This window comes from Rhineura floridana, chromosome 7 (genome assembly GCF_030035675.1).
Source record: "Rhineura floridana isolate rRhiFlo1 chromosome 7, rRhiFlo1.hap2, whole genome shotgun sequence".
NCBI classification, from domain to species: domain Eukaryota; kingdom Metazoa; phylum Chordata; class Lepidosauria; order Squamata; family Rhineuridae; genus Rhineura; species Rhineura floridana.
In genome coordinates, this window is record NC_084486.1 from 117,675,866 (window position 1) to 117,948,785 (window position 272,920).

The 272,920-nt window shown below is 42.1% G+C and overlaps 5 protein-coding genes and 1 long non-coding RNA gene across 19 annotated transcripts; 2 read left to right on the forward strand and 4 right to left on the reverse strand.

Moving 5' to 3' along the window:
• Positions 1–5,688: 5,688 nt before the first annotated feature.
• On the reverse strand, positions 5,689–28,606 carry LOC133389401 (uncharacterized). Of its 5 annotated transcripts, none has more exons than XR_009764096.1 (6): positions 27,881–28,606; positions 17,599–17,678; positions 16,060–16,127; positions 15,571–15,748; positions 8,203–8,346; positions 5,689–6,820 (listed from the first exon to the last, which is right to left on the reverse strand). It is a non-coding gene; the product is annotated as an uncharacterized LOC133389401 (long non-coding RNA). The 5 variants fall into 5 exon arrangements; XR_009764093.1 differs by having other exon boundaries at positions 5,689–6,970; XR_009764095.1 differs by lacking the exons at positions 5,689–6,820; positions 8,203–8,346 and adding an exon at positions 21,034–21,252 and having other exon boundaries at positions 14,904–15,748.
• On the forward strand, positions 28,157–64,777 carry GYG1 (glycogenin 1). Its single transcript, XM_061636996.1, has 7 exons — positions 28,157–28,265; positions 42,318–42,453; positions 45,979–46,153; positions 46,737–46,899; positions 51,450–51,576; positions 61,530–61,749; positions 63,958–64,777. The coding sequence occupies exons 1-7, from the start codon at positions 28,259–28,261 to the stop codon at positions 64,141–64,143; spliced, it is 1,014 nt and encodes a 337-aa protein (XP_061492980.1). The 5' UTR covers positions 28,157–28,258; the 3' UTR covers positions 64,144–64,777.
• A 15,886-nt stretch (positions 64,778–80,663) lies between these two features.
• Positions 80,664–157,065, reverse strand: HLTF (helicase like transcription factor). Its single transcript, XM_061637008.1, has 26 exons — positions 156,899–157,065; positions 153,227–153,422; positions 143,720–143,886; positions 142,677–142,810; positions 142,396–142,493; positions 139,872–139,946; positions 139,540–139,731; positions 138,931–139,023; positions 130,969–131,002; positions 130,706–130,793; positions 129,939–130,015; positions 128,973–129,056; positions 128,741–128,785; positions 117,477–117,560; positions 117,086–117,180; positions 114,409–114,552; positions 111,246–111,384; positions 109,096–109,231; positions 108,689–108,868; positions 101,845–101,969; positions 100,143–100,321; positions 95,853–95,972; positions 92,004–92,116; positions 91,607–91,787; positions 90,495–90,575; positions 80,664–82,052 (listed from the first exon to the last, which is right to left on the reverse strand). The coding sequence occupies exons 1-26, from the start codon at positions 156,916–156,918 to the stop codon at positions 81,909–81,911; spliced, it is 3,024 nt and encodes a 1,007-aa protein (XP_061492992.1). The 5' UTR covers positions 156,919–157,065; the 3' UTR covers positions 80,664–81,908.
• A 38-nt stretch (positions 157,066–157,103) lies between these two features.
• On the forward strand, positions 157,104–181,086 carry HPS3 (HPS3 biogenesis of lysosomal organelles complex 2 subunit 1). Of its 7 annotated transcripts, XM_061637006.1 has the most exons (18): positions 157,217–157,529; positions 157,862–157,924; positions 159,462–159,956; positions 161,128–161,302; positions 164,159–164,247; positions 165,748–165,940; positions 167,217–167,298; positions 167,609–167,763; positions 168,287–168,395; positions 168,538–168,719; positions 169,703–169,883; positions 170,608–170,838; positions 172,881–173,066; positions 174,068–174,259; positions 176,592–176,699; positions 177,974–178,180; positions 179,600–179,690; positions 179,956–181,086. In XM_061637006.1, exons 3-18 carry the CDS (start codon positions 159,470–159,472, stop codon positions 180,081–180,083), a joined length of 2,796 nt encoding a protein of 931 aa, XP_061492990.1. In that variant the 5' UTR covers positions 157,217–157,529; positions 157,862–157,924; positions 159,462–159,469; the 3' UTR covers positions 180,084–181,086. The 7 variants fall into 7 exon arrangements, with proteins under 7 accessions (XP_061492987.1, XP_061492985.1, XP_061492990.1 ...); XM_061637003.1 differs by lacking the exons at positions 157,217–157,529; positions 157,862–157,924 and adding an exon at positions 157,104–157,202; XM_061637001.1 differs by lacking the exon at positions 157,862–157,924 and having other exon boundaries at positions 157,216–157,778.
• Positions 166,173–236,607, reverse strand: CP (ceruloplasmin). 4 transcript variants are annotated; one of them, XM_061636998.1, is made up of 19 exons: positions 236,380–236,606; positions 224,589–224,833; positions 222,971–223,183; positions 217,274–217,447; positions 215,943–216,197; positions 214,675–214,840; positions 212,607–212,746; positions 210,986–211,126; positions 210,622–210,833; positions 206,285–206,435; positions 203,324–203,536; positions 201,394–201,601; positions 200,270–200,409; positions 198,886–199,014; positions 195,494–195,600; positions 194,250–194,451; positions 192,751–192,890; positions 191,219–191,382; positions 166,173–166,325 (listed from the first exon to the last, which is right to left on the reverse strand). In XM_061636998.1, the coding sequence occupies exons 1-19, from the start codon at positions 236,532–236,534 to the stop codon at positions 166,271–166,273; spliced, it is 3,210 nt and encodes a 1,069-aa protein (XP_061492982.1). In that variant the 5' UTR covers positions 236,535–236,606; the 3' UTR covers positions 166,173–166,270. The 4 variants fall into 4 exon arrangements, with proteins under 4 accessions (XP_061492982.1, XP_061492984.1, XP_061492983.1 ...); XM_061637000.1 differs by lacking the exon at positions 166,173–166,325 and adding an exon at positions 180,917–181,014 and having other exon boundaries at positions 236,380–236,605; XM_061636999.1 differs by lacking the exon at positions 166,173–166,325 and adding an exon at positions 183,742–183,850.
• Positions 236,608–243,227: 6,620 nt separating this feature from the next.
• On the reverse strand, positions 243,228–255,829 carry LOC133389407 (transmembrane 4 L6 family member 18-like). Its single transcript, XM_061637009.1, has 5 exons — positions 255,309–255,829; positions 252,152–252,241; positions 249,371–249,513; positions 245,819–245,999; positions 243,228–243,443 (listed from the first exon to the last, which is right to left on the reverse strand). Exons 1-5 carry the CDS (start codon positions 255,483–255,485, stop codon positions 243,429–243,431), a joined length of 606 nt encoding a protein of 201 aa, XP_061492993.1. The 5' UTR covers positions 255,486–255,829; the 3' UTR covers positions 243,228–243,428.
• Positions 255,830–272,920: the final 17,091 nt, after the last annotated feature.

Sequence of the window (272,920 nt, forward strand, 5' to 3'; positions counted from 1 at the left end):
TTTTATTCCCAGATGTCCTGCACATGGGACATCGTGGGCTACCTCTAGCAATCTGGTTCTGTATTTGCTAGGTACTATCAATTGCTTCACTGGTTCACATTCATCCTTTCTCTCAGCGGGCATCCACAGTCTATATAAAATCCCATTCTCACACACAACTTGATTCCTCAGTTTGTCAGTGAAAGGAATCTGTTGGGTCAGAGCTTGTTCCTTTATCTGCTTCAAACTTATATCTTTATGCAGCTCTTCCCTGAATTGCTCTGCTTCTTTCTTATCAGAGACCACTTGATACAGTTTGTCTCCTTCAGCAGGCCTGCTAGTGGTTGCTATGGTGACCTGAGGCTGGTTAACAGATTCCACCCTGTTTGTTTCAGCCCCCCTTAATATGGCTTCTTTTTCTCTGCCAATTTGCTGTCTGGTCACTACATAGATCTTTCCTTGGGCTCCCATTACATCTCTTCCCAGTATTACTGGTTCTTGTTGCTGGGCATTAATGCCTACTTTATATCGGCCCTCTCGGCCTCTCCAAGTCATTTCCACCAGGGCCACAGGCAAACTTTCTGGTTGACCCCTCACTCCTTGGATAGTCACAGTTTCCTGAGGTAATATTACCTCAGATTTTATTAAATCTGGCCTCAGTAATGTCTGAGCGGCACCAGTATCAAGCAATGCCCAATAATTTGCCCCTTGTACACTCACTTCCTCTCTCAGACTTGAATCAAGGTCTGTTACTTCTGTCCAGTTTATCTGGCAGAACTGAACCTTTTTCGCTGTTTCTAAAGCCTTGGGCTCTGTTTTCACTGCCCTTGTCTGAGCAGGATTACTAATGGGGTTGGCAACCTCACATTGAAAACGTAGGTGCCCCGGTCTACCACATTTGTAGCATAATTTCTCCTCACTTTTAGGGTACACAGATCCACTCTGGGGTGTCCTGTGCCCTTCAGATTTTACTGGAGGACTCACTCGCTGTGGTACCACATCCCTTCTGCCAGCGTTATATGGTCTGGGTTTAAAATCTCTTGATGTTTTCCCCACCCAGCCAGTTCTGTTGGAGGCAAAGTGATCCGCCATCTCTGCGGCCTCCTGCACCAATGTAGGGGAACGGTCTTTGACCAGGAGCCTTATTTCTGGTGGTAACTGATGGTATAATTGATCCAATATCATGAGGTTTTTCACCTCCTCCACAGACTGAGCTTTTGCACTTGTCAGCCATTTCCCAAATATGTCCATCAGTTTTGCCCCCAGCTCCACGAAAGACCTCCCTGTCTGTATCTGTCAGTTTCTGAAAAGCTTTCTAAAGTAGTCAGGTCCCAGTCTGAACCTTTTGTAGACTGCCTCTTTAAACTCAGCATAGGTGACGGGCCTGTCTGAGGGGAAATATTGGTATACCTCAGCCAATTCCCCTTTAATCAGGTTTGATAAATACTGCATGTATTTATCTTCAGGTAGCCCCCACAACTGAGCTGCCTTTTCAAAGGTTGTGAGATAAATTTGAGGATCTTGACCAGGCTCATAGACAGCAAAGTCCTTTGGAGTAATTTTTATTTTTGCTCCATCTCTGTCTTTCCTTGTCTCATCAGAATGAAACTTCTCTCTTTCAAATTTTAACTTTTCTGCCTGTAATTCCGCATCCACTCTCATTCTCTCAGTTTCCATCCGCAATCTTTCAGTTTCCAACTCTCGCTGTTTATCTTTCCCATCAGCTTCCATCCTCAATCTCTCAGCTTCCAACTCCCTCTGCTTGTCTTTCCCATCAGCTTCCATCCTCAATCTCTCAGCTTCCAACTCCCTCTGCTTGTCTTTCCCATCAGCTTCCATCCTCAATCTCTCAGCTTCCAACTCCCTCTGCTTGTCTTTTTCCTCAGCCTCCCATCTTAACTTCTCTCTCAAGTACTCTATATAAGCGGGATTGCTTAAATATCCTTCTGCGGTCTCTTCCCTGACAGGTTGTTTTTGCTGGGCAGTTGCAAATCCTATAAGTGCTACCCTCAATTCATCTACCCCTTTACCCTCGTGAGGTAAATTGAATGTTATGCACTTCTCCACCAGCTCCTCTCTTTTCATTTTTATGTATTCAGCCATGGTGTTTGAGTTCACTCACTCTTTGCCACACACTCTTTGCCAGTCACTCTCACAAGTAATCTTGTTTTGTTATTTCTGTCTGCCACACCACTGTTAAGGATTCTCTAGTATTCGTACCACTGCTACAGCCAACACCTGTGACGTAGTCTCCTTTGTTCGTATCTGGATTCTCTGTTGTTCGTATCCCACCGCTACTGCCACCATGTGTGACGCCCTTCCCTGGCTCTCCCTGTCAGGTTCCTACCTGCACGTGGCTACTGCCTGTCACTAGGCACCACCAGGGACTCCACCAGTCCGGACTGTCCTTTATTTTATTTTCTCTCCCCGCTCTAGCACAGATCTCAACAGATCCCCCTGCTAGGCAACCACCAGTCACGTCCTAATACTAGTATTCCCAGAGACTCTGAATACTGGTATTGTTATTCTCTTCACCGCTGCCACCATTTGTTACAGTTTCCCTTCAGCCTTGGTCATTACCTTACCCTCCCTTCTGGTCTGTGAAACCCCAGCCAAGGATCAGGCCTTTGGTAAACCAAATTAAGTATTTATTAAAGATAACAAAGCTAACAAGATTAACAAGATTTCTTCTTAAGGCACATAAGCATATGGTTTTACTCAATACTAATCCGAACTCCACCCCCTTCCTTCTCCAAGCTCTCTTGACAAACCACTCTCTCAAACCCACCAAACAACCCACTCTTTCTCTTCTCCCCTCAGATTCCACTCTCACTCTTCCTTTTATACGTTCAGCCATTTTAAACACTCAGCCAATCATCTAGCATTCTACTGCCCATTCACTTCCCCTCCTCTTTCACTCCACTTACCATGTATCTTCTAAACAACAACACTTACCATATATACATTAATATAGGAACATCACATAGACCTATTCATCAGCTAGCAAACTCCACAACAGCATACATATGATGAGGTACTGTGATTGTCCATTATGATACATAGTGCTCAGATTCTGAGTATTTGGCAGGATGAGTTACTGATATGCCCAGAGCTTGGAAGTAACTTGTTAGAAATAACAAGTTACTTCTAATTCATTACTTTTTAAAGTAACGAGTGGGTAACTTCATTGCACTTTTCTAGTAACAGAACGACTAGTATTTTCCCTACTTTTAAGCAGCAACGGTAACGTTTCCGACGTTACGTTTGGACGTTACTGGGGAGGGAGCAGGGGAAGTCTTCTGCTCCTGATTGGTAGACGGAAGACATGTGCCTCAAACGTGGCTTCTGTGCCGCGTCACTCTTCCTTCCCTCGTGCTCTGTGTTAGGAGGCGTGAGGGAAGAAGTCAAGAGCCAGACCAGGCCGGAGGGCAAGGATAAAGGAATGGAAGGCAGCAGTAGCAGAATGGAGGTGAGTGACAATGTGTGTGTGTTACCCTTTCCAGCTCCCTCGCCCTGCCATCCCCCACTCATCCTACCAACCCTTCTGCTCATCCTGTTGCCCCCCACTTCTCCCACCACCCTGCCGCCCCCTCTGCTTGTCCCATTACCTCCCCTGCTCATCCCGTTGGCCCCTCCGCTAGTCCTCCCACCCCCTCCGCTAGTCCTCCCACCCCCTCCGCTAGTCCTCCCACCCCCTCCGCTCATCCTGTTGCCCCCTCCGCTCATCCCGTTGCCTCTCCACTCGTCCCACTGCCCCACTCATCCCACCACTCCTTCCGCTCATCCCACTGCCCCCTCCCCTCATCCCACTGCCCCCTCCGCTCATCCCATTGCCCCCTCCGCTCATCCCACCACCCCTCCGCTCGTCCCACCGCCCCCTGCTCGTCCCACTGCCCCCTCTGCTCATCCTGTTGCCCCCCACTTGTCCAGTTGCCTCCCCCACTTGTCCAGTTGCCTCCCCCACTTGTCCCGCTGCCCCTGGTAGTCCTGTTGCCTCCCCCGCTCTTCCTGTTGCCTCCCCTGCTTGTCCCACCACCCCATCTGCTTGTATTGTATTGCGTTCCTAGCATGTCCAGACAGGGCTGGGAAATATTCCCTTTCTGAAACCCTGGAGAACCACTGCCAGTGTAGAGCAAGCTAAGATAGATGGCTCATTGATCAGACTCTGTATAAGATCGCTTCCTATGAAAGATCAGGTATGAGAAAAAAATATCCATCAATATCTTGCTTAAGTTGGGTGTTAATTACTTTCAGTTAAAAGACATATTGAGACTACATTATCCTGATGAAGCCAACCCCTATTATTCTAATGTGCTAAATATGCCTACTTTTGTATTTCATTTGTTCTATCTCTGCAACTTTGGTACATTTATTTATTTGGTAACTTTGGTATGGATCAGTGACCTCCAATAGCATCTGTCATAAATCACCCTGTTCAGATCTTATAAGTTCAGGTCTGTGGCTTCCTTTATGGACTCAATCCATCGCTTGCTTGGCCTTCCTCTTTTTCTACTCCTTGCTGTTTTTTCCAGCATTATTGTCTTTTCTAGGGAATCAGGTCTTCTCATGATGTGTCCAAAGTATGATAACCTCAGTTTCATCATTTTAGCTTCTAGGCACAGTTCTGGTGTAATTTGTTCTAACACCCAATCATTTGTCTTTTTCACAGTCCATGGTATGCACAAAGCTCTCCTCCAACACCACATTTCAGATGAGTTGATTTTTCTCTTATCCACTTTTTTCCACTGTCCAACTTTCACATCCATACATAGAGATTGGGAATACCATGGTCTGAATGATCCTGACTTTAGTGTTCCGTGATACATCTTTGCATTTGAGGACCTTTTCTAGTTCTCTCATAGCTACCCTCCCCACTCCTAGCCGCCTTTTGATTTCTTGACTATTGTCTCCATGACTGTGCGGAGGTACTGATAATCCTTGACAAGTTCAATGTCCTCATTGTCAACTTTAAAGTTACATAAATCTTCTGTTGTCATTATTTTAGTCTTCTTGACATTCATCTGTAGTCCTGCTTTTGTGCTTTCCTCTTTAACTTTCATTATCATCACGGCCTGTGGCTGGGTAGGAGGTGACAAGGGAGGAGGTGGAGAGTGAGACAGGGTGGAGTGGAGAAAACAATTGTTTAAAATAAAGTTCAACCAGCTAAGCAACATTTTACTGTGTAACCCAGAGAAAAATGTGTTCATGTGTCCCCAGAATCATTTCATATATAGATGGTCTTCAATGCACACATAAAAGACAATACATTATCAAGAGACTACTTATCTTCAGGTCTGTTGCTTTTCCGTGCATTCTATATAAATAAATGGCTCCAAACTATAGTTTCATTTTCAAAAACACGTCTGCCAATAAGCAGTACTAACACAAACATTAGGAGCAGATCCTTGCCAAGTATCAATTGGGACAGTTCCATTAGCATCAATAAAATTATGCACACATACTCAGAGCCCTCTGAATATAGTTATGTGTGGATGCAGAGCTCAGTGGACTTCAGCTGGGGAGTACAGGACTGCTGCCCCAGTGCATGAAAATACAACGAAATTACTATACTATTGATTTTAAAAGGAACACACCCTTAACAACATTACGAAAGAAAAAATACACTTAACACCGGAACTATTTTTATTATCTTTATTCAAAGATGAAAACAAAACATTAAAATCAAAACATCTGCTATGTAAACTACTCATAGCAGCGAGACTAACAATATTACAATACTGGAAAAATCAAGATGGACTTAACTTGCAGATTTGGTTCAACAAAATATGGACGATAGCTATATTGGACAAAATCACGCTGCATCTTCGATTTCTAAGAGGTGCTGCAAAACCGGAATTGTTCACGTCAGTATGGTGGAACTACATGGAATACACCTCACAACGAGACCTACATACCCAGCTTTCTTCATCTGCAAAAACTATCTGGTTTTCCTAAACGAATAATAATACTCCTACAATTTTAAACCATCTCATGTTAATATTGTATTTAATTTTCATTCACTACAATAATCACCTGTATACCAATACTTACCAATATACTTTCCATAACATAGCACATAAACCGAATCAAAACAGGAATTGGCTCTAAAGTGGGGGGAGGGGGGAGGGTATTAAAGTTAAATTGATGTCTTTTTGTATCATTATATTATTCATGTTAAATTACTATGAAATCAATAAAAACAATTAAAAAAAAAAGGAACACACCCTTCTCAGAGTGTGCATTGGGTTTAACGTAAATGATAAATGAAGAAAAACCTAACTTTATACCAGATTTCAAAGTTTCTTCACTGGGATCTGCGCGAAGGAAAATACTGGCAGATCCATTAATTCATTACCACTGCCACAGTAACATTTATTTATATGGGCAGCACCTAAAGGTAGAGGTAATAAACAAACAGTATACGTTTCATATCTAGGCCTCCTTGTCCTTTCCTCCCAATTAGTACAGTCGATCACATTCACCAAATGGCCTTTTGCTGACAGGCAAGCTGGACAGCCAAAACATGTGGTGGTGGTGGTGGTACATCATACATCTTTTCAAAATGATGCACGAGCATGAGAAGACAACACACCGTTGGAAGTAAAGGTAGGACCTGCTATTTCATTTTATTAAACCATACTCTGCATTATTATCAACTCTTTATTAAGTTCCTTATTCTAAATCCTCTTTTTGTTGCTATGGATGTATAAACTGGGCAATAGAACAGTGTTTCCCAAACTTTTTTTCCCCCATGCACCACTTCACAATTGCTGAGGGTCTTGGTGGATCACTTAATGATTGTTCTGCCTGTTGTAGCAATTGTTATTCCACAGAATTCAAACTGTAATACAATAAAATACAATATAAGGAATAAAAGTAGCAATAAAAATACAATTAAAAGTCAACATGAATTTTCAGTGAAATGGATGTGCCACCTCCCATCTTCAACCACAAATCCACCGACATGCCACAGGCCACAGTTTGGGAACCCCTGCAATATAAATTAGCAACTTTATGTATAACTAAAGGATGGACAAGTTTACAGACAAGATCTACTCTCCACTCAAAATCTCCTCTTGAAATAATGCAGAGAAAATAGGGGAGGGGGCTCTAGCTCTGGGGCACAGCTCATGCATTTCCTGCAGAAGGTCCCAAGTTTAATCCCTCCCTGCCATCTCCGGTTAAAAGGACTGAGTAGTAGGTGATGGCACAGACCTCCACCGGGCACATCTGACAGCCACAACAAGTCTGAGTAAACAATACTGGGTTAGGTAGACAAATAATCTAACCTGGCAAATGCATGTTCCTATAAATCAGTTACATTGGTAGTGTCAGTGATAGAGAAGTAGACTCCATTTTTATTGTGTGGAACATGAATTTAATTTTTATAAATATAGGATTGTATCAACTAAGTTCTACTCAGAGTAGACCCACTGAACTTAATGAATTAGTCATGTCCATTCACTTCACTGGGTCTGTTCTGACTAGGACTAGTGTGGAATACCACCCATAGAAAGGAATGAGTTTCTGTAATTTCTAAAAACAAAAAGATTAAGACGTTTATATACTGCTTCATCATTAGCGTTTCTAAGTGGTGTTCATAAAAAATAAACCATACAGAAAATAAAACAATAAAAAATTAGCATAAAACCAAACACTACAATAAAATGCTTGCTGGATCAAGACGTTCTTAGCCATGTGCCTGAAGCTCAGCAAGGAGTTCTAATGGGAAAAAAACATAAGGAGGAAATGCAGGTGCAGATTGCTCATTCAGTGTAACAGAATTCTGTGTGGTGTATGTTGCCACTAGTGTGTTAGGCTTGGACACGAGGGAGGCAGTTCGGCTTTAAAGTTCACTGGTGGCCTTGGATAAATCATTATCTTTTCACTTAGCCTACCTCACAGGATTATTGTGAGGCTTAAACACTGCTCTGCTTAGAGGAATAGTGGGATATAAATATGAACGTATAATAAAGTTTTAAAAAGTTTGAAAAGTTATTTGTGATGTAATTGTACAGAAAGCATTCCTTTTTCATTGCAGCTATCTTAGGCTACGTGCATACTAGTTGTTTCAAAAGCAGAGAGACCATTTTGTCCGCCTGTGATTTGAAACATATTTGCTGACGGCTGGACACATTTCCCTTCCCCACCACCCACAGCAAAGTGTTGGGCCAATCACTGGCTCTTCCTGAGCCTACAGCCAAGCGTTTCCATCGGACATACCTGGTGTGGCAACGGGGTTGATGACCAATACGTTTTGAGGTCTATGTGAAGCTAACTTCAAGGTAAAACACACTCGATCTCCAATTTCCCAGGTTTTGGAGTAAAAAGGGGTGGAGTTTGACTTATGTCATGTGTCCCCACTTTCTGAAATCAGAGGTGGAGATGAACTGAAATCAGTACAACTGTAAGCGTCTCCAGCCTTAGAAAACCATTGCTTATCCTTAGTATCTTGATCAAAAAGCAAAGAAGCTTACATTTTTTAAGAAATCCATGATCACAAAATGGCAAATTTGACCCAGAATGGTTTTGGCCTTAGTCCAGATCTTTGGTGTTTCCAACATAGGGCAAACACAATGGAAAACTGTGAAGAAGTCATAATTTTATAGGCCTAGCATTGTATTCAGTATTAGTTCTACTCAGACTAGACCAATTGAAATTAATGGGCATGGCTACATAGGTCCATTAATTCCAATGGATCTACTCTGAGTAGAACTTAGTTGAATACCACCTCTGGTTGTGCCATAACTAGCTGAAGCTAACTAAGAGGCAACAAGGGAAAAGGCCTTCTCCATGGTAGCATCCCAGGCATGGAACTTTCTCCTTTCTGGGATATGCCTGGGGCTGTTTTCAGCACTACCTGAAGACGCTGTTATTTACCCAGGACGTTGCTGCATATTAGTGCCTGAATCTGGCTTTCTTGCTATTGTATCTGTACTAGTTCCTTATGGTAAGTTTTAATTCTTCTGCCTGATATTTTTTATTATGTTGTTCTTATTGGTTTTTTTATTGTACCCCACTCTGGGATCACTTCAGTAACGAAGGGTGAGCTAAAAATATTTTAAATAAAGAAATAAAAATAAATAACTTTGCCACAAGGTAATATCCCCAAAATATAACCTTTTTCATTATCTTCTACCAACCACCAATGTGTTTATTTGAAACTACAATAGAAATTTGCAATTTGTCACTTGAAATAGTTTAAACATTTGAAATGAAGGATAAAACATTTGAAATGGAGGGTATCACAGAGGATAAGGCTAGCAATGGCTACTAGCTATGATGGCTATGCTCTGCTTCCACTGTCAGAGACAGTATACTAGACTAGATGGGCCACTGGCCTGATCCAGCAAGCTCTTCTGGTGTTTTTTAATAGTTCTTGGGGTTAAAAAAAAGTGTTGATGGCCTCCTTATCTAGGTTTCATAGTCCAGCTTTATATTTATATTTCTTCCACTCCTACTATCTCAAACTTCACCACTCCAATGCTCTCAAAGTTTAATCACAGCTATATTTACATTTCAGATGACTTTATGATAATTTTTTCTAAGACACTGAATAAACTCAGAACATGCCTTGAACTACCTCTCAGCCTAACCTACTTCAGAGGGTTGATGCAAGGATAAAATTGGGATAATCTTGTGTGCACCTCCCATAGCTAGTTGGAGAAGATGTGGGATAATAGCAAGATCAATAAATATTAATAAATTTTAGGGAAACCTGTGCAATAGTTTGCACACACAAAAAAAGCCCTCCTCTTCAAAACAAATTATTTGTGTTAGTAAATGAATCTCTCCTCCCTACTTCCCCTTCATGAAAGCGTAAAAAGCTCCCCTGCCTAATGGTCACGTAAGCAATGCTCTTGGGTAGGTCTAACTATCCAAATGGCCTTCCTGAATATAAGCCACATTGGCATTAAGTGCTTAATACAATATAGGCCGCAGTCTATGTTCTTTTAACAGTCTATTACATTCATTAACATTTCATGAAGCAACTTCTAACATTATCCTTAAGTGTTGGTTATTTTGCTTTTCAAACTGCAACAGTGATATACATTATGCAGTCATTAGAAGCTATTGAAACAAATTTCATTTCAAAAGAATTTTCATTAGATCTCACTACATTTATTTTTATTTTTTTAGTACAGCACACACACACAAAAACCACCAACACTTGCATCCAAGTCCAGGATTTCCTAAGAAGGCCATATGACTTCAAGATATATCATCCTATTGACTCTGCCTATCTTGGAAACAAGGCTGGTCCTGGTCCAAGGTTCTATGGAACCCTTTGCAAATATCATCAATACAGGGGATTAGCACACTTAGGAGGATTGTATGTATTTAAGCCTGGAGACGGACAATCATTTTTAAAGGAATTAAAGCTAACATGACAGAGATATCATTTTTGTAGTGTACATGCTAAGGTTTTGTGAGAGGGGGTTGTCTCACAGTCATCCTTGGCCAAACTCTGTCATCTCTGACTTTTGAAGCAATAGAAAAACTTGCAAAACCTGTGAATAGCAGCAATAAATGATGTGCATGCAAATGATGTCTCTACCACATCACCTTCAATTCTCTGATAGGATGGCGATATAAAAGGTAACTGGGCTCCTGCAACTTTACTAGTTGTGTAGAAGAGGGAATTCCAACATGAATGACTTGTCACACAAGAAGCTGCAACTGCTGAAATTCCCTTTTCTAAACAAAGGTGTGGGAGCCCAGCCCTCTTTTGCATCTTGACCCTCTACTCTCTGAAAATAATATTTTATAGGTCCTCTTGTGGATAAGGAATTGGTTAAGAAGCAGAAAGCAGAGAGTAGGAATAAACGGACAGTTCTCCCAATGGAGGGCTGTAGAAAGTGGAGTCCCTCAAGGATCGGTATTGGGACCTGTACTTTTCAACTTGTTCATTAATGACCTAGAATTAGGAGTGAGCAGTGAAGTGGCCAAGTTTGCTGACGACACTAAATTGTTCAGGGTTGTTAAAACAAAAAGGGATTGCGAAGAGCTCCAAAAAGACCTCTCCAAACTGAGTGAATGGGTGGAAAAATGGCAAATGCAATTCAATATAAACAAGTGTAAAATTATGCATATTGGAGCAAAAAATCTTAATTTCACATATACGCTCATGGGGTCTGAACTGGCGGTGACCGACCAGGAGAGAGACCTCGGGGTTGTAGTGGACAGCACGATGAAAATGTCGACCCAGTGTGCGGCAGCTGTGAAAAAGGCAAATTCCATGCTAGCAATAATTAGGAAAGGTATTGAAAATAAAACAGCCGATATTATAATGCCGTTGTATAAATCTATGGTGCGGCCGCATTTGGAATACTGTGTACAGTTCTGGTCGCCTCATCTCAAAAAGGATATTATAGAGTTGGAAAAGGTTCAGAAGAGGGCAACCAGAATGATCAAGGGGATGGAGCGACTCCCTTACGAGGAAAGGTTGCAGCATTTGGGGCTTTTTAGTTTAGAGAAAAGGCGGGTCAGAGGAGACATGATAGAAGTGTATAAAATTATGCATGGCATTGAGAAAGTGGATAGAGAAAAGTTATTCTCCCTCTCTCATAATACTAGAACTTGTGGACATTCAAAGAAGCTGAATGTTGGAAGATTCAGGACAGACAAAAGGAAGTACTTCTTTACTCAGCGCATAGTTAAACTATGGAATTTGCTCCCACAAGATGCAGTAATGGCCACCAGCTTGGATGGCTTTAAAAGAAGATTAGACAAATTCATGGAGGACAGGGCTATCAATGGCTACTAGCCATGATGGCTGTGCTGTGCCACCCTAGTCAGAGGCAGCATGCTTCTGAAAACCAGTTGCCGGAAGCCTCAGGAGGGGAGAGTGTTCTTGCACTCGGGTCCTGCTTGCGGGCTTCCCCCAGGCACCTGGTTGGCCACTGTGAGAACAGGATGCTGGACTAGATGGGCCACTGGCCTGATCCAGCAGGCTCTTATGTTCTTATTTTCTTATGTTCTTAATATTGGTTTGTTTCTACTAAGATGGAGGTTCCTATCTTTCACAATCTAAACTTGCAGCAGAGGGGAATTTGCTGCTATGATTGCTGGCAAAAGCTGTTTGCCACATTGTATTTGTGTAAACAGAGAGACCCAGAATGTCATTTCCATATTGAAAAATCTCAACAGAGCTGAGAGCTATGAAACAATATAGGAGATGGCTTGAGTGCAGATGGAGAATAACTCCTGGTGGATGCAATTACACACTGTTAAGTGCCTATGGTAAGCTGTATTTAGAGGCAGTGAGGGCAGCAAAAAAACAATATTTTGCTGCCACTATCAAATCAACAATCTGCCGCCCAGCGGAGCTCTTCAGAATTGTCCGGAGGCTATTACATGCTGGCCCCAAGGACATGGTAGAACCATCTGAGGCCCGCTGTAATGAATTTGCTAGGCACTTCCAGGATAAAACCTTTAGCATCCACCAGGACTTAGAATCCAGTGTTATAGCAGGTGAATCAAGCGGGGTATCCAGAGCACAGTGTTGTCCCAATTTCTTGGATGAGTTTCAGTTGATACAGCTTGAGGACATTGACAAGGTGCTTGGACAGGTTCGTGCAACCACTTCTGTGCTGGATCCTTACCCTTCTTGGCTAATAAAAGCTAGCAGGGACGGAATGGCCGGCTGGGCCAGGGAAGAGATTAATGCCTCTCTGCGAGAGGGGGTGGTCTCTGGCTGCCTGAAAGAGGCAGTAGTGAGACCACTCCTGAAGAGACCCTCCCTGGACCCAGAAAATCTATAGGCTGGTAGCAAATGTTCAAGGACCTTGCCCAGGAATGGAATGAGTGGTGGCAGGCCAGCTCCAGACACTCTTGGATGAGACCAATTGTCAGATCTTGAACCAAAACCTAATATTAGAGAAAAGGGAAGCTGAGTGAACAAACACAAAATTTTGATATTTATTTCATTTATTTATTAAAGAAAGGTAGGCAATACCCAATGCCCCTGTGCTAAAAAGTAATTGCCACCCTATTAACTCAACCCAATGAAAGGGATTATTTGGGCCAGAAGTTTGAATATCTTGGTAAACAATCAGGCCTGCTTTGGGCCAGCCCTGCCCAATATAAATCTGACTAACTTTGGCCCTTGCCATCAGATGGAAATTGCCAGCACACAAGTTCCAAAGCCACATCATGCCACAATCAAAAGAAATTCCTGACCAACTCTGGAAAACAGTTGTTGATGCGTATCAGTCTGGAAAGGGTTACAAAGCCATTTCTAAGGCTCTGGGGCTCCACCGAACCACAGTCAGAGCCATACTGACCAAATGGAGAAGGTATGGGTATTAAATCTTCCCAGGAGTGGCCATCCTGCCAAAATCACTCCAAGAGCAAGGCGTAAAATCATCCCCAGGAAGTCACGAAGGACCCCAGAACAACATCCAGGGATCTGCAGGCCTCTCTCGCCTCAGCCAAGGTCAGTGTTTATGACTCCACCATCAGAAAGATACAGTGCAAGCATGGGATTCATGGCAGAGTAGCAAATGGGAAACCACTGCTAACTAAGAACATGAATACTCATCTAGAGTTTGCCAAAAAGCACCTAGATGATCCTCAAGAGTTGTGGAACAATGTTCTATGGACAGATGAGTCAAAGATGGAACTTTTTGGGCGACATGGGCCCTGTTATATCTGGCAAAAACCAAACACTGCATTCCACATGAAGAACCTCATACCAACAGTCAAGCATGGTGGTGGCAGAGTCATGGTTTGGGAATGCTTTGCTACATCAGGACCTGGATGACTTGCCATCATTGAAGGAACCATGAATTCTGCTTTGTCTCAGAGAATTCTACAGGAGAATGTCAGGCCATCTGTCCGTCAGCTGAAGCACTGCTGGGTCATGCAGCAAGACAATGAAACACACAAGCAAGTCTAAGTCTACATCAGAATGATTGAGGAACAAGAAATTTAAAGTTTTGGAATGGCCTAGTCAAAGTCCAGACTTAAACCCCATTGAGATGTTGTGGCAGACCCTGAAAGGAGCAGTTCATGCTCGAAAACCCACAAATGTCACTGACTTAAAGCAATTCTGCATGGAGGAGTGGGCCAAAAGTCCACCACAGCACTGTGAGATACTGATCAGGAACTGCAGGAAGTGTTCAGTTGCAGTCTTTGCTGCTAAAGGTGGCATAACCAGGTTTTGAGTCTAAGGGGGCAATTACTTTTTCACATGGGGCATTGGGTGTTGCTTAATTTTCTTTAATAAATAAATGAAATAAGTATCAAAATTTTGTGTTGTTTGTTCACTCAGGTTCCCTTTTCTCTAATATTAGGTTTTGGTTCAAGATCTGACAACATTCAGTGCCAAAAATATGCAACAACACAGAAAATCAGACAGGGGGCAAATGCTTTTTCATGGCACTGTACCTGCTCAGGAGAATTAACATTGGAGAGCATGCCTGCAGTGCTGTAGTTACAGTGTCATACATTGTCATGTTTAGTGATTTAGCCACTACAACAATCTGTATACTTCATTCTATTCAACAGGATGTTGTAATGGTACAATAGGGCCTATTGATTAATGTAGGAAAAGAATGCTATACATGTTTTGTATATGCATATTATTGCATACACTTATGCTTTCTTGAACAAGGCAAATAGCAACTAGGGTAACCATTTTTACTGGCCAAATGTCATTAGGACTGGGGGAGAGAAGGGGTTAAAAACCTGCCCACCATTTATTATTATTATTATTGTTATTATTGTTGTTGTTATTATTATTGTTGTTATTATTGTTGTTGTTATTGTTATTGTTGTTATTGTTATTGTTGTTATTGTTATTATTACTACTAAGTCCATTTATATACCGCTTATATTTAAATAAATTCTAAGCAGTGTACAACACAAGTCAAAACATCTTAAAACAGCAGATACAGAAATCCACAATCAATACAATACAATTAACTGAACAAAACATCCTCTTTAGTATCAACATATAATATAAACATTGCATATAAAATTAAGTACAAGAAAAAAATCATACCAAACATAGTATACTAAACAGAATATTCCCAGAGCTTCAAGAAAAAAACAAGTTAAAACAAGCTTTTAAAAGCATAATAGATTAAACACATCATTTCTTAATCACAGTATAATAAAAAGCAAAACAATTAAAACAGCCAGCCCCATTTATAACAGAATTTCATCTTACAGTTGAAAAAAGATATCATTTAGTTTACTCAAACACACCCTTACAAGATCAGTATATTCTTGTTTAAACATATCAACATTCTAAACCAACGCACTCAAGCTATTTTAGCACACCTCAAATCACACTCTATAAGCACTCACATAATTCAACCTCACATCCTAAAAACAGCACACTCAAATATTTATACCATGAGAACCACTCAAATCTACATACAGCCAAATAATGCACAAATACATTCTAAATACAACATTCATACCAAACACTCCCCCTTGTCTCTCACTCAAGGGGGCAGAAGCTGTGCCCACCAGGCTCTCATCCTGGGGATATAGAAACCACTTTTTCCAACATAGTAGGCAATGACACTTCTCTCATCACTCAAGTGAGGAACAAAACCCATTCAAGTATCAAATATTCACCCTAAAAGAAGGACAGGCTTTCAATCACAACTTGTTGGTTTGCCTGACTCTCTCCAGCACTTGCAGCAATTATTTTTCTTGGTGGGTGATGGATTCCAGACGCCAAGTGTGACGCTAAGTGTGCACGTAGCGTTGCACTTTGCGTGATGCAGCACTGCAGCTCCTCCCTTTTATATACCTAGAGCAGAATAAAATATGGCAAAGTTGTGGCCATTGCAGCCCTGATACAACTATCTCAGTCATTTTGTCTAGTTTGTCTATGGAACAAGAAGCAAAAAATTTGAAAGGCTACATAGTGCTAATTTATTTTTATTCCTTACATCAATAACCTGCCTTTTCCACATCATGGAACCAAAGGCTGAATACATTTGATTCCCAGATGCCACCAATCTAAGTGCCGACCTGCTTCAGCAAGGCGATAGCCCCGTATACTATCAGCCCATACCTTGGAACTGGCAAACCCAAGTTCTAACTTAATGTACATCTCACCTGCAACATGTGTACCTAGAACAAAGAGAAATCGGCATAGCCATTGAGGTATTGTGGTTAAAATTTTCCTGCACGAGAGAAGAGAGCCAAATGTTATTGCTTCAGTTGTAAATGTAGCAAAGCATGCAATACCAAAAGTTGTTTAAAAACCCTTTCTCTCCCCCCCATGTCACTTTGCCAGTAAAAATTGCTACCCTACTTGCTATTTGTGAAAAAGTAAAAAAGAGACTATTTGCAAATCTTTGGCACTCTACCTAGACCATAATAATGACTGCCTGGGAAAGGGCATTTCAGAAACAATTGTGTGGTTCTTACCATGGGGGAGCAATTCAATTCAGTTCGCTTTTAAAGCCAAATTTATCAAATTTACACTTTCTGAAATGATATGAGAACTGCAACAAAGCCATCCTTCAAATTTCACACTCATCTGAATTTTGCGATGGAGTTCTCCAATCAAAGAATGTTTGCAAAAATGCATATATTAGGGGAAAGTGTGCATAAAAATAAACATTGGTGAAAATAACATACATACATGCATTACATTAGAGAAAATATCTTGCAAAAATGTGTGTATTAGTCAAAAGTGCATACAAAATGTGTGCGTTAAAAGAAATTTGCACTAAAATGCTGAAGAATTTCATGAGGATTTTTTTTAAAAAAATTGCAAATTGCTGCAGAAATGTGAATAACTGAATTTAAGACTGGAAAAATAAGAAGCTTGAGAGAACCAAAACTGACAGGTCCTTCCATCCCTAAACTTAATCCACAATTTTTAAAAGTATTTGCACAATTCCTATAGGACCCTAGATACAGATCATGACATTTTGTATGCTGAAAGGACTTCTGTTGGGTACAGAAAAAAAATTCAGGCCTTTTTTAAATAGAAAATAAAAATAATATGAACAGTAATGGAAAAGGTATTTACAGTGATGAAGATGAGATACTGAAGCTATTTAGCTTTGCTGTCTGAAAACTGTACAAATCAGTATGCTAGAAAGTGGCTTCCAATACAATCCAAATCAAAATAGAAACTGAACATAAAAATCCAGTTTAAGTCTTCACTCTGATTTAGGAAATAAACCTTTGCTTCCCTTCCTTCCCCTGCCACCTCTACCCCCATCTCCTATATGTTTTTCTGCCCTGCATTTACTTTTAGATCATAAAGTCAGAACACTGGGAAGGTTTCTGTCAGCCAGAATATAAATGCAGGTTGTATAACAGGCTCTAATTTACACTTCTACACCAGGCCAACGATGGTGACAACAAGGATTCCTCTGCTTTCCAGTCATCGACTATGATTAACAGTGTCAGTACGTCACACAGGCAGTTCTGTGTAGCACTCCCTTCTGAAAAGAGATCATTGAAAATATGCACAGAAGCAGTAAAAAGAGTAAGGGTCAACCCACAAGTCTGTGAGGAATCAAATTAGGGCAATTGGCTGAGCTACATTTACTGTGCAACCTAAAAAAAAGGTGCCCACTGTCTCTAGAATCACTTCATATATACTTCTGGTTGTCTGACACGGCCTTTTATACGAACCTATAGAAGCTGTAGTATCTGGTTGGTTTCCCTCCATTTTTCAGAACGACTCCATTTCAGTTCCTCTGCTACAAAGCCTCCTAAGAACAAGGGAATTTCAAAGGGAGGCTCCAATTTGAAACTGCTGAATTACAATTAATCAAGAAGTCCAATTCTCTTCATGTGGGTCTGAAGAGAGACAATAGTTTCCTGCCCCTCTACAGATGTTAATTAACTCAGTATTGCTATGCTGATTCTGTTATCAGCTATCATTGCTTTTCTGAAGGGTCACCATGCAAATTCTGCATGCTGAATTGTCGCCAACTGTACTTTTTGCACTTCGTTTCGGTCTGACCTCATCATTTACATTTCCTTCCTCCACATGTACATACACAGGAAGCTGACTTATACTGAAGCAGACCATTGGTCTGTTGAGATCAGTATTGTCTGACAGCAGCTCTCCAGGATTTCAGACAGGGATCTCTCCCAGCCCTATGTGAAGTTGCCACGGATTGAACCTGGGACTTTACGCATCCAAACCAGATGCTCTACCACTGAACTCTGACCCCTACAACTGAGGATAAAATCCCATGCATCTGAGTTTTATCCACAGAAGATTATGCTATAACCAATTTGTTGGTGTTCAAAGTGCCACAAGACCTTTTGTTGGTTTTGCTGCAACACAAACTAACACAGCTACTCCTGTGGAAACTCCATTAATACAGCCTATGAACAAGATACTGAGCTTTTCCAGCACAGTAGCAAGAAGAACACACATTCCATTAAGCTCATCTATAATGAGTACAGCCCTTGGAAATAGGTATTCTTGAATTCCAATTCTGGGTGTGTCACTGTCAGGCACTTTACATCAGATAGGATCAATGTTACATTAGCCTATGGTAGGTACAACACTCTTGGAGTCAATTACCATTGGCCAGGATTCAAAGACACATGCAACTAGTTCTAGGCCTCCAAGGGAGTTATATTTCTCATGCAGGAGACCACCACCTCTGGTTATGCCACATGACAAACTAAGAGGAGTTTCAGAAACAGTTTGTGAAAATGGTATTGGGATCTACTCTGAATATTTTTGTAAAAAGTTTTTTTAAAAAATTAAATGGATCTGATTGAAGTACCTCTTTGGATCCCAGCCATTAACTTAAAAAAACAACTGCACTGGATCCATACACTGGAATCAATGACAAGAATGTTGGCACCTTATTGTCTTAATTGATAAAATAGTGTGAGTATGAGTTTGACACCTACCACAGAATGATGAGTACCTATTAAGCTTTACCAAATGGCAAATGCTAAATATGACACTTCCCGCTTCCCTTTTTTCTTGCCTGCATTCTCCTTATAAACACTGAAAGTTAAACAGGTGTGCTTATGAAATATGTAAAACACCTGTTAATCACACCAGATGACTGGAAAGCAGAGGATATTATGAAAGGAAACACACAAAGGAGTGTAAAACATCAAAACATCATGCACAACTAAAACAACATAACTGTGCCCACTGTGTGGCAATGAGGGCAGCAAAGAAGGCCCACTTCTCTGCCTCCACTGCATCCTCAAATAGCTGACCAGTGGAGCTATTTCGTATTGTTAGGAGTCTATTGACATCAATTCTAGGAAAGAGTTTTAGACCCTTCGGAGGCCACTGTGAATTGTTTGCAAGGCACTTTGAGGGAAAAGTTGCTTGCCTCTGTAGCAATCTTGATGCTACTGTAGTCCCCAGTGCAGTGTCCAGCTCAACGTCTGCTGCAACTTTTTGGGATCAGTTTTAGTTGATGCGGCCTGATGAAATGGACAAGGTGCTTGTGACAATGCCACCAGCAATGTGTCCTCCCAACCTTTGCCCTTCTTGGCTTATTAAAGTTTGCGGAGGGGGTATGACCAAGTAGATCCAGGGTGTGGTCAATGCATCTTTGTGGGAGGTAGTGGTCCCAGCTACCGCAGTGATCCGACCGCTCCTGAAAAAGTGGACCCATTGGTTTCTGACAACTATCGCCCAGTCACAGATACCCCTTGTTTAGGGAAGGTGATTGAGAGGGTTGTGGTGTAGCAATCACAAGTACTCTTGGATGAAACAGATTATCTTGGCCCATTCCAATCTGGGTTCAGGCCTGGTTATGGGACTGAATCAGCCTTAGTCGCCTTGATGGATAATCTTTATTGGGAGAAGGACAGGGGGAACGTGACCCTGTTATTCTTATTTGATCTCTCAGCGACTTTTGATATCATTAACCATGGTATCCTTCTCAGCCGACTTGGTGAGATGGGATTGGAGACATTGTTTTACAGTGGTTCCAATCCTATCTCAAGAGTAATCTTCAGAGAACAGCACTGAGTGATTGTCTTTCAGCCCCCTGGCAGTTGTGCTGTGGGTTGCTGCAGGGTACCAACCCCAATGCTGTTTAACATCTATATGAAGCCATTGGAAGCGGTCATCAGGAGCAGTGGCGTACCTAGCATATTTGACATCTGGAGCGGATCATTTTTTAACACCCCCCCTATTCTATACAACCTTGTGTGGGGCCCTAGTGAGGTGGGACCAACTGCTTCCTATAGACATCTTTTGCCTCCATGTCTTCTCGCATGGCAGTTGCTGTGTCAATGGGGGGAAATGGGGACTTGTCTCTGTCTCTCTGGCAAGCGGGCGGGAAAGCCAAAAAAGCAAAAACAAAAGCCTGCGCTTTGTATAATTCCCTCACAGTCGCAACAGTGCGATCTACCACCACCGCCACCTCAACTAAGGAAGTGGATGGCGGAGAGAAAGAGCCTCGGTGGATGAGTAGGATCCACCACTCAACCATCTTTGTTGACGCGAATGTGGGAAGCAGCGAGGGGAAGGAGGGGGAAAGGGGCTGCTGAGGGAGCTTGGCCACTCCCCCCACGGGCTCTACACTGCACACTCTCAGGCTGAGAGGAAACCAGGCAGAGCCGCCTTACGCCAACGGCGCAGCCTGCCAAGTCAGTGGGGCTTGAAGAGTTTTTTTAATTAAGGTGGGGGAGGGAACATAGAGGTAAAATGGAATTGAGCAAATAGGTGTGGAGAGAAAAGAGGCTGAGGGAGAGAAGTGAGGGGAGATGCAAATGGGGGGAGATGAGCCGAGGCTGAGATAAAAAGTGGAGGCGGCGATCAAGGGTGTATAAATGGGTGAAGACTGAGGTAAAAAAGTGGAGGAGAGAGTGGCTTAATGGAGGGAGAGGCTGAGGTAAAAAAAGTGGAGGAGAGTGGTTTAATGGGGGACAGGATAAGGTAAAAAGTGGAGGAGAAAGTGGCTTAATGGAGGGAGATGCTGAGGTAAAAAAGTGGAGGAGAGAGTGGCTTAATGGGGAACAGGCTAAAGTAAAAAGTGGAGGAGAAAGTAGCTTAATGGAGGGAGAGGCTGAACTAATACAAACAATAAGAATCCCATTAAGACTCCAGGCACTACTGACAGAACTTACCTTTTGAGTAAACCTCCTTGGGATTGGATTGCTAAAATGTAATCCTAATCATGTTGATTTGGAAATACGTAGGATTCACTTCCACTGGCCTTGGTTGGGATCCGGCTGTAGAACATTTTTTGCTTTTGCAAGGGAGTTGCAGTTCTAAAACAGCCATTTCGGGAACATTCAGAAACACACTCCCTGTTCTGCCGGTTCCAGTGTGTCTCCACCTCTTTTCTGAAAATGGGGGCACACAATGCAAGTCAAATGCTGCCCCTTTTTACTGTTAAACCTCCTGGGAGCAGCTTGAGTGCGTTTTTTTAAAATTAGCTTCAAAGAGGTTTTGCTGCTGATTGGCAGATCAATCTGTTCCCCCTTCAGGTGTGGTGAATGGAAACGTTTTGATCTGGTGACTAGTGTGTTTACAGCAGTCAGTTGTAAATCTGGCTGAGTGGCCTTGGGCCTCGCTATCTCTCAACTTAATTTACCTCCGCCGGTAGGCTAAAATGCTACTTTGAATTCCATAGAAAAAGGATGGCATTAAAAGGTGATGAATAAATTTAAAACTCTGTGGTTAGCAGTTTACACTTAGCAGATTGCCAGGAGAGGGGTAAATCACTCTGCCAGAGGTCTGAACCGATCACTTGCATAGAGCTTTTTTCCTCCCTCCTCCTTCCGTCACTCCATCGGACTCAGCATTACCCCCTACACCCCTTACTCTCTCTCCCTCTCCAAGCTTTCCCCACCTGCAATAAATAACAAGTCCCACAGGCTGCCCAATCCTGCTCTAACAGCTATATGGCAGGCAAGAATGAAGCTCTTTTTCCAACATCAGTGATGGGGAAAGCATCGCCTGTGTTTAAAAAGAAGGGAGCAGCACTATAAAGCAGGAATGGCTAACCTGTGGCCCTCCAGGTGCTGCTGGACTACAGCTCCCATCATTCCTGACCATTGGCTATGTTGACTGAGAATAATGGGAGCTGGCATCCAACAGTGTCTAGAGGATGACGTGGCCCCTATCCCTGCTATAGCGAATTCTTGTTGCAGAGTCCACTGCTGGAGGTTCTCTTCCCTTCCTCAAAGGCGGGGTGGGGAATCTTTTTCAGCCCAAAGGACTCATTCTGCCTGGGGACCACTTTATTTATTTATTATATTCTACCTCACCTTTTCTCCAACGAGCTCAAGGAGACATACAAACATAGTTCTCCCCCCTAATTTTATCCTTGCAACACCCCTGTGAGGTAGGTTAGGAAGAGAAACAGCAGATGGCCCACGATCAAGTGAGCTTTATGTCCAAGTGGAGATTCAACCCTGGTCTCTTAGGTCCAAGTCCAACACTCTAATCACTACACTTTATTATTATTATTATTATTATTATTATTATTATTATTATTATTATTATTATTATTATTATTATTATTATTATTATTATTATTTTCAAACAGTAGTGTAGTGGCAAATTTAGAAATGCAGGATCCCTTCATGAGTCATGCCATGCCCCCTTACAGCTTCTCTCTCTCTCTCTCTGTCACACACACACACCTTGAGCAACCCCCCTTCAGTAAGTAAGCACACCTACATAAGCATACCTCTACCCCCCTCTACTTGGGCACACATACCCTTCAGCAAAGATCTTCCCTGGGGTGAGGAAGCACCTGCCACCAGCTCCACCTTGCTGAGCATGCAGGGACCCACCCATTGCTCCATCCTTCCCTCCATAACTTTTTTTAAAAGCAAGCCCCCATCTCACCAAAGGTTTGCTGCTGGCTGGTAGCCTGAGCTTGCAGTGAAGTCCCTTCCCACCCTCCCAGCTAGCCCCAGCCCCAGCCCCCAGCACAGTTTTTTAAAGTAATTCCAAGCCACAGGGCAAAGGAGGCGAAGACCACAGTTTGAGAACCTCTGCCTAAATAATTACAGTAAATACCTGGGCTTGACTGTCTGCCCTCCTTGCCTCTCTTTAAACCTCTTACTCTCAACTGCTCGTGACTCTCTCCTTCCCACCACAGATGGTGGGAGCCAATCAGCATGCAAGGGGATTGTAGGGATGAGATCCGCAGCTGCTATGGATTTGCTGCCAATCTGCCATCACAGAGAAGAAGGAGGCAGGAGAGGAGCTCCCCCCCCCCACCAAACAATAAAGCGGAAGCCTCGGCAATAGCTTCCCCAACAGGGCCATACTGTGGAGAAGGAAGAGGAGGTGCCACACAGTGGGGCAAGATGCAGGCTACCTGCTTGGTTGGGCAAATACCCACTTAATTCCACCCCTCCCCAGTTTTTCGCACATCCCTCAAATGTGCCCTTCTCTTCCTCTTCCATGATCTGGCCCTGCTTGGGGAGGCTGTTGCTGAGGCCTCTGCTCCAGTCATTCAGCCCAGGGGACCCTCCTCTCCAGCATTCTGGCAGCTACCGCAGGCAGGAGGCGGCAACATGGCGGAGTGACCGGCGGCTGTAGCGGCACCCCCTTATTGCCTGCACTCGGGACAGCCTACTCCCTCTGTTCCGCCCTTGGTACACCACTGATCAGGAGATTTGGGGCGAGGTGTCAAGCCCTAGACCAGTGCCTGGACTTGGTGGTGGGCTGGATGAGGGCCAGCCTGGATTGCTATAATGCACTCTATATGGGGCTGCCCTTGAGGTTGGTCTGGAAGCTGCCACTGATGCAAAAGCAGCACAACTGCTCACTAGGGCAGGGTATCACCAACATGTCACCCCGCTGCTTGAAGAACTGCACTGGCTGCCCATTAGCTACCAGGCCAAGTTCAAGATTCTAGTTTTGGTGTGCAAAGCCCTATGCAGCTTGGGACCACAATACCTGAAAGATCAGCTTACCCTTACATACCCAGTTGATCACTGTGTTCTGCAGGTGAGGGTCTCCTACAGATACCATCTCATCAGGAGGTCCATTCCGAACAACATAGGAAGTGGACCTTTAGTGTTGTGGCACCTAACCTTTGGAATTCCCTCCCCTTAAATATTAGACAGGCACCATCTCTGTTATTTTCTTGGCACTTACAGAAGACCTTCCTCTTTCAACAAGCCTTTTAAGTAGAGACCTTATCCCAGTCTGCATCTGCAATTGGAATTGCTTTTTAAGATGTTTTATAGCTCCCCCCCCCAGCTATTTTTTTAATATGTTTTAAAGATGTTTTGTTTTAATATGTTTTGAGTATTCTTAGTGTTTTTGTTTGCTGCCCTGGGCTCCTTCTGAGAAGAAGGGTGGGATATAAATTTAATAAATAATAAATACTGTAAAAAGGAGAGGAAATTATTCTAGATAAGGTTCAAGTAAGTCAGCATAGCACAACCCTAAACTTCTAAAAACTGTATAATACAAAACACTTACAAAACCACATCCTTATATACTACAACACAAAAGCACTCTTCTGCTCCTTTAAAAATACATGTAAGCCAGCACCTGAGCAAACGAAAAACCTCTATGTATCCAATTTCTATCCCATCCTTCCATGCGGAGCTCAGGATGGCATGCATGATTCTGCTATTTTATCATCACAACAACCCTTTGAGGTAGGTTAAGCTGAAACATAGGTTACTCAGTGAGCTTCATGGTTGAGCAGAGATTTGAACCTGAGATTCTTCATGCTTATTCAAGACCCTAACTACTACACCACACTGGGGGGGATGGGTACATTTCACATAGGCCAGGATAGCCAGCAAGGCCCAGCAGGGGTGTAGTTGCCCAGGGTCTAGGGGGGGCACTCCTAGACCCCTTACTTTTGTGGGAGCAGGGTCCCAGATGGGTTCCTATGTCTCCAGCATCCTACAAGCCAATCAGCATGAAAGGGGAGGGTGTGAGCTACTGAGAAGAATCTCCTAACATGCTTCCTTGTCTTTTTCCAACTGATTGGAGCCAGTAAGAGTGAAAGGAGGTGAGTCAACCACTGAGAAGACTCTTCTCAGTAGCTAACACACTCCCTTTTATGCTGATTGGTCGTAGGGACATCTGTTGTGGGAGAATGCACATGTGGGAAGGAGCATGGAGATGATGACAGAGCAAACATGTGGGTTGTGCGGCTTTGAGGGGGCATAATGTGTTTATCATGAAGAGACCCTGAACTTCTGAATTTGCCACTACACTACCGGGGCCCAGCCTAGGCTACAAGCCCATAATTATGAGGAAAATTTTGAGGCAAAATGCCTGTATCTATATGAGGCTAGTTTCTCATACCCATATGAGGTGTCCCCATCTTGCGAGGTTTTCTGGAGCTAATCAACAATGTTAGAACAGAACAAGCAAATGTTCTGAATAGGAAGTAGCTGGCCAAGCACTCCTCTACAGCTGAGAAAGAGGAAACTTGTACAGGAAACTCTAGAACATGCAGTTGAAGAGGCAGAGAGAAGTGATCCACCTACGTAACTGATTTTCTCAAGAACTACGAGTTCAAGAAATCTTGCTGGTATGTCCTATGTACAAGTGGAAAGAGCCAACAGGGGCCCTATTTAGGCTTTCCCACATTGAGAGGGCTACCAGCAGGCTTGTCTGGGCCCCATACATTGTATGTAAATTGGACCTTCTAACCCACTCACAAAAGAGGGCACAGAATTGCACAAAATCTCCATATGCTTGGTATCATATGCACATTTGTGTCCTCTTTTGCAGTTGGAGTAGAGGTCCCAAAAATAAAGCAGCAGCCACACACATAAAATGTCTGACAGATAGAATCTGAATACAGTAGGGCCCCGCTTTACAGCGCTTCATTTTACAGTGCTTCGCTAATGCGTCAGTCTCAATTAGATGCAATTAGACTAAAGCCCCACTCATATGATGCTTGTTCCGCTTTTACAGCGGTTTTCACGCATTGTGCGCCATTCTATTCAATGAGTTCCACTTTTCGGCAGTTTTCACTTTTCGCCAGGGGTCCAGAACATAACCCGCTGTATGAGTGGGGCCCTACTGTATATACTTATTTATTATTTGATTTATATCCCGCCCTTCCTACCAGCAGGAGCCCAGGGCGGCAAACAAAAGCACTAAAAACACTTTAAAACATCATTAAAAACAGACTTTAAAATACATTAAAACAAAACGTTAAAAACATTTTTTAAAAAGCTTTCAAGACATCTTTTTTTAAAAGGTTTAAAAACATATTAAAAAGCAATTCCAACACAGACACAGACTAGGATAAGGTCTCAGCTTAAAAAGCTTTTCCCATAATTATATTTCCATGCTAGGAAAGGCTTAACCACTTGAATTTCTGCATGCCACACACCTGTTAAAGCGGAGGAACCCTCCTTTCCCCCACTGCCAGCCCTATACCAAAGCCTAGTCTACAGTCCTCTGTCCACTTATCCAAGAGTGAACCCCATTAAACACAAAGAGATATACATCTAAATAGACATGTATACAGTGAATACTATACAGTGAATTCTTAATGAATGCCTGGACATCAGCTCCTGCACAGCACAAGACATGCCTTAGCCTCTTTGCAGAGCTGTCATATTTTGCATTTGCCATGGGGCTTAGGGAAGATGCTTTAAGATTTATTCACACTTATTGTGTAGTAGTAGTTGCAGAAAATATTTTTTAGGGAATACCTGATGTCAGATAAAACCACTACAGGAAAGAAACATCCTGGTTGCTAGGAAAAAAGGAAGGGCAAACTACAGCAATTCTAAGGACTAGATAGAAGGAGGAAAGAAAAGTGCACTAAAAGGGAGTGGAAAACAGCAGCTCTTTGGAACCCCAGATATTCCTATCACCTGGTATCCAAAAAAACTGAAAAGCAGGAACAATCAGGCTGGCTCATCTTACAGAAATTCTGTAAGGTTGAGAATAGGGCTGCACTCACTAGCCCTGACCCCTCTGTCGCATCCTCATTGCCACCTTTTATGAATTGGAGGAAAAGGATCTGAAGCAGGAAGCCTACTCTATAGGTTTAAGTTCCCTGTGTGATTTAGGCAAGCAGCCTGGGTCTGTGGTCTCCAGAGTGCACAGAACAGAACAATTTATACTAGATCCCAGTGACAGGGTACTGTGTTTACACAGGGTATTTGTCACATGTATGCCATATATGGGATTAGAGGTTTAATGGGTAGCAACAAAGGAAAGGGCCCTTTTGGTTGTGGCTCCCTGTCACCTGTCACCAACTTTACCATCCTTTTGGCTTCAGCTTAAGACTCTCCTCTACTCCCAGGCTTTTGATGGTAATTGATGGATTGGTTCCTATTTCTTTTGATCCATACTGGTTAATTTATAATTGGGTCAGTGATGCTTTTAGCAGTTTTATGGGTCATTGTCCACCTGCAACACCCCCCCCCATTAACTGTAGACCCCATACAGTTGTCATTCCCCTTACAGAGCTATCCTGCAAAATTTAAAACAGGCTTGCATTCATTAGGGTATTTACTGTTGTTGCATTTCATTGAACTATAAAAGCTTTATTCAGGTGGTCCACAGCATGGCTGTGGATTTGTGGAGGAGGAGGCCAGGCAGCAGCACATTCATTATGTTTAATATTTTTAATTGTATTTTTATTGCTTTTTTGTTTCTTATATTTATTTTATCATATTAGAATTCTCTGGCATTGCAATTGTTACAAACTGGCAGGAAAATCATTAAGAGGTCTGCAAAGAACCTCAGAAATTTTCAAGTGGTCCATGGGGAGGGGCGACTTTGAGACCCACTGCCCTAGCTCCATGTTAGAAGCAGTATGGCTCTGAATACCAGTTGCTGGGACTCACAAATGGGTTACTGCGCTCGGGTCCTGCTTCCCACATGCATCAGGGTGGCCCTTGTGAGAACAGGATGCTGCGCCATGATGGCCCTTTGACCTGATTCAGCAAGACTCTTCTGATTCCCATTCAACTTAAAACAAGGCTGCCCTCTTTATTTAATGGCTATTCCTACCGGTCTAAGGGAACCTTCTTCTAAAAGGGTCAGGTTTTCCGTTGGTGTTAGCCAGGGCGTTCATCCGGAGAGCAGTTCTGCCTGGGGCGAGGAAAGGCTTCACCTGACAAGCGCCTGCCCGGTTCCCTCTGCGAGAGACAGGACCTGTTTTATTCACGGTTGCAATATTTTTGAAGCCTGCGCGCTTCCGAGAAGCAGTTCACACATCTCCCTCCGTTTCTCTATGGCCATTCCCCCTTTTGGTCATCCCTTGTAGCCCCGCCCCTGTTGCTGGACTCCGCCTGCTCCTATATAAGGGGTGGGGCTCAGGACCCAGAGCGCGAGTAGTTGTAAGGGCAGCGTCTGCAAAGCGGGTCTGGACACTGGGTCAGCGGCACGATGGCAGGTAAGCGCAGACAGCGCTTTCCCTGGAAGGGGACTAGCGAAGCGTCCTTCCTGCCGCTTCCTCGTCGTCAGCTCCTGAGGGAGGCTCTTGGGGACGCCTGAGCTTCCTTTCGGGGCGGGAGTATTTCCCCGCCCAGTTGCCTCGGGCCAGGCGTTACCTTCCAGCTGAGGGTGATTGACTGACTAGCAGCAGCTGCTGCTCCTGCTTCAGCTTCTTCCGCGTTGTGGGCGCTGCTGTAACCGGGAGGGTTCCTTGAGCAGGAAGCTAAAGCTGCGCTCGGCGGCCCAGTCGGCGCGCGCGGGCTCTCATTCTGTCTGGGGAGACCCCATCTGGTCATGGCGGCTCCTGTTTTTAGGCTGGCGCGTGAGCAGGGAGGGCTCGCATGCCAGCGCGCGATTTGTCCTTTCCTTCCCCCCCCCCCGCAATTCTCGTTGCGCTGTGGGGGGCTTTGACTGGTGTAGGTCATCCTGTGAAGAAGGCTTTTCTTAATCATTTCTCTTCTCTCTCCCTCCCCCCCCCCGCTCAAATTAGTAGGTGATACTAGCTTATTTCGTCGGAGTCTTGCTCACTCCAGAGAGAAGCTTGTTTTCTGCATATCCCCCATCCCACACTTCCATATCACAGAGAGGGCCTGCCTAACATTACTTCGTGTGTCCTGCAGAGATGTTGGAGGTGTTTACGGTTAAACCTATTAGCATCTGTTGGTGGGTCTCAGATTGCAGCTGATGCTGTTAACTAGTAGGAAGGAGCCCCAGATGGGGCAGATGGCTGTCTACATCAGACCGTAGCAGGTTGAAAGCTTGTTCGCTTGTCAAGGCTTCTGTGTAACCTGAAAGCTTGCTGCACTTCTAAAACAGCTGGTCCAATAATACTTGTAAATGTGGTGGGAAAGGCTTTTGTAACCCTCTGTCCTTAGAACCAGTACTGCAACTGTTCTTAATGATGCATCTTTCAATCTGTGCCCTGCTCATTTCTTTTAAAAGAGCTCCCAGGTGGATAATGACACAGAGCACTCAAAGCAGCTTAACATTCATCTAAAAGTTAGCAGAGTTGGCCCCTTGCATGTGGCTGTGGAGCCTAAACATGAGTGTTGCAAGTAAATACCAGGTCAGAGTAATCTCTTCCCAAATTCTATAAACACCTCCATCTCTTGGTGGTGCATATGTACTTCTGGGGAATATCCCAGGCAACAATAGGCAGGTGCTACTTCATACTTCTGTTATAGACCCTTGCAAAAAAAAATATTGCCTGCCCCATCCATAGTTTACTTTGATTATACACCATTACCTTCTTGTTGGATAGAAAACATTAGAGGGGGGAAGAATAAATAAATATAAAGTATATATCTTCAGAATGTATATTGATTATAAATTCCTCTTCATACACAATACTAATTTCTGAGTTTGGTGGGCTCCCTAGTGCCTATGGGCCCTCTTGCACTACACACATTTTATATGCCTGCCACTGACGCTAATCCTTCCCAGGCATGGTTTGGGTTATTGTGTTGCCTGGACTCTTCTCAGCCAACACTCCATGGCAAATCCTTCCTTATCTGCTTCCTGCGGTTGCCCCAGAGAGCTACTTTTTTCCTCCTCTCTACAGGATCTCTAGAGGAGCAATACAACTGAAGACTTTCTTGTGTAGATATAACTGTGACTCTTGTGCTAAAGGATTACATGTAGGTTTATTCTGCAGTGAACAATGTGTCTTGATACTTCACAGCCATGTTATTATAAAATTAATGATGCTGCCACCTCGGTCCCAATTGATGCTGAGACAGGAGAGAAAAAGTGATAATAATGGACGTGGAGGAAGATGTAGCTTTATTCTGTACTGAGTACACTGAGGTTCACACCAGTTCTGGGGCAGTGAGATTAAAATGATGAAAAGGAATAGATTTTGATAAATGTTCATATATTACAGGGATTGCCAGAATGGCACCCATGGATGAAGTGGTGCTCTTAATGCCTTCCCCTGCCACCCACAAATCCTCTGAGCTCCCACACACATTCACTGCCTTGGTCATGAGGTGGTAAGGGAGGTTATCTTTTTCTTTCTTGAAAAGTACATAGAGCTGAAGAAGGAAGTTAGAAGAATGACTGTCTTTCTCGCTTCCTGTTTGAGCTCTATGTGCTTTTCAAGTCTCAGACTAATTCCACTAAATCTGACTTTTACCCAGATCCATTGGAAAGGTGAAATGTGTGCACACACAATTTGTTTCTCTTTGTCTAGCCTGAGAATGATCTGGGGAGAGGGGGGAAATTGACCAGAGGGAACGGTACTGTCAAAAATGCAAATATGCCCACGGATCTAAAATGGGCGACAACCTGATCTGAGAGGGGAGATCAACCAATGGCTGTTGTAAAGATGCTGGGAAGATGTGTGTTTGTATTCTAGCTGTTTATTGCCATAAGCACTGAGCAAATGAAGAGGTAAACTATCCATAATGCTTGTGTTTTTCATGGTTAAGTCACACTGAGTCCATGCCTTCCATCATTTGTTTGTGTTCTATAAATTCTCATCCGGCAGTACCTTTTATTAGGACTAACCAAAATGGCACAAGTTGTGTCATCTGTTTGAGTACTCCAGAATTCTTCATCAGACAAGATGCTGTGCAAAAAAAGGGGGAGAATGAGGAAAAAGTACAAAATTTGGCCTGGGTGGATGTTATAGCCATAAGGTCAGTTTGTAATCTTAAGTTCCAAGATGGCCTGCAGTTACCTTGAAAGTGAGCCTACAGGCTGACCTCATGGCTGCAATACCCAGCTATCCTAAGTCTTGCACTTTTTTGTTCTTGCTTGTCTCTCCACCCCCTTGTGGAACAAACATCTTATGTGATGATGAGATCTGGAGAACTCAAAGGCACACCACAATGCTGTGACATTTTGGTTAGCACTAATGAAAGTATTGACCACCTGTGGAATCTGGGGTTCGTTCTTATGGACCGGCACAGCTACCTTTTCTGTTCTAAGTAAAATGTGTTGCTAATCTTATCTTTCTTTTTCACTGCCTTCCTCAAACCTGTTGCCATAAATGGAAATTGGCTTTCTTTTTAAGCTTGCTACTCTGATAGAGTTCTAATCATGAGTAGTTTAAATAGGATGTCATGAATATGGAATCTTACAGAGCAATATGCTGTTTCATGTCATCTTATACATGTACAGTAGGGTCCCTCTTCTCGGTGCCCTGCTTTTCAGCGTTCTGCTAATACAGTGCCAGCAGGATGATCAGCTGGAGGGGGGCTGGAGCTCCCTGCGCTCCTGCTGATCTTGCCGGAGGAGGGGAAGATCAGCTGTAGAGCACTACAGCTGATCTCCTCCTCTGGCGTGATCAGACTCCCGCACTCGAGCTACAGCTGAACTTCTCCTCCTCTGGCGTGATCAGCCGCTTAGGTTCCAGGCCCCTGTGCTATAGCTGATCCACTTTTCGGCAGTTTTTGCTTTTCGGCGGGGCTCTGGAACCTAACCTGCCTTATGAGTGGGGCCCTACTGTAGTGACAAGCTTCTCACATTCAACTGAAGCCATATCTCCAGAAACAAAAGATTGTTCTTATCTTCTTAGACAACTGTGTAGAGTGGGAAAGTACAGAACTGGCAACAAAGCTGCAGTTTAGACATGTGAAATCTAAAGAAGCTATTGAATAATGTTTTCTTCAATGATAGTAAAGAAGCAGGCAAGGTTAGGTATGGACTGCTAATTCAGAAATGTAAGATGTGTCTGTTGGATCGGATCAACCATCCAGTTTCCTGCTTCATCTGGTAGTGAGCATGATGCATTTGGGAAGCCCACAAACAGGGCATGAAGGCAATGGCATTGTTGTGGCATTGTCTCTAGCATTTGGACTTCAGCAGCATATTACTACTGAACATGGTGGTCCTTTTAGTCATCATAGCTAGTAGCCATTGATAAAGCCATCATCCCTCTGTTAATTTATCCTTTGGCTGAGCTATTGGTCATCGCTATATTTTCTGGGACCAAATCCATAAATCATAGATGGAGAACTTTATTGTTGGACCATGTCTCCCTTCATTATTGACTTTTGCCCATGCTGGCTTGGGCTGATGAGGATGGAGACTTCATCTGGAGGTCTACATGTTCCTCATCCCTAAATTATATCTGTACTTTCTTATGTCTGCCAATCACATTGGCTAAGTGATCTTGAGTGCTAGTGTTATGAGAGCTACTTTTCCCACACCACACAATTATATAAACCTCAATTAAGTTTTCCTTTATCATCTTTTTTTTAAAAGCTCAAAAGTTTTTAAGCGTTTGTATTTTCTCATTAGAGTATTTTCTGATGCTCGGCTCATCGAGGTGGCTTTTCTTGAACCTCTTACAGTTCTAAGGTACCCTTTTTAAGATGGGGCAATTGGAACTGTACAAAATATTCCAAATGTGACCACAGGTGCATATGCAAGCATTATGACAGTGGTGTGTCCTATTAGGGAAGCAACAGGAAATAATCCCTAGGATAGAATTTCTTTTTCCATGCTGCTGAACAGAAAATTGATTTGAATTGAACTATCCATCATGACCTCAAGACATTTGCGGTTAGTCACTGCCAATTCAGACTGCAACTTACTCTCATTCAGCAACTGTGGTCTCAAACTGCCTTGCTGCTTAATCAACTACTAGCAAGCTCTAAACTCTCAATCTAATGTAAAGACTACAGTAGTAATTGTTTCTGTGCTGTAAATATAACTCGGAGTGCTACTTGAATCCACGGTGTGAACCTGAGGTCTGAGACTTACCTTTCCATATCAGTCCGATACTGAATTAATGAGGACTTGATTTTTATGCATGTATTATACAGCCACGAGAGTAGCTGTACACTATAGCCAGCGTGGATTTCTCACATTCCGCAATGTTAAATTGAAAATACCCCCATGCCATCCTGATGCTTCCCATTATCTCATTTCAAAACAAAACCTTACAAAACTTATAGTCCTGAACTCAGAAACGCTTGCTTAACAACCTTCTAAATTTTCATGGCGATACACAAAACAGTCAGAGAATCGAGAGTTCAAAGTCTAAAAAGAGAGAGAGACCCCAGAACCCTTTTGGACTTTTGTTCTCATAATCTGTTGAAATTAATTAAAAATCAGCCATGTTTACAGAGTACCTGTAATCCTAATACTGACCTTGCCCCATACTCTGACCTTCATCTTCTGCAGTTTAAAAGTGAAAAAAATGCCTAGATGACTTTTAATTTAGGAAATTTTGGCTTGAACCCAATAACGTCGGGCATGCTCAGTAAGAACCAACTGTCAGTGTTCTAACAGCCAGACTCCCAGCTGTTTGGCTTGCCTAATCGGGGCCACACCCATACCAGACTTTGATTTCACTTGAGACAGTCATGGCTTCCCTCAAAGAATCCTGGGAAGTGTAGTTTGTGAAGGGTGCTGAGAGGAGACTCCTATTCCACTGACAGAGCTCCAGTGACCAGACTGGTTTAACAGTCAGCCACTCTGATTGAAGGTCTGTGAGGGGAACAGGGCGTCTCCTAGCAACTCTCAGCACCCTTCACTAACTACACTTCCCAGGATTCTTTGAGAGAAGCCATGACTCTGCAAAGTGAAATAAAGGCCTGGTGTGGATGTGGCCAAGGACAGCTCTGGTTTAAATTTGGGTGGGAGGCTACATGTGCCTGCTGTAGAATAAAAAGGTGAGGAAATGCTGAAAAGCAATGATGTTGTTCACAATGTTTACCTTTTGGAAAGTAAAGGGGCTTCCCCTCTGCCCAATGCCCATCCACCCAATCTCCTCCCCCTCCCCCCTCCCTGTCCCTTTTCCGGGTCAGTGTTGGACTATGACCTGGGATACCAGGGTTCAAATCCCCACACAGCCATGAAACTCACTGGGTGAGCTTGGGCCAGTCACTGCCTCTCAGCCTCAGAGGAAGGCAGTGGTAAAACCTATTCAAAGGGTCGCCATAAGTCCGGTCAACTTGAAGGCAGTCCATTTCCGTTTTCAAACATGATTGCACAGAAATAAATCCCATTGAACTCAAAGTATGCAAATGATCAACCCACCCTCCCTTCTCCTCCCTCTTATCCCCTCCCTCTTGCCCCTTCCCTCCCCCTTCCTTTGCTCCTCCATCCCATTCCAATCCCTTCCTTCCCCTTCTCCCTCCTCCCCCTCTTCCTCCTCCCCATGATGTTTTACCTATCTTAAGCATGATTGCACAGGAGTAAATACAATTGAACTCTATAAGCATGCAAATGATCAAACCTGCCCTCTCCTCCCCCTTCCTTTGCCCCCTCCATTACTCTCCCTCCCCTACCCCTCCTCCTCCCCCATGGTCAGTTTTTCCTATCCTAGTCATGATTGCATAGGAGTAAATCCCATTGAACTCAATAAGCATGCAAATGATCAGACCTGCTTTTCCCCTCCTTCCCCCCTCTCCCTTCTTCCTCCCCTCCCCTCTCCCTTCTTCCTCCCCTCCCCTCTCCCTTCTTCCTCCCCTCCCCTCTCCCTTCTTCCTCCCCTCCCCTCTCCCTTCTTCCTCCCCTCCCCTCTCCCTTCTTCCTCCCCTCCCCTCTCCCTTCTTCCTCCTCCCCTGCCCACTCCAGCCCTCCCTTTCTCCCTCCCCCCCCGGTCAGTTTTACTTATCCTAAGCATGATTGCACAGGAGTAAATCGCACTGAACTCAATAAACATGCAAATGATCAAACCTGTCCATCTCCTCCCCCTCCTGCCTGCTCCCATCCCAGTCCTCCCCTCTGCCTTTCCTCCCCTCCTCCTCCCCTCTCCATTCCCTGTGGCCAGTTTCACCTATCCTAAGCATGATTGCAGGGGAGTAAATCCCACTGAACTCAATAAGCATGCAAATGATCAATCCATTCTCAGCATACTTGGACAGGATCCCATTTCTTACCTCCTGGATTAAAAAGCAGGGAAATTCACTAATAGGCAAAAAAAACCCTTGTGGTTTAAGAACGTACCTATAGCCCACAGATATTCCAATCCAACTTTAAAAAGCAGGGAAATTGGGCAGCTATAGTGAATGCACCAGGGGAGCAGGAGACCTGAACTCCTCTCTGAGATATTGTACAAATTGGTCAAAATGCAAATACCATTTGGGTTGGTCTTTCACAGTCCAATCCACTTGCTGTGTAGCTTGGAAGAATTTGGTAATGTGCCTCTGAGCATATGTTGAGTGGTGGCAACACCTGCAATCAGCCCAAATAGAAAGAAGACATGTGCTGATCTTGTTTTAGCAGGGAGGAAGCAACATTATTAAGACAGTTGATATAGTTCAGATTGTCACTTTAAATATGTCTGATTTACTTTTCAATTATAGTGAAGTTTCCTATAGGAAATCATTTTCTTTTGTTTCTCTTTCTGTGAATATGTGAAGTACAGCAACAAGGTGTTTTGCCTATTAGTGAATAATCATTTGAATGCTTGATGGCCTAGGCTACTGAGGCATAAACCTTACCAGACAGTATTTCTTGTCTTGCCATAATGCAGACATGGTTTTAATTGACAGATGCAACTACCTTGTAGGTGTGCAAAAAGGGTTAGAACTTAGGAACATACCAAGTCAGACCAACAGTCCATCTAGCTCAGTAACTTTACATTGACTCGCAATGGCTCTCCAGGGTTTCAGGTAGGGAGTCTCTCCCAGCCCTACCTGGAGATACTGAGGATTGAACCAATATGTCCTTAAGCATATTGATCTAAGACTGATAGACACACCTCTCAGGGTCCTGTCTTTCTGTTACCCATTACACATTTGTATTTTTAGGAAGCATAGCCGCAGCAGAAACACTTCAATTTATTTAGTTACTCAAAGGAATATAGACATGGCTGAACATGGAATTAACACTAACAAATCTCTCGTTCATAATCTTTTTGTCCTGTACCCAGTCAAATGCACTCAAGAGTGAAGAGCAGCTATGATTCAGAATGATCTGTGGTGTAACAAAGTTTTATTCTACATGACACCCAGCAGCCTCACTGTATTTTCTGTAGTGAAGAGAGTTTCAGAATTGCTCCATAGTGAGGCTGGTAAGCCTGAGGCTTGCCTAACTTGTATTAGTGGCAAAGGATATTCACACACGTGACAATTCATGTTGTAGATCAAAGTTTTATAATTTGCCTGAAAAGTAACTAATCAAATATACATACCAGTAGGGTGTGGGTACTGGGAGGAAGTACATATGCAAGGCTGAGCATCCTGTGTGGCCAGCTGAGTGTGTCAAGTAGCCACACCATAGGAGTGCTTTTTGCACAGCAGCTTGGCTTTAGAAGAGTATACATTCTGCATCTGTTGCGTGCTTTCCAAGAAAGTCCATGCACAAAATGAGATGGGTCATCTTATGTCTGTTGGTGCCTCTTGCCTCTCCATTGCATCATTTATCCTTCTATAGCACCCTCTGACCTTATTTCTACATAGATGTGACAGAGCAGTGCCCCCCCATAAGATATCTGAGTGTATTGAGACCAATATTTCCCAATTGTCCTTGATTAGATAATTTCTGAAGGTAGTTGCCTATAGCTACAAGATGAAAGATGCCCATCTTGCAACCCAGGGCAAGTGAGCATTTTTAACATACCTCTGCTGATAAATATAAAATGCCTGTAAGAAGAAGTGCAGGCATCACTTGATCTAAAGCATTCCTGTGCAAAGAATTGGAGGGAAAGCAATTCTATGAGGCTGCCTTGAATTTCCATGACTGCTGAGATGCTGCAGTCCCTATGTAAGGAAACTGCTGCCTAATTCATATACTAAAATCTGCCCTTGAGCACTTATACTTGGTTGTGCTAAATATCATTTAGAGGGCTGTGATTTGAGAACCTTTGATCTTAACAAAACTCATCACAGCTTATAATTGCACTTAATATTATCCCAATGTAGCATTCCTAATTTAAATAAGCATGAAGGACAAAACAGGAGCATAGCCTCTCTGTTCCTGTTGAGTTTCTGCTCTTCTGCTTCTCTCCCCACCACCACCATTCAACTCTCTTGCTTTAGTTGCAGTCTTGCCACTCCTAAATTTAGTGACGGGTGACCCTGCCCATTGATGCAACTTAGAATTCCAAGCACAGTAATTAATCCAGAAGTACTCTTGAAAACCTGGTGATGAAGGGATACTGAAATGAATCAATTGTGATGCCCTAATGTTGTCTCTTCTAGTCACAGGGCTGGCCTCAACTTTGGTTGGCATTGGTTCAACCAGGCCCTCATTGTGACCAAAGACAGAATCATAGGATGGTTGAGTTGGAAGGGGCCTATAAGGCCATTGAGTCCAATTCTCTGCTCAATGCAGGAATCCTAATTAAAGCATACCTGACAGGTGATTGTCCAGCTGCCTCTTGAATGCCTCCATTGTTGGAGAGCCCACCATCTTCCTAAGTAATTGGTTCCATTGTCATTCTGCTCTAATAGTTAAGATTTTTTTTCCTGATGTTCAGTCGAAATCTGTCTTCCTGTAACTTGAGCCCATTATTCCGTGTCTTACACTCTGGGATGATTGAGAAGAAATCCTGGCCCTCCTTTGTGTGACAACCTTTCAAGTGCTTGAAGAGTACTATCATATCTTCCCTCAGTCTTCTCTTCTCAAAGATAAACATGTCCAGTTTTTTCAGTCTCTCCTCATAGGGCTTTGTTTCCAGTCGCTTGGTCATCCTTGTTGCTCTCCACTAAGTTGCATCAGTTTGTTCCAGTTTGCCTACATCCTTCTTGAAGTGTGGTGTCCAGAACTGGATGCAGTACTCAAGATGAGGCCAAACCAGTGCCGAATAGAGGGGAACCAATGCTTCACATAATTTGGAAACTGTACTTCTGTTAATACAGCCTAAAATAGCATTTGCCTTTTTTGCAGCCACGTCACACTGTTTGCTCATATTCAGCTTGTGATCAACAACAATCCCAAGTTCCTTCTCGCATGTAGTTTTACTGAGCCAAGTATCCCAAGTTAAATTTCATTCTGTTGTTTTCAGCCCAATGCTTCAGCCTATCAATATCCTTTTGAACTTTGTTTCTGTCTTCCGTGGCATTAGCTATCCCTCCCAATTTTGTATAATGTGCAAATTTGATAAGCATTCCCTGCACCTCCTCATCCAAGTCATTAATAAAAATGTTGAAGAGCACTGGGCAGTTTTTCACTTCATAAGCCAAACTATGAATTGCCATAAATGGATAAGTGTGCTGGTGCCCAGAAAGAAAATTGTGTCTGCTTTGCTCCTCTCACAGTCCTGTTACTGCTGCACTTCTTGGACTTCCTAAGCCATGATTTGTCATAGCATTACATACAAGCCAGGCCACAGAGTAAGGACAAGATTGCAGGAGTTGTACCTTTTTATTATCCAACCCATCAGCAATATGTATGGTCTTGCTTAGAAGCCCTTCTTGAATATGCAACTCAAAGTCAGATAGAGATCCTATTGTAATACTATTGGCTGAATAGCAAAATTAGACACTTGTAAGTGTCTTATTGCTTATCCACTAGATCTTACTGAAATCTAACATTTCTAGTTCATGCAACAGCAACTGGAGTGGGGGAAGCTCCAGGTAGGGCAGAATAGTACTTTATAGTTTGGGCCTAACTACTCTTATGCATTGTTTCTGTCTCCTGAAAGGACAATCATTTAATTTCTGCCTACAGAAATGTATTTACATCATTAAGGTCTGTTTTGGTGATTGAGATTCCAGAACTTGTCGCATTTTTTTAAATAACTTGTGCCACTATCTGGAGGTTCATTAATTTAATGGCCTAGGAATACCTGAAGAAACAGAAGTATGTGTTTAACAAGCCCTGAAACATGAACACTGTAGATGTTTGTCATACCTCTAAAGGGAGAGCATTCTGTAAGGTGGGTGACATTGCAGAGGTACTCCTCTTAGGCACTATACTGCAAAACTTGGCTCAGTAGCAAATAGCCAGGGCAATTCTTTTAGCACAGGTGTCAATATGTTCACAGTAGAACTTCACTGAACAATCTACTATTTGTACCAGCTGTGGTTTCTGAACCAACCTCAAGACCAGCCCCCCATAGAACACGTTGCAATAGTCTGACCTAGAAGTTATCAATATTCTGGCCTGCTTGCATTGGCTGCCTGTATGTTTCCAAGCTCAATTCAAGGTGCTGGTTTTGACCTATAAAACCTTACACGGCTTGGGACCACAATACCTGATGGAACGCCTCTCCCGATATGAACCCACCCATACACTACAGTCAGGATCAAAGGCCCTCCTCCAGGTGCCTACTCCAAGGGAAGCTCGGAGGGTGGCAACAAGAGAGGGCCTTCTCAGTGGTGGCCCCCAAATTATGGAATGATCTTCCTGACGAGGTGCACCTGGCGCCAACACCGTTATATTTTCGGCGCCAGGTCAAGACTTTCCCCTTCTCCCAGGCATTTTAGCATGTGTTTTAAATTGTTTTTATATTATTTTAAATTTTAAAATTGTGTTTTAAATTGTTTTTAAAATATGTGTTTTAAATTGTATATTTGTTTTAATGTTTTTGATTGCTGTAAGCTGCCCAGAGAGCTTCGGCTATGGGGTGGTATACAAGTGCAATAAGTAAATAAATAAATAAATTAGTCTCTGTAGCTAAGCTAGTATACCAGCCCAAGCTGGTAAAAGGTGCTTCTAGTCACCAAGGTCACCTCGTTCTTCAGTGACAATGATGGGTGAAGAAATATCCCTCATACTGCATATCTGTTCCTTCAGCCTCAGTTTCCTGGCCCTCATCCAGCCCACTGCTGCATCCATATACTGGTCTAGGTCTTGCATGGCACACCTGATTCAGATCTAATAGAGGTCAGTGTCATCAGATTATCTAATGACTGCTCCCAATGGCTTCTTATAGATGTTGAAAAGCATTGGGAACAGAATGGTGCCCCACAGCATGCCTGCCAGTGAGCAGAGTAATGGCCATCCAGTGCTATTCTCTAGAACTGACCTCCCAGGTTGCAACAGAACTGCTGTAGTACCTTGCCTCCAACCTATGGAGATTATTCAGGAGGGTACCATGGTTGATAGAATTGAAAGCAGATGAGAGATCAAGTAATGGTAACAAGGTTGAACTCCTTCTGTCCCCTTCTCAATAAAGGTCATCCTTTAGGATGTCCAAGCCAATTCAGTTCCAAAACTGGTCCTGAACCCAGACTGGAATGGGTCTAGTCAGGGGTTGCCAACCTTTTGGGCTCATGGGCATTTGCAATCCAGAGAAATTACTGTGGCAAGAGCTTCTAAAGTTTTAAGTTCTTAATTCACATCTGTAGGTCCTTAGGCTCTGAAATACCTCAAGACTGCATTAGTCCATCTACATTCAACTAAATGGAATATTATACAAGGCTATAAAAGCAGCTGCTGTGCTCTCCTTGACTTAAGCAAGAAGTACCATATTTTCAAGAAAATTAATAAAAAGTGGAGTTAGTGGTGTAACTTGCACAATCTGAATTGCTGCACAGACTTCCTAGTAATCACACGGAAGTAAGGGTTCCCCGTTTCCAGACAAAAGTAAGCTAGATTACCTCAAGCTGCAAAGGTTCAACATCAAGACATGGACATACAAAGGTGGAATCCAATGCTGTGCAAGCAGATTTCAGCTTAAGTACTGGGACTTCATCTCACCACCACCACCACCATCATGTGGCCCCAAACATGCTACAGATGGTTGGGGGACCTTCAAGCATGTTGTGGGGAATGCATTGGGGGCTGCAGGAGGAAGAGAAGAAAGATGAAATCCATTCTGCATGTACAAGGACAGTATTAGATACATATGTGCTCTTTAAGCTACCGGGTTGTAACTATTAACATTCTGGTGTCCACACTCTTTTGCTCCTCTGTTCGAGGCTCTATTTTGTGGCTTGGCCCAAAACGGTACAGTAACAATGGTGGGGAGGGGTTGTTAAGTTTGTATAGCTGGAGCTCTGTACAGTATCACTAGTAGCCATAGTCTAAAAATTGAAGTTTAGACCCCTCAATAGGCAAAGAATTCCAACTTCTACAGTCCAAACCTTTAAAAACATTCTGTGGGTAACTTGTAAATGTCTAAAACCTTGGCACCACACTGTACAGATTTTAGTAGCAGTTAAACATTGAGTGAGGATGAATAACTAAAGCTGCAAAAATTGCAGAATGTCAGTTACTGCCCAAGTGGGATTGTAGGGAGCAATCATGTATTATTGGGATAAAGCTACTAAAATGGTATGTGCTAGTATAATAAAACTTCTTAAAAGTAGAGGTGCTGCTTTAGATATGCTAGCTTACATGATCAAATGGTGTAAGTAAAAACATCAGATACATTTGACAAATAACTTGAATTTAATAAGTTACCAGCCTGCAAACTGAATCTGTCGCTAGAGGTTTGTGGAGAATCATGCTAATACATGCATCTTTGTTGCAAAAAATCCAAATAAGGTACACCAAAGTTATAAGAAGATACAATTGTATCTTCTCTATGGCAAACTGGAGTTACTTCTGTTCACTCTGTAGAGCCTAAATGTCCAAGCTGAACATTAGCATAAACTGATGGAATAAAAGTGTCTTGCATTATGTATGTGGAACAAAGGTAACATAAAAGCCTTGCTGGAGCAGGCAAGGATCCATTCCATAGCCTCTTCCCACATGGCCAGCCTGATGCTTCCAGGAAACCCACAAGCGGGGACGAGGGCAACAGCCCTCCCTGTTGTCTTCCAGAAACTAGTATCTAGATACATGTTGCTGCTGACATTTGGATATTCTAGTTCATCTGAGAACTAGATCCTTTGTAGTGAAATTACCAAGTATGTAAGAAGAACCCTACGGAATGAAGTGAAAGGCCCATCTAATGCAGCCTTCTTTTCCCGCAGTAGCCAAGCAGATGCTTGTGGGATGCCCACAAGCAACATGAGTGCAATAGCCCTCTCCTGTTGATGTCCCTCAGCAACTGGTATTCAGAGGCTTACTACCTCTGATTCTTGAAATAGCATGTAGCCAGCTATTGGAGTAAGACAAAAGGATGGGGCTTTAGCACACATTGAGTTACTGAGTACTTTATTCTTAACTTCCCTAGTACTTGCTACTAATGTGACTTAATGTGTCTCTTCTCCTTAAGATCAATCTTTTGTGACTCTAGCCACAAATGATTCCTATGTGAAAGGAGCACTTGTACTGGGATCGTCGCTACAAAACCACAGAACAACAAAGAGGTTAACAGTACTGATCACTCCCCATGTCTCAGATCCCATGAGGTAAGGTGTATAACATACGTTACTTCGTCTAGCCACTAAATACAGAGGCATGATTTAGTCTCTGCCTAGTAGAAGGGAACAGAACCAGGTGAATTTTACTTAAGAGTACTATTGGGCAAACACTATTTTAGACAAATGGAAATACCTGTTAAAATAGCAGGGTTCTTCATAATTTCTTTACTAAAACCAAACATCACTGATGTCACTTATTCTTCCTTCCCCAATAAAATTTCCAGTCAAGTAAAAAAAGTGAAGTTTTGCTAAGATCATTAACTATTCAACCCTAGTAACAAATCTTCATGCTTATCTATCCTGGCCATTTATTTCTAAATGGGTTAAAAACCACCAATAAAAGTACTTCCTGTTTTTTCATTGTAGAATAAGAAAGGAGCTGTATAGTACAGAGAACTGCCTAGAAATTCTCAAGCAGATTTGTGTTGGCACTACAGTTTCCCCCCACATCTGTAGTGCATATAGTTGCACAGCCACTATGATTGTGAAACACAAACACTGTGCATCTGATCATACATTCAACAAAATTTGTGGATGTGTAGATCTCTGTTTCACAAGACGTAGAAATAGTTAGAGTGACCATGGATGCTGAAAATACTACAGTACAAAGGCCAAAGCAATTATTTTGCCTTTAGGTACAGGATGGAATGGAAGATAGATAATTAAATGCTATTTGATATCTTAATAAAAACCTCAGGTCTGTATAAGGAAGATCTAGTTAAAAGGAAATTGATAGATGAAGAAAATGAACTATCTTTTCTTCCTATCAAAACTAGTAGTCTGACTTTTTAGTGGTGTGCTATGCATAAAAGAAATCATACAGCCACAAGAGTGGCTGTATTAACTGCATAGAGGTCAGCACAACTGGATAGCTTTACTGTCCTGTGAACTACTTGCTGAGTGGTGATTTGTGACCTAGACTGTTACAAAATTGCATGCCATAACAGCTGTGGTTGTCTAGTTTTAAATGAGATGCCAAGAACTTTTCTTGTTCTACAGAGTTTAATAATGGTTTGGCGTACCATTCAGAAGTAGGACTAAAACATACACACACATTAGCTGTTAATAGTGCCACGTTCCAAGTGGAGACCACAAAGCCAAAAAACTATGCTAATTTCAGGAATATTATAAATGCTCAGTTCCTCAGAAAGCTTTCTGTTAGTGGACAGATGCTTGGAGGAAAATAGTGTCATGATGCCTTTAGAGCATGGCTTATTTCCACACCACAAAGGCAACAGCAGAAGTCCCTTACTGTGATGAAATAAGACTTTCAGCAATTTGGTGCTTGGATTTTGGTAGTATAACTTGGTTGGGTTTTTTTAAAGGCACTCCTGCATGGAAGGGTCAAAAGTTCAAAGAGAGGTTAAAATTTTAAGGAGAACCTGGCAGTTATGGGGGGATTGAAACTTAACTAGAAGTCTTCTCTTCCTCTGGTAAAAAGGTTTGGAGTGGGACTGAAAATATTATACATAAGCTGGAATATAGGTTAGCTATAGATATTACAGCTGAAGTTGTTTTTTCTCACAAGAGCTGTGAAAAAACTGAAAGTGTTGCAGTTGGACACTGCAGTAAAAGGAACCAAGACAGGACCATGAAGGGAGCCTAAAGCTGAACTGAGGAATGCAATCTGATAACTATTGGCTTGTTTAAGAAAAGGGTCTTGAATAGATATAGCTGAATGTGTATATCTGTTTTTATTTTCAGTTCAAAGTATACAATTAATATTTTTCTTCTAAAATAATTTCTTCAAGCTGTTTGAAGTTTTTGCTTTCCTAAAACTTTGTTTGGAAAAATTGGGCTGAGGCTGTGCGATTGGCCCCATGCCTAAGTGCCATATCATTCTGCCTAGTATTGGGAGTAGGTTGGGCCAGTTAAAGTCCAGAAGGTTAAAGGGCTGTTTAGTGGATGCAGCCAGAGAAAAATAAAGATATTCACTTAGTGTCAGTGGTGAAATTAACAAGGAGGGGTCAGCTCGGCTTGCTTGCTTGCTTCCCTTATCTCTCACAGTGCAGGTTACAACCTGTGCCATCACACATTAGCTATGTGATAACAGCCCACACTGCAGCTCCTCCACACACCAGTACTACTTGTGTAACTTGGGGTGATGCTGATGTGGGAAAGAATTACCACAACCATCATCTATTCTGTTGCCCGGGGCTTCTGAAACTACTTCTGTAGTGAAAGAACAGTGCTGCAGGGACTCCCATGACATGGAAGGTAACATGGGAAGCATCCCTAACATGCTACTACTGCAATATTATATATTTTGGAAGCTCTAAATTTAAAGTGGTGCTTTAACAGTGAGAACTGGATATATCTGATTTTAAAGCACTACAGAAACAGGACGTGTTGTTTGGTCATCAAAGACAGTTTTTGGAAAATGGCCCCCTTTCTCATCCAAAGTAGACTCTACAGGGTAGAAATACAAATGACCAGTTTTTTGTTTTGATACACTTCAGATGTAACATATGAAGGTCTTAGATTTGTTTCCCATTTTTTAAACACGTAGTTCCTTCTGTATCTAACCCTTTTGGGTGTCTAGTTGTTTATCATCTAAATACATTTTTGTTGTGTTTTAGTAGCTACTTAATACATGCAAATGTCCTAACCTCATCTTGTTATAAACACATATATGGGTAGTATTCAGTGCTAGTCCTACTCAGAGTAGACCCAATGAATAGACATGATTAACTTTGGGTCATTAATTTCATTGGGTCGACTCTGAATAGAACTTAACTGAATACAACCCATATATATATATATATATAAACGTAATGATACTCTTATTATGGGATGCTATATTATGTGTATTATGCTATATTATGATATTATGTATCATTGTTGCATAAATATTTCTCTAAAAGTCATGTAGAAATCCTTGACTAAAGTGACATAAAGGGAATTGAAGGGAGGGAATGTAAAAATTCCAGGTGCATTCTAGCAAAGTCAGTGCCCACGCTAAACAACCTTTGCTAGAACATAATGGAGGAGGAACAAAATGTTGCATGAGCTTCATTTTTAAACCTAACTGGTGTTCTGACAGTGCTGGTATAAAGCGTCCTCTGTAACCAACTTGGGCATCCTAGGAATACCTCAGCTGCGATCCAGAAGTCATTGCCCAGCTTCTAAAAGCTCCTTCCTCAGCTCTTGCAGCTTAAAATAGTCAACTGACTTATCAAGAGCGTTCCTAAGTGTTTCTGGCCCATATATCTGTGTGGGCGCATGCAGTTCCTATACATGCTGACAGCCCTTCCATGTTACTATAATCCTCCACCTCTCAAGAGCATTATCTGAAGGCTATGTTCCTGTGCTCTTTACATAGGAAAGTTGCTACATGGTTGGCAACTGTTGTAATATACCTTTCAGGCAAACTCCTAACGGTACCTTTTTGCAGAAATGAGTGTTATGAGTCTGCTTTCTCAAAGGGTTTGAGGAGATGTATGGGTTGATATGGCTGAGAGCAAGCTGGTGGCACAGAGTATTTATGTAAATTATGGCCATTTATTTCAATAGGAAAGTACTGGAAAAAGTTTTTGATGAAGTAAAGCTCGTGAATGTCTTGGATAGTGGAGATTCAGCCCATCTTGCACTGTTGAAAAGGCCTGAGCTTGGTGTTACATTGACAAAACTCCATTGCTGGGAACTAACACAGTACTCAAAGTGTGTGTTCATGGATGCAGACACAATGGTACGTCCTACTTGTTTAAGAAAAAATTTTTTTCTGGATCTGTCAAAGTTTTAGGTACATGTTTAAGCAGCAACTTGGGTGATGTGCATATAAAAATTCGAATGAATTGTTTTGGTGTGCATGACTTAAGACTTGTGTGGCAGGGCTCACCAGTATGCTCCAGAGAGGAGCTAAACTTAAAGCCACAGTATTGGTTGGACCTAACTGCCCAATGCCAGCAACATCAGCTCCCTTTGCCAATATACAGGCACTGATGTCATAAGGAAGGAAGCAGAGTTGCACCAAAATTTCCTAATGTCAGCTGTGGGGCAGCCTGCACAGGAATCCCAGAAGTGTCTCCATTGTCTAGAAAGCAGTCTTCTCTCTCCACCCTAGAGGGGTGGGCAAGATGCTGCAAGGCAGTATTAACTGGGCTATTCTGCAGTTGCAAGGAAGATGTCCTGGGAGCTGATTGCATATAGTGAAATCTTCAGTCCAGGAAAATGCTTTGCCCAGATAGCAAATCTTAAACTGTGCAATACTCTGTGTCATTGCATTCATAGCTGGAATACTAAACTTGTACCTCCAAATCATTGTCTACTAGGTTTTATCAAATATTGATGAGCTTTTTGAAAGAGAAGAACTTTCGGCAGCACCAGATCCGGGTTGGCCAGACTGTTTCAATTCAGGAGTTTTTGTCTATCGGCCTTCCATTGAAACATTCAATCTACTATTACAACTTGCCACAGAGAAGGGCAGCTTTGATGGTATGTGTCTTAACTGGTTCTGAAGAGCAGTGGGAAGAGCTCTTGTAAGAAATGCTGGATGGATGTTGGATTGTATAACTCTAAAAAAAAAAAAACTGCTATGCAGGAAACATTTAATGCCTCTGTGACTCTCCTTTTTGGAAACTTTATATAGATTAAGGTTTTATTTCAATGAACCTGGATATATGAAACATTAATAAGATTTCCTTAAATTGGTTGAGTAAGAGAAAGTAGGAGGGATTTATCACAGATATTTCTGTCAATAAATCAGCTGCCTGTATTTGACTGAAATAACTACAAGGAGAGTCTGTTATAGCCTCACAGAGCTTTCTTTTAACTCTCAAGAGCTTTCTTTCACTATAGCTGATAGTGGCTCTTGTGGTTCTGTTCCTTGTAAACCTAATGCTACTTTATTTTCTAGCTCTGTCAGCTTCATTACTAGATATATTAGCCCACCCCTTACCTAGGTTTCCAAGTAAAAAATTAAAACTGGCAAGCAAATTGTAATTTTAAAGCATAGCAACTACTGGATGGCTTTTAACTTATGACAGTCACTCGCTAAATAGTATAATAGGAAGTGTGCAGTGCCATTCTTCCAGAAGATGCTCTGGCTTTGTTAAGTGAAAGGAGAATCTCACTGGCTGCTCCTTTCCTATGGAAGTGCCATTAAATATCTGCTGAAAGAATGGTATAATCGAGAGAACCCTCTTAGCCCTTCTTAGATCAAGAACCCAAGAGCTTTGTAGACCAAAACTACCATATAGAGAGTTGAAGGCTCCATAGTATCTTCTGCATAATCCATCCATAGCAGGAAGTGCTATGCCACATGTTCAGGCACTCTGTAGTCATCCAGAGTACCTGTTCGTGGAGTTCTTGCAATGGTTTGGAGTCAAGGGAGGCATAAATGCCCCCTAGCCTTAATCTGACAAAGATACAGCTGCCTCGCCAACTGGAGTTGAGCATTGCTGGCTATGGCTACAACCCCAAGATATAAAGCTATGCTATATATAGCCATAGACAGCCTATTTGAGCAGTGGTAGCTTGCATTTCAAGTTCACCCCTCCCTCCTGTATACTTAGTTTCTTCCAACCCTGGTTAATGCATCTAACAAATGTGTTTTGTTGAATCCCACTGGGGGAATAATACTTCACACTGTTATAAATACTTCAGTCAAGCTTTTAAACAAATGTGAAAATAGATTATCTGTTATATTTATATATCCTCATAATGTAGTAATCCTACCTTTCTTCCAAGGGGTTCAAGGTGGCAAACATGGTTTTCTCCCCACATTTTATCTTCACAACAATCTTGCGAGATAGATTAGGCTGAGGGAAGGGGATGGGCCCATGGTAATGTAAAGAACTTCATGGCTTTGTGCAGACTTGAACCAGGGTCCCCCCAAACCTAGTCTGCATTAAAACCACTAAACCCTAATAGCTGTATATAACACGGAAGTTAAAATAATATTCTATGTTCTAGAAATGCCTCTAAAAGTCTCAATGGAATTTTCAGAACCAATTTAGACCCCAGAAGAGTAGGCAGAAAAACTACCTGTGGTAGAGATGAAAAGCTTCCTATTCAGACAGCTCTCAAAAAAACGGCTGCAAACATGCTACTTCCACAATCTTACAGTATTGGAAGGGACCAAAGGGTCATAACTTGGGCAGAGTGTGCTGGCAAGGTTGTAGCCAAAATGGGGTAAATGAGAAACAAGAGAAAAGCTACCATTTTTGGCTGGCTTTGCCAAGTCTAACATTGGTAGACTCCACTCTGTCTTAGAGGGGAGTGTTCCAGAGTTTTTTGAACAAGCCCTAACTGCCTATGAGCCCCCACTGTAACTTCCTGAAGAGCATGATGGTATGAGCAAAGGATCCTGGGGCCCCTTCAAGCAGCAGGGCCCAAGCAAACAGGAAAGGCTGGTGAGGGGATAGTTTTTGACCCTTGGGTGCCTTGGCTATGCAGGGCCAAACAACTCCAACCTTCCTCCCATCTTTGGATTTGTGGTGTCCAGAATCACCTAAGCAATTGCTAGAACAATCCTTGCTCATTTCTACATCTTCAAGGTTGGGTGGGGAAGTTTGCTGTTCATCATGCTTGTTAGACGTTTGTTCCACAGTTGCTGTAGTGAACATAATTATTGAAGCCTGAGAAAATTGAGAACAACCCCACCACCACCAAAAGGCCCACTGAGGACTGAAGTATGCTCACTAGGCGTGGGTTGTTGAGTATTGGTTGGGGGGAGGGAAGAACCTAGGCCGGGAAGGGGGAATGGAATAATCTGCTTGGAGCTTAATAGCAGTCTTCTCTATTGGCCATGCTGGTTGGAGTTGACAGGACTTGTAGTCCAAAGAACCCGAAGGGTACCTGGTTGGGAAAGGCTGGCTTATATCATGCCTAGTTGGAACCTTCAACAGAGACATTCCTGCTAGGATGTGAGGTTACATTTTTTTACAAGCCCTACTTCTTCAGACTAACAACTTGCTAAACTTCTGTTATCCTACCCAACTGAGCCATAATGTATTGCAAGCAAGAGAGCACTGTAGGAAAAGACCTGCAAGATATTGGTCCAAGAAGCTGTGCGAGTTAGCCATTCCAAATCGGGTGACACTCCTGAGCTTTTTTCTTTGTGTATAGCATTCTTTCATTAACACTACTTATAAGCAAATCTTTGCTTCTGTTCGTAGCTGCACAGTTGAATTGGCTCCAAATTATTATTAAATATACATGCAGAGTAGATAATGACACTGCAATGAATGGACTACCATAGGAATGTCAATTCTAACAGGGAAAAAAAACTAAGGCTGCATTCACATAGATGAAACTTGCTACTAAAGTTACTTTCCTACTTTAGGGACTGCTTGCATTGCTCAGTGGAAGTTAAGTGAAAGTCCTAAGAGGCAGTTGTTGCCTTGAATTCAGTTGGTTTCCACTAGATGTGTTTTTGTTACTATGGTGGCTTGGAATGAAAAAATAAGAGGGACTATAAAATGAAGTACCTATGTCAAACAGCAAGAGTTATTTAGGACTATACTTTTGAACCACTTTGCTGTCTCTGCTGTAACTTAGGCATTGGCACCAGAAGGCTTGTAGTAAGAAGAATAGAGATTTCATGGTGTATTGTCTGGAACAAAACACAAGCAGAAGTTTTGTGTTCTTTCTGGCTACATCTCACTTAGTTGGCTTTGGCATAATAAGATAGTATTGAATTGATTAAAAAAAAAAAAAGCCAGTGTGTTGAATTTTATTTGAAGTGGAAACTGTATAATGGGAATACTCTTTTGTGCATGTAAATTTGAAAGCAATTTTTGAGAAACATCTTTCTGCTCTGGGAACTGGAAATAGAACTGGAGCCATAATTTTCTTAGGAATGTGGCCAGTGTCGAGGGGCTTTTCTTCCCTAGATTCGTGGAGTCCTTTCCAGTAAGTTGCCCTGAATCTAGATTACAAACATGGTACAGAAAAGACTGGATTTGAACTTAAATAAACATTTGATAATCTTGTATAAGTAGTAAACTTGGGTGCATAGGAAGCAATCCTAATATACTTCCAACTGCCTCTTTAAGGAAGCACATGGAAGAAATGCTGTTCCACAAATCTTACTCCTGCTTATGAGAAAAGAACATGTAATACACCTGCCTGAAATCAATTACCAACCAAAATCAGACAGGTGCCTGGCATATTGTTTAGGTGCCTACAGAAGATATTTTTGTTTAGAAAGACTTTCCTTAGGTGTAACCCAGTCATTTATGGAATATCAATTTTATATTTGATACAAACTACTTGTTTTGTTTTTGGAAATTGTATGAATAGTTTTACTATTTTTTGAGTTAGTTGAATTGATTTTATTGTTTTTAGAGCTTGTGTGTTATTTTGTGTCCCTCTTGTACCACTTCATAGTGGTCTATAAATTTGTATGATAATAAAACTCTGCTTATTGATGTGAGACAGATATCTGCAGGTGCCCTTGCTATATTGTTTTAGATGCCTGCTGAAAACCTTTTTTTCCAACGAGTCTACCCAGACCTATAATTCAGTTTTGTGTATTTGCTTTTTAAAAGTTTCCTGATTTTTATCTGTTTTACTGATTTGTGTTATTTCAATATGTGCACTGCTTAAAAATGTTTTATTAAGCAATCTGTAAATTTTTCTAAGAATTAAATGTTGGTAGCTCTAACACCCAAGAACCTCTCACATACAGAATATATGTTACTTTGGCAATATTGTTTCTGTCTTCCTGTTCTCCAATATTGGCTAGGCTGAGCTGGACAACAGAAAAGGCCAAGACAGAGACATCTATTGCTTTCCAAAATGCAAAATAGTCTGAAGGCATACTGTATGACACACACAACCCTTTCTCAGGTCACTGGAGCAACTGCCTTAGGTAAAGTGCCAGCACTTTGGAGGCAGAAATTCTAACTTGTGAATCACTGGTGCTTGCAGTCTTGCATCTAGATAAGAAAAGAGGACAGCTAGCACTTGGAGTTGTGGTTGGGTCACTGAATTATGCATTTTCATCGCTCCTGCTAAACTCTGTCTTGTCTCTCTTTCAGGTGGGGACCAGGGCTTATTAAACACTTTCTTCAGCAATTGGGCAACTACAGATATCAGCAAGCATCTGCCATTTATTTATAATTTAAGCAGTATTTCGATCTATTCATATCTCCCAGCATTTAAAGCGTAAGTTGGCAAACTATGTAAACAAACAAGCTGTACAAAATCAACTTGTATATGTGGCTTTTCTATTCATACTATATGAAAGCTGTTTTCAGAATGGAGACAAGTGCAGCATTAAGCATAGTCTACTTGCTCTTGCAAGGCTCCATCAAGCAAGACTAGATGTAGCCTAAATGAAAATCAAAAAGATTATGACTTGTTGATATGAGAGTATTCATGTCTCTTTCAGAACAGGAAGTTCTTTGTAAGTCTAACTTTGCTAGCAGACGTCAACTTGTTCTAAATTAAATATCTAAGCCATGTTGATTAGAGCTGGGGAGGGGTTGGCAGACTGTAGAAAATGCCTCATACAAACTTCTTTGTCCTGTGACAGTCATCTAGGCCAACAAAATTGAAAACAAATATAACTAGTTGACTTCTAAGGTAGATCTGGGGAACCATATCCAATGGTCAGCATGGCCAGTGGTCAGGTACAATGAGAAATGTAGCCCAACAATATCTTATTTCCCGACTCCTCTGAGGGCTTGTCCTGATGTTGCTTCATAGCATGGAGGTCCTGAAGTATGGCATGGAATATTCACACCCCCAGGTCATGCGGGAGGTGCCAGTGGCCCTGCTTCTTCCAAAGTTGCTGTTGCCCCTCCTAAAACTGCATCCCATGTAGTCCAGGAGTGCTGACCAAGGGTGGCCTTGGTAAGGGAGACTTTCCACCATCACAGTGGAAAAGAAGCTGTAATGTTAGACAAAATCTCTTTTGAATACTTCCCAATTGTCCTAAGCATAAATTCCATTTTGGCTTGAGAGTCTGAGTGACTGGGTACTGTTGGAGAGGCATGCTCCTCCACTGCCGGGAGAGAAATGGGCTACAACAACAAAAGGTTCTGTTCAGTTACCACCTCTGAACATGCAGGTGAGAGGATTGAGTCAGCGTCCATACAGAAGTCCAACATGGGCACTTTATAAAAATGCATGGTTGGGGGGAAAGGACAGAGAATGGTTTCAACTTACGCATTCTAAACAACATAATATTAAGGGTACCTAGGATTTTAGGATATATTATAAGCTGTTGGTCACTGAGGAACAGGGTGTTTATAATTTTAAAGTTGCCTTCCAGATTTTTCTTTGACTAGACGCAGGACATAATACAGTTGCATCCTCACAGCTGCAAACCACCATTGAGACTTGCAGTGCTAGCCTATAGAGGTCTATTCAGAAGTAAGCCCTGTTAGTTCAATTGGACTTACTTCCAGGTAAATGAGTATAGGATCGTAGCCTTAAGTCATCTATGATGAAAGCTGTAGACCCTATGATCTTTATCAATCATCTGCAGGATAGGCATCATTCACGGCCTCTTTTCCTATCCTGATGGAGCCTAAATGATTCCTCTATGATGCCAGCCATTAGAGGGCAGGTTCAGATTCTCCCTGGAGATTTTAAGGTTTCAGTAAATCTTTTAAACCATGTCACTCGCATATCCAAAAGTAAATGAGTGAATGTATGAACAAGTCTCTAGGCAACATCAAGTAACTGGAGTTAAGTGGAGTAGCTAACGTAAGCAGTTTGTTCAGCGGCTCAGGTTCAAATTGTCTTGTGATCTAAGCATCGTATGAAGTACTGTCAAGTTAAAATTAGACTTTATTTTTGGAAGTTCATGCAGGCTGGAATGAATACATAGTATTGAGTGGATGGTAGAGAGAATATCTGGCTCTGTGTATGGTATTGTGATGTTATGACTTTAGCAGTTGACTGACTTGAATCATGTGATACGGGGTTCCTATAATTCATCTCCTTGCTGTTTTGAGGTCAGGTTTGCTATCTCTGGCTTTGATTGACCAAGACTGTTCCTATATCCACTCGAGTGACAGCTGAAAGTCTGAGTCACTAGGAAACTTGTGGCTTCAAGATAATGAAGCGGAATACAAGCTGCCTGCAGCCAAGGCATTCAAGCTGTGCCAAACAGTTACAACTCATGGAATGAATGGATATTTTAAACCCTGTTTTGATCACATCTATTGGCTATTTAGAATGGAAAAGGGGATTCATCAAAAACAGGTGTGAACCTTGGCTTTTTAAGTAAAATCCTTTTTATAGTGACGTCAAGGTCCCAAAAGCTAACTTAGCTGTTTCTCTCAGGGGAAAAGGCCGTGAATGAATTAGATCAAATTATTATATAGCAATGACTCTCCGTGGCGCAGAGAGGTAAGCGGTGGTAACGCAGCCGAAGCTCTGCTCATGGCCGGAGTTCGACTCCAACGGAAGGAGGAAGTTGAATCTCCGGTAAAAGGGGAGATGGCCATATTCCTGTATTTTTCCTGTTATCCCCTTTTAAGATGTGTTTTTATGGTGATTTTTAGTTACCATTGCAGCATCAGCACAAACCTTTTCAGGTTTGAACTGACATGATATCTCACCAGATTTGGAGATGTAGGATAGCTTTTTAGTTTATTTTTTTAATACCAAAATTTAAATGAAAACACACAATATACTCAAATCATCATAAGAATTCTTCTGGAACAAGTAATAAAAGCATATTAAAATGATAGATTTTCAGCCAAAAGACTGTTCTATACTGTGTGCTTAATATTTTTATGGTCAAATTCTAGCTAAATAAATTCATATATGTTGTATTTTAATTTAATTGTGTACGCCGCCTAGAGTGGCCGTTTATTCAGCCAGATAGGCGGCCTAAAAATAAAATTTTATTATTTTTATTATTATTATAAGGGGTCGAGGTCCACTCAGCCTTCCATCCATCCGTGGTCGGTAAAATGAGTACCTGGCATATGCTGGGGGGTAAAGAAAGGCCAGGGAAGGAACTGGCAATCCCGCCCCATATATACGGTCTGCCTAGTAAACATCATAAGACGTCACCCTAAGAGTTGGAAACGACTCGCACTTTAAGTGCGGGGACACCTTTACCTTTATTATATAGCAGGCCTAGAATTCATGTTACTTGGCAAGTGAGTTGTTCATTAGAATCCTGTTAGGTATACATCAGATCAACTTGATAGCTTCCCACATAACACTGACAGGCTTTATAGAGATGGTTTCCTATCTAGTTTAACCTCTGCTCCTCCATTGCTCTGAGTTTGACTTCAGCTATTTGGTTAACACATACAATTGGGGTAGTGTCTTTACAGCTATATAGTCCACTATTCTAGGACTTGATACCACACCAGTACAGTGCCTTGCAAAAGGAATCAGACCCCTGACCAATGCTCTCATATTACTGAGTTACAAATGGTACATAGTAATTTTGTTCTGTATGATATTTTATTTTGAAACACAGAAGTTCAAAATCAATTATTGTGACATTGGTTTTATGTTGGGAAATGTTTGTAAGAAACATAAAAAACTGGAACATGTTGCTTGCATAAGTATTTGACCTCCAACACATCTGGTAGAGCACCTTTCACTGCAATAGGTCTTTTGGGGTAGGTATGTACCAGCTTTGCACACAGTGTCAGAGGGGTTTTGGCCCATTCTTGGCAGATTCACTCCAGGCTGTTCAGGTTGGTTGGATGTCACTTGTGGACCACAATTTTCAAAGAGACCCACAGATTCTCAGTGGGATCGAGAATCAGGACTTTGTCTTGGCCACTGTAGGACATTCACCTTTTTGTACTTGATCCACTCCAGTGTTGCTTTGGCCTTGTGCTTGGCATCACTGTCCTGCTGAAAAGTGAATTTCCTGTCCAGCTTCAGTTTTTTGGTGCACTGAAGCTGGTTCCCTTTCTTCCTTCAATTTTATCAAGATACCCAGTCCCTGCTGATGAGAAGCATCCCCACAGCATGATGCTGCCACCACTGTACTTCACTGTAGGGATGCTGTGTCTAGAGGCATGGGTAGTGTTAGGTTTGCGCCAACATAGTGCTTTCAGTTTTGCCCAAAAAACTCTATCTTGGTCTCATCTGACCACAAAACCTTGTTTTGTGCTGGGGCACTCTCATACTTTCTGGCAAACTCCAGAAGTGCTTTTTGAGTAACAACTTCTTTCTTGTCACCCTCCCATACAGACAAGTGTTATGCAGAGCTCTTGATATGGTTGACTGGTGCATCATTACTCCACTCCCATCCACTGAACTCTGCAGCTCCTTCAAAGTGATTGTTGGCTTCTCTGTGGCTTCTTTCACAAGTCTCTTCCTTGTTTGAGAGCTGAGTTTTGAGGGACAGCCTTTTCTTGGCAGTGCCTGGGTGGTGTGATGCAGCTTCCACTTCCTGATTATTGATCCAACTGTGCTCACTGGGATATCCAAACACTTGGATTTTATTTTGTACCCTTTTCCTAATCTGTGCATTTGTATTACATTATCTCTCACTTCTGTAGAATGCTGTTTGGTCTTCATTTTCCTTCAGGTCCACAGCCTGACCAATGATCCTTCAACAGTGGGGGTTTTATCCTGACAATTTGACAGCAACTTCAGTGGTTCACAGGTGGAGGCCAATGGTAAGGTAATTGTGTCCTCGATAGGGCAATTTCTTTAATCTGTGTAAATTGACAGCTTCCACAGCACAGAGGCTGAATACTTATGCAAGCAACATGTTTCAGTTTTTTGTTTCTTACAAACATTTCCCAACATAAAACCAATGTTTCCTTACAATAATTGATTTTGAGTTTCAGTGTTTCAAAATAAAATATCATACAGAACAAAGAAGTACCATTTGTAATTCAGTAATATAAGAGCATTGGTCAGGGGTCTGATTACTTTTGCAAGGCACAGTATATTCACAGCTTGACAAAACTGTAAGTGCCCTAGAAGTTAAGGAGTGAGAGGAACATTAGATGAGAAATCTACAACCAGCTGCAGACCCAACTCCCTATAATAAATAAAATTCTGAAACCTAAATAATGCTTCTATACAAGAGCTCAGAGGTTGTGGTCAAGTACGTAAGTATCTCCTAGCCACTGAAATCTGAAAACTATAGCAGATGCAAAATATTGTACGAAATAAGGAAAGCAACTTATAGAGATGAGAAGTTAAAACTGAAAAACCAGTTTTAAGAACACTTGCAATTGTTTTTGTTTTGTTTTTACCTTTGTGGATATAAACTAGCCTGGAACAGGTGTCCCGTTTGGGGCTTACAGAATGTACCTTTTCTTTTCCAGCCTACTGAAACATTTCTCCAGTGTGCTTTAGTGCTGAAACTCTCAAGAACAAAGCTGACAACTACATTGTTGTCACATAGCTGAGGGAAGGAGTGTTAACCTTGGGACATGAATTCTTCTCCACATTTTTCTCCCTATATGATACTATAAGTGGCCATGGGCTCAAGCAGGCAAATTCCTTTCATTCTCTCTCTCTCTTTTTCCCTTTCAACTGAAAGCTTCAACTTTCAATGGTTCAATCGCTCTTGACTGACCATAGGCATAATTTCCGGACTTGGTCTGCCTGACTTCAGGTTCCTTGAACACTTTTTCTTCCCAAAGGGCGTCAGTGAGCCTAGAATCCTGCATTGTTCATTAGCATAACTTGGATTGGGAAGCAGCAAGTTCCCCCTACCCACCCCCCGCATAAAAGGCAATACCACAGGCAGGAGTCCTTTTGTCAATTAGTGTGAACTTGAAAATTCCCTCTCCAGACATCAAGATATGTTTACTTATACAAATAGTATTTCTCACCTCTATAGCATTCTGTATATCTTGGACACTTGCCAAGCCATCTTTTTAATTTAATTTTAATTTTTAAGTTCTCTGAGTTATGTGGAAATCATCACCTTTTCTTTCCAGTGGCCACATTTTGCTTCCAGAGAGGCACTTGATACCCAGGAAAAAGTGGGGACCTGCATCAAATTGCTGCAGTATATCACCAGTCTGTAATGGCTGTTGGCTGTTTTACTCTTCTGAAACCTTCTAGGTAGATCTTGTTCTATGCAGCTCTAGAAGGGTTAGGTTTGGGGCTGGCAGCCCATCCCAAACAAATACACTTGGTGTGCTATATTGAAATGAGGTTTAAGGAGGGGGAAATTGTTCTGTTTTCCTTCCACCTGAAACTTCTCCAGAAGGGGAAAGGGTGGGGTTTTTTTAGCCCAATGGAACGCATCTGTTGCTCACCATCTCCCAAGATACTTTCCATAAAATGTTAGGAGCTTAAGCAAGTGGGTTCTCGCTTTCCTGTTTTCTCAACCGACACCTTCAACACTGTCGAATTTTTAAATGCTTAAAGTGACCTATAAATGCCAATACAGTTGCTTCTCTACATATTGCAAGTTAGAGGTAGGACTGAAGGTTTGGATTTTTACCCCAAACACTTTCTATTTGCACCGGTTCTAAATGTTTTTAAAACTAAAACACTTTCCACAGAAAATAAAACCTGAGCTAGCAGCAAAGAAGCTTCTCAGTGGATAATCAATGCTGCTGTCTTATCAGTGCTGTGCTAAAATTCTAGATTTCTCCATCGTTTTTGATGAGCACCTCTTTTCCACCCTGAAAGAGGAAAAAAATAAGGGTTATAGAAACCAGGAACTACCTCCACACAGTGGGTTGAATTATTCCAGAATTCTCTATAGAAACAACTGAACCAACATTGTATTAAGTTCTGAAAGCTCAGAGGTCGTTGTTGGTCCCTTTGCACTTTTAAAATAATTTCTCTGATTTACAAACTTATATGTACTGTACCTCGGCAGCCCCAAATGTGGAGGAAAATGCAACTTGTTTCAGAGTACTCCACTTCTGCTTCTGAACCGATAATCACCATATATTAGTGTATATATGATAAAGATGGAGTTATATGGCATAATGCACATATATAAAATCCAGCATTCTAAGGATTTAAAGCTTTAGTTTTCAAAAAAGTTCCAGTTTTAAGGCTGCAAATAGATATTGCCATGCTGGAATGCCAAGACTTCTGAAACATTAGAAACCAGAATGGGTGAATAAAGACTTAGTCGTCAGGGGCGGGGGGGAGCTTTAATGACCTACATATTTCCTTGCTATTCACATGACAAACTGAAGCAGAATTAATTATGCAAACTTTGTGCAACTTAATACAAGTCACAGAACTCGGCTTCTCTTGGCGCTAACTTGGGTTGCCTAGGTGCAAACTCTCACCTATTTCAAATGGTGAAATACAGCCTTTTGCTTCATATGGAGTTTCCAGCTGGGTAATTGTCCTAATAGCTGTATTAAATCCCTATAGTGGTGGCAGTTTCCTGACAATCTTATGCTAGCTTCTTATTATTGTGTTTAACACATCCCAGATGAACCTCTGGTTTTAGTATACTTCAAAAAAAAATTAGAGCAACTTGCCTAAGTTAGTTGCTTTCTGTATATAGATTAGATACATGTCCTCTCAACCTTTGCCCTTCTTGGCTTATTTAAAGCTTGCCAAGGGGGTATAACTGAGTTTATCCAGGGTGTGGTCTATGCGTCTTTGCAAGGAGGAGAGGGACTGGTCCCAGCTGCCCTGAAAGAGGTGGTGATCCAACCACTCCTGAAAAACCATTGGTTTGTGGCAACCATTGCCCAGTTGCAAATACTCTTTTTAGGGAAAGTAATTGAGAGGGTTATGGCATAGCAATTGCCAGTACTCTTGGATGAAACAGATTATCTTGGCCCATTTCAATCTGGGCTCAGGCCTGTTTATGGGACTGAAACGGGCTTGGTTGTCCTGATGGATGACCTTTATTGGGAGAAGGACACGGGAAGTGTGACCCTGTTATTCTTACTTGATGTCTTGGTGGCTTTTGATTCCATTGACCATGGAATTCTTCTGAGCTGACTTGGTGAGAAGGGTATTGGAGGTGCTGTTTTAAAGCTGTTCTGATCCTATCTCCAGTGGCAGTTTCAGAGAACAGCATTGGGTAACTATTTTGGTCCCTGGCAATTATGTTCGGGGGGGGCATCTTGCCCTCAATGCTATTTAGCATCTATATGAAGCCCTGGAGAGCGGTCATCAAGAGATTTGGGGCAAGATATCAACAGTACACTGATACCCAGCTCTTTTTCTCTGTAACATCTGAATTGGGAGTGGCCGTGCAAGCCCTGGACCAGTGCCTGGACTTGGTGGTGGGCTGGATCAGGGCCAATAAACTCTGATTCCTAGCAAGATGGGGTTTCCAAGTTTGGGTAATTAGTCAATTGTCTGCTTTCAATGGGGTCATGCTCCCTCTGAAAGAGCAGGTTCATCGTATTTATTTATTTATTAAATTTATACCCCGCCTTATGGCCAAAAGGCCCTCAAGGCGGCTTACAAAAACACAAATATAACACATAATAATACATCAATACAGTAATGCAATTCTCAAAATTAAATAACAAATAACATTATTAAAAGAAAAGAAAAAACATTTAAATGTGTCTCAATAAGAGAACCGTATTCAGCCAGGTTTTTTATACTAGATATGCTCTGCTTCGGAGGTAAGACAGTCTCAATTTGAAAGGACACAAATTGGCTCTTCAGCTTTTTCAAGACCTGATCTTCGTGACTCCCAAAAACGCCGTCCTCCATTTTGTAACTTAGAGACAAGAGACCTTTTGTTTTCCTCTTCACGCAGTATGAAGTACCTGCTTTGCCAGCCTTGGATGAGGTTGGTGTATTTGTGCAGAGAGCCCTCGAGCACCATCTCCATCTTCCTGCCTGCTGCCAGCCCCCCTCCAGTGCTGCCAGTGCTCCCTCCCGGACTGGCCGCGGCTGAACTGGGGCTGCTGCTGCTCCCGCCACCTCCATCAGGCCTCCCAGTTGGTGCAGCCGCCGCTCCTTGCCGACCCACGAGCCCCCTACTGGCAGAGGAGCAAGGAGAAGAGCCTGCTGAGGTGGGACGGATGCTACTCCAGCTGCTGCTGTTACTGCCACCGCCACCGCTGCCGCTGTTTGCTCTTCATATTTAGCTTCATATCCATCCAGGTTCATCAGTTGCACTTTATATACTCGTGAACTGCATTTTTGCTTTCACAAAAAATGCAGCTCCCCAGAATTCTGCCTTTCACTCAGAAGCCAGGTTGACTTGCATTTGCCTCTCCACAACTACTTCAGTCTCTCCCCTGCTACCCACAGCCACCTCCCTTCAGCTCCTCCTCAGCCACCAAGCAGAGCTGCCTCCTACTTCCCTACTCGGAAGAAAAGACCATTTCATTATTAATATTTGCCATACTTGTGTTCTTGTGCCTTCTCCTGCCTGGCTCCTTCTTGTCTTTGTTCAGCCTCCCTCCAAAAAAGAGGCATTGTATGAGGTGCTTCTGGATACAGAAGGTCAAGGTGATCTCAGTGGCTAGGAGTGCCTTTTACCAGCTTCAGCTGGGAAGGCAGCTGCAGCCATTTGTGGACCAAGATAGCCTGACCACTGTTGTCCATGCACTGGTAACCTCCAGGCTGGATTATTGTAATGTGCCCTGTGTTTGGCTGCCCTTGAGGTTGGTCTGGAAGCTGCAGCTAGTGCAAAATGTGGGAGTGCGACTGCTCACTGGGGTGGTGTATCGCCAACATGTCACCCCATTGATGAAAGAATTGCACTGGCTTCCCATTACCTTCTGGCCCAAGCTCAAGGTTCTAGTTTTGGTGTACAAAGCCCTACACATCTTGGGACCAGGATACTTGAAATATCGTTTTACCCCTTATATACCCAGTAGATCATTGTGCTCTGCAGGTGAGGGCCTCCTGCAGATACCATCTTATCAGGAGATTTGCTCTGCATAACATAGAAAGCAAACCTTTAATGTTGTGACACCAACCCTTTGAAATCCCCTCCCCTTAAATATTAGACAGGCGCAATCTCTGTTATCTTTTTGGCACCTATTGAAGACCTTCCTCTTTCAATAAGCCTTTTAAATAAAGGCCTTATCCCAGTCTGCCTCTGTGCTAGAATTGTTTTTTAAGATATTTCTTTAAGGTTTTTTTAGAATGTTTTGTTTTTAATATGTTTTAGAGTACTTTCAGTGTTTTTGTTTGCCATCCTGGGCTCTTTCTGGGAAGAAGGATAGAATATGAATTTAATAAATAAATAAAACTTCTTCTAACAGGTTTGGGACAAATGCTAAAGTGGTACATTTCCTGGGGAGAATGAAACCATGGAACTACACATATGACTCCAAAGCAAAAAGTGTCAAAGAAGATGCTCAAGATCCCACAGTGGTTCACCCAGAGTTTCTCAATATGTGGTGGGATATCTTCGTCACAAACATTTTGCCATTACTACATCAGCATGGTGCCATTAAAGATACAGCTACTGGTGTAAAGGCGGTATGTTACTCAAATGAATTTAACCTCTACCTTAACTGGGTGTTGGTGTTGGGAAACGAAGGATCATTTCCCTTGTGCTTGCAAGAAAACCACTACTTGACTGTCCATATAATGGAGTTGACTTTCTCTGAAGCTAGCATGATTGCTACAAAACCAGCTTGCAATCCTGCACTAGCAAAGCTACTAAATGAGCTGGTGATAATGACTGCAGCCAATATGGGTTAGCTTTTTCCTTCCCTCATGCAGCAGACTGGCTCAGGTCTGCATCTGTCAAGTTATTGTGGTATCCAAGACTAATTAACACTTTTGAATTGTACTAAGTGGCAGACTAAATGCTAATTGGGCCAGTCCTACCTATATGAGTAGATTCTTTAAACATTTCTCACACATACAATTTTATGTGCACCATGGAGTATTTAATCCTATAGTCAAACTAGTAGAGGTGGGGGACTCCTAATGAAATCCACAAGCCCCATTCTCTGAACCAATTCTAACCAAATCATGCCCCCAGCATTCCTAAATTCAGTTACTGATGGACACAAACCAGCTGTTGAATCCTGCCACTGCCCAAATTACCCTGCATTTCTCCCAGTGGGATTTACCAGAAGTAAATCCCATTCGGAGAGAAACAAGGATTGGGAGATCGGGGAAGGGAAGAGTGCAGGAAGGAAAATGTTCACCATATCCACCTCTCCTGTTAGCCTGTGCTATATTTAAAATCTCCTTCCCATTTTTATGAACTTGGCAAGATACATGTTGGGTCATGCTGCCAGGATGTCTTGAGTTTAATACCCTAAAATTTATTACCACTAGATACTAAAATTCAATGCAAAATTGGAGTCTCCACTAATCAGACACTACTAATAAACCCTGAATCTTTAAGAGTCAGTTTGTATTATGCATCCCTTTCTGGATTGTGCATAGTTTTGTAGGTAGGATAGTTGCAACTGCTATCTTCGCTCTCCGTAATTGAAGAAATCCTACTCACTGACTGGCCTCAGGTATATGAAACTCACTAGACTGAATTGTTGAGCATGAATCATTGCAAATGCGTGTAGCTAACAAAAAACGCTCATTTAATCATACATGTCCTATAAAATATTAGGTGATTATAATTTCTGACAATTTACATTTTGTTAGTAAATTAGGCGCAGTCCTGAGCACTGTGGGTTGTATCTAAGTGGGCTGTACTCAAGAGTATACTTATTGAAACCAAAGTCATGTTCATTCATTTTAACAGGTATACCCCGAGTGTAAATAACATTAGATACAACCCTGTATCTCCAGCAGTCATCAATTGATTCTGTATACCAAGGGATCTTTTTTTCATTAACTTCAGATCTAGTAGGCTATCTGGCTCATAACTTCCTTTGTTCATATGATTTGAAAGTAAAATTTACCTGAACACTGTGAAATTAATATATTGCCATCAAATATCCATATTCAGCAAGATTCAAACTTGGACTGTAGGTGGCTTTAGGATGCATGCTTTAACCTCCAAACACGTCATGCTCTGTTTTCAGTGCTTGGCACCACATATACAAATGTCTGTTTAAAAGATTACTATTATTATGCAGAAGAGTTTGCAGGTGCATATCCGTTCCCTATGTGAACAGAAATGGCAATTGATCTGCTTATCTATAATAGTAGTGTTGTACCTGCCATCTTAAATTTTGTGTTGTAAAACTAGAAAGATGTACCTGCAGATTCTCAATAAAGATAAGCTAGAACTGTCATGACTCTAATATTTCCTTGTGTAGCTAGCCATAACCACTTGGCTTTAGCTTCTCATGCTTGCAGTGCAGTTCTGACCGCTTAATCTTGGTATACAGAAAACTCAGTAGTTAAGTTCTTAGACCTTTCTGAGACCAAAAGGTACTGATCTGTTCTTCAGCTATGCTTTCTCTTGTTCCTATTTCACCTTTCTAATGAACTGTTGCAGCTATCGGGCTTGGTCTATACACTGGCTTTCTCTTGTGGCTTCTGCAGAGAGGTATGAAGAACTTAAACCTGTTGCTAACTACCTGTCTCATTGATTTGGATATGCTTTTTATTATTTTACAGCTCCTTCATTGTGTAAATGGTGCTTGCTGCTTTGCATGGGAGTTTCTCATTGGTTTTCCTACCCTCTCCTCTGTTGCTTAATGCCTACCCCTTCTTGGAATGATGCAGCGGTGCCTCTCCCACTCACTTGTGCTTTCTTTTTAGGAAGAGGTAGCAGAGGCAGTGTCCCACCTGTCACTTTCATCTGCAGCAGTGCCACACTCACCGCCGTCGCCACCAACTGTATCCTCAGAAGAGCGCAAAGAAAGATGGGAGCAGGGCCAGGCTGATTACATGGGAGCAGACAGTTTTGACAACATCAAGAAAAAACTTGACAACTACCTCCAGTAGAGAAGCACTTGTATATGCTCTACAGACATCAGCAATGCAAAGACTTGTTTCAAAGCTATAGCAACTAGGAAAGTCAGATAGGGTCAATTATACTTGTTAGCAGCTTTGCCACTGCTCATCTGAGAAGGCTGTTGGCAGTACTGCAGGTAAGAACTGAGCAAAAGCTGTTTAAGTATGAATCCTTGTCCTTGTGCCAGTCATGTGTCCGACAGCCAGATCTTTTCCTCTTGCACAAAACCTAATGAACATGCCTGTAAAATAACTTGTTGGTAACAGGGCACTTGACTGGCTTGAAACATACTCCAGGCTTACACCTATAGGACTGCTGTGCTTTACCTCTTCTTACCTCCCATCACCCCCAAACCAAGTTTTGCTTGCTATGTTAACTAGAGGTTAAGGCAGCTACAGTGAAGGGGCCTGACAGTAAGGACATAAAAACATAACTGTACAGCATTGCTTTTCTGTCAGTTCCAGCCATATGGAAGACTTCTGACCAGACTTCTATGCACAGTACCTATAGCATGGCAGATACTTTTGTTCAGTTCTGTGTACTTCTGGGACTAGCAAACCTTTGAACTGTTAACCTGTAATATGGCACTCAACATGCAAAATAAAAAAATCATAGTAAACTCTGTAGCACTACTCAGATCTGTTCCTCTCAGCCCTACTATTCAACATTTTAAGGCTGTGACATCAGGGTAAGCTTTCAAAGCCCATGAAGGGGATGTACTTATACATTAAATACAGTGCTATTCCGGTATTATACTTGTGTTCTGCTAAAATGTGTGCCGTGTTCTGCTTATGATAAATACCATATGCAGTATGGTAGCTGCATAAATACCATATGCAGTATGGTAGATACATGGTATCAAGGAGAGAATGGTACTAACTTTCCGACTCCAGAAGTCACATCTATAAAATAAAAATCAACCTTGATATGTTCTAGTACTCTGAACTACATTCATCCACCTATTGCATATTCTTGCACATTATTGTAAAAGTAGATTTATAGTGTTTCTACAAAGTCACTTTAACACAGATTAGTTGCTGAAAATAGAAAGTACAAGTTTATATAATACTACCCACTAACAGGCAGTTTGTTCATGTTGAAAGTGTACAGGCTTAGGAATACATCCTGGAGTAGGTAGAAGCTCCATCCCCCAAACGTTAATACAGAAATCTAATTGATTATATAATTGGTAGCAGAAGATGAAGTTCTATACTTCCTGCAAAAAGAAGACCAGGAGCAGACTGTGGTACAGATCATGATCTGGTAATATCGAAAATCAGAGTAAAGCTAAAGAACAACAACAATGCAATCATAATGCCAAAATACAATTTAAATGACATCCCAGAAGAATATAAAGATTGAATAAGGAGCAGATTTGAGGCTTTAAACTTAGTTGACAGAGAACCAGAAGAACTATGGAGTGAAGGCAGAGACTTTATCAGGGAAGAATGCAAAAAGACATATCTCTAGTTAAAAAGAAAGACCTCAATAGATGATGGATGAAACTCTTAAAAAGAGATGGAAAGCAAAAGCAAGAGACAGAAACACGGTTAGAACCCTAAATGCAATAATGCAGCAGCTAGTATGTAGGGACAAAGAACTATTACAATAGTTATTGTATAGTAATAGAAGAGGACAACAACAACAAAAGGCAAAACAAGAGCCCTATTCCAAAAGACAGAGAAATTAAAGGGAAATTTAAACCAAGAGTAGGGATGTTGAGTAATCAACGGGAACTCACTAACTGATGACATAAAATAAAGGAAGATGGAAGCAATACACTGAAGAACTATATAAATGAGATGAAAGGATGACAGATTCATTCACAGAGGAACCGTATGATGAAGAACCAGAAATCTTAGATTGTGAGGTGAAAGCTGCTCTTAAAATACATGGAAGAAACAAATCGGCAGGAACAGATGGCATACCAACAGAGCAGCTACAAGCTACTGAGACTGAATCTGTCCAAATTTTGACAAACTTTTGTCAACAAATATGGAAGACAATGGCCCACAGACTGGAAGCATTCAATATATATCCCAATTCCAAAGAAAGGGATCCCAGGGAATTCAGTAATTATTGAACTATTGCCTTAATATCCCATGCAAGTAAAGTAATGCTCAAGATTCTACAACAAAGGCTCTTACATATGGAGTGAGAAATGCTAGACATCCAAGCTGGATTTCAAAAGGGAAGATGTACCAGGGATCATACTGCTAACATATGTTGGATAATGGAACGGACTAAAGAATTTCAGAAGAAAATCATGCTGTGCTTTATAAATTACAGCAAAGCCTTTGATTGGGTAGATTGAATGCTTTAAAAGAAATGGGGGTGCCACAGCATCTGATTGTCCTGATGTGCAACCTATACTCTGGACCAGAGGGTACTGTAAGGACAGAATATAGAGAAACTGATTGGTTCCCAATTGGAAAGGATATGACTAAAGTAATGACAACAGAAGATTTATGTAACTTTAAAGTTGACAATGAGGACATTGAACTTGTCAAGGATTATCAATACCCCGGCACAGTCATTAATCAAAATGGAGACAATAGTAAAGAAATCAGAAGAATGCTAGGACTGGCGAGGGCAGCTATGAGAGTACTAGAAAATGTCCTCAAATGCAAAGATGCATCACTGAGCACTAAAGTCAAGATCATTCAGACCATGGTATTCCCGATCTCCATGTATAGATGTGAAAATTAGACAGTGAAAAAAGTGGATAAGAGAAAAATCAACTCATTTGAAATGTGGTGTTGGAGGAGAGCTTTGCGGTTACCATGGATTGCAAAAAAGACAAATAATTGGGTGTTAGAACAAATTAAACCAGAACTGTCACTAGAAGCTAAAATGATGAAACTGAGGTTATCATACTTTGGAGACATAAGGAGAAGACATGATTCACTAGAAAAGAATAATGCTGGGGAAGAACAGAAGGGAGTAGAAAAAGAGGAAGGCCAAACAAGAGATGGATTGATTCCATGAAGGAAGTCACAGACCTGAACTTACAAGATCTGAACAGGGTTGTTTATAACAGATGCTATTGGAGGTCGCTGATTCATAGGGTTGCCGTAAGTCAAAATCGACTTGAAGGCACATAACCACAACAAAACTTCCATGCTAATAATTTAGTGTTGCACAAAACCACACTTCCAACAAACTAGTTCAGGGCTAATCTGTTTCAGTTGCAACCAGTCCAATTGTGTTGTATGCCAAAAGAGCCATGTACTTGTTGCCTCGCTCTGCTTCTCAGTGAAGTGATAGGTGTAAGGGTCCTATACTCAAACTGCAGAGCCAAAGGTAGAACTCAAGTATATGTTCTCTCTCCAGAGCCCCACGCAGAATGTCATGGCTCTAGAACTACTATCTACATATAGTAAGTCTAGTCCACAGCTCATACCCATTGATGTAGGCTGGAGAAGTGGGCCAGGGTTTTCCTTGTCATGGGGGGGATGGGCTGACAAGATAGAAAATAACAATTCCTAGTGCCCACTTCTCTCCTTTGGAAGTATTCTTTAAGCTTTGTGCAGCTAACAAGAGCCAAATTTTTACTGAATTTGTCTAGAAGTCAAATGTCTTCAGCTTCATGTGTGTCACTGCCATGGTTAAGTTCACTTTCGTAATGATATTCCGAGGCATGTGAAGTAAGTCTGTCAACTAGGACTGAATTTATCCTCTGTTGGAGATAACAGATGCACCTTTGCAGGTAGTTTAGGGTCATATAGTGATGGTCAAGAATGGTGGTTGTCCACTCTGAATTGGTAACTTTTTCGATACAGCAGCCAAAATCCACGATTGAGTCCTCGAAATGTAGAATTCAGCAATATTCTTGTTCTAAAGCCTAGGAAAGCATGCTTGGTCACTGTATAGGTTTTGTTGGATGGGGAATTTTAATTTCAAGCTCTCCGTAACTCCTGAATCATTTGAGAAGACTTCCATAATCCAAAGTGACCACCACCATAATGATTTATAAAGCTATGGGAACCATACCTGCTACCCCTCCATAATGCTGGGAATGTTATGCAATTACATAAAAAATACAAAAAGTACACATTTTCAAGAAATTTTATTTGGAACAGAAATAATTTTTTAAAAATCCATGGGCTTTTGATTGCTTTCTGGAGTAGACATAACCACTTTTGTTTATTGAATGGTATTGCCAGAGTAAAATCACTGTAAAGTCTGTGTCATCAGTGTGCAAGATGTACCATTTGAGTGTTGAATGTGCGACATGTACCATCCTGTTATCAGCATCTTCATGTACACAAGTAAGTTCTGGAATATGAGTGGCATCTTGTTTACAAATTCATCAACACAGGTCGCCAACTGTTACATAAAATTCTTGCAATTCTCAAATGAACTATCACCATCCCTTGATTTTGTATGACTCCATAATGCTGCTGTTAATTACCCTTGTTGGTGCAGCATTCTCTGATCTGCAGTTTCTCTGTGTCTTTAATGGAAAACATGTATGCATCAAATACCACATCCACTTTGCTGTTTGTCATCCATGTAACCTTTTGGAATACCTTCTGTGCCAATGAACTAAATGTCTCACCCTTGGCAGGCAATGTTTTCTGTAGAATAACAATTCGTATCCAGAATACACAAATATCTTACATCAAGGAGTCCCTACATTTGGATATTCTTGCTGAAATGTCTGTTTCACCTGTATTTCCTGTAAACAGAATCCCCATAAAATCCTGCAGTTGAGGTGGAACATACAATGAAACTGTCACAGGTTGCAAGTCTCTCTCAGTCAGTGGCTATGGAAGATGTGTTATGTTTAAAATATCATCCCATAATGTGTCATGAGCTATGGTTGGAGTTCTGATGTTTCTGAGAATGAACTAGGAGAGGGGGGCAGCTGGGCTGAGGCGTCTGGAGGGGAGGGAGAAGCTTCCCAGATAGAGGGGGGAAATCTTGAACAGACAACAGACTGGGTTCTCACGCACTCCCCCCCTAGGAATGTGCTGCCGTTACAGACAGAGAGGGAGGAGGAGGACCAAGGTCGTTCGGCTGCAGAGAAGGGTAGAGAGAAATCGCCTGACGCGTTGGGCCAACCCCCCCCACTTCCTACCATCCTTTCCGAATCAGAAGGGGAGGAGGCAGCCGCCCCCCCATCGCCCCGCACCCGAAGACAGTTAAAACGGCGCCAAAGAAAAGAGGAGGGAAGGGGCGTAGATGTGGGCAGTTTGAGGCGGAGTGAGAGGATCAGGGCCCGAAAGCCCCCTTGATAAGGGACGGGGAATGCTGGAAACTGTTCTATCAACTCTCTTCCATGCCGCGGGTTTTGGTTCGTGTTAAGAGTTCATGAGGCGGAGAAGCCTATGTCTGGAAATTACTCTAATAAAAACTGATTTGCTTTCATCAAGTGATTCTATTCTTGACTCCCAACCCGGGCATGACATAATGTGTGTGCTGTAGCAGCAATTGTTTTGTCCACAGTGTTTTGTCTGAACTTGCTCTATTTGTTGCTTTATTCTATAATTTTCCAATACAACAGCTTCAATTCCGAGTTTGCTTGGGAATGCCAAAGTCTTTTTGTTACCAGTTTGGACAAATTTCAGTTCTAGAAAGCAATTTGAAATGGTTTTGATCATATTACTCTTCAGTGTCTCAAATGGAACATTATTATTCGATAGGGTTCTTTATTTTCACAGTTATTACTCAGACATTATTATAATTTTATAACAATATTCAACATAACTTACCAATGTTTTATGGGTGTGTCGGGGGGGCAGGTAGGACCTCTTGAATTACCGCATCCATAATAACCATGCATCATTACCACATGCCTTCTCATTTCCCAACTTACAATAAAAAAATTATTCTGCAATTTTTGTAGATCACTATAGTAGCCATTTTTTTTATTATGGAAGCCATCTTAGATGATTCAGTAATTATGGAGAGCTTAAAATTTAAATTCTCCATCCAAAAAAACCTATATATAGTCACCAAGCACATGTTCCCAGGCTTTAAAAGAAGAATATTGCCAAATTCTACATTCAGATGATAGTCTTTGATTTTGGCTGCTAAATAAAAAAGCTACCAGTTCAGAGTTGGCACCAACCATTTTTGACCATCACTATATGCCTCTAAACTACTTGCAACATTGTGTCTGTCATCTCCAAAAGAGGGTAAATTCATTAAACTGTCATAGGAGCTGACTAAGTAGAGTTGACTGCTATTTCAAGAACTTTTGCTCTTTTTATCTTAACTCGTTTAGAACAAAACATGCATATTACAGACATGCAAGTTCATCCTTTAGAAGGAAGAGAGAAAACTTACTTTATTTCCATATTACAAGAAGACACAAGAAAGAAATTACTCCTAACTTGACCCTATTGTTTAGAACGTTCATCATCATTTCTGATAGTAATAGTGCTGTTTTGGACTACATCTCCTATCAGCTTCAGGCAGCACAGCCATGGAGGATGGGGGTCATCAGCTGTGGGAAGACTGCCTTACACACAACCTTATATTATTGTGTATGTAGATACCTAACTATGGGCCTCATAACAGCTTCCTCTCTGCAAGGTGTATCTTCAGTATGTCTAATTTGTATAAAGGAATTCCCATGCTTGTTCTTCACCAGCGGCATTTTTTTATTGCAGGAGCAAGTGTAAGGTACCCTGATTGTTTTCTAGTACAAAGTCCAGAATAGCTGTTGCTCTATATTCCGTAAACCTAGGTAGAAAAGTTTCTACTGAGATTAGATTAGTACTAGTCTTGTTCTAGGCCACAGGTCCTCAACCTTCTTTGGACCACATTTGGAACTCAACTGTTGTAAAAGGTAAAGGTGTCCCCGCACTTATAGTGTGAGTCATTTCCGACTCTTAGGGTGACATCTTGCAACGTTTACTAGGCAGACCGTATATATAGGGTGTGTTTGCCAGTTCCTTCCCCGGTCTTTCTTTACCCCCCCAGCGTATGCCAGGTACTCACTTTACCGACCACAGATGGATGGAAGGCTGTTGTAGGCATCACAAAATACCCATTTCACAGGAGAACTGGCTATACATAGACACCCCCTCCCCCCAAAAGAAATAAACCCTACATATACCCCAAGACAAAGAAGGCTACTTCCAGAAACACAAGCACCCTTCCCAAAAATTAGTGGTGAGTGCCTTGGCATGAGTGTCATGTTGGGGAGCCCAGTTTTAGGTTCACCCCTTCCTTACTTGTGAAATAGCTTTCTGCCTCTCCTAGTCATTCATTTTTTCATTGGCGATCACTCGTGGCCGAGTAAGATTGTCTTCCAAGATAAAGACTTTAACGGTGGGTTGGTAAGTGACTGTGGAGGCCAATTCTGGATCGACACAGCCTCCCACAGTGAGGACGTAGGTTTCCAGATGGAAGATGGTCATGATGAGGATTTGCTTGATGTGCCTTCCACTTAGCTCGTTTGTCCTTTTGCCCCTGTACTCGTGCTTGTTCAAAGTCCATAGGACCCTTGATAATGGCCTACCTCCAATTGGTACGCTCATGGGCCAAAGTTTCCCAGTTCTCGATGCTTATGTTACATTTTTTTAGATTAGCTTTGAGAACATCTTTAAACCTCTTTTGCTGTCCACCGATATTCCATTTACTTATAGTCCTGAACTCAGAAATGTTTGCTTATCAGTCCTCTAAATTTTCATGGCAATACACAAAACACTCAGAGAGAGTCCAGACTTTAAAAATCTAAAACAAGAGTAAAAAAAAATCCAGACTCCTGTTGGACTTTTTTTGCCAGTGGTCTCATAATTTGTTAAAATTAATTCAGCCATGTTCACAAAGTACCTGTAGTCCTATTTCTGACCTTGTCCCATACTCTAACCATCTTCTAGTTTAAAAGTTCCAAAAAATGCATGGCTGATTTTTAATTAAGAAAATTAACATTGGAGTCTATTGGATAGCACAAGCATGCTCAGTAAGAACCAACTGTCAGTGTTCCAAAAGCCAGACTTACAGCTCTTTGGCTTGGCAAATCAAGGGGCCACACCCACACTAGACATTTATTCTACTTTAAACAGTCATGGTTTCCCTCAAAGGATCCATGGAAGTGTAGCTTGTGAAGGGTGCTGAGAGTTGTTAGGAGACTCATTCCCCTGACAGTAGTTTAAGAGTTGCCCCTCTTCTAGTGACTGTAGCTCTGTGAGGGGAATAGGGCGTCTCCCAACAGCTCTCAGCACCCTCCTCACACTACAGTTCCCAGGATTCTTTGGGGGAAGCCATGACTGTTTAAAGTAGAATAAATGTCTGGTGGGGATATGGCCAGGGACAACTTTGGGTGGGAGACGACATGTGTCTGCTGTAAAACAAAAAGTTGGGGGAACCCCCCCCCTATAATGATACTGTTAACAATGTTTTCCTTTGGAAAGCAAAGGAAAGGGGCTTTCCCTCTCCCCAGTGCCAGCCCACCCAATCTCCTTCCCCCTACTCCTCCCTCTTCTTCCTGACCCCTACCCCCTCTCTCATCCACTTTCCACCCTACCCCTACCCTTCGTCCCTACCCCTCCTCCCTCGGTTGGTTTCACATGATTGCACAGGAGTAAATCCCACTGAGCTCAATAAGCATAAAAACTATCAAACCTGTCCTCTCCCCCTCTAGTTTGAAACACAAAAGGCTGTCTTCACCATCATATGACATATGAACAATAAAAAGGCTTTGAAATTAATAAAAAATAAATTTGACACATTTCTAGGATGAATAACGTGAAATATAATTTTCTAGGTTAAATTCTCTGTAGAAACAGTAGTAACACAGGAAAGAAGCAAAGTAAGAACTCCAAGAAACACAAAAAATATAATTCTCCACCTTCGGCGATACAATCTCGATTACAGGTGTTGCCACCACTCACTACATGCTCAGAGGCACATTATCAAATTCTTCCAAGCTACGCAGGAAGTGGATTGGACTGTGAAAGACCAACCCATAGAATAGTAGAGTTGGAAGGGACCTATAAGGCCATCAAGTCCAACCCCCTGCTCAGTGCAGGAATCCAAATCAAAGCATTCCCATAGAATCATAGAATAGTAGAGTTGAACCCAAATTGTGTTTGCATTTTTACAAATTTGTAGGACAGTGCAATATCTCAGAAAGGAGGTCAGGTCTCCTGCTCGCCTGGTGCATTCACTGTAGCTGCCCAATTTCCCTGCTTTTCAAAGTTGGCTATAGGTACACCCTTAAACCACAAGGTTTTTTTGCCTATTCGTGAATTTTGTTTAGGGGTGGGGAAGGAATCTGTTGAACTCCAGGCCAAAATGCCAAAAATGTTCTTGCCTATTGTGCATGTGAAACAACCCCCCCCCAAAAAAAACTGGTTCCCCTGCATTATGATCCATGTGGCTGCAGCGGTACCCTCACAGCTATAATATAACAGTGTGGCTACTCTAATGCTGTCCTCAGTTGGAACCGTTAACAAGACTCCTCTGTAGACACGTTTCACATTCACACATTCTAGGTGGTTTGTGAATTAAGATCTTTCAACATTGGCAATAGTGTGTCTTGGCAGAGTTACCCAGTAACTTACACAGATACGGGGATTTTTGTTGAGCACATACACAGAATCAAAACATACACATTGAAGAGTTCAGTGGGGAATAGCTCAGTACCAATACATATCTATTGACATCAGTGGAGACAGCTCAGTAACAATATGCTTGAGGGAATTAGCTAAATAAACCTAATCATAACGAAACTCACATACACACTGAACAAACACACACGTTCAATGGAGCATGCACAAAAGGCATAAGAGGAGATGGGGAGGGTTGAGTTCAGTACAACTGATGAAGGTACACCAGGTTGCCCTTTCTCTCGCTCTGGGCTCACTGGGCAGAGAGGACCAGAATATGTCTTCTGAAACACAGTCACACACACAGTCAAAGATAGACAAAGGGAGCCGATGTAGAGGCTACCATTTGTAGGGAAAGGATCTCCAAAAGACAAGATAGAGGACAATATGTAAGTTACTCAGCCCTGGTGCTCAGTCTGGAAATAGAACTGGAGCATGTTGAAACTCCTGGGTCAAACAGGGAAACAGCAAATTCATCAGGCAGGCCCTGAAATGGCTTCTTGGATCTCTGCTTTGGCTAGCAACGTTCCAGGGGAAAGCAGGAAAAGTAGTTGGGCTTTTGAAGCAGCTTCAGCAAGCAGGACTTCTGTTTCAGCAGACGGGTCCAGAGATAGTGAAGGAAAAACAGGGAAGTAAGACCCCTGGATTCTGGCTGGCTTTCAGCAGGTGATTCCAGGTAGAGTGATATTCAGCAGCAGAGGGGAAATGGGTGACCAAGATCCAGAGCCCAGAACCAGTGATTCAACAGGTGATTTCACAGTGGTCTGAACAAGCAGGACCCAAAACTGCAAATCGCTCTAAAAGTCCAGTTTTATACCTATCTAAACATAAAGGAGAGTACAGGATTGATTGGATCAGGCAGGTGTCCTTCCTTAATTTCCATACCTATAGTCATGTAGTCAGGGTAATGGGCTTTTCTTTTGTGAAGACAGGTGGTGTGGCATTCACTTTTTAGCTAGCTTGATAAGATTTTAACAATGGGCTCCTCTCCTGAGGGCCAAACTTTTACAATTACTTTTGGGATTACATTGACTGGATTGCCAAAGACTGTGCATATGACTGACAACATCCTCTCAGTTGAGATGACAATCTTAATTCTTTCAGCTGCTTTTTCCATCAGGTCTCAAGCAGCCTCTTTGCATAGTGAGCCAAACTGAAGCCATTTTAAAAATCATATAGGACATATTGGGGTGGAGTGTCTCTCAGGTATATAGGCCCATAGCCAGCCTGCCAACAGGAACAGCACAGTGATTGCTGTAGATAGCTCCTGGAAAGGTCTTGTCTGTTCAAGCAGAGACTGCTGCATATAACTGAACTAGCAGAGGAACACACAGAGCACTTTTAGTAAAAGAAACAGTGATCCAGTAAATATGAACCAAAATACCCAAGTCTATGAAGCTTCTGTATTGAAGTTCTTTGAGAGTCTATTCAGCGCTGGTTAGGCCTCATCTTGAATACTGCGTCCAGTTCTGGTCTCTGCACTTCAAGAAGGATGCAGACAAACTGGAACAGGTTCAGAGGAGGGCAACAAGGATGATCAGGGGACTGGAAACAAAGCCCTATGAGGAGAGACTGAAAGAACTGGGCATGTTTAGCCTGGAGAAGTCTGAGGGGAGATATGATAGCACTCTTCAAGTACATGAAAGGTTGTCACATAGAGGAGGGCCAGGATCTCTTCTCGGTCATCCCAGAGTGCAGGACACGAAATAATGAGCTCAAGTTGCAGGAAGCCAGATTTTGACTTCCTAACTGTTAGAGCCATACGACAATGAAATCAATTACCTAGAGAGGTAGTGGGCTCTCCAACACTGGAGGCATTCAAGAGGCAGCTGGACAGTCATCTGTCAAGAACGCTTTGATTTGGATTCCTGCATTGCGCAGGGGGTTGGACTTGATGGCCTTATAGGCCCCTTCCAACTCTACTATTCTATGATGTAAAGTTCAAGCTGCGCAAACAGAAGTCAACAATATTGTAAAAGAAACTACTCATCCTATAGATTAAGGCTGCAGTCCAATTCATGTCTACTCAGAAATAAGCTCCATTGGGTTCAATGGGATTTGGTCTCAGGTAAGTGCATACTGGATTGCAACCTAAAGCAGCAGGAAGGAGACCGGTTTAAAAGTTTTAGCACACTTAGCAACATCTGGATAGTGAAAGTATGACTGTAAACTAGAAAATACAACACTTTTGAGCTCATACTATTTTTACATTAAATCTGTTTAGAATAAGCCTGCCCCTCTGTCACAGCTATGAGAGCTGACAATGAAATAAAGCAAGAGACCACTGGTACCAGTATGGTATTACAAGGAGTAGATGAGTTTTTAACCATGCAGCTAAATATCTGCTCACACCTTTTACTTAAATGGGCTGTCAAAGTTCAGTTTTACCACTCATCAGCTTTACATAGCATACTTGTTTCTGCCAAGTATCTCTGGTATATACTAAGCTCTATTGACAGGCTATGTTTCTTCTCTCAGGCATCTTTGATCTGTTATCAAGTCTGCATTCGTTCAAGAATTTGGTATTTATTTCAGCCCAACACTACACCGTTCTGCTTCTTACTTCTCTACAATAGGCTTTAGAGTGCTACCTGACAGCTGAGATCAGCTTCAAGCCTACAAAATCTACTTTTGTGCCACACTAGCATTCAGTCTTTGATTGTCACGTTTTAGCTTACAGTGCTGCTTCCTTTTTTTAATGAAAAATTGGATGGAACAAACTGAGTAAGAACATCTACAGATTTCATAACATCTAGTCACTATAGCCAGGTCTTATGTTCCTCCAGGCAGATAAGTGGTATGGTCTGTGTGGTGGGAGGAGGGAAGAAAGTTTGTGAAAGTGAATAGCTACCTATGTTCAGCAATAACATAACTGAAAGGGACGTGGCCTGGGACAAAACAGTATTCTGCTACAATAATATAACTTTGACTTAAGTATGACACTATACCACTTGAAGATAACAATTCACAGAATAGAAAGTGGGCTTTTGTCTATGATAGGTCATGCCACAAAAATCTGTTCACCCTTTAACCAGCCAGAGGACTTCGTTGTTATTGCTGCAACACACTAATAGGGCTGTGCTTTTTGAATTCTTTAGCAAACACATAGCATTTACGAATTGCTTTAGAATACTCTTATCACAGTCATCCTTACTTACATGAACCCTAGAAGACAGCAACATTATCCTCACATTGCAGGTGCAGGTTGAGTGTACACCAAGGGTGAGGAATCTCTGACCCACAGGCCAAATTTGGCCCACCAGGTCACTTCAATCAAGCCATGCACAGCTGCCATAGCCTGGCATGTGTGGGGCAGGTAAGGGTGGGGCTTTGCAGGTACTGTCAAATTCCTTACACAGTGCCTCCAAAGCACTCAACCACAAACTGATTGCCAGGTGTTTCACAAGTGGTATACAATGTGCTTTGCAAAGCCCTTGTGCAGCATTTCACAAGACTGACAAGTTCCTTTGAAAAGAAAACTAACAGGTGCCCGATTCCACCCGTCAGTTGGTGCACAGTAGGAGGGCAAAATAAAGATCTGGCCCTCTGGGCCAAAAGGATCCCCCCCCTTGGTGTACAACTTACCTGAAACCACAAAGGGGAGGTGAGCCACTATAGCATACTTTGCTATCATGACAATGCTAAACTACTCTGCTCTTTCGTAAACATTTCAGCTACCTGCTGCCTGTATGTACATCCCACTAGCATGGTTGAAGTATTTTTTCCCCATTTATGTGGTGTCCATAAAAGGCTGTCACTATAGTAATAGCTACTACCATAAATTAATAGGTAAGGTTTGAGTTGAATGTAGCTACTCCACTCTGCAAGGGTGGGGGTCCCACTGAAATGGTCCTCCCTCTGAGACTTATGGAATCTGCTGGATTCCTGGACACTCTGGCAAATCTTCCAGTTGGTATGGCCAGTGCTCCTGTCAAGGCTCTTGTCTCACTGTGGAATGATGAGATGCACAGAGCCATCGCCATGATTGCTTGAGTGCCCCCCCCCCGTCACTGTAGAGCATGTAGGTCACATTGGTATTCCAGTGATCTGTGTGCAATGAAACAGGAGCCGTCTGGGGCTGGAGCCCAACTGGCACCAAACTTGGTCTGAACCTGACCAAACACAGGTAAGGCTGCACTATTGTGCCTACCACGTGGCAATGATGGTGGCAAAGAAAGCTACTTCTCTGCCACCGTTACATTTGCAAATAGCAGGCTGGCAGAGCTTTTCTGAGTGAATGGGCTTTTGTTATCTGGTCAAGAGAGCATTGCTCTGACATCCTCAGAGGCCTGCTGTAACAACTCTGCAAGGCGCTTTAGGGGCAAAATCGATGAGATTCAGACACAACTGGCTGCCAGTTAGGGCAAGTCCAATGGAGGTATCCAGAGCACTGTCTGTTCCACTTGTATTGAATCAGTTTAAATTATTGCAGCCTGAGGATGCGGACAAGCAGCTTAAAGAAGTGCGACCCACCACCTGCCCTCTTGACCCTTGCCCATCCCGGCTGCTGACAACTAGCCATAGGGACTGACTAGGACATAGTGTCCAGGGAGTGATTAATGCTTTGCTGGAGGAGGAGGAGCCATCTGTCTTGAAGGAGGCGGTGATGCGTCCCCTCCTTAAGAGGGTGACCCTGGACCCTGAAGTGTTAAACAACTATCGCCCAGTGGCAAATATCCTCTTTTTGGGCAAGGTGTTCAAGAAGGTGGTGGTGATCCAGCTTCAGGCATGCTTGGAGGAAACCGATCACTTGGATCCATTCCAGTCTAGCTTCAGGCCTGCCCATGGCACTGAAACAATCCTAAATTGATGGCATTTGTCAGGAGATAGAGGGAATGTGATCCTGCTCATTCTGCTTGATGTCTCAGTGACTTTTGATACTGTTGATCACGGTATCCTTCTGGAATATCTCAAGGTGGGGGTTGGGAGCACCGTGCTTCAGTGGTTCTGCTCATACCTCCAGGACTGCTTCCAAAAAGTAGTTACGGGAGGCTACTGTTCAGCACCCTGGGAATTATCCTGGTGTTCCACAGGGTTCCATCTTGTCCCCCACACTATTTAACATCTATATGAAGCCACTGGGAGCTGTCATCAGATTTGGAGTGAGGTGCCTTCGATATGCAGATGACACCCAGGTCTACCTCTCTATTCCATCTGAATCAGGAGAAACAGTTGAGATGTTGAGCCAGTGCTTGGAGGCAATGATGTGGGCCAATAAATTGAAGCTAAATCCTGAAAAGACAGAGGAGTTGTGTGTCCAGAGTTCTCATGTCTAGTAAGTGTGAAAACAGCTTGTTCTGGATGGGGTTGCTCTTTCCTTGAAAGAGCAAGTTTGCAGCGTGGCGTTACTCCTTGATCCAACACTGTCACTGGAGGTTCAGGTGGCCTCAGTGGCTAGGAGTGCCTTCTGCCAACTTTGTCTGGTTCACCAGCTTTGGCCCCTTCTGGACAGAGACTTGGCCACAGTGCTCCATGCTCTGGTAATTTCCAGAATAGATTATTGCAATGCACTCTGTGTGGGGCTGCCCTTGAAGACAACTCGAGAATGTCAACTGGTCTAAATGCAGCAGCCAGATTGCTAGCTGGGGTTCCCTTTAGAACTCATATAACCCGTTTTAAAACAACTGTATAGATTGCAAGTTTGTTTCTGGGCCCAGTTCAAGGGGCTCATGTTAATGTTTAAAGTCCTAAATGACTTAGGTCCTAAATATCTGAAAGACTGTCTCCTTTCCTACAGACCTTCTAAGATGCTGAGATCAGCACAGGGAGCTCTTTTGGTAGTTCCACCACCTTCAGAGGTTCGGGTGGTGGTGGCCTGTGAGAGGACATTTTTGGTGGCAGCCCCTAAGCTATGGAACTCCCTCCCCACTGAGGTGTATCTGGCAATTTCATTGTACAACTTTCAGCAACTACTGAAGACATACCTCTTTAGCCTGGCCTTCTACACCTAAGATGTATATTTTTTAGGACCCATCCTATTTTCTGTGATGTTGTTTAGGTTGTTTTTAACTGTTTTAACTGCGTGTTTAAAATGGTTGTAACCTGCCCTGCGATCTTTGGGTGAAGGGCAGGTAATAAATTTTAACAACAAAGAGAGCAGGGAACCTATAGAGATGCTGAACTCAAGCTCCCATCATCCCCACCTAGCCCAGCCAATGGTCAGGGATGATGGGAGCTGTAGTCCAGCAACATCTGGACCAGGAGGGCCAGGGTTCTCCTGACTTATTACATAGAGGTATTTCCCCCCTCCCACCAACAAGGCACATGCACTAAAACAGTACAAGACTGATGTCCTTTGGATAGCAGGAACAAATCTGGAGGGGGAAAAGGGGGAGAAGGTTTACTCACACTCTAATTATAACTTGTTTGTTTTACCCTTGGTGCACTTAAAGCACTTATATCAAAGTATATCCTATATGCTAATAGGGATTTCAATTCTCCACATGCTAATCCTTATTCAAGCCAAACAAAAAAAGCTTTAGAAAAGATCCCAAGGAGTAGAAAAGTCCCCAGAGCAGCACAATAAGGGCAGGAGTTGGCTCACTGGCCACAGAATGGTGACTGACAGAGGGAGAACAGAGTGGTTGGAATGCTATACAGGAGCACTCCATACTACAACATTTTGTGGCAGGTGCCACTTGTTTAACTATTTGCTAAAAAGAGTGAACAGGTTAGTATTACTGCTGTCCCCATTCTGTCAGCACCAGAGATTTTGGTTTGCTAATTATGAGAAGCCAGCTTTTAACAACGGCCCACAGTTATATACTGTTTGTTAGATTATTCTAGTGCATTTTTACAAGATCTAATGAGTTTATGCCCCAAAACCTTTCAATACTGTGCACATAAACCAAAAGTAGTCAAGAAAATGTTAAAGATGGTAGGCATGAGTCTAGATAAACCAGTTTTATTTACCTAGAAATAAAGCTGGCACCAAACTACTGAGGTTTTACTATTTTGAGCAATTTTATTTCTTGAATGACTGCTAACAAGCAAGAGAACAGAGGCAGAGTATAAACTCAGACAAAAGTTTACTTGTTTTCAGTAAACATGGTTTCTTAAGTTCAGAATCTAGCTCCAGAAGATGGTAGAAAACTCAGTATGTAGTAGACATTATTCTTCAATATACAGACTATTGTATGTCATAACACTATAAAATTAGGAGTTTGTAATGAACTAAAAACAGTGTAGCTATAACTCAAATAAAATATTGTATTTTTATGAGTTAAAATTGTTTTGATAAAGCCTAGGAAAAAAATCAAGAACTTAATTTTGGTTCTTCTCTATATACACTTTCCTTTACTGATGTAGATAATTACAGGAACACAGAAACTATGTTATATAACTGATGTTCAGTGCAGAGGACAAAAGCATGTTGGTGTTTGCTATTGTTGTTGCCAATCTGCCCAGAACACAAATTAAATATGACACATAATACTTGTTCTTCTGTGCTCTAAAGCATAGTATTTCTTATTTGGAAGAATACCCACTTGGTCTTCATACATGAAACACAATTTAAGAAAATCTAATGAAGGTTACCAGTGCATTTAAAGAACATCTTCCCAGCCATGTTTTGAAATCTATAATGTAGAGGCTTCAGGATATTCACTGCCACAGACCCTACAACTGCAATCCCAGGGGACATTGGATACATTGGATCTCCCTTTCCAAAGGGTGAAGTAGGAAAGGGAGCTGATGTTGGATCCCCCCCTCCCCACTGCTGCAAAAATTTCTCTAGCCCTGGCCCTACTGTTGTCAGAGCTCTGATGCCAATAGTACAAGGGGAATGTATCGGGGTGGTTTGGGGGCATATCAGGAAAACAAGGAAAGGCTTGGATCCAAATGATCCAGCTTCTACCCAGCCCCCTCACACAGTCCCAACCTCATGAGAAATTTACTCCATCTCAAGAGCTGGCATAAATCTCTTTTATTTCCATTATTCCCAATGGAAGGAAAATAGTTAAAAAACAACAACCTAAAAAACACTGCTCTAAAAGCAAGAGCCCTTCCTCTGGCTTAGCCTAAGAGTAATAAAAAAAAGTTAAGGGTGGAATTGCATCAGTCTTCTTGATACCTGACATCTTATGATTTAACAGATTAATTTTAAACACTATGTACATGCCGACCGAATAGGTAACATCAGCTCATACTCAACCCCATATTTAAATTAGAGCTGTCCCCAACATCTCAAACTACAAATCCATCAACGTTTTAATGTCATTAATTTTTGTTTCACTAGAAGAAGGTTTTTTTGTTCCAAAGGCCCCAGCTGCAAGTTCTTTCTTCTTGTTCTGGATTTTCAACATGTTTTCTTCCACGGAGTTCTTCACAATAAACTAAAGGCAATTAGAAAAAAGTGTCAAGCAAAAGAAAAAAGGTAATCTACAGCTATCTATGCTTCCAAATGTACTGAAAACATGTTACCCTAAAGTGTGAATCTGTTACTGTGTTGTGAAGCAGTAAGAATAAGCATAAAGACAAATCCTAAAGCAGAGATTGGTCCCTTGGACCCACCTGAAGGGTGATTTTCACAGGTACGCCTGCCATCAGATTGGGTAGTACTGCCATCTAGCATCCGAAGGCAAGAATGCACTAGAGTTAAAACCTGGGGCTCGAGCCCCTCCCACTCCAGTCTTCATGATGACGAGTCCGAAGTGGTAATCTGAAAGTAACCAAAGGGCAAAAGCCCCAGCAGCAAAGAAAATATACATAGCAAATATCATAGAACTTGCAACGTAAGAACAGGTTTTAACTAAAGAAAATCAGACAGAGCACGAAGCACATAGATTGAACTATATACGAAATACTGAACCAATTTCCCCAGAAATCCCCCACAAGGGAGGGACGTGATGGCAGGCGTACCTGTGAAAATCACCCTTCAGGTGGGTCCAAGGGACCATTTTCCACAGGTAGCCTGCCATCAGATTGGGATGTACCAACGTAGCCCCCTAATAGGGAGGGATTCCTAGGAAGTTACAAATCAGAAATAACGTGTTGCAGGACACGTCTCCCGAAAGAGGCGTCAGCTGAAGCATAGCGATCAATCTTATAATGCTTCACAAAGGAGTTAGGGGTAGCCCATACTGCCGCTCTGCATATGTCTGTAAGAGGAGCATTAGTTAGGAAAGCCGCCGTAGTGGCAGCAGACCTGGTCGAATGGGCAGTGATGTTAGACGGCACTGGCAAATTAAGTGACTGATATGCAATAGAAATACAGGCTCGAAGCCAACAGGACAAAGTGGATTTGGACACCTTTTTTCCCAAAGATCTCGGATGAAAGGATACAAATAATGCGTCTGTCTGTCTAATATCCAGAGTGCGAGAGAGGTAAACTTTGAGCGCTCTCCTAACATCCAGCGAATGCCAGGCCTTTTCGAGGGGATGGACCGGCTTTGGACAAAAGGATGGAAGTACAATGTCCTGGCTACTGTGGAAGATTGAGTTGGCCTTAGGACAGAACGATGGATCCAGCCTCAGGACTACAGAGTCCTTATGGAATACGCAGAGATGACGGGCTGATGACAGGGCCTGTAACTCCGAAATCCGCCTCGCGGAAGTGATAGCCACGAGGAAAAGGACTTTAAAAGACAACAGTCTTAGAGGCACTGAGGCAAGAGGCTCAAATGGAGGTCGCTGTAATGCCTGCAAAACTTTGGAGAGGTTCCAGGATGGAAAGTGGTGACGTACCGCTGGAGAGAGGTGGGTAGCTCCTCTTAAGAAGCGTTTGATGAGCGGGTGAGTGCCTAGGGGTGCTGCCGATGAAGAAACAGACAGAATTGAGGAGATGGTGGAGGCCTGTCTACGCAGGGTGTTCGGTCTGAGTCCCAATGTCATGCCTCTGTGTAGGAACTGTAGAACGTGCTGTACAGTGGCTTGGGGTGCTGAAAAACCTTTAGAAGTGCACCAGCTGGAAAAAGTACGCCAAGTACTCTGATAGATTCGAGTAGTTGACGGACGCCGAGATGCTAAAATAGTGTTTATGACCCCTTGAGACAGACCAGCAGAGATCAACTGTGTCCGCTCAAAAGCCAGGCTGTCAGTCTCAGCCAGTTCGGGTCCGGATGCCAAACTGGTTCTTGGGAGAGAAGATCCGGCCTGATTGGAAGAGTCCAGGGAGCCGCCATTGACATCGAGAGGAGGTCCGAAAACCAGGGTCTGTGAGGCCAGTAGGGTGCTATGAGTAAAATCCGTGTCCGTTCAAGTCGGAGTTTTGTCAATGTCCTGCCTAGGAGTGATATAGGCGGGAAGGCATAAAGGAGCCCGTGTGGCCATGGTGTCGTCAGCGCATCCACTGCTTCCGCCGTTGTCTCTAGGTACCTTGAGAAGTAACGAGGCAGTTGGCAGTTTTGGCTGGAGGCGAAGAGATCCAGTGAGAGGGGGCCGAACCGCCGCTGAAGGAGGGTGAACACAGCTGGATGAAGTTTCCATTCTCCCGGATGGATCGTTTGCCTGCTGAGCCAGTCGGCCGTAACGTTTAGCGTGCCGCTGAGGTGTTCTGCTCGTAATGACAGGAGGTGGGACTCGGCCCAGTCGAAGAGTCGTGTCGCTTCCTCCTGTAGAGCCCTGGACCTTGTGCCTCCTTGTCTGTTGATGTGAGATTTCACGCAAACATTGTCCGTGCGAATTAGGACGTGTTGTAGAGCGAATAGTGGCTGGAAGTGTCTTAGAGCGAGATGAGCAGCCCTGAGCTCCAGCCAGTTGATGTTGTAACTTAGTTCCTGGGTTGACCACACGCCTTGGACAAAGGTGGAGTTGCAATGGGCTCCCCAGCCGGACAGACTGGCATCCGTGGTGATTAGGACTCTGGTTGGGTCCCGGAACGGTGTCCCCTTGGTAAGGGAAGTTGTGGATACCCACCAGCGGAATGATTGCTTCAGAGATTGGCCCAGAGGAATTACGCGATGGTTGGACTTGGAGATGTCCGCTTGAAAGGGTAGGAGAGCCCATTGTAAAGGTCTGGAATGATGTCGGGCCCACGGAACGATGTGGATGGTGGAGATCATTGCCCCGAGAAACTGGGCCAGAAACATGACATCTGCTGTGGGGCGATGTAGAAGTTTGCCATGGCTGTGATGGAAGCAATACGGTCTGGGGACAGAAAGGACATGGCTAGGGATGTGTCCAGTATTGCCCCTAAGTGCTGGAGGCGCTGAGCTGGTTGTAGATGACTCTTTTCCGCATTGATCAGCCAGCCGTGAGAGTGTAGTGCCTCTAGGGTGAACTGGATCTGCCTGTTGGCCAAGTCCCGGGAGCCTGCTCGGAGGAGGAGGTCGTCGAGATAAGCATAAATATGGACCCCCTGGAGGCGGAGATACGCCAGCATGGTGGCCATCACTTTGGTGAAGACTCGGGGGGCTGAGGAGAGGCCAAATGGAAGGGCCCGGTATTGAAAATGGAGGTGGCCTAGTGCAAATCTCAGGAACCGTCTGTGACTCGGGCAAATTGGGATGTGTAAGTAAGCGTCCTTCAGGTCGATGGATGTGATAAAGTCCCCTTGTTGTAGAGCCTCTACAATAGACGCCAGAGATTCCATCTTGAAGTGGCGGTATTTGACGAAGCGGTTGAGGCCCTTGAGGTCTAAGACCGCCCTCCATGAGGAGTCTCGCTTGGGAACCGTAAAGAGGACGGAGTACACGCCTTGTAGTCGTTCGGATGGGGGAACAGGCTCTATAACGGCTATCTCTAGTAGATGTCGTAGTGCGTCCTGCATGATCTTTTTGCATGCCCTGGAGATGGGGGAGATGCAAAATTTGTCCGGTGGTGTCCGCCAAAATTCTATATTGTAGCCCTGGGTGAAGAGAAGTCTGACCCAGGAGATGTTTGTCAAGTTTAGCCAGATGCTGGAGAAGAAGGAGAGTCTGCCTCCAATGGGGATGGAGTCAGAACTGCCTGCGTTGACGGTTTCCTCTGCCATATGCCTGCCTGCTCTGGTATTGGCCCCTGTATTGTGATCGTTGTCTGGACCAGGGTGCCTTGAAGGGACGGAAATTTGTAGGCCTGGTGTCCCGTCCTCGTCCACCGGGTCGTCCTCTCCGAAAGGGTTGGAAGGAACGGTAAGGGGTAAACCGTCGTCCGGGTCTGCGGTCGTCTCTTTTGGCCGTAGCTAGTGCAGGTTTACGATTGTCCTTGGGGTCGACAAGGACTGCTTTGAGAGCGTCCTCGCCAAAGAGCATATTTCCCGAGTATGGAGCTAAGGATAAGTTGGTTCTGGCAGTCGAGTCGGCGTCCCAATGTTGGAGCCATAGAGTACGACGAGCTACAATTTCGGCTGCAAGGGCGCGTGCACCGTGATGGGAAGCGTCTAACGTGGCGTCGGCCACAAAGGCAGCAGCCTTGTGTATCTTGAGGATACCTTTCCTTAGTTTGGCAGGATCCAGGTTGGGTTCGTCAAGGATATCCTCTAACCACATCATGGAAGCCTGTGAGAAGATAGAGGCAGTAGAAGAGGCCCGGATGGAATGAGCGGAGACCTCATGGATCTTACGGAAGACAAAGTCAAGCCTCCTCTCATAGGGGTCCTTGAACAGTGATTCGCCTTCCTTTGGAAGGAGAGAACGGGATACAAGATTGGAAATAGGTTGGTCCACCCCCGGGACGTTCAGAAAGGACATGGATTCCGGGTCCAGGGTATAGAGCTTGTTGGCTAAGGAGGAGGAACGACGTGGACGAAGGGGACGGGGCCATTCTTCTCTGGTCAGTTTTTTAATGGGGTCTGGCACGGGAATGAAGTGCTGCACTGATCTGGGGGACTTGAGAACTCTGGCACCCTTGACAGGAGGGACAACCGGTTGAATAAGTTCTGGTTGAATGCCAAGAGTGTCCAAGACTCTACGTGACAGACGAGAGAAATCCGCCGGGTCAAACAGGCGATAGGAGATCTCTTCCTCCTGGTCAGATTCCCCACTCCATTCATCCAGGTCATTCTGAAAAACGTTCATGTAGTCATCAGACTGAGATTGTTCTACGTCCAATCTACCCCTGACCACCTCATATGGGTTAGGAGAGGGTAGTGGAGCATCAGTATTGTCACCGGGTTGTCTCACAGAGCTGGGCTGTCATGAGGTTCCGGGCTGAGAAGACAAATGTAGAGTAGGCTGGGGATGGGATAGGCACCCCAGCAGCTCTCGTAGTTGTTGCAGGAAGTCAGGGGTCAACTGTATCCCTGGGGGAGTGGAAGAAGGTAGTGCCTGTTCCTGAAGAGGAATTTGAGGCTGCCCATGCGGAGTTTGAGGAGCTTGACAGGGGAATCCTTCAAACTCTTCCTCTGAAGACTCAGAAGGAGACTGGAAAAGTGCAGGAACGGCTGCATGGCGAGGTTTCTCTGGGAGTGATGATACATAGCGTGCTCTCTTGGGCGCTCCGTGACCAGACAGGTGTTTAGTCTTTGCTTTTGCCTTGGCGTGTTTATGTTTAGCTGAATGGCGTGGGGATGGACGGCCTGCTTCAGGGGATATTGTCACCTCAGGGTTCAAATCCGCCATGACAATCTCTGAATGACGCCCACAATGGGGAAGGAGCGGTAACAGAGCCAAGGTAAAAATAGTATAGGACAGACTAGAAACAGTATGACAGGAGTGAGTATGCCCAGTACGAGAAAGGTAACAACTCAGGTAAGGTTGGCGCCAAGCTAAGTACACGCACACAATGGGGAAGGTGCGAGACCGCTAGTGACACTGCCAGAGAGGTAAGCTTTATTTAAAAATCGCAGTGTGGCCAAGGTTAGATACACGCACTCAATGGGGAAGGTGCGGTACCACCAAGGTGCACAGACTAGTCAATTGGATGTGCACCTACAAATATACACACACACAATGGGGAAGGTGTGGTATAACAGGGCTACTGGATGTGCACCTACAAATATACACACACACAATGGGGAAGGTGTGGTATAACAGGGCTACTGGATGTGCACCTACAAATATACACACACACACTGGGGAAGGTGTGGTATAACAGGGCTACTGGAGATGTACCTACGAATATACGCACACACAATGGGGCAAGTGTGGTATAACAGGGCTACTGGAGGTGCACCTACAAATATACACACACACGAAGAGGAAGGTGTGGTATAACAGGGCTACCTGATGTATCTGAAGGGAATACTGATTAAGTGAATATAAATTTGATAACCGGAGACTACACAAGTCCCACAACAGGGCTACTTGCTGTGTCTGAGGGGAATACTGAATAGGTGAGTATATGTTTGTTAACAGGAGAGCACACTGCTAAAAAACAGGCGAGAGGGGCGATATCAGTAAGCGTAATTGAGCCCAAGCCGGGTTGAATGAACAGCAGGGCTGAGGGGCTTCTGTAAAAAAATAGAAGAAATTGCAATGGCGGCCGCCGAGGGAGCCGCAGCCGCAAGCTTCCCTAAGGACAGAAATAAATAACAATGGCGGCCGCGATATCGGGGTTGGCGGGAAAAACGGGAGCGCTACAAGAGGCTTCAGAACGGGCGGGGTGTCTACGAGGGAGCCGCAGCCGCAAGCTTCCCTATGTAGAGGCTAAAATATAGACTGAAATAAGGAGGGGGGAGACTGCAGCCGCGGAGCCCCCGCTAAACGAAAAAACAGCAACCGCTGCTGTTGGAGCCTAACAGCCGCGGAGCCCCCGCAAACACGAGAGAGCAGCAGCCGCTGCTGGAGGAGGCTGAGAAGGCTGAGTAATAAACGGCAAAAAGGGGGAGGGGGGACCGCAGCCGCGGAGCCCCCGCTAAATGGGAAAGAGCAGCAGCCGCTGCTGGAGGAAGTTCTGAAAGCTGAGTAACAAACGGCAAAGAAAAAAGGGGGGGGAGGATCGCAGCCACGGAGTCCCCGCTAAATGTAAAAGCAGCAGCCACTGCTGGTGAAGCCTCAGGGAAGAGCCCCGAAGAAATCAAGAGGTAAAAAGATAAGAAGAGTAACAGAATGGAAATAAGACTTAGCTACGCTCTGTCTAAATTCAGATCTGCCTCAGACGGAGGCAAGAATGAAGACTGGAGTGGGAGGGGCTCGAGCCCAAGGTTTTAACTCTAGTGCATTCTTGCCTTCGGATGCTAGATGGCAGTACTACCCAATCTGATGGCAGGCTACCTGTGGAAAAAGGGAACCTGTGGCCCTCCAGATGTGGACTCTCATATCATCCCTGACCATTAACCATGCTGGCTGGGGCTGATGAGACTTGGAATCCAACAACAGCCATAGGTCCAGAGGTTCCCCAGCCTAGAGGAAAGGTTTTCAAACTGTGATCTATTAACCACACAGTCAAGAATATCTGCACTTGGCCCCATAACTTGATTAATTTTTTCAGGTATATATCAAAGCTGTTCTAATTAGGGCCAGAATATTAAAACAGGAATTGTTATAATATAACACTGGTGTAGTCTTATTTTTTCCCTAAACAATTGCCAGGGGCCCTTCTCAGTGGCCTGGCCAAGGGACTGAGATTTTCATAATACGGAGCTGGTTTTGATAATTATGCCAGTGCTAAAGACAAAAATATTTTTCTTGTGCCTGTGCAAGACTAGATTTTAAGCAGTCCAAATACAGAAGTAGGATGAATGCTGAACCTGACCTGAAGCAACAGCTGGATAACAGTACACCCAGCCCCACATAACTTTGCTCACAAAACACATGCACAACCACTGAATTATAAAGGCTACCATTATTTAAACAGCAGTTATGTGTGCGCTTTAATTTGTAGAACAAAACAGTTTTGTTAAGTGGTCCTTCATGAACCTTAGTAAACAGTCAGTGCAGGGGGAAGAAGCACTGTCCTAGAATTTTCAGGAAGAAATAGTGACAAGCAGCAATTTCTTCTTGTAAGTAAGTAAAGTAAAGTAAAATTTAATTTTTGTGTCGCCTATCTGGCCGAAGCCACTCTAGGTACACATTGAAATTGATAAAATACAATATAAATACAGAATAAAATACAATGCAGTCAACCATAACCATTTTAAATAGCAGCAGTATAGAACAATGTAGGGCAATCAATAAACAATTTAAAACAATCATAGAAAAATTAGCCCACCCCGGAGATCCCGAAGGCCTGTCCAAAGAGCCAGGTTTTTAAGGCTCGGCGAAATGTATCCAGGGAAGGGGCATGGCGGAGATCGAACGGGAGTTCCAGAGAGTGCAACTGCTCATACAGCAAGGGACGTTATATGGATCAAAATAGTCTTATGGATCCATATTTCTAGTTCGACTGAAAACTGTGTATGTGGATCTCCTTCCTGCTCCAACAGCTGAGTCCATTTTACAAAACTGAAATCATGCCAATAAACTGTTCAGGAAGGGAAGCAAGATTCAGTCTGTTTCCCATTGTTGCACCAAACAGTTTATTGGCAGAATTTCATCTTTTTAGAGAGCTCTTCATACACAACCTTAGCTGCTATAGTACAGTCTGTTGGATCGAACACCAGATGTTTGCAATTGGGAATGAAGAAATGGAGTAGACAGATGGTACTTAATTTCTTGTGAGGCTCTCTTATATTATATTGCGTCCCTAAGTGCGGCTGCATTTAAAACAATTCCCCTTTTCTTATAATCCCAGTCTGCATCTGTGTTGGAATTGCTTTTCAAGTTGTTTTAAAGCTGTGTTTTTAAAGATTTTTTGTTTAATATGTTTTTAAAGATGTTTTGTTTTAACATGTTTTAAAGACTTTTGTTTTTATGCTGTTTTAGTGTGCTTTTAGTGTTTTTGTTTGCCACCCAGGGCTCCTTCTGGGAGGAAGGGTGGGATATAAATTTAATAAAGAAATAAGCACCTGTGATTATTTAAAATAACTGCCAGCTCACCTTGGTGATGACAACATCTTGCTTCTGCCCAAGTCTGTGACATCTGTCAAAGCACTGGTCCTCTGCAGCGGGATTCCAAGCCTATCGGGGATATTCAAAGTCATGCTAAGCCTTGCCAAAAGAAATGTGTATTCAAGTTACAGATTTCTAAGTTATAATCACTATAGCACTGTGGAAGAGGACTTTACTGTTTTACTAACATAGTGTTGGAAGACTTGAGATTTGAAAAAAATCCTATTAGCTTTATGTATTACATTTGCTATTTATCTCATGATATTCACAACACTAACAAAACCTAACTCTTGGTGACAATTATCTCTCCCATCAAGTTTATGAGCCACCAGAAGTAAACAGTACTTTGTTGATGACAAAAGCTTTTCTGATTATAGTTGAGCTACGGTACAGAGGTCCTCCAAAGGAGTGCATTCACTTCTATTAAAAGGCTTTAAGATGACCGAAAAAATGGACTGATACAATTTCACATATCCCTGTATGATAAGCAGGCACACCAACCCAAACCCCAGATCTCCCATCGGGGGGGGGGGGAGGCTGGATGGAACAGAGTTCTGCTTAGCCCTTTCAGTCTCTGCTGGTGAGGAGCATCTCAATATATCTGCCCAAATGGCAGGCAGATGATATTTCTAACAGCAGGAACCATGATACTCCCCTCAAAAGGCATTTCAGGGGAGGCTGGGAGGGCGCAGGAGCCTCTGGATTCTGTCCAGACCTTGTTGCCATCATGTGACAACAGGCCCAATTTGGACCTCTTTGCTGCTGTGCCAGGTCCCAGGCTGGCATGAAGGGACATTTCCTCCCATCCTCCTGACTTAACAAATGCAAACACATCAAACCTCATCACTGCCAGCTAGGGGTTAGGATTGCACCCTTAGGTTTTCAAGGTAATTTATGCACATTCTCAATCAGCAGCTTTATTACAGGTTTTCTATTACAGCTAACATAGTGAAATAATACTGTTTTTGCTGCTATGAACAGCACCATCAGAACTTGTTCTCTTGCTAGTATCTAGCTGATCAAAAGGAACTTTTCTCATTCCTCCTTGTATTTCTAGGATGTGCTGCATGAGTCACACTTATTGACTAGTTTATACTTACTGGATCCATTAAAAACACTCGTGAAGCTGCTGTAAGATTCAAACCAACACCACCAGCTTTTAGGGATAACAGCATTACAGTTGGGGACCCTTCTTCATTACTTTGGAACTGGTGAATTGCCTCAACTCTCTTTTTCTGTGTCATAGACCCATCCAAACGAGCAAAAGCAAACCCAGATTCCCTGAGACAGAAAAAGTGAAAAGTAGAACAGTCAGTTAATCTGAGTGATCTGATCTTTGGTATGAAGTTTTGGTTTTCATTTTTTTAAAAAAAATGAAAGTTATTTTTGTGCAGGAATCATAACATAGCACAGCAGGTAAGATAGCAAGTATTTACATTTGTCAGTTGAAGAATTTTTAGCAAGCACGTATTTTAGTAACCATGTATTTCTACTTACTTTAGTGGAATCTCTATTAGAGACAAGAATTTTGTGAACTGAGAAACTATTAAACTCTTAATAGCTGGATTTTGCTTCCTTAGTTCTGTCAAGGCATGCATTAATGCATTGATCTGCAACACAAAATAGTTATTTTCAGTTTTACAAACCACAAAGTCTCTTTAATTGGTTTCCTTGGGTTAATTTCATTGTTGCAAAGGAAACAATGCATGTTTCAGGCTGACCAATTGTTTCCCCCATTTTCTACCACAATATGCCAAAACGTCTTGCCCTCAAACAATGAAAGAAAATCAGTCAACCAGGAACTAATACCACAGCGCATAAAGATTGGGAAGAAAACTGATTTTATATAAGAATTCAGTTTACTTCCCAGTCTTTGTGCACTGTGATGTTAGCTCTGGGTTGACTGATTATATAAGTTATTACTTAATAGAGTCTCAAATTTGGAAAGCAGTAGAGACTTCATATACAATTTGACTGTAATAAATGTGACTTTTAGGAAGTAGTCACAAAAAGCTGGTAGTTGTCACAAAAAGCTGGTATAGCAGTGGGGAGGACAGCCTGGCTGGGAGTCCAGAGTCTGCGAGTTCAAATCCACGCTCGTGTCTCCTGGGTGTAAAGGGCCAGCTAAAGATCACCCCCACAGTGAGTGGATCAGGGGTTACGTGTCCTGCCACCTGTGCAGCCGTGGGCAAGCTGCATAGTCCCAAGGAGCCCAGTTGCCCCCCAGCTGGCTGCTGCAGACAAGGAAGGGGCCGGCTTGTGCAGCTGTGGCAAGGTGAGCAGGCCCTAGCCAGCTGGGGAGGACTAGCCTCAGAGGGAGGCAATGGTAAACCCCCTCTGAATACCGCTTACCATGAAATCCCTATTCATAGGGTCGCCATAAGTCGGGATCGACTTGAAGGCAGTCCACTTCCATTTTTTTCAACGTTGTCACATTAATAAATGGAATTAAATCCAATCTCAATGTAAGAAGATTTCAGGAATCCACAAATTTGCAAGTCAGGTATTTTTAACAGGTAACAATTCCAGTTGTAGTCTCACCTCCCTTTGATTTCAGGAAGATTTCTGAACTAATACTGATCCATCTAGATTAACGTAAGAACATAAGAAGAGCTTGCAGGATCAGGCCAGTGGCCCATCTAGTCCAGCATCCTGTTCTCAAAGTGGCCAACCAGGTGCCTGGGGGAAGCCTGCAAGCAGGACCCAAGTGCAAGAACACTCTCCCCTCCTGAGGCTTCCGGCAACTGGTTTTCAGAAGCATGCTGCCTCTGACTAGGGTGGCACAGCACAGCCATCACGGCTAGTAGCCATTGATAGCCCTGTCCTCCATGAATTTGTCTAATCTTCTTTTAAAGCTGTCCAAGCTGGTGGCCATTACTGCATCTTGTGGGAGCAAATTCCATAGTTTAACTATGCGCTGAGTAAAGAAGTACTTCCTTTTGTCTGTCCTGAATCTTCCAACATTCAGCTTCTTTGAATGTCCACGAGTTCTAGTATTATGAGAGAGGGAGAAGAACTTTTCTCTATCCACTTTCTCAGTGCCGTGCATAATTTTATACACTTCTATCATGTCTCCTCTGACCCGCCTTTTCTCTAAACTAAAAAGCCCCAAATGCTGCTACCTTTCCTCGTAAGGAAGTCGCTCCATCCCCTTGATCATTCTGGTTGCCCTCTTCTGAACCTTTTCCAACTCTATAATATCCTTTTTGAGATGAGGCAACCAGAACTGTACACAGTATTCCAAATGCGGCCGCACCATAGATTTATACAACGGCATTATGGTATCGGCTGTTTTATTTTCAATACCTTTCCTAATTATCGCTAGCATGGAATTTGCCTTTTTCACAGCTGCCGCACACTGGGTCGACATTTTCATTGTGCTGTCCACTACAACCCCGAGGTTTCTCTCCTGGTCGGTCACCGCCAGTTCAGACCCCATGAGCGTATATGTGAAATTCAGATTTTTTGCTCCAATATGTATAATTTTACACTTGTTTATATTGAATTGCATTTGCCATTTTTCCGCCCATTCACTCAGTTTGGAGAGGTCTTTTTGGAGCTCTTCGCAATCCATTTTTGTTTTAACAACCCTGAACAATTTAGTGTCATCAGCAAATTTGGCCACTTCACTGCTCACTCCTAATTCTAGGTCATTAATGAACAAGTTGAAAAGTACAGGTCCCAATACCGATCCTTGAGGGACTCCACTTTCTACAGCCCTCCATTGGGAGAACTGTCCGTTGATTCCTACTCTCTGCTTTCTGCTTCTTAACCAATTCCTTATCCACAAGAGGACCTCTCCTCTTATTCCATGACTGCTAAGCTTCCTCAGAAGTCTTTGGTGAGGTACCTTGTCAAACACTTTGTGAAAGTCTAAGTACACTATGTCCACTGGATCACCTCTATCTATATGCTTGTTGACACTCTCAAAGAATTCTAATAGGTTACTGAGACAGGACTTTCCCTTGCAGAAGCCATGCTGGCTCTGCTTCAGCAAGGCTTGTTCTTCTATGTGCTTAGTTAATCTAGCTTTAATAATACTTTCTACCAGTTTTCCAGGGACAGAAGTTAAGCTAACTGGCCTGTAATTTCCGGGATCCCCTCTGGATCCCTTTTTGAAGATTGGCATTACATTTGCCACTTTCCAGTCCTCAGGCACGGAGCAGGACCCGAGGGACAAGTTACATATTTTAGTTAGCAGATCAGCAATTTCACATTTGAGTTCTTTGAGAACTCTCGGGTGGATGCCATCCGGGCCCGGTGATTTGTCAGTTTTTATATTGTCCATTAAGCCTAGAACTTCCTCTCTCGTTACCACTATTTGTCTCAGTTCCTCAGAATCCCTTCCTGCAAATGTTAGTTCAGGTTCAGGGATCTGCCCTATATCTTCCACTGTGAAGACAGATGCAAAGAATTCATTTAGCTTCTCTGCAATCTCCTTATCGTTCTTTAGTACACCTTTGACTCCCTTATCATCCAAGGGTCCAATCGCCTCCCTAGATGGTCTCCTGCTTTGAATGTATTTATAGAATTTTTTGTTGTTGGTTTTTATGTTCTTAGCAATGTGCTCCTCAAATTCTTTTTTAGCATCCCTTATTGTCTTCTAGATTACCCCTCCTTCCCCTCAGGAGCATAACTACTAATAGACTATGGTAATACAATAGCTGGGTTGAGAGGACAAATGAAAACCCTATCCAAGTGCAGAAAAAATAATGCCAAACAGGACCAAGAGGACTGCAGATGACTACACATAAAAAGATGGTGCACTCATACCCTTTCAATTATTTTCCTTTTTCTAAGCATAATTCATGTATCAAAACTAGAAATTCGTACTGGCTGCAGCTGAAACAGAAGTTTGCAGCAGCACAAAGCAGCAGATCAAGCGACAGAGAAAACGACAATAAATGCTTAAACTACAAAAGCCAGAGAGAAGCTGCAAGACAAGCTGAATGGCTGCCAGCACACACTGTGCTGCCTTGAATAGCGGCTTGCTTATATAGCAGACTTCTACTACATATATTTGGAAAATGGTATGCCTATTAATGTGTCTAGAGTGTTTGCTTAGCAGTTTTCCCCTGAATTATCTTTACATAACCAGTAACTAGTATTTGTTCAAATTACACTTTTTTTTTCTTAGTATGCTTCCTCATCCCAAAAGAATGACTTGAGAATGGATTTAGGGAACTAGATTAAAAATATGCAGAGTTCCTAGACTCATTCCTACGATTTAGCCAGGTGCTGTACTTTCAATGTGGTATTTTAATGCATTTTTTTACCCAAAACAAGAGCCTATTTTTGTATACCATATTAAACAAAGACAATTCAGTGTTCAAATCTGACATTTACCTTTGAACTAGATACCCATTCTTTGTCAGCCTTTTTTCCATTATCCAGCTCCTCTAAGGGACATTCTACTAAATTTTCTAAACCAACTTCTTTCCTGCAAAGAGGACATTTGGCATTTGGCTGAAAAACAGAAGATTAATGTTATTCTTCTGAGAAACACACAGCTTGTGATTTGTATGCCATGTTTAAAGGCTGGCTCTTGTATTATACTTCAACAAGTAGTTCAGTATTTTTTTTAGAAGTGTAAGGTTTCTCATACAACGATATACCAAGTGAATACTAAAGAGAACAAATCAGGTTCCTTTGGAGTAAACATTCCTACTATGAACAAGCCTAACAGTATTGCCATGTAATCATCTACAACAGATCAAGTAATGCACATTCCTTCTGTTAAATCCACATAACAAAAATCAGCAAGGACCAAATGATACTTGCTTTCTTCTGCAGAAACACTGCATAATTACCCTTACTTTACATCTTTTGTTCCCAAGTCACTCACTAGGCAGCTTGTACACATTTTTAGACTGTCACTGCTGCTGCAATTGTACATGTCATTCCCAAATCATACTTACAAATGGCATCAGTGGATAGATTTTTGTCATATGCTGAGTTAGTAATGTTTTTCTCCAAACTGACTTGTAATGTCAAGAAGCTTTATGGTCTGTTCTATTTCTTTAGCACCTTTCTGCAATGCAAGACTGTGGCAGACTATATTCTGCAATTTGGTCTGTGGGAGGAATATATAGTCCTGCTCTATACAGGGTGTGGAAGAAATGGGGTGTATTAACATCTCAGATCTGTTGGAATTCATAAGCCTCACAGTCTAGTTTGTCCTAGCCAGCAAAACTCCACTATGTACTAGCTTTTCTTGTTGCTGCGAAAGTATTATAATGCTATGTAGCAATGCACAACTGTCTATGCAAGATTTGAAGTCGCTGCTGCCACACCAATGACTACTTCTGTAGCAGTTTTAGAATGGTATTCAGCAGCCATCTGAACAAGTCCATGTGAACTTGCACCTGTAGGAAAGCCCTCACAGGACCAAACTCCATTACACAATTCAGTTTCAAAAAGTGTGACTAAACTCGCCACTTTCATTTTTAAGAAAATGCAGTAAAAGGGCCCCAGTTCTGTAAGTGATTTTAAATACAGACTAGGGCTTTCCAACCAAAAATCACCTCCTCCTACTGTGGCTACTATTTATCCTCAAAAGGTATTATTTTATTTATTATTTGATTTATATCCCGCCCTTCCTCCCAGCAGGAACCCAGGGCAGCAAACAAAAGCGCTAAAAACACATCAAAACATCATAAAAAAATACATTAAAACAACTTTAAAAACATTTTTAAAAAAAGCTTTAAAATCTTTAAAAAGGGGTTAAAAACATATTGTTAAAAAAAAATGTTAAAAGCAATTCCAACACAGACACAGACTGGGATAGGTCTCAACTTAAAAGGCTTGTTGAAAAGAGGAAAGTCTTTAAAAGGCGCTGAAAGGATAACAGAGATGGCGGAATTCCACAGGGTAGGTGCTGCCACACTAAAGGCCCGTTTCCTATATTGTACAGAACAAACCTCCTGATAAGATGGCATCTGCAGGAGGCCCTCACCTGCAGAGCACAGTGATTGGCTGGGTATATAAGGGGTAAGACGGTCTTTCAGGTACCCTGGTCCCAAGCTGTATAGGGCTTTGTACACCAAAACTAGAACCTTGAACTTGGCCCGGTAGCAAATGGGCAGCCAGTGCAATTCTTTCAGCAGTGGGGTGACATGTTGGCAATACCCTGCCCCAGTGAGCAGTCTCGCCACTCCATTTTGCACCAGCTGCAGCTTCCAGACCAACCTCAAGGGCAGTCCCACATAGAGCACATTACAGCTGGAGGTTACCAGTGCATGGACAACAGTGGTCAGGCTATCCCGGCCCAGAAACGGCCGAGGCTGGTAAAAGGCACTCCTAGCCACTGAGGTCACCTGGGCCTCTAGCGACAAAGATGGATCGAGGAGCACCCCCAGACTACGGACCTGCTCTTTCAGAGGCAATATGACCCCATCCAAAGCAGGCAACTGACCAATTAATCAAATTCGGGAACCACCAACCCACAGTGCCTCCGTCTTGCTAGGATTCAGACTCAGTTTATTGGCCCTCATCCAGCCCACCACCGAATCCAGGCAGCGGTCAAGGACTTGCACAGCCTCTCCCAATTTAGATGTTATGGAGAAATAGAGCTGGGTATCATCAGCATACTGCTGACACCTCACCCCAAAGCTCCTGATGACTGCTCCCAATGGCTTCATATAGATGTTAAACAGCATGGGGGACAAGATGGTACCCTGCAGCACCCCACAGCACAACTGCCAGGGGACCGAAAGACAGTCACCCAATGCTATTCTGTGAGAGCGACCCTGGAGATAGGATCAGAACCACTGTAAGACAGTGCCTCCAATACCCATCTCACCAAGTCGGCCCAGAAGGATACCATGGTAAATGGTTTAAAAAGGCACCAAGAGATCAAGTAAGAATAACAAGGCGCACTCCCCCTGTCCTTCTTCCGATAAAGGTCACCCATCAGGGTGACCAAGGCCGATTTAGTCCCATAACCAGTCCTGAACCCAGACTGGGTTATTATTTGCTGTGAACAGCAGCTTTGTGGGGCAAATAGATGGGTTAGTTTTGGCAAGAGACTGCATGTTCTAGATCAGAGTGCTGTGGCTGCTTTTTTGTCAAAGAAAAGTGGCCAGTGTGAAAGACAGCATGTGTTTATCTCAGCTGCAACTTACTCACAGTACAATTTAATTTATATATGTATTATTTCATGGCAAGTGCTATGCAATACCTAATGAAAAGTGAGATAAAACTTGAAAAAAGAAAGTAGCCAGCTTGAGCATGATTTTTAAAAACCATGAATGTAATGTAATCCGTAGTTTGGCCTACAACATGCACAAAAAATTGGAAAGAGTATACTTTAACTGGAATCTAATTTTCTCCCACTGAAATTGAAGCTTTAGAACCATGCAAAGTAGCCTATTCACAAAACATCCTGCAATTATTTTCAAGCATTCCAGCTCTTCATTCTACCCAGGAACAAGTAATTTCACTAACTTAGAGATGTCAACTTTAATGTGAGATTATGCACTGATTAGCACTGAAAGGATGGAAGAAATGTACTTAGTATTGTGTGTGCAACCTTAGGCATCACTCTGAAGAGATCATAGGAAGTTGTAACCCTCACAGCATAAGGGTCCCCTTCCTTTTTTTCAAGAGACATTTTGGCTTGCTGGCACAATTAATTGTATTGCTCTGGGCTGGATTAATATGTAGATGTATGCTTTATATCACAAACGGGTCATTCAGATCAGATTTTCTGTGTGCACAATTGGCATGTAAGCTTCCATACATTCTATTCCTTCAGTCACGGATATTTGTGGCTATTCCACTGCTTGCCATCCACCCCAGTGGATGGAATATATCCGAGGGTTTTTTAATCCCTCCCCTCAAACACTTGTCCCCTTTTCTGTTTTGGGCAGGTTCTGCACCTGTGCACATGCATCTTTTTTAAAAAAATCAAACAAAACAAAACTATGTACCAGAAGTGCAAAACAGCAAACATTACCAGCCCTTAGTTATGTTTCATAACATACAAAATGGAGGTTTGTGCTTTTGGAGATGGGGAGCAATATCCATTTTGGTTTTTTAACAAAGCATTTACTATAGAGGTCTTGCGCAACAGTGATATTTGGCAATATTAATCTGCATTTGATTTTATATGGTTATGGTGCCTGGGTGGCAATACACGCCAAAAATAAATTAGGAATGACCTGTAAGTCCCCATAATCATTAAGGGTGCAACCACGCATCTCCCTTCCACCCACCCAAAATGCAGCAGCAATGAAATACTGAAATTATGAGAAAGAGATCTTGTGCAAGACCTTCAAATTAAACATTTTTAAAGAAGTCTGAGGTATGTACTGCTATTCAGTCTAACTTGAGGTCATAGCGTTTAACAACAAACACATGCACATGGTATTGTGCAGGTCAATATAATTAAAAGGTCAGTATCAAGAGGAGTTGTTATATGCCTTCAAGTCGATTAGGAGTTCATGCAGTTGAATATGCACTTGGGGAAAAAAGTCAATAGATGAGTCTCCTAAAGTACATGGCAGCAATAAATTAAAAGGAAATATTAACAAGTATTAATTTGTTTTATCAACACAGTAGCCAAGTTACCTACTGGTCACTGAGACCTACTGCTTCCAAATAATTCACTATAGTTTAGTAAAGGTAATAACTGACCTTCTCCCTTTGGATGACTTCACAAATACATGGCTTACAGAACACATGAGCACAGTGTGTTATCATAGGAAGGTTCAGGGACTCTAAACAAATTGCACATTCTTCATCTGATCCAGAGCTTAGAATTAATTTCATTTTCTCTATTAATTTCTTACGCAGTTCTTCAGGGGTACCATTACCTGTCCAGACACAGATACAAATTGTTAAAAAAGAGAACTGTTACAAGGTTGAACCATTCAACAGATATAAAGATTAGTTAAAGTACCACAGTGCAACACAACCCACAAAGTAGAACATTTGTTTAAGTGGGACCTACAACAAAAAGTTGCAGTGTATTTCATCTTCTAGTAGAGTTCTATTGAAGGTTCCAGCCTGCCATGCCACCCTCTAGCAGGTTATTTCATCTCCCGACCCCCAATTTTCCATTTTTTCTTTTCCAGCTGGCTCTCATGTGGCTACTAAACATAATTCATCCTCAATGGGCTGTTTTTTGAGGGGTGGAGGAGTACCCTTAGGGTTTTAGAATTTTTTAGAATTTTTAACTTCCTCAAGCATGCCATGCCCCCTCTTGTTTCTCAGTAACCTTGGTTTGGCTCCATTTCTGTCAGAACCTGAGCTTGCTGCTAGGGAGAGTAATGGATGACATATATGATTTGTATAAATTTATGAATTAGAAGAATATACTCGTCTACTGTACTCAAATGCTTATTAGACATCACAATTTAAAGTGGCAATGCAGTGATATTTAATAGCATTAAGAGAGACCATCGTCTTTTTTTCACACAGCTTTAATACTGAACATCATTTTTCAAATATTTGTATTGAGACTATGTAGTTGAGCATTTCAAACCCTAAGGTTGTCTCAGATAATGGCTACCATTATAATTTTTCAGAAATATTTTTAACATACAAAAGATTCTTCTTACTCAGTACAGAGTAAAAATTCTAGCACAGCTCAGTCAGTGGATTTACTAGCCTCAAGCCCAAGTCCTGTATGACCCCCACTAGTCATCTAGTGACTACTTCTAACAAAGGTTTAGCTGCTATTTTCCTTTTCAGAACAAGCCGTTCTTTGCCTGGGTTGTCATATTGAAATATAAATGCAGCCCCCACCACTCTTCCCCTCTCACCTCAACAACTTTCAAAGTAACAGAGGCTAGGAGACATGAAGAACAGATTGCAACTCAGAAAGAAATAAGAGCCATTATGTATGTGCAGTAAGAACTTTTAGGCCATACAGTGAAGTTACCTGTTAAACCAAAATTTACCATGCACAGTGTATCTTGGGAAAAATCAGCAATTTGCAACAGCAACGCTATAGCCTACTTCATCAGGCTTCCCTAGTTCTTTGTATTCATAACACATCTACAGCCATAGTATTGCTCCACAATTGTACATACTTCTTATTCTGTAACCCGGCCTTCCCAAACCTGCTATCCTCCTGGTATTTTGGACTACAACCTCCATCTTCCCCTGACCATGCTGACAGAAGCTGATGAGATCTATACTCCAATACATCTGGAGGGCACCAGGTTGGGGGAAGCCACTGTAACCATACTGGTATCCTGAGCATACAATTAAACAGATCGAAATATGAATTATTACTAGCAGTCTCTGGACTGTGGAGTATTAAGTACAAAACCATCTAAGCACCTGAGATTAAAAGTCTACTATGTTTTTAACAGAACATGGGAAAATTTACCTTCTGCGCTGCTGGATGAAGATACACTTGTACAGAGCCATGGATGACAACACAGCTGTCTCAATCTGAGCAAAGCACCAAGAACATCTGCATAGTGGGTCAAGACAGTTCCTTCATTAAAATACCTAAGGAATAATTAAGCAAAAGTATTACAGCTTAAATACTTGAGCTGTGATTCACAAATCTCAAACTCTGGCCCAGTTCTGAGACAATAACCTTGGCCTCCAAAACTTGTGGTTTGTTAGAGAAACAAGCACAGTATCCACACGTCTCTTACTGCATTCCCCACCTTTCTTTCACAGATCATAATATGAGAACTTGCAGAATTTGTGAAATCAATTTTACCATTACATTCAAATTAGAAAAGTTACTTAATAAACATTACTATGCACCTCAGTGAACACATTTTGTTCCCCATGTCATTAACCCTGCATAATGGACTGGCAAACTGCATTTCAATTTTTGCTGCTGCATCAGCAAACAAAGATGTGCAAGGGTGCAGACAGTGGAGAAGCACATAAGCTGAGGTAACCAACTGCAGCCTACAATATTTTCTGGCAGACATAACTGAAGCACAGGGCAGTAAGTCCACTCAGTGCATTCTGCTTTACACATCATCATTAATAATAATTAAATTTATATCCTGCCTTTCCTCCCAAAAGAATACTTCAAAACATGAAGCTCCAAAAAACTGAGGAGAAAGGTAAAAAGAAAGTTGAAAGGCAAAGTCCAGAAGGTCAAATCACTCCAAAATGCTTGAGAGTTGTTTAAAAATGCACTATTAGAAGCTCAACTGGCATGTATACTACTGATCAGGACAGGTATCACCAGGCCCAAGAGGATGCCAGCATGGTTAAGCAGAGTCAAAGAAGCTATCAGAAGCAAGGAGGGCTTCCTTCAAAAAATGGAAGTCTTCTCCAAATGAGGAGAATAAAAAGGGACATAAACTCTGGCAAAAGAAATGCAAGACAGTAAGCGAAGCTAAAAAAAGAATGTAAGGAGCACATTGCTGAAACATAAAAACCAACAAAAATATTTAAATACATTCCAAGCAGGAGACCATCTAGGGAGGCGGTTGGACCCTTGGATTATAAGGGTGTGAAGGTGTCCTAAAGCAGGATAAGACTGCAGAGAAGCTAAATGAATTCTTTGATCTGTCTTCACAGCGGAAGATACAGGGAAGATCCCAGTACCTGAAGAAATTTTTGCAGGAAGTCTAAGGAACTGTGGCCGAGAGAGGTGACGAGAGATGAAGTTCTAGGCTTAATAGACAAAATAAAAACTGACAAATTGCCGGGTCCAGATGGAATCCCACTGAGAATTCTCAAAGAACTCAAATGTAAAATTGCTGAACTTCTTACAAAAATATGTAACTTGTAATTCAGATCTGCCTCCATACCTGAGGAAAGGAAAGTGGCCAACGTAACACTAATCTTTAAAAAGGGATCAGGGGGATCCTGAAAATTACAGGCCGGTTAGCTTAACGTCTGTCTCAGGAAAACTGGTAGAAGTATTGTTAAAGATAACCAAGCATATAGAAGAGCAAGCCTTGCTAAAGCAGGACCAGCATGGCTTCCACATGGAAAAGTCCTGTCTTACTAACCTACACAAGTTCTTTGAGAGTGTCAACAAGTATATAGATAGAGGTGATCCAGTGGACATACTGTATTTACACTTTCAAAAAGCTTTCAACAAGGTACCTCACCAAACTCTCCTGATTATGTTTAGCAGTCATGGAATAAGAGAAGAGGTCCTCATCTGGATTGGGAATTGGTTAAGTAGCAGGAAGCAGAGAGTATGAATAAACAGACAGTTCTCCCAAGGGAGTGCTGTAGAAAATGGAGTCCCCCAAGGATTGGTACTGGAATCTGTGCTTTTTAACTTGTTTATTAATGACCTAGAATTAGGGGCGAGTAGTGAGGTGGCCAGGTTTGCTGGTGATACCACATTGTTCATGGTTGTTAAAACAAAAAAGGATTGCGAAGAGCTCCAAAAGGATCTCTCCCAACTAAGTGAATGGGCAGTAAGGTGGCAAATGCAATTCACTGTAGACAAGTGTAAAGTTATGCATATTGGAGCAAAAACCCTATTTCACATATATGCTGATTGGCTCTGAACTGGTAGTGACTGACCAGGAATGAGATCTTGGGGTCGCAGTGGATAGCTCAGTGAAGATGTTGATCCAATGTGTGGCAGCTGTGAAAAAGGCAAATTCCATGCTAGGAATCATTAGGAAAGATATTGAAAATAAAACTGCCAATATCATAATGCTGTTATACAAATCTATAGTGCAACCACATTTGGAATACTGTGTACAGTTCTGGTTGCCTCACCTCAAAAAGGATATTGTAGAGCTAGATAGGGTTCAGAAAAGGGCAACCAAAATGTTCAAGTGGATGGAATGAATCCCCTACGAGGAAAGGTTGCAGCATTTGGGGTTTTGCTTACAGAAAAGGTAAGAGGCGGAATGATAGAAGTGTATAGAATTATACATGACATGCAGAAAGTGGACAGAGAAAAGTTTTTCTCCCTTTCTCATAAACTAGAACTTGTGGACATCCAATGAAGCAGCATATTGGAAGTTTCAGGCCAGACAAAAGAAAATAATTATTCACACACTCCCACAAGAGGCAGTAATGGCCACCAACTTGGATGGATTTAAAAGATTAGACAAATTCATGGAGGATAAGGCCATCAATGGCTACTAGCCATGATGGCTATGCTCTGCCTCCACAGTCGGAGGCAGTATGCTTCTGAACACCCCTTGCTAGAAACTGCAGGAGGGGAGAATGCTCTTGTGCTCAGATTCTCCTTGCAGGCTTCCCACAGGCAGCTGGTTGACCACTGTGAGAACAGGATGCCAGACTAGATGGGCCACTGGCCTGATCCAGCAGGCTCTTCTTAGTTCTTAAGAAGCCCAAGGCAGCAAACACTGAACAGTAATAACATTCTCAGTATATTCTAAACATGAATTAGACTTAAAATTAAAAAATACAGACAGAACTAATCATGCTAATGAAAGGCTCAATCCTGAATGTTTGACGTAATTGGAAGTCTTACTATGAATTCTCAGGCACCACTTGATTCTGGAAGCAGGAGTTCAAAGTACAGTATACATGTTTTGTACATTACATAAAAAATCCAGAATGCTTTGAATTCAAGCACAAAATGCAAGTTATTTTCACATGTGACTGTAGTCTTTTAACATTCAACTACATTGGCATGAGCAATTACATTATCAGGAATCATTTTGTTAAAACCTCATGCCATGTTTCAAGAACAAAATGCTAAGGGAGACCTTGAGATGAGATATGAAATTGAGGAAGCATCCAAAACTAGGAAATGTGGTAGTAATGGGTGACTTCAACTACCCAGACATAGACTGGCCGCATATGTGTTCCAGTCATGACAAAGAAGCAAAATTTCTAGATATTCTAAATGACTATTCCCTAGACCAGTTGGTCATGGAACCGACCAGAGGGACGGCAACCCTGGACTTAATCCTCAGTGGGGACCGGGACATGGTGCGAGATGTAAGTGTTGTTGAACCGATTGGCAGCAGTGACCACAGTGCTATTAAATTAAACACACATGTAAATGGCCAATTGCCAAGAAAATCCAACACGGTCACATTTGACTTCAAAAGAGGAAACTTCACAAAAATGAGGGGATTGGTAAAAAGAAAGCTGAAAAACAAAGTCCAGAGGGTCACATCACTCGAAAATGCTTGGAAGTTGTTTAAAAACACTATATTAGAAGCTCAACTGGAGTGCATACCGCAGATCAGAAAAGGTACCGCCAGGGCTAAGAAGATGCCAGCATGGTTAACGAGCAAAGTCAAGGAAACTCTTAGAGGCAAAAAGTCTTCCTTCAGAAAATGGAAGTCTTGTCCGAATGAAGAAAATAAAAAAGAACACAAACTCTGGCAAAAGAAATGCAAGAAGACAACAAGGGATGCTAAAAAAGAATTTGAGGATCACATTGCTAAGAACATAATTTATTTATTTATTTATTTTATTATACTTGTATACCGCCCCATAAATACATTCAAAGCAGGAGACCATCTAGGGAGGCGATTGGACCCTTGGATGATAAGGGAGTCAAAGGTGTACTAAAGAACGATAAGGAGATTGCAGAGAAGCTAAATGAATTCTTTGCATCTGTCTTCACAGTGGAAGATATAGGGCAGATCCCTGAACCTGAACTAACATTTGCAGGAAGGGATTCTGAGGAACTAAGACAAATAGTGGTAACGAGAGAGGAAGTTCTAAGCTTAATGGACAATATAAAAACTGACAAATCACCGGGCCCGGATGGCATCCACCCGAGAGTTCTCAAAGAACTCAGATGTGAAATTGCTGATCTGCTAACTAAAATATGTAACTTGTCCCTCGGGTCCTCCTCCGTGCCTGAGGACTGGAAAGTGGCAAATGTAACACCAATCTTCAAAAAGGGATCCAGGGGGGATCCCAGAAATTACAGGCCAGTTAGCTTAACTTCTGTCCCTGGAAAACTGGTAGAAAGTATTATTAAAGCTAGATTAACTAAGCACATAGAAGAACAAGCCTTGCTGAAGCAGAGCCAGCATGGCTTCTGCAAGGGAAAGTCCTGTCTCAGTAACCTATTAGAATTCTTTGAGAGTGTCAACAAGCATATAGATAGAGGTGATCCAGTGGACATAGTGTACTTTCAAAAAGCGTTTGACAAGGTACCTCACCAAAGACTTCTGAGGAAGCTTAGCAGTCATGGAATAAGAGAAGAGGTCCTCTTGTGGATAAGAAATTGGTTGAGAAGCAGAAAGCAGAGAGTAGGAATAAACGGACAGTTCTCCCAATGGAGGGCTGTAGAAAGTGGAGTCCCTCAAGGATCGGTACTGGGACCTGTACTTTTCAACTTATTCATTAATGACCTAGAATTAGGAGTGAGCAGTGAAGTGGCCAAGTTTGCTGATGACACTAAATTGTTCAGGGTTGTGAAAACAAAAAGGGATTGCGAAGAGCTCCAAAAAGACCTCTCCAAACTGAGTGAATGGGCGGAAAAATGGCAAATGCAATTCAATATAAACAAGTGTAAAATTATGCATATTGGAGCAAAAAATCTGAATTTCACATATACGCTCATGGGGTCTGAACTGGCGGTGACTGACCAGGAGAGAGACCTCGGGGTTGTAGTGGACAGCACGATGAAAATGTCGACCCAGTGCGCGGCAGCTGTGAAAAAGGCAAATTCCATGCTAGGGATAATTAGGACAGGTATTGAAAATAAAACAGCCGGTATCATAATGCCATTGTATAAATCTATGGTGAGGCTGCATTTGGAATACTGTATACAGTTCTGGTCGCCTCATCTCAAAAAAGATATTATAGAGTTGGAAAAGGTTCAGAGGGCAACCAGAATGATCAGGGGGATGGAGTGACTCCCTTACGAGGAAAGGTTGCAGCATTTGGGGCTTTTTAGTTTAGAGAAAAGGCGGGTCAGAGGAGACATGATAGAAGTGTATAAAATTATGCACGGCACTGAGAAAGTGGATAGAGAAAAGTTCTTCTCCCTCTCTCATAATACTAGAACTCGTGGACATTCAAAGAAGCTGAATGTTGGAAGATTCAGGACAGACAAAAGGAAGTACTTCCTTACTCAGCGCATAGTTAAACTGTGGAATTTGCTCCCACAAGATGCAGTAATAGCCACCAGCTTGAATGGCTTTAAAAGAGGATTGGACAAATTCATGGAGAATGGGGCTATCAATGACTACTAGCCATGATGGCTGTGCTGTGCCACCCTAGTCAGAGGCAGCATGCTTCTGAAAACCAGTTGCCGGAAGCCTCAGGAGGGGAGAGTGTTCTTGCACTCGGGTCCTGCTTGCGGGCTTCCCCCAGGCACCTGGTTGGCCACTGTGAGAACAGGATGCTGGACTAGATGGGCCACTGGCCTGATCCAGCAGGCTCTTCTTATGTAACAGCATTCTGCTTAACAATGGAGTTCTATTTGTATACAATTACAAACTAAGCAGTAATTGAACAGTTGCAGATGTTCCTGTATTCTGTACCATCCTGCTTGCCTCTTGACAATTCATGTTGCTTTGAGTACTAATCTGACTCTTAGATAAAATACCATGAAAGTTTGTTAGTACTATTCAGATTGCAATCAGGCACAGAGAATATGCTGGCTGCTGAACGCAGGAATTGCTCAAGTTCTACATAATCTAAAAACATGATACCTTAACATAGCATTCCATCAAGTTTTATTGCAATGGAATCTACTAAGGCCACAATCCTATATATACCTGGAAAATGGAAATGGACTGCCTTCAAGTCAATCCTGACTTATGGCGACCCTATGAATAGGGTTTTCATGGTAAGCGGTATTCAGAGGGGGTTTACCATTACCTCCCTCTGAAGCTAGTCCTCCCCAGCTGGCTAGGGCCTGCTCAGCTTGCCACAGCTGTACAAGCCAGCCCCTTCCTTGTCCGCAACTGCCAGCTGGGGGGCAACTGGGCTCCTTGGGACTATTCAGCTTGCCCACGGCTGCACAGGTGGCAGGGCACATAACATCTGAGCCACTCACTGTGGGGGTGATCATTAGCTGGCCCTTGACACCCAGGAGACACGAGAGTGGATTTGAACTCGCAGACTCTGGACTTCCAGCCAGGCTCTCCTCCCCACTGTGCTATACCAGCTAGTATATATGCTTAGCTGCGAGTTGTCCTATTGAATGTATCGGAGCCTATTTCTGAGCAGACATATATAGGATTGCACTGTAAGACACCTAAATAAAGTCAGGCTGAAACAACTAAATGCAACCTAATGGAATTTTGTTTTTCCACTTAACAGCTGGCACTGTTTACCTGATAATAGCAGCAATGCTCTCATTTCTCACAGAATGATACATTAGGCTCTCTTCATCTGTAAGTGTAATATGCTGAAGGAACACTTTGCGTCCCGGGAGCTTCAAAACTGGCTTCCCTTTAACTTTGCTTGTTTTAGTTCTTCGAAGTGTAATGCTCTTAATCAATAATTGTAAACGCCTCGAGAGACAAAAGAAGCACCCATGAGATTTTAATACCAGACATATTTCATATATCACTCTGTTACTCAGTCTTGTACACCCAGTGAAGTTATACATTTTCTATATTTTTCTTTATTCTTCAAAAAAGGATTAAAAAGGAATCTATATTCTCCACATATTATTGTTTATGTATAAACCTTGTATTGATCTTTACAAAATTTACTTTAAAAAAGAAACATTTCATACTTAAGCCCGCCTTGATCTCCCATAGTGACAGGCCGCTGGATTGTTCTATGCCACCACTCTCTATCTATAAAAGGCTTCAACTTTAAAAAGGAAAGAAGAGACCACAAATCTTTTAAGGAATTCTGAATAGGTGTGCCTAAAAGGAAGACAGAAGACAAAACAAAAGCATGCCACACATTATGATGACATCATGTACAATTTGCTCAAAAATATCAGAAGACACACCTGGATCAACAAAAAGTATCCTTTGTACAAGGATCAAGAACTTGCCAAAATAATTACTTTGGAATCTGTAACAAAATGACAGCTTTAATTATTGTGTAAAACTGGCAAACATATCACTAAGCATCCATCAAAAGTTAGTTGTACACTAGCATTCAGTTTCCCAGACAAGTTTTATTTGATGCCACTTTCACATATTTAAGCATTTATTAATTTCCTATAAAGTTACATTTAGACATGAAAATATCTAAGGACGATTGACTGGCTGGCAGACAGATGGAAACAGTTGCAAGGCTAAATTATCAATATTATTTGGATCAATACATTCTGGTAGTGGATCCTGAGGATTTTATTTCATCAATTAAAAATGATTTTTTAAAAGCAGTGCCTGCTTGTAAATAATGAAGTCCCTCACTACCCCGAATTGTAATAGCTCTGGCATCTACTTTGCTTAGTTTTTGAAGCATCTTTAGTCAGGTACAGACATACCTCAAAAGCTCTAGAGCCCGGTCAAAGTAGCATTTGAACTGAAAATAAATCTTAAGATTAAAGTGGCTTAAAATGCATTAGTGCCTTTGCTCACATATATGTATTGCCTCTAAAATTAATGGCAACTTCAAAATGCAACTATAATCAATAAATCAAGAGTGCGTTGGATCCAGACATCAACTGGCAGAAGCTGACTAAAGCCTGTACTTTTCCCCACCAGTCTCAGAGTCCCCAGGAAATACTTCCCTGAGAATCCAAGTCCCCATGGTACAGGAGAAGGGGATGATGGCGGACAAGTCTCAGCCTAAGTGCCCTTGCTCATACAACTATTCAGTTCAACAAATAATTAATTAAATATTTAAACCCCACTGACTTCATGACCAAAGGCCATGGACAACTGCTGTCCTAGGAGAGATGCTTCCCTTAACATGAGCATATGGGTCTGGTCCCAGAAGCCCATAAAAATTAATCAGTGATAAGAGTTTGAGCCTACTCCAATTGTGGCTTTAAATCCTGTCCTTAACAGTAACACCATCAGTTCAAGCAGCAAAATCTTGACCATTTGATTAGTGGTTGCACTGCCCAGGGAAATGACCATTTCTGTATCAACTGTGATGTTAACATTTTTGCAGTTGAAATTTAAGATTGGAAAACTAAGAACAATGCGAGAGAGAGGCAACAAAAGACAGGAGTAGCAAAGGTGCTTGTTCCCACAGAAATTGCATTTGTAACCAAGTGAATGCAACAAATGCATTTTCCAGAAAGGACAGTCACAGTGAGCAACATCAGACACTCATAGAAGCAGAAACAACACTTCCACAATGCACTAGTTTTGGCTGCTTCTCTGGGTGCTGACAGCTACTATGATCAGGAAGCAGGTAAAAACAGAAGCTGCAGCCCTAGCAGAGCTGCTCTTGTATCCCTTACACACTGCAAACAGTTGCTTCATTCCATGGCCTCAGGAGCAACTGGTGTGGTGGGACAGTGCCATACTGCTGCCCTCGCAAAAGCAGGGTCACAGCTGCTTGACAGGACAGGGCAGCGGTATCAGGGCTGGATAGGTGCACCAGTTGGAACACAAGATTGGCTCTGCTGATGTATCCATGCAGCCCTGACCTGCACTATCCTGCTAACTAAGCAGCAATGACACTGCTGCTGGAAGAGCAGCACAGCACTGTCCCACCACACTAGCTGCTCCTGTCTGGACTGAAATTTGAATGCTCACTGGAGGAGTGGATGGCAAAAGATTCTTTGCAAGTGATACTTGCCCCAAGCAGGTAGCAAGTTACATTCCTAATGAAAGCAATTTTACAGAGTGTAAACCAAATGAAGAGGCATAATGCATTACAAGCCTAAAAATCCAACAGAAATCAATAACCCATTATCAAGCGTAACTGGTTACAGCCAGTGCTTCAGTGTTCTTCCTTTGGCATAATTACCTGTCAAAATCCATCTTCTTTGCGCATCGAGATCCAGCACAGCTTTTGTCTGTTGAGCATTTGGATTTCGTATTGTGTGTCCTTCATCCAACACCACTCTCAGCCATTTTAATTTGTGTAAAGGACTATTACCTCTGGCCTAGAACAAAAGTTTATTCTTGAAGTACCACAATAGTTGTCAAAACTAAACTGTGAAAAGCAAGTGCTCTTTCTGGAGAGTGTCTTTTTAAAAATTAGAAGAAATTGCTTTGTCTGTGACTTTTATAAATAGGAATAGAGGAAGTCAGCTATATCAAGCATGCCTCAAGGCCTGTAAGCAGGGTATTTTTGTTCCTAACCTGCAAATTAACCTACAGAGCACAACAGTAAGCAAGCTACAAGCAGACATGCAATAAGCCACAGATATGAAACCTTTTTCAGCCCAAGAGCCACATTCTCTACTGGGAAATTTTCTAGGAGCTACATGCCAGTGGCGGACAGGACCAGAGGCAGAAGGCAGAGCAATGAACAAGTTTTACTTATAAGACATTTGTTTTTAAGATGTTTTAGAGTGTTTTTGTTTGCCGCCCTGGGCTCCTTTTCTGGGAGGAAGGGCAGGATATAAATTTAATTAATAAATAAGTAAGTAGGACTGTACAGTAGGCTAGTATCTACACACACATCCCCCTCTCTGCTCCAAGCAAGATCCATAATCCGAGTTCAGGGGAAAAACTCAAGGACTGTGAGACTGGAGGGGGTGTGGCCTGAGAAGAGTTCCAAGGGCCAGAAAGAGGGGCCTGGAGGGTCACATTTGCCTTCAGGTCTCAGGTACCCCACCACTGCAATAAGCAATCAACTTCCATTTAAGATGTCTTCTGTACATAATGACATAAGAACATCCAGTGAAGCTGAACGGTGAAAGATTCAGGTCAAACAAAAGAAAGTACCTCTTCACACAGTGCATAGTAAAACTATTCACTCCCACAAGGCAATGGTGGTCACCAACCTGGATGACTTTAAAAGTTTAGGCAAATTCATGGATGATAAAGCTATCAATGGTTACTAGTCATGATGGCTATGCTCTGCCTCCATGGTTGGAGGCATGCTTCTGAATACTAGTTGCTGGAAACTGCAGGATGGGAGAGTGCTCTTCCACTCAGGTCCTGCTTGCGGGCTTCTCATAAGCATCTGGTTAGGCATTGTGGCAACAGGATGCTGGACTAGATGGACCACTGGCCTGATCCAGCAAGCTCTTTTGTTTCGAGAAAGCTATTGCGATGGCTTAAATACAGCATACTCCATTTATAGTTCATATCTAAAGCAGACATAACATATATATGTTAAACTTATCCCCATGACAGTCATCGATTTAATACAAATCACTGGAACTACCACTTTCAAATAAATAAATTAGCAGCTAAGCAACAGTTGGGGGGGGGGTTGTAGGGGGGAGAGAAAATGGAAATATAGCTTCCGTTTCACTCCAGGGAAAGCTCATATTTATTTAACAGGATTTATATTACCACTTAATCATCAAAACTTATAAGCAGTTTACATAAAATATACATCAAAATTACCAACAAAAACAGATGTAAAGAACAAGTTGACCTAAAAATCCAAATTATTAAAATCAGCCATTTTAAAGATATACATATATACATTATAAAATAAAATTACATATTAAAATACATGCCAAATTTACATTTCTGGATAGGCTTCCCTAAACAAAAAGTTTTTTGCAGGTGCTGAGAACAGTACGGCATTTTAGAGTGTTCCAACTGGAGTAATAGGAAAATAGCCCAAGCCCTTGATTTTCAACAGCAAGCACCCACACCAACATGCAATTTACATCCCACTCAGAGACACATAAGAGATATGCCAAGGAAGGCAAGACTGTGGCAGCCCCTTAAAAAGGTCACAGCCACCAGACATGCAGCCTAAACTGTATGTTTACAATCCGTAATCCCACACTTCTGCAATCACTCCCACATTCCAACATCAGATGTAACTTAAAACTGCTGAAGACTTGAGAGCATGCTTTTAATGTTGCTACACTGCTACTTACATAAGACATGTATGCCCATTGCACAGTACATCTGTTTTAAACTGCATGCAACTATATTTATCAACATCAACTTCCACGACATCCTAAAAAGGTGTTTGTATAAGAGGGGATGCAATTCTCAGAACTGACATAATTTTCAGGATCCATGTGCAAGAACCAAGTTATATCTTCTTGTTGCCCAGCTGGAAATCTAATATTAAAGTCATGAGAACTTCAAGGTAAGAAATTTCATTTATATCCCTTCTGTAACAACTGATATGGAATAATATCCAGGTTATTTCCAAACTATCCATTACAGAAATTTAAGCACTTAATGCCAGGTAGAACAAGACTCCAACTGTACCCAATTAAATCATATTCACAGCCAACCCACTGAAATCAATGTACTTCAATTATTATTATGAATAATAATAATTAAAGTTATATCCAGCCTTTCCTCCCAGTAGGAGCCCATCAGTTTCAATGGGTCTGCTCTAAATATGTCTTAGATGGATACAACCCCAAAGCTACAATATAATAAAATATCCTCCCTATTTTAATGAAAATGCATCATAGTGCAGCTACAGTCTAATGAGCAACTCAAGTATAAAACATTAAACTGTCTCAGGATAAAAACATAGTAACAATTAGAAGTTAGAAGCCATTAGAAGCTGGAACACCTGGTTGGGGAGAAGACATTTGCCTTCTCATTCCCCCAGCCCTTTCTGCCACTTGAAGCCACCACAGAGACAAAATCCATCTTCTCTGTGCATCTGCTTAGATCTGTAGGTTGATGGATGAGTCCTGCCCCTGTAGCTGCCAAATGCTGCCAGTTTAACCTGGTAGCCATTCTGAGGAACGAGATCACAGGTGATGATACCAGATGAGTGCTGGCAATCTATGTTTGGAGAAGCTTTCTGTGAGAGGAAAACCTCATTCATATTACTTCTTTTGAATTGCCTAGGAAACCTGTATAATTGGAAAGTCAGATAATGCATTTTAAACAAACTAAAAAGGCGCAATAGAGCTCTTGGAACTGATTTTTTAAAAAAGAGGTAAATACTACAATATTCTAATTTTTGAACAAGATGTCAATAAACTTTTTTTCTTTATCTTACTGTGATTTTTCACTACACTTACTCTGTAGTCACTAGCTAAAACGTTGTATGTTGTTAATACAACATCCTGGCTTGAAAGTACTGCTGGATCTTTGCTGCGCTCCAAGCCATAGTAAACGTAAGTATTCAAGTGAACACATGGATCAACATGTTGTTCAAACTGATCCTGAAATGAAAATTAACAAGGAGGTTATGATTAATTGATAATGTATGGCTCAATAACGTCATTCTTATGAATGGACATCTTTGCATATGCTAGAAAAGATAGCATCTCTTATATTTAAATCACCTGAAAATTATGTTCAAATAATTAAGATGCGAGACAAAAGCATGCTATATTAGCTATAATATAAACCGGCCTTTCCCAACCCAGCACCCACAGATGTTTTCGACTCACAACTCCCATAAGCCCCAGCCAGTATGGCCAATAGTCCAACATCTGGAAGACATCTGGCTGGAGAAAGTTACTATAAAGTAAGTTTGTTCTATAATAAGGTTTGTTTTCTCTGAACTAATGCTGAAGTGATATTTGCTGATATTTGTTAAAATCAATTAGGACATAATCTTATAGTTCCTGGGAAGGTGGCACAAAGGCCATAGGATAGAGTGACTCTCTCACTCTACCTACAGATGGAGGGGGTCTGCACTCCCTGTTACAAGGACAGAATTCTTCTCTTTCCTTGCCCAGGACTAGAGAGAGGGCTTCTTCAATCATGGCCCCCACCCTGTGGAACTCCCTCCCAAATGATCTCCACCATGCCCCTTCTATGATGAGTTTCTGCCGGGCCTTGAAGACGTGCATCTTCAGGCAGGCTTTTTGGGTGGGTTAGATTTTATCTTCATTGTTTTTAGATTTTTAATGCCTGTGTATTGTATGTCTATGTTGTACGTCGCCCAGAGTGGCTGGACAGCCAGCCAGATGGGCGACTAATAAATTCAATAATAAATAAATAAATAAATAAATAAATAAATGTTCCAAAGAGGCTTTGGATCTCGCAGATCCAAAGTCCTCCCATTCTCTTGACATGTCCTCAAAACAGACTGGTGGTAGTGAAACGGCTGTACACCAGCCCTGAAGCTGGCATGCTCATTTTCCTTACCATTGCTCTCAATGGGCAGAGAAAGGAAAAGCCATGGTCAACTGTGTGAAAGTAGGAAAATCATACACACACACACACACACACACACGGAGTGTCTGTTCCTATTATGTAAACATGATAGGCTTCGGATCTAGCAGTTCCTCCACTCTGGATACTCCATACACACAACACTGACAAATCCTTCCTCCAAGTAACCTTTATATAAAGTCTACTGGAAAACATGCTTATTGATCTTTATTTCCAGCCCTAGCTTTCTATAGCTGCAAGTTGCTTTCTCGAGCAGAGATTCCACACAAAATGCAAGCATGCTAGGATTGGTCTTCAGCCACTTGGGATTTGAGTTCATACCCATCTTTATGACTCTTAAAAGGGAAGCTTGCCTGGGCCCTTCTTTCAGCTCCAGAAGTTAGAACACTCCATAGAAGCTACACGAACTGGAAGAACCACATGTTCCTGAATACTTGTCAAAGTAAACACTGTGCCCTGATTAATTAATTTGGCTTTGGAGACGGAATCTTAACATTTGCAAACCGTAACCAAGAAAAACCTGCACCTTCTGCCTAGTATAATAGTGACAAGTTTTTAAAAATTGCTGACTCCAATGCTATTACCCAACCTCATTTATTGTTCCATGCTCCTTTAAAGAAACTTTAATAGATGAATTTCTATTTTGCCCTGGATTATTCCAAGTTAAGCTCATCATCCCCATGTTGATTTTATGTTACAAGTGTGTTAGACGAGAGATTGCAACATCCTGATTGATAAGGGCTTAAACTCCATAGATTACTTCTCATTTGTGTACTCCAGATTCCTACTCGCCTGGATGTAAAATAGTTGCCGTAAATACTTAGAGCTTTGCTGCTACTTCAGAGGTCAAGCTGTTTCCTCCCTTTTAGACATATGATGAAGCCAAGCCTGAGTTATGTCAATGGAGTAAATGCTTCAATAGGACACCAGTCTTTATGTATTGAGTTCAAAAGCTGCCTTGCGCAAGCAGAAACTATTTCCACTCACGCAGGGCAGGGGCCCCTGTTTTCACAGATTTCCCTTATCCACTGCAAGCCCTACCACCACCACCACAAATCATCTTCCAAAGGTTGATGAATCTCACACAACAGCAGGGAAGGTAGTATATGGGATTGCAGTGGGCAGTAGGAAACCAGCAAAAAAAAAATCAGGTGGTTCACCTTGTACAAGCAGAAGTCCTTTCTGCCTGCACAAGACATGGCATATGACAAGTGACTATCATTTAATCCTTTTTCCTGCAAGCAAGGTGAAAATCTAGTTCAGTATTCAACCCTTTTAAAGTAGAAGAGTCTCTAACATGGGATATCCTGAATAACCTCAACTGCTTGCCCTAAATTAAGAAAAGGGGGGGAAAACAAAGGACAAAAGGAAAATCTAGTAATAAGTGGAAGTGACTAGCTGGTGCAAACATGTGGGTAGATGGTTGCAGAATTTTACAAAAGCCCTGCTCACAAAGCCCTTGTTGAAAAATACCGGTCTACTTAATTTTGAGTACAGAAACCAGAGTCAGCTGTAAGGAAAGTATACAGTGATAAAACATGAGAAAGGAAATTGTTTAAATTTAAAACTTACAATCCAGTTACTTAGGACAGAGAGTGGACAAATAATCAGTGTTGTTTTAAGTCTCTCTTCAACTTCATTTTTCTTTTGCTGTACAGTAGCAACACCTTGGAAGGGAAAAAAAACAACAATTAGCAACGTAACTGAACTATGATACTTCCAAGAAGTCCTTTTTAGAGATATTCAGCCAAGGAGGAACTATCTCCAATCCTAAGCATGTGCTATTCAATTTTTGTTTTTACTACTGCATAGGAATTTAATACTTCCACAGTTACATCAGTCCAGAAGTTTCAGACGATTCCCTTTCCTTCCCATTTGTAGGAATGTTTAAAAGTATACTATGAAGCATTTCATGCTAAGCAGTATTGTAAAAGGAATAGCTTAAAGGTTTTGATACGGTTACCTTTTTTCTTTGCCTTTTTTGAAGAAATGGCTGGTTCCCCAAGCACAGAGGCAAATGATTTATCCTCTTGAATATCACAAGAAGCTGTCAAAAGAACAAATTTTAGCACCAATTATTCACATACATTTGTGAAAACGTTTTAAACAGGTAGTTAGAATACAATTATTTTTCCTGCATTGAGCAAAAGGGTTGGACTCAATGGCTTTATAGGTCCCTTTCAACCCTACTATTCTATGATAAGATAGCTTACTCAATCATGTGAATGCTTGTGCACATACCATCTGTAAATTGTTTTTTTTGTATAAATAAAAACCAATAGAAAGACAGGGTTAGACATTGCAATTCACACACAGATACAGTTTATAGATCAAAAATTATTCTTCGTAGCTTAGGGACACTCCCAATTCAACTAAACAGGCCAATTCATTCACATACCTAAGCAACTTCTCCATAAGCACGGTGGGAATGTGCAAACAGTCATGCACTTTCATCATGCCAACTACTAGGTGTTATGCAACAGTGAATGTTGAACCTTTGCATACAAAATTTGTATTTTATTAAGAGAAATTCACACTAAAATGCTGAAAATTTTCATGTGATTTTTAAAGAAAGAATTGCAAATTTTTACAGAAATATGGAGAAGCAAATTTAAAATTGGAAAAATGAGAAACTGAGATAACCAAAATTGACAGATGCTTCCATCCCTCTTCTGTACACTAACTGGTAGCAGCTTTCCAGAGTTTTAGTCTTTGCCACCCCCACCTGGAAATGCCAGGTATTGAACCTGGGACCTTCTGCAGGAGGTGCTCTACCACTGACCTACATATCTGGTCCATGTCAGTTTTGCATCTTTTCATTCATAAGCCTGTTCCACCCCACTCTCACCTCAATTTGCAAATTATTTATTTTTTAAATGTACAAAAAATCATATTTAGACACGTATTCACAGGTTAGCTCAACATATTCATTTCTAAATGGATTAATTCTAAAATACATATTTTTATGTATTTTGGTATATTTTAAAGCCTTCCAAAAGCAAGGGTTCTATATACAAATCACCCCAAGATCTACCAGAGGACCCCAATCCACCGTCCTGCCCACACCACAGAAGAAAGTGATGGTGAGGTTGTTAGTAAAGATATCCTCCCGGAGACATGGGATTCTGGAAATTTTAGGGCAGTGTTGAATTTGACTATATGTTTTTTTTTTTCAATAATTTTTATTCAGATTTTCATAAAACATACAAGACGAAATCATAAAACATTCAAAGACAAAAAACAAAATCAAAAATAGTTAAACAAAAAGAAAAAAAGAAAAAAAAAACAAAAATAAAAAATAAAGAGTAAAATATTGACTTCCCATTTGTCAAAGATCAAATCAGTTATAAGTCTATAATATATAACAATCCTGTCTCTTAAGTCATAATATAAAATCACTTTCCTCCAGTAGTTATCTTACTTAATCATCAAATCTCATAAACATTACTTTATTCTTTCCACAAAAAGTCAAAGAGAGGTTTCAATTCTTTAAGAAATATATCTATCAATTTTTTTTTCCAGATAAGCATATCGATTAATCCATCTCATTACTAATTATGATAATCTTATTGTCATAACCATAGTCAAAATAAACATTTCAATTAATCCATCACATCAGAATCTGTTAGGTTCAGTAATTTCAGTAGCCATTGTTCTATTATCCCTATTAGTTCCATTTTCCATCTTCCATCTTCAGTAGTCTTGTTAAGTCCAGTAATTTCAGTATCCAATCTTCCATTATCAGTATTCCATAATAATCTTGCTGTCAAAGCCATAGGTCCAATCTTCCATTATCAGTATTCCATAATAATCTTGCTGTCATAACCATAGTCATACAATAAGAGTCTGATGGGAATTACCTCTATCCCAGATATTATCTTGCCAACCATTCTGAATAGGTTGCTGAAATACTGCTGTAAGATCATATCTCTGTTCTTTTTTTCAAAATGCACTGGCTCATCTCTTGAAAGTTTTTCCATTGTCACATGGCTGCAGTTAATTCCATCCATCACATCATTCCAGTCCAGAAGATTATCCATGCCATTGATAACTTTCTCTCTAGAATCTTCCTTAGTTTCTTCAGAGATAACATTAAATTCCAAACAATAGATTTTATTTCTAAAATCCATAAGCTTCAAATCTTTTTCCTGTTCCACGTTTGTTCCAGTCTCCAGGGTCTCCTCTCTCACAGGGACCCCTATTTCTTTAAGCTCCTGTGACATTTTGCTCAATTCAATTATTCCAGTCTCCAGGGTCTCCTCTCTCACAGGGACCCCTATTTCTTTAAGCTCCTGTGACATTTTGCTCAATTCAATTATTCCAGTCTCCAGGGTCTCCTCTCTCACAGGGACCCCTATTTCTTTAAGCTCCTGTGTCATTTTACTCAATTCAATTTTCGGCTCCTTACAACCCTGTCGCAGGTCTTTTTCCTGTTCCACGTTTGTTCCAGTCTCCAGAGTCTCCTCTCTCACAGGGACCCCTATCATTTTGCTCATTTCAATTTTCAGCTCCTTACAACCCTGTCGCAGGGTTCGTTTCGTTATCTCAATTTCATCCATTATTTTCTGAAACATAGATACTTCCAGGTTCTCAGCCACTTTCTTAATTGCCATTTTAAAAGAAAAATATAAAAGAACCACTTCTTATTTCAGCAACAATTGGGTTAATACTCCAAACTTGGTGACATCACAGCGTAAACAGAACAGACAGCCTTATCTCTCCATGCTTAAGTAAACAAAATGCAGTTCCCAGGATCGAAACAATTAATGGCGTTGTGAGAAAACAGATTCGTCAAAATAAAATGAACTAGGAAAAAAGTAATCTCAGACAATATAATATTCTTCAGAATAAAAATCAGGAATAGAAATCCCTCTTCCGTGTATATCTTTAGGGTGCAAATCCAGGACAGCTTTTTGCAACAAAAACAGAGATAAGCTATTAATTAGTGAATAGCAGAGAGAAGTTATGGCTCCCCGGTGAGATGTCAAAAACTGATCAATCTGGCAAATCTCTTTTAAACAGCAACAATTTAAGTCAAGTAAAAGAAAAATATAGAAAGAAGGGTGCTTGCCTGTTAGTGCGTTCTCTCTTTGAAGAAAAGATGAACGTTCGCTTTATCAGATAGAGCTTGATTGTTGAAAATCCGTCCCACCTTCGTCGGCTGGACCTCGTCCCACAAATTAATGAGATCTGGTCGTCCCAACAAAAATAGGCTTTGAGGTTAATCTCTTCGTTTCTCCCTACCCGGGAGAAGTTTAATCAGTCAAAAAAAAAAAAAATCTGACTGATATATCTGAATAAGCTTCTTTTGAGGCAGGAGCCCGTCTCAAAAGCAGGCACAGGCTAAGTCACCCTTCCCGGAAGTCCAGTGAATGTTGAACCTTTGGAAGAATATTTTGAATACATTCAAAGCAGGAGACCATCTAAGGAGACAATTGGACCCTTGGATGATAAGGGAGTCAAAGGTGTACTAAAGAACGATAAGGAGATTGCAGAGAAGCTAAATGAATTCTTTCCATCTGTCTTCACAGTGGAAGATATAGGGCAGATCCCTGAACCTGAACTAACATTTGCAGGAAGGGATTCTGAGGAACTAAGACAAATAGTGGTAACGAGAGAGGAAGTTCTAAGCTTAATGGACAATATAAAAACTGACAAATCACCGGGCCCGGATGGTATCCACCCGAGAGTTCTCAAAGAACTCAAAGATGAAATTGCTGATCTGCTAACTAAAATATGTAACTTGTCCCTCGGGTCCTCCTCCGTGCCGGAGGACTGGAAAGTGGCAAATGTAACGCCAATCTTCAAAAAGGGATCCAGAGGGGATCCCGGAAATTACAGGCCAGTTAGCTTAACTTCTGTCCCTGGAAAACTGGTAGAAAGTATTATTAAAGCTAGATTAACTAAGCACATAGAAGAACAAGCCTTGCTGAAGCAGAGCCAGCATGGCTTCTGCAAGGGAAAGTCCTGTCTCAGTAACCTATTAGAATTCTTTGAGAGTGTCAACAAGCATATAGATAGAGGTGATCCAGTGGACATAGTGTACTTAGACTTTCAAAAAGCTTTTGACAAGGTACCTCACCAAAGATGTCTGAGGAAGCTTAGCAGTCATGGAATAAGAGGAGAGGTCCTCTTGTGGATAAGGAATTGGTTGAGAAGCAGAAAGCAGAGAGTAGGAATAAACAGACAGTTCTCCCAATGGAGGGCTGTAGAAAGTGGAGTCCCTCAAGGATCGGTATTGGGACCTGTACTTTTCAACTTGTTCATTAATGACCTAGAATTAGGAGTGAGCAGTGAAGTGGCCAAGTTTCCTGATGACACTAAATTGTTCAGGGTTGTTAAAACAAAAATGGATTGCGAAGAGCTCCAAAAAGACCTCTCCAAACTGAGTGAATGGGCGGAAAAATGGCAAAAGCAATTCAATATAAACAAGTGTAAAATTATGCATATTGGAGCAAAAAATCTGAATTTCACATATACGCTCATGGGGTCTGAACTGGCGGTGATTGACCAGGAGAGAGACCTCAGGGTTGTAGTGGACAGCACGATGAAAATGTCGACCCAGTGTGCGGCAGCTGTGAAAAAGGCGAATTCCATGCTAGCGATGATTAGGAAAGGTATTGAAAATAAAACAGCCGATATCATAATGCCGTTGTATAAATCTATGGTGCGGCCTGTGAGGCGTCCTTCCCTGGCTCTCCCTGTCAGGTTCCTACCTGCGCGTGGCTACTGCCTGTCTCTAGGCACCACCAGGGACTCCACCAGTCCGGACCGCTCTCTCTTATGATTTCTCTCCCCGCTCTAGCACAGATCTCAACAGATCCCCCTGCTAGGCAACCACCAGTAACGTCCCAATACTAGTATTCCCAGAGACTCTGAATACTGGTATTGTTACTCTCTTCACCGCTGCCACCATTTGTTACAGTTCCCCTTCAGCCTTGGTCATTACCTTACCCTCCCTTCTGGTCTGTGAAACCCCAGCCAAGGATCAGGCCTTTGGTAAACCAAATTAAGTATTTATTACAGATAACAAAGCTAACAAGATTAACAAGATTTCTTCTTAAGGCACATAAGCATATGGTTTTACTCAATACTTATCCGAACTCCACCCCCCTCCTTCTTCACTCTCTCCTGGCAAACAACTCTCTCAAACCCCACCAAGCAATCCACTCTTTCTCTTCTCCCCCCCCCCGTTTCCACAATTCACCACCTCACATTCCCCCAGATTTACCTGTCATCCTTTCATTTATACTGTCAGCCATTTTAAACATTCAGCCAATCATCAAGCATTCTATTGCCCATTCACTCCCCCTCCTCTTTCACTACTTACCATGTATACTCTAAACAACCAGCACTTACCATATATACACTAATATATAGGAACATCACATTTCCCCCCCCTTAAACAACGGCAGAGTATTATTCCTGTTCCAGGATTTATACGTCGCGTTAACAAATAAAAGTCTCTATGGGGAAAATGTCTTTCTTTGTTCCTCTGTCTGGTCACGTCACTGCAGTCCCAGCCACTTGCCTGGAAAGTCCATCGGCCAGTACATTGTCCTTGCCTTTGATGAACTGGAAGTCCACTTGATAGTCCTGTAGGGCCCAGGACCACCTCTGCAGCATAGTGTTATGGTTTTTCATAATCTGCAACCATAACAAGGCCCGATGATCCGTAGTCACTGTGAATCTTCGTCCCCACACGTATGGGCGCAACTTGTTCAGTCCCCACACGACCGCTAGGCACTCCTTCTGGACCGACAAATAGTTTTTCTCCCTCGGCGTCAGCTTGCGACTCAGATACGCCACTGGATGTCTGGTGCCTTCTCTCTCCTGTAGCAAGACGACTCCCAGCGCCAGGTCCGACGCATCTGTAGCCACGATGAATGGTTGCTCATAGTCTGGTGCTATTAATATGGGTCCTTGGCACAAGGCTTGCTTCAGTAGATCAAAAGCCTTCTGACATTCATCCGTCCATACCACACGCTCAGAACACTTCTTCTTGGTCAATTCATGCAAGGGGGTTGCTATTTCCCCAAAATTTCTCACAAACTTCCTATAAAATCCAGCCACACCCAGAAATGCCCTTACTTTTTTTTGGTTAAGGGGATCGGTCACGCTTGTATTGCCTCCACCTTGCTCCATAAGGGGGTGATTTTCCCACTCCCCACCTTATGTCCTAAATAGATTACTTCCTTTAGTCCAAACTGGCATTTCTTAACTTTTATTGTGAGGCCTGCTTTTCTTAAGGCCTCCAATACTGTTGTCAGGTGTTGGACATGCTCAGGCACCGACTTGCTAAAAATGGCCACGTCATCGATATAGGCCACTGCAAAATCTGACATGCCTCGCAACACAGTATTGATTAGCCTCTGAAATGAACTGGGTGAGTTCCTTAGTCCCATGGGTAAGGTCACAAACTCATATAACCCATCTGGTGTACTGAAGGCAGTTTTGGCTCTGGAGTGCTCGTCCAGTTCCATTTGCCAAAATCCTTTACAGAGATCTAGTGTAGAGATAATGGTTGCTGCCCCCAATAACTCTAACATAGCATCTACCCTAGGCATAGGATACGCATCTGGGACAGTAATTTTATTGATTAGCCGATAATCAATGCAAAACCGGGTCGTTCCATCTTTCTTCGGAACCAGGACAATACTTGAGGCCCAGGGACTGATGGATTCCCTGATCACTCCTAATTCCAGCATATCTTCCACCTCCTTTTTGATCTCATTCAAAACTTTCCCATTCACACGGTACGGAACAGATCTGATTGGGGCATGATCTCCAGTATCAATGGAATGTATAACTATACTGGTTCGGCCAGGTTTGTTGCTAAAGAGATTCCTATAGGTTTTCAAAACTCTCAGAATCTCCTCTTTTACTTCCTCCTTCACCTCCTCTGACCATTCCACTTGATCTACCCCTCCTTTGTCTTTGCTTTCCTGTACCAAATCTGGAAGTTCAGGCCCACTTCCCTCAGGGAATAAGGTAACTTGCAACACCTGTGCATCCCTGGTATGGTAAGGCTTCAACATATTTACATGAACCACTTTGCTTTTGTTTAATTGGTCTGTGGTGATTACATATGTCACTGTGTCAAGCCTTTCTCTGATGGTATATCGTCCTTCCCAGTTAGCCTGTAATTTGTCATGTTTCCTGGGTATGAACGCCATAACCATATCTCCCACATCATACACACGTTCCCTGGCTGTTCTGTCATACCAGTAACTTTGCTTCTGCTGTGCTTGACTGAGATTCTTTTTCACCACCTCCATCATTTGTTTCACTGGTTCACATTCATCCTTTCTCTCAGCAGGCATCCACAGTCTATATAAAATCCCATTCTCACACACAACTTGATTCCTCAGTTTGTCAGTGAAAGGAATCTGTTGGGCCAGAGCCTGTTCCTTTATTTGATTCAAACTGGTATCGTTATGCAGCTCTTCCCTGAATTGATCTGCTTCTTCCCCAGAGACCACTTGATACAGTTTGTCTTCTTCAGCAGGCCTGCTAGTGGTTGCTATGGTGACCTGAGGCTGGTTAACAGATTCCACCCTGTTTGTTTCAGCCCCCCTTAATATGGCTTCTTTTTCTCTGCCAATTTGCTGTCTGGTCACTACATAGATCTTTCCTTGGGCGCCCATTACATCCCTTCCCAGTATTACTGGTTCTTGTTGCTGGGCATTAATACCAACTTTATATTGGCCCTTTCGGCCTCTCCATTCCATTTTCACTAGGCCCACAGGCAAACTCTCTGGTTGACCCCTCACTCCTTGGATATTCACCATTTCCTGAGGTAATATTTCTTCAGATTTTATTAAATCTGGCCTCAGTAATGTCTGAGCGGCACCAGTATCAAGCAATGCCCAATAATTTGCCCCTTGTACACTCACTTCCTCTCTCAGACTTGAATCAAGGTCTGTTACTTCTGTCCAGTTTATCTGGCAAAACTGAACCTTTTTCGCTGTTTCTAAAGCCTTGGGCTGTTTTCACTGCCCTTGTCTGAGCAGGATTACTAATGGGGTTGGCAACCTCACATTGAAAACGTAGGTGCCCTGGTCTACCACATTTGTAGCATAATTTCTCCTCACTTTTAGGGTACACAGATCCACTCTGGGGTGTCCTGTGCCCTTCAGATTTTAATGGAGGACTCACTCGCTGTGGTACCACATCCCTTCTGCCAGCACTATATGGTCTGGGTTTAAACTCTCTTGATGTTTTCCCCACCCAGCCAGTTCTATTGGAGGCGAAGTGATCCGCCATCTCTGCGGCCTCCTGCACAGATGTAGGGGAACGGTCTTTGACCAGGAGCCTTATTTCTGGTGGTAACTGATGGTATAATTGATCCAGTATCATGAGGCTTTTCACCTCTTCCACTGACTGAGCTTTGGCACTACTCATCCACTTTCCAAATATATCCATCAACTTTGCTCCCAGTTCCACAAAAGACCTCCCTGTCTGTATCTGGCAATTTCTGAAAAGCTTTCTGAAATAATCAGGCCCCAGTCTGAATCTTTTAAACACTGCTTCTTTGAATTCAGCACAGGTGACGGGCCTGTCTGAGGGGAAATATTGGTATACCTCAGCCAATTCCCCTTTAATCAGGTTTGATAAATACTGCATGTATTTATCTTCAGGTAGCCCCCACAACTGAGCTGCTTTTTCAAAGGTGCTGAGGTAAATTTGAGGATCTTGACCAGGCTCATAGACAGCAAAGTCCTTTGGAGTAATTTTTATTTTTGCTCCATCTCTCTCTTTCCTTGTCTCCTCAGAGTGAAATTTCTCTCTATCAAATTTTAACTTTTCTACTTGTAATTCAGCATCCAATGCTCGTTGCTTCTCCCTCTCCTCAAACCCCAATCTCATTCTCTCAATTTCCAACTCCCTCTGTTTTTCCTTCTCTGCACCTTCCATCCTCAATCTCTCAGCTTCCAACTCCCGCTGTTTATCTTTTTCCTCAGCCTCCATCCTCAATCTCTCAGCTTCCAACTCTCTCTGCTTGTCTTTTTCCTCAGCCTCCATCCTCAATCTCTCAGCTTCCAACTCTCTCTGTTTTTCCTTCTCTGCACCTTCCATCCTCAACTTCTCTCTCAAGTACTCTATATAAGCGGGATTGCTTAAATATCCTTCTGGGGTCTCTTCCCTGACAGGTTGTTTTTGCTGGGCAGTTGCAAATCCTGTAAGTGCTACCCTCAATTCATCTACCCCTTTACCCTCATGAGGTAAATTGAATGTTATGCACTTCTCCACCAGCTCCTCTCTTTTCATTTTTATGTATTCAGCCATGGTGTTTGAGTTCACTCACTCTTTGCCACACACTCTTTGCCAGTCACTCTCACAAGAAATCTTGTTTTGTTATTTCTGTTTGCCACACATCTATTAGGGATTGTCTAGTATTCGTATCTCACTGCTACAGCCAACACCTGTGACGTAGTCTCCTTTGTCACCACGTGTCTTTGGGACTCTCTTTGGTTCGTATCTGGATTCTCTGTTGTTCGTATCCCACCGCTACTGACACCACATGTGATGCGTCCTTCCCTGGCTCTCCCTGTCAGGTTCCTACCTGCGCGTGGCTACTGCCTGTCTCTAGGCACCACCAGGGACTCCACCAGTCCGGACCGCTCTCTCTTATGATTTCTCTACCTGCTCTAGCACAGATCTCAACAGATCCCCCTGCTAGGCAACCACCAGTAACGTCCCAATACTAGTATTCCCAGAGACTCTGAATACTGGTATTGTTACTCTCTTCACCGCTGCCACCATTTGTTACAGTTCCCCTTCAGCCTTGGTCATTACCTTACCCTCCCTTCTGGTCTGTGAAACCCCAGCCAAGGATCAGGCCTTTGGTAAACCAAATTAAGTATTTATTAAAGATAACAAAGATAACAAGATTAACAAGATTTCTTCTTAAGGCACATAAGCATATGGTTTTACTCAATACTAATCCGAACTCCACCCCCCTCCTTCTTCACTCTCTCCTGGCAAACAACTCTCTCAAACCCCACCAAGCAATCCACTCTTTCTCTTCTCCCCCCCAAATTCCACAATTCACCACCTCACATTCCCCCAGATTTACCTGTCATCCTTTCATTTATACTGTCAGCCATTTTAAACATTCAGCCAATCATCAAGCATTCTATTGCCCATTCACTCCCCCTCCTCTTTCACTACTTACCATGTATACTCTAAACAACCAGCACTTACCATATATACACTAATATATAGGAACATCACACGGCCGCATTTGGAATACTGTGTACAGTTCTGGTCGCCTCATCACAAAAAGGATATTATAGAGTTGGAAAAGGTTCAGAAGAGGGCAACCAGAATGATCAAGGGGATGGAGCGACTCCCTTACGAGGAAAGGTTGCAGCATTTGGGGCTTTTTAGTTTAGAGAAAAGGCGGGTCAGAGGAGACATGATAGAAGTGTATAAAATTATGCATGGCATTGAGAAAGTGGATAGAGAAAAGTTCTTCTCCCTCTCTCATAATACTAGAACTCGTGGACATTCAAAGAAGCTGAATGTTGGAAGATTCAGGACAGACAAAAGGAAGTACTTCTTTACTCAGCGCATAGTTAAACTATGGAATTTGCTCCCACAAGATGCAGTAATGGCCACCAGCTTGGATGGCTTTAAAAGAAGATTAGACAAATTCATGGAGGACAGGGCTATCAATGGCTACTAGCCATGATGGCTGTGCTCTGCCACCCTAGTCAGAGGCAGCATGCTTCTGAAAACCAGTTGCTGGAAGCCTCAGGAGGGGAGAGTGTTCTTGCACTCGGGTCCTGCTTGTGGGCTTCCCCCAGGCACCTGGTTGGCCACTGTGAGAACAGGATGCTGGACTAGATGGGCCACTGGCCTGATCCAGCAGGCTCTTCTTATGTTCTTATGTAAGCCACACACACTGTTGGAAGGGTCACGTAAGTAATTTACACATATGGCCACATCACATATTGCAATGGAGATGTGATAAGAGTAGAATTAGAGAACTCTGCACAGAGACCTCTTTTATCAGTAAGTATTAACAAGGCTTTCAAGACAGATGTGCAAGACATTTAATGTAACATTGCAAAGCTGCTTATGCTTGCTTAAATTGAGGTTCTTCACCTACAATGTAGACCTATGCATAGTTTTCAAAAGCCTTGTTTGGATACTATTGCCAGGTTTCATTGAGGAGGGGGAACAAGAACTTTGTAGCGTTTTATAGCGTTCGTGTCCTACCTTTTCCTCTCTTTCTTGCTGCTGGATTTGTTTTTTGCACTGTGGCTGGGAAAACAAGAAAAGTGTTAACACATCACACAAACCAAAAGATGTTTAATAATAGCAAAAAATAAGCAAAGCTCAATGATTTCCTTTCCTTCCCATTTGTAGGAATGTTTAAAAGTATACTATGAAGCATTTCATGCTAAGCAGTATTGTAAAAGGAATAGCTTAAAGGTTTTGATACAGTTACCTTTTTTCTTTGCCTTTTTTGAAGAAATGGCTGGTTCCCCAAGCACAGAGGCAAATGATTTATCCTCTTGAATATCGCAAGAAGCTGTCAAAAGAACATATTTTAGCACCAATTATTCACATACATTTGTGAAAACGTTTTAAACAGGTAGTTAGAATACAATTATTTTTCCTGCATTGAGCAAAAGGGTTGGACTCAATGGCTTTATAGGTCCCTTTCAACCCTATATTCTATGATAAGATAGCTTACTCAATCATGTGAATGCTTGTGCACATACCATCTGTAAAAAATTTTTTGTATAAATAAAAACCAATAGAATGACAGGGTTAGACATTGCAATTCACACACAGATACAGTTTATAGATCAAAAATTATTCTTCGTAGCTTAGGGACACTCCCAATTCAACTAAACAGGCCAATTCATTCACATACCTAAGCAACTTCTCCATAAGAGCGGTGGGAGTGTGCAAACAGTCATGCACTTTCATCATGCCAACTACTAGATGTTATGCAACAGTGAATGTTGAAGCTTTGGAAGAAGCCACACACACTGTTGGAAGGGTCACATAAGTAACTTACACATATGGCCACATCATATGTGATAAGAGTAGAATTAGAGAACTCTGCACAGAGACCTCATTTATCAGTAAGTATTAACAAGGCTTTCAAGACAGATGTGCAAGACATTTAATGTAACATTGCAAAGTTGCTTATGCTTGCTTAAATTGAGGTTCTTCACCTACAATGTAGACCTATGCATAGTTTTCAAAAGCCTTGTTTGGATACTATTGCCAGGTTTCATTGAGGAGGGGGAACAAGAACTTTGTAGCGTTTTATAGCGCCTTTTCCTCTCTTTCTTGCTGCTGGATTTGTTTTTTGCACTGTGGCTGGGAAAACAAGAAAAGTGTTAACACATCACACAAACCAAAAGATGTTTAATAATAGCAAAAAATAAGCAAAGCTCACTTGTTATTTTTTGTGTGTTCTGCTCTTCAGGCTCTGAGTCACTTCTTCCTGTATACTTCTGCTTTTTGCTTGTAGCTCTTAAGCATTTAGAAAGCAAAATTATTAAGACAAATAGAAGATACCACACACTCGTATCTGATAACTTAAGACTGTTAATTTTATATCTATAGCTTATCAAGCAATAGCTTTTAACGGGAACGTTTACAAAAACATTGCCAGTCGCCAACTGGGCCAGAATAAAGATACCTCTGCAATTTGTTCTGCACTTACTGAATATTCATCCTCATTTTATTCCAAAAAGCAACTGCTTTCCCTGCCCCACACTGCTATGTGGCAAACCCTTTCTTGATATGACAGGGGACGGGGCAGAGGAGAGTTCATAAGTATTTTGCAGTAGAGGAATGCTGCTATTCAAAGAAAGCACTCAAGTCCTGAGAAACACATACAGGCTCTAGGGAGGTGCTTAAAAGAGTGATTTTATATACCGCTTAATGCCAAAATAGGCTTCTACTGTAAGTGATTTACAAAGTATACATCAGTAACACAAACATTAAAATATAAACATCCATAATTAAAATATACAATATTCCCATTAAAATACAACAATTAAAACAGGAGGTTAAGGTCGAGATATCAAGGGACTACTTTAGATCATGTAGGGTAATTTTGCAAGCAAAACAGTTCTATCTCATAAAATCCACTATCATATCTTTTGACCACATCTGTTTTATTTAAAGACACATATGTAGCACATTATAGATGTCTACCTCTTTATATGGGATCTGGATAACTGAGACAGAAGAGCATCACTCTCCTTTGTATCAGAAGGGTTCGACTGCAAGCTACATGTGGGTGCTTCACAAGTATGGAACAAAAAGAAAAATGTTTTCTCTCAGACATCAAGTTACTTGAGAACAATTAGAATATTTAATACAAAAAAAATTCACTAATTTTTACTGAAATTTGTCATCTGACTGAATGTGAATCAAATTGCATGTTTCTAGATAGATACATACTTCAATAAAATTACCTTTTAAGTCATTTTTCACAGCAGAAACACATTTCTAAAAGGAAAAAAAATTAAATTACATCTGAAATTGATTCTTTTTAAAAAACAAACATTACAAAATCTTACAGAAAATTAGTTGAAACATATTTGAAAGAACAAGTGGCTAGCACAAATCTTCAAAGTACAGCTAGTAACTTTTTCACTACTTCAGAAACTTCCAGTAATTCAGATAATATACTAACCTCAACTAATCTAGTAGGTTTCTTGCAGGTGATATCAAATTAAAGTTTATAAAAACATCCCACATTTTAGATCCACCCCATATAAGATGCACAAAATTGTTGCCTTTAAATTTGTTACTTGATCTGTAATTGTCTACTATTGTTGCCCCATCTCATCCAGTAACTTGAAAAATTCACATCATTTTTTTCTCCTCAGATTTTAAATAGCTTTCTCATACGCCCAGTGGTCTCCACCTAGACACACACCCACTGTGGATTTATGCAACCATACTGAATGCATCCAAGATATTGCCTAGAAACAGATCATTTTTAGGGCTTTTCCATCCACCACAGTACAAAACTAGTATTCACAGGATTCCAATATGCCCAAACCTTGCAGTAATCTAAGGGCACAATCCAACTCACATTTCCATCAGACTGAGGGGAGTTGGATGCAGCAGATTTCCAGCTGAGCTGGTTGGGGCTTGGCTCAGCCAGGTTATGCTGACACAAGTCCCTCAACTCAGCTCAGCCAATACCAGCTTCAGTGAAGCCAGGATTTGTTGTTATGTGCCTCCAAGTCGACTACGACTTATGACGACCCTATGAATCAGCTATCTCCAAGAGCATCTGTCATGAATCACCCTGTTCAGATCTTGTAAATTCAGGTCTGTGGCTTCCTTTATGGAATCAATCCATCTGTTGTTTGGCCTTCCCCTTTTTCTACTCCCTTCTGTTTTTCCCAGCATTATGGTCTTTTCTAATGAATCATGTCTTCTCATTATGTGTCCAAAGTATGATAACCTCAGTTTCATCATTTTAGCTTCTAGTGACAGTTGTGGTTTAATTTGTTCTAACACCCAATTATTTGTCTTTTTCGCAGTCCATAGTATCCGCAAAGCTCTCCTCCAACACCACATTTCAAATGAGTTGATTTTTCTCTTACTCGCTTTTTTCACTGTCCAACTTTCACATCCATACATAGAGATCGGGAATACCGTGGTCTGAATGATCCTGACTTTAGTGTTCAGTGATACATCTTTGCATTTGAGGATCTTTTCTAGTTCTCTCACAGCTGCCCTCCCCAGTCCTAGCCTTCTTCTGATTTCTTGACTATTGTCTCCATTTTGGTTAATAACTGTGCCAAGGTATTGATAATCCTTGACAAGTTAAATCCTTGACATATAAAGTCAGAGCACCCTAGCGAGGGAGCCTGCTCCACGAGCTAGAGGGAGCCCCAGCTGATGAAGCGTCAAGGCCCCAGCTACCCTCAACTAAACCGCAGTCTCCAACCCATTGACGTAATAAACCTTAAACAAAACTACGCAGGTAAGAAGCCAGCAGGGGTGTGGGGGCTTTCCAGTGTTTTGCACCGCCTGCAGCATGTACGACTATCTGCCTGTTGGACAGAAGTCGTGGGTGTGCTCTCGGTGCAATGAGCTCCTGGCTCTCTGGGAACGACTTCATTTCCTTGAGGCCAAGGTAGCGGACCTGGAAAAGCAGAGAGAGGCAGAGAGGTGTGTGGAGGAGGCCTTCAGGGACGTTATAGCTGTGTCCCACTCCAATGATGATAGCTCTCCTGCTATCATGGAGAACGATGGTCTCGGGGAAGGAGAGCATCCAGCTGAGGAAGAGGGAAACGATCCCTTAGAAGGGATCTATTCCTTGGGGGATGAGCAGCTATCCTCTCGTGCCGAGGATATATCTCCAGGGGGTGGAGAAATCCTTGTAGTGGGTGATTCAATCATTAGGAACATAGACAGTGGGGTGTGTGATGGGTGTGTGATGGGCGTGTAGACCGCAAGGTGTTTTGCCTGCCTGGTGTGAAGGTTGCGGATATCGCCCGTCGTTTAGATAGTTTGGTAGACAGTGCTGGGGAGGAGTCAGTGGTCGTGGTGCACGTTGGAACCAACGACATGGGGAAATGCAGCCATGAGGTCCTGGAAGCAAAATTTAGGTTGCTAGGTACAATGCTGAAAGCCAGGACCTCCAAGGTGGCTTTCTCTGAAATGCTACCGGTTCCACGCGCAGGACCAGCCAAACAGGCACAGCTTTGCAGTCTCAATGCGTGGATGAGACGATGGTGTCGGGTGGAAGGGTTTGGATTTGTTAGGCACTGGGGAACATTTTGGGACAAGCCGGGCCTGTACAAAAGGGATGGGCTCCACTTGAACCAGAATGGAACCAGACTGCTGGCACTTAAAATTAAAAAGGTGGCAGAGCAGCTTTTAAACTGACTGAGGGGGGAAACCCGACAGGAGCTGAGGAAGGTCTGGTTCGGAATAAACCTCCCCCCTGGGATAAAGACCAAAGAAATGATGAAATTTTAAAAGGGGTAGGCCTAGAAGTAGGCATTGTGAGAGCAGGGGCACAGGATATAAATTCAGAACAGCAAAATTACCACAGGCCAAACCACAAGTGCCAAAGACACTTGAAGAGAGACACTGCTTACAAGTGCCTGTACGCTAATGCTAGGAGCCTCTGAACCAAGATGGGAGAACTGGAGTGCTTGGTCTTAGAGGAGAGCATTGATATAGTGAGCATAACGGAGACCTGGTGGAATGGAGAAAACCAGTGGGATACGGTTATCCCTGGATATAAACTATATCGGAAGGACAGGGAAGGACGTATTGGTGGCGGAGTCGCTCTATACGTGAAAGAAGGCATTGAATCCAGCAAGCTCGAAACCCCCAAAGAGGCGGACTCCTCCACAGAATCATTGTGGGTGGCGATACCATGCCCCAGGAGGGACTTAATACTGGGAACGATCTATCGTCCCCCTGATCAAAATGCTCAGGGAGACCTTGAGATGAGATATTGAGGAAGCATCCAAACTAGGAAATGTGGTAGTAATGGGTGACTTCAACTACCCAGACATAGACTGGCCGCATATGTGTTCCAGTCATGACAAAGAAGCAAAGTTTCTAGATATTCTAAATGACTATTCCCTAGACCAGTTGGTCATGGAACCGACCAGAGGGACGGCAACCCTGGACTTAATCCTCAGTGGGGACCGAGACCTGGTGCGAGATGTAAGTGTTGTTGAACCGATCGGCAGCAGTGACCACAGTGCTATTAAATTAAACATACATGTAAATGGCCAATTGCCAAGAAAATCCAACACGGTCACATTTGACTTCAAAAGAGGAAACTTCACAAAAATGAGGGGATTGGTAAAAAGAAAGCTGAAAAACAAAGTCCAGAGGGTCACATCACTCAAAAATGCTTTGAAGTTGTTTAAAGACACTATATTAGAAGCTCAACTGGAGTGCATACCGCAGATCAGAAAAGGTACCGCCAGGGCTAAGAAGATGCCAGCATGGTTAACGAGCAAAGTCAAGGAAGCTCTTAGAGGCAAAAAGTCTTCCTTCAGAAAATGGAAGTCTTATCCAAATGAAGAAAATAAAAAGGAACACAAACTCTGGCAAAAGAAATGCAAGAAGACAATAAGGGATGCTAAAAAAGAATTTGAGGAGCACATTGCTAAGAACATAAAAACCAACAACAAAAAATTCTATAAATACATTCAAAGCAGGAGACCATCTAGGGAGGCGATTGGACCCTTGGATGATAAGGGAGTCAAAGGTGTACTAAAGAACGATAAGGAGATTGCAGAGAAGCTAAATGAATTCTTTCCATCTGTCTTCACAGTGGAAGATATAGGGCAGATCCCTGAACCTGAACTAACATTTGCAGGAAGGGATTCTGAGGAACTGAGACAAATAGTGGTAATGAGAGAGGAAGTTCTAGGCTTAATGGACAATATAAAAACTGACAAATCACCGGGCCCGGATGGCATCCACCCGAGAGTTCTCAAAGAACTCAGATGTGAAATTGCTGATCTGCTAACTAAAATATGTAACTTGTCCCTCGGGTCCTCCTCCGTGCCGGAGGACTGGAAAGTGGCAAATGTAACGCCAATCTTCAAAAAGGGATCCAGAGGGGATCCTGGAAATTACAGGCCAGTTAGCTTAACTTCTGTCCCTGGAAAACTGGTAGAAAGTATTATTAAAGCTAGATTAACTAAGCACATAGAAGAACAAGCCTTGCTGAAGCAGAGCCAGCATGGCTTCTGCAAGGGAAAGTCCTGTCTCAGTAACCTATTAGAATTCTTTGAGAGTGTCAACAAGCATATAGATAGAGGTGATCCAGTGGACATAGTGTACTTAGACTTTCAAAAAGCTTTTGACAAGGTACCTCACCAAAGATGTCTGAGGAAGCTTAGCAGTCATGGAATAAGAGGAGAGGTCCTCTTGTGGATAAGGAATTGGTTGAGAAGCAGAAAGCAGAGAGTAGGAATAAACAGACAGTTCTCCCAATGGAGGGCTGTAGAAAGTGGAGTCCCTCAAGGATCGGTATTGGGACCTGTACTTTTCAACTTGTTCATTAATGACCTAGAATTAGGAGTGAGCAGTGAAGTGGCCAAGTTTGCTGATGACACTAAATTGTTCAGGGTTGTGAAAACAAAAAGGGATTGCGAAGAGCTCCAAAAAGACCTCTCCAAACTGAGTGAATGGGCGGAAAAATGGCAAATGCAATTCAATATAAACAAGTTTAAAATTATGCATATTGGAGCAAAAAATCTTAATTTCACATATACGCTCATGGGGTCTGAACTGGCGGTGACTGACCAGGAGAGAGACCTCGGGGTTGTAGTGGACAGCACGATGAAAATGTCGACCCAGTGTGCGGCAGCTGTGAAAAAGGCAAATTCCATGCTAGCGATGATTAGGAAAGGTATTGAAAATAAAACAGCCGATATCATAATGCCGTTGTATAAATCTATGGTACGGCTGCATTTGGAATACTGTGTACAGTTCTGGTCGCCTCATCTCAAAAAGGATATTATAGAGTTGGAAAAGGTTCAGAAGAGGGCAACCAGAATGATCAAGGGGATGGAGCGACTCCCTTACGAGGAAAGGTTGCAGCATTTGGGGCTTTTTAGTTTAGAGAAAAGGCGGGTCAGAGGAGACATGATAGAAGTGTATAAAATTATGCATGGCATTGAGAAAGTGGATAGAGAAAAGTTCTTCTCCCTCTCTCATAATACTAGAACTCGTGGACATTCAAAGAAGCTGAATGTTGGAAGATTCAGGACAGACAAAAGGAAGTACTTTACTCAGCGCATAGTTAAACTATGGAATTTGCTCCCACAAGATGCAGTAATGGCCACCAGCTTGGATGGCTTTAAAAGGAGATTAGACAAATTCATGGAGGACAGGGCTATCAATGGCTACTAGCCGTGATGGCTGTGCTGTGCCACCCTAGTGAGAGGCAGCATGCTTCTGAAAACCAGTTGCCGGAAGCCTCAGGAGGGGAGAGTGTTCTTGCACTCGGGTCCTCCTTGCGGGCTTCCCCCAGGCACCTGGTTGGCCACTGTGAGAACAGGATGCTGGACTAGATGGGCCCCTGGCCTGATCCAGCAGGCTCTTCTTATGTTCTTATGTTCTTAATTTCAATGTCCTCATTGTCAACTTTAAAGTTACCTAAATCTTCTGTCGTCATTACTATAGTCTTTTTGACATTCAGCTGTAGTCCTGCTTTTGTGCTTTCCCCTTTAACTTTCATCAGTATTCGTTTCAAATCGTTACTGGTTTCTGCTAGTAGTATTGTATCATCTGCATATCTTAAATTATTGATATTTCTCCCTCCAATTTTTACACCACCTTCATCTTGGTCCAATCCAGCTTTCCACATGGTATGTTCTGCATATAGATTAAATAAATAGGGTGATAAAATACACCCGTCTCACACCCTTTCCGATGGGGAACCAATCAGTTTCTCCATATTTTGTCCTTACAGTAGCCTCTTGTCCAGAGTATAGGTTGCGCATCAGGACAATCAGATGCTGTGGCACCCCCCCATTTCTTTTAAAGCACTCCATAGTTTTTCATGATCTACACAGTCAAAGGTTTTGCTGTATTCTATAAAGCACAGAATGATTTTCTTCTGAAATTCCTTGCTCTGTTCCATTATCCAATGTATGTTTGCAATATGATCTCTGGTGCCTCTTCCCTTTCTAAATCCAGCTTGGACGTCTGGCATTTCTCGCTCCATATATGGTAAGAGCCTTTGTTGTAGAATCTTGAGCATTACTTTACTTCCATGGGATATTAAGGCAATAGTTCGATAATCATTGCATTCCCTGGGATCCCCTTTCTTTGGAATTGGGATGTATATGGAACGCTTCCAGTCTGTGGGCCATTGTTTAGTTTTCCATATTTCTTGACAAATTTTTGTCAAAGTTTGGACAGATTCAGTCTCAGTAGCTTGTAGTAACTCCATTGGTATGCCATCTGTTCCTGGTATTTTGTTTCTTCCAAGTATTTTAAGAGCTGCTTTCACCTCGCATTCTAAAATTTCTGGTTCTTCATCATACGGTTCCTCTGTGAATGAATTTGTCATCCTTGCATCTCTTTTATAGAGTTCTTCAGTGTATTGCTTCCATCTTCCTTTTATTTCATGTCGGTCAATCAGTGTGTTCCCCTGTTGATTATTCAACATCCCTACTCTTGGTTTAAATTTACCTTTCATTTCTCTTATCTTTTGGAACAGGGCTCTTGTTCTTCCCTTTCTATTGTCCTATTTCTATATAGTAACTATTGTAATAGTTCTCTTTGTCCCTACGTATTAGTCGCTGTATTGCTGCATTTAGGGTTCTGACTGTGTTTCTATCTCCTTTTGCTTTTGCTTTCCTTCTCCCTTTAACCAGGATAAGTACCCAAAAAAGGGGCATTCCAGAGGCGTGTCAGGGCAGGGGTCAAGGTGAGGGGACTTAGGCCACATCCAACTCGTGTTCAGAGCACTCCTACAGGTTCCAATTTAGGCAAAAGTTATGCTGGGAGAAAGGTCAGTCTAAGAAAATAAATACAACAGAAGTCAATGAAGAGGGCTTACTCCCTGGTACGGGTATTTGGGAGAGCAGGCTTTTACTTTCTTGTCCCTACAAACAGCTCACAGCTGAGCCAGCATTCAGCCAGAGGTTCCTGAATGCCAACAGGATGTGGTGGAATTTTATGCCGGCTTCTCTTGCTCCAGCACCACTTATGCCAGCTTCCCCTGGGTTGGATTGCTCTGTAAATCACGTAGCAACTAGATACATTTATGTATTTATAAACTGCAGAGGCAACCTATATGAATAATTATCACTGAAGAGGGCACTCACTGCTACAGACAAAGTACAATACACTTAGCTTCTAGCATCCATGTTGGTTATAAGTTCCAGACAAAATGTGGTGCTCTTCTGCTATTGAAGAATGAAGGTTGCAATCCTAGACTTGGGAGTAACTCTCACAGAAACCAGAACACATAAAATTGTGAGGCATAGCTATTTATATCCATACAGAAGTGACCCATACCTATGAAAATGCCTCCTCCATCTTCTGGAAAAATGTCAAATCTTGAGTCTTCTGCTTTTGGTAGCCTGAGTAAAGCTTAGTGCACATTTAACGCACATTTTATTTACTTCATTTTTTTATTTCTGTATTTTGAATATTTTAAAAACTGAAACACAGGGATAGATATAAGGCTAAGTAACATACAGTATTCAAAAAAATTAATTTGTTTTTGTTGTTGTTTTAAAGAACAAACCTGAATACTGTCACAAGTAGATGAGCATCAGGTTTCTCCATCTTTCTCACTTTACATATCTGGATTATTTTTGTCTTATGAATATGAGAACTTGGAATTGATGCAATTCAAGCTAGAGTTCTGGTATTAATAGTAAATCACCTCAATAGCCTGAAAGAAAATTTTATCTCACCTCCTTCAATTGATCTCTTTTCTTCTCAACAGGAAATGGTTTGCCATCATGGAAGTTGGTGAGAATCACAGCTATAGCAGTAAGTGTTTTACCCTAAAATACATTGAACAATTGGTTATTTTTATTTCATGAATTAAGTATTATTTTATTCATTTCATTATTATCCCACCTTCCTCCAAAGAGCTCAAGGTGGCATACATGCTCCCCCCCATGTTTATTCTCACAATAACCTTGTGAAGTAGGTCAAGTGAGAGGCAGTGACTAGCCCAAGGTCACTCAGTGAGTTTTGTGGCTGAGTAAGGATTTGAACCTCATTTAATCTGTAGTCCTAGTGGGATACTCTAGGAATCTTTTTGCCCCGGTAGGCCAGAGTTATCTTCTCCTAATACCCACGGGCCAACTTTGACAGGTGGATGGTACTATCCTCTTGTTAATAATGATATCAAATGGACTGGAGTGACATCAGCTGATTCACAGGTAGGCATGGCTTTGGAAAAACTGAACCCCCTGGCGGGCCAAGACTGGCTCACAAGACAAAAGTTTCCCACCTCTTCTCTAACCACTATACCATACTGACTCTCAGAAGCCACATCCAAATACAGTAGTTACCAAGCCCATGTCATCTGCCAGTATCCCTCCAAGAACATTTTCTGGCCGCTTTTTTTCAGCAAAGTTTGTAAGTGTATTGTAGTAGTAGTTCTCTCTCTCTTCCCAAAAAGGAGGCAATTCCTTATTATTCTCACGTGAAATCATCCAAGCCAAAGCTTGCTTCTGATGTGGAAGTAATGGAGTTACAACAGCCTGGAAAATTAAGATACCATATTATACCACTCTTCATAGCAGAAATCACAACCTGTGATTCAGAACTTTCTAGCATTTCACCAGTGTTTAATTTGTACAGTGGCACACTTTCAATGTGTTGTACTGAATAAAACATATACCTCTGCTGCTTCCACTTCACGAGTTTTATCATCTTCCTTCAGATCTTCAAAGAGTTTGTCAAATTCAGTCTTGAGCTAGAATGCAAGATGATATGCAATACAGTTAGCACCCTACATTCTTTAAAAGAATCTGCAACATTTGTTACCACATACACCGGTTAGGACTTCTCAGCACTTTCATGTAGATTAATCTGTTGTGGCTTATTTGGCAAGCACTTTGAGGATAAAATCACTTGCATCTGCAATAACCTGGACTCCACATTATCTGCAGGTCCTGAGGTGAGCTCTTCCAGAACAGCACCCAGTCCACCATAACTTTCAGTTGCTGAATTCCAATGACATACACAAAGGTGCTTGAAGAAATGTGGTCAACCACCTGTTTGCCCAACAATTGTATGGAGGGACTGTAACTGGCCAATCTTAGAACAACTGCACTAGTACTCATTTCATTTCCAATTCAAGGTGTTGTCATGACCTTTAAAGCCTTAAATATCTTAGGGTAAGGATATCTCAAGGAGTATCTCCTTCTGCACAGAGCTACCTGGGGATTTAACATTTTTGACAGAGGCCTGTGACGTCCTTCCCTGGTTCTCCCTGTCAGGTTCCCACCTGCTTGTGGCTACTGCCTTTCACTAGGCACCACCAGGGATACCACCAGTCCTGACCGTCCTTTATATAGTTTCTCACTCCGCTCTAGCACAGATCTCACTAGATCCCCCTGCTAGGCAGCACCACCAGTCACGTCCTATAACCAATACTCCCAGAGACTTTGCCTGAGTCTCTCTCTAGCTAGTTACTTTTGTGACTGCGTGCTTATGCTGTTCCCAACCCCCTTGTATCTTTATAGATAACGCATACAACTCTGGGTTGCTCTGGTTACTTGAATTGTTATTATTCCTCCCTTCACCGCTGCCACCATTAGATACTGTTTCTGTTCAGCCTTGGTAATTACCTTGCCCTCCTTTCTGGTATGTATATCCCCCAGCCAAGGATCAGGCCTTTGGTAAACCAAGTAAGTATTTATTAAATATCAGAAATACCAAGATTAGTTTTAGAATGTTTCACAAGCGTATGGTTTCATCTATTCCTGTTTTGTACTTGACTTATTATTAATCAGAACTCCAACTCCCTCTTTCTCCACACTCCTGACCTCCACCCTCAAACACCTCTTTCTCCACACTCCCAACATCCACCCAGATTCAACTGTCATTCTTCCATTTATACTCCCAGCCATTCAAACGCTCAGCCAATCATCCAGCATTCTACTGCCCATCTACTCCCCCCTCCTCTTTCACTCCACTTACCATATGTCTTCTATATAAACAGCACTTACCATATTTACACTATAAGCAGGAACATCACAAGGCATCTGAAGAAGGGCCCTGTGATGTTCCTGCTTATAGGGTAAATATGGTAAGTGCTGTTTATATAGAAGACACATGGTAAGTGGAATGAAAGAGGAGGGGGAAGTACATGAGCAGTAGAATGCTGGATGATTGGCTGAGCGTTTGAATGGCTGGGAGTATAAATGGAAGAATGACAGTTGAATCTGGGTGGATGTTAGTAGGGTGGAGAAGAAGGTGTTTGGTGGTGGATGTTGGGAGTGTGGAGAAAGAGGTGTTTGAGGGGGGAGGTCAGAAGTGTGGAGAAAGAGGGAGTTGGAGTTCTGATTAATAATAAGTCAAGTACAAAACAGGAATAGATGAAACCATACGCTTGTGAAACATTCTAAAACTAATCTTGGTATTTCTGATATTTAATAAATACTTACTTGGTTTACCAAAGGCCTGATCCTTGGCTGGGGGATATACATACCAGAAGGGAGGGCAAGGTAATTACCAAGGCTGAACAGAAACAGTATCTAATGGTGGCAGCGGTGAAGGGAGGAATAATAACAATTCAAGTATCCAGAGCAACCCAGAGTTGTATGCGTTATCTATAAAGATACAAGGGGGTTGGGAACAGTATAAGCACGCAGTCACAAAAGTAACCAGCTAGAGAGAGACTCAGGCAAAGTCTCTGGGAGTATTGGTTATAGGACGTGACTGGTGGTGCTGCCTAGCAGGGGGATCTAGTGAGATCTGTGCTAGAGCGGAGTGAGAAACCATATAAAGGACGGTCCGGACTGGTGGTATCCCTGGTGGTGCCTAGTGAAAGGCAGTAGCCACAAGCAGGTGGGAACCTGACAGGGAGAACCAGGGAAGGACGTCACATGCCTCCCCGACCGAAGTGAGGCAAGTGGTGACCTGTGATAGGGCCTTCTCTGTTAACTATGTGTTTCGTCAAGGGCTGCAAGGACACAAGCTAAAAGCCACAGCTACGCACTTTGTAGCTCAATGCCCCTATCTTCCTTCCTGTTAACAAAGAAAATACTGTTTGTCCTACAGGGTGGTACAGACCAACAAAGAAGGCTTGATATGTGGGAAACCACTGGCCTAGAAGCTATACTCCTATTGAAAAGAGTTTATAGTTCTAAAAAACATTCAGGAATTCACATTCTAACAAAAATTGGAATGCATTATACCTGTTCAGTTGTCATTTGTACAGCAGCATGGACTGGAGCACCATAACTTGTTCCAGCTTTGCCAGATGTCCAGCTAATTCCAAAACCAAATTCTGAAGCTTAATATTTTAAAAGAGGAAGAAAAAAACCCTAATCAATGCCTGCAAATTCTGTCCCACCATCAAAAACTTTTATTTACAGAGTTCTATTCTATACAATGCAAAATAAGCAAAGTTCAATCAGCTAAGAAGTCAAGCCCTTCATGTTTTAAGGAATTTCTGCTGAGTTAATGTGTAACTTACATTTTCCTGGAGGAGCTAACTTAAATCCATGCATTTTTAGTCGCTCTAGAACCACTTGCTTATTTTCTGCTCTTCCCCAAAAACTCAACTGTACCGGCATAGTGAAAGCATTATTTGCTCCATAAGGAACAACCCTAGACAAAGAAAAAATATTGTGTAACATTATTACATTTATACCCTGCCTTTCCTACAAGGAACTTGGGGCAGCATACCTTGCCCACACCCCTTTTTTTAATCTTTACCACAAACCTGCAGAGTAAATTAGGCTGAGACATAGTGGCTGGGTCAAGGTTTAGATTGGAGATTAGAATCCCAGTCTCTTTAGACCTAGCCCTACATACCATCAATACTATCTAAAAATACGTTTTAGTCTATACATTAGAAAGGACCTTAGTGGATAATGAAAAGAGAATTAAGTGGTAAGGAAGAAAACTGGCGATATTTTAAGAGTGGAGAGAATTAAGCAAACCACCAGTTTCTACTAACAGTTCCACCCAGAATACTACTGCAAATGAGCAGATACAAAGCAGCAAAACTCTATTAAATTTAAAAGGTAAGGAATAACATTACAACAATACAAACAATAAAAACAAAGAAAACCTTGCTCTTCAACACTTAACCTTAATTCTGCAATGGTTCAAGAGGTAGTAGAATAACTATTATTTGAATCTCTGGTCTCAATTCCAAGCCTCACTGATCTGACCAATTTGCAGCTAATTCAGTAAACCCCCTCAAGTTTGCATGCTTCTGTTTTGCACTTTACCAGGCTACAGCTCTTCTCCATAAGACACCAGCACAAATCTTCAAGCAGCTACTGAAACGCCTTAGTTTATATCATTTGCTTTGTGCTAATGATGATACTACTTCCAAATATCCCACTTTGCTTATTTGATTGGAAATCACTTGTAGTGGCATCATCAGAATGATTCCCATTACACAAACAACAGCAAACTTCAGTTTTTACTAAATGCTACCAATGGATTGTTGTTCAAGAAAACAATAGTTTCATCATGGGAAAAATAGCATTACATTTACATACTTACCCCTCCACCACTGCCAATTTGTTGTCCATGATGTATGCCAACGATGCTGCCAGCTCTTTTTTGATGTGGCCTACCTGTTCTCCATTCACATTATTTACTTTTACAGCATTGCTGTCGTATGGGTTGTTAGGCTCCCTCTGGAGTGCAACCATTTCATTATTATTGACCTGCAAAATTAGTCTATTTGTATTTCAAAAGGTACAAGATACACAATAAAATACAGAAGGTTCACTAGCCAAATTATCCTGAAATCACTGTTAAGAAAAGCAGTTTTATCTTTAAACTTTTTTCACTTTTTATACTCATATTAAACACAATGACATAACTAAATAATAAAAGTAATCCACATTCCATTGTTCACAGAGATGACATTTCTATTAACATTGCAAAAGAATTATGACAACCTGACTTAAAAGAAAAATGTTTTGCGAATTTAACAGTGAAAGAGCACAAAAGAAAACAGAGAAAAAATATTGGAAAAAATAAAAATACTGAAGGTAATGCATACTAATAACAATAAACCATCATCAATTTACATTACGGATACAGTACCCATCAGTACATGCACCTTCAGTTAAGCATATAAATTAAGATAAGCCCTCCAGATGTTCAAATAGGTATCCACTTAAACCTGACATCTATACGAAGTATGTTCAAATGTAGCCTGACTTGGAAGTGTATATGGAAACTGTTTAATTCATTTTGGAGAGAAATGCAAAACCCCTTGTTTTCACAGGCACATTTTACAGTACTAGACACATATTGCATATAAGCTAAAGTGCCAGAACATGAGGCTTTCCCCTGCAGCATTTAAGATATATTAAACATCAGCGCAGTCTTTCGCCTCAGCACTCAACTGTGTAATCAAAATGTGAACATAACAATATTCTACTTGCTTCAACTTAAAAAAATACACTATACATTGCAGTGTATGGCTTGTTTTATCCTAGCCTGCTCTGCATGAGAATAATCCCAGAGCAGGTTACAAGATATACTACATAGTAACTCCAAATTTATATAAACCCAGTATCACCATAAAATAATAGTAACAAATGGGTCCAGCAAGGGCAGGCATGCCCATCTCCACCAATAAACTGTTAACCAAACTTTGGAGGAAATAAATGTTTTCAACTGAAACCCCATCAGGATAAATACCAGCAAACCTAGGAGGAGGGCATTCCATAATAATAAATAAATAATCATGGCACCATTGTCATCATTCATCATTTATTTAAATTGCAGGGCCGTAGGCCAACACAAGATTAGTAAATATATCATATACAACAGACTTACCAAGTTAAAGTTTATAATTGAATTAAAAGGATTCTATAAAGCGATTTAAAACGTCATAAAATGACGAATATCTGTACAAGTTATACAGCATCTAAGATTTAGATTCTAAAGCAGGCTTGAGCATCAACTATTATTAAGATTCAGAATGAAATTAGCACGTAGTTTCAAAGCTGCTAACACAAACAGGGATACCTTATGTGTCACCTCCAAATTTGAATCGGACATTAAGGAAATTACTTTCTCCGCTTCTGAAAGATATTCAGAATCGTCTAAAAGCTTCTTAAGGAACTTAGTTCTGGGGTCCTGATAGATTGTGCAATGAAGCAATATATGTGAGATATCCTCCTTCTTGTTGTATCCGCAAGGACATCGTCTTTGATCTTTTGGAATACCGAGGATTCGTCCCTCTCTGTCTGCATTAGGGAGGGAGAAGAAGCGTAGTGCGGTAAACGCGTGTCTGAGGTTTTTAGGTAGAGGGTGCGTGAGGTATGGGGAAAGATAATGACCGGTCTTAAACTTCCCGTACCATGGAGCCACTCTAGAGTTATTTAGTGTTAAATTATCCAGATACTCAGAGTGGCGAAAAACAATCTCACGTAATTTTTGGTTAGATGATAATGATATAAAAACCTGAGGAGTTATATGATAACTAGATAATAATTCTTCTAGTTTAGGGCCCCAAAGATTGAAGGAAAAGGGGTGATTTAGGCACAAATTTAGTAATTCCTTGCCCGGGGACCTTCCGGCTAATTTCATGAACTTCAAAAGGGCAAGGTGAATATGCGCTCCCAGAGGGGGAAGGCCGGTCTCGGCACGTAAAATAGCTGCTGATGTTCCTGGAGGGAGGGATAATAGGCGCCTAAGGAAATTAGTTTGAATAGTCTCTAAGGACAAAACTATTTCCTTGTCCCAACCCCATACTGATGCACTGTATTGAACCTGGGGAATTACTTTAGATTGGAAGATTTTTAGAGCCGGGAGTATTGAGTTACCTCCAACAGAGCGATAGAACTTCAGAATTGCTCCTGCAGTTTTGGCGGCTGTTTGTTTTATATATTGCAGGTGTCTTTTCCAGGAAAGAGTGTCCGCAAAATATATTCCCAGATATTTATACATCCAACATTGCTCCAACTGATGGTCTGCCATTGACCAACGGTGTCCTACGAATCTCTTGCCAGAAACTAAAACTTTCATTTTTTTATAGTTAATTTCTAGGCTTTCCTTTGAACAGAGGGCCTGTAAATTTCTCATTAATTTTCTTAAGTCAATTGGGACTAAAGACAGGAGGACCATATCGTCCGCATAGAACAACACGGACACCTTCCTGTGGCCGATAGATGGTGGAAAGTATTGTGGACCGGAGAGGTCAGGTATGATGTTATTAATAAATAGATTGAAGAGAAGGGGGGCTAAGAGACAGCCTTGTTTAACGCCCCTTTCTATTACTATTGGGCTCGTCATGTCACCAATTTGGCTTACTCTGACCACAGCATTAGTATTGGTGTATAAGGCCCTGATAAGATAGAGTAGACGGCGATCTATATTCAGGTTATAAAGTTTTAACCAAAGGGCATTCCTATCAACGGAGTCGAAGGCTGCGGCCAAATCAACGAATGCAGTATATAGGTGTCGTGTGGGTCCTATTATACTCTTTTTTGCCAGGAAGAACAGGGTTTGACAATGGTCAATCGGAGAAGAACCTTTTCTAAAGCCCACCTGTTCGGGGTATATGAGCTGGTTAGTCTCCACCCATTCTTCCAACTTTTGGAGTAAGAATTTACTATAAAGCTTGGAAGCCACATTTAATAGGCTGATTGGGCGATAGTTGGAAGGTTTAGAGGGATCATTGTTTTTATAAATTGGTACTATAATATTGCGCCTCCACCCGTCAGGAATAATGCCAGAGTCATTAATCTTAGAGAAAAGGCTTGCCAAGAATGGGGTCCACCAGTCCGGGAATTGTTTAAATAGTTTGGGGGGGAGAAAATCTTCTCCTGGGGATTTACCATTCTTCAAGGAGTCTATGAGGATACTGATTTCTTCTGGCATGACTGGGGGCCATGGAGGCGCTTTCAGTATATTGACATCCAATAAATGATCGTAAAAGGCAGTCGTTGGACAATAAAGCCTTTGAAAATGGGCGTGCCAGGCTGAAGTCGGGATTCGTTCTACATTTTGGGGGTTTAACGTGCCCATCCCAGATTTAACTAGATTCCAAAACAGGCGCTCTTGCCTGTCGGAGGCCGCACGGGCTAGCCGCTGCCAGCGGGCTTCGGCAAAGTCAGCTTTTTTGGGGGGTTAGGAGGGCTCTGTAAGAGGTCTTCATTGCTTTAAATAGGGCTTGGGACTGATCACTTGGGTATATAAGAGTCAGTCTTAATTGGGCCTTCAGCTTTCTTTTAGTTGCTCTACACTCACAGTCGAACCATGAATGTGGGCCATGTGTCCTAGTGATGCCATTGCTCTTTTGAGCCAGGCATGGTCTCAGTAGGGTTAAGATAGTTTGGAAGGCCTGAATGGGATCAAGGGTTTCATTCAGTACTCCCTGGCATATTGTTTGATATAAATTACTCCCTAACTGGGCTGCTACGCGGTCTCCAGTCTTCTCGGACCAATGAATTGTTTTTTCAATCAGTGCTAGTCCCAACCGTGATGTAGAAGGAGTGGTACCCTTATTAATCCTAAGGCTTAGTTGGAGGGGGAGGTGGTCACTCTCTATCCTGCATTCGACCTTAAAGTCGGTGATATCCGGGAACAAAGATTGTGATACTAAGATGATTATGCTAGCACCGTGGGAGGACCGGTAGGTAAAAGAGCCTCGGGAAGAGTCCACTGTAAACCCGTTTATGATTTTGAGTAAGTGCAGTGAAGCTAATTCCAACAAATAGGGGCCCTGTTTGACTTTTGATCTTTTAGTATCCTATATTGATTATCACCCTGATATAAGGGATCCCAGTTGGAGGAGTCCGAGTTAGGTGGCCAGAGGTCGCCTATTCTAGCGTTGAAATCTCCGCAAAGTAAAAAACTGTCATTTGGATACTGCGTTTCATATAGTGTAAGAGTCTCTTCGAGCTTATCCCATACGTTAATGGGAGTTGTGATAATGCCGCATAAGGGAGGACAATATACATTAATACAAATTAATGGTTCGGACAAAAGGCCCCTTATCCTGAGCGCAAGAATAAATTGAGGAAGTGTTGATGGGAGGTGATCAACTGAAAGAGAATAGAAATCTGAAATAAAAATAGAGAGGCCTCCACTAGGGTGGCCCATCCTTGAATGTTTTATCGCAGGAGAGGAAAAGGAATGGTAGCCTGGAAGGGACAGACTACCTTGAGAAGTGACCCAGGTTTCCTGTATGCATACTATTTTAAAATTACTTAGGTACTCTAAAAAATCGGGATCATCCCTCTTATTCCCCCAACCATTGACATTCCAAGATAAAATGGGTAAGTGTCATATAACATTAATCTCATTGAAGATAGCTGGCGAAGCGATGCATCCGTTCAACACTGAGGGGGGCTGTTCTCTCTGTGAAGAATTGACCACTGGATTCAGTAATTTAATTGTCGGAAGGAGAGTTTCCTGGGTGGAGGGTAAGCAATTAAATTGTTTAACATCGGAGGGATGGGGTGGGGACCCCCTCTCCTCTTCCTCTAGATAATGCATTTGGTCCCAATACCCAGGAGGGTCAATATTCGCACGCTTTGCAAGCTAATAGCAAGGAGATTTTTGTGACTGATTTCCATCTTGGGCAAGTAGGATAGAGTCCTTTGACAAGGTTTTCTGAACTATCTTCTGATTGCTACCACTATGGGGTACAGTACTCGTTTCAGGGCCTAGTTGAGGTCTTAATGGTCCACATATCATAGGAACTTGTAGCGTATTTAAGGTCTTTGCAGTTGATTCTAAAACAGGAGTAGGTTTTGTCATCTCTTCAGGTTGATGCTTAGAGCTCTGGTTCATGAGGGCACTAAGATAAGACTTTAAATGATGTAATCGATCCAAAATCTCATTTTGATTCGTTTTTGGTAGTGAACTAAAAGTTTCTATAAGTAGTAGTTCTTCAGGAGTAAAAATACCGATGTTATCTTGAGTCAACGAAAGTGCCTCATGAGGCGGAATAACTTTGGGGAGGGATTCTTGTCCGGCCGGTCCGAAAAATAGATCGATAAGTGGTTCAGAAGATTGTATACAGCAGGGCTGCAGCCAAGGAGGCGTTATGGAACAAGAGAATTTAGGTAGCAAAGTTTCAGGTATTGCTCGGTTTTCAAAGTATCTGTGTATAGTTAGACCTAGGTTAGTTATACGAGATTTGACAGAGAGAGCTTTTTGAACAATATATTGGGAAGAGAAACGGACCAGGGCTCGAGCTCTAAGGCCATCATAATATAGGTATTGTATCTGGAAAATATCTGCGGTGTTCAACTCCATTTCTGATTTTAGAAAATTACAAAAATGGAAGATACGATCACTTTGAGATAAAATTCCTGGCGGTTTCGGAAAATTTCCAAATACAAGTTGATATGGGTCCAAAACTAAGCTCCATTGATTCAACTTGGATATAAATTTTGCCGGGAGCCTTAAAAGCACATCAGTCCAGGGATCTTGTAGTTGGTCAAGGTTTGTTTGGGCGTCATTCTGGATAATGTGGGAGATCCTAGAGAGTTTTGGAAATTGCTGCTCCTTATCCGGTAGGCTAGGTGAAGAGTCATGTAAAGTGTGGTTACCACTAGACATCATTGAGGATGAATTTTCCTCCTTACTGTTGATGCAAGAGGATGAAGTGTCGCTTTTTAATTGCTTTGAACCTTTGCTTTTGCTTGAAGGTTGTTCCAGATGTTGAAATAACTTCTTAAAGTTCATTTTATCCCGATGTTGGAGTTTATGGTTTTTCATATTAGCAGGTTTCTTTTGATTATGTTTCTGTACTAGTTTCTGCTTCTGTTTGTAAACTTTCCTCCTTTTATTTTTTTCCCCAAATACATTTGATGGTCCAGATTTATTGTGTGTCGTGGTCACCACCACGTGTGGAAAAGTAGGAGTTTGGTCTAGGGTAGAATTAGATAGAGGCTTAGACTCCCTTTTTTTAATATATCGAGAATTGATGATAATAAAGTGTTGTTTTCAGTTAAAGAAGATTTCATGGCGTCGAAATCAAAGGCAAGCATCAGAAGCCATCCTGTTATTGTGGGACTGATTTCGTCCACAACAGGGGTTGAATTTGTCTGTTTTTTGGAATGTTCTACTGCCTCGGTTGGAGTGGGCTCCCCCTCAGTCAAGTCAAGGTGAGGGGTCTCCTCAGGAGGATGACCGGTCACTAGCGATGGTTGAGATGTGTGTTCTTTGGTTATGTTTTCCAAGCATCCAGGCTGTAGTTGAGACTTGTTTTGCATAGAGTTGTCATCTAAAGCAAAATTTGTCTTGTGTAAATGTTGTAGTTGGGCTGGGGCTGTTGGATTTAAGACATCTCCATAGGAGGAGCACTCACCCATCACTGCATCAGCTAAAGCTATTTCTTCAGCCAAGTTTGGTGCCTGGTTGTCCTTGATTAAACTAAGGTCCTTAAAAGAGGAGTGTGATAAGGACCAGTCATGGATCTTACGGGATTCATAGTGGGATTTCTTCTGAAGGTTTTCTTTATTTGGTGAAGCAAAAAACTGAAGAATTTGACTCTGGCCCTTTATGACCCTGGGCTGTTGAGCAGCCTGCTGTGATGTTGATACCGCTTGGCCGAGTCGTTTCAAATTCCTGTGGTTAAGCTTCTTTGCCTTATGTTTGTTCTTTAACGGCCAGGGCTGGGAAGAGACTCCCAGGGCCTTCGTTAGGCTTCTCATCAGAACCATTTAGATAGAGAATTTAGCTTGAGTATCCTATTTGGTTTCCCTTGACTTTAAATAACATAAACACTTTAGTTTGAAGATTGATTAATTTACTCGAGAGTGTATTTACGCCGAACTGGCTCAGGTAAATATTTTCCTTTCTTTCTTTCTTTAACCTATTTCCTGTTTGTGTATTTGTGTAATTTATAGATCCACTTAAAAGTTTCAGTCTTAGGTAGATCGTATGTAAGCTTAAAGAAGATGCAGCCTTGAATAATGGATAGTTGGAGCTAACCTTCCTTGTAACCCTTGTATAAGGAGATAAAGTGACTATTCTTTCTACAGCCACTATCCTTGAGCGGAACTGAAGTTCGCAAACTATTATTAATTGTCTCGAGAGGCTCAATAGAAAATTTATAGTCCGTAATTAGCTCTCATAGCCTTGAAAGCTTCTCAGCCGGTCACAGAGAAACAAAGAGATTAATGGCAGTAGAAATGTCAGCAGTAGCCAGGAAATAATCAAGGTTTGTAAGAAGCGTGAGTAGAAGGAATTGGCAGGTTAGAACAAACTTACTGCTTACTGCATTCTTGGTCAGACATCTACAGAGTTTTAAATGAATTCTGTGGAGCTGCGTTTGTCAAAGCCTCACAGCACCGCGGCCATCTTATCAGCCCCTGTTTCGTTCTGCCGGCACCATTGTCAAGAACGCCTTTTTACATCTTATTACATCTTATCACATCTTATCTCTCATTGGCTGTGGAGAAATGCTATGTATGTGTTTGAGGAAGTGTTGTATGACTTCTGTGACTGCCATGAGGCCTGGTTTTGGTAAATTGTTGCAAGCCTGCTTGGCAGTGGTAGCTTGGTGACAGGTTCTGAGAGGTAAGAGACACAGTCGCTTTAAGATTCTATTAGATGGGGCCTGGAAAAGGTAAATTCTTTCAAGATTGGCTAGGGGTTCCAGGCAGTAGGGAGTTAACTGTCAGAGGTGCGCAGTTAGGGTTGGAGTTGGTGATACTTGGAGTGAAGAGTTGGTTGGTGAGAACAACTAAGGGAAGGACTGAGGCCTAAATATTATACTCAGAGTGTCACTAGTAACAATCTGAGGTGGTCTGAGAGGCTGCCCTGAAGAGAGGCCTTGCCAGAGAGAAGTGATGCAAGTGGGGTGTTAATGCTGGCTAAACTGTCCGACAGCCAGGAGCACGACTAGAGGAGCTTTGGGGCACAGAGGCAGATTGGACCCAGTAGCTGGGCTGGGTTGTGAAAGTGATTAGCTGGGGTGGGGGTTTAGGGAGATTGGCCTGCAGGGAGAACCACTAACGGCTTGTGGAGCTTTTAGAACCCATCAGAAAGCACTTTTAAAGTCCTAAAATAAGTAACAGGCTTCCCTTTTGTAAATAATATCCCTTTAATAAACCTACAAACATAGTTCAACATTTATATCGCCTCTCAGTAGTGGTGTCATTTCACGCCTAAAGCTTTCCATACATGCTACTAGGAGGGTTTAAAGAGATATTCTGTGGGAATTGGTGGCAGAAATAGGGTTAAAGAAGCCCGTTTTATAAGTGAGGCCGAGCGACCAGCAGACCTGCATTTTTAAATAAGGGTTTGCCAAATTCACATGTATAGCGGGATGGGGCTATTTAAAAGATGGAGGTATTGAAATTTGTCCCCCATAGCCTTTCCCCTTCCACTGTGGAATCCTACACATAATACTATTCAGAAGTAAACCCCATTAACCTGAATAGGACTTACTCCCAGTTATAGAATTGTGTCCTTAGCCAAAGGTGCTTTCTTCCAGCATTATATCACTGAGGAACAGACTGTTGTCTTGGGGAACAGACTGTGCGATTAACAGAAAATCAAAGGATGGTTCAGCACTCTCTTCCTCTATGTCCTTTAAATCACACCTCGCCTCCTACTTTATAAGTAATTGGGACAGTTCCACATTGTAAAACACAGATCTGTATTGGAGCATGCAGGCTGGTCAAATTTTCAATAAAACTTGTGCTAGAATGATCTGATGTTTCATTCTAAAAGTTATAACCCACCTTATAAATATTTTACATTAGGACACATCTGGATGAAACCTGTGGTCCCTCCAGATGTTTCTGGACTTCCACTCTAATCATCCCTGATTATTGGCCATACTGACTGGGGTGGATAGGAGCCACAAGTCCAACATCTGGAAGGACTACAGGTTAGCCACACCTGCATTAAATTTCCGGTTATTACAATTAACATGCTAATTACTTAATGCTTATGTCACCCCTACTCATTAGTAGAAGTAGACATACTCTAGATATCTAGAATTTTTATAACATAACTAGTTTTTCTATTTGAATTAGCCTAGTTGTCAGCGTTAGCAGTTTTTACTTCTCCTGTACTTACCATCCCTGTATAGTACCGTAAGCCAACCACATTGCCTCTCAAAGTTCCAAATAAGATAGCTGAATCTATATCTTCATCAGTCACTGTAGCAGCATCCGATCCCACAATATCCTCTAGGCTGGGATAAAATTCTCGAGTAAAAGGATTGTAATGTCGATCTCCATATATTTCAGGATCCAATTCCCACGCAAAATCTCTACCCAAAAAAAAAAAGGAAGACATGTTTTAAAAGAAACTTCATTTGGAATGGTGTTTATTGTTGTTGATGGGGGGGGTAGAACTTGAGCAAGGACTTCCATAGCTTTACTCAGAATCCTCTTCACCAGGCACTATTTTCAAATTATCTAGTAAGCAAAAAAGTATCCAGATATTAACACAAATTTATTTTGTGTCAGTCCTGCATATTCATTACTATTTTTTAACAAATCTAGAAGAATCAGTGATGTGGGGTTTTCAAGAAAAATTGAAATTGAGCATTTTCCAACACCCTACATCTAATTTAGCATGCTTTTTTACTTTGTAAAGAAAAAAATTACAAGCTGTATAATCCCAAAAGTTTTTCCAATAGCTAAATTTATTTGAACTGAAATAATTGATTAGAAAAAAATCAGTAGACCACACCTGCAGTACAATTCTGCTATTGGACTCCAACTCTCATGAGCCCCAAACCATGTGATCAGTGATTATGAGAGCTGTAGTCCACCAACATCTGAACCACAAGTTCCCTATTCCTGAAATAGATACTGCTGAGAAATGCCTTTGGCCTCATCTCAGCTATCACCTTGTGGCAGCCATTCCACTGCGCTACCTGAACTGTTTCCATCCCAGCTGATCATTATAAGAACTGTAAAGAACTGGTGCCTAAACTTGCTTTTCTTGCTCCCTATACATTTTTCTTTGTGCATTTTGACTTTTAGATTGCAAGCATGAGGACAGAGGCAGTCATACTACTGATCCTTGTAAGCCACTTGGGGAGCCTTTCCAACTAAAAAGGTAAAAATGCTTTAATGTTTGCTCAAAACTAAGCTCAATTTAGTTCAATGGAACTAAGTCCCAGGTAAGCACACACTGGATTTCAGTTGTAATATGGCTTTTTGTTATAGTCAAATGAATTTATAGCTTTACTTAGAAATTAATTTATCAAAATATTTGTTAATATGTTGACATGACAATCCCTTAACATGAACTCCCCTTACTTTAGATCTGGTGAGTACAGTACAAGACTGTAGGTTCTTGGATTCTTATGCCTTCTCCCCCACCCCCCACCTATTGAAGGCAGACTGGTAAAGGAAATCACAAGACTTCTACCAAAATTGCACTGTGAAGCCCCGTTTCAAGCACGAACTCTTTATACCTACTCTGAAAGTGTTATGTGAAGCTACCTGGGCCCAGATCACTTACATCAGTATTTACAACCTGTCAGGTACAGTCAGAAGTGCACCACTGTGGCTTAGGTTCTGGGGGATACCAGAGTTCAGAATTTGCAGTTAACAGAATTTCTGTCCATGAACTTGGTGTGTTCAGCGAAAATTAGACGGTGTATCTGCATTGCAACTGGGAAGTTTGGTGAGACCAGGGTTCTTGACTGTGCATGTGGATGAATATACAGACAACCCAAATACAGCAGGGCCCCTCTTTACGGCGCTTCACTAATGCGGCAGTCTCAATTAGACGCAATTAGACTAAAGCCCCACTCATACGGTGCTTGTTCCACTTTTATGGCACTTTTCTATTCAATGAGTTCCTTTTTGGCTGTTTTCACTTTTTGGCGGGGGTCCGAAACATAACCCGCCGTATGAGTGGGGCCCTACTGTAAACATTTTTCTGTGAGAAAATATAGCAGCAGATTTTCATGAAAAAAATTCATTTGAAGAATTACTGCCCCACTTCATTGGGAATTCATGTGACCAACACTTGATAACAAGAGATCAAGAATCTGCTACGACATGTGTCCTTCGGAACCTGAGAGTGTGAACCTGCCACCCATGTGTCCCAAGAAACACACCTCCTTGAGACGAGGAGGACACGTGTCGTAACAGATTAGTGGAGTAGCACAGGCAGCAAGGGTTGCTGGAAATAAAGTAACGTGTTAACAGTCCAGCAATCCAGGGAAACAGATAGCTGAGTTCTGAATGTGTCTGGAATGTGTGTGATTTCCTTTTCCTTTGTTACTATGTCTCTTGGTTTAAAATAAGTGGGGAAATGTCTTTTAAATGCTGTGGTAAAATTTCATGAAAAAATCCATTATGAAGAATTACTGCCCCACTTCATTGGGAATTCATGTGACCAACACTTGATAACAAATCTTAGAGGTCAAGAATCCTAAGAATCAAATATTTGTAGTAAGTCTACATAACTGATTCTGGAATGGTTTTAATTTAAAATATGCCTGCACTCAGATAACTAATACAGGGAAACCAAGTGACAAAGTTGGTTTTCCAGACTTCATTGGCGATTGCTTTCTATTCTGTACAGAACATGGTATAACGAAGATAGCAGACTCTGGATAACCCCAAGGAGGGGGGGGGAGAGAGAGAGAGAGAGTCAGAAGCCAGGGTAAAGAGATAAGAACAGAAGAAGAGCCTGCTGAATCAGCCAGTGGCCCACCTAGTCCAGCATCCTGTTCTCACAATGGCCAACCAGATGCCTGTGGGAAACCCGAAAGTAGGCCCTGAGCGCAAAGAGCACTCTTCCCTCCTGCAGATTCCAGCAACTGGTATTTGGAAGCATACTGCCTCTGCCTATGGAGGTAGAGCATAGCCATCAATGTCACTGATAGCATTTTCCTCCCATGAATTTGTCTAATCCTCTTTTAGATCCATCCATGTTGGTGGCCATCATCGCCTCTTGTGGGAGCGAATTCCATAGCTTAACTATGCGCTGAGTGGAGTAGTCTTTTTTTTGCCTGTCCTGCATTAAATGGAAAATGTGAGAGCCAGGAATGAAAACAAAGCCACCTCAGAATGTTGTTGTTGTGCATATATATAGTTATGTTCATCACATTTCTAAGCTGTGCTAATTTGTAGTGACGCAGCTGTTAACCAAATTGACTTCCTTTTTTAAAAAGCCCCCTGAAGTATCATTTTTTGTTATATGCCTTCAAGTCGATTAAGCCTTCCAATCTTTTTTGGATACATATTCAGAATACTAACCAGGCCTGACCCTGCTTAGGTTCCGATATCAGACGAGATCAGGCGTGTTCAGGGTAGTATGGCCGTAGGGAAATATCATTAGCGGTTTTGTAATATGTGGGCTTATTTACAGAAATGCAGGTTGAGCATAGCACAAGTCACCACTTAAACATCCCGACGACTCCACGTCCCACCAGCCCCAACCAGGATGGCCAGCGGCCAAGGATGATGGGAACTGAAGTCCAACAACCCCTGGAACAGGCGAAAGTACGGCCCGACCCCATCTCTCCCAAACCGGCCCGATTTCCACAATGCGCCCCCTCCTAAGGCTTAAGAGAAGAGAGACACCTCGAGGTAAAAATGTCTGCCACTGCCAGCCCCTTCATTCAGGCCTCCTCGAGGCTGCCTCCTAAAACCCTCAAGAGCACCAACCCAGTAGGTGACGAAAAAAGCTCCCTTCGTTACATTATAATTCATACTTAAAATCAAAAGCAGCCTGGGAAGGGCCTCAGAGCCCGCCCAGTATTCCCCCCAAACCCACCTCATGAACCTCCAAGACATCACGCCGACGACGACTCCCCTGCCGCAAGCAGCGAAAATGCCCGCCCGGAAAACGTCTCCGGATGGATTCCACGAGCCGCCTCAACGCTCCCAATTAGCCTGGAGGCTAGCCGATCTGAGCGGCTGGGCCTAGAACGCTTGTTGAATGGTGGTTTCACCCATCACTAAAGTCGTTGGCCAATGAATCAGGACGATGGCAACCAGTCCGCAGCAAGACAGACAATGGGGGCGGGACAGTTTGCGTTTCGGAACCAAATTACGACGCGAACGAGCACGTGTCCAAAGTAATAACAAGATATGCATATAATTAAGTATTTGCCAAACGATGATGCGCCCGGTTTCCGAGCCTTCCGAGCCCTTTTTGTTGTTGTTAAAGTCCTTTAGTTGCTATGCATGCTCTGTTATATTTGGTATGGAAATGGAACTCTTGACAAGTATTTTTTTATTTGCTTTTATTTTTTTTTAAATTTAATACAATGATAAACGAGGTGTATTTAAAAATGGGATCAGGGGCTCGGCTAGGATCAGGGGCTCGGCTGACGACACCTGCCAGCTGACCAGGGTGGGGCGGTACTCCTGGCGGAAGTTCTCGCAGCAGCGGCTGGAGCCCGGTAAGCGGCTGGATCGAGCAGGCACTATGGTGCAGCTGTACAACTTGCACCCGTTCGGCTCGCAGCAAGTGGTGCCTAGCAGGCAGGAACCGGCACTCTTCTGCTGCGGGCGAGATGCGCTTCTGGTGGCTTGTGCCCCGGGCGCCTGCAAGGTGGAAGTTTTCGCCGTGGGCCGCCCGGAACTCTGCGAGCCGCTGGGCTCTTTTAATACTCTGGGACGGGTGGTGCGTATGGCGTATAGCGAAGTGGGTAAGTGCAAGCTAGCCAAGGTCCCAGAAGAGAGGTTTTTATTTGTTTCATTTTTATTCCCCACACTTCTTTTTCCTACACAGCTCAAGGCTGCATGCAGGTGTCCCCCCGTGCACGTCAGTTTGTCCTCACGATGATCCTATGAGGTAGGATTGCCCAGTGAGCTTTCATGGCTGAGCAGGGACTTGAACAAAGAGCTTTCATGGATCACCGATTTCGTTCTCTAAGCGAGCTTGAATATGAACCCACCCACCCAACCACCAGGAAGAAATCTGTCTCGTGTACTGAAATCCTGAACATACTTGCTAAAAAGTTAACCCTTTAGTGTAGGAATGGAGAATTTGTAGCCCTCTAGATGTTGCTGGACTGCCACTCCCATCATGCCTGTCCATTGGCCACACTCGTTGGGGCTGATGGGAGTAGGAGTCGAACCTCCGGAGTGCCCTGCTCTTAGTTTAAATCCTGATACAGTACATCATTTTAGAAGTTAAGCCTTGGTTGTGGTGGGAGACAGTTTGATCTTGTGCCGTGGTCTAGCCAGATACTTTTTCAACAGCAAACAGACTTATGGGAAGTCACTGTTTCAGGATAAGAAGAATGATGACAGTTGTGTAAATATGAGTAAAAAAACAAAGTTAATTGGGCTAACTTTTGTTGTTGTCAGCTGTCTGGAAGTCATACTTTTACCTCAACAAAAGTAAGTTGATCCCAATACAAATTAATCTGTCTCTGGTATTCCTGTCATGGGCAGTAATTTCACAATTACTGATAAAATGTGGTTCCCCTTGAACAGCACGGCAAGGCATTTTGGTATCCTTTTTATTTACATGCAACAATAGTGGGTGGAACATACAGTGAACGCAGTTAATTAGGACTCTTGAGTGGCTAAAGACTAGATTATGCAGTAAACTTTTAATAATTTAGATTTTGATTATCCCTCTACAATGAATGAAGAATCTCTTTGAATTGTGACTGATGTTTGCTTGAAATATCTAATAGTGCAGTCCTGACCATGTCTTTTCAGAAGTAAGCCCCGTTGAGTTCAATGGGGCTTACTTCCAATAAGTGTGTTTAGATTGCAGTCTATATTAGTTTAACTTTTAGCAGTGTCAGCTTAAGACTGTGCTTTTGACCCCACTTACCTGAGAGAAAGCCCACTGGATACAGTGGACTTTTGAGTAAATATGGTTGGGATTGCAGCCTAAGTTTGTGTAAGCCTAGATTTCAGTATGGGAAATAGAAGCCTTTAAGAAAAATTCTGATGCTATTATAAATACAAGAATGCAAACCGCTCTTGCACTGTTGATTGTTTGACATAAGCTTCCAGTGGCATTTTCAACTAATTCAAGATACATGTTCTATAACTAAGCTATAATTGAATTTGGAAATTTCCAAGCATGTAACCATGTTAGACTCTTGCAAAGAGCAACTCTTTTCTAAGCAGCAAAGTCTTGTAGCACCTGAAAGACTAATAAATTCATTACGCTGTAAGCTTTTGTGGACGTTTGTCCTCTGTGTATCTGCTGCTCAGGTTAGCACTTAATGATGAAGTAGACTGTGAACTGTTGGTCTTTAAGGTATCACCATATAGTTTTTTTATTATTTGGTAACTCCTCTGCTCATGTATGGGCTATGTCTTGTCCAATTTTTGATCCCGTGTTTCAAAATACTCTTATTTTTCAGGAGACTACATGGTCACTATTGAGGAGAAAAATCAGAGCCTCTTCTTGCGAGCTTATGTAAACTGGAGGTGCATGTCAACTGGAAACACACGAGTGTGTGTGCGGATGATAGGCCATAACCTGGAGGCATCCTATACTGATGCTACTAAGGACCAAATGACAATTATAGAATTTCCCCTTTCAGACCTTCCGTTGTGCTTTTCATGTTGTCCTTTAACAGGAGACCTACTTGTTGGCTGCAAGAATAAGCTGATCCTGTTTTGCCTGAAGCATCTGGTCAGGAGACAGGATTTGACTGTATTGGACTTTGAACGCTTATTAATTTTGCACATAGATAATGTCACCCTGGCAGAAGTTGCGTTTTGTGCTGGATATGTAGCCATAACAGCAGAACTAGAGGTCCTAATCCTCAAGCTGGAAACGGGTGAGAAAGTGGTTGACAATAGTAGGCAGCATATATATGACTCTGTGGTATCTGAAAGGCTTGTCCATGAAGGTTAGTATTGCACTTAAAATCTCCAGATCAGGGCTATATAATCCTTGGCCTAAACATAAAATGTTTGCTTCAGTAAAGTTTTTACCCATTGTGATAGCTAAGAAATTATTTATTCTCTAAGGGGCTGCAGGCTGTGACTGGTTAGAAAGCACGAGGAAAAGTTGAATTATTATTATAAGATTGGAGCCAAAGCATGGAAACTGCAATTGTATTTATCCATAATAGCACTTAACAAATTCTTTTGATCAAGTCTTGTGGAACAGCACAAACAAACTGTAGTTCTTTCAATCCAACTCAAAACTTTTATTTAAATGTGTGTGTGTTTTAAAAGAACAACAACCTTTTGGGTCATATAGAAGGGAAAATAAAGTTACACTTACTGAAATACTTCCCTTAAGGCATATGTTTATTTTGCATACATCCAAATGCTTTTCTTTTTTCAGGCAAGCTGAATCTTTTGGGAAGGGGGGGGCTTCTCTTGATTTGAGTTTGATCACAAAAAGCTGAATTTCTATTCTTCTGTCTCAGTAGGTTTTTTTTTCTCATTCAGTTAGGAATGCTATTAGAACTAAGAATTTCAGAAAACACAAGGTGTAAATATATTGAATTTGCAGTTCCAGATTCTTAAAGGTGTTGTGCAGCACTACTTCTGAACGCTTTCATAGATAGGAAGATTTTTCTCTAAACTATTAGTTGGTCTTGTGACTCTTTTCTAACACGTTGCTAAATACAGTTCTGTTGGGGCTTCAGAGTTAAGCGCAGTGATCGGGCGGCAGCGTTCACCTGATCTCTGGTCAGTCACATTGCTGGTAAAGGGGGAGGGGCAGAGCTTGGACTATGCAAATGCACCAGCGGAGCAATCTGGTGCTTTCACTGGTGCATTTGCCCCATGCCAACCTTGCCCCCACCTTCTGGTAAGCAGCAACAATGCAGCCAACCAGAGGTCAGGGGTGCATTGCCACCCCACCATGCCACCCACTACTGGTTAAGGGTGAGTGTCAAATTTAAATGGCTTGTTAAGGGCAAGGCCTGCAGATCACTGAAGACTAGTAATCTTTTGAACAGGACTGCTTTTACACTCAGAACAGTGGACTTATTTTAACTCTTCTTTTATTTTAACTCTTCTTTTTTCCTGGTTTGTAAACCTGATACTCTGTTCCATTTACTAAAGGTGTAAAAGAAGAACCCGATTCAATTCAATCTGAGTCAGATGACTTTGTTGTCTGTCAACAGCCTGTGGAGCTGCTTGGGGAAGAAAGCAGGCAGTGTGGAGTATCCATTACTCTGGAGTCAACAGGTTTAGTCGGTGAATATTCAAATTTCCAAATGCAATATGTTCTATACAGGTAATAAACCACATTTTATTGGAACTATAAATTAAAATATCCAATATATTGCACATATACAATTAACAGAATATTAACAATGATTCCACTCTGGTTTGGAACAAAGACCAATGAGCCGGTTTGGACAATTGTATTTTGGCTTAATGTTATATGAACAACCCTTTTCCTTATATATGCAGCCCTTTCTCTACTCCTTTTTCATGAGGCACAATTAAACCTGGAAACTTTGAACCATACACTTCCTGTTTGCCTGAACCATGTAATCACAAACCAGAATATGAATCCCAACTTTAAACCATACTCCAAATATCCTAGTTCGTTCAGAAGATGGTAACCATAGTTTCCTGTTTAATCCATACCAGGAAATCTTGGTTAATTAGAAGCTTCCTGTTTTAATCGTGACTTGTGCAAAAGGAGGACCAAAGGGCATGGGGAAATGGGTATTCTGTGTCCGAGATATGGATGTGGACGTTACTTAAAACTTGTTCCCAAACTGTGGTTCATGGACCACCAGTGTTCCATGAGCTTCATTCAGGTGGCCCATACCCTATCTGTAAAAATACAATTAAAAATGATACAGCACCTAGCACAGTGCATTATAATTACTACAACTGGAAGAAAAATTAAGTGGTCCGCCAAAATCCTCATCAATTTTCAAGTGGTCCATGGGGGGAAAAAGGTTTGGGGATCACTGATGTGAAAGATTTACCTTTAGTATATCCTACTTTCTCATACGTAATGTAGCTGGTTTAACCATGTCTATCACAAATTCTTCTTTAGCTAGAGCTACAGATATTTTCCATGCTGTTTCGGGTGGGGGATTATTTTATGATGTTTATTCAATCATCATTGAATAAGGAGTTCAGGGTGGCAAATGCATCATTAATTAAAAAAAACCTGTTTAAAACATTCTAAAACAGTTAATGGCATTCTCTCAGCCGGTGATTTCAGGGTTGGAAACAAAAATGGTCAGCATCAAAAGAACCACAAAGAGAAAGAAAATCCCAAATTGCTGATTTCAGGGTTGCTAGGAACACTATCTTTTGGTCATCAAATGCCTGGCTAAGCAGGAATGTGTTTAAATTCCTCCTAAAAGTCAATAATGAGGGAGTCACGCATACTCTACAGTACTACAATTTGCTGTTATATCAGTGCAGACAGCATTTGTAAGTTTGTTATGAATTCTTCTATTGAGTTATTAAAGGAGGTTGTCAAAAAAAGGGGGGGTAATTGTGCCTATTGCTATCTTCCCTGTTCTCTAGGAAGCAATTGGAGAAATAAAGGAGAGGTCTTAGTTCTACATTTACAAGTCCATCTTGTAGGTAGTAAAGTGTTCTATTATGAAGAAATTGTATGATAACTGGAGGAAGGAGCCAGTTACATAGTACTGTGTGGTGGACCACAGCTAAGTGATAAGAGTATGCATGGATGAAATTCTTGGCAGCTCTAGTTACAGGTACAATGTTTTTTTTAATTTGGTCACAGACCCAGAGAGTTAGTTAAAAAGATCTCTGGAGGCAAGGGTAAGCAAAAAAAATTCTCCCTAAGACCTTGGAGAACCATTGCCAGCCACAGTAGACCATACTGAGCTATGTGGGCCACTGGTGCGATTCTATGCATGCATAACAACTTCATGTGACTTCTTGGCTCAGTGGTATGCCCCTGGCCTTTCAGTCCTATTAGCTGGGCTTGTGGCTTGCCAGTGCTGGGGTTATTCAAACTTCAGCCTAATTAATGGCCTTATCCTGCAGTTCAGTACTTTGATTAAGCTTTAGGATCCTGCTGCTGGTACAATTTTTATGGAGTTAAGCCACCCTGAGCATTGGGGCTGCAGTTGCTGTTTTGCCAAATCCAGCTATGACAGCAACTGCGGAGATATTATATTATAACTATAGCCAACCAAATTTATAGTCATGAAGACCTTGCCTTTCCTCCACCACCCTCCCAAAGCAGATGTAGTTTTGTGAAGCATCTTCAAAGTGCAAAGCTTTATTGGGGACAATTCCCCTTCTTGGCTCCCAGCTTAGGAAGAGGGGCAGGGCCATGGCAAGCAAATTTCCCTTGCATGAACTGGGCCCTGCATAATGGAGCAGCAGGTGTCAATGAGATCACATAGTGCAGCACCTGATGGTGGCCCTTTGACTCCATAGGTGTTTTGTCTGCCATGCACACTTGGGTAATGGGACAAAAGCCTACTATGTCCTTCATTGTTGTTGTAGTTGTAGTTGTTGTTGTAGGTGGTCATTTTAGCTGCAGCAGTGAAAACCATTTAAAGTCCCTGTTGGATATTCATATAGGCATCAGCGCAACTTACTGCCATAATCCAGTGAGTCTCTATGTACTTGCTCATGCACAGTGGTATGAGTTCTCTTCCCCATCTCCTGGCAGTCCTCAGAATGTTCTCCTGACATTTCACAAGTAGTTTTTAATGCAATACAATGCGATCCTCCATGGCGCAGAGTGGTAAGCGGCGGTAATTCAGCTGAAAGCTCTGTTCACGGCCGGAGTTCGATTCCAACGGAAGGAGGAAGTCGAATCTCCGGTAAAAGGGGTCGAGGTCCACTCAGCCTTCCATCCATCCGTGGTCGGTAAAATGAGTACCCGGCATATGCTGGGGGGTAAAGAAAGGCCGGAGAAGGAACTGGCAATCCCACCCCATATATACGGTCTGCCTAGTAAACGTCGCAAGATGTCACCCTAAGGGTGGGAAACGACTCGCACTATAAGTGCGGGGACACCTTTACCTTTATCTTTACAAAGTGGAAAATGTTAACACCCCCTTTCTAACATGGATCTTATTTGCACACTGCTCCTAAATTAGGCCTGTATCTTTTCACCCATTGCATTTCTTTCTAGACGTTTTGCTCTAGATATGTCCTCATTTGTCTTCTCTGCTGAAGATGCCAAGCTGCACTCTCTTCAACTGCTGCCTATGTATGAAACAGGTATGTTTATGAGTGTATGAATGCACCGTTTTGTTTTTGAAAATGTAGGAAAAGACATCTACATTTCTAACAGTAGCTATCGGGGGCAATTGTAGGATTTTTTCCCGGGGGTGGGAGTGGAGCAAAGCACTGAATGAGGAAGCAGATTAATTTCTCAAAAAAGTATGAGACGAATAGCATCCATACATTTTGTCTCATATCTCTGGTTCTACAAATTGTAGAAACATTTTTTTAAATGAAAGCTGGCAAGTATGATTCTTTGGGAGTGAGGACTGTCCCACCCTCTATGGACACTACTGTTAGCTACGCAAAATCAAGAGAAGCTAGAGATTATACATTTGTCAAAAAGATATATAAAAACATCCAATTTTATTGTTAAATTGTTTCATCACATTTCATGTTTGTTAATGAAATTTAATTTTGAAAGGGAGGTTCCTTTGAATCATGAATCTCTAGAGTATTTTACAGAACTTCTGTGGCATTAGAACTCTTTTCTTAGAAGTCGTGTTGCTTTTAAATGACATGAAGAGTAATTTAATCATAAGAATACTAAGCTGTCTCTGATTGGATATTATGATTTTAAATAAACAGAATGCTTGCTGTTGAATTCTTGGCTTTAAATATGTAAGCAATGGTGGTAAAACAGAACGTTGTCATCATTATTGAATTATGGGTTGCATTGCCTTGATAAAAGATTGATTTTGTCCTCAAAGTTTCATCTGTTGGTGGTTTCTAACATTAGACACACCTGGAGTAGACACACTGAAATTGATGAACTTTAGTGCATTGAGTTCACTGTGTCCACTTGGAGTATGTCTAATGTTAGATATATCATTCAGATGTTTGTTTTGAGGCATTACTATATTAATTGTTGTAAACCGTCCAGAGAGCTTCAGCTATGGGGCGGTATACAAATGTAATTAATAATAATAATAATTACTATATGATAAGGCATTGCAACATTCTATTTTGTTATATAAAGCCATGTCAGGAGAAAAACGGGAAAAAATGAGAGGAACTTCTTGGATCTCATTGATAGTAGAATGGGAAGTGGGCAGGGAAGAGTATGCGTAAAATCTAGGCTGCTAGTTTGTAAAAGGCTTGCATTTTAATAAATACATATAATTTTCCTGTCATTGCTAGCAATTCAACAGAGAATTGCCTTGCAGCCAGCGTGGCATATAAAATCTCTGTCTTGCTATCTTTGTTCATCTGTAGTGCTTTTGACAATTTATCAATGAGCTGAAGAGCTAGTTGGTCCAATCAAGAGGTAGTAAGCTTTGCCAGTAGTGTTTTTCCCTTCTTACAGAATAGAGCTTGTTAGCTTATAGAATAAAATAACTTTATCACAGAGTTCCTAATTTGAACACAGAAAGCCGAGTATATTTTGCACGGGCTGCTCTCTTCAACCATGGCTAAAGACATTGCTAAGACATTTGAGAACTAATGCCTCCCCAAAGAAGCAATCTGGAGAATAATTGTTTTCTTCCTTCCATCTAGGGAATTCTGCTCCAACTGACAGAGGAGATCCCCCTAAGCGAGAACTGCTAAGTCTGTTCTGCTTTTTTTCCCTGCCTCACATTGGGTACCTATACACAGTTGGTAACTTAGTGGAGCTGATTTCTACCTACCAGTATTCAGAAAGATCTCAGCAGGCAGTACTCACACCCCAGTTCCTACATGTGATCACAAGGTATTGTAGCCGTAGTTGATATAAACACTGCATTTTCCACAAATATGTTTGTGCTCAAAGCAGTCTAAGTAGAATAATAATACAACCACCATTGTACTCAGAACAGACCCAGTGAAGGCAACCAACTTACGATACAACTTAGTTGAATGTTGGCCAATAAAAATTATAATATCACTACAACAGAACATCAGCAATCCAAGAATATTTTATTTAAAACAGGGATGGGGACCTCAGGCCAGAGAACCAAATACGGCCTTCCAGGCCTTTTTATCTGGCCCTCAGGATTATCTCCAGGACACACCACTTGCCAGTCTTGCTTCACATCCTGCTTTAGTGTTTTTGTCTGGCTGAAACGCATCCTTGAACTGTGGTGCTTCTTGGTTGCCTGGATGGAGGATAGAGAGGGATGTGTGAGTGTAAAGAAACTAGCCTACTGTATCTAAGGTGAAATTCACAATCATTGTTCTGCTCACTTTTGTCTCTGGCTCTGCCTGCCACTGACACTCTGTCTCTGGAAGATTGCCCAGAAGGGCTGCAAAAGGTTCCCCACCCCCGGTTTAAAATACATCAAAAATTGAAGTTGGCATAAAGCTTATGAATAGGTCAGTTAACAACATTCAGTACCTTTGTAGCAGCTGTTCCCTGATGGCAAACATGAGTGATCCTACATTCTCCTTTGTCCCTCCTTAAGTACTGGAAGATCCCTCCAGCAGAGCAAGCCCCATCCATAGCATCTCTCACTGGGGGCTTGTACTGATCTATATTAACAGCATGCAGGTGACTGTTTGTTCAAAGGAAATGTTTGAATATTTGTACAGAATGTTATGTGGCAACAAGGCATTATTGACCACTGTTCAGATACCCACACACACACACACACACCCTCAGGTGCTCTTTTATCAGCATCCTCCTGGGAATTTGAGCCCTGAGGTTTACAGCTCTAATCTAGGGGTTGTTTAAGCCACTGTTCTTCAACCTTGGGTCCCCAGATGTACTTGGACTACAGCTCCTATAATCCTTGGCTGTTGGCAAAGTTGGCTGGGGTTGATGGGAGTTGTAGTCCAACAATATCTGAGGACCCAAGGTTGAACAACAGTAGTTTAAGCTGCACCTCCTGGCCATATAGATAGTGTATTTACCAGAAGGAGCACAGCTGGGCAGATTCTGCACACCAGGTGTGGCTGGGTTTCTTGTAGCGGGGGAGGTGCTGATGGGTTCAAGAAGCATCTACATGTTGCAGCGTTGGTATATTTATCTGATCTTTCTTTTTTCTTAGCAACAACCTGCAGTGCTTTACTGTAAGATGTAGTGCAGCAGCAGCTCGTAATGAAGATCCATACATTGATACAACACAAAAGGTGCATGGATTCAACCCAGAAATTGGCTCCTAAGACAGTTTTCTTTCCTCCCCCCCCCCCAAGAGTTCACCATTGCATCAGTGCAAAGCAATGGCAGATGGCTCCTAGTAATCCTAAATTGTCTTCTGTTTAGTACTTGTTCTGGTATTGCTTCTGTCTGGGTGGATAGTTTGGCATAGTTGATGGGGAGCCCAAAGTGAAACTAAAAGAGCTTGGGAAATGAATGTAAACCAATAAAAGCCCACTCTTGCCCGTAAAATATAGGTATTTATTTAATAATTAAGATAATCAACTAACAATTTCTTCACAGGCTTGCCCACCTGTGTCACTGGATGTCTGTGCCTTGAGAATGCAACTTTTTATAGGACTGAAAGCTATTTCTCATTTCAAGAACCATGTCATAGTTTTGACAAAAGCAGACACTGAAGACATTACAGAGCCAAAAAAGCCGTCAAGGAGACTTCTGTAAGTACAGTGGTTCCTGTGCTTGCCTAGAGGCTGGTTTGTGAGGGGTCTAGTGAATGGTACATCAATAGACATGACAGGGTTACATGCTCCCAGCCGTTCCCCTATTACAAGCCCTCTTCAGGCATTACAATAAGGTTCAAATAAACATGAAAGGGGGACTCCAGGAAAGAGCATGCTAGCACTGCCCTTTTCCCAATTCATGGAAGGGGAAGTCTGAAGTGAGAAGCCTTTGGCATCCATGGCATTTCTCAGGGTTTTAAAATGCATGGAGACCCTTTATGGATACAAAAATGTTGCCCACCTCAGGCTTTGTTACCTTCCAGATTGAGGAGAGGAGAGCTAGCATGCTTGGCCCTTGCTGCCTCCTTCCAAATGTTTGCTTTAGTCCCTCAAAGGGGCTGCTGTGAAAGCATTCAAAAAGCTGAAATGCCTGCAAAATGGAATTATGGATTAAATACATATCTATGACATTCTTATACATATCTTATACATATCTATGACATACATCCCTTTCTTTCAGCTCCCGAAAGGCTGATAACATCAAACCCAAAGTTTCTCCAGAATCTGAGCCTGGTTGGAATTTATACATTGTGAACACAACTTCACCTCTCCTACTTTACAGGGAAATGGTACTGTGCTTACTCTGTTTTTCTCTTTGATATAGTAACAGTAAATAAAGTAGCTTCTTATGACAAAATGCATTTATTAACTTCACATAATATCTGCAATAATGTTGCTTTTTTCTGATGGTATGCCCTATTTCTGCTCTAGGTAGAGTACAGCAAGACCTATGAAAATGTAAGAACAGAGAGCTGTATCCACCTGCTAAGTGAGGCTCACCTATTGGTCAGAACAGCACTAATGGACCCTGATCTGAAGGAATCGGAAGAGAAGGAAGACCTCCTTGCAGCATTTCGGGAAAGTTGTGCTCTCCTAGGAGACTGTTACAGCAGGTTTGGATTTCCTGTATTCTGTGTACGTGCATGCTAACACTTGGGCTGCTCCCAATATTTAAATACCTTTAAATTATGAGCATGCGCCCCCCCCAAAAAAAATCACAAGTCCTTTGTAAGATTAATTGCTTTGCATGCCACATTAAGGTTAATGCCCAAAATGTCCCAAAGAATGTAAGCACAGAAAAGTACTTCCCTTGATCCCTAGCATTATCACTCCGTACAACAAGTAGAGAGACATGCAGCCTCTATCAGCCATAATTAACATAGGATCTAGATTAAGGTGTCTCCACTGTCAGCTGCCTGCACTTCTGTTAATAAAAAATGTCAGAATACAGATAAAATCAACAGTTTGAAACAACTGTCTTTATGATATTTTCTTGAGTGCATTTGACAAAGAATAAATCAATTTGAGAACAAATTGCAAATAAAATAACATATCTAGATAGACATGTATACAGGGTCTACAGGAAGGAGGAGAGGAAGGCGAAGTCCCGTCATAAGTGGAAGTCAGCTTGTGGAAATTTGGATTCTGCCCTTTTAAACAAAAAAGTTCTTTAAAGGATTTCCATCATGGTAATTCACTGAGGCTGTTTCTTGAACACTTCATGAGGTATTCCTATCCATTGGGCTGTGAAGTAGTCTTGGTTTGGTTGCTAGTCAGTGGAAAAGATGAGCTTCAGTGTTTCATATCAACCTGTCTGTCTTGCAACATAAAGCTGATGTGTTGCAGGCATGACTTTAATTCTGGCATAATCATGAGAACAGGTCTAATGTTAAAAGCCATTTACAGATAATGTTTTTATCTTGTTAAAGCAAAGATGAGGAATCTTCGCCCGCTCCGCCCCCCGATGTTGCTGGATGACAGCTCCCATAATCCCAGCCAGAATAGGGCCACTGGTTCCCCATCCCTGTGCTAAAGCATTTCTGTGAAGAGAAATGGTTGTTCATATAGTCTTCTTGAGTAGCTTCTGTACTTTCAGATTTAACACCAAAGACTTTCACCTTGCACTGCCTTACTACAAGATGTCTGGTCTTTCCATGACTGATGTTCTGAAGAGAGTAGATTCAACATTTGAAGATAAAATGCACAAGTATGAAAAGGGGATTATATTTTACTTATATCATTCCCTTTGTGAAGACGTAAACGAAGACCTAAGTGAAGTAAGACTATGAGCTTCTTTTGTTTCTCTCCTTCTCTGTAGCAGATGGCTTGTTTTGTTTTAAGCAGATCTACCCCTACTACCCTCACAGAGTGACAATTTTCAGAGTGGTTTAACAGTCAATCCCTCTTCCCAGAGAACTCTGGCAATTGTAGCTATGTGAGGGAGTAGGGGTCTCCTAACAACTGTCAGCACCTCTCAAACTACACTTCTCAGGATTCTTTGGGGAAAGCCATGACTGTTGAAAGTGGCATAATAGTGATTTCAATGCATGGTGCAGATGTGGCCTATGACTCCCAGGTAAGTAAACTACCTCATGGTATATAGCTCTATAGCAAGGATGGGGAAACTTTGGCTTACCAGATCTTGTTGGACTGCAACTCCTATCATCCCTGCCCATTAGCCATGCTGACTGGGGCTGATAGTCCAACAACATCTGGAGGGCCACAGGTTGTGTATGATGGAGGCACACTTGAAACAGATGTCCCAAATCAAGAGCATCTTAAGTTTTTGGTTTGTGACTGTAGGATTATTTCCAACCCTCTAATGAACCAAAGAATGGCTCTACCTGTTTAATATTTCAAAAACAAACACGTAAAACAGATACATTAGTACTTGTTCCACTAGCACTCCTAAAGAGTTTTGGTTAAATTGCACATAACATTCATGGGTGAAAACAAAGCATGGCTGATTTTTAAATATATATGTATATCTTATTTTACCAGGAATTGGCAGCAAAAGTGCTCCAAATATTCCACCCTGCTGAGTCAAACCAAATACCCCAAGTGCTCTGCAGTCCTTGCATGAAAAATGTGTGTCCTAAAATGGCAATCAAATATCTACAGAAAGTAGAAAAGATGGTGCCGTCTGTTGTGGTGACACTAACCAAGGCTTCCATGGCTCTGAAAATGGGAGATCGGAATGGGTGTGAAAATGAGCTGGACAGTTACGCGGAGGTACACATTGCTGATTATGCATCAAAGCTTGTCACGTTTTTTGTCCTCTATATTAGAGTGGATGTGGATGGAGAACCAAGATTCTAGCAAGAATCCTGTTTCCCCTTTAGACACACCAGGTGCTTCCAGGTGGATAGGAGCTGGGGGATTGGTACTTTTCATGTATTCAAGACCTTTGCAACATCCAGATGCTAGTTTTGTATTTCTCCACCCTTACCCCCCCCCCCTTTAAATTTGGATTTTCCCTTCCTGGGGAAAATCCAGTGAGTTTATTTTAATGAAATGAAAAATGTTTATTGATCCATCAACCATTACAACCAGATTTTTTTAATTTTCAAAGAACACCTGATACCAATGACCTGTTCACAATATCTCAGCAACCCGTTTGCAATATTAACCCACTCTCTGGAAGCACCTACCATTTGATGGAGTTCTCTGAAGCTTTTCTCCCTCCAGGAGCTTCACCTTGTTCCATGCTTTGAGGAGAGGTCAGTGGCAGAGCAGGTTTTATATACAGGAGGTCCTAGTTTCAATTCCCAGCATCTCCAGTTAAAGAAAAATAAGCTAGCAAGTGATAGGGAGGGGAAAACTCTTATTGGGAGACGCTGCTAGTCAGAGCAAAAAGCAGTGTGGTGGATGGGCCAGAGTATAAACTATAAAGTCGGACTCCGGTATAAAGTATTTTCCTGTGTTCCTGCTTGTGTTATTTTGGGGTTGTATCCAATGTTAGGCCTACTCAGGGTAGGCCCATTGAGATCAATGAACTTTATTAACTTAGGTCCATTAATTTCAGTGAGTCTGCTCTGAGTAAAACTTAGCTGGATACAACTCTTTGTTTCCGTTCTGTTTGATTGGATGGTCCTGCCTTTTTAGGTAGGGGTTTGGCATTGATGGCTATCCTGGATCTTTCAATGTATGTATCTGTTTGATTCATAGGCAGAGAGAAGGGAGTGTGGCAGAGAAGGTAGGCAAGTGTTGATAGAGAAGTCGCTGGAAGACGGGCTTATAGTGGATAAACAGCATCTTTCTGTTGCACAGATACATGCGTACGCATCCGTCCCCTTTTCAATTGCCCTAAATATTAAGTTGATACATCAGAAGACAAGTACTGATACATGGAATAACTCTTACTTTGTTGTTGCTTACTACAAAAAATATTGCCGTGACAGCTCTTATTTCCTTACATGTTTTTTGGCTTCACATAATTTCTGTACATAGTTCTTCTGTGCAATACACTTGGCATGATTCCAGTCTGTAGAACTCAAAGCTCTCTTCTGTCTCATGACCACTCTTTAGTATTCAGGAGGACAGTGCATCTATTTCCAGAGTTATTTAGAAGAGCTATATAGCTCCGTGAGAGCCAGTGTGGTATAGTGGTTAAGGTGTTGGACTATGACCTGGGAGACCAGGGTTCGAATCCCCACACAGCCATGAAGCTCACTGGGTGACCTTGGGCCAGTCACTGCCTCTCAGACTCATGCAAACCCTATATAGGGTCGCCATAAGTCGGAATCGACTTGAAGGCAGTACATTTGTATCTGGAGCTATATAAAAATAACATTCCTGGTAAACTGTGAGGAACTAGCACTGGGATATTGCACACTTCCCCCCCCCCTTTTCCAGAATATGAACGGTTTCCTACTGGGGATTATCATAGTTAACTGTTCTAATTACACCAACTTATAATTATGATTGGAGAAACCAGTTTTTATATCCTGGCTTGAGTGTGAACTTGATTAGCTCCAACTGTTCTTAATGTTGATGCCACTGAAACAGCTAACTGCAGTTCGACAACTCGCTCTCCAAAGAAGGAATGGAGGGGCACGGGAACGTGCAGCCCTATTGCCTGTTCCCATGATAAACAATCATGAACGTTATCTCTGCACTGGCCTGTAGAGATGGATATGATCCAGATATGCATTTTTGCCTTGCACTGTGTCTGTACTAGAGTTCAAAAAGTGAAACCGATTCGACTCTTGTTTCGAAGTAGAGCAGGGATGAAGCCCACATCTACATCTTCTCTCACTTTTTTTTGTCTGCAGATGATGCTGGTGTGTGGCTTTATTGTGGAGCCAAGACTCCTGAGACAGCAAATTAAAGGGCAAATTGTCCCGACTGAACTTGCGGTTTATCTCAGGGAGATGAGGCCTGGATTCCTTGTGGCTTCAGTATTGGCTTTGCATGAGAATAGTAAAATTGAGCTGGAAGAAGCAGACTCGTACATCAAGGTTTGTCACTTAGCTTTTATGTATGGTTTGTTTATTTAGAACTTCCAAAACAGTGCTGTTCTCATCCCTAGCAAACTACCTAAAAGTGTGGTTCCCTTCCATAGAAAGAAAAAGAAACTACCTAAAAGTTGGAATTGGACTTCTCATACAATTACAGAAGAGTATGGTAAATTCAACACCTTTCTTCCTCTTAATTGGTTAAGGTGTATAAATAACCAAAGAGGCTGATTATCTATGGGAAGTTTAGCTGTCAAACCACGTTAGTATTTGCTTTCAGTACCTAACCTTCCCTGGGTGTGCATCCACAGATGAACTTACAGGCTATCCATAATAATGGCCAGCAGCGAGTTCTTGTGATCACAGGCTGGAAGAACTACTATAGCCCTGGGAGTTGCTTCTGGCCATATCATTGACTACCTAGTTCATATATTAAGGTCATTCATGCAAATACATAATTGGGGTCAGTTGAAACATCTCGCCTGGAAAAATGCATTTTGTGCACCAACTCGGGCATTTTTTTTGTATTGCACCTGCTTAATGTATACTGATGCATCTGAAGATGTCTCTCCTACTTAAAATAATAATAAATGTTACTCATTTATATCCCGCCTTTTCCCCAAAACTGGGACTCAAGGCAGCTTACAAAAATTAAAACAAATACAGATAAAAACAGATTAAAATGTGCAAAAAGTTACTGTTAAAATGTAATTAAACTATCTAGAGAATTAAAATCATTTAAAACAGATCCGTTCAAAAAGCCAAAGATAAGTAGAATAGCACATTATTAAAAGCCCTTGCAGTCAGTTTCCAAAAGCCTGTTGGAACAGAAAGGTTTTCACCTGCCAGCTGAAGGATAATATTATCCCTCCTTGCTTTGCCTATTATATGGGATGCTTGTTTTATTGAGATCTGCAACAAGTCAAAGGACTAGTAGCTTGTGAACAACCTTTAACAGCTAAATGGTTTTTTTGAGTAGTTCTTTCCCTTAATATTTTGCAAAGCAGACATTGAGTGCCGAGGAAGAAGACGCTGTCCCTCAGCTCTTAGTGGACTTCTGGGAAGCCCTTCTTGTAGCATGCAGTCAGAAAGAAGTTGTACAGGAGCTGTATTTTAAACTTGCTGCGCAGTATATTTGGAGGCTGTCCAGGAAGCAGATGCCTAATACTAAGCCACTGAAAACCACTGAAGATCTGGTAAAGCAGAGTTTGTATCCAACTTTCTTCTGTGTGTGTATGGGTAGATACATACTAAAAACAGTAATGTATATAAGCAGCCCTTCATAAACAATCGCAATTTGATGCTTATTGAGCCCTAAACCACATTGCCATCTAAAATAAATTTGACTGTGAACTGATGGCATCATTGTAAACAGCCATTTTAAAAAAAACTATTTAAAGAGGTGTCCTGGATATACTGTGTGCAAACACAAAAAAATGTTGAAGCACCTCGGACAGCTCCTTGAAAGTTTAGACTAAAACCCAGAGTGGATTCCACTGCCCCACTGATACAGAGCCACCAGCCACCGCTGCTCTGCATACTTTGGGGGGGGGGAATTGGAAAATATACCAGATTTTTTATCCACTTTTTTTCCTAAGTCTCTATTTGCACAGGGAAGGTTGGGCTCATTGTTATCTACCACTGTCCCTTGCATTATCTTAAAATGCAATTGACTCCCCAGTACCATTGGCTTTAGGATATGCTAAAGCAGTTATAAAGCACCATATTCAGGACATTGAACTCCAAGAACATTTAGGATTGGCCACACTTTACCCAGACTTTAGGAATCATATGGTGGCATTTGCACCTACAAATTATTTAATAATACGGATTGTCCCTAAATATAGGAAAGCTTTCACGCTAGCCAAGTTCAATGTTTTATCTTCCGCTTTCCTGGAAGGCAGATTCAAGAGAATGCCTTACCAAGAGCATCTGCACCCTTGTGGTTCAGGAAAGGTTGAGACGGTTGTCCATGTGTTATTCTCTTGCTGTTTTCATCATGATTTTAGAGCTATTTTTTTTACTCTCATACTGAACAAAAACTCCTAGCAGAGCTGACATTTTATCTAGAGTACTTTGTGTCTGACCAGAACCCCAGGTCACAATGAAAATGGCCAGCTTCCTTGCAGCTGCTATTGATTGTCAGAGAGTAATGATTAAATCATATTTTTGTAATTTTGTCTTTAATATTTTCATGCTTTACAAGGAAATCTCCTGTTGTGGTTTGCTTGGTTTTATTATGTACAAGCGTTATGTTATTTTACTTTTTTCTACTTCGCACTTATTTATTTATTTATTTATTAGACTTTTATACCGCCCGACTAGCAGTAGCTCTCTGGGCGGTGAACACAAGAAATACAATAAAATCACATAGTATAATACAACAAAAACATATAAAAATAAAATAATCTAAAATCAATCACAGCAGATTTTAAAATTAAGTTAACTTAAATTAGTATGCCTCGGAAAAGAGGAAGGTTTTAACTTGGCGCCGAAAGGATAACAATGTTGGCGCCAAGCACACCTCCTCGGAGAGACTGTTCCATAGTTCGGGGGCCACCACTGAGAAGGCCCTAGATCTTGTCACCACCCTCCAGGCTTCCCTATGAGTCGGAACCCGGAGGAGGGCCTTCGTAGTAGAACGTAGAGTACGGGCCGGTTCGTATTGGGAGAGGCGTTCCGACAAGTATCGTGGTCCCGCACCGCATAAGGCTTTATAGGTTAATACCAACACTTTGAATCTGGCCCGGAAGCATATTGGTAGCCAGTGCAGGCGAGCCAGAACAGGTGTTATATGCTCGGACCGCTTGGTCCTTGTTAACAATCTGGCTGCCGCATTTTACACTAGCTATAGCTTCCGAACTGTCTTCAAAGGCAGCCCTACGTAGAGCGCGTTGCAGTAGTCCAAACGCGAGGTTACCAGAGCATGAACAACTGATGTAAGGTCCTCCTTACTCAAATAGGGACGTAGCTGGGCTACCAACCGCAGTTGGTAGAACGCATTCCGTGCCACCGAGGCTACTTGAGCCTCAAGTGAAAGGGAGGAGTCTAAAAAGACTCCCAGACTACGAACCTGCTCCTTTAGGGGGAATGTAACCCCATCCAGGATAGGGTATGTATCCACCATCCGATCAGAGAAACCATCCACCAACAGCATCTCAGTCTTGTCAGGATTAAGCCTGTTTGTTAGCTCTCATCCAGTCCATTGTCGCGGCCAGGCAATGGTTCAGCACATCGACTTGTACATTGTGTATGGACTGGTCTTTGACCATAATAAATAATCAATCAAGATTCTTCATCCACTTTTTTTTCTGTCCCTAAGCACAGGGAAGGTTGGGCTCATTGTTATCTACTACTGTCGCTTGCGTTATCTTAAACGCAATAGAGTCCCCAGTACCATTTGATTGGTGTGGGCATCTATGAGGACAAATGCTAAATGGGACTTGAAAATTAGACATAAATGTACTTAGAATGCTGATGTTTTTTTTTCTGGGTTTTTTTTATCTCTTCTATTTTGCATTTCCTCAGGTGAATTCTTGTGGTCATTATGGACTCATTTTTCCTTGGGTTACGTTCATGATGCCATTAGCACCTCATTCTGATCAGAATTCTTCTGAAGACCTTTCAAAATTACAGGTAGAACTTGCTTTTTTCATCATTCTCTCTATAGGTTAGCCCAGGGAAAATCAACATGGTGCCCTCCAGATGTTGTGGACTCCCATAATTCCTGACCTTTGGCTGTGCCATCTGGGGTGATGGGAAGTGTAGCCCCAAACATTTGGAAGGTACCACGTTGGTTACCCCTGGCTAAGCCTTTTGATTCAGAGGCCAAACTATAGATCAAAAATTGTCCTCATTTAATGTGTGTGCAAGTACATGGTTTTTTAAAAAAACATATGCAGAGCATAAGGCTTTAGCTAGCTCAGAGATAGGGAAGTTGCAGCTCTCCAGATGATATTGGACTCCAACTCCCATCAACCTCAGCCAATCTGACCATTGGCCAGGGAATTACAGTCCAACAGCAGCTGAAGGGCCACAGCTTCCCCACTCCTGTTCTAGGCTTTTCTGGCTCATTGGAGATTAAGGCTGCAGTCTTGAAGACACTTGGCCGAAAGTAAGGCCCACTGCCTTCAGTTATAATTCCATGTATGCAATACATACAATATGAAATGCCTTAAAAGAAATGGGGGTGCCATAGCATCTAATTATCCTGATGCACAACCTATACTCTGGACAACAGGCTACTGTAAGGACAGAATATGGAGAAACCAATTGGTTCCCAATCAGAAAGTGTGTGAGACAGGTGTATTTTATCACCCTAGTTGTTTAATCTATATGCAGAGTATATCATTTGGAAAGCGGGATTGGACCAAGATGGAGGTGTGAAACACCATAAAACAGTGCCTCCCAATCCCATCCCCGTTAGACGGTCCAGAAGGATGCCATGGTTGATAGTATCGAAGGCCGCCGAGAGGTCCAGCAGCACCAACAGGGATTCACTCTTCCTGTCTGATGCCTGGTGTAGGTCATCAAGCAGGGCAACCAAGGCAGTCTCTGTCCCATGGCCAGGCCTGAAGCCTGATTGAAAAGGGTCTAGATGGTCCGATTCATCCAGGAAAACTTGGAGCTGAGCAGCCACTACCCTCTCAGTCGCCTTGCGCAGAAAGGTGAACATTAAATGCAAACTTACATTTGCTTCCATTCTTTCTGGCTTACCTGGTCTGCAAAGCAGTTCTTAAAGCTGAAAACATTGCTTTGGTGAAATGTATGGGGTGCTTAACTTTTTTGTTTTAATGATGGTATCTTCAGGCAGTCTGTATGAAGACTGGTATGGTTTCTTTTTTCATTTTATCGTATATTCCAGATACATTATATCTATATCTATTTCTCCTCCCCCCCAACTGTTTCAGTCTCTCTTATGTGGTCCATACTTCAATATACCTTCTATTCTGCCGTTGTTGGAGACCATTCCAGAAGATACAATTTCTGGTCTGAGCATCCATATTCTTTGCAGTACTCGGTTAGGAGAGTATGAGAGAGCCATTGACAAACTTCTAGAGAGATGCCCTGAAGCCATCATACCCTATGCCCAGCATGAGTTGAAGGATGAAAATCGGGTGAGCTTTAATCATCTTTATTTAGTCTTTGCTTTGTTCTTTCTTCTTTAAACCCATGAATTAAGCAGTGCAGAGACATCCTACAGGTATTTGTTCCGTTACATTTCTTTTCTTAACTTACTCAGCTTTCCATGCATGTGTTAAAAGTGATTAATGATGCACATTTATTCAATAACTTGCTCAGATTTTTTTTAAGTGCTCAAGGTTGAAACATAAATATTGCACATTTGTGTGGAATGTTCCTAAGGCTTGTTTTATTCTGTTGGGAATGTGAAATTGGTGTAGTTTTCAGAGCACATGCTGTCATGTGTGGAAGGCTTTTTATTGCTTTGCAGCCACAATTACCCCAGTCAGGGTTCCTAACCATATGTGTAATAAAGCTTCTGCTGTCCTGGAATGTCTCTTACTTCTTGATTGTTATTGATGGGCATTGCCCCATTTACAATATAGTGGCTCAGTTAGTGCACAATTCTAAACCATGGTTTAATGCTACATTGACAACTCTTAATGACTCTGAGCAAAGCTTTGCGCTTGTGCGCTCAACTCCTCTTTCTGCATGGCCCCCATGAGGACTTCTGTAAAGCTTAGTTTCTCTCAAAGAATCTTGGATTAGAGTTGTGTTCATACGACGGATCTTGATTATAAAACTTGTGTCAGTTTTATAATAAGCCAGCTTCAAACCGTGGCTTATGAAGCTGGCTTATATACTGTAAATCGTGTTTCCCAGTTTGTACATTATGCTAAGCACAGATTCTTAAGAAGCAATGGCAGAAGTCCTTCTGGCCACACAAGGAGAGTTGAGGGGGAACTTGTGCAAGTCCATCACTTTGCTCACCCTTGTCCGGATCACACTAAACCATGGTAATCTTGTGGAATTTGAGGTTGTGTTGGGATGCTAAATCCCATGTAAGTGCTAAATCCCACGTAAGAGAAAATAAAATTTCTAGCTCTCAAAGGTGATAGGCTTGGAGATATAAGCAATGCCTGGTGACATCTCAGAAGTAGAAGTGGGGCAGCATTTTCAGTATCCTACACAGTTCGTTCTCCTCCCTGTAACAGCAGACGGAAAATAAATCACACACGTTTATAGATGTGCATGATTTATGCAGGTCACAGAATTCACCTTTCCTTGGCACAGTATACACTGCTGTACATTTTGCCATTTTTTCTTTACTTTTCTCTGAACTCTTAATAGCACTAGACGGAGCCATCACTTTTGTTGGTTGCTGGGTTTAAAACAATCATGACAAGTTTTCGCAAATATGGGAGCATTCTGCTGTATCCAAAGGCTCTCCATTAAGACAGAAAATTACTGCTTTTCACAACCTTAACAATTGTGTTAAGAACCAAAGAGGTTGGATTCCTTCAGCACCAGCACTCTTGATTTCTCTTTGGATCTTGTTTTTGTGGCTGGCTTAGGCTCTGTGGTGGACCAAACTCCTTCCTGAGCTCTGTAAACGAACCAGACATCCTGGAGACAACTATCCTGTACTCCTGTCATCCTTAACGGGTAAAGAAACATGCTTCTTATGGCTTTGTGGATGTGCAGAGTTGACAGTGCATTTTTAAAAGTCTTTAGATGTACAGACGTCTGCTACAGAGGGTTGGTGCTTTTAATAAATACATAGAAGAAATGGATTCAGTGTAGATGCTAAGTGTATCCATTTCTGTATGAATTGCAACATTTTCAGGGCTAAATTTAATTAGGCAAAGTAAGAATTGGTGATGAATGTGAATGTGGATTTAAACATGGTATCTGTATCTTCCTTATCCAGAAACATTATCTGTCATTGCCATGGAACTGGATCTGAGGGACTTCCTTAATGTTTTACCAGAGGATGGGAATGCAGCATATTTCCTGCCACATCTGCTTCAGTGCAGCCAAAGGAGTCTAGTGACATAAGCACAAGAAGGATTGCATGACCTTTGAGGGGAAAATACTGTAATGGACAAAAGATCACAATGCAGCTATAAATTTAATACTGTAGATAAGGTGTTCTTTTAGCATATCCCCATGTATACAGGAAAAGTGGGATTATATGTTTTAAAAGACTGCCTAATTCAGCTGTGGCCTGCAATCCTATTTTAAGGATTTACTCCCTTTGTTTGTGATAATCTTACAGCTCTTAAACACTGTGGTTGCAAGGGAGCTAGATGTAGGCTATACAGAAAAAACATTCCAAGCCTAACGTCACTATAGATATAGTTCAGATTTTTTTTTCTTCGTATAAGCATCCATGTCAGGCGGAGTGTCCAACAAATCAAACAACTGAATATCTCAAGGGAATCGAAAGGAATGTTTGTCTGCACCAAGAGCACAATGAACACAAGTGGGAGCAGCTTGGATTTACTTTTGCAGAGCCAGTTAGGAGTTTACAGTGGATTGGATCTATAGTGGCCTATTCATGAATTCCTTCTAAGTAGTCTCTGTAACTGGACTTTACTGAGATAAGGCTGTGGGCCTGTTATTCATAAGCTTGCTTACTACTTAGTATCATAGGCTTTCTGCACAAACAATAGCACGTGATATTACTTTAGTGCCATGAGTTTCTCGCTTCTCTTCATTTACAGTATGTTCAAACTACAAAGCATGTTGACATTTGGTTTATTTTTAGAGAAGGCATTAACATTCATTTGTTTAGTGGAACAGCTATGAAACTAGTAGTCCTTTTGTTTGAAAGTTCTATTGTTTTCAGTGGGGATTTAAGTAAATGTGGCAATTCATGTTGAGTCAGGTCAACTTCTCAAAAATCAGTTTATTTTCAAGACCTTTCAATTATGAGACAAGTGTGGCTCACAGGCTGCTACCAATCTTCACTTGCCCTCTGTCGGTCCTGTAAAAGGATAAAAAGTAAGCTCCAAACAGGATTACAACTTGATTTGAATAAATGCATATTTTTAATATCTATTGTCTGTTTTGGAAAGTTGTTTGCCTGTTCGCTATGCATTTGAACACGTCTTAAGATACTGTAACCAAATTTGGCATAATGGTTCCTGAGATCCAGGTTTTGGGCTATGTTTAGACACAGTTGGACACCATTTTAAATCAAGATGGCAGACGGAATCACTTATTTTTTGTGGGGAGGAGGGAAGGTCTTACAATTCCTGAGCAACACTGGGTACTTAGTACACAAGTTGTTATGAGCTGCTCATAGATATATTATTTTCTGAGCTTTTTTTTCCTTCATTGTATGATCGCTGAAAATCCAGCTGTAGCAGTTAAAACCCACAACCCCACTACCTTGAATTAACTTCTTGCAAAAGATTGTAAATGGCAGGTGATATACGAGTGCAGGATGCACTGGAACTTAGGTTGGTGAAAATTACTCAGTGTGCCCCTTGGCCCTCCACGAAAAATTTGGTTTTTCAGGAAACTACTCTCCTGTTTTGCTTTTTTTTTTTTGTATTAGACTGGGAAAAAATAGGTGCTGCGTGGGTGATTTCAGCAAAGGCTGCTCATAGAAATAGATGGGGGATACCCCCACTCCTCTAGAGCCTGAGCCTGCCCACAATCTATCTCCTGTCCCCACCTGCAAGACTCTTGCCACTCTGTCCTGGCAGTTTTAGCTGTGCATTCAATGCAATCGGCATGATATCTCCTCCTTTTTCTGTCTCCCTATGGCTCTCTTCCTGCCCTGCAGCCACGCATCATTAAAGGGCGGGGGGGGGACCTGTAACATTGCTTCTGTGAGGATGTGAATGTTTAGCCATTTAGTCCTGTTCTGCTGTGATTGGTATCCGTGGGCCAATGGCAGCAGCACTGGCTAGCTTAGGGACACAGACCATCCACACCAGACATTTATTCCACATTAAACAGTCATGGCTTCCCCCAAAGAATCCTGGGAAGGGTGCTAAGTGTTATTAGGAGGCTCCCATTCCTCTCAGAGAGCTCCAAGAGCCAGAGTGGTTTAACAGTCAGCCCCTCTTCCCAGAGAATTCTGGGAATTGCAGCTCTGTGAGGGGAATAGCAGTCTCCTAATAACTCTCAGCACCCTTCACAAACTACACTTTGCAGGACTCTTTGGGGGAAGCCATGACTGTTTAATGTAGAATAAATGTCTGGTGTGGATGTGACCTTAGAGGAGCAGCCCTGACTGATACTCCACCCACCCAACTACTCCATCCTTCTTGTTGCTTGTGGAAGCCAAACATCTATAACTGAGGCTATACAATGCAGCCCAACTTGTGTTCTTGGCCACTTTTTTTTTATCATTAATTTTTATTCAAAGTTTCAAAAAACAAAACAGAACAAAACAAAAAAAAACAAATTAATAACTAATACAATAAAATAAAATGTTGACTTCCAATTTGTCGCAGATCAGTTATAAATCTATAATATATAACAAACCTGTCTCTTAATATATTACAAAATCACTTTCCTCCAGTAGTTATCTTAATTAATCATCAAATCTCATTGACATTACTTTATTCTTTCCGCAAAAAGTCAGAGAGGCTTCCACTCCTTGAGAAATATATCCATTGATTTTTCTCCAAATAAACATGTCAATTAATCCATCTCATCAAGTCTGCTAGGTCCAGTAGTTTCAATAGCCATTCTCAGTGTTAATTCCATCTTCCATCTCCATCCTTGCACCCATAATAATCTTGCTGTCATAGTCATAGTAGTCATATAATAAAATATGTAAAATAGTAGTCATATAATTCTGATAGGAATTTCTTTCATCACAAATATTTCCTTGCCATCAATTCCGAATATACCACTGAAATGTTGTTGTAAAGCTGCATCTCTGCTCCTCCTTTCCACAGAATGCACCATCACATCTCCCGAGAGTTTTTCCATTGTCACACATCTGGAATTAATTCTGTAAACTTTCTCCATTTCAAGTTCCATCAAATCCTTCCAATCCAGGAATTTTTTTGAACCGTTGATATCTTTATCTCTAATCTCTTCACCAATTCCTTCAAGGACAGCGCTGAATTCCAAACAGTGATATTTGTCTCCAGGATCCATCACAGCCATAAAATCCAAATCTTTTTCCAAGTCCATATTTGATATATCTATTCCAATCTCCAGGGCTTGAACCTTTCCTTTAATTTTTCTTTCATCTTCTTTTATTTGTCCAGCCGTATCTTTGGTCTCATCCACCTCCCCTCTCACAGAATCCTGAATTTCCATCAGCTCCTGTCTCATTTTGCCAAATTCACTTTTCATCTCTTGTCTGCTCTGTCTCAGCTCCTGTCTCACCAGCTTAATCTCATTCATTATTTTCTGAAACATATCTAAATAGAGAACCCCTTCCTGTACATCCAGGGTCTCAGCCACCTTCTTGATTGTCATTCTTAACTATTCCCAAGCAAAGAACAGTTTATTTCTTTTTCCAGTCACAAAGGAGTTATGTGTCCAAAAGTGCAAAACAAATTTAGTTCACAGCATCCAAAAAATTAATGGCATAAAAAGCAGATTTGTCAAAAAAAAAAAGTAGACCAGAAAAAATAGTCTCAAATGTCATAAAATCAGATTTCCTCTTTAGATTAGTTGCCCCTCATCCGTTTATATCTTTAAAATGCTCAATTCCATGCCAGCTTTTTGCAATAAAAAACAAAGATAGGCTATTTCGATTTTCTTCCTCCTTAATTCTGTGTATATGAGAGAAAGTTATAACTCACCCAGGGATTCTTTGTTGCCGATCCTTTAACAAATCTCTTTTACTGTAACGATAACAAAATGATAAGAGTAGATAGAAGAATGCTTGCCTGTTAGAGTACGTTTTCTTTAAAGAAAAAAAAAACGTCTTGCTTAATCAGTTTGAGCTTGCTTGAAATTCCTGGCTCCGTCCGACGTTGCTGGCAGGTCCTTCGTTCCTAATGAATTCAAGTCCCCCAACAAACACAACAAAGCTTGTGGATAATCTCTTTGTTTCTCCCTTGCCTGGGAGAAAGTTTTTACCAGTCAAAAAAAACCTTTTGGCTGGTTTTGAAACTGAAAAAGCTTCCTCTGAGACAAGAGCTCGTCTCAGAGGCAGGCACAAGCTAAGCAATCCTTCCCGGAAGTCTGTTCTTGGCCACTTTTTGATGAGGAACTGGAGTGCAGCAGGGGAGAAAGAGAGATTCTGCTGCCATTAGCTGTTACTACTGGTGTGGTTGGGTGTGGCGTCCCTTTCTTAGTACATTGATCTGGATCCAGGAGAGGGAAGATAGCTTGGGAGATGACTCTTCTTTGGAAAAGTCTGAAATCCTCGTACAAGTTTTAAAAGAACCATGGGAGGGAAAAGAAGCCCATTCATTTTTTTAAAAGATTCTCCTATTTGCCTTTGTGTCTGTCTGGAATTGTTTCCTTCTCCAACTCCATTTTATGGAGCAATGGGGGGGAAATCCATATTATTGGCACCTTCTGCTGCAAATATTTCTCTGTATTATACAGCCAGGAGAGTGGCTATATACTATAACCAGCATGGATTTTTCACATTCTGCAATGTTAAATTGCAAATACCCCCCATGATGATGCTTCCCATAAGCTCATTTAAAAACAAAACCTTACAAAACATATAGTCCTGAACTCAGAAACGCGTGCTTAACAACCCTTTTAAGTTTTCATGGCAATACACAAAGCAGTCAGAATTAAGAGTTCAACATGTAAAACAAGAGGAAAAAAATCCTGTTGGACTTCTTTCTGTCTGTGGTCTCATGATTTGTTGAAATTAATTAAAAATCAGCTATTTTCACAGAGTAGCTGTAATCCTGTAAATGACCTTGCCCCATACTCTCCCCTTCATCTTCTGCAGTTTAAAAATTTAAAAAATGCGTGGCTGATTTTTAATTTAAGAAATTTAACATTGAAATCTATTATAGAGTTCGGCATACTCATTAAGAACCGTCAGTGCTAAAAATCAGACTTGTCAAGCGGCTACAGTGGTTAACAGTCAGCGCCTCTTCTGAGGAATGTAGCTCTATCAAGGGAATAGGGACTCTCCTTGCAACTCTCAGCACCCTTCACAAATTACACTTCCCAGGATTCTTTGAGGGAAGCCATGACTGTCTAAAGTGAAATAAAAGTCTGGTGTGGATGTGACCAAGGACAGCTTTGGCTTAAATATGGGTGGGAAACTACTTGTGTCTGCTCTAGAATAAAAAGATGGGGGAAACCCTGAAAAATGATACTGTTCACAATGTTTTCCTTTTGGAAAGGAAAGGGGCTTCCCCTCTGCCCAGTGCCCACCCACCCAATCCCTTCCCCCACCCTGTCCCTTCCTCTCCCTCCACCAGGTCAGTTTCACCTTTCCTAAGCATGATTGTACAGGAGTAAATCCTACAGAACTCAAAAAGCATGCAAATGATCAAACCTGCCCTCCCCTCCTCTTCCCTCCTGTCCCCTCCATTTTGCCCCTTCCCCCCTTCCTTTGCCCCTCCCCCTCCCAATCCGCCCCTTCCCCCCTTCCTTTGCCCCTCCCAATCCCCTCCCCATGCTTCCCCTCCCTTCCTCCTTCCCCATGGTCAGTTTTACCTATTCTAAACATGATTGCATGGTAGTAAATCCCATTGAATTCAATGAGCATGCAAATAATCAGACCTGTCTTTCCCCTCCCCTACTCTCCTCTCCTTCCCCCTCTCTCCTTACCCTCTCTTCCTTCTCCCTTCCCTGCCCACTTCAGCCCTCCCTCCCTCTTCTCCTCCTGCCCTGTGGTCAGTTTCACCTATCCTAAGCATGAATGCATGGGAGTAAATCCCACTGAACTCAATAAGCATGCAAATGATCAAACCTGCCCTTCTCCCCTCCTGCCTGCCCCCTCCCCCCTCCCCTCTGTCATTTCTCCTCCCCTGCCCTTCCTCCCCATCCACTCTCTATCCCCCCATGGTCAGTTTCACCCATCCTAAGCATAATTGCAGGGGAGTAAATCCCACTGAACTCAAGCATGCAAAATGATCAAACCTGCTCTCCTCTCCTTTCTCCTATCCCCTTCTTCCTATCCCATCCCTTTTGCCCCTTCCAATCCCCTCCTTGCTACTACTCCTGCTCCCCTCTCCCCCTTCTTCCTTCCCTCTACTCTCCCCTCCCCCATGGTCAGTTTTACCTATCCTAGCCATAATTGCAGGGGAGTAAATCCCATTGAACTCAAGCATGCAAATGGTCAGACCTGCCTTTCTCCTCCTTCCCCTTTCCTCTCCCTTCCTCCTCCCTTCTTCCTCTCCTCCACTCTTCCTTCTTCCGCTTCCCCTGCCCACTCCAGGCTTTCCTCCCCATGGTCAGTTTTACCTATCCTAAGCATGATTGTATGGGAGTAAATCCCACTGAATAATTGAATCCCTCAATAAACATGCAAATAATCAAACCTACCCTCCTCCTCCCCCTCCTGCCTGATCCCATCCCACTCCTCCCATCCCCTGTGGTCAGTTTCACCTATCCTAAGCATGATTGCAGAGGAGTAAATCCCACTCAGTAAGCATGCAAACGATCAATCCATTCTCAGCAAAATTGCACAGGATCCCATTTATCATGTCCCAGATTAAAAAGCAGAGATATTCATTAATAGGCAAAAAAAACCCATGAGGTTTAAGAACATACCTATAGCCAACAGTGAATATGTGAAGTAAATCTGTGAATATGTGAAGTACAGCAACACTTTGCAAAATTTACACTAAAAAAACTCAAAAAACAATTGTGGAATAATAGCACTGACTATTCTGCAGAATAGTCTCCAATGGACATGAGTGTCTGTTTGCACAAAATAAAACAGTGAAATATATTCCAGCAAATTTTGTTGTACACCGCCCTGAGAGCTTTCTGCTATAGGGCGGTCTAGAAATGTAATTAAATAAAATAAATTAAATAAAATAATAAATAAATTTCTAGGTGTGCTCTATATTTTTAATTGACCATGCCCACCTTTCCTTAAGTGGCGTGGTTTAAGCATAGCAGGCTGAAAGCATGCGTCTTGGGCAGGCCAAGTTTGTTTTTTCCAACAGCTAAATTCATTGCTTAAGTAGCAACATATTGTAATCGGTCTGATTTTACATCAAACTGCAGTTTCAGATTCAACTGTTAATGCACCCGAAATAGAAACAGAACATAACCTCCAGTTTGAAACACAAAAGGCTGTCTTCACCATCGTATGACATTGACCAATAAAAACGCTTTGAAATTAATAAAAATAAATTTGAGAGATCTAGGATGAATAATGAGAGAAATAATTTTCTAGGTTAGATTCTCTGTAGAAACAGTAGTTACACAGTAAAAGAAGCAAAGAAAGAACACCAACAAGCATACAAAAATGTAATTCTCCATCTTTGGAGATGGTAGGTGTTGCCACCACTCACCATATGCTCAGAGACACGTTACCAAATTCTTCCAAGCTACACAGTGGATTGGACTATGAAACCCAAATCGTGCTTGCATTTTTACAAATTTGTAGGGCAGTACAATACCTCAGAGAGGTCAGGCCTCCTGCTCCCCTGGTGCATTCACTATAGCTGCCCTATTTCCCTGCTTTTTAAAGTTTGATAGAAATATCTGTTGGCTACAGGTACATTCTTAAACCACAGTTTGTTTGTTTTTGCCTATTAGTGAATTAGCCAATTTACTTATTGAGACATTTGGGAAGTGATATTATTGCTCTGATGGCAAAGTAGGTGAGAATCTTAAGGGGAAAAGCCTGCTCTCCACAAGTACCAGATGTATAAAAGCAAAATAACGAAACTGCTGAGAAAGAACTTTCATATTGATTCTTTAAGCTAGATAGAAATTAAAATTGGATGGTTTATCCAACTGATTTTACATAAAGTTAGGGATTTTAACAAACAAATGTTGGGTGGGGTGGGGTGGGATGGGATAGAGAGAGCGAGAGAGAGCAAGTCCAGATTCAAATTACAGCCATGCGGCTGTATTGGGATCACTAGAGCAGGAAGGTTAAACTCCATGCCACCCTCCATCCCAATGTAGCCATGAGGGAATGGAGTTTTGTTTTATTTAAAAAATATTTCTATACCATCATTCATTGCTAATACCAGGGGTGGTTCACAAAAGTACAAATTATTATCATTATGATTTTATTTGATTTCTGAGCTGCAGCAGCATAACAACCCAAGGTGAGTTACACAATTTAAAAATCAATATTAAAATAATTTTAAAACAAATTACACACAGAAAAATTACAAGAAGGACAGCAATAACAGAAAAACCAGCCAATTCTACTAAAGCTTGGCATTAATAATTAGCAAATGCATAAGTGAATAAAAAGTTCTTTAGCATGTATCAAATTTTAAAAGTTTATGCTTGTTTTATTTTGAAGTGGGGATGATTACACAAATGGTTCCACAACACAAAATACCTTCCCCCTGGTTGTCGCAAGATAAATCTCAGCAAGTTGTGGCACACCCAGGTGGGCCTCATTCAAAGAACAACATACAGGCAGCCCTGCATTGTAAAATGCATTCCTTAAGGTATCCAGATCCCAAATTGTTTACAACTTTAGGTCAAAATAAGAACCTTAAATTTGGTTCAGTATTATATTGGTAGTCAATGCAGTTCTTTTGAACATAGCTTTAATGTGCGTGCCGTAGGCAGCCACTGGATTCTCCACTAGCTTCAGCTTCTGACCCAACCTTAAGGGCAGCCCCACAGAGGGTATATTGCAGTAGTCCAAGCTTGAGGTTACCACCATTGGGTCACTGGGGCAAGACTATTCCTATGCAGGAATAGCTATAGATAGCACACAAGCTGAAGCTGGCAAAGTAGGAGAGGGAGTGTGGATGTGTAAAAGAAATTGTGCCACCCTTAGCTTAGACAAATCTCATGACTTTACCATTTGGGAAGGTCAATTGCATACATATCCACAAGTGTTCCTCAACTGCTATAAAACAGCCTTCCTCCAATATCTGATAACTATATAGTTCTTTCTAACTAACCCACTTGTTCTTTCTTAGGTGTGTAGAGCAAAAATGTTATAGGTCAGCTATACGGAACCTTTGGCCCTTCATATGTTGTTGAATTACAACTCTCATCATCCCTGGCCATTGGCCATGCTTGCCGAGGCTAATGAAGGCTGTAATTCAGCAACATATGGAGGGTTCAAAGGTTCCATACATCTGCTATAGTTGTATAGGAAAAACCTCTTCTGCCCACCTTGCTTCAGTATTCAACAGCCCTAGAAATGCACACTTTAACCCTAATGTAAAACAGAGCTCCCTCAGATTCAATGCTACCCGCAGTGTGCTGTGAGAGCCATTATAATAATTATTATTTATTTGATTTGTATGCTGCTTTTTCATACAAATGCACCCAAAGCACCTCATAACACAACAGAAAAAAATGTGTATCAATATAACATTACAATAATGGGGCTGTTAAACTAGGCCATACTTTTGCACAGATGCAAACCACTTTAAACCAGCTGCAATTATAACTGCACTTTTCTTGGAAAAAATGCACACTGTCTAATAGGAGTGGGATGTACATATCAATAGAAACGGAACTTTAAAAGACAGAGGAAATGTAGTTTGGCTTTTATGCTTTTCCCTAAAGCTGACACCATAATCTATTCATAGCAGGAAGAACAGAAATAATCTGAGTGGATTGGCTGTGTTTTATCTAGGGTTTTGGTTAAATGTTGCTTGACCCCTACCATTTTTTTATTCATTTATTAATAGTGTCTGTATATAAAGACTAGCACCCTAGAAGATCAGCAGGTGAATCTTTTCCTGGTGTGGAGAAAAGCAGTGGAAAAATTTTCCGCGGCATACCAGGAAAGGTTTTACCAGCTCACTTTTTTTCTCCTCAGATGATGTTAAAAGTGCCAGGCTAGAAAAATAAAAGGTAGCAACTCTAACAAGAACTGGAGGTGGAAGCAGTAATAGCACTTGGTGGAGTCATAGAAACACTACAGAAAACAACAGAAGCATGGAGTAGAGGTGGAGTGTGGGATCCTTCTTGTTGGATTTATTTCTGAAAAGAGAGGAAGTAATGCCGCTTGAGGAATGCAACAGCTGGGTATATGGGGTTCATTTTAAGGGCGAGGAGGAGGAGTATGCATTATTTGTTTGGCTTAGATTGATAGAGTTCATTTGCCTATTGTGATCCTTGGCTCCATCTGCCTTCGGCCCTACTACGGGCGAGTTCCAGTTCTTCAGGTGTTATTGTATGACACCAGTCAGCTATTCTTATGTGGGGCGTAGTACTAGATTGTCATAGCTGAGGGGTGGGGAACCTTTTCATCCCAACATGCCAGACTGTTATCTTCCCCCACCACTTGCAAGCCAAGTTTGACAAGTCACAATAATGGCAGGTGACCTGTTTTTTTGGCCTGCAGGGCTCTTCAGAAGCCCCATTTAAAGCACTATTATCACAGCAGTTTGAAAGGGGCTTTGCAGGCACCATCAATCAGCTTCAACAGCTGACTGAGCCAGGTTTTCACCAGCCCTGATTGGGTATGTGTGGCTTGGCCAAAATGGCCTCGCAACCCAAACACAGAGGCCTGGCAGGCCTAATTGGGCCTATGAGCTGGAGGTTTCCCATCCCTGCCATAGTTCATTGTCACAATTGCATATTCTCAAATAGGCCTGTGTATTTATGGGCATGTATATCCTTGCTAATCTGCACTCCCTTGGATTGGGTCCAGTATACTCAGAGAACAGACAATGTATGTTCAAGTGGACCCAATTTCATGTTGAGGTTAATCAAAATTACTTCAGGAAGAGCTAAGTAAAGCATAAAAACAAAAAGTCATTAAGGAGATCCAACTGTAAACTAAGGGCTCCTATAGTGAGATTAGAAATAGCACTCAGTACAACATATATGAACATAAGCCTTCATTACATCTTCCAGCAGGTAGCATTGCTTGTTGTTTTTGGTGCAACAGACTAAAACCTGATGCTCCATTAGAAAATGAACAAATTTCATGACGGCATTAACTTTCATGGACTCAAGTCCACTTCATCAGATGCATGAAGTGTAATCTTCAGTATGTCCTCCTTACACTTATTCCACTTGCCAAGTTCTTATAGGTTATGCCTCTTTCCCATTTCTTAACATCACTACTTAGTGGTAGCCTTTAAACATATTTTCTTGAGCCATTAGTTACTGCTTACCTTTGTTCTGGGAACACTGTGTAGATGGTCTCCATGCCAGCATGGATATGGTCAGTCACATGACAGTGCAATAACCAAGTGCCAGGATACTTTGGCAACATTTCAACAGTTTGAAATGTCCCAGGAAACAGATCAAAGACATCTGCCCGGTAGGTTCTGGTATTCTTTTAGGACAAACACAAAAAACAATCCCCCTACATCAGTGATAGTAAACATTTCTATAGTGTTTTTGAAGTAATTAATCGGAAGAAAGCAAAATATGAGGCAAAACTATTATTGAATGGCTTTCCATTAAAAAAGTCACCTGTGCCTACTTCCCCTCTATTTCATTTTATTGATGAGGGAGAAATTTGATTCAGTTTGCTTTTAAAAGCAAACCTACCAAATTTGCATTTTCTGAAACAACAGATGAACCAAAACACAGCTATCCTTGGAAATTTGCACTTCTCTGAATTTTGCAATGCCAAGTAATGTGTACCAAAAAACCCATATTAGAGTAAAATTTGCATAAAATGCATTTTATTTTAGGGAAAATTGTTTTGCAAAAATGTGTATGTTAGGTAAAATTGCATACAAAAACATGCATATTAGGAGACATTCAAGTTTTGATTTTTTTTTTCATGAGGACTTTAAAGTGCAAACTAATGTGAAAATGTAGAGAACTGAACTTAAGACTGAGAAGACACCAAAATTGACAGTTTTGCCCATTCCTACAATCTATATATTAGAGATTAGCAACTTGACCAAATCTAGTCCTGCTACCAAAATGTAAAAACTACTACTACCAGCTACTAAAACAGCTACTACCAGCAACCAAAATGTAAAACCTGTGGGTTGTGGCAAGGGGGTTGCTGTTAGCACATGAAAAGTTGTGTTGGGGAATGTAGCCCTTTACCCCTTCATCGCTTTCTCAAAAGTTGGCTTGTAGTTGAATTAGATGTGGGCCTGGGATTTCTGTTCTATTTTCAGACCTGCCATCTTGGAGGCAGAGTGGATATTAAGACTACTTATTGCAGCCTTTCCCAGCCAGTGTGACTCCAGATGTTGTTGGACCACAACTCCCATCAGCCTCAGCCAGCATTGCCAATGGTCAGAAAAGATGGGAATTGTGGTCCAACAACATTTGGAGGCACACTGGTTGGGAAAGGCTGACTTATTGGAATCACAAAGCCACTCTCTCCAAAGCCATAACAATGTAGCAAGAACTTACCCTGTGTTTCCCAAATAAACCACCAGTTCACTGTAAAAAGGGCAAATCTTGGCTTGAAATTGTATTGGAATTCACATGCTTAAGGAGATGAGCCACTTGAATGGAAGGGGCTATACGCCACTGATAAGGTTACATTGGTGAGCAATATCATGGGCTAAGACCTTGGAAAGCTGTGCTAATCAACATAGCATTGGGATAGAGGAGTGTAAAGCATTGTCATGTATTCAGTTGAGCTGGGCATAAGAGCATTCTCAAAAAGTGTTATTTTTCCTCCATCACTAGGCTTAAAATTAAAGACAGGAACAAAAGTCATGGCTTTTACCTTATAATCAAAGCTGTGGCCGTGGAAATGTGCCGTGTGCATATCTACTTCGTTCCCCATTCCCATCAAGTACCAGCTGACTTTATCTCCAACGTGCATTGTAAGACCATGCAAGTTTCCAAACAACCTTCCATTAATGGCTAAGGAAAGAGATGTTTATCATGAAGGCAAAACTGCTACCTGTTCTTCAATGGAATGAACATCACAGATGACTAATATATTCAGTTCAAGTTACAAACCTTGTCAAAAGTACCATGCCCAACTGCTAGCCAGGAACACATTCCCAACTGTCCTTCAGTGTGAATTAAACAGTTTGTCTAACTCTGAACTGAACTCGGTTCAGACATCTTCAAAACAGCCTGATATACTCACAATGCTTTTTATTCTTTCTGGACAGTTCTCGTGCCATAAATTTATAGCTCAGTGAACAGAGCACATGCTTTACATGCAGAAGAACCGAATTCAGTCTCCAGCATCTCCAGGTAGGGCTGTGAAAGATCCTTGTCTGAGACTGTGGAGCACCATGGCCAGTCAGGGCAGACAATACTGAGCGAGATGGACCAAGAGTATAAGGCAGCTCCCTACATTCCTATCCTTCACTATTCAGCCAATACAGAAAAAGACAGGATGAGAAATGTGTAATAGCCATTTATGGGCCTTTATTTATTTATGTATTTATTTATTTAGCTAGCTAGCTGAGATCAAGCCATTGATACTTGGAACATTATCTGGAATTTTAGAATTGCTGGGATGCAATTTCCAAATATTCTATACAGACAGACATGTACATTAACATGTGTGAGAGAGCACTATGTATCCACATACAAAAATAGCATGTATTTTCCTGCCTAGGTGAAGGACAAGTTAGTGCTCCCCCTCATGGGCAGCATTAGCAATTGCATATTACTACCAACGCTGGTGATTGGACAGCATCCTCCATCATGCTGGAATACAGTAGGCTAGCTTACGGGCACAGGTCAGGCCACAAAGTACACACACAGCTCTGTCCTCCCAACATCTCGCTGCCACCGCTTCCTGTGTCTGCTGCCTGAGGTGGCAACTTCACTCTGCCTAATGGTAGAGCTGGCCCCCAAAGCATGTGCTCTGCCTACTGAGCTGTAGCAGGCCAAAACTGGCACAATGTTTGCAACCCAGCTTCTGAAAGGGAAAGGACTAGAGACCTATAGCACAATCCTATACCACAGTTTGGTATAGGATATGGCAAATAAATGAACAGGAGCATTTCTGCTCATTTACTGGGTATGGGATACATATGTGATGGTTGAATGATGTTCCAGGGACTGATTTATCCGAGTCTGCATCTGTACTAGAATTGTTTTAAAGATGTTTTTAACATGTCATTTTTAAGGGGTTTTTTGTGTTTTATCACTTGATATTTGCCACCTTGGGCTCTCTTTGGGAGGAAGGGTGGGATATACATTTAATAATAAATAAAAAATATGATTGGTAATTTTGGATGTTGGAAATATTCAACATACCATGCATTTTATTGCTTTCAATAAACTCCTCATCTTCTTTGTTCACGCCTTCTGGATTGGCAGAGTAAGTCTTGATATTTTCATCCAAGTAATAGGACTCATTTTCATCAAACACCATAAAAAGAAGAGCAAATTCCACATTTTTTGGAAGTAGTTGCCTGCGACAGACTAGCAATGTCCCTATTAATCCACTGTAGATATCCTGAAAGCCCCAAAGAATACAAATACCTATTAACATTAATTGAAGTAAAGGGAGTGCAGAGATGGGAAATCACATCTGATGAAATATTGGCCCATTATCAAGTGCTTGGGGTAATCTGAATGTCCTGGAAGAGTGTTGTTGTATCCTGCAGATACTTTTCATAGGTGAAGAGGGAGGTGTGCTGCCAGAGGTCTCCTACTTGCAGCAGTGGAAAGTTCTGCTGCTGTTGTTCCTCCATCATCACTGCTTGGATGGCAGAGATGAAAAGGGACAAGGCAAGTATAGGTTGAGGCTGGCCTTGGAGCCAAACCTGTCCCATTCCTTTGATTAAGGAGAAAACCAATGAGAGAGGAAAAATAAAAACTGAAAACCAAGTACATAAAAAGGCTCCGCAACCTTCTGCTTTAGCAGTGGCCATGGACTCCCCGTGGCCCCAAATTGCACTGCCTAATTCCTGTGTACTATACAGTATGAGTCAGACCCAGTTTTAAGTTAATTGTACTTAGGGTGCATTGAAACAAATGAGGGTAAAGCCATGACTAAATTTTCAGGTGGATTTCAATGGGATCTGAGTATTAGTCTGGATTGAGTCCCTTCTATTCACAGCCATTATAAACATAGATGAAAGTTGGCTGGAGCCAACCAGAGCTTGGAAAAGTTACTTTTTTTGAACTACAACTCCCATCAGCCCCAGCCAGCATGCCCACTGGATTGGGCTGATGGGAGTTGTAGTTCAAAAAAGTAACTTTTCCAAGCTCTGGAGCCAACATAGTCCTCTACCATTTCCAAACAAAGTACTTCAAAAACAGGCTCAGGCTCCATATTTACCATTTTTTCTTAAAAGCTCTATTTCCAGAAATACTGAGATACATGAAGCCAACTCTGTTGTCTCTGTCAGGATTTCAGCATCCATACTCAGCCTATAGCGGGTCTGTGTTTAGTAAAGGATGAAGCCAATGTAATAAAGTCTGGTTTAGAAGTGTCCAGTGCCTAGGAAAGGGAATGAATTTCATAACAGCCCATTAATGAATAACGAGCTTACCTTAACTGTATCCACAGTTGAGTAATATGCCCAAGGAATACAGCTGGAATCCCCTTCCTGAGGACCAGACCGCTTTGGTATTTTCCAGACATACTCTGTTACTGCACCTGCATGAAATATACATTTATGATCCTTTAACAGATGTGTAGATATGGATTTACCTTGCAGCTTTTAATCAATTTCACACCCATTATCATTGTTATCATATACTGGATTTCATACCCATCCTTCAGCATCAGATCCCACGGTGAATTACAATCAAGGATGGATCTGTCGATTTCAGTTCTCTCTGTTTCTTATTTTTCCAATCTTAAAATCAATTCTCCATATTTCTGAGAATGTTTGTGATTTTTTTAAAAAAGCTCTTCAGCATTTAAGTGCTAATTTCTCAAACTAAACAAATTTTTGTATAGTTTTGATCAATGTATACATTTTTGCAAGCAATTTCTCCTCCTTTAATGCATTTTGTATGTTATTTTCATGAATTTATTCATTTCATGCAAATATTCCCCAATATATGCACTTTTTAAAAACATTCATTGGTTGGAGAACTGCACCGCAAAATTCATAGAAGTGTGAATTTTGAAAGATGACTGTGTTTCAGTTCTCTGTTTCAGAAAGTGCAAATTTGATAGGTTCCGCTTTTCAGATACTACAGTGAGAACCTAATCAAATTTCTCCCCCATCCCTAGTTACAACAATATAAAAATGCAATATTAAAATCAGTGAAAATATTTTACAATCAAAGATAAGGTGGGTCCTAAAAATATGTATCTCAGGTGGCAAAAGGCAGGGAAAGAAAGGGATCTTCTGAATATGATGAAAGCTATAAAATGAAGGTGCCAGATTATCTGTGTGGGGAGGGAATTCCACAGGGTAGAGGCTGCCACACAGAATGTCCTCTCCTGGGCTGTCACTAAGGAATTGAAATCTGTCAATTTCCATTTCTCTCAGTTGCTCATTTTTCCAATCTTAGGTGCAGTTCTCCATAGTTCCACATTAGTTTGGGGATTATTTTTTTAAAGTCCTCATGAAAATTCATCAGAATAATATATACCCTATTTCCCCCAGTATAATGCATTTTTGTGTGTTATTTTCACCAATATATGCATTTTTATGCACACTTTATCCTAGTAAATGCATTTTTGTACACATTACTTGGCTGAAAAAGTGTCTTACAAAATTCAGAGAAGTGCAAATTTTGAAGGATGGCTGTGTTTCAATTTGCGTATTGTTTTGGAAAGTGAGAATTAGATAGATTTGCCTGAAATGCAAACTGAATTAAATTTCTCCCTTAGCTGTAATCAACCTGAACTTCCAATTAACTCCAAACTTTCAACTACTTAAGAAAAAAACAGGACGTTCTCAACGCAATGGGCCTTTTTTGCTGATCCTCTGTTCCCTTCATAATTGAAGCATGCTAATGAGAACAACACAGAGTGGAGGACAAACAAATAGGAGAGGAACAGATGGCATTTTGCTTTATACTTAGCATTTTTCTTGAGCTTCCTCTCTTACACAACAAAGGATGGCCTAATTATTGTTACTTTTCCTCTCTGTACTGCCCCTATCTTAAGCCACACATTTCAAACTACCAAAGATGAAAGGGGATCCTCATTTCTAGGACTGTTGCAGCTTCCACAGTACAATCCAAGGGAAAGGAGTGCAAAGGTGCTCCTGCAGCCGTATTCAGTGCCTTGCTGGGCTCAAGCTGAGAGGGCAGAAGTAAAGGTGGACAAACTGTCTGCATTCTTACACGTCCTTGTTTCGGCTTTAAATATTGTTGTAATATTTCCCCTTCCATTGGGGAAAAGAATGGAAGGGAAAGGGTTGGGAGAATTCAAAAATGTTTCTCTGGCTTGGAGGCATGTTGGGAGACTGGGAGGGCTTTGGATCCAAGCCGCTTCCCAGAACATCCCCTTTTTGGCCTTAAACGCATTGGTGCTCCCACGTCAGTTGGGCAAGGCATCTGTCATGTTCTCTAACCTCAATCCCTCCTCTGGCTCAAAGGAAGACTCAAAAGGGCAGGAGGCATTGCCTAGGGAGCCATCATCCTGATCCAGAACCATCCCACCAGAGGACGTGGTTTTACCTGACTCCTCAGACTTGGAGGGCACTTCCCCGATGCAGTCTTCACCACTCCCACGACATGGAAGCCAGTGGCTACAGAACTGGGCAATGGCTCTTTAAGAAACAGACAGCTCTTCGGAGGGGTGGGGTTAATAACGGCTTTTATAAGACCTCAGCATGTCATCGAGACAGCAGCTCTCCTTGGGTGAGTTCCAGCTGTCACCTCTCACAGTGGCCTGTCCTTATGGACTGTGCTTTGCTGGTTGTCATCTACTTCTTAACTGACTGGTTAGATTGTGCTCTTCTGAATGTGACCCTGCTCTTCCAGTAAGTGCCATTGCTTCAGCCCGCTGTCCTGTCTTGGACATGGCAGGACAGGACAGCTTCAGACGAACTGGTGGCTGCAGGGAGAGGGGTTCCAACATCATATCTCCCCCCTTTGATACCAGAGCTCTATCTTCAGTGTCAGAGGGCTAGATCCATTCTGTCTTATGGCTTTTGGTATGCCTTTGTGGGGAACATAGGGTTGCACGCTAGGAGTGCAATCCGCCTGTATTTTGTACAGTATGCAAATCTGCAAACATGGGGGGGGGGAGCCAAGGCAGAGCAATCCAGATTCCTGATCCACAGTGAAGGAGGGGCTTTGGATGGAGCTGAGGCGTCCCTCTGCCCATCCTTGCCCACATTGGTGGTGCAGCCCTGCCAGCAAGCAGAACCCCAATGCACTCATCCAAATGGTAAATGGCCAGAAGCTACTGCTGATGGCATCCCTGTTGGCAGTAGTAGACAGAAAGCTCTGAAAAGGAGCATTTCATGAGTGGGGCTGGATCCTGTGCTGATCCTGCTGCCATCAAGTGATGGCAATGGGCCCAGTTCAGGCCTCTTTGTTGTACCAGCCTGAGAACTGGCATAGCAAAAGGGCCTTTTTCCTGCCCCCCCCATCTTCTGTCCTGACCAGCATGAGCCATGGGTATGGATGCAGTGCTAGCTGTGCCACTCAGAGCCCCCCCCCAACTGCTGGCCTTGGCTTAGGATTGTGCCCTAAATCAGTATGATAAGAGGCATAAGAGAGGCATTCTTGGTGATTGCATAGCTACAAAACTCCCTTTCCCTGACGACTTACTAAAGCTTAAAACTGAGCATCTTCCAAACTTTGCTGTTTTGGCAAAACTTAAATGGGCAGTTTTAAATCATTATGAGTGCTTTTTAGCCTTGTATTTTCTGCTTCTTTTGCCCTTATTCTTTTAATATCCCCAATCCTCACACCTTGAGGCAAGGCAGGATTAAAAAAGAGAGAGAGAAATAATAAATGAGACAATTACCTGGGCTGGTTTCTATGGCAGTTGCAGAGTCAGTTTTCACTCCTTGTGCATGGATAGAATAAGGTCTGGAGGCCATGTTTTTAAACACAATTCTGATTTTATCCCCAACTTTTGCAACAAGTAGTGAACCTTGAAGAGACAAAAACAAAGACACCAGCATCAAAGGAAATACCAAAGTGCTTTGGAGTATAAAACTGCAAATAACAGTGTAGGGGAAACCTACAGACACTTAAGACTCAAATTAAATGGTTAGGGCTCTTAAGCACTTAGCTGTGTTCTTAAATTCAACTGACGTTAATTAAATGTAGGCAAGCTGATATTTTTTGTACGGAATCCAGCATTTAGCCTTAAACTTCATCTGCAAGTCATAGGCCTAAATGCTAAAACATAGTTTAGTGTAGGAATGGGGAAACTCTGGTCCTCCAGATGTCATTGACTCCAACTGCTGTCAGCCGCAGCCTACATGACTAATGGTCAGGGGTGATGGGCATTATTGTCCAGCAACATCTGGAGGGTTCCAGGTTCACTATTCCTAATTTAGCACTACATGAACAAGACAGGGCAAGCCTTGGGCTCATGTACTCCTCTCCTCCTCCTTGACCCTGAGAAGGTACATGGAAGCATCCGCTTCTTTGTTTAAACTAACCTCAGTTTGTTATTACATCCCAACCGGGAACTGCAATTAGTTTTAAATGATGGCTTATTGAAACAAGACAGGATCAGGAACCACAATTTGATCTTCGCTTGCTTTGGTAAGCTGCAGTTTAGACTAACTAATTTGGTCTGGTTCAGGCTTAACAACAAAGTGTGGTTAGTTTAATCCAGAGAGCAAATGTTTCCAATCTCCTTTCAGTCATGCCAGTGCAGCATGCCACACCCAAGGCTTGCTCACACTCATTTATGTAATGCTAAAATATGGCTTAGCACTACACCCAAACTGGGCCAAGTTTAACGGTCTCTGCGGCACTTGTTCAGATAAGTAGGACAGCTTTTGTTCACATAAATTTTGTTCACATAAATCTCTACTGTTAAACAAAGTCCCTGTATGCAAACTGAAGCTGCTGGATCAGGTTGCGTGTCTGGTATGCACTCAAGCTAATAAGGAGATTCTAATTTATAGTCATGTCTGAGGCAGTTCTAATAAGTAAATGCAAACCTTTGTTGTTGCAACAAATGAGGAAATCTCTGCACTTGTCTGAGTTCTAGTTTCTATGCATGTGAAAGAACTCTGGTTTGGCACTCCGACTCAAATCACTGCATAAACAGGAGCCCTCTTCTGTCTGAGGTGCTCCCATCTGCAGTTGCTTTGAAGCTCACACTGTAAAATTCATTTCATGCCAATGTAAGGTTCAGTATCTATTATTGCAACTTATGGAGACAGTACCTAGGATTCCCAGGTGCTCTTCTTCTTGCTTCCTTTCTTTGGAGGTCCTGAACGTTTTGTCAGTATATTCTCGATAAACAACTTTCTTGTATTTTGACCCAATGAACTTGTCATCTTTATTTAAGAATGGATTCCCTGGGCTGAAGAAAAAAAAGTGAGGTACACATTTGAGGGGGGGTTTCCTCCCGTCTATGGCTTTTTGGGTATCAATAAAATTAACAAACACTGATCAAAAGTCCAAGCTCTAGAGGGTTTTTTATTTTAATTTGAAACTCAGCTGGCCCTTCAAAAGATGAAACTATATTTTCTGCTACCATTCTTAATAGTCTGCAACACCCAGGGTGGTGTGCTAGTCCTTGACATTTTTGCATCTGGCATCAAATACAAGCCCTGTCCCTTGCTCACTCATGGAATAACACACACAGGGAGGCTGGAGGCAGCAAAATTATGCTCTCTCTGGAATCTGCTACATAAAGTGCCTGCTTCCTCATACTTCCCAGTAATGTCACCCCTGGTGCTGCAGACAGTGCAGACTTGTAGCTCCGATGCCAGTGGGGCAGTGAATCTGTTCCTGGTTTTAGCCCGAACTCTCGAGGAGTTATTCAAGGTCCTGAAACCCATTTCTAAAATAGGTTCAGTACCCTGGACAGGTCCTTGGAGGTTCAGTCGAAAACCCAGAGCAGATTCACTGCCCCACTGACATCGGAGCCACTAGTCTCCACTGACTACAGGACATAGACAATATTGACTGATTAGGCTGCCATGCATTTCATTCTGCATTTAACATGGCAGAGACTTATTGACTCCATTTCCTCTAAGAACAAAGGGCAGCTATGTGGGTTTTTCCCTTTGTCCCTTTAATTTTCACAATAGCCTTGTGAGGTCGATTAGGCCAGGAGATGGTGACTAGGCCCAATATCTGCCCAATGATCTTCACAGCTAAGTACGGATTTCAACTCGGGTCTCACGAGGCCTAGTCAAACCACTACACCACAATGGATCCATGTACCCATGTCTTCCCCACAAAAACTGGGATACAGCAATATATATGCATCCCAAGAAAAGTAAAAGTAAATGATCTTAAATATGCTCTTCTGAGATGTTGTTTATTTGCACTGCCTTACCTTTCATCATGGAAGTGATGCCTCTCCTGCTCCCAAGTCCTGTTGGGGGAATAGTCCCATTCTATTTCTACTGCTGCAATGTAATAGGTCTTTTCATGGGTATACAGCTCACTGTCCTCTGGAGATGAATCACACTTCCTCACTTCATAGTACTGTTTCATACCCCCTGTGTAGTGATCTGTAGTCAGGCAGGCCACTTCAAAGATCCCTAGAGAAACAAGTGAGGAAGCAAGCAAATAAAAATAAACCAAGCACACCTAGGAAACGTGAAGTCCCACTCACGTTACAGACACAGCTCCAAAATAACAGCTCCCAGAGTAGCTGCCTTATTAGTCACTTGCAGCAAAAACAACAAAGAGTACTGTAGCACCTGAAAAAGCTTATGGCATAAGCTTTTGGGGACCGCCTTCCAATGAATGAAATGTTATGCGGAGTTTCAGAAGTGTGTGTACATGGATAATACATGTATAACATACATATTGCGTATGATATATGGATAATATATACACTGGGCAAGATGAAGAAACAAGAAGATTGGGTCGAGTGGAACGTTTTCCAGTGTAACATGTTCAGGATTCAGAGGCAAGTGTAAATAAATAAAAATTAATTCAGCTCTCTCTTTGTCCCAGGCAAGGGGTCACACTCAACAGAAAAGAGAGGGACCAGAATGCTTATTTACATATTGTATGACTGGAGGTTCTCAAGAGACACTTATGAGAGATACAGACCAGCCCCAGACCTATTCCATTGGCCCTTGTTCAACAGGAATGTGAACTAGACCCTCTCCTACACCTGAGCTGGAGTAAGGATTTCCAAACTTTCTACCCCTGCAGCCCATTTGAGAAGGCTGAAAAATATTGAGACACACACACACACCCGTCACACAATGGTAGCGCAGGGATGGATGGAGGTGGAGTTTGGCATAATCAGCTAGCAATTACTGGCATGATTTTCTATTGATATCTGATCCCTCTTTGGGAATTTCCAAGTTCTTTGCCACAGCAATTTCCTTGTAGCAAAACTTCCATAGTACAGCTTTCTTCAAGCTAAGTACACGCCTCTGGAGGTATTGTGACACATCCTCTCCCTTTTAGACAGAATTTGCTCATTCAGAGGCTCTTAAGTGGAGAAGGCAACTTATTTTATATTTTCTCCTTCCCTTCTTATTCCTGTCAAAGTATGTTTGCTCAGCTCCTGTAATTTCTTTTTCCTTTCTCCTTTCACATTTAACATGTACCATATTCCCCCAAACTACCAGTTTCTTCCATCCTTCTCCTTTACATTCACTTCTTCACCCTATAACAGCTTTCTTCTCTTATCCCCTTACTTTCTAATCCCAGTTGTTGTTGTTAAATAGAAGCTTGTTATCTTTCTAATTTTCTTCAACACATCCTCTAGTCTCCCCCCCTTTTCTGTCTCAACCTGCAGGGACTTGCTGGTGCTGGCTACGGCACAGCCAAAGGATAGGGTGTTTAAGTGAGGAAGCAGTGGATGGAATGTACACTGGAAGCCCACCTGAAAGATTGAAGCCTACTGGTGGTCCCTGGTTCACATTTGAGAAATTCTAGGCTACAGTTTTATCAAGATGAAAGCTTGGGATATGTTCCCCCACCCCAAAATCAAGTGAGATGTGGCATGAGAATAACCCACACCAGCTTTACACTTCAGTAGTCCCCAGGACCCACAATGGCTTCTTTTGTTCATATAAACAGTGGGGTCCATTGGGGTACTTGTGGCTTGTGGAAATCCAATGTGCTGACTTAACATGGGGCAAAAAAAAACCCACAGGGGGCTGAAAAAACCTTCATTGGAAGGCACAACATTATTAGCAAGTAACAGATATTATGAGTGGAAGGCAGCAGAGTCATATAGATGGTTGGGATGTCTAGGCAAGTGTTTAAAATCAGCAAGTACAACTTTCATTATTGACCTTCTGAGTCAGGCTTCATAACAGCTGTGACAGAGATATGTGGAAAGAGATTAACTGTATCCTTCCTTGATCCTTTAGTCAAAAAAGTATTTCCTGAAAAATGTATTCCATGAATGTCAACCTCTGATCCCAAGCCAATCAAATGCCAAGAAACGGTGTCTCCACTACACATCTCAAGACCTTTCTGGTTTCCATACATGTATCCATTTATGGCTGCAAAATAAGAATGCAGATTAATGTTTGAACACATTCCATGCCAAAATCCCACAGCTAACAGAATATATTTCAATAACAAAATGGAAATATCCATATGATGCTCGTCATTTTAGCAAATTAGAGAATCCATCTGAAAAAACAAGCCAACTTCTTAAATCTATTTGTCTGAAGTATTTAACATCACATGGAGCCCAATCTTACGCATAAGTTGCACTCTGCTAATGGGGGTTACATCTCATTGAAAATGCATCTGTATGCATCTGTGCTGTCTTATCTGGAGTCTATTCCAACAAAAGTCATATGGAAATGAATCATATAATTATAAGGGTTAAAAGGGACCTTGGTGGTCATCAAGTCCAACCCCTGCTCAATGCAGGATTGCAATATAGCATCTCTGACAGATGCCCATCCAGTCTCTGCTTAAATACCTGCAGTGAAGAAGAATCTGCCACCTCTAGAGGTAGTCAAATAGCTCTTACCATTAGGAAATTTGTCATACTGTTTAATCAAAACTAGCTTCTCTAGAATTTCCACCCAGCGGTTCTAGTCCTACCCTCTGGAGCAACAGAGAACAAATTTGCTGCATCTTCTGTGTGACAGCATGTTCCCCTTAATCTTCTCTTCTCCAGGCTAAACAGACCTGGATCTTTCAATTGCTCTTCACAGGACTTGGTTTCCGAACCCCACTATCCTGATTATACGCCAGTTTGTTAATGTCCTTCTTAAAGCATGGTGCCCAGAACTGGATACAATACTCCAGATGCAGGCACACAAGCAGAGAACAGAGTGGAACTATTATTACATCTTGTGATCTGGACACAATGCTTCTGTTAATGCAGCCTAAAATTGCTGTAGCTCAGTGGCAGTCCACATGCTTTACATGCAAGAAGTTCGTGGTTCAGTCCCTGGCATCTCTATGTAGAGCAAGGAAGGACTCTGTCTGAATGAAACCATAGAGAAATGCCACCTGTCAGAGTAGTCATTACTGAGCTAAGTCAGCCTAGGTGGTCTGACTTAATATAGGACAGTTTCCTATGTTAGCCTTTTTGGGCAGCTACATCACACTGTCGAATCATATTCACCTTCTAATTAACCAAAGCATCTAGAGCATTTCCAGCAAGGTGTCCCCTATCCTATACTTGTCTCTTTGATTTTTGTGTACCTAAAATGCTAAGGGAGGAGAGCTCAGAGCCATGCCCACCTGAAGATAATAAATCATACCTCATTTGCGAATTACAAGAACTCTCTGCCTTTTCTGTACAGATCACACTCTTTATGCTGGATTGGTGTCACTTAGAGAACACTAGCAAGGGTGGCACTCAGGGCCGGTTCTAAGGGGCAGCCAGATGGGGCACTGGCCTGAGACCCCCTGGAGCTACAGGGGACCCTCCGCTCTCCTTTCACAATCAGCGGAAGCATCCATGGACCGCCATCCCCCCGCAATACCTACTTTTCCGTTGTTTTTTGTGGCGCGCAGATTTGCCATCAATCAAGTTGGCGGCCGAGGTTTCCTTAAGGGGCTGAAGCCTCTGCCGCCATCTTGGATGATGGCACGCATGCATGCTACATGTGCGCGTTGCTGCCATCAACAAAGATGGTGGCAGAGGCTTCAGCCCCTTAGGGAAACCTCAGCCACCATCTTGATTGATGGCAAACCTGTGCGTGCCGCAAAAAACAACAGAAAGGTAGGTGAAGCGTGGGGATAGCAGGGGGATGGTGGGCAGCGCAGAAGCTCCTGTCTTGCGGTCCGCAGATGCTTAAGTTCCGCAGACCGCGGAGAGGGAGCGGAGGGGCCCAGGGCAGGCTGGTACCCAAGGGCCCCGGCATGCCTGTGGCCAGCCCTGGTGGCACTTCTACATGACAGTTTATTGTGGACTCACTTCTAGTCATCATTCATTCATTCATTAAGTAATATCCCACCCTTCCTCCCAAAGGAGCCCAGGGCAGCAAACAAGTGATAAAACAAAATATTTTAAACAAAACATCTTAAAAACAATTCCAACACCGATGCAGACTGGGATAACAGTCTCTACTTAAAAGGCTTGTTGAAAGAGGAATGTCTTCATATGCACTGAAAAGACCACAGAGACAGTACCTGTCTCAGATATAATGAGAGGGAATTCCAAAGTGTTGGTATCACAACACTAAAGGTCTGGTTCCTATGTTGTGCAGAACAGACCTCCTGTAAGATATGATCTGCAGGAGGCCCTCACTTGCAGACCCACAACATCATTAAGCAAGTGCAGATACGTTGTCAGGACCGCCTACATCTGTTTTCAAATGGACACACTGCAGGGTATGCAGAATCAATCTGCAATGAGCTTCCATTTTCAAAATGAAACCAGCTTGTCAAGAAGCACTTTCCAGGGGCAAAAAATATGCAATAGATTAGTCAGCCTTTCCCAACCAGTGTGCCTCCAGATGTTGTTGGACCACAATTCCCATCTTTCCTGACCATTGGCAATGCTGGCTGAGGCTGATGGGAGTTGTGGTCCAACAACTGGTTGGGAAAGGCTGGATTAGATTGTGTGTGGACTACATAGAAAAAAACAAGTATCCTGTCTCCATTGATTCTAGAATAAAATGTTATGTGAAGGCAGCCTAAGTCTCACTGAACTCAATGGAAGTTGCTTCTCAGTAGATATGTAAAGGATTGCAAAGTGTTTGTTTAGGGGAGTGATTGGGGGAAGAGACTAAAGAATTTCCCTGATTCACTGTGATAAACAAGACAAAAGGTAAACTTACAATGCATCTTGTTGGATTCCTGGAAATCTTCATTCTCCTTATCAACTTTTTCAGGGTTTCCTACAAATAGCTCAATGTTATCATCCAAATAACAGCTCAGATTCTCATCAAATACTGTGGCAAGGAGGAAGAATTCCTTGTCTACATTTTTCTGTGTCAAAGAACAAGTGGAAAAGTTGGGTGGGGGAACAGATGGAAAGATGATATTAAACCATACTCATCTTGCATATAAATGCTTTTCAGGTTTTGGGATAATTAAAAAAAGAACACTCAATTATACCCTTTAGTCTAGGGATAGGAAACCAGATGTTGGACTACAACTCCCATCATTCTTGCCTACTGGCCATGATGACTGAGACTGATGGGAGTCCAACAATATTTGAAGGATCAGAAATACACAAAATGTGAAAACAGAGAATTCCCTTATACTGCTTCTGATCTTCTTGGGTGCTCCATACCTAGTGGAAAAAAGGTGGTGCTCTTGAACAATAAGCTCTTTGCCAGTTTGGCCTCCCAGCAACTGCTCAGGTTTTTCCTTCTCTAGAGATGTCCTTCAGGTCAAATGCCCTATTCCGACACACCCTTAGGCTTAATGGACATTATTGGACTGTGCATGCCTCCTGACCTAGTCCAGACCTCCAAAGCACACCTCTGCAGCCAGCAGGATTATATCACCAGCTGGTGAGTGGAGGGTTCAATCCTGCTCAGTTGGACTGTGTTCATGTGTCCCCCTGCAGGGGCTGTTTAAAAGATCTCTTGCAAATGCTCTATGCAGAGACAGCATGACTTTTCTTCTTCCCAGCCAACACCCTTCCCCCTGACAGCCGGATGACCAGGGGCAATCCAGGGCTGTTTTGACCTGACTCAGTCATAGCCCAGATCCTCCTGAATCAGCCCACTTTGGTTTGGGAGTTGGCCAAATCCGGTGCACAGCTCTGCTTATCATGGCATTTGTGAAATGACTTCTTATGCTGCTGGAGATTAGAGAGTTAGGGTAGATCTATTCCATGCATATAAAACACATCTGACCTGCATTTAAATCACATGACTTTTCCCAAGGAATCCTGGGAACTGTGGTTTCCCCCTCACAGAGCTACAAATTCCTAGCAACTTTAACAAACTACAGTTCCCATAATTCTTTGTACCCATATGCATTGGGTATGGTTTAAATTTTATTTATTTGTTTGTTTAATTTAACAAAATTTACATACCACTTGAATGTAAAGACTTCTAAGTAGTTTACAAAAAACATTAAAATTATCAACAGTTAAAAGCAAGTAATTAAAAACATATTTAAAACAATTAAAACAACAACTAACTAAAAAGATTAAAGCAGATCAACAACTATGTGTTTGGAAAGGCTTGCCCAAACAGAAAGGTTTTAAGCAGGTGCTGAAAGGAATACAGTGAAGGTGCCTACCTGATGTCAATAGGCATGGAGTTCCAAAGAGTAGGTGCTGCCACACTAAAAGAACAATTTCTTACAAGTGTGGAACTAGTATTATGTGGCACCTGTAACAGTGCCTGTTCCACAGAGTGAAGTGCTTGAGTGGACAGATATGCGGCAAGGCGGTCTCACAAGTAAACTGGTTCCAAGCTTTATATACTAGCAGTAACACCTTGAACTTGGCCCAGTAACAAACTGGAAACCAGTGCAGATCTCTGTGCAGAAGTGTTATATGCTGACATGGCCTCATCCCTGTCAGCAATCTGGCTACAGCATTCTGCACTAATTGCAGTTTCTGGGTCAAGTGCAAGGGAATCCCCACACAGAGTGCACTGCAGTAATCCAGTCTTGAAGTCACCTATCCTGACAACTGTGGCCAAGCTCTTCTGGTCCAGGAATGGTCATAGTTGTCTCACCAGGTGCAGCTGATAAAAGACACTTCTAGCCACTGAGACTACCTGGGCCTCCAGTGACAGAGCTGGATCCAGAAACAGCCCCAGACTGTGTACCTGCTGCTTCAGTGGAAGTGCAACCATGTCCAGGGCAAGCCATCAACCAATTTCTTGGACACATGAACCATTCGCCCACAGTGCTTCCATTTTGCCAGGATTCAAGCTCAACTTATTTGCTTTCATCCATCCCACCACTGCATCCAGGCAATGGTCCAAAGCCCGCACAACCTCTCCTGATTTGGATGTTATGGAGACGTAGAGCTCACTGTCATCAGCGTACTGATGGCACCTTGCCCCCAAACTCCTAATGACCACTCCAAACAGCTTCATACAAATGTATGATATGGATCTGCTGTTAGTTAAATAGCTATGCTGCAGCTGTCAATCAATGTACCAGTACATAATTTTGTTTCGGACCTACTGTCCTAAAACTCAGTAAAACTTTTCAAATGGCCAGCAAAGGGCTGTCACATTGAAATAACATTGCTTTGTTCTAGGACTAGGGTTTCCTTCTGGCACAATGTTTGACACACACTGGATGACTTTTTTGAAGCTTTCCTATGAGGGTATAAAAAGTATTTGGATTACCAGATGTGTTATTGATTATTCACATAACTTCTGGGTACATATCCATGAATAGTACTCAGCAAGAATCTTGGGTCTGCCCCTTTTAAACTCATATAGTTTAACATCCACCCCCCATCTATCATGGGATAACTTCAAAATGTTTGTAACCTGCAGTGTTCTTTATAGACCTCATGTGAAATAAACCCAAGAGGTTTAATCAAACTCCTTTTGGGCCACCATACTTAGCTAAGGAGCTGCCATTGGCCTTGTTGGTCACATATAGTGTGTGCCACCTCTATACCCAAGTCACCATCAGATTATATTACTTCAGCCAGATAAAGTGTGAGAGAAGATTGCCTTCAGTTACCTAGAGAGGTAGTAGGCTCTCCGACACTGGAGGCATTCAAGAGGCAGCTGGACAGCCATCTGTCGGGAATGCTTTGATTTGGATTCCTGCATTGAGCAGGGGTTGGACTCGATGGCCTTATAGGCCCCTTCCAACTCTACTATTCTATGATTCTATGATCTATGATTCTAAGATGAATGCGACACTGAAGAAGATGTGTCACAATATTATACATTTTACCCCCCTAAAATACGTTCTTTGATTAGGACCCCTCCTTGAGGCATTGTTTAGGAAGGGAAGCAGAACAGTTAGGAAAGGGTTCAGTGTTGACAACATGGTGCCTATGGACACCAGTTTGCCTCCTAGTACCTCCTATGGTGCTGGAGAAAGATCTTGGTAAATATTCCCTCAAAAATCCGCAATACACAAGAGACTGTTTGCTTTTCCTTCTTAGTTTTTGTTTGTCCTGGCTAAGTGTCTCCTACACTGAACATGTTCCCTTGTTGTTGTTATGTGCCTTCAGGTTGATTATGACTTACGGCAACCCTATGAATCAGTGACCTCCAATAGTATCTGTTATAAACCACCCTGTTCAGATCTTGTAAGTTCAAGTCTGTGGCTTCCTTTATGGAATCAATCCATCTCTTGTTTGGCCTTTCTCTTTTTCTACTCCCTTCTGTTTTTCCCAGCATTATTGTCTTTCCTAGTGAATCATGTCTTTTCATGATGAGTCCAAAGTAAGATAACCACCGTTTCATCATTTTAGCTTCTAGTGACAGTTCTGGTTTAATTTGTTCTAATACTCAAATATTTGTATTTTTCATGGTCAATGGTATCTGCAAAGCTCTTCTCCAACATGTTTCAAATTAGTTGATTTTTCTCTTATCCGCTTTTTTCACATCCATACATAGAGATCGGGAATACCATGGTCTGAATGATCCCGACTTTGATGTTCAGTGATACATCTTTACATTTGAGGACCTTTTCTAGTTCTCTCATAGCTGCCCTCCCCAGTCCGAGCCTTCTTCTAATTTCTTCTAATTTCTTGACTATTGTCTCCATTTTGGTTAATGAGTATGCCAAGGTATTGATAATTCTTGACAAGTTCAATGTCCTCATTGTCAACTTTAAAGTTATATAAATCTTCTGTTGTCATTATTTTAGTCTTCTTGATTAAACATGCCCATACCTCATTGGATGCCAAGATTTGACAACTTCTCCCTTCTGTTCTGAACAGAGGAAAGGTGCAAAACACTTATCTCTGTGAGTGAGCGCAGTGGTGGCTGATGTAGGTGAGGTTTCCCTCATTGATGGGGCTGATTTGAGTGAGGGAGAGGCATGCCAACACCATTTTGTGGTCCTATCCTTCTTCCCCCTCTTTCAGATGTAAAAGCCATTATGCCATTTCTCTAAGGCAGACATTTTGTAACTGGTGCCCATGACCCTTTCTCAAAATTCCAAATGTGCATACTGGCCGAAAAAGGTTAGCAACCCCTGGAGATTATTTTAATTCTTCTTGCACTACCTGTTTCCCTGATGGAAGCAATGATCCTTCCCTGCACACCAAGAGTGGGCCCACCAGGCCAGCGCTGGTGTCCTTAATTGGATCTGATGCTGAATAATAAATCCAAGTTAGGCAATCTGGATCTTCTGGAGTAGGACCCACACTTTCTGGCACCTCCCACTCATAAGTGAATCTTTCTCCAGGATTCACATGCGAGGATGGGCCGGTAGTTCCTGTATTACATTCATAATTGAGAAAAAATGCCTGTAAGTAGTCAGAAGTCACCAATTCATCACTGGAAACAATTCAAGAAATCTGTTTTACTTCCTCCAATTAATGTAACACAAGATTTACAGCAATCTCTCAACATTAAAAAAAAAATCACCTCCAGAGATGGTGTTGTATAAGGAACCCTCGTTGCCCTTGCTATAGCTCAACCCATGTGGTTGAATGCTGAACGGGTGCTTTGCCCTGTTTAGGAATGTCACCTGGATGGTCTCACCAACTTCTGCTCTGATGACAGGTCCTAGTTAAACAAACCCAACAACAAAGATTTAAACTGTTATATACAACAATTGCTATATAAGCTGGAAATTGTATAGATCAAAAATGCCAAGGATTATTATGTTATTATAGTCTTAGAGGACATTCAGAATTAACAGCCCTCTCTCCCACTCCCACCTCTATTACTCCCCCACCCCCAAAATATATTTTTCTGTAAACAGAGAATTAATACAATGTGAATAACATATCATACATCCATACAAGGATGGAGTAGAAATTCAATTTTATTTGCATTTTAATAAGAAACTACCTAATTCACACTTCTTGAACCAATAGTTTGTTAAAAAAAAATTAAATATCCAAAATGAAACACAGATATCCCTTGAAATTCACACTTCTCCGAATTTTGCAATGCAGTTCTCCAAGCAAACAGTAGTACAAAAATGCATATATTAGGAGGAGATGTGCATAAAAACAGTCTGCCAATTTCTGTCTCTCAACCACAATCTGCTGTACATTCATCTTAGCTACCACCCCTGTAAGCCTTGTCCATTCTGGGGACTACGCATAGCTGGTTAACCCATTTTCAGCCCAAGGGCCATATTCCCTTGTGGAGAACCTTTTGGTGGCTGCATGCCATCAGTGAGTGGGGACAGAGACAAAAGTGGGTAGAGCAATGGATGTGACCCTTACACCTCAAATTTTGTATTTAAAGCGAATCTATCAAATTTGCGCTTTCTGAAACTACAAGAACCGAAACACAGCCATCCTTCAAAATTTGCACTTATCCAAATTTTACAATGCAGTTCTCCGATGAAGCAATGTTTACAAAAATGCATACGTTAGGAAGAAATGTGCACCAAAATGAATATATTAGTGAAATTAATGTACAAAAATGCACTGTATTAGAAGAAATTGCTTGCAACAATGTGTTTAGGCAAAACTGCATACAAAAATGTTGAATAGGAGAAATTTGCACTAAAATGCCGAAAGGTTTTCATGAGGATTTTTTTAAAAAGTTGCACATTGCTGCAGAAATGTGGGGAACAGAATTTAAACTTGGAAAAATGAGAAGCTGAGAGAACCGTAATTGACAGATCTTTCCATGCCTACCTCCAGTATACTTCTCTGCATCTAGACAAGCAAAAGGCCTTTTCACAGCTCAAGGGCACATTCATCTCAGGCAAAAGCACTTGAGTAGGGCCTGGTGCAGGGCTGGCATGCAGATATGGTTTGGGGAGAGTCCCAAGGGCTGGACAGAGAGGCTTGGAGAGCTGCATTTGGCTTCCATGCGTGAGGTTCCCCACCCTTGCATTAAAGGAACATTTTGGTTCTTTTGTGTCAAGTCTCGGACTCCTATCCATAGTCACTTTGGGAAAAATCATTGAGCCAAACTGATAACACCTTTACATCTCAAAAGTACTGAATTTCTTATATGACTCAGCCTAGGAAGTGTAAAATCCCCTCTACTTTTGATTACCAGAGGCTTAAAATTGTCTCACCTAAAAGCCCAAGATGTTCTTCACCAGAGAGCCTTTTCATGCGCTGTAAAAACTCGTCACTGGAATATTCATAAAAAAGAGCTTTTCTGTAGGATCCACCAATCCTTTGTTCACCTTTTTCAAAAAATGTCTTGGAGTCCCTATGCAGCAAAACAAACTATTTTTAAGAGCTGAATTCAGATAACAGCAAGAGAAAGATATTCCACATCTTGCTAAAATCCTATCCTCTCCATCTCATTCCACTCTCTTCTTCTTCTTGGTCTGAATGGTAAAACTTTGAATCAGAAAGTGTTTTGAAAGGTAGATTTCCACTAGGAGGACCCAGATGGTCATACTAGCTGCACAGAATTTATTTATTTATTTTATTATACTTGTATACCGCCCCATAGCCGAAGCTCTCTGGGCGGTTTACAGTAACAGAGCTACACTGAGGGGATTTAAATGTGCCAAAGGCTGCAGCTGTTTCCAAATTGGGAATTTGCTATTGAACAGCCACACTTTGTTCACTCACTTTCTACAGGGTATCTGCATGAAATTCTGAACAAAATATCTCCCTCTTCAGATTCCTTTTTCTTGCTTGTTTACCTCAGAAAATCCAACTTTTTTTAACTCAGTGGAATAGCTGCACAATTTCTCCAAGTGTAGATGGTCTATTGTGCCACTATTCTGGTCAGTTATTTCCTGTATAGGTTGCTCTATTTCCCAGACTGCTTGAGACATTTCATATGGTCTGTCTCTCCTTTCTAGGAATCCATTCTATCACAAACTTTTCCCTTTCGAAATAACATTACCTTGGCAATCATTCCCCCTACAAATTGCAGCAGGGGGAAATAACAATTGGGAGTGCAGTATTATTATTATTATTAGCATTAGTGTTAGCATTTATTGCCTGTCTTTCACCCACAGGTCCTAGGGCAGGTTACTACAACCTTAAAATCAGAGCTTGGAAAAGTTACTTTTTTGAACTACAACTCCCATCAGCCCCAGCCAGCATGGCCACTGGATTGGGCTGATGGGAGCTGTAATTCAAAAAAGTAACTTTTCCCAGCTCTGCTTAAAATACAGCGCTAAAACCAATTAAAAACAACCAGAATGACAAAATAAGGTGGGTCCTAAAAATATATGTCTCAGGTGTCAAAGGCCAGAGTAAAGAGGTGCATCTTCAGCCTTCGGCTAAAGCTGTATAGTGAGGTTGCCAGGCACATCTTGGTAGAGAGGGAGTTCCAAAATGTAGAATGCCCTCTCCCAAGCGCCGCCACCACCCCAAGCTTCTGAGGCGGTTGGAACCAGAACTTGGAAAAGTTACTTTTTTAAACTACAGCTCCCATCATCCCCAGCCAGCATGGCCACTGGGTTGGGCTGATGGGAATTGTAGTTTAAAAAAGTAACTTTTCCAAGCTCTGGTTGGAACTACCAAAAGGGCCCCCTCTGCTGATCTCAACACCCGGGAAGGTCTGTAGGAAAGGAGGAGGTCTTTCAGATATTTGGGACCTAACTCATTTAGAGCTTTAAACACTAGTATGTGCACCTTGAACTGGTCCCAAAAACAAACTGGCAACCCAGGCAGCTGTTTTAAAACAAGAGTTATATGAAATCTAAAAGCAACCCCAGCCAGTAATCTGGCTGCTACATTTGGACCAGTTGAAGTTTCCAAGTTGTCTTCAAGGGTAGACCCATGGAGAGTGAATTGGAAGGGTCTTCTCTTACATTGATGAGCTTCCTCAGGCTTGCTTAGCAGTAGCTAAGCCCAGCTGCATAATGTAGAGGGCCCAGAGCAGGCATAAGCACTGGTGGGCCTTCTGGGGCAGTGGATACCCAGCAGCTGCCCTAGTATGCCAGTTGCTGGCGTCAAACCTGGGCCAGATCTTCTTTTGCAGATCTGACACTGTCCCCACAAACCTTCTGAGCCTATGAACATAGGAAAAGCCCTGCTTGGACTGGACTGCTCCACACCCACTGCTAGACTTACATTCTCTAAGACGGAAAAGCTCTACTGCTGACTGCATCAAAAGCACACATTTTGCATGTAATCATTTGGCCTCTGCTTGATACTAAAGGCAGCACTTACTCATCATGAATTAATGTTTCTCCTGTGAAGTTATTTATTCCAGATGGGGCATAGTTCCACACATGTTCCTCTGCTGCAATGTAATAGTGCCTTACATTTGCACTCTCCTTGGGAGAGGGAATATGACTTTTACAGTTTTTCACCTCAAAAATGGCCTGCATGCCACCTGAAGAAAAGGAAGACAGACAGAATAGTGGGTGAACTTAGGACACTTCAAGTTATGGGCATATATCTGCAAACAGATTGACTTCAAGGAGCCCAGATTCATCTCTCAGCATGAAAAACTATTTTAACCATAAAGAAATGTGAAGCATTTCAAAAGTTATACACATCCACTTGTTTCTGTTGTATGGCATCCTTCCCCAACCTGGTCTCCTCCAAATGTTTTGACTACAACTCCCACCAGCCCCAGTGAGCAGCTGTACTGGCTGGGGCTGATGGGAGCTGTAGTCACCAGGTTGTGGAAGGCTGACATATGATTTCTCAGAACCATATAAAAATATGCAATGTCTTTGACCAGTCCATTTAAACAAATCAGAGAGAGAGGAGGCTCCCTGGAGCAGACTTATAAACATGTAAAAACTAGGAGCAGCTATGTTTTTCCCCATATCTCCCCCTGAAAGTGATGGAGCATCATCAAGTCCCATCACTCTCAGCATGCCACAGCAAGGAGCCATACTCATAAAGCCTTACCTGCTAGCCATTCCAGGCTGTGGGGGCTGGATAACCTGTTTTCAAAAAGTTTAAATGCAAGAAATATCTGTTACAGGAACAGAGACAGCCCTCAGACCACCCTGTAAAAGGTTCAGCAAAACTGGATTCTGAAGTAGACCCATGATCCGTTTGGGGTCACGATCTGCCTGGATCTAATCAGGTGAGTCTGAGCTTGGAATCTGAGTTTGGAATTCCTCCTGTGTCCCTAGACACATCCACACTGGCATGTGAGCGCCAGAGGGTTTGCCTAGAATGAATGTGACTCTTGGGCCAAGAAAAGCTTAGCCACTCCTGATTTAGAAAAACATCTAAAGCTTTCGTCCTTTTGCTTGTCTGCATTGTTAATTCTCTTCCTTAGAGAACCCTATGCTATGAGTGTTAAACATGAAGAGAACATGTCTTTCTGAGTCTAAAAAACATTTGATTCTTTGAGATGTAAAAAATGTTTTTTGTAAACCACTCAGAGGTTTTCTACAATCAAGTGGTATATAAATTTTGTTAAATAATAAATAAATAATAAAAAGAAACCCAGAGAGACCCAGATTTGGTTATACCTTCTATGTGATCATTGACTTGACAGCTAAGTAGCCATTGTCCATCCTTCTTTGGCACCATGACAGCATCCACAAAGGTAGCCGGGAAGAGACTGATTGTGTCAACTCGATGCTTCCTTTCGATCAAGACTTGCCCATGAAAATAAGCTGAATGGATGTCAGCTTCATTACCAATACCAAAAAGATGCCATTTCACATTCTCCTCCGCACACATTGTAGGATTGGGAAGATATCCATACATATATCCATTGATTGCTTTTTTAAAAAGAAAGGTTATTTAAAACAACCATAATGCCCTTTTAATCAGTTAGCCGTATCATTTTACAAATTCTGCAAAAGTAACACAGAATGGAGCCGGCAAAAATTAATTAACCAAAAGCATTTTTAAGAAATCCAGGTCTTCAATAACTGCTTGAAATATTGTGATGGTACCTGATGGACCTCACTTAGCAAGGCATTCCATAGGGTATGTGCCACAACAGTAAAGGCCCTACACCTTGAGGGCACCATCCTCACCTCCTCACATCCACCTGATGGATTTGGAGAACAGCCCCAAGTAGGGAAGAATATATGGGAAAAGGTAGTTCCTAAAGTATCCAAGTCCTAAGCCATTAATGGCTTTAAAGGTTAACACTAGCACCTTGAATTAAGCCCAGAAATTATTGCCATCAATCACAATAAGGTGGAAACAGCAAAAACTCTACATATGAAGTGTTAACATTTCAATGGGCTTTTTTTTTTGCAGAATACACTTTAGATCTGTAACACTGATTCTCTAGATTTTACTTGATTGATGATTATACCCAATATATTGCACCAGACCCTGTTTCAGGGTTGGCATTGTTGTGCACCTGTCAAGGGTCCAGAGGCTCCTAAGGGCCCATTGCCAACCTGACCCTGCTGGTGGGGGCCCATCAGTGGTACTATGCTAAGAGAAGTTTAGTGCCAACCCTGTCTTGCCCTTGTTTTTAGAAACCTCAAACTGGACATTTCAGCAGTTTCCCATCAGCCACTGATTAGGTTCATACCTGCCTAGCTTTAACAGGCATCATTAAAAAAAACCCAATAAAGTCCAAAGTAGTGCATATGCTGAGTAGGGACACATATCTCAGACATTGTGTAGAAATTCGTAGAGCAATATTTAAAAAAAGGTTCACTATGGCAGAAATAAAACTTCCATGTTTAGAGACAGAATATCTCTTGACTGCCAGCTTCTGTGGAGAACTTTCAACATCTTGCCTAAGCTGTGGATTTCTGTGAAACTTACACATGCATATTGCAAAGAAGGTTCTTAAAAGGATGAAACAATTTGTTCTGAAAGGGGATCTTACCATGCATTTTATTGCTCTCTTGAAACTCCTCATTCTCTTTGTCAACTTTGTCAGGTTCAGAGCAGTATTTCTTGATATTCTCATCTAAGTACCAGCTGAAGTTTTCATCCATCACAGAGAACATTAGGATGAATTCTCGGTCAACATTTTTATCTTTTCCATCCTGCAGTGTACCTAAGGGAAAAAAGGTCACATTTTGTAGAATGTACCTGCTGAAATTCTTGTCTCCTAGTTGTTCATTAGTAGAAAAATGTCCATCTTTGGGATGGGTGAGGTGTGTGTGTGATAGGGAGGGCAACCCATTTTCTGCCAGTGTCTGAAAATACAGCTCTTATTTTTTCTCCATATGAATGAACAGCAGTCATTAACTCAGATGGTAGATATTTGAGGTTATTTATTTATTGCAAATATTTTATATTACACCCTTTAATGTGAAATAAAAAACTTCCAAAGTGGTTTTCTATAGCTAAAACAATTAAAATACAACAATGTTAAAAGATCATGGCTAAAACAGCAGCATTTCCTAAATGGAGCGACGGTATTAAACCATAATATTAGAACCCAAGAACATCCAATGAACCTGAGCAGTGGGAGATTCAAGACGTACAAAAGGATGTACTTCTTCACATAGCACATGGTTCAGCTATGGAATTTGCTACACTTACTGATAGCTGGTTTAAGGAGGATTAGGTAAATGCATAGAAGATAAGGTTATTGATGGTTATATATTACCTCCAGTATCAGAGACAGTATGCCTCTGCATACAAATTGCTAAGGAACATGACTGAAAAATGCTATTGTGCTCATGTCCTGCTTGTGATGTCATGAACGTAACCTGGGATCAGAAGGCAGAAACACAGAGGCCAATGCATTGGTATCAGTTTTCAAAAGTGATTGATTAATTCCATTTATTCAAGAGTTCTCAATCATACAACCCATTCACACATGCTCTGCAGGGATATAGCAACCAATAGCGTAGCAGGATAGAGTAGGGTGAGATGGAAGCTCCCAATGGACCTTAGGGGCTCAGATGCTGCAGAGATCTATGCCCCAAAGTAGTCTGTCCCCAATGTTTTATATATATATGTGGTCTGTCACTTGTGCCACATTATCACAGTCTTGATTACAAACATTCTCTGGATTACAAGATTGATGGGTTGGCTGAACACTTTCCTGGGATTGCAAGACCTTTTGCATCGTGTTTCAGACCCTCCAATAAGGGTGCCTCTAGGCAAATGGACACAGCTATCCTGAAATCTGACATTCTTCTTCCAAGAGATGTTGTTTCTCTTTATTTACAGTAGTCCTGTTTATTCAAGATAGCCATCACTAGCAACCATTCCTCTTTGATAAGAGCTCTTTGGGCTCCTGCTGGAAGGAAGGGCGGGATATAAATCAAATAATAAATAAATAAATAAACCATTCCTCTTTGGTAATTTTGCATAGAACAAATTCATTTTTAAAAATGTCTTTCATTTATCTTCATTCATTCAAAATAACAATATTACATGAGTAAGTTCACAAATATTCCAATTCATTTTGCAAAATAATATCTGACTCTCCTTCTTCTGTGCTTCTCTTGAACACTGGCAGGCTCGCTGCCGCCACTGGCAGTCCTTCCCCAGGCTCGCTTCTGGGCTTCTCCTCCTCCCCGCCACTGCCATGTCACCCATTCTGCCCTTCACGCCGCCCATCGTCAAACGGCTGCTGGGCTGGAAGAAAGGCAAGCTGGACAGGCAGGAGGAGAAGTGGTTCGAGAAGGCGGTCAAGAGCCTGGTGAAGGAGCTCAAGAAGACCAGGCAGCTGGACGAGCTGGAGAAGGCCATCACCACCCAGAGCGTCAACACCAAGTGCATCCCCATCCCCATCCCCAGGTAGCTGCCTCCTTTCAGCTTGCATCCGATGACTGAGTTTGGCTTAGAAACGGAAGTCTCAAAAATGGGGTCCAATCCCAACAGTCTGCTGGGACTGGAACAGAGCAAAGTGTGTCTGAGAGAGACTCTAAGCATGGAATATTGTGTGCTGGCAAAGACAGAGAGTGATCCATTTTAAATTCACTTGTTCAAAAATTTTCTTGGACATTTTTTTTCTTAATAATAATAATAATAATAATAATAATAATAAATAAAATTTTATTTATGAGTCGCCTATCTGGCCGAATGAACGGCCACTCTAGGCGACGTACATAACACAGTAAAATACAATATAAAAACCAATGAGGACCACAATCAATAATTAATCTAAATACCATCCTTCCAGTTAATAACAGCATTAAAAAGTAATCTACCCCAGAGATCCTGTAGGCCTGCCTGAACAGCCAGGTCTTCAAGGCCCGGCGGAAACCTATCAGGGAGGGGGCATGGCGAAGATAGAAAGGAAGGGAATTCCAGAGGGTGGGGGCCACAATTGAAAATGCCCTCTCTCTGGTCCGCACCGGCCTAGCTATTTTAACTGGTGGGACCGAGAGAAGGTCTTGTGTCAATTCTCCGCTACAAGTCACTCCTCTCCAGCTGGTAGGTCGGAGCAGTAGATGGAAATTCCTGTATAGCGGTTTTTTTGACTAGCAGCCGATGAAAGGGTTTCGCCTGCTGGGGATGTCACCTTCTTCCTGGCCACCACCAGATTCAATTCATGGTGTGGCAGCTGTCTTTAGGGGCCTGCGCTGCTCTAAATATGATAATACAATCCTCATAGTAGCCTGGCCAGTCGTGGAGATGCCAAAAACAGGGCAATTTCGTGGTTCCAGTTAGATGATTAATATCCACTAGCTGTATCTCTCATATATAGATGTTATTTGATGGGTATCTCTCCTTACAGATGTTCTCAAATATCTGTAGATGGTTATATCTCTTAAAGCCTGAATTTGTAATGGTGAGCCAGTATCAGCTGAAGCAGAGGAAGAGCAGGTTTTCCACAGAATCTCACTAATATAACCCAGCCAAACAATGGCCGCTGTAAAGCAACACAGCTGTCCTGTGTCAGTTCTCTTGTTGGGTAATATTAAATTGGCTTCTTCTTCAACTCAGAGTTGCTGAGTCATAGATGATAAAATACAGGCTTACTGAAAAGTTTCTCACAGATATTTTCTCACAGATATTCACCGGCAGTGTTTACTTCAGAGGACAGAAATGTTTACTTCAGAGGACAGGAATAGTTCAACAGTCAAAAGGTGAATAGCAACCTTATATTGTCTTATTTCTCAAATGCTATACCTGTAGTTGTCATTATGACTAATAATCTTGTCCTATCACTTGAGATACTCCTTGTAATGCTCCTTTTAAGTTGCTTCCAGTTACAATTGCTTTTCAGTTGCAAACACAGCTCTAAGCTGCTTTGGCTTGCGAGCAAGTTGAAACTCAAATCCCCAGCTGCAGTATGATCTTCAAGGCCGCTCGGTAGCGTTCTCACAATTATGTCCAAAACAGAGTGCAATTAAGATAAAATTCCCAACTTACACTCTCCTCAGGTGATGCTCACAAGGTTGATAATTTATAGCAGGAGGGCAGCAAAATAACACACAGCAAAAAACCTCAGAAGCATCAAAAAGTGGTAGATTGTGGAGCCTCCAAACAACACGTCCTCTTCCTTTTCCAAGCTCTGCCACAACCATGTTATTTGTTATTTAGTTTAATTTTTGTAAACTGTATTGCTTTTATTGATGTATTTTTATACTTGTGTTTATTCTTCTTTGTAAGCTGCCTTGAGGGCCTTTGGCCAAAAGGCGGGGTATAAATAATAATAAAAATAATAATATGTTATATGACAGTGGAATTCCCACTGGCATTTGGCTGGTCTCTGTGGGAGCAGAATATTGGACTAGATAAGCCTTTCTGATTCAGCAGGGCTATTCTTAAATTCTTATGTTCTTAGACGTGATGCCATTACTGAAAATGCATTTCCCCAGTTGTCACCCACTCTATATATCTAAAGTTCTCTGAAGGTAATCTCAAGGTTTGGGCAAGTTCATGTAGGACTGATGATCCTATAGATTCTCAGATCCTAAGCTGTACAGAGCTTGAAAGGATTAAACAAAAACTTTTGAACTGCAATCTGAAACAGTTCAGCAGACAATATAAAGCAGACCAGTAGTCAGTTGTTTGAGAACTGGAGGGATGTGTTCCATTTTACTAAGAGAAGTCAACTACTCAGGAGCTGTATTTTTGACCAATTAAATTTTCTGAATAATCTTCAAAGGCAGTCCCACATACAGTGCATTGCAGTGTGCATAACGGTGAGTCAGGCAGTTGCTGTCCAGAAGAGTAATATCTGGCACACCAGCTGGTGAAAAGAAGTTCATGCTATAGATGCCACTTTGGGCATGAGCATCCAAGGCTGGATCCAGAAGGATGCAAGCAGCACACCGGAACATTAGGGGGAATGCAATTCAGGATGCTATTTGGGTGAGAGTTAAACCTACCCCTTGCCCATAATGACCTGAGAGTCTGGGGCAAAGAACAGGCTTAAACGCTTCTCCTGTGTGTCCTAGATTTTAGCCCTTTGATTTGTCTCATAGACATGAATAGGAGCAGCTTTGATTCCAAATGGCTGCTATTTTCACATCTTGAGTTTCATTGTATTGATCATGTCAAAATAGGATACAAAAATGTGACACAGCCCAGAGAACTGCCTTTAATTCTTCATAATCTGTATAGAATGGATAGTGACATTCCCTGTCCAATATTTAAGCATATTTACTCAGAAGCAACTCTCTTTAAGTTCGATGGGATTTGCTTTCTAACAATAGCAGGCAGTGTGGTGAGCTCCCTCCTGACATCAGCCTGAATGGTGCTGGGGTGGGGCAGGGCAGCAGCAAGGTCAGGGGTGCCTAGACACACCAGCAGAACCAATTCAGCACTCTTTGCACATACACAGCACCAACCTCATTACCCCCCAGACCCAGCCCAGCCTTGTCAGCGATGTCAGTATCAGCAGAGCAATTCTGTGGCTTCTCCCCACCTCATTGGCTGCTACTCCTTTCTAATAAGTATGTTTAGCCTAAGTACATTTCATCAGCTGTCTTTAAAAAGGCCGGTTGGCCTTACTATGTGTTACAACTGGACTACCTTCTTTTGGGGGGAATATTGCTTGTTAGGGATCCATATTGGTTGGTAAATGTTTCCTTAATGGAGGCTAATGGGTTGGAAATAGCTGGAGATTTCTATTGATTGTTTTTAATATGGTAACATGGCTTGGAAGATGGCAGATATCCACCCTGCAACTAAAACAAGGGGCTGGTGTAAGTTGTGTGTTTGAAGGACCAAAAAAATCCCCTACAATTCGGGATGGGCAGAGAGAGAGAGAGAGGCAGGAAGAGAGCTGACGGTTGATGGCTAGAAGTATCTAGGGATGCAGGGTGATTCTGTCTGGAGATCTGATGTGAGGTAGTGGATTCTGCTTGGCAGAAGCACACATACCCTTAAGCTCTGCTTATATATTCATATATAAAGCAGATATTATCAAAATGACACAACCTTCGAGTGCTGTCTCCTTCAAAGGAAACCAAAACCTGTGCAGTATTGTCCCTTGGAACTTCTCACCTCTCCAGGAAATGGGGAGCACATAACACATGTGATTCACATGGAAAACGTGATCTGAAGTTTATCTAACAGAATGCATTACGTACAAACAGAGAAAATTTTATGTCTCTCATTTGTTGAGATCAAAATGGCGAGAGCCTTCCATTGCCATATCTTTTACCTTTCTTGCAAGTGATCAAAGGTCCGACAAGCCCAGAAGCAACATCCTTTGGGGCATCTATATGTGAGTGATAAATCCTTGTCACACAATTATTATCACCCTCTGCTGGACCGTGATCTTCAGTTACTTCCCACCTATAAACATACTGGTCTCCTGGGTTCACAGCATCATCTTTCTTTTGCAAACCTGAGGTTCTGTCAGGATAAAGTGCACCTAGGAAATACAACAAATAGTGAAAGCAATATTATATCACCAGTGTATAGATAAATGGGCCTTTAGAATCAAGAAAGGATCCCTCTTCTCTGCAAACATCAGAGGTAATCATTGAGGGGATTGGGAATGGGAAAACAGAATCAATCTGCAAACAACTAAACCTTATTCAGGCCTTCAGAGTATGCAAGCTGTAAGGACATTTGGGTTGGGGGTGGGGGACAGAATCACAGCAGCAGTCTTCCCTCCTGACCAAGATGCAGACATTTGAAGTAGGAAGGATTAATCTGACAATTCAGATTTCTCTCAGTTTCTCATTTTTCCAATCTTAAGTTGTTTGCCCCATTTCTACATCAGTTTGCAATTAAAAAAAACCTCTGCATAAAACTCCATATACACTTTCACATGAATTTCTCCTAATGTATAATTTTGAATGCAACTTTGCCTAACATATGCATTTTTGCAAATAAATATGCATTTTTGTACACTTCCCTAATATAGTGCATTTTGGTACAGTTCAATAATATATGCGTATAGCACTTTCCCCTAATGTATGCATTTTTGTACACATTTCTTGGTTGGTGAACACATTGCAAAATGCAGAGAAGTGTGAATGTTTAAGGATGCATGCGTCTCAGTTCACATACTGGCTTGAGTGGTGCAAGCTGGTTCATTTTGTATTAAAATATGAACAAAATGAATTTCTCCCCAATCCCTAATTCAAGGTGTGAACCCTGAAAAAAGCAAGGTTCCTGATTTCAGGGAAAGGACCCTACACACATATAGCTGTATGTGGGGGGAGGTCTATTAAGATCTTAAAATCAACACAAAAGATCTGGGCTCCAGCTTGTCCTACTCAGGTCCTATTCTCAGTCCTACTCTCCCTCCTACATTCAGTTGAACATCTGAAAAGACAACTGTACTTGAACTTGATAGATTAGTCCAGTTGATTTAAGCCATCTGCTGACTACCCTGACTGTTGCCATGTCTGTACCATACATTTAGAGCACTGTTACACCACTTTAATAGTTGTTGCTTCTCCCAAAGAGCTGTAGTTTAAGGGGGCTAAAACCTCTATACCCATCTACAATTATCAGAGTGATTTAATAATCAAACACTCTTCCCAGGAAATTCTGAAAATTGTAGCTCTGTGAGGGGAATAAGGGTCCCCTAACAGCTCTCAACACTCTTAACAAACTATAGGTCCCAAGATTCTTTGGGGAAAGCCATGACTGTTACAGTTGTATAATAATGCTTTAAATATATAGTGTGGATGTAGCTTGTATCTAAGGGATTCCTCACAGGACTGAGATGATGTCTACACATCACTGATGCAATTCAGTTGCAAAACAGAAATTTATGAAATCAGAATTCCTGAAGTCTTGTTTGTACACAAGGCCAATCCTACCTTCATTTTCTTTTGAATATTTGACACCATGGGGATGGAGTGTGTACGGTCTTGTAGCAAAATTTTTTAAGTGGATAGTGATGGAGTCTCCAACTTCTGCTTTGAGAATGGGGCCTAGGAAGCCCAACCAAGAAGGTTTTTCAACAACAGTGCTGTATGAGTTATCCGTGAACTGTGTGTACACAGCTTTTTTATATGTGCTTCCTATCCGGTTTGGGCCTTGTTGGAGAAAGACAGCAGCTTGCCTAAAGGAGCAACACACAAGCAATCATGTCAGCATAATTCCTTTTTTAAAATACATTTGTTTACAATCATTACCCCCATGCATATCCACCACACAAGCAAACATTATAGGTCTCGAATTAACAATTGTTATCATTCCTTCCATTTCCAGGGGTCAGTGTCATTTCTTATGTAGCCAAGAGAGCATAATCCATGCACAACAGGAAGGTATCAGCCAGCTTGGGTTAAACCCCAAGGTTTACAGAAGTCCAAGATGATGAATAGATAAATAAATAAATAATATCAATAAATAATGGAATGGTACTAAATTAAGAAGAAAAATACATATTAGGGTTGCCAGGCTCAGGGCCTGAGAATGCTTCTGTATCTTTAAGAGAAGAGAAAAATCAGCCAAGTGCAGGTTTTCTTGCAACCCTGTAATGGGAAAAACCACAAGGTAAAATTCTCCCTTCCCCCTGCACAACTTTTAAAGATACAGAAGACCTCTTGGTTGCCAGCCTCCAAGAGGTCTTCTGTATCTTTAAAAGTTGTGCAGGGGGAAGGGAGAATTTCACCTTGTGGTTTTTCCCATTACAGGGTTGCAAGAAAACCTGCACTTGGCTGATTTTTCTCTTCTTTTAAAGATACAGAAACATTCTCAGGCCCTGAGCCTGGCAACCCTAATACATATAAAATGCAGCATAATTAAAATCAAAATCAAACACATCCAAAAACGCAGCTACAAAAGAATCAATAAATAATCTCTTGATGTGTTCAGAGGCCTAAGAAAACATAAATGCAAAAGAATGATCGAAATGAAGACACACTTGCAAGAAGCTGTAGCACACAACCAGTGGTAGCATATAACCAAAACTCACAACTAGGAAAATGTCTGTTAAAGATACAGTGACCCTTTTCTTATAATGACCTACAGGATTCAAAACTCTCTCCGTACAGGGCAGCCAGAATTTTTAGTCACTCCTCAGATTGTCATGCTATTGCTAGGATTGCCAGGTTGCAACCCCAAGATCCCCCTATAGTTTTAAAATCACCATTGATCCAGGAAATGAGGCAGCAGCCCCTTTTCCAGCTTGTTTCTTGCCCTACCCCAGGTTGCCAAGTCTCAGAGTTTTAGCCTTGTTCTTTGGGTCTCAGTGCAGAGGACTAGCATTTTAAGATGAGGGACAGGATGTTTTCCTAGGCCCAGCTCTATGGTTTTTCCTATGGGTGTGTCCAGATGGGTGTTATCTCACAAATGGGTTATTCAGATCCGATGCATCTCCGGGCACAACTGGCACATGATGGCACATGCACTCCCATTTTTACCCAGTCACAATATTCACTGCTCTTCTTTTGCTTGCCATCACACACCAGTGAATGGGTGGAGTTTGACAGAAACTGTCTGAACTATCAGAGAAGTTTTTTGGGGAGGAAACAGCAAAAGGCAGCAAACGAACATGGAGATGTTTGCTTCTTCTGGTTGCCCCCCCCCCGCAAAAAAAACCTGCTGCAGTAGTTCAGTGCAGCAGGGCATCATCCTACTGAAAGAGACTCTTGGGGAACTTAGAAAAAACTGTGAGAAAAGGCTATTAAGACCGATTTATTTATTTATTTATTTATTTATTTGATTTATATTCCGCCCTTCCTCCCAGCAGGAGCCAGGGCGGCGAACAAAAGCTAAAAACGTTTTAAAACATCATAAAAACAGACTTTAAAATACATTAAAACAAAACAACTTTAAAAACATTATTTTAAAAAAAGCTTTAAAAACATCTTAAATAAAAAGGGTTAAAAACATATTGTTTGGGGGGGAAAGGTTTTTTTAAAAAACCTCGCTATTTGCCTCACTATCTGCTATGACTGAAACTTATGTAATTAATTACATAATTAATTTCAATGCATTTTAATGGATGAAAATGTCATTATTTATGTAATGTATGTGGGCTGAAACAACAATAGCAAATGCCACTCATATTTGCCTGTGTGATTTCTGTTCCCAACCTCGGACAGACATTCACATGCCGGGAATTTCCATTCCCATTTCTGATGGAAATCTCTGGTATCCCTATTCCCCTCCCCAGTGTCTGCAACACGGCTGGATCCCTGGTTGCTTCAAGCTGAACTTGAATGTCAGTTGGAAAAGACTGGAAGCAAAGAATTATTTTAATTTTCAAAAAGATTATCACTCACATTACTACACACACATACACCCAGACACAGACACACATATCACTAAGCAACCCCAAATATTTATTTTTTATTATTACAGATCTTGCACAATTCTTCTCTGGAAGTAGGGGTGTGGCAACAGAAACTTCACCACACCTGTGACAAACCATCACCACTGAAACATCACTACGCATGTGACAAACCATCACCACTGAAACATCACTGCACATGTGACAAACTGCCCAGCAAAGCTTCCACACCAGCAATGACTGCCAATGTATAACAGGTTATTTTTGCGTATTGGATTTTCCTCAGTAAGGGAAAACAACATTAAACAAAGAAAAAGTATGAGCTGGAATTCTGATGATGATGACATCCTGTGGACCCTGTCAAAATACCTCTATGCATGAGCAGCACTGAGTCCATAATAAACTGATGTATGGAAGCACCCTATGTCAAAAGATAATGAATAAGCTAAGCATGGAGCTGGGGTCAGGGGTTGCATTATCGCCAAGCACCTATTGAGGCCCATGCCCTAGCAGGGAGACAACTGCTCACTCCTGGGGCCTCCTGCCCCTGTTGCTGCTTGTACTTGCTGTTGCTGCCTTTTCACCTGTCCTCTCAGAGCTTGCAAGCAGGTGAAAAGATGATCCTATAATTCACTTGCCTTGTGCTCTCTTTCTCATTGGTTGTGCAGATTGGGCCCGTAGGGGGAGGGAATGTACATGGGCAGGACTGAAAGCAACAAGGACGAGGTAGGCCTACCCTACTTTTGGGAGGGAGGGGTAAAAATTAGGTGCTGATACCCGTATCTTGATAAAAGTACTGTGGGAGCCAACACAAAATGGCTGCCATAGACATCAAAAAAGAGATGATGGTACTTCATACAGGTGAGTGCTGTCACACACACAAAAAGCACTGGGTCCATTCAGTTGGGTGTGCGTGTGCACTGACATTTTTGCAGTTGACCCCACCCTCTTCTTCACCAGGCTCCATCCTCTGAGCCACCATACACTGCCATATTCTTACCCTGTGGCCTGCTAAATGAAACTCCCCCCCTAGGATGGAAGAATCCGTCAATTTCAGTTCTCTCTGTTTCTCATTTTTCCAATCTTAAATTCAGTTTTCCAGGTTTCTGCAGCAACTTGCAATTTTTAAAAAAATCCTCATGAAATTTCTTCAGCATTTTAGTGTGAATTTCTCATATCTTTATCTAGAGTTTTGTCTAATGTATACATTTTTGCAAGCAATTTCTCCTAATATGCATTTTATGTTATTTTCATTAACACATTGTTATATACATTTCCCAATAATATATGCATTTTTGTTTTGTAACACTGGTTAGAGAGAGGCACCACAAAATCCAAATAAGTGCAGATTTGGAAAGATGGCTGTGTTTTGGTTCTTTAAATTTGGTTTAAATCTTTGGTTGCTTTAAATGCAAACTGAATCAAATTTCTCTCCCATCCCTACTCCTACCCCTACCAGAACCAATAACTTGGGCCTCTGCTGTATCAGGCTCTAGCCCATTATCTTCCAGGTCTCATCCCAGCTCCATTCTCGTTGCAGGGTCTGGCAATGCTACATGGAAAGTCCCAGTCAGATCACTGAACTGCTCTCAAGCTCTGATTGATTTGGAGGAGACCAATGTTTTTGCAAAGGGTCAGTAATATAAGCCTGTTTTCAGGAAGCTCTGTGAGCCACAAATTAAATCGAAGGTGCATGTTATGACTCTTTTTGGACTCTCCCAACAATTCATATTTAATTGTAACATTTCCTTCTCCTCCTCTGCAAAGATAATAGCTTTCACAAAAACACTGCCTCATAGCTAAGATTCTTGAGGGCTCAAGGGTTTAAGTAGAGGTTAAACGTGAAACAAGCAAAGAAAACAAGACTGATGTGTTTAAGATGCCTAGGTTGACTAAAGGGAGGGCCCGATGGCAGGATCCTCTTTGTTCGCTTTGAATGTAAAATAGCCATTGTCACTGTGTTAACACCACGTGGTTTTGTGCTGTTATCCTTTCTGCATTCCACCTGAGGGGAGCCTTGAGGTAGGATTAACAGATTTTTCTCTTTGTCAGTCTTCTGCTGCCTATTACAACACTTCTCCGACAGCGACCGTTGCCTCTCCATTTCAACATCTTTCCAAAACTCAGAACCTGTGACCTCGACCTCACTTCTGGTAAAACTGCTGCTAATTCCTCAGGATAGCTGCTGTATGTTGGTTCAGTGATTGCTCACACAACCAGACTGGGGGAGGGGGAGGGGAGAGGAATCCAGGCAATATGCAGACAGGCATGATTTATGAGGTCTGCACTTATCCCATCATTGTTGATACAAAACCCTCCTCCATCCTTCCATGTGGAAAGAAGAGAGATTGGGGTGGGGGCAACTTAAGTAATGACATAAAAAAAGAAGAAATGCATCATCAAAAAGATGGCAAAAGATGTAATTTGCATAAATTTTGCATTTGTTAATTTATCTGCATATGTGCAAATGTAGGAAAAATTATCTGTAATTAAAAGAGAAGCACATCTCACCCTAGTTGGGAAGACTGTGACCAGGTGACCTGGCTGCCTATCCAATTTGCTATCCAGGTCAAGGTCCCTGTCCTCTCTTCTTAGAATTCTTCATCTGTAAACCAGACTTTGGCCAGGCATCCCTTCTGAAGACTGCCCTCTGTAAAGCAGGACACATGGCCACCCTAAGAAAGATGTATCTTAAGGGCTAGCACTCTTTTCCTTTAGAGAAGGAGAGATTAAACCCATGGCTGTTCCTGTATTTTTCTATTATAGCTCCGGCTTTCTGATAAGGAAAGGAGAAACCAGTGGCTGTCCCTGCATGTGATGATGATGGTGATTTCTTACCTGACTTTCATTATGAGGTTCTCTCCTGGTCTGCAACTACCACCCCTGATATTCTGAAGGCCTTCTCTGCTGATCTTAACACCAGATAGAGAGTCTGTATGAAACAGCTGAGGGCTGTATCTAGGGTTGCCAGGTCTCTGGTTTTTGCCTGGTGAGTCCCGATTTTTTGGGTCCTCTCCAAGTCTCCGGTTGAGTCACCCCAATTTCCGGACTCTCAGCTTTCATTTTTTTTAAAAAGTTCCTAGGTGGTCTGGTTCAAGAGATATACATCAAAACGTCAGCCACCCAACCCCCACAACTTCTGTTAAATGAGGTGGTAGCTGGCTGCTCTAACGCTGCCCTTTCAGGTTTGTAGCCAATATGTGAAATCAGGATTATGAATGACAAAGGATTTGTTAACCTTCAGGCAATAGCTAGAACCTATTGCAAGACCAGAAAACTGTTGTTTTTTCCTGCTTGTCTGAAAATCTCATAAACTAATTGTATAGCTTTCATCAATAGCAAAAGTCTCTTTTTCTCTTGTGTGCAGGAGAACTAAATGCCATTACAATGTGTTATGCTTTTCTAATTATGAGGAATCAAGCAAGTTTAAATGTTCCTGGGTTGTTGATTTGTCTAATTCATAGCCGGTTTTGAAAACCTTGCTTTTCTAGGAGCAAAGCTGCAATGCTAATACCACATACTGGGAGTAAACCCTTTTGAATTCAATAGGACTTACTTTTGAGTAGACATGGTTAGGATTCTGCTGTAAATTAATGGGACTTTTGAGTGAACATAGCAAAGGATTGTGTTTGTGTTCCTCCAATCCTATTTTTAAAGCAATTAGGCAGGCCTTTCTTAGGTGCCACTGCTTTTATTATGTAGGAAATTAACACTGATTTTTTAAAAATGTTCTGCAATGACCAACTGGTTTTGACAACAAACTATTATATGGGGTATATGCATTTTACATCTCCAGTGTGTGTATAGAGTCTTTCCAACCTCCCTGTGAGGTAGGGTTGCCTACTGGAAACCAAGGCAGCTCACAACAAGAAATAAATCCCTTTAAAATTAAATAACCATAAAAACATATATTAAAAAGTTGCAAAACAGTTTAAAGTGGCATGATTCTGAATTTTGGGTTGGATGAGTGAAGTTTCTTATCACTTGAGGTTGCAGTTCTGTGCACTCTTCCCTGTTTGAGTAAGCCCCATTGAATAAATTGGGACTTACTTCTGAGTAAACATGCATAGGATTACACTATAAATATATTTACAGGTTGTGTAAATAATAAACATTTTTGACATTCATGCTTATATAAATATTTCTTCGTACTATGTCTCAATAAGTATCTGATTTCACACTATGGTTGTACATTATTATTTCCTCTATATTTTAAGTGTGTTCTTCTTCCTTGGGGTGGTGATGTTTCCCCTCTGTTGTTTTCATCTTGAGTGGCAGATTAGGCTGAGAGATGGTGAGTAGCCCATGGTCACCCAGTAAACCTTGTAGCTATTTCCAGTTTAAAAAAATAATTAAAACAATTTACATGCGGGCAAAGTTTATGAAATAGATCCACACAATACATTTAAAGCACATCAATTTGCATTTAAAGTGCATGACTTCCCCCAAAGAATCCTGGGAAGTGTAGGTTCCCCCTCACAGTTATAGTTCCCACCACCCTTAACAAATTACAGTTTCCATGATTCTATGATGGGATGCATATGCTTCAAATGTGTGTTGAATGTGCTTTAAATGAATGGTGTGGATCTGCCATAAGTATGATGTGCATTCATTAGTGAATTGAAAAGAACAATTTTAAAATATACTTTTTTAAACAGGGGAAAGACTGTAACTCAGTGGTAGGGCACATGCTTTGCATGCAAAGGTCCAAAATTCAATCTCTGGAAGAGACTATTGCCTGGAATCTGGAGAGCCAATGCTAGTCCATGTAATCAGTATTGAGCTAGATGGTTCTAAATGGCCTGAGTCACCATAAGGTAGATTCCTTTGTTCCTAAAAGTGGGAAGAGGCCTAAGACCCACAGTGACTCCAAAATGTATTTATGTATTTTATTTACAACATTTATATACCATGTTATTGTAAAAAAACTCAAAGTGGTTTACAGAAGGAAATAAAACAAAATTATTGGCAAAAACAGTTAGACAGGTATTTAAAAGATTCAAAATAATAAAACCAAAAATGAGTTAAAAACATATTTAAAACATCATGGCTTCTTCATGCCTGGGTAGGCTTGCCTAAAAAAAATGTTTTTAGCAAGTGTGAAAAGAGTACGATGAAGGTATCTGCCCAATGTCAGTAGGCATGGAGTTCCAAAGCATAGGTGCTGCCACACTAAAGGACTGTTTTCTTATAAGAGCAGAACAAGTACAGTAGGGCCCCACTTCTTGGTGCCCCACTTTTTGGCATTCCGTTAATACGGCACCAGCAGGGCGATCAGCTAGAGGGGGGGCTGGAGGTCTCCATGCTACAGCTGATCTCGCCAGAGGAGGGGAAGATCAGCTGTAGAGCGCTACAGCTGATCTCCTCCTCTTCTGGCGCGATCAGACTCCCATGCTGGAGCTGATTGCGCCGGAGGAGGGGAAGATCAGCTGTAGCACACTACAGCTGATCTTCTCCTCCTCAGGGTGATCAGACTCCTGCACACCAGTTGATCGTGCCGGAGGAGGGGAAGATCAGTTGTAGCACGCTACAGCTGATCTCCTCTTCTGGCGCAATCAGACTCCCGCACTGGAGCTGATCGCTCTGGAGGAGGAGAAGATCAGCTGTAGCACGATCAGCGGGTTAGGTTCCAGACCCCTGTGCTACAGCTGATCCGCTTTTCGGTGGTTTTTGCTTTTCAGCAGGGGTCTGCAACCTAACCTGCCATATGTATGGGGCCCTATTATACTATGTGGCACCTGTAACATAGAAAGCACACCTTAAACTTGGCCTGGTAGGAAATTGGCAACCAGTGCAGATTTCAGAGCAGAGGTATTATTTTATTTATTTATTTATTTATTTGATTTATATCCTGTCTTCCTCCCAGCAGGAGCCAGGGCGGCAAACAAAAGCACTAAAAACACTTTAAAACATCATAAAAACAGACTTTAAGATACATTAAAACAAAACACATTTAAAAACATTTTATAAAAAAGATTTGAAGACATCTTAGAAAAGAAAAAAAGGTTAAGAACATACTGTTTTTTTTAAAAAAAGTTTAAAACATTAAAAAGCAATTCCAACGTAGACACAGTCTAGAATAAGGTCTCAACTTAAAAGGCTTGTTGAAAGAGGAAGGTCTTCAATAGGCGCTGAAAAGATAACAGCGATGGCACCTGTCTAATATTTAAGGGTAGGTGCTGATAGGGTTTCACTTATGTCAGCAATTGTGCCACAGCATTCTACACTAACTGCAACCCTGGGTCAGGTGTGCTGCATGGGGATTTCTGTGACCTTGGCTGACTGGCTGCCAAGATTTTTTTAGATTTGGGTTTTGGTTAGGAATCCTGACTAGTTGTACGATGCTGAGTTTTCTGCCTTACTCATAGGAATCTTGTTGTGGTTGGTATGGTATTGCATTTAGGAAAACATCATTGTCTTTTCTTTTTCTTTCTTATTTTTATTTATATTTCATTTGCCTTTAACCTCACTCCCTTACATCCACAGAAGTAACAGTCGTGGTTCCATGTGCTTAACCCGCTTAAACACACTGATGATGCACCTTGTTGGTTGCATGACAGTTTGTTTCTTGCCCAATAGTAGTACAACAGAATTCACATAATGGGAAGTGTGGCTGTTGTTCCCAAAATGCTGTTGTTCCCGAACTACTGCCTGTGAAGATAGACCAAACCATATGTGTTTTCTCTCTGTCAGTTATTACTCACTGGAATTGGGTTGGCTGTCAAAGTGAGTTCATAGCAGCCCACAGCGTAGGCAGAAAAGGATACAGAATGTTCTTAACTCATACTCATTTCTCAAACCTCTTTCTGAAGTGAAGCATCAAGTCTGTAAAGAAGTTTGGAGCAGCCATGTTAAAAGGTAGGGGCAGGGCATTCCAGACAGAGGGTTGCCAACTCTACTTGGATATGGTTATTTTTGCAGAGGATCCCTAGTCAAGCTTTACCAACAGCACAATCCGAACCATATCTACACAGAAGTAAGTCCTATTGAGTTCTATTGGGGCTTAGTTCCTTAGTAAGTGTGTTCAGAATTGCAGCTTTCAGGGGCATCCATCATTACTCTTGAGTGTTCCCATCTAACATCTCCACAACACTAGGCTCCTTTCTTCTTACAATGGCCTTCTGGTGATTGGCCTGGCCTGAGGGCACTTAAACCCTTCTTGCCAGAAGCAAGTAGGCTAAATTAAATGTTCCCTACCCAGGCTCCTTAGGCAGGTGAGAAGGAATGATTCCATCACTTCAGCTGTACCTGGGAACACCATCTTTTTAGCTAAGATTTCCAATCCAATGTTTGTTTGAATTTTATGCTTCAAGCAACTGTGGTTGATGCTTAATATATCATGCTTAATGACATCACTAGGGCCCACCACATGACATCACTAGGGCCCACCCCTGAAATCTCAGGGTTTGGGATCCTTTTGACCTGGCAAACCTAGCTGTAACTAAGGCTGGGCAAGAAATTCAATTCACTTCAAGCCAAATCTATCACATTCATACTGTTGCGCGGCTCCCCAATCCCCAAGCGGTGAGATTTCAGGGGTCCCTGCGCTCATCCAGGGTTTGGTTTCCTTTGGGAAGAAGGTCAGCGGAGACTATGGTGTCTTTATGAAATATGGTTTATTTATTTACACACATTCCAACCTGAGCTTAAGATGGAGTGGGGTTCAAGGCATCAGCAGTCCAATATCCAGCTTTTCCATCAGTTTTACAGGAGGCACCCCAAATGCCATGGTGCAGAGAGCCAGTTTCTCTGCCTGCCTCCAGTTACCAACCTTTCTCTAGACACACCTAAAAAACACAAAACCTCTCCTATGCTCCAGGAGGGGGGGAGGCTCTCCTGAAGAGTTTCAATGATGAAAGGATCTTCCTGGCCCATTCAGCAGTTGCTGGGCAACTGATAGACCCATTATCCTACCTGGCCATTCTATTTGTTTAACAAAAGACTCATCAGACCGGCAGAGCCCCCTCATTCCAAGGCAAAGAATTCCAAATAAGAGGCTGGAAGGGGACCCACAGGAATCATCCATTCCAACCCCCATACTCATAACAATACTTTTTAAAACAATATGAGAACCGAAACACAGCCACCCTTTGAAATTCACATTTGTTCGAATTTTGCAATGCAGTTTGTCAACCAAACAATATTTACAAAAATGCATATATTAGGGGAAAGTGTGCATGAAATGTATATATGAGCAAAAACAACATACAAAAATGCATTATACTACTAGAAATTGCTTGCAAAAATGTGTACATTAGTCAAAATTGCCTATGAAAATGTGTTTATTAGGACAACATCACACTAAAATGCTGGAGAATTTTCATGAGGATTTTTTAAAAATCACAAATTGCTACAGAAATGTGAACTGAAGACTGGAAAAATGAGAAATTGAGAGAACCAAAACTGACAGATCTTTCCATCCCAGCTGTAAGTAACTACAGGAGGAAGGTGGAGATGTGCCCTATATTCAGGACATTTCAGGCCCTGTATTGAATGTTCAACTTTCATTTAAAAAAAAGGTCTCAAGCTTTTTGTGGAGATAATCTCACTCACCAATGAGATCACTAAGAAGCATTATATATAGTACAAGCTGCTAGCCTATACTAACTCACTTGTGAGTAAGACCCACTGAACTCAATTGAGCTTACTTTTGACATGCATAGGATAGCATTGTAAATATAATGCTAAACAAATTAGGCTAACTGTATTTATGTTCTTGATGTTCTTCAATAATTCCTTAGACCAGCTCACTGTAACATTTTTGACCTGAACTGGCTTCAGGTGTTAATCAAGAGTGCCTGCAGACTGTCAGTATTTTGTGGGGGAGATTCAGATACATACAGGAACTTTAGGTTTGCATAGTTAAATTGTTCATTGTTGTATAGCCACCCTGCAAATAAATCAGAACAAATGCTCAGTAAAGACCAGACATGGTCTGACCTCCAAGTAAATCCGGATGAATGCTCAATAAAAAGGTTTTCTGGAGGAGCCTGTAGGCAGCATGAACCAATAATCAACTTTTTCTTATATAAAATTAGTCTAAGTAGCCAACATACTACTTCAATGAAAGCAAATATGTACAATAATGTGACAAGAAAAGAACAGAAGCCAAGTTACAGTCAAGTATGTCTTGAACACCTAAAATTTACATAAGATGGAGCCAACAGAAGCAAAGGTGGACGGTTTCCTGTATCTTTATGAGCGGTATACAATATACAGTTTTGTTATTTTAGTCTTATTCTCCTTTGCACTGGGACATACTAGAATGTGTATTTATTGAATACACACTGAAATCAATAGAGAAAAATATTCTATCCTAAAAGGTGCGAACTTATTTTCAATACAGTTAGTACAAAGTAAGTATGACTTACTCATCTTCTGAAAAGGGCTTCCCAGATATGATGTTCTTTGTCCCAGGGGCATAATTCCAATCAGTTTCTGTAATCCCAATGTAGTATGCTCTGTCTACTGCCCAGACTCGTAAGAAGTAACAAGACAGCAAGTGACTTATTACAAACAGCTCCATTTTCTACTCCTTACTTGTGCTGGTGTAATACAAGAACTTGTTCCCTTTATAAGATCAGGGTTTTTCCACCCTCCCTTGAGTGCCATTGCTTAGTTCAATAGACTGAAAGGTTGCACAATGCTTGTTAGAATACACACAGCCAGATTTGATGCCAGTAACTCAAGCAACTCATGGATTTTAAAAAAAACTTTTCCTTTTGATTTCAGCCAGTCGCCTTCAAATGCAAATCAGGTTCTATTTTTAAAAAGTTTCTCAGTCAAAAGTGTTTAAAGGATTAAAGGTTTCCGGCTCTGCTGAAATTTTTTGGAGTTTCCTAATGTGAAAGCAATGCCCATATTGCTTGGTCCAACTTAAATTTCCTGCATTTCACAACACAAGGTTTCAAGCAGCAGGACAATGATTTCGATCCCATGCGGTCAGTAATACTGAAGGTGTCAAAAGAGATTTTCTGTCCTTTTTCTTTATCCAAACTAGTAAAAATTGAGGGATTTTGCAAAAGGTTTGTTCTAAATTCTTTCTTGTTTGGTCTTCCTCATCTCTTATCCAGTTGGTAAAATCCAGGCAAATTTAGCAGCATGAGAGCAGAGCTTCAAAGTCTAGTTTCCACATCCTTCATTTTTTGAAGAGTCATGTGCAGTTTTTTTTTTTTACAATAATTTTTATTCAAATTTTCATAAAACATACAAAACAAAATCATAAAACATTCAAAGACAAAAAACAAAACAAAACAAAAATGATTAAACAAAAAAATAAAATGTTGACTTCCCATTTGTCGCAGATCAAATCAGTTATAGGTCTACAATACATAACAATCCTGTCTCTTAAATTATATTACAAGATCACTTTCCTCCAGTAGTTATCTTAATTAATCATCAAATCTCATAAACATTACTTTATTCTTTCCACAAAAAGTCAAAGAGAGGTTTCAATTCTTTAAGAAATATATCTATCAATTTTTCTCCAAATAAACATGTCGATTAATCCATCTTGTTAATAATAATAATAATCTTATTGTCATAACCATAGTCCAAATAAACATATCGATTAATCCATCTCATCAAAATCTGTTAGGTCCAATAATTTCAATAGCCATTATTCCATTATCCATATTAATTCCATCTTCCATCTTCAATAGTCCTGTTAAGTCCAGTAATTTCAGTGTCCAATCTTCCATTATCAGTATTCCATAATAATCTTGCTGTCATAGCCATAGTCATATAATAAGAGTCTGATGGGAATTTCCTCTATCCCAAATATTTTCTTGCCATCAATTCTGAATAAGTTGCTGAAATATTGTTGTAAAGTCATATCTGTGTTCTTCTTTTTTACAAAATGCACTGGCTCATCTCTTGAGAGTTTTTCCATTGTCACATGGCTGCAGTTAATTCCATAGATTTTCTCTATATCAAGCTCCATCACGTCATTCCAGTCCAGAAGATTATCCAAGACATTGATAACTTTATCTCTAATATCTTCATTAATTTCTTCAGAGATAACGTTAAATTCCAAACAGTAGATTTTATTTCTAATATCCATAAACTCCAGATCTTTTTCCAATTCCACATTTGTTCCAATCTCCAGGGCTTGTATCTTCCCTTTATTTTTTCTTTTCTCATCTCTGATCTCATTCTCCTCTCTCACAGGATCCCCTATTTCTTTAAGCTCCTGCGTCATTTTGCTCAGTTCAATTTTCAGCTCCTTACTGCCCTGTCGCAGGGTTTGTTTCGTTATCTCAATCTCATCCATTATTTTCTGAAACATAATTACTTCCAGATTCTCAGCCACTTTCTTGATTGCCATTTTTAAAACCACGAAAACAAAACAAAAATAAAGAAGAACCACTTCTTATTTCAGCAACAATTGGGTTAATATTCCAGGCTTGATGACATCACAGTATAAACAGAGCAGCCTGCCTTATCTCTCTATGTTCAAGAATACAAAACAAATTTAGTTCCCAGCATCAAAACAGTTAGTGGCGTCGTGAAGAAGCAGATTCGTCAAAATAAAATAGACCAAAAAGAGAATAGTCCCAGACAATATAATGTTCCAAAGTTCATATTTTTTATTTTTTTCTCCTCGGAATAGAAATCCCTCTTCTGTTTATATCTTTAGAATGCACTTCCAGGACAGCTTTTTGCAATAGAAACAGAGATAAGCTGTTAATTTCGTGAATAACAGAGAAGAGTTATAGCTCACCCAGAAGTTCTTTAAAGCTGATTCATTTGACAAATCTCTTTTTGCTGCAACAATTTAAACCAAGTAAAAAAAATAATAGAAAGAAGGGTGCTTGCCTGTTAGTCCGTTTTCTCTTTGAAGAAAAGATAAACGTATCGCATTAATCAGATAGAGCTTGTTCGGAAGTCCGTCCGGCATTGCTGGCTGGACCTTTTCTCATAAATTAATGAAATCCAGTCCTCCCAACAAAAACAGGCTTTTGAGGTTGATCTCTACGTTTCTCCCTGCCCGGGAGAAATTTCATCAGTCAAAAAAAAAATGTTCTGACTGATTTATATCTGAATAAGCTTCTTTTGAGACGGGAGCCCATCTCAAAAGCAGGCACAAGCGAAGTCACCCTTCCCGGAAGTCGAAGAGTCATGTGCAGTTTTAAGACTGAAACTAGTTTTTTAATGAACCAGACGAATATATCTGACTCTGAACAATTGATTCTGTTACTCTCTCAAAATTTGTTGTTGTTGTTATGTGCCTGCAAGTCGACTACGACTTATGGCAACCCTATGAATCAGCGACTTCCAAGAGCATCTGTCATGGACCACCCTGTTCAGATCTTGTAAGTTCAGATCTGTGGCTTCCTTTATGGAATCAATCCATCTGTTGTTTGGCCTTCCTCTTTTTCTACTCCCTTCTGTTTTCCCCAGCATTATTATCTTTTCTAATGAATCATGTCTTCTCATTATGTGTCCAAAGTATGATAACCTCAGTTTCATCATTTTAGCTTCTAGTGATAGTTCTGGTTTAATTTGTTCTAACACCCAATTATTTGTCTTTTTTGCAGTCCATGGTATACACAAAGCTCTCCACCAACACCACATTTCAAATGAGTTGATTTTTCTCTTATCCGCTTTTTTCACTGTCCAACTTTCACATCAATACATAGAGATCGGGAATACCATGGTCTGAATGATCCTGACTTTAGTGTTCAGTGATACATCTCAGCATTTGAGGACCTTTTCTAGTTCTCTCATAGCTGCCCTCCCCAGTCCTAGCCTTCTTCTGATTTCTTGACTATTGTCTCCATTTTGGTTAATGACTGTGCCAAGGTATTGATAATCCTCGACAAGTTCAATGTCCTCATTGTCAACTGTAAAGTTACATAAATCTTCTGTTGTAATTACTTTAAGACTTCTTGGCATTCAGCTATAGTCCTGCTTTTGTGCTGTCTTCTTTAACTTTCATCAACATTCGTTTCAAATCATTACTGGTTTCTGCTAGTAGTATGATATCGTCATGCCCTTTCCACCGGGCTCAAGATACATTTTATTTATTTATTACATTTATACCCCATCTTTCTTTTCATGATTGAAACCCAAGATGCCTTACATATGGTTCCCAGGTGGTCTCCCATCCAGGCACTGACCAGACCTGACTCTGATTAGCTTCAGCAAGGAGCTGGCCTTATGTGCCTTCAGACCGTAGCCTGGGATTTTAAAAGAACATTTAAAAAGATGACCCAGGGCTGCAATTGACATTGGCCCTGCCAGGGCACAGGAGCCCTAGAAGTTCTCTTCAAATGTCACATGGTGCTGCTGGACCTGTCTATATGCTGTCTCAATTAGAATAGTGTCATTGCAATTACATCTGATTAGCTCTGTAAATAAAAGCTACTATTTTCATCTTTAACCTTTGCTGTAAGGCTTCTTATTTCCAAGTAATATCTCCTATTTTATTATCTAATTCCTCATTTTATACTTGAGATCAAAAATTATATCTTCCACCTTAACTATAGTTGCTTCCTTTATACATACATTAGTCACTAGGTTTTCTCATTTAGCTTCCATTGCCTCTTGTCCTTGATTTATTTCAGTAGTAAGATCTTTACTTCCTTCAGCAGTTGCATTCCTTTAGCAATCTCATCTGTCTTTGTTGTCTGCCCAGTTAATTTTGTATAGTAATACTCTTTCTATGGAGTTGAAAATATATAATGAAAACATATATAAAACATAGATAAGACAGGTAAGAGTTGGGTAAAATAAATACCCTCACCCCATTGTTTTATTTTATAACCTGAATCTTAAATGACAACAGTTTTGTTATGAAAGACAAGAAAATGACCCTTTTAAGGTCATGGTTGCATTCAAATAATTTGTTTTAATGTGGTTGTTGTCTCTTCTGTGTTTATTATACTAGCTGGTGCCTGAACAGAAAATGATGTTATTTCCTTTCATTACCCTTCCTTCCTCAACCTGACCCTGACACAAAGGAGTCATTCACCAAAAAGAGTTTGTGCAGTGCTGGAAGGTTTTTGTTTGTTTTTGGTCTGAACACAAATTGAAAATATGATGTTGCATTTTCCACAAGTTATTGCTAATGTACAGTCTCAGAGCTAGGAGTCCTAAAAATACGGCAACTGGTCAATTAAGTAGACCCTACACTTCATTTGGCCACATGCACACCAACTCATGGTGTAGTGATGTTTCGATATCGCTACAGGATGCAAGAATGAAAAGAGATATAGATCAGTGTAGAGAGCTGTGTGAGTAACTTGAGAAATGAGCATTGAGGCTGCAGTGAAATGTGAGCAAATGTCTCTGTTTACTATGAGGCATCTATGGGAGCAGTGGGAGGCATCTTTTCTCTCCCCCCCCCACTGCTTTTTGTTAAAACTTTGGCAGCTGGAGTGTTAAGAAAGAAAGAAAGAAAGAAAGAAAGAAAGAAAGAAAGAAAGAAAGAAAGAAAGAAAGAAAGAAAGAAAGAAAGAAAGAAAAGCCTTCCACCAACATTAGCAAACCAGTTTGCTTACCCAGGAAAAATAGAACCCTATGCCACTTGCCACCTGCAGATTGCTGAGCTAGATGCAGCCAATTTAATACAGTCCTAAAGCAAACATAACCCATTGGAAACCCTCACTAGGACAAGGATATGATTTCTCAGAAAGCTTCATTTAGCATCATTTTGAAGCTTCGTCTCTCTTTTATCGCTGACCTGGATTGATATAGGGCCAGTCTGCATCGGAGAAAATCTCATTAAAATATTCAGTTGCAGTTCTTCTTCTGTTATGTCTGCAAATGTCCCCCAAATGAGATTGCATTTCCCATCAGCAGCAAAGCTCACTTGCACTTCCTAATATCATATCTGACTGAAAGTCCAAGGACACTTAGTGCATTGCAGTTATCTGTGTATGGTACTGATAATGGTACAGTGGTTGGGCAACCCGGTCTCTTTACATTTTGAGAGCAGCTTTGCAAAACCCTACCAGAAATTATGGGTTTTATCGGAACATAGGAAGCTGCCTTATACTGAAAAAGACTATTGGTCCATCTAGCTAAGTATTGTCTACACTGACTGGCAGTGGCTGTCCAGGATTTCAGGCAGGAATCTCTCCCAGCCCTCCCTGGAAATGCTGGGGATTGAACCTGGAACCTTCTGCATGCAAGGCAGATGTTCTGCCACTGAGCTATGGCCCTTTCCCCAACCAAGGGCTACTCAGAGTAGACCCACTGAAATTAGTGGCCCTAAGTTAGTCATATCCATTCAATCCGGTGTATCTACTCTTAGTATAAATAACACTGGATGCTGTAACAACTATAAAAAACAAATTTGCTCCGTCATCTATGGGATGACAAAGGATGGAAGAATCTGTTGATCTCGGTTCCCCCTTTTTTCACTTTTTCAGTCTTAAGGTTTCTGCAGCAATGTGCTTAAAAAAAACCTCATGAAAATTCTTCAGCATTACAATGCAAATTTATCCTAACACATTTTTGTCTGCAGTTTTGACTAATGTGCATCTTTTTGCAAGCAATTCCTCCTAATGCATTTTTGTATGTTATTTTCATAAATATATTCATTTTTATGCATATTTTCCACAACTACATGCATTTGTAAACACCGTTTGATTGGAGAACTGCATCGCAAAATTCAGAAAAGTAGCAATTTTGGAGGATGGTTATGTCTTAGTTTTCATATTATTTCAGAAAATGTGGATCTGATAAATTCAGCTTTAAATGTGAACTGAACTGAATTTCTTCCCCATCCCTAAGGGCAACCCTTCAAATATCTGAAGATGGCTATCATGTAGCATCTTAATAAATTGGCTCTTCTCCAGGTGAAACATACATCCAGCTCTATCAACCTTTCCTCAAAGGACTTGGCCTCCAGGTCCTTCACCGTCTTTGCTGCCCTCCTCTGGCCACATTCCAGTTTGTAAGCGTAGATGTTCTTCATTTAAGAAAATTAGGGAGACACTCAGAGGTACTTCTCCCTGAGGTAATAAACCTGTTTCTGGGCTGTCCCACTTCAAACAATTCACGCGACGGAATGCTTTCACATATAAAATAAATTCCCTGCACAAAGAAAGCTAGATGCCAGGCTCTAGAACTCTTCCCCCTTACATCTATTTATCAGTGGTGTTTTTATTGGGGGGGGGATTTGATCATGTGAACCCACACTCCAGAATCTCTCCATCACCTCAATAAGAATTAGGCCTCTGTTGCAGCTGTTCACAACAATATGACCACATTATTATTATGAACCAAATATTTATTCATGTTGCATCTAACATATGTTAGGTAGGTGCTTTACCATCTGCAAATACAAAAGGTCCCTGCCCAAGGGGGCTCACAGTTTAAATAGCCAGGAGAAGAAGGGATGGAAGCAGTGTGTGTGTATGATCAGAGACATGTCAGCATGTCGGCATCTGTGCGTCTTTTCCCATGATTGTCAGATCTGTGCAGGCTACAGAAAAGAACAGAAAGAGGTCAACTTTTAACTTACAAGTACTGTGATCCACGGATCAGAATTTGGATGTGTCAGTTATATACTATGCACTGAAAGTCCCAGGCCAGAAATACATAAAACTAAAGCCAAAGTAAATAATAATATTAAAACAGGCCAACATAAATTCCATACAAATAAAATAGCAGCAGCTATAAAAAACCCAATTCAGAAAGCCTGAGCAAAGAGTTGCACCTTCATTTAACAATGAAACCCCTATGCACCATTTCATTGGTTTTACTCTAGCTTGAATTCTTTGCTTGGTTAGGGTTGGCATTGGGAAAAGCAGGGCTCTTATGCCTTTAACCGCTGTGTGGCAGGCAGAAATTAAACTGTGCAAGCCTTTTTTTAGTATGGAAATCAATGGTAGGGAAAGCTTCCCCTGTTCATATTCTATCTGTCAAATATCTTATTACTTGTGTCTGGCCCCTGATTTATTTTTGGTCCATCCACCCCCACCTGCAAAAGAGGGTATAGATTTGCATATGGCATAAAGTACATGCAAATTTTAAACAAATTTGTGTCTTTTGCAAGTGCAGTAGAGGGCCCAATCCATGTACAGTGTACTGAGCCCAGAAAATTCCATTGGCACCCCTGACGAATCAGCAGCTAAGGTGTGGTGATACACATTTCAGAGGGGAGGTCATTCCAGGGGCATGGGGCTACCACCGAAAAACCCCACCCAATGGATCTCATTGGATGTGGGGACCATTAATAGGGCTTCCCTCACAGATCTTAACAGACAGGCAGGGCAATATGGGAGAAGACATGCTTTCAGGTACTTGGGACCTAGGTCGGTTAGGGCTTTAACTGTCAGCATAAAGCACCTTAAAATCAATGTAAACATGCTTCATTCCCATGCATAGAGAAGAAGGTAAAGCTATAAGTTACCCCTTTCTTTATGAAATGGCTAGCGTTTCTGTGGGTTGGCCCCTATATTTCCTATATGTCAAACTAAAATGGCCTCAAGCCATCTCTTTCATGTACAAACACAGGATTGAGGGTTCTTGTTGCGCTGTGTGTAATTTGTGTGCTTAATTTCGTTTAAAGGAGCACCACAACAGCAGAGTAACAGCAGATGTTGAAATGTGAGTGTGCTAGCATGTGCCTGCGTTTGCCTAAGAAAGCAGGCTTTTACCCTGCATCAGCATCACTGAGACTGGAGACTTAGTAAAATAAGAAAAGCTACTTTATTTATAGAAATACATTGTAGATAGAAAAGCAAACCTAGTTCTAACTAACTAAGTCAGAGGCGTAACGCCCAGGTGCAGGAGTTAGCCCCATGCTTGGAGAGAGCAGAGACAAAGGGATGTCTCCTTTCTCCTGGACAGCCGGAGGACAAAGGAATGGAAAGGGCAGAAGGAGGAGGGGCGGGTAAGCTTCCCTAAAGACGTCACAGTCTAGCAACAGAAGGAATTCAGTGAGAGCATCACAGGTAAAGGTAAACAAGCCTATCCATCTGAAGATTCCTAGCTCTATCTTCCCTCTGGAGCACAAACAAAAGAACAAAACAGGAGTTGCTCTTGCCCCACTTCCAACAGTTCTTGCGTACTCTCCTAGTCCGTATCTATACAGACAACTTATATGACAAACGTTATGGTTTTTGCCAGCAGTTTGGTCTGTCTAGGCAAACTACAGTTGAGGTCCCACCAAAGACCAAAGACCATACTAAGGTTTAGGGACATCTCAGGAAAAATAATGGGACGTCAACAGCAGAACATCTTTATAAATCATGTAATATTTATTCTTTATATATTCATTTCATACATACAAGTATATGTGTATCTGGCTTCAGCCCATAAATCAGAATCACATAGGTCAGAGTCAAAGTCCTGACTAGTTGTAGCTCACAGTGGCATTCATAATGCTTACAGTAGCCTTAGCCAGTAGCTCTTTTATTTATTACAGCTCAGGCATATATAATATTAGGCTTCTACATTTAGTATACATTTGGTGCAGGGAAGGAAGGGAAGGGACCCTGTTCCTCTCACCATCTTAGAGTCAGAGGATGGTTCTTGAGCTATACAGTTGTGCCATGCAAGGGATGGCAAGCAAGCACCAATACAGAGACATCCTGGGCTCCTCCCGGGAGGAAGGGCGGGATATAAATCAAATAATAAATAAATAAATAATCCTTGTTGATCAGTAGTAGCATTGTTTATAAAACTCCTATTGCAGTACTGGCAAAAACAGAATTGAGGGCAGCTGGCAAACTTACATCCTCTAATGTGTGCTCTTCAAATGCTGTATAGAAGAGCATTTGGCCATAGAACTACGAGAATGGTATAGACCAGTTGTTACTTTAAAAAATGCAGCTTCCAAAATTATTCTTTTACCTGAACAAAGACAGGATAGGTCCCACACAGTATCTGCTTTAACTCTGCAAACACTTTTAGAAAGCAGATCAACATTTGGAGGCCGCTAAGAGCTATCAGAATAGAAAACAAAATGATGTTCCATTCCACAACGTAAGCGGGTTCAGAGCATTCAGACCAGGAAGTGTGATCCATGAGGTACCTATCAGAGAAACAGCAGCATAAAGAAATTAGAACCTATTATTGTAGACTTACCTAAAGGCCTGTCAAGTTTGGCAGGAGGGGGAAGGATGGACAGTTTCAGTCCCCATTCAGAATGCTAGCCACATTACTCCCCATCTTCCCATCCATCTGTGAGGCCATTTCCACAAGGGAAAGAAACTGAGCCAGGCCTGCTATTCGAAACCTAACCTTGTTTCTAGCTCCTTGAACCAGCCAGAATGTCCATATCCCTCCTCCCTTCCTCTTTCAACCATGGCTCCTGGGGAGGGGGCTCCCATCCCTTATAATCGTAGAGCCTCTTTCTCCAGGAGTGAGTAATGTTACTCCCCTATATAGTATCTCCATTGGTGGTGGATGGACAGGGCCAGCTTTGCTATCAGGTAGAATGGGGCAATTGTCTAAGGTAGCAGATGCTGGGAAGCAGCAATGACATCCCCCCAGGTTGGGAGCCGATGCTGCCACGGATTGCAGAAAGGAGTGCTACCCACCCACCCTAAGGAAGGGCCCTTCAGGGGCCCCCAGGCAGGGCCCAACCTGGCCACCCTCTGGCACCGGCCCTGGCAGGGGAAGTAGTCATTCACTTACATGGAAAGACATACATGCGCTCAGAGACACCCTTAATGTGTAGGCTAAGCCCCCACATGCAATGAATGAGAAGTAGGTTTTGTTTTCTCAAATTGCAGCATGTTTAACTTTGTCCCATATCACTCCATGGGATGTTGAAAACTAAGCTGGATCTGAACTACATAGCCCTGCTGTAGATACTATTTCTTAGGTCTAGCTCTCTTCCCACAAACAGTAAGTAAGAGAGGTAAAGAACCCATTTAGGTTGTGACCCTGTAGACTGCAGATAGGAATTCACATGACTGAATGCTCTTCCATGCAAAAATATATCCTATATATAGAAAAATATAAGTGACCGAGAAAGGTTCCAGACAGGCCTTCTCTCTGACATGCCAGTTTTTTATGTGCAAGGAAAAATTGTGTAAGGAAGAGCAGTCAATCACTGAGTCCCCATGTGCATTATAGAGTGCTATAGAAACACTGGTTTAGTACCTCATTTGCTGTTTTTGAGAACTAGACCTCTGTAACCAAGCCTTCAGGCATTCCAAATAGGGGTAATTAAACTTATAAGGGGGCACCAGAATGACTGCACTAGCTTCCCCCACCAGCCCACCCCCATTGCCTTCCAATACATGGAAGGCAGCTGTCTGCAGGCAAAGGCCCTTTTGTATCAATGAAGGCTCCCCGCACATTGTGCAACAGAGGTGGATAACTTTTTCAGCCCTAGGGCCACATTCCTTTGTGGGGAAACTTCAAGGGAGAGCATGCAAGTTTAGGGCAGGGACAAAGCCCAAAGTGGACAGAACAACAGATAGGATTCCAACCTTTGAACAATATCTATTTATTTATTTATTTATTACATTTATATACCGCCCCACAGCCGAAGCTCTCTGGGCGGTTTACAGCAATAGGCTCCATTTTGCCCCCACATAAATCTGAGGTTTCTCCACACACACACAAACCTTTTTTTTCTTCAACCAGGAAACAAGAGGCATTGTTCAAAGACTCATTCTGTGTGGTTTGGGGTGGGAGATGGGGCCACATAGAGAGGCCTCGAGGGCCACATTCAGCCCCCAGGCCTGAGGTTCCCCAGCCCTGTTTTAGAACCTTGGAAAAGCAGGATTTAAAATGCACAGAGGGCCTCCACAGATACATAATTCTCCCCACAGCAGACAGTCACTTTCCATGACTTGGACAATGATGGAAATGGCAACTGAGAGGGATGGAGCTAGTGTGTTCATCCCCACTGGCCTCTTTGCACCTGAAAAGGGCTACAGTCATGCTAAAATATGACAGACTGTGGGGGCTGGTTCATATATTTCATATAACTGGTTGAATGCTTGGGCTAGTTAACTAACTGATGAGCTCACAAACTCACTCACACACTGGGATATCACAATTGTAAGGACCAAACTACATTTTACATGCAGCTGAGTGTACTGTATATCTCAGATATTTACTTTTGTTTAACAGAAATCAATTTCTGGGGCTATGGGTTTCAGTGGAGAAATATTAGGGGCAGGGTTTTTTTCCTGCTCAAAATTCCCCCCAGCTGCTTTTCATCCTCTCTTTTTCCTCATAGGGAGAAAAAAATAGCTGGTGGCTATGCTTTTAGCTAAAAAAAATATTGGAGAAATTTTGTATATCTCCCAGTCAAAGTACATTTCAAAATGCACTGGTCAGGCTGCATCTGGAGTATTGTCCTAAGCACATGGCTTCTTCCAAAGAATCCTGGGAACTATAGTTTGCCCCACACAGAGCTACAATTCCCAGCACCCTTAACCAATTTAAGTTCCCAGCAGTCTTTGGTTGGGGAGGAATGTGCTTTAAATATATGGTGTGCACGCAGCCAGTCCTTTCAGTTATGATTGAAAGACCTGGTCTGTTTAGGCTGAAGAAAATAAGTTTAAAGGGCGACAGGATCTTCAAATATCCAAAGAGCTGCTAGGTAAAAGATGGAGTAGCTCCAGGATGGAACCATAAGAACAAAAGAAGAGTCCTGCTGGATCATGCCAAGTGCCCATCTAGTCCAGCACTCTGTTCTCACAGTGGCCAACCAGAGAGAGCCTCAACGCAACAATGCTTTCCCCACCTGCAACTCCCAGTAACTGGTATTTGGAGGCATGCTGTCTCCAACAGTGGAGGTAGAAGAACCCAGGAAAGCAGATTTTGGCTAAACAAGAAGGAATATCAGCAGCAGCTGGTGGGGAGGCACTTACCTGGCCTCCCAGCACTGGTATTGCTGTGTTCTACAGGGAGGGGTGAGGCACTGGAGCGGTCAGTGCAGTAGAGGTAATCTGGTGGTCCTGTCGGGGCATCTGCACCATACCAACTTTCCCACCACCCTCCGTCCCAGTAAGCTGTAGCTACACCAGTGCCAGGAGCCCAGGTCCTCCCCTCCCTACCGGCCACTTCTCAGATAAACATCTTAATGGTAAGAGCTATTTGAAAGTAGAACAGACTGCCTCAGGATATGGTAGTCTCCTTTGTTGGAGCTATTTAAGCAGAGGCTGAATGGCCATCTGTCAGGAATGCTATAGTTGCAAGATTCCTGTACTGAGCAGAGGGATGGACTAGATGTCCTCCAAGATCCCTTCCAACTCTTAAATTCCATGATTCTAGGAATGGGACAGCTATAAAAATGTAAAGGAGCAGAAGCTGTTATGAAACCTACAAATCACAGAGCCAAATGGAAATCCAGAGGCACATGGAAAGATGCCATTTCAATATTTGGCCAAGGATATAAATATACCTACAGTTGCCCCAAGAGATAGTGATCTTTCTTACCAGCCCACAGTGTCTTTGAAGGCATACTCCCAGCCAGCTGAAGTTCTGCAGTACGGGCCTTGTACTAAGCCCAAAATAGATATGATCAGACTATATCCAGAGAACGCAATGCCTAGCAGGGCAAGCACAACTGAAATGAAACGCTGCATTAAAGAGAGCACAATGTTATCTTTATAAGGGTGAAGGAAGTCCATCATTTCAATCTCATGAGAAAAGTGTTTCACCTGATCCTTCATACTAACTGAGCACAGAAAGTGTCCAGTAACTGAGGAGCCAGGGGAAAAATGAAAATAATAGTACTGATTAGAGTGAACGTTGACAGGCAATACTATTTCTCTCTCGAAACAGTATTCTCTGTTCTAACAATACACTTCTGCTTTGTTGGAAGTGGGGGGGATGTTATAACTACAACATAAGCAAACTGCAAGAAAGGAGACATTGTCCATATAATTTTCTTAACTCAGCTTTGCTGGCAAAAAGGTGCACTAGCCGCTTGGCTTGATTTGTTGTTGTCAACATTCTCAATTATGGGAGAATTTAGAGAGAGAAAAACAAGATGCAAAATTATAGAACCCAGCAGCTGAATGTTAAGGTAACCATTATCAACAAGATTTATGGTCTAGTTGTTTTTAATTAGATCTCTAAGGTTGCAATCCTATACCCACTTAACAAGGGAGGAAGCCTCGTTGAACTTGATGATATTTACTATATTATATTACTATACTTATACTTACTAAGCGTATATAAGATTGTGCTGTGAGTCACATTTCAAAAGCAAAGCTAAAAGATTTTTGTGGCTCAACACTTCAAATGGTCTTAATTTTGCCAAATTTGCAGGGTTCTTCCAGTCTTCAGAATGATAATAATACTTAGCATTTATATAGCATTTTACAGCATTTCAAATACTTTATCTCAATAATCCTAACCATAATCCTGTAAGGTAGATCCATATTATTATCATCTCCATATGTCACATAGCAGACTGAAAATCAGAGACAGTGACTTGCCATGCAAGTTAGTTCATGGCAGATACAAGGACTGACACAGACCTTCAGTTCGGACTCTTCAGTCACTGAACTAGCTCTCTTGTTAAAACTGATGGTTCTTTAGGAACATAGGATGCTGCGTTAAACCAAGTCAGGCCATTGGTCCATCTAGCTCAGTACTGTCTACACTGACTGGCAGTGACTCTTCAGGATTTTAGGCAAGGGACATTCTACCTGGCATAGGCATGGGGGAGAAATTTGATTCAGCTGATCAAATAAGTATTGCACAGATTCAAGTGTAGCCTGATAATTAATATCTCTTTCCCACTTTTCTGGTTTAATTCTGAAGTGCCAAATGGAAAGTCTCATTTGGATAGGAATGGGGAGAAATTCAGTCAGTTAACATTTAAAGCCAAATCGATCAAATCCACACTTTCCGAAGCAATATGAGAACCAAAACACAGCCATCCTTCAAAATTCACATATACAAATTTTGTAATGCAGTTCTCCAAGCAGACTATGTTTACAAAAATGCATATATTGGGGGGAAAGTGCATTAAAATGAATATAATGGTGAAAATAACATTCAAAAATGCATTATATTAGGATAAATTGCTTTGGAAAATGTGTATATTAGTCAAAACTACATACAAAAATATGTTTAGTAGAATTAATTCCCAGTAAAATGCTGAAGAATTTTCATGAGGATTTTTTTTTAAAAAAAATGCAGAATTACAGAAATGTTAACTAAATTTAAGATTGGAAAAATAAGAAACTGAGATAACTGAAGTTGACACATCATTTCATCTGGAGATGCCAAGAATTGAACCTGGGACCATCTGATGCTCTACTACGGAGTTACAGCACTTTTCTCATTCTATCTACCAACTTTCAGACATTGTATTCCCAATGTTTCCCTCATTTACCTTGCATAGGATTAAGCAAGTTTTGACAGCTGTTTTTAATCTTACAGTACACACATAGTCAAGAGTAGTGATTTGGCATGTTAATTTAATACTAACCAAGCTGTTTATGTGTATGAATACATAAGCGTTATTTTGTATATTTTTAATGGAAAAGCTTGCCTCTCACAATCAACCCAAATCCCCTCACAGAGCTGCAGTTCCCAGAGTGTTTTAAAACAAGCTATCCCTCTTCTTAGGGACCTCTGGAAATTGTAACTCTGTCAGCAGAATAGGGGTTTCCTAACAACTTTGAGCAGCCTTATCTATCTATAATTCCCAGGATTCCTTGGAGGAAACCATGACTGTTAAAGTGGCATAATAGTGCTTTAAATGTTTTGTGCAAATGGGGCCAACATCACATAACCTCCCCCCAAACAAATCAGAATGAATATTCGATAAATAATAACTGGTATCATCTAACCTCCCCGAAAACTTTGTGCAAACAAGTTAGGAAGAATGCTAAATTATTAAATTTCTATCCCGCCCTTCCTCACAGAAGGAGCCCAGGGCTGCAAGGTTGTCTGCAAGCACCCTGTGATTCACCCTCTAGGAATGAGAGTTTAGGCAGGAAGAAGTTGACAGGGATCCCAGTCTCTGATACTATTGGCATGGGGGGGTGAGAGGTTTCCGTCAATTTGAGAGTGACGGTAGCAATTCTTCCTGTTGTTGTTTTTTCTCCCCGAGAAGCTGTGGAGATCAGAAGTAAAGGTTCTGTTTCCTCTCCAATACAGAGTAAGGAAGGAAGCAAGAGCAGAAGAGGTCAGAAGTTAGAGTCAAAGGAGGGAGGAAGTTTCCAGCATAAATGCCACATGTGGAAGCAAGATACTCACCCTGTATGTCTTGGTACAGCTTTCACTTGGGCAGCATTTTCGGAAGGTGTCTCGATCCAAAATTATCAAAAGGGCTGCCAACAGAAGCATCTGGAAGAGCAGGAGTGGAAGTCACAGAGCAGATATTGAATCAAATCATGCTACATTCTTATAGACTCTATACAGCTGTACGTCTCTGAAAAGTGCTACAGTTTATTGTGTTTCTATCATATTGATATTGTGAGCTGCCTTGAGTAAGCTACACCCAAAAAGCACCATAGAAATTATTTCATAAATTAATAAATTCTGAACGGATAGTGCTGAACATCTGCTTTGCACAGGGTTAAAACACTGGACAAAGGCAAGATCTGAACTATTCATGAATATTTGGAAGGAAAAAATGCACATGATTAATTGCATAATTTCTCCCCACTTGTCAATATGCAGCTTATGATTGTCTCAAGTTTACAGTTACTTATGTTTATACATGCAGAAATCAAGCATGAGTTTTCTCATTCCAAAGATTACTAATAGTGTCAGTTTCTTCATATTTTCACTAATATATGCACTTGCAGCCTATTGTATTGATTTGCACAGGTTTTCCAGCTAAGATATGTGAACAGGATATCAGACTCCTTTCAACAGAAAAGTGCCCTTTTAAAACTCTTTTCCCCTTGTTTATTACTTAATTTTAATAGTGAACAACTTTCTTGCCATGCCTCTGGCTTTTTGTTTACATTTGTCCTTCAAAACTTTCAGCAAGATTTTTGTTATTTTTCAAAGAATGACTTGGAATGTTTTATGTGCTGGAAAAGTTCCAGTTTTTGTAGAAGGGCTTTGATTATATTCCACAGGATCATATAGATCCTGAAGCAAGTTCTGTTATAATGCATTTTCAGACAGGAAAATGGCCAAATCCAATAGTTGTCTATTCTGTTCGTTATGAGATTGAGTTGACTAGCTCCCATTGTCTCATCTTGAGGTCTGAGGTAAGATTGGGTAACCTGTGGATGATGCACGTAGTCCAGCAGCCCTGGAAGGAAAATTGATGGGATTCGGTATGGATTGGGATGGGGAAGTCAGGGTTCAGAATTTTGGTGGTGGATTTTATATGAAAGGTTATTTAATCCAAAGTGATTTCAGTTATAATAAAACTTCTTTGTTATCTCCAGCATATTTAGAGGCTCCTCATAATGTGAGGCCCTAAGCCATGGCTTACTTGGCTTGTTCCTAAATCTGGCACTGGTTAGCAGAATGTCTTAGAACTCAAGCAGGGAAAGGAAATGGGATGCACATTTTTAAAAAGCACATGGCGCCTCTCAATTTTGTTATTATTATTTTATAAATTTATATCTCACCTTTTCCCCAGAACTGGGATTCAAGGCAGCTTACAAAAATTAAAACAAATGCAGCTAAAAACATATAAATAAAACATACACAAGTTATAAATAAAATATAATTAAACTAACTATAAATTAAAACCATTTAAAACATAGCAATTTTTTAAAAAAATACAAATCAGTAAAAGCAGCACCCTATTTAATATGAAGCAATAGTGAAGAAACGCAGGCAGAGTGCCTTTCACAAATAAATGAGTAACCATAACCAGTACACATGCAGTTGAGAATTTCAGAAGTGGGAATTTATCTCCTTTTAGAAAGCAAGCACTGACATCCAGTTGTGTCTAGCACAGGTGAGGGGAACATTTGGCCCTCCAGATGTTGCAGAACTATAAGTCTCATCAGCCCCAGCAAGCATGGCCAATGGTTTGGGATGATGGGAGCTATAATTCAGCAACATTTGGAGGGCCAAAAGTTTCTCACAGTTGATCTAGAAGGTCTAACCAGCAATATATGAGATATTAAAAGTATATAGCAGATTCTGCTACAATATTAACCTAGGAACCTAGGAAGATGTCTTATACTGAGTCAGACCATTGGTCCTTTTTGCTCAGTATTGTCTACACTGACTAGTAGCACCTCTCCAGGATGTCAGACAGGGTTCTCTCCCAGCCCCACCTGCATATGCCAAGGACTTAAACTTGGACTTTCTGCATGCAAAGCAGATGCTGTGCCACTAAACTATGGGCCTCCCCCTACCTTGAGAAAATACCAAGGATAGTCACAATAAAGTCCCATCGAAATCCATTTAACTTTAGTTACACCCCAGTCCTGAGCTTATTTACATGAAAGTCCTGTTAAGTGCAATGGGGCATATTTTCTGATAAGCATTGTTGCCTTACGTAACAATGCACTTCAGTCCCACTGATCTGAACTGCTTTGATTATATGTTCAGAACAGAAAAGGATACAAAATGCTTTGAAATATGTAAGTGAACAAATAAATAATTTCATTTGTTTTTTGTTCCAACAAAACTTTGTTTACACATATTGGCTATGCTTGGTCATGTATCAATTTGTGTGCAAATAAGTGCATATGCTCATTAGTTCAAGTCTATGTCATACATTTAATAAATCATGCATATTTGGATCACAACCTAGGTTACTCTAGAGTAGGGATGGAAGGATATATCAATTTCAGTTCTCCCAGTTTCTCATTTTTCCACTCACACATTCATTTCTCCATATTTCTGCAGTAATTTGTGGATTTAAAAAAATCCTCATGAAAATTCATCAACATTTTAGTGATTTTTCCCAATAAACACATTTTTATATGGAGGCTTGACTAATGTACATATTTTTGCAAGTAATTTCTCCTAATATAGTGCATTTTTGCATGTCATTTAATATATTCATTTTTATGCACATTTTCCTTAAAATGTGGATTTTTGTGAACATTAGCTGAAAAAATCAGATAAGTGCAAATGGCTGTGTTTTGGTTCTCATATTGTCTTGGAAAGTGTGAATTTGATAGATTCACCTTTAGATATGAACTTAATCCAATTTGTCCACCATATCTACTCTAGAGTAAATGCCTTTCTTTGTTGTGGTCTTACCGTTAGTAAACAAACGTATATTAAAAACACTTCATATGAGGCACTCTTGATTTTGGGATACTCAGCACATGTTCTGCCTCTAAAATAAAGTCACTCTTCTTTGCATCTTTCTGCCTCCTCCTCCATACATTGCAAGATCAAACATGTTAACACCTTGCTGCAGGGATCACTAGAGAAGCAATTAGTTTAAAAAAATGCACACACAGAGAGAAGCCACACTTACCATAATACCAGAGAAACAGATTCCTTCAAAATACCACACATAGTTGGTGAGATTGTTGCTAGAGGCATACAACGTTTTCCCGTCAGGAAAATATAGCAGGATATTTATAACAATGCTCCAAAGTGCTAGGGGGATTAACAGGCAACTCAAGCAACCTCCACATTTTTGTAAGCCCATCTCAGAAGGCAGAAAAGGCAGTGGCCAAGTCCTCCCCCCCCCCAAGTTATCAAATGTTTCGGTTTCCTTTTTTCAGTTAAGTCATTTTGCATTGACAAGAACTGGTTGCTGGGATATGGTTCTTGCCAAACAAGCTCGGTGCTCAGCAAATGAAGGCTTTGCTGTTTGTAGAACAATAGACAAATGTCACTGGCCGGAGTACTTGTCTCATCCTTGAAAGGGGGGGTGTTCCTCTAAGGAACTTTGCCTCTAAATGGAATTCCCAGCTGGCCCCTCTCAGACCTCAATCAATCTTAGGAAGACAGGGTTTCTCCTAAATGAAAAAAAGACAGGACTGGATTATGTAAGGAGGACCTTGTGACTGGCTGCCTTTTGTCTTTCTTAGCAGCATGTGATTTGGTTGGTGTTTAATTGAGAGATGACCACCCAAGCTTAGGTTCCAAAGCTTAAGCTCACCTGGAAATCATGCTCTCCAGCCGGATGTGCCTAGTATGAGGTATGGTTGATTAGGAAGCCAAACTCATTAACTTATTTATTTATTTATTTATTAGTTTGTTTGCAGCCTATTGCCGAAATAAAACACAGACACCATTGCTTGGGTAAATAATGGGCCACTTTATTTAAACAGAATCAATTGAATAATGAACCTGCAGAAGGGAGATTAAGGGCGGGGCATTCTGGTGATCCAGGCAAAGCCTGTTAGCAGCTATCGGGCGACCATGCCCTGCCTGAGCCTGGGGCTGCCCTGTGCCAGCCCCCCAGCTCCAGCCACACCCTGAAGATGTGTAGGGGGTCCAACCCGCATCACCGCCCCTCGGAGCCCTGAAACTCTGAGCGGATGAGGCACGTTGGCCCCAAAGGCGGCCCGTACCCTGTCCCTGGGCCGTGTAGCCCTGAGCTGCAGGCCTCCGGACCGCCTGTCACCCCCAAAGGTGCCTAAAGGTGTCACCTAGCTGCCCTTTCCCTTTAACCTTTCCCCGCACTTCTTAGCCACAGAAGGGGGACAAGCCTCTGCTTAGTCCCCCTTTACCCCACACCCGATAAGAATCTGGTGTAAACCCTTCTGCAGGTCCCTTAGAAAGATGTCGTTGCCCGTGTCCGTCAAATGGACGCCGTCAGGCCGAAACAGCTCAAGCTTGTTGTGGCCCACCTCTGGGTGGTGGATGACAGAACCTCCCAAGTCCCTAAGGGCCCTCTGAATTTGCCTGTTCACCTTTTTCCGTGCCCTGTCCATCCCTCGTGGGTCACCGGCACAATTCCACCTCCTGCGCGGCAGGATGTCTGACCACACTAAGTGCACCCCCGGCCAGCGACGTGCAATGGCCCGGAGGTCACCGCATGCCTGTTCAATTAGGGCCTTGCCCTTTAACAGGCCCAAGTCGTTGCCCCCGAGGTGGATCACCAGCACCTGGGGCACTGCCACTTCCACAGCCGGTTGAAACAAGGCTGGCAGGAGCCCGTCCCAACGCATCCCCCGACGTCCCAGCCACCGCACTGCGGCCCATTGACTGAGCCCCAGCTGCGTGCCAAAGCGAGACTTCGCCGCCCTGCGGCCCGCCCAGAACATCATACTGTGGCCACATAGGAGGATGCGTGGCTGCTCCGATCTTGTCCAGCGATCTGTTGAAACAACAACGACATTGGATAACAATGGGGGGGGCCCTGGGGGGGCCAACATCTAGCCGCTGGCGTCGTGTGTGTCAGCGAGTGGTCTAACGTAGGCCTTGTACGCGTCCGAGGACCACCCGCCCACAGCCTGAAGCCTGTCTTTAGAGAAGCCCAATAGGGCCGCCGTGGAGGCCGCGCCTATCCGGAAGGAGTGTGTCCCGAACTTACTGGGGTCCACGCCTAAATTCCCCAGTGCGGCCTTCGCCACGGACCAGAACTGGTATCTGGTAAGGGGCTGGGAGTTCCTATGTATGAATAGGTACCCTGACTGCGACCCCCTCGCTACCACAAAACCGCGCAGGGCTGTTACTGGGCAGAGTTCTTGCTGCCGGCATGGGGCTAATACCACCAGGCGCCCCTTACCATGCTGGTCCGTTTTAGACCGCCTGAGCCGCAGGAGGGCCCGCTCTGCCCTCCAGCTGAGGTCGGAGACTAGCAGAGCTCGGAGGGAGTTATCCATCTTAGAAGCCGCCACCACCTCCCCAATTCGGAAGGCCCCAAAAAACAGAGTGAGGGCCGCAGCATGATATAGCAGGGCCTCGAAAGGGGAAGAACACAAGTGCTTCCACTGTCCCTGCAGGCCAAACAATAGCTCCGGGGAAAAGGGGAGGCGTGCATCCGGGGGGCAAGGGCGCTCGCGGGACCAACCCTCCAGCATCCGGCGCACCCTAAAGTCACCCGTGTAGTCCTGAAAGCCCCGTGCCTTCGCTAGGAAAGCGAGGCCTGAGAGCTTACCTTTGATGGTCCTGACTGAAAGGCCTCTCCGTTTCCCCTCCACGCAGAACTCCATAAGCTGCTCGACCGGGATGGGCCACTCCTGGGCGTAACCCCTGGACTCTCTGAAGTTTGATAGATCCCTACCTGCCCCCTGGTAGCCGGCCAAAGTGCTGGGCGCCACAGAAAGGCTTATGGCCCTTTCTGATTCAATCCTCCAATCTCCCATAGCACTGGGGGGAACACCTCCGGCAGAGCCCTTGCCCACGGTGCCAGCTGGCGAAACTTCTCCATCTGGTTCCGTGATAGAGCATCAGCAATACTATTGTCAATACCCGGAACGTGGCGCGCCAGGAACTGAATATTATAGCGAAGACATTGGAGCACGAATGCTCGCACCAGAAGCATAACGTTGGGGTTTCTAGAGGACAGGGTGTTAATAACGTGCACTGTGGGGAGGTTGTCGCACCAAAAGTGGACTGAGGAATTACCCAACTTGTCGGGCCAGAGGTGTACGGCCACGACAATGGGGAAGAACTCCAAGAACGTCAGGTCTCTGGTCAGGCCAGCCAGTGTCCAGCCCTGCGGCCAGCTGCCGTGGCACCATGAGTCATGAAGAATGACCCCAAAACCGAAGGCACCCAAGGCATCGGAGTGCACCTGTAGCTCTGCCTCCAACAGGCGATCCCTTCTCCATAGGGAGACCCCATTAAATTCCCGCAAGAAGGTGGACCACACTGTCAGGTCAGCCCTAAGAGCGGCTGTCACCCGTGTGCGGTGGTAGGATCGTGATAGGCCAGCCATGGCGTCATATACGCGCCGCAGGAAGGCACGGCCGGGCGCTACAACCCTGCAGGCAAAGTTCAGATGGCCTGCCAGCTGTTGGAGAGTGGCTAATGTCACCTTATTAGAACTGACCACCTCTGAGATCTTCTCCCTGAGGGCCCCCAACTTGTCATGAGGGAGCCTGCAGCATTGGGCCACCGTGTCTATCTCGATGCCCAGAAACGTGATAGTGGTGGATGGGCCCTCAGTTTTCTCGGCCGCGAGGGGGACGCCCAGCTCCCCAGCCAGCCCCGCGAAATGTGCCATGAACGCCCTACAGGTGCCTGAGTCCGCAGGGCCCGCAAACAGGTAGTCATCCAAATAGTGTACCACTGATTGCAAGCCTGCGCGCCTCTTGACTGCCCACTCCAAGAAGGAGCTAAAGCGCTCGAAAACAGAGCATGATATAGAGCAGCCCATAGGCAATGCCCTGTCCACGTAATATTCACCCTCAAAAGCCAAGCCCAACAGCTCGAAGTCCTGTGGGTGGACCGGGAGGAGGCGGAAAGCAGACTTGATGTCACACTTTCCCATAAGGGCCCCAACCCCGCAGTCCCTGACCATTCGCACAGCACAGTCGATTGACTGACTCACCCTGTGGAAAGGACAGGTGGTGTATCAGGCGAAATTCACCTGGTGCCCTCTTGGGGACGAGGCCCAACGGGGAAACTCTGAGTGAGGGGATGGGTGGTGCAGCAAAGGGGCCCAAAACCCGGCCGGCTACTACTTCCTTCCTAATTTTATCTCTCAGAACTGATTCCATGCCTTCCACTGACTTAAGGTTGCGGGACATGAAAGGTCGCCTGGGACCCAAATAGGGGATCCGAAAACCCACTGTGAAGCCTTCGAGTAAAAACTGGGCATCTTGGACTAGGGGGTAAAGGTGGAGTAAGTGTTGGAGCTCGGCAATTTTAATTGGGCTGGGGCCCCTTTCCCTGAGCTGCGCCTGCAGCCCCTGTCTTCCTTGCGCCAGCCGAATCCCTGTTTCCACCCCTGAAGGGGCGGCCCCTGGGGCAGCTAGTGCAGGCGTGAGGGCCCCCACATATGGCACATTCATGTCTGAACCTGCACGGGCTCCGACCGCAAAGGCCACGCGAGCTGAACTCCCAGCAAAGCAGGCGGGGTTGAACCCCCTGCCCCGCAGGCCCGCGGGAAGCAGTTGCTGATGCCTGGTGTGCCAAGAGATGGCCGCTGTCCGCCCTATCACCTGCCATGGGTCTAGAATGTGCCATAAATTGCAGCCACAGGTCAGCCTCCTTTTTGTCCCAGGGGAGGGATGTATCAAAAGCCGCCCTCATACGGAACGCCTGGTCGTAGTCCAGCCATGCCGTCCCTTGAAACTCAGAGTAGCCCCGGTATATGATATCGAGGTATTTGATCAGTACCGAGGCCCTATGAGGCTGCCTCTGTATTACCACCCCCATGTACGTAAGGAATGCAGGCAGCCAGTTAGACCAAGAGCGCTCTACCCGTCGGCGCTTGGGCCTATCGGGCTCTGCATGTTCCCCTTTATCCTTATCCTTCCCAACCGGCTCCCTGTACAAGAGCGAGAATAGGTCCACATACTCTCCCCTCCATATTCTGTCCTTCGTAGCAGGCAGAAGATGAAAACCCAGTGGGGCAGACGTTTCCCCAAAAGGTATGGCCCCTTCTCTGACTGATCCCAGGGGGTCGGATATCTCTGCAGAGGGGTTGGCAGACAGGGCGGGCTGATGCCCTCCTTCCATCGCCGTCCCAGCAGCGAGGTGCCAGACCTGCTCGCAGGCCTCCCTTAGGGGATGCTGCTGCTGTGGCGTAACCTCCCCCCCGCCGGCAGGGGTCCCTGCCTGCCCATATCCCTCGGTTACCGCTGGTGGGGAAAAGGGCCAGTAGGGGTACCCCCAGGGGGCCCAGCTCCACTGCCGCTGTCCTTGTTGTTGTGGCATGATAGAGGACTCACCCTGTGTGCTTTCCGCCGAAGGTCCTTGTGCGGGCTGCATTGTTGGGGCTGCTTGCAAGGTGGGAGTTGCGCCTGGCTCTATGCTGGGCGTCCTCGCCTCAGCCCTGAGCCCGGCCTCCAGCACATCCAGTCGCGCTAAGATGGAAGCAACAGCCCCTGCATCAGCACTGTTCACTGGCCGCTGCGTTTTCCCCCGAGACCGTTTGGGTGGTGGGTCCTTCTTCTTCCCTGTCACAGGTTGGTCCCGAGGTGCACTAGGATGGCCTGAGCCATGCTCTAGGGCTTCCAACCTGGCTAATATGGCCGCCCATGGTGGCCCCTCCCCACTCCTTGCCCCCTCCGCCGCTGGGGGTGGGCATCTCCCCCCTGCTCTGGGGGCCTTTCCTTTACCTTTTGGCCCCCCTTGTCCTTTCTTAGGTGGCATACTAGAGGGACATAGGGGCCCCGCTTACAAAACGACGTGATTTCAAAACGTTGTGAAGGGGCCCGCCTGCTTATTCAATACCCCCTCCCGGCACCCAATTATCCTGGAGGGGAGCCTAATTGCCCTGCACGTGGCAAGGATTGATGGTTGGGGTCGTGCCCCACCTACCCCCGCGTTAATTAAAACTAATAATTAAATTTAAAAGTTGCCAGCCAAAGGCCGCCTAGCCTGTGGTCCTCGCCGCTGCTGGATCCGATCTTGCGCTGCCGCCTCGTAGTGACTGCCCCAGGATCCTCGCCGCATAGGCCTTGGTGCCAGCCGCCGCTGCCTCCCTGTCTCTCAATGAGGCTGGGGGGGGGCTCACTGCCGCCCAGCCACCCTGGCCTCAGGAAGGCTCCGGAGGCCCACGTGCGCCGGCAAAGAAGCCGCACTGCGCCGAAGCTGCTGCTGCCGAAATTGCCGCTGAAAGAAGCCGCGCCTCGCCGAAGCTGCTGCTGCCGCGATTGCCGCCAAGGAGCCCCGCCGAAGCTGCCGCCGAAAGAAGCCCCGCCGAGGCTGCTGCCGAAAGGAGCCGCGCCGAGCCGAAGCTGCTGCTGCTGCTGCGGCTGCCGAGATTGCCGCCGAAATTTGAACTGGATGGCGGGAAGCAGGCGGGGCGGCCTTAAATAGCCTTCAGCCGCCCCGCCTCCCTGCCGCGTCACACGACGGTGCGCCAGCGCGCCAAGTGTGCACGCATCCCATCCAAGATGGCGGCCGGGACATCGACAGCGGCCGCAAGCTCGTCCCTCTGCCCGGTAGGTCCCGGGCACGGAACGGGATTGTTTGTTTGTTTGTTTGTTTGATTATTTGTTTGATTGATTTATATCCCTCCCCTTCCTCCCAGGAGGAGCCCAGGGCGGCAAACAAAAGCACTAAAAACATTTTAAACATCATAAAAACAGACTTTAAAATACATTAAAACAAAACATCTTTAAAAACATTTTTTTAAAAAGCTTTCAAGACTTTTTTTTTAAAAAAAGGTTAAAAACATGGGTTGTTTTTTTTTAAGTTTTAAAAATATATTAAAAAGCAATTCCAACACAGACGCAGACTGGGATAAGGTCTCAACTTAAAAGGCTTGTTGAAAGAGGAAGGTCTTCAATAGGTGCCAAAAGGATAACAGAGATGGCACCTGTCTAATATTTAAGGGGAGGGAATTCCACAGGGTAGGTGCCGCCACACGAAAGGTCTGTTTCCTATGTTGTGCAGAACAGACCTCCTGATAAGATGGTATCTTCAGGAGGACCTCACCTGCAGACCACAATGATTGACTGGGTATATAAGGGATAAGATGGTCTTTCAGGTATCCTGGTCCCAAGCTGTATAGGACTTTGTATACCAAAATGAGAACCTTGAACTTAGCCCTGTAGCAAATGGGCAGCCAGTGCAATTCTTTCAGCAGCAGGGTGACATGTTGGTGATACCCTGCCCCAGTGAGCAGTCTTGCCACTGCATTTTGCACCAGCTGCAACTTCCGGACCAACCTCAAGGGCAGCCCCACATAGAGTGCATTACAGTAATCCAGCCTGGAAGTGACTAGGTCATGGACAACAGTGGTCAGGCTATCCCAGTCCAGAAACAGCTGCAGCTGTCTTACCAGCTGAAGCTGGTAAAAGGCACTCTTAGCCACTGAGGTCACCTGGGCCTCTAGCAACAAAGATGGATTCAGGAGCACCCCCAGACTACGAACCTGCTCTTTCAGAGGGAGTACAACCCCATCCAAAGCAGACAACTGACCAATTATCCCAACTCGGGAACCACCAACCCACAGTGCCTCCATCTTGCTAGGATTGAGACTCAGTTTATTGGCCCTCATCCAGCCCACCACCGAGTCCAGGCAGCAGTCAAGGACTTGCACGGCCTCTCCCGATTCAAGTGTTATGGAGAAATAGAGCTGAGTATCATCAACATACTGCTGGCACCTCACCCCAAATCTCCTGATCACCACTCCCAAGGGCTTCAAATGTTAAAGCATGGGGGACAAGATAGTACCCTGCGGCACCCCACAGCACAACTGCCAGGGGGCCGAAAGACAGTCACCCAATGCTATTCTCTGAGAACGACCTTGGAGATAGGATCAGAACCACTGTAAAACAGAGCCTCCAATACCCATCTCACCAAGTCAGCCCAGAAGGTTACCATGGTCAACGATATCAAAAGCTGCTGAGAGATCAAGTAAGAATAACAGGGTTGCACTCCCCCTGTCTTTCTCCCGATAAAGGTAATCCATCAGGGTGACCAAGGCCAATTCAGTTCCACACCAGGCCTGAACCCAGACTGGGATGGGTCAAGATAATCTGTTTCATCCAAGAGTACTTGCAATTGCTGTGCCACATCTTGATGCTGTTATGTGATGATGAGGATGAAGTTGGTTTCAAATTTGCAGAGAGCTGGATAAGCTGACACTTTATTTATTTAATTAATTTGTTGGTCACTTTTTCTCACAAAAGTGACTTACAATCAATAAACTAGCTGGATAAATTCCTATAAGAATTAATTTCTACTTGGAAGGAGGTGGAAAAGCTGCCACAACAGGAAATTCAGGACAGTATTATTTTTTAAGCCAGTGCTAGTCAGACACAAAACTATGAGAAATGTACGTTGATAGTTTTGGTGTTGCAGAAATTGTCTGGTAAGGAGAAGAACACAGAACATGAATATATGTCTGGTACAATTACAGAGCTGAAGTGATGCTAAACAAATGTACTGCCTTTTTTGTTTTGTTTTTTAATAGGGATTTAAACATTTTTTATAAAGCACACTTTGTTTACAATCTTTATAACAGTTATAAAAAAAGTTTTAACAACCCAACTTGCCTTTGCATTCCAAAATAAGCTTTGGGCCATTCCAAATCATTAGCCTCCTACTTCTCTGCCCCCTAATGATCAATAGATGGACCCATTTGACATGCTGTTTCTTTTGTCTATCTAGCATTTGTCTAGGATGCACACCTTAATGTGGTAAGGGGGTTTGAGAGTGTTGAAGAAGCTGAGAGCAATACCGTCAGGAGTCTAGATCAAGAAGCTAGACTCCTAGCAGAGGCACCCAAGGCAGAATGGTCAAAGCTGAGACACCAGACTAAGATGCATCCAAACTCAGAGGAAGGCAATGGTAAACCACCTCTGAATAACTCTTACCGTGAAAATCCTATGAACAGTGTATTGAAAATGCAACACGAGATAGTGCTGGAAGATGAGACCCCCAGGTCAGAAGGTACTCACCGAGCTACTGGGGAAGAACAAAGGACAAGTACGAGTAGCGCTGTGACTAATGACGCAGCTGGGTCAAAGGCAAAAGGAAGCTCAGGGGCTGATGCGCACAGATGTGAAAGGAGAGTCTGGAGTTGTATGACGCACACAATAGGAACATGGGATGTGAGAAGCATGAACCAGGGAAAGTTAGAAATCGTCAAGCAAGAAATGGAATGTATCAACATTACAATGCTTGGCATGTGTGAATTAAAATGGACGGGAATGGGACATTTTCACTCAGGCATATACAAAATATTTTATGCAGGAAGTGAGAAATTAAGAAGAAATGGGGTTGCTTTAATAGTAAGAAGTGATGTAGCAAAAACAATTAGGAGCTACAACGCAAGGTCTGAGCGAGTGATATCAATGAGATTTAACGGAAAACCTATTGGCATAACTATCATCCAAGTCTACACTCCAATGGCAAATGCAGAAGAAGAGGAATTGGAGAAATTTTATGCAGAAGTACAGGAGGAAATTGATCACACACCAAAACAAGATGTTCTGATAATCATGGGGGACTGGAATGCAAAAGTAGGGAACAGAGAAGAACTAGGAATTGTGGGGAAATGGGACTTAGGAGACAGAAATGAAGCAGGAGAAAGACTTATTGAATTCTGTGAAGCCAATAATTTGTTGCTTGCAAACACATTTTTTGAGCAACCGAAAACACGACTGTACACGTGGCCATCACCAAATGGTCAATATAGGAATCAAAATGATTTACATAACTTTAAAGTTGACAATGAGGACATTGAACTTGTCAAGGATTATCAATACCTCGGCACAGTCATTAACCAAAATGGAGACAATCGTCAAGAAATCAGAAGAAGGCTACGACTGGGGAGGGCAGCTGTGAGAGATCTAGAAAAGGTCCTCAAATGCAAAGATGTATCACTGAACACTAAATTCAGGATCATTCAGACCATGGTATTCCCAATCTCTATGTATGGGTGTGAAAGTTGGACAGTGGAAAAAGTGGATAAGAGAAAAATCAATGCATTTGAAATGTGGTGTTGGAGAAGAGCTTTGCGGATACCATGGACTGCAAAAAGGACAAATAATTGGGTGTTAGAACAAATTAAACCAGAACTCTCACTAGAAGCTAAAATGATGAAACTGAGGTTATCATACTTTGGACACATCATGAGAAGACATAATTCACTAGAAAAGACAATAATGCTGGGAAAAACAGAAAGGAGTAGAAAAAGAGGAAGGCCAAACAAGAGATGGATTGATTCCATAAAGGAAGCCACAGATCTGAACTTACAAGATCTGAACAGGGTGGTTAATAACAGATGCTATTGGAGGTCACTGATTCATAGGGTCACCATAAGTTGTGATCGACTTGAAGGCACATAACAACAGCAGCATTTGTCTCCATATCAAAGCGTTTTATTTGTGCGCAATGCACTATAATATGTGATACCTCCAGACCCACATAAAAACAAATAAGCTTAACTGACATCTGCTGTTAAAAGGATTAGGTGGCAGATGGGAAATACCTCTGCCTGAAAGGGAGGGTTTCTGCTAGTCCAAATAAAAAGTTGGAGTAGGGAGTCTGGGTTGTATCTAAGAGGACAGTGCACAGCGCTTGAAGATCATAGAAACTGTGTGCTGCTTTTCCACAGCTCAAAGTGTCTTTCAGAAGGTAAAAATGATCATAGATTGTGCATGCCAAAAGGTAGAAATGTCTTTCCTTGCTTGTGCTGGACTACTATTTAACCGACTTCAAACAGTTTCTCAACTATGTTCCTGAGTGTTGCAACAGTTACAGCTATATTCCCGTAAATGATCAATTTTCCAGCTGTCTTTGCTTACCAAGAGGGGTGACTAACCTACCAGCTAACTGAAATCAAATTTAATCAAAAGCATTTTTTGTTCCAGCAGGTTTTAGAAAGCATCAGTATGTCATTATGTCACTATCTCCATGGCATGTTGGTCTTTGTTCAGAAAAGGAAGCCAAAAACTATAAAGACCACTTCCAATTTTGCACCAGGTACCAATCAAGAGTACACAAGGTTATCTTCTTACAGTGAGGAGAAAGATAAGGGGCATATATACACTGCAAATATATGCTGCTTTTATACCTATTTAACTACAAATCTTGGGAATTGTAGTTTGTTAGATATTTCTACCCCTCTGTAACAAAACTAAAAATCTGGAAAGGGATGAGAGAACTAAAGTAGAATACAGCAAAATGCAATGTCTCTGCCTGGCACAATGTAATGTGCCTAAATGTGTCAAAGCAGTTTATGACATAAAAAGGGCAGAATCATAAAAACAGTAGAAAGAAGTCATTTAATTGATTCTTAAATAAATAATTTTAAATTAACACTAATCGTATTGACAAAGACCCGCTGATTTCAGTTCAGCTTTTTTCCATGTTGTTACAGAGTTAATGAGCACAGATTACCTTGTTTGGATCACACCATGTTAAGCACTTTCTCTGCTACAGTTGCTAATATTCCCCCAGGAAACTCTGAACCAAGCAGGACATATTCTAGAGTGCCATCTGCTGTTGTTTCTTCCTAGCATCTAGTATTTATTTTATTTATTTTATTTTATTAGAATTCTTCACCTAACATTCCGGTAATCAAAGGTATATTGTAAGATGAGAAGGTATTCTCATCTGTAATAAAATAACAGTAATATTCCACCTTTTCTCCAAAGAGCTCAAGGTGTTGTATATGGTTCTCCATTTTATCTTCACAACAACCTGTGAGGTAGGTAGTTTAGGCTGAGAGAAACAATGGACATATCCGCACTATTGAAAGCACTATGATACCACATCAACAGTCATGGCCTTCCCTAAACAATCCCGGGAACTAGCGTTTGTTATGGGTGTTGAGAGTTTTTAGGAGATCCCTATTCCCCTCACAGAGCTACAATTCCAAGAGTTCCCTGAGAAGGATTGCTTGTTTTAAACCACTCTGGGAATTGCAATTCTGTGAGAGGAATGAGGGTCTCTTAACAACTCTCAGCACCATTAACAAACTACAGTTCCCAGGGTTCTTTGGGGAAATCCATGACTGCTTAAAGTGGTATCATAGTGCTTTCAATGTATAGTGTGGTTGTGGCCAATGACTGAGTAGGGATGAACCTTGGTCTCCCAAGTCCTAGTCCAACACTCTGTCCATGACATCACACTGGGTTTAGACAGATGGGATTAATGGAGCAAAAATGACTGCAAATGTTCCCTTAGAGCAGGTGCCAAAGTTGCTAGGCACATCTCCTGCTAAAGAAATTACAGGGAAGTGGCCCAAGAAGGCTAGAAGAAGACTCATCCTTATCTTCTGTCCCTCCAGCCAGATAGAGGGGACCAAGCTAAGTGTAAGTGGGAAAACAATACAAGCATTTTGGGACTTTGAAGACATGAACTAGGCAGCTTTAATTTGTACTAAATTATACAGCCACAAGAGTGGCTGTATACTATAATCAGCATGGATTTTTTGCTTTCCACAATGTGAAATCGAAAACACCCCCATGCCATTCTGATGCTTCCCATAAGTTCATTTCAAAACAAAACCTTACAAAACTTATACAGTAGTCCTGAACTCATAAACACTTGCTTAACAACCCTCGAAATTTTCATGGCGATACACAAAACAGAGAAAATCGAGAGTTCAAAGTGCGAAAGAGAGAGAGAAAAATACCAGACCCCTTTTGGACTTTTTTCTGTCAGAGTTCTCATAATCTGTTGAAATTAATTAAAAATCAGCCATGTTCACAGAGTACCTGTAATCCTATTACTGACCTTGCCCCATACACTGACCTTCATCTTCTGCAGTTTAAAAGTATAGTCCCAGGCTATGGTCTGAAGGCACATGAGGCTAGCACCCTGCTGACGCTAAGCAGTATGGAGCAAAAGTGGTTGACATCCAAAATAGCAGGAAAAAGGGGGAGAAAAACCAGGATGTCAAGAGGCAAATGTGGGTGAATCAAAGTCTGGAGATTTATTGTAAAAATATTTTTAAAAAGTTATGCCCAACACGTTTCGGCTGGAAAAACTCCTGCCTTCATCAGGGGCAAATAATGTGGAAAGTCAGATCACGTACAACGATTTGCACAAGTTGCTAATTAGAACAATGCATAAACATGTTACCAAATTCTTCCAAGCTACACAGGAAGTGGATTGGACTGTGAAAGACCAACCCAAATTGTGTTTGCATTTTTACAAATGTGTAGGGCAGTACAGTATCTCAGAGAGGAGGTCAGGTCTCCTGGTCCCCTGGTGCATTCACTATAGCTGCCCAATTTCCCTGCTTTTTAAAGTTTAATAGAAATATCTGTGGGCTATAGGTACATTCTTAAACTGCAAGGTTTTTAGCTTATTAGTGAATAAATTTATTGCTTTAATTAAAAGGGAAAGGCAAGGCCGGTTCTAAAAGGTAGCCAGGTGGGGCACTGGCCCGAGGGCCCCTGGAGCTACAGAAGGCCCCTCAGTGGCCCCTCCACTCCCCTTCCACTATCCGCGGTGATCCGCAGCCCCTCCCACCGCCCTACTTGCTTGTCTCCTGCCTTTTAGTATTGCCCTTAATGAAGATGGCTGTCGTGGTTTCCCTAAAGTACTGAAGCCCCTGCCGCCATCTTAGTTGATGGCAGAGATGTGCATGCATAGCACACATGTGTGCCATCAACAAAGATGGCGGCGGAGGCTTCATCCCCCTAGGGCAGTGTTTCCCAAAGTGTGGTATGCGTACCCCTGGTGGTATGCAAAAGGGTTTCAAGGGGTATGTGGCTGAATGTTTTTTTTTTTGTACTTTATCATTGGGTTTTAGCGGCAAAAACCGTGTGCGTGTGTTCTTTTAACAGAAAATACAGTTCTTGTGATTTCTCCAGTTTCTCACACAATCATGTGAGGGAAGATCAATATAATAACAGTGGTTTATCCCGATGTTATTCAACGCATAGTCTCTTTCGCTCTCAATGCATTCCTTGTCTTTTCATGCACCTCCAGTTTCTCATAAGACTCGGACTCCCTCACAATGATTTTGGCCACCAAAAAACGCTTCTACAAACAGACAGATAGCGCCACAAAGATATTTATGTGTATGCTCGACTACAAAAATGTTCACACTGGGAAGTGGGGAAGTGGATTTTTTTCTCTATCTTCAGCCCTGCAGCGGCCATCTCGCCAGCCACTTCCCTCTTGGGGAATCTCCCGCTCTTCGACTGCAGAGCGGGTTTTTTCCCCATCCTGCCTGGCCTGCCCGCTCATCAGCTGTGAATTTTAGGCAGGAGGTTTGAATCCCTTGCCTGCTCTTGGGCTGCGTGCCTGAGTGGCTTCCCAGGCAGGATGGGGGGGAAACCGCTCTGCAGCCAAAGAGTGGGAGATTCAAACCTCCAGCCCCGGCAAGCGCTGCCTCTGTAAACCCACTGCATGCTGCATGATTTTTGGCTGGAATTTCCAGTTTTGGGGGAGTCCCCTCCAGGTCTCCAGCTAATTTACCTTAATCTCCGGACTCTCAGCTTCAATTAAAAAACAACAACTAAATTTGTAGGTTGTCTTGTTCCCGAGATATACACTATTTATCTCCAGAATGTTTTTTTTGTTTGAATAATAGTTATTTTAATTATTAGTATAGAATTATTTCTATATTTTTGAATATATATTTTTGTTATATAAATATTATTTCTATTCTTAAAATGTTTATTACTTTGTATTTATTTTTTTACAAACATTTCATATAAAATTATAGGAATTACAAATGTGTTATAATACCTTACCCCTCTCCCAATTATTTTTGTGAAAGTTGGGTATGCTGATAAAATCAATGTCTCTAAAGGGGTACGCGCATGTTGAAAGTTTGGGAAACACTGCCCTAGGGAAACCGCAGCCGCCATCTTGATTAATGGCAATAGTAAAAGACAGGAGACAGGTAGGTGTGGGTTGGGGGTTGCCGCGCTTGCGTGGACGCTAACACACACACATGCTGGGGCCCAGGGCAAGCTGATGCCCAAGGGCCCCAGCATGCCTGGAGCCAGTCCTGGGGAAAGGGCTCTAGTAATGGAGCCTATTCTCACAGTGGCCATCCAGATGCCTATGAGAAGCCCGCAATCAGAACAGGAATGCAACAGCATTCTTCTCACTTGTGATTCCCTTCAACTGGTATACAGAGGCATTCTGTGGAGGCAGTGCATAGCCATGATGGCTAGTAGCCATTGATAGCCGTATCCTCCATGATTTTGTCTAATCATCTTTTAAAGTCACCCAGCTTGGTAGCTATCACTGCCTTTTGTGAGAGCAAATTCCACAGTTTAACTATGTGCTGTGTGAAGAACTTTGTCTGTCATGAATCTGCCAGCATTCATTTAAACTGAATGACATCGTAATATTATGAGGGGGGGAACTCTCTCTTCACTTTCTCTACATCATGCATCATTGTATACAGCTCTTTCATGTTCCCCCTTACTTGCCTTTTTTTCCACACTAAAAAGCCCCAGATATTGTGACTTTTCCTCATAGGGCAGTTGCTCTATCCCCTTGGCCATTTTGATTGCCCTTTTTCTGGATTTTTTCCAGCTCTACAGTATTCTTTTTGAGGTGAGGCAAGCAGGACAGTACAGAAAGAGTTACGGACCCAGAAGGACAGCATAAGAATTCCGTCCAAACCAATCACACCATTTAAAGTAAAAGAGTGATGGGGAACTTGTGGCCCTCCAGACTTTCTTGAACTAGACTACATCATCCTGAGTTGCCAGCATCATCCCTGACCATTGACCTCAATGTCTGGGGCTGATGGGAGCTAGAGTCCAACAACATCTGGAGGGCCACAGGTTCCCCCTCCCTGAAGTAAAAAAAATCCCCAAAAGAAATATTGACAACAATCCCATTGGTGGCAGGGGGAGGTTCAGTGATGGAGCAACTGCCACATCCAGAGCCCTGCCAGCTAGCTGCAGCCAGGGTGGGGCTGTGGAATGCCTTGGCTTCTTTAAAAAAATATCTTTCTTTCTGTTTCATTTTATTTTTTTCCATTTTCATGGATTATAGCATAAAAATAAACTACGCCAGCTCCAGGACTGGCATAGTTTCATGGCCTGATTAGGGACATGTTGTGGATACAAGGAGGGTGTAGATCTGTGGCCTCTTTTGACATGCCTTGGAACACCCTGTTTTGAACTCTGCCATCCATAGAATACTGCTGGGAGTTCACCAGTGAAGATGGAACCTGCTACCCTCCCAGGTACCTTAGAATTGCTCCTTAAGTGAAGCATCAGCAGTGACAAATCCCAGAACGTTACACAGATTGCATACCCTCCTTGCATGAATAACAGGAACAGAGTACATGAAAAATTGCTGCACAGGTTGCTCTCCTTAGCTAGCATGATAGAAGCCATTAGTTGATTCAAGACTTTTTCCCAGGATCCATTAAATATAATTTTAAGATCGTTTAAGATAGTTTAGCAGGGGTTGCTAACCCAGCACCTATGGGTACCAGTGCACCTGCAAAACCTCCTGTGGCACCCATGAAAGTAAAAATCTGCAATGCACAAGATGAAGGTTCATGCCCACACCATTTTGTATCCTTATTCTTCTTTCTGCTTTTTTTGTGTGGATATGGCAGCCATTTTGTGTTCCTGCACACACTCTACAGCCACCATTTTCTGACTGGCATCCACAGCACATCCTCCAAATTCCAAATGTGCCCACTGGCCCCTTTTGCCTCTTGGTCAGCACAATCCCTTCAACCCTAGAGGTCAATATCAACTACTTTGGGACACCCTGATATAGAAGATTCCAGATAAAATCCTTGACACTCCAGTTCTTTCAAAGTCTCTAATACTAGAGTTGGGGGTGGAGAGAGGGGGGGGGACACTGTCTGGAAAAGACTTTGAAAACTTGCAGCCAGACAGGTAATACGGGGCTAGATGGATCAATGGTCTGAGTCATTATGATGTGGCTTTGTGTAAATATATATGTCCTCACACAATTATGTTTCAGCTGTCTTGCATTATATAAACCTGATTTACTGAACTGTAGCCTGATCTTACATTTACTCAAATGCAAATCCCACTCTGTTTGAAGGGTCTACCTCTCAAAATGTGCACAGAATTGCAGCCTTCATTTGAAAGGGATTTCTTTTCTTTGAAATAGAAGGTGCAAGACTTGGTCTTTTACCAAACACATCAATGACACTTTTAGAGGGTCCTCCCAAGTCATGTAGCTGTTGTTGACCTTGGTGATTTCCTCCAGAACATGTCAATATCTTCCCAGTGTTATCAGATTAAGCAGGATTTAAGTGACAGTGTTTTGGCTTTGATGAATTTAAGTCAAATGTAAACATAACCCTCAGGTTTCCTCCACAGAGGGGGAAGTTTACGTCCTATCCAGCTGAATATCCAACTGGTGAGAACTTCCTTCATTATACTCTGTGTGTGTGTGCGTGCGTGCGTGCGTGCGTGCATGCGTGCGTGTGTGTGTGTGTGTGTGTGTGTGTGTGTGTGTGTGTGAGAGAGAGAGAGAGAGAGAGAGAGAGAGAGAGGTATCTCTAGAAGCTGTCTGTTCAGGTCTGTTCAGAAATACCTTCCTTCAGTACAAATTTTCAGTGATGTCTAACATCAGAACAAGTTT

Excerpts from the sequence above, each read along its gene's own strand:
- GYG1 (XM_061636996.1), top strand. Across the intron at positions 46,900-51,449 it reads AGAGAAGGGCAGCTTTGATG|GTGGGGACCAGGGCTTATTA; the intron begins GTATGTGTCTTA and ends TCTCTCTTTCAG. Across the intron at positions 61,750-63,957 it reads CAGCTACTGGTGTAAAGGCG|GAAGAGGTAGCAGAGGCAGT; the intron begins GTATGTTACTCA and ends CTTTCTTTTTAG.
- HLTF (XM_061637008.1), bottom strand. The coding sequence starts at position 156,918 with ATGTCTTGGAGGTTCATGAG. Across the intron at positions 117,561-128,740 it reads AGCAAGAAAGAGAGGAAAAG|CTTCTTGTGATATTCAAGAG; the intron begins GTAGGACACGAA and ends TTCTTTTGACAG. Across the intron at positions 114,553-117,085 it reads CTGTCCTAAGTAACTGGATT|GATCAGTTTGAACAACATGT; the intron begins GTAAGTTTTAAA and ends TTTTCATTTCAG.
- HPS3 (XM_061637001.1), top strand. The coding sequence starts at position 157,556 with ATGGTGCAGCTGTACAACTTGCACCCGTTCGGCTCGCAGCAAGTGGTG. Across the intron at positions 170,839-172,880 it reads AGCTGGACAGTTACGCGGAG|ATGATGCTGGTGTGTGGCTT; the intron begins GTACACATTGCT and ends TTTTGTCTGCAG. Across the intron at positions 173,067-174,067 it reads AAGCAGACTCGTACATCAAG|CAGACATTGAGTGCCGAGGA; the intron begins GTTTGTCACTTA and ends TATTTTGCAAAG.
- CP (XM_061636997.1), bottom strand. The coding sequence starts at position 236,534 with ATGGAGCTGTTTGTAATAAGTCACTTGCTGTCTTGTTACTTCTTACGA. Across the intron at positions 214,841-215,942 it reads AGTCAATGATCACATAGAAG|GTGGCATGCAGGCCATTTTT; the intron begins GTATAACCAAAT and ends CCTTTTCTTCAG. Across the intron at positions 212,747-214,674 it reads GAAACATTAATTCATGATGA|GGACTCCAAGACATTTTTTG; the intron begins GTAAGTGCTGCC and ends TTTGCTGCATAG.
- LOC133389407 (XM_061637009.1), bottom strand. The coding sequence starts at position 255,485 with ATGGGCTTACAAAAATGTGGAGGTTGCTTGAGTTGCCTGTTAATCCCC. Across the intron at positions 249,514-252,151 it reads GCTGTACCAAGACATACAGG|CGTTTCATTTCAGTTGTGCT; the intron begins GTGAGTATCTTG and ends TCTTTAATGCAG. Across the intron at positions 246,000-249,370 it reads TTCAAAGACACTGTGGGCTG|GTACCTCATGGATCACACTT; the intron begins GTAAGAAAGATC and ends TTTCTCTGATAG.